Genomic DNA, 288,358 nt, shown 5'->3' with positions numbered 1-288,358 from the left:
CATCATCTGATAACTTTTTTTTCTTGCACTTTGACTGGTAAATGTTTAGCCTAAGGCCTAATATTCAGCTTATGAATGGGTTAATATTCAGCTAATGAATGGCCTAATATTTAGCTTCTTACTTCAGCTACACATCACTAGCCTCTTTCTTCCAGCTGTCCCCCGTGCACAACAGGCACACCGGAGGTAGGCAACGCTGGTCCTGGAGTGCCGCAGACGCTTCATGTTTTTGGAAGGCCAGGTGTGTTGAATTTAGGAAATCATTGAACGGATCAATTAGCTAAATTGGGCAGGTGTGGTACATAGTTGGAGCAACGAAGGCCATTCCTCTTATCGTGAAATCCCAGGAAAAACTATAGGACTTAAAAAATAATAATAATAATATGAATTTGTTTTAATAGCCACTAGGCCTAATAGCTTATTCGGGAAAAGAAGCAGGCTTGGTCTTGCTAATTGCTAATTGTAAAACAGGCCTACAGCACAGAAAATGTATGTCGGGGAATGTTGAGGAGAGAAAGTGAGATTGGGAAAACCTGGTGTAAAAGAAGTGCAGGCTAAATGACGTTTGTTGTTGGAATTGCTACACTTAAATATGAGTTCATGTATTATTTTTCATTAGTGCTACATGTAGCCTACGCTGAATAATTATTTGCAGTTGTCACACAGTATGAGCACGGTTACACACACACAATAATGCGATTTATTGTGTGTAGTCAGGTTAATATAATAATTTGTCTAAAACGTTTGCATGTTTTGCAAGAATGATTTCCCTAATAATCCTGTTTACATGAACACATCTGAAATAAGTCTACTGATGGGACTTTTGATACATGCAGAAAACCGCCAATCAAAATAAACGTTCTACCACAGTGACTCTGTTACTGTATTTTTCAGTAAAGTAGAATTTAAGTAGTACTTTAAAGTATTTTACTTAAGTCGTTTTTTTGTATCTGTACTTTACTATTTATATTTATGACAACTTTTACTTCACTACATTCCTAAAGAAAATTGACCTGTTTACTCCACACATTTTGCCTGACACACAAAAGTACTTGTTACATTTTGAATACTTTGCAGGACAGAAAATGGTCCAATTCGCACACTTATCAAGAGAACATCCCTGGTCCTCCCTACTGCCTCTGATCTGGCGGACTCACTAAACACAAATGCTTTGTTTTTAAATTATGTGTTTGAGTGTGAACCTGGCCGTAAATAAAATAAGGAAATTGTGCCGTCTGGTTTGTTTAATAAGGATTTTTTTATTATTCATATTTTTACTTTTGATACTTAAGGATATTTTAGCAACTACATTTACTTTTGGTACTTAAGTATATTTAAAACCAAATACTTTTAGACTTTTATTCAAGTAGAATTTTACTGGGTGACTTTTACTTGAGTCATTTTCTATGAAGGTATCTTTACTTTTACTCAAGTATGAGTATTGAGTACTTTTTCCACCACTGGTATTTTTGCGAAGACTATTTGATTCTGAGTTCTGACATATAAAAGCATACATTCAGTTGTTCCAAATTCAGTTCACTCGTGCTAAATAGGCAGCCTTGCACTACCCGGTGCTGGCTAATCGCAGATCAAATATACAGCTGTTTACATGTCCTATAATTCGAAAGGTTGCTCAGAAAACCAGGTGTTTCAATCGGCGTATGCTTACTTCTATTTTGACCTTACACAGATTAAGATAAACAGAGTAAGGTGTTTTACATGACTATTGCCATAATCTGCCTACTGCCATAATCAGTTTAATATCGAATTATTACTGTTCATGTAAACAAACACACCCTGAAAGCACTGATGGTCTGAACCAGTATCTGTGGGTTAGAGACCTCGTGAATGGTCTTGTGTTACACTAAACAAAAATATAAACGCAACATGCAACAATTTCGAAGATTTTACTGAGTTACAGTTCATATAAGGAAATCATTCATTAGGCCCTAATCTATGGATTTCACATGACTGGCAATGCAGATATGCATCTGTTGGTCACCGATGAATATATATATATTTTTTTAAAGGTAGGGGTGTCGATCAGAGCCAGTCAGTATCTGATGTGACTATCATTTGCCTAATTTAACGCTACACAACTCCTTCACATAGAGTTGATTAAGCCGTTGATTGTGGCCTGTGGAATGTTTGTGACTTTGGAATTGTTTACCAAACGCGCTAACCAAAGTAGCTAATTGGACATAAATAACGGACATTATTGAACAAATCAAGCATTTATTGTGGACCTGGGATTCCTGGGAGTGCATTGTGATGAAGATCATCAAAGGTAAGGGAATATTAGACCTGGTAGGAGGTAGTGAGTGAGCGTTGCACCTCTTCCCCTCTAACATTAATTGAGAAAATACTTATCTTCACTTGCAATATTCAGAGGCAGTTTTTTTGAGGCCCTACTTTAGTTCATCCATCCGTTGACATTTCTCTCTGCATTAAATGACATGAATAACTTAGAAAGGTAATGTTGGGTCCCTGAATCCCATTGTTTTCACATCTCCTCCTTCCATACTCAGACATTCCTGCATTCTCTATTCTCTTTTCAAATCAGATGTATTTATAAATCCCCTTTTACATCAGCAGATGTCAAAGTGCCAGCCAGTCAACCAGCCATTCAGTCAGCCATTCAGTCAACCATCCAGTCAACAAGTCAGTCAGTCAGTCAACCAGTCAGACAGCCAGTCAACCATAGTCAGCCAGCTAGTCAGACAGCGAGTCAGTTTACCAGTCAGTCAACCAGGTAGCCAGTCAGTCAACCATCCAGGCAACAAGTCAGACAGCTAGTCAGTCAGTTAGTCAGTCAGTCAGTCAGTCAACTAGTTGGTCAGCCAGTGGGTGAGTCAGTCAGCCAGAGAGTCAGTCATCCTACCAGTCAGCCAATCTGACTGCTAGTAGTCTCTTTACTTCGTGCAGTTCATGGTAGCCAGCTAGAGTACAGCTAAACACGATAGCAGACCGATAGCAGAGATGAAAGCTTCCTGCACCTGACCATAACCAGGTCACTTGTTGTGCTCCCAAGGTTTCCAATATGCCTGAAATAACTCAGAAAGATCCAATGCGCTCATCTCTTCAATCCGGGCACATAAATGGTGTTCGTCTTGAGAAATATGAACAAGAAGGATCAGATTTCCCATCTGAGGAATTATTTATTAAAAGTGTAGAAGAAGAACTAGGATGGTATGAGATCGATCACACCCACATGACTAGAACTGTTATTAAACCAGTTCACTGGTTTATACCATTTCAAAAATATATATATTTCACCTTTATTTAACCAGGTAGGCTAGTTGAGAACAAGTTCTCATTTGCAACTTTGACCTGGCCAAGATAAAGCATAGCAATTCGACACATACAACAACACAGAGTTACACATGGAGTAAACAAACATACAGTCAATAATACAGTAGAACAAAATAAAACAAAAAATCTAGATACAATGTGTGCAAATGAGGTAGGATAAGGGAGTTAAGGCAATAAATAGGCCATAGTGGCGAAGTAATTACAATATAGCAATTAAACTCTGGAATGGTAGATGTGCAGAAGATGAATGTGCAAGTAGAGATACTAGGGTGCAAAGGAGCAAGATAAATCAAATAAATACAGTAAGGGGATGAGGTAGTTGGATGGGTTATTTACAGATGAGCTATGTACAGGTGCAGTGATCTGTGAGCTGCTCTGACAGCTGGTGCTTAAAGCTAGTGAGGGAGATATGAGTCTCCAGCTTCAGTGATTTTTGCAGTTCGTTCCAGTCATTGGCAGCAGAGAACTGGAAGGAAAGGCGACCAAAGGAGGAATTGGCTTTGGGGGTGACCAGTGAGATATACCTGCTGGAGCGCGTGCTACGAGTGGGTGCTGCTATGGTGACCAGTGAGCTGAGATAAGGCGGAGCTTTACCTAGCAGAGACTTGTAGATAACCTGTAGTCAGTGGGTTTGGCGACGAGTATGAAGCGAGGGCCAACCAACCAGAGCGTACTAGGTCGCAGTGGTGGGTAGTGTATGGGGCTTTGGCGACAAAACGGGTGGGACTGTGATAGACTGCATCCAATTTGTTGAGTAGAGTGTTGGAGGCTATTTTATAGATGACATCGCCGAAGTCGAGGATCGGTAGGATGGTCAGTTTTATGAGGGTATGTTTGGCAGCAGGAGTGAAGGATGCTTGTTGCGATATAGGAAGCCGAATCTATATTTAATTTTGGATTGGAGATGCTTAATGTGAGTCTGGAAGAAGAGTTTAGAGTCTAACCAGACAACTAGGTATTTGTAGTTGGCCACGTCAGAGCCGTCCAGAGTAGTGATGCTGGGTGGATGGGCGGGCAGGTGCGGGCAGTGATCGATTCAATAGCATGCATTTAGTTTTACTTGCATTTAAGAGCAGTTGTAGGCCACGGAAGGAGAGTTGTATGGCATTGAATCTCGTCTGGAGGTTAGTTAACACAGTGTCCAAAGAGGTGCCAGAAGTATACAGAATGGTGTCGTCTGCGTAGAGGTGGATCAGAGAATCACCAGTAGCAAGAGCGACATCATTGATGTATACAGAGATGAGTCGGCCCGAGAATTGAACCCTGTGGCACCCCCATAGAGACTTCCAGAGGTCCAGACAACAGGCCCTCCGATTTGACACACTGAACTCTATCAGAGAAGTAGTTGGTAAACCAGGCAAGGTAATCATTTGAGAAACCAAGGCTGTTGAGTCTGCCAATAAGAATGTGGTGATTGACAGAGTCGAAAGCCTTGGCCAGGTCGATGAATACGGCTGCACAGTAATGTCTCTTATCGATGGCGGTTATGATGCCGTTTAGGACCTTGAGCGTGGCTGAGGTGCACCCATGACCAGCTCTGAATTCGAAATGGTCGGTAATCTGTTTGTTAACTTGGCATTCGAAGGCCTTAGAGAGGCAGGGTAGGATAGATATAGGTTTGTAGCAGTTTGGGTCTAGAGTGTCACCCCCTTTGAAGAGGGGGATGACCCCGGCAGCTTTCCAATCTTTGGAAATCTCAGACGATACGAAAGAGAGGTTGAACAGGGGTTGCAACCATTTCGGCAGATCATTTTAGAGAGAGAGGGTCCAGATTGTCTAGCCCGGCTGATTTGTAGGGGTCCAGATTTTGCAGCTCTTTCAGAGGAGAAATGGTGGGCGCTTTGGCGGGTTGCTGTGGAGGGTGCCGGGCAGTTGACTGGGGTAGGGGTAGCCAGGTGGAAAGCATGGCCAGCCGTAGAGAAATGCTTGTTGAAATTCTCAATTATAGTGGATTTATCGGTGGTAACAGTGTTTCCTAGCCTAAGAGCAGTGGGCAGCTGGGAGGAGGTGCTCTTATTCTCCATGGACTTTACAGTGTCCCAGAACCTTTTTGAGTTTGTACTACAGGATGCAAATTTCTGTTTGAAAAAGCTAGCCTTAGCTTTCCTAACTGCCTGTGTATATTTGTTCCTAACTTCCCTGAAAAGTTGCATATCACGGGGGCTATTCGATGCTAATGCAGAACACCACAAGATGCTTTTGTGGTCAAGGGCAGACAGGTCTGGAGTGAACCAAGGACTATATCTGTTCCTAGTCCTACATTTTTTGAATGGGGCATGCTTATTTAAGATGGTGAGGAAGGCACTTTTAAAGAATAACCAGGCATCCTCTACTGACGGGATGAGGTCAATGTCATTCCAGGATACCCCGGCCAGGTCGATTAGAAAGGCCTGCTCACAGAAGTGTTTTAGGGAGCGTTTGACAGTGATGAGGGGTGGTCGTTTGACCGCAGACCCATTACGGATGCAGGCAATGAGGCAGTGATCGCTGAGATCTTGGTTGAAAACAGCAGAGGTGTATTTGGAGGGCGAGTTAGTTAGAATGATATCTATGAGGGTGCCCGTGTTTACGGATTTGGGGTTGTACCTGGTAGGTTCATTGATAATTTGTGTGAGATTGAGGGCATCAAGCTTAGATTGTAGGATGGTCGGGGTGTTAAGCATGTCCCAGTTTAGGTCACCTAGTAGCACGAGCTCAGAAGATAGATGGGGGGCAATCAATTCACATATGGTGTCGAGGACACAGCTGGGGGCAGAGGGTGGTCTTTAGCAAGCGGAAACAATGAGAGACTTGTTCCTGGAAAGGTGAATTTTTAGAAGTAGAAGCTCGAATTGTTTGGGTACAGACTTGTATGGTAATACAGAACTCTGCAGGCTATCTTTGCAGTAGATTGCAACACCGCCCCCTTTGGCAGTTCTATCTTGGCGGAAAATGTTATAGTTAGGGATGGGGATTTTAGGGTTTTTGGTGGTTTTCCTAAGCCAGGATTCAGACACGGCTAAGACATCCGGGTTGGCAGTGTCCTAAAGCAGTGAGTAAAACAAACTTAGGGAGTAGGCTTCTAATGTTAACCTCTCTAGGGTATGTGGGACGGTAGCGTCTCACCTCGTCAACAGCCAGTGAAACTGCAGGGCGTCAAATTCAAAACAACAGAAATCCCATAATTAAATTTCCTCAAACATACATGTATTTTACACCATTTTAAAGATACACTTGTTGTAAATCCAGCCACAGTGTCCGATTTCAAAAAGGCTTTATGACGAAAGCAAACCAAACGATTATGTTAGGTCAGAGCCAATTCACAGAAAAACACAGCCATTTTTCCAGCCAAAGAGAGGAGTCACAAAAAGCAGAAATATAGATAAAATTAATCACTAACCTTTGATGATCTTCATCAGATGACACTCATAGGACTTCATGTTACACAATACATGTATGTTTTGTTCGGTAAAGTTCATATTTTTATCCAAAAATCTGAGTTTACATTGGCGAGTTATGTTCAGTAGTTCCAAAACATCCGGTGATTTTGCAGAGCCACATCAATTTACAGAAAAAGTCATCATAAATGTTGATGAAAATACAAGTGTTATACATGGAATTTTAGATCCACTTCTCCTTAATGCAACCGCTGTGTCAGATTTCAAAAAAACTTTACTGAAAAAGCAAGTACGGCCAAACGGCTATACGAACTGGCCGTCTAGCACGTTCTGAACAGAGAGTAAAAGGAGCAGGTTTCTGGGCACGATAGCATAGATTCAAGGCATAGTGTACAGACAAAGGTAAGGTAGGAAGTGACTACATTGGAGGTAAACCTAGGCATTGAGTAATGATGAGAGAGATATAGTCTCTAGAGACGTTTAAACCAGGTGATGTCATTGCATATGTAGGAGGTGGAACAACATGGTTGATATTGATATTGAGCAGGGCTAGAGGCTCTACAGTGACATAAGACAGTAATCACTAACCAGGACAGTAATGGACGAGACATATTGATATTAGAGCGAGGCATGCGTAGCAAAGTGAACATATGGGTCCAGTGAGTGGTTGGGCTGGCTGGGGACACGGCGATTCAGACAGTTAGCAGGCCGGTGCTAACAAGCTAGCAGATAGTAGGCCGGGTCCAACAAGCTAGCAGTTAGAAGACCTGGGCTAGCAAGCTAGCAGTTAGCAGACCGGGTTAGCAAGCAAGCCGTTAGCAGATCGGGGCAAGCAAGCTAGCAGTTAGCAGACCGGGGCAAGCAAGCTAGCAGTTAGCAGACCGGGGCTAGCAAGCTAGCAGTTAGCAGACCAGGGTTAGCAGTTAGCAGAAGGGCTTTTGGGGGACGTCGCGATGGAGGTAAGTCTGTTTTTGCCTCTTCGTGCGGTGACGTCGATAGACGAGTCGTGGATTAGTAGTGTTCTAAGTAGCTCTAGGTAGCTAGCAGGCCGCGGATAGCAGAATGGGCCTTCAACGGACGTCGCGCCTGAGGGGCCTGTTGGAATACTCGGGCAGATTATGTCGGTATTCCAGTCGTAGAGGATCGGCGGGGTTCCGTGCCCCGTACCGGCAGTAGAAGGGGTCCGGATATTGTAGCCCAGGAGTGGCCTTCGGTGGTTGCCCAGGAGCCCTAGCCAGGCTAGCTTCAGACTAGTTGGTGTTGCTCCGGGATGGAAACGCTAGCCAGGAGTAGTCACCCAGGACTGCGGTTAACTGGTTGCGAAGATCCAGATGAAAATGTTCAGAGTTTGCGGTAGGAATCCGGGGATATGGAGAGAAAAAATAGGTCCGTTATGCTCTGGTTTGAGTAACGTTGTACGAACTGGCGAGAGCTTTCCGAGCTAAAGGTTAGCTGATGACCGCTAGCAGTGGATTTTCTGACTGATAGCTGGTAGCTAGTTAGCTGTCTAGCTTCAGTTGAGGGATTCCAGATCCGAAGTAAATAGAAATACTTTAGAAAAAAAACAGATCCACGCCACATTGGGTGAGGCTGGTTGCAGGAGAGTATTTAGAAGTTGAGGTTAAGGAAAATGTTTTTAAAAGATATGCGAAGAAATAAATATAAAAAGATATATACAAGGGACACGACAGGACAAAGACAAAGACGTCATCTTGGATCACATGCATCAGGTCACAGATTAACGCATCACTCATTATGTTACATTGAACAACTAGATATCCAATATTTTAGCACGGACTAAAGGCTGGAAACACTATCATTTAAATAGAGAATCTCTGAAATGCTCTCATGCGTTACCAGATAATAGATTCCGCACACTGTCCACTTATATTTCAAAGCACACTGGCAGTCACTTTGAGGACAGGTCGATATTGAAATTAGTATCAAGAGATTGAAAGTTCGGAACTGTTGTCAGTTGAGATGTAGTGACATCCTGACGTTTCTAGGGACAACAAGCTCACTAAACGGAAACAGAGAAAACAGATGGGACAGGACAAATGAAAGGGGAAAAGATCAAACAAACTTTAAATTGTAAAACCTCAATGGCATCCAGAGAGACAGAGCGAGAGAGAGAGACAGAGAGAGAACAATGTAAAGTGAGATATTGTGTAAGTAATAAAAACACGTTGATAGGGAAACAGTTGGAGAAAACAATAACAACAAGCAGATTTTTTTAATGCCCTCAATATCATTTTTAAACGAACCCTCAATTTGCAAAGTCCGCTCCAGACGACACAGTTGAATGATATGTCACTGTTCAGCATTTGAATATCAAAGACCTTTAAATAACAAATATAAAATATATAGCATCTGTGGAAATATATTCAACATCAAATGAAAAATGCTTGATATTACCTGCCAACTGTTCTTCCCTGTGCCAAAGAAATGACCCAACCAGCTCTGCCATGTTACGGCATATTCTGACAAAATATGGTATCAGTTGTTTGATCAAATCAAACATGTCGGTGTGGATAAAGCCCTTATATCCCCTAAGACATACAAATACTTCACAAATAATATATGACATTATCTTATGAATGATTTCTGAAGCATCTATAGGCTTTACAAAGGGTTTATGGAGGCTTCATAAGCCTCAACATTTCCTTCCGTCTATCCATTCTGTCTTCTCCCTCTCAATCCAACCCTTTGTTTGGATGAAGAGAGAGGCTTTCACATAATTATTTTATTAGCTCCAATTTAATAAGATGAAGTTAAGATATTTGAATGAGCTGGGTCCCGTATTCTCCTTTTCCTACTTTGCTTGACTTCATCAGAAAATGAAAGGTTAATCTGAAGCGTAATTGAATCACCTAGTCAGTACACTAGCCAACCAAGAGCCCACTCCACAACTACTCAACGGCTAATGCAATGCACTCAACTCCGATAGCTAGAATGCTGGCACCCCATGACTCTAGGTATACTATGCACCCTTCCATGAAAGAAAACCTTAAAGCTGTGAATGTCCAGACATTATTTAATTGCAAATTGCCCCCTAAAGGTTCTTCCAAGAACCCTGTAGGAGGTGGGGATAATCAAGGAACCTCCTTAGTTGGTGGGGGTTCTTGCAGGAACCTAACTGTCTAACTGAAACATTTGGATAAGAATATGTTAAAGGATAGCTGTGTTGGGTGCAGATGACTGAACTGCTCACTTTTGTGTCTGCAGGTATACAGACGAAGAGGCATATAAAGGTATGTCAATTGGTATTGGTATGTTATGCTGATCACATTTACCATCCTCCTCCCTTACCTCTTCAATGAATATCCCATAGGCCTCTACATTATGGACAAGGTGTGTGTATGAAAACCATTATCAAAACAGTTTTTTTCATTCACATTTACCACAAAAACCAAGGTATGAATACTGTCGTGTGCATGTTTTGTTAATCATCTGTATAATTAAAATGTTTTTTTATTCATAGACTTCACCCTCCCTACACCTCTGATGAATATAACAGGAAACCTGTTCGATCACCATGCACTGCAAAATCATCCTGACTGGAGACGGAGAACATCAACATCAACATGCCAGAGGATATACCCCTTGTACTTGGGGCTCTGCTGGGAGTTTACCTCATATTTTGATTTAAAAAATTCTGCTTTGCCACTAAAATCATAATAAACACCGACAACTATAATATTTTGTTATTGTTGTTATTGTTATGTGTATTATTATTACTAATGGGGGGGTAGTTATTAAAAAATGTACACCAAAAGGTTCTTCAAGGATCCATGAAAAAGGGTTCTACCTGAGAAAACATGACCCATCAAATGAGGACAGACCAATCTGTCCTGTCTGTGTTATTTCAAGGTCTCCTAACACCACTAAATAATGCAGGGAAAGGCTGCTTTTTTTGTCTCAACACATTCATTTTTAATTGACAGAATGCTCCACCAGAGTGTCAGAGGGTGTTTGTTTGTCTGTTTTTCTGAGTTGAATCAGCCACCAGTGAGATACAGTACACAGTCAGTCAGCCTTAGTTTCAGCCACAGCATGTATGATAATTGTGCATAGATTCTGTGCTGTCCTCAGAGGATGGTAATCTCAGAGTGCGAAGTACGAGGGGGCCCAGGGGGGTCTCAGACTCCCTAAATGAGAAATGAGTCCCCCTAAAATGCTAAATATTGCTAGGTTAACACCATTCTCCTATTTGTTAAAAATGCCATTTGTACTGCTACAGTGGTAAATCTGAAAATAAAAGCTTTTTCCAAATTAAACTAACCCCCCCCCCCCCCCCCCCACACACACACACACACCTACCTCTGTATCATGGTTTAAACAATATTTTCCATGTAGCTACACTTATCATCCCAGGACAGTCCCGTATCTCAGCCCCTTTTCAGGTGTCCCAACTTTTGTTTCTACAAAAAAGTAATTTTGTCAGCAAGACGGATCAATTAATTCAGGCTACAAGAGGACAGACCCAATGACAATCATTACACTTTTTGACGTTTTGTAACATATGTCTCTTTCTAATCATCAAATGGCATGCTGGAATTTGGATGCTGGAATTATTTTGGAGTGGAGGAACATGCACAGGTAGCCTACTTTTATAAGTGATTTTGTTTGATAATAAGATGAAAACATCACGACTGGTTGTACCGTTAAATTATGTCTTTATGTGGGTGCGCGTACACATATAGGAGGCTAAAAACTAAAATAGAGACCCCCGAATGTCACGGTATATTTCACACTCTGGGAAAGCTAGTTGTGATCCAGGAGCCCACTCCACAACACTCCCACTGAATCACAGCTCCCTCCGCTCTCTCAATGATAGAAATCCTTCTCTCTTTACCAGGAAGCTGTGGAGTGGGAGGCTGGCTTGCCTTGCTGTGGGCACCAGCCAGGTTGATCAAATCTACTTTGAGAGAAGAGAACGGGTACACACTGCAATGCACTCTACCTTTTGAAGGTTTCAGTTTCCAGGACAAATAGACTGTACCAACAGACTGATTTCATCTCCACCAGAGAGGTTAAGGGTTAGACTCAACTTTCAAAACTAATTTCTTGAGAGAAGGCGAGAGAACAGGAGCTGAGCTTGTTTTTCTCTTTCGATTTTATGCTATTTGATATCGTTAACCTTTGATATTGTTGACCTATTCTACTCTCTTGCAAACAACATAAAAACACTACATCTTGGCACCTGATTAGGTTGCACTGGATGGACTAATTTTATGTAAAATCCTGCCTACTGTAGGTAGGCAGTTGAAAGGGGGCATAGTGACTCATCCCTACTCACCGTTATGCAACACATTTTCATTTGGAATTATAAAATGCTTGTGTAGGCTTTATGATAATAATATATGTCCCCAACAAAAGTGTTACCGTACACTCCAATGGAGCACTTTGCTAGCTAATCTGCCTGTAAGGAGCCTTCCCTATGAAACCGCTTCCGGGAAAGCATCCTAATTGATCAGCCTCTGAGGCTGAAATTGAATCTGATCAGCCTGTCAGGGATGGGCAGGTTTCCATTGACCCAGGTTTATTCAAAAAATCTACGTAAAAAAAATAATCATTGCGACATGTGTAATGGAAATGGATTTTTTTTATCTCTGTGGTGAATTTTACGGAAGTCCAGAGAGGACATATGAATAAATAAAAAAATCCCTTGTTTTGTCGAGATCACAAGATAATCAAAAGTGCCACGCATCATCCATTAATTTGTTCAGAGGCCCGATAACCACTTCATCATGGAGCCCTGTGGCTGCGTTGACTGCAATGCTGGGCATTTAAGCCCTGAATGATGCCTAACAGGCAACACCGTCTACCAAGCTGCGTGTCGCCCCCAAGTCCACAGCCAATTGCAGCTAACTCTGCGAGTGTTCTGAGTTAGGTAGTTAGCTATGTAGTCTTGTTAGCTAGATAGCTAGCTTGTTACAGTGCCTTGCGAAAGTATTCACCCCCTTGGCATTTTTCCTATTTTGTTGCCTTACAACCGGGAATTAAAATAGATTTCATTTCATTTACACAACAGGCCTACCACTTTGAAGATACAAAATATTTTTTGTTGTGAAACAAACAAGAAATAAGACAAAAAACAGAAAACCTTATAGCTATTAGACACATGTTTTGTGAATAATATTACATTTACAGTGGGTGAGCTCCATTCCTGACAGGCTGATCAGATTCAATTTCAGCCTCAGAGGCTGATAAATCAGGATGTTGCCTTGGAGGCGGTTTCATAGGTAAGGCTCCTTGTAGGCAGATTAGCTGTCAGCGTGTTATAGGCTGATGCATAATAATCCAGAGTGGGTGAGCTCTATTACTGACAGGCTGATCAGATTCAATAGCAGCCCCAGAGACTGATAAATCAGGATACTGCCTTGTAGGCTGTTTCATATGTAATGCTCCTTGCAGACAACGTAATAGGCAGCATCCTGATTTATCAGCCTCTAAGTCTGTCAGGAATAGAGCCCACCCAGTCTTGATCATATACATAATGCATTGATTGCTAATCAACTAATCTGCCTGCAAGGAGCTTCACCAAGGTAGAATCCTGATTTATCAGTCTCTGAGACTGCTATTGAATCTGATCAGCCTGTCAGGAATGGGGCATAACCACTCTGTAAATGTAAATATTATCCTTAAAACATTAAGTGTCCCTTACAATTATAGACACATTCGTTGTGCAAGCTAACAACTAGCATATATTCCTTTCTGAAGGCACTGTAACTTGGATAGTCTTGTTAGCTAGCCGAGTTACAGAGCCTTCAGAAAGTATTCACATCCCTTGACTATTTTCCACATGTTGCTGTGTTACAACCTGAATTTAAAATTGATTAAATAGATGTTTTTTTGTCACTGGCCTACACACAATACAGTAAACAAATTGACAACATACTTTCAGCACTCTTATAGGGAAGGACATTCAACAAGCACTTACACGAATGAGTAAAGCCAGTGTATCTATGTGTGTGGATGACAACACTATACACATCAGCTACTACAGCGACTGAAATCACTGCAACACTTAACAAAGAGCTGTAGTTAGTTTCAGAATGGGTGGCAAGGAATAAGTTAGCCCAAAATCATTCACTAAACCCTAAACCTCAACTACATCTCATAATGAATCATGTGGAAATTGAGCAAGTCGAGCATGACTGGCCCTTAAAAGTACACAGAGAGCTAACATTAATGATATGCATGTCAATCTCTCATGCCTCAAAGTGGAAGAGAGATTGACTTCATCACTACTTGTTTTTATAAGAAGTGTTGACAAGCTGAATGTACCGAGCTGTCTGTTTAAACTACTAGCACACAGCTCAGACACCCATACAGTATAACTTTAGTACGTCCCCTCGCCCCGACCTCGGACGCGAACCAGGGACCCTCTGCACACATCAACAACAGTCACCCACGAAGCATCGTTACCCATCGCTCCACAAAAGCTGCGGCCCTTGCAGAGCAAGGGGAACCACTACTTCTAGGTTTCAGAGCAAGTGACGTAACCGACTGAAAGGCTGCTAGCGCGCACCACCGCTAACTAGCTAGCCATTTCACATCCGTTACACATACCCCACAAGACATGCCACCAGAGGTCCCTTCACAATCCAGAACAGACTATGGGAGGCGCACAGTACTACATAGAGCCATGCATTGGTGTAAAGAACTTTCATAAAAAGTACTGATTAAGTAATTGTTTTTGGTATCTGTACTTTACTATTTATATTTTTGACAACTTTTACATCACTACATTCCTAAGAAAATGTTATTTTTACTCCATATATTTTCCGTGACACTCAAAAGTACTCGTTACATTTTGAATACTTAGCAGGACAGGACAAGGGTCCAATTCACACACTTATCAAGAGATCTGTCACGAATACTACCGAAGGTGACTCCCCTTCCCGTTCGGGTGGCGCTCGGCGGTCGTCGTCGCCGGTCTACTAGCTGCCACCGATCCCTTTTTCCTTTTCGTTTATGTATGTCTAATTGGTTTCACCTGTTTCTTGTTGGGGTTTTGGGAGGAGTACTATTTAGGTTAGTTTCGCCCGCTAGTGTTTGTGCGGGCTTATTTCGTGTGTTCATGTTACGTTCGGGTGTGGATTATTTGTTGGTGGGTTTTCGCTGTCCAGTTCATATTTTAAACAGTGGTCTGTGGGTAGTGTTTTACGCCTGTGTTTTGGCGTCACCCCTTTGTACCTGTTCCTGTGTTCTATGGACATTAAAGCGTTTTGTTCCCGTAAAACTTTTGCTCTCTCTGCGCCTGACTCTACACCCATCATTCACCTGACGTTACAGAAGCCCGCACCTCCAATGGAGTCAGCAGGAGCAGCGACCACCCCTCTCCCCACGATGGAGGAGAGAGTCCTGCATCATACGTCCATCCTACATCGCATTGGTTCGGCAATGGATCAGATGATGGAGAGGATGGATCGTTGGGAGAGGAGTGGTCTCCCTACTACCCCACCTACCCTCCCACCATCAACATTACCATCTCCTCCAGCGGGAGCCGGTGCCAGCGTCCTGCGCATCACGCCTCCGAGGGAGTACGATGGAGCAGCGGCCGGGTGCCAGGGATTTCTACTTCAACTTGATCTCTACCTGGCCACCATTCGGCCTGCTCCCTCGGATGAGGAGAGCGTGAGTGTCCTCGTTTCCTGCCTGTCGGGTAGGGCCCTGGAGTGGGCCAACGCCGTATGGAATGGACCCGACTCAGCGAGGGGTCACTACCTGGAGTTCACCCGCCGCTTCCGGGCTGTATTTGATCATCCCCCGGATGGCCGAGCGGCGGGTGAGAGGTTGTTCCATCTCCGGCAGGGGACGAGGAGCGCGCAGGATTTTGCGCTGGATTTCCGTACCTTGGCTGCTGGAGCAGGGTGGAACGACAGGGCCCTGATAGACCACTACAGGTGTAGCCTAAGGGAGGACGTCCGCAGAGAGCTGGCTTGTCGGGACGCTACGCTCAGCTTGGATGAGCTAATCGACATGTCAATCCGGCTAGACCATCTGCTGGCTGCTCGCGGACGTTCTGAGAGGGTCCTGTCAGTTCCACCTCCTGCCCCCCCCGCTCCCATTCCTATGGAGCTAGGAGGGGCTGCGTCTAGGGAGACCGGAGGAGGAGGCTCCTCCTGTACCCATTGTGGCCGGAGAGGGCACACTTCCGGTCGGTGCTGGAGGAGTCCATCTGGGAGTCGAGAGGGCAGGCAGAACACTCCTCGGTCACCTCAGGTGAGTCAGCACCACACTCTCCCAGAGCTTCCTGTTGGTCACATGTTTTTGTTAATTTGTTTCCTTAAATTTTTCCCCTCTCTCCAGCATAAGGCGCTAGTCGATTCAGGCGCAGCTGGGAACTTTATAGATCGCGGACTCGCTCAGAGGTTGAGGATTCCGTTAGTTAAGGTAGAACCCCCCTTCCCTGTGCACTCCTTAGATAGTCGACCATTAGGGTCAGGGCTGGTCAGGGAGGCCACGATTCCGTTGGAGATGATTACGCAGGGGAATCATAAGGAGCGGATTAGTCTGTTCCTTATCGATTCACCTGCGTTCCCGGTGGTGCTGGGGATTCCCTGGCTGGCCATTCACAATCCTAAGATTTCGTGGAGACAGGGAGCTCTCCAGGGGTGGTCTGATGAGTGTTCAGGCAGGTGTGTAGGAGTTTCCATCGGTGCGACAACGGTGGAGAGTCCAGACCAGGTTTCCACCGTGCGCATTCCCGCTGAATATGCCGATTTGGCAATCGCTTTCAGTAAAAAGAAGGCGACCCAATTACCACCCCATCGACAGGGGGATTGCGTGATAAACCTCCAGGTAAACGCTGCACTCCCCAGGAGTCACGTGTATCCGTTGTCCCAAGAGGAGACGTTGGCTATGGAGACATACATCACGGAGGCTCTGGGACAGGGGTACATTCGGCCCTCCATGTCACCCGCCTCCTCGAGTTTCTTTTTTGTGAAGAAAAAGGAGGGTGGTTTACGTCCGTGTATTGATTATCGAGGTCTAAATTCCATCACAGTGGGTTTTAGTTACCCACTACCTCTCATCGCTACGGCGGTGGAATCATTTCACGGGGCGCGATTCTTCACAAAATTGGACCTCAGGAGCGCATATAATCTGGTGCGTATTCGGGAGGGAGATGAGTGGAAAACCGCGTTTAGTACCACATCTGGCCATTATGAGTATCTCGTCATGCCGTACGGGTTGAAGAATGCTCCAGCCATCTTTCAATCCTTTGTTGATGAGATTCTCAGAGACCTGCACGGACAGGGTGTAGTGGTGTATATTGACGACATCTTGATCTACTCCGCTACACGCGCCGAGCATGTGTCTCTGGTGCGCAAGGTTCTTGGGCGACTGCTGGAGCATGACCTGTACGTGAAGGCGGAGAAATGTGAGTTTTCCAAACGAGCCGTTTCCTTCCTGGGTTATCGCATTTCCACCTCGGGGATGGTAATGGAGGATGACCGCGTAAAAGCCGTGCGTAATTGGCCGACTCCGACCACGGTAAAGGAGGTGCAGCGGTTCTTAGGGTTTGCCAATTACTACCGGAGGTTTATCCGGGGTTTTGGTCAGGTGGCGGCCCCTGTTACCTCACTGCTGAAGGGGGGCCCGGTGCGCTTGCAGTGGTCCGCAGAGGCGGAGAGAGCTTTTTGTCGTTTGAAGGCGCTGTTCACCGACGCGCCAGTGTTGGCGCATCCTGACCCCTCTTTGGCGTTCATAGTTGAGGTGGACGCATCCGAGGCTGGGGTCGGGGCTGTGCTCTCCCAGCGCTCGGGTACGCCACCGAAGCTCCGCCCCTGTGCTTTTTTTTCGAAGAAGCTCGGGCCAGCGGAGCGGAATTATGATGTGGGGGACAGGGAGTTGTTGGCCATGGTCAAGGCTCTGAAGGTGTGGAGACACTGGCTTGAGGGGGCTAAGCACCCTTTTCTCATCTGGACCGACCACCAGAATCTGGAGTATATCCGATCAGCTAGGAGACTGAATCCTCGTCAGGCAAGGTGGGCCATGTTCTTTGCCCGTTTTCGTTTTACGATTTCGTATCGACCAGGTTCCCTCAATACTAAGGCCGACGCGCTGTCCCGACTATACGACTCTGATGACCGGTCCATCGATCCTACTCCCATCATTCCGGCAGCTAAGCTGGTGGCACCGGTAGTATGGGAGGTGGACACGGACATCGAGCGGGCACTAAGGGCGGAACCTGCGCCTCCACAGTGCCCGGAGGGTCGTAGGTATGTGCCGCTCGCTGTTCGTGATCAATTGATTCGATGGGCTCATAGTCTACCCTCGTCAGGTCACCCGGGTATTTCAAGGACAGTGCGAAGTCTTCGAGGGAAGTACTGGTGGCCTACCTTGGTGAGAGACGTGCGATTCTATGTCTCCTCCTGTTCGGTGTGCGCTCAGAGTAAGGCTCCTAGACATTTGCCACGAGGGAAATTACAACCCCTCCCCGTTCCACAACGGCCGTGGTCCCATCTATCGGTGGATTTCCTTACTGATCTTCCTTTGTCTCAGGGGAACACCACGATCCTGGTCGTTGTGGATCGGTTCTCTAAGTCCTGCCGTCTTATCCCGTTGCCCGGTCTCCCTACGGCCCTGCAGACTGCGGAGGCACTATTTACCCATGTCTTCCGGCACTACGGGGTGCCCGAGGATATCGTTTCTGATCGGGGTCCCCAGTTCACGTCCAGAGTATGGAAGGCGTTTATGGAGCATCTGGGGGTCTCGGTCAGCCTTACCTCGGGGTATCACCCGGAGAGTAATGGGCAGGTGGAGAGAGTGAACCAGGAGGTGGGTAGGTTTCTGCGGTCGTATTGCCAGGACCGGCCAGGGGAGTGGTCAAGATACATCCCCTGGGCAGAGATTGCCCAGAACTCACTCAGCCACTCCTCTACTAACATGTCACCATTTGAGTGTGTGTTGGGGTACCAGCCGGTTCTGGCACCATGGCATCAGAACCAGACCGAAGCTCCTGCGGTGGAGGAGTGGGTGCAGCGCTCTAAGGAGACCTGGAGAGCCGTCCAGGAGTCTTTGCGTCAGGCGAGTGGACGGCAGAAGAAGAGCGCTGACCGTCACCGCAGTGAGGCCCCCGTGTTTGCACCGGGGGACAGGGTCTGGCTCTCGACCCGAAACCTGCCCCTCCGCCTGCCCTGCCGGAAGCTGGGTCCGCAGTGTGTAGGGCCATTTAAAGTCCTGAGGAGAATAAACGAGGTGTGTTATCGATTGTTACTTCCTTCGTATTATCGTATTAACCCCTCGTTTCATGTGTCTCTCCTCAGGCCGGTGGTAGCTGGTCCCATGCAGGAAGGTGAGGTTCCGGAGGTCCCTCCGCCCCCTCTGGACATAGAGGGGTCCCCGGCGTACACGATAAGGTCCATACTGGACTCCAGACGCCGGGTGAGGGGCCTGCAGTACCTCGTGGACTGGGAGGGGTACGGGCCGGAGGAGAGGTGCTGGGTCCCGGTGGGGGATATATTGGATCCAGATCTACTAAGGGAATTCCATCGCCTTCATCCGGATCGCCCTGCACCTCGCCCCCGGGGTCGTCCCCGAGGCCGGTGTCGGCGCGCTGCGGGGGCCGCGCGCTGCGGGGGCCGCGCGTCAGGAGGGGGGTACTGTCACGAATACTACCGAAGGTGACTCCCCTTCCCGTTCGGGTGGCGCTCGGCGGTCGTCGTCGCCGGTCTACTAGCTGCCACCGATCCCTTTTTCCTTTTCGTTTATGTATGTCTAATTGGTTTCACCTGTTTCTTGTTGGGGTTTTGGGAGGAGTACTATTTAGGTTAGTTTCGCCCGCTAGTGTTTGTGCGGGCTTATTTCGTGTGTTCATGTTACGTTCGGGTGTGGATTATTTGTTGGTGGGTTTTCGCTGTCCAGTTCATATTTTAAACAGTGGTCTGTGGGTAGTGTTTTACGCCTGTGTTTTGGCGTCACCCCTTTGTACCTGTTCCTGTGTTCTATGGACATTAAAGCGTTTTGTTCCCGTAAAACTTTTGCTCTCTCTGCGCCTGACTCTACACCCATCATTCACCTGACGTTACAAGATCATCCCTATTCATCCCTACTGCCTCTGATCTAGCGGACTCACTAACCTTATGGAACCACAGGGATTGTGAAGAGACAAACACAAAGGTACAGACACGCATGCATTGTAATATTGTTGTATGGTGTTGTATGGTATTGTTGTACATTTTGTATTGTACATTTTGTTTTGTAGATATGTAGTGGTGTAATAATGTTATCTGATGTACTGTTTAATCTTTTGTTTTATATGTCATGTAAGTGCTTTAATGTGTTTGGACCCCAGGAAGAGTAGCTGCTGTCTTGGCAGCATCTCATGGGAATCCCAAATAATACAAATACCCCACAATGTCAAAGTGAAATTATGTTTTTCTAAATTTTTACAAATTATTAAAAAATGAAAAGCTCAAACATCTTGAGTCAAGTATTCAACCCCATTGTTATGGCAAGCCTAAATAAGTTCAGGAGAAAAAATGTGAATAACATCTCACATAATAAGTTGCATGGACTCAATGTGTGTGCAATAACATTTACATGTTTTATTTTTACCCCTTTTTTGTGGTATCCAATTGGTAGTTACATTCTTGTCTCATCGCTGCAACTCCCTTACGAACTCGGGCGAGGCGAAGGTCGAGAGCAGTGCGTCCTCCGAAACACAACCCAGCCAAGCCGCAATGCTTCTTGACACAACGCTCCCTTAACCCAGAAGCCAGCTGCACCAATGTGTCGCAGGAAGCAACAGACACTTGGCGACCGTGTCAGCATGCATTGTGCCCAGCCTGCCACAGGAGTCGCTAGAGCGCAATGGGACAAGAACATCCCTGCCGGCCAAACCCTCCCCTAACCCGGACGACGATGGGCCAATTGTGCGCCGCCCCATGGGTCTCCCGGTTGCAGCCGGCTGTGACAGAACCTGGACTCAAACTAGCTCTGCATCTGTCCTCGTGCTCCTAGACCTTAGTGCTGCTTTTGATACCATCAATCACCACATTGTCATGACGTTGACCTGGGGGTAGGTTTATGACAGTCATAAATACCTCTTCCCCCCTTTTTCCTCTCCCTACTCTACTGATGTGACATTAGAAAACCCCTTGGTTAACATAGAGATTCTGGGAACATCAGAAGTTGGGGGGAAATTAACTATATTCTGGTAATCCGACCAATTGAACATATGCGGTGGTAGTTAAGGTGTATTATGTCAGTTCGGTTGTCATCTGGCACATTCTCATCAATGATAGAATGACAACTCTTTTTCAGAAGATGCTTTATTACTGTCACTTTTAGTGAGTTTGGTACACATCAAGTGGATAGGGAGGCGTTTATTATGTTCAACATAGGAGAGCCAAGCACAGGATGCAGCTCTTTCAGTAGTTTAATTGGAATAGGGTCCATCCAGTATGCAGCTTGAAGGTTTAGAGGTCATGACTATTTTCATCAATGTGTCAAGAGATATAGCATTAAAAAACTTGAGTGTCTCCCTTGATCGTAGGTCCTGGCAGTGTTGTGCAGACTCAGGACAACTGAGGGTTGGAGAAATATACAGATTTAAAGAGGAGTCCGTAATTTGCTTTCTAATGATCATGATCTTTTCGTCAAAATTATCACTGCTGAAGTTAAAGCCATCCTTTCTTGAGGAATGTTGCTTTTTAGTTATCTTTGCGACAGAATCAAAAATACATTTTGGATTGTTCTTATTCTCCTCAATTAAATTGGAAAAATAGGATGATCGAGCAGCAGTGAGGGCTCTTCGATACTGCACGGTACTGTCTTTCCAAGCCAGTTTGGCGTAGCGCCATTTCCGTTCAGATTTTCTGGAAGCTTGCTTTAGGGCTCGGTATTTTCTGTATACCAGGGAGCTAGTTTCTTATGACAAATGTTTTTAGGGGTGCGTAATACATCTAGGGTATTATGCAAGGTTACATTTAGTTCCTCAGTTAGGTGGTTAACTGATTTTGGTACTCTGACGTCCTTGTGTAGGTGGAGGGATTCTAGAAGTGCATCTTGGAATCTTTGGGTTGCCCGAGAATTTATAGCACAGCTTTTGATGATCCTTGGTTGGGGTTTTAACAGATTATTTGTTGCGATTGCAAAGGTAATAAAATGGTGGTCCGATAGTCCAGGATTATGAGGAAAAACATTAAGATCCACAACATTTATTCCATGGCACAAAACTAGGTCCAGAGTATGACTGTGGCAGTGAGTAGGTCTGGAGACATGTGGGACGAAACCCACTGAGTCGATGATGGCTCCAAAAGCCTTTTCAATTGGGTCTGTGGACTTTTCCATGTGAATATTAAAGTCACCCCCCAAAAAAATATTATCTGCCATGACTACAAGGTCTGATAGGAATTCAGGGAACTCAGTGAGGAACGCTGTATACGGCCCAGGAGGCCTGTAAACAGTAGCTATAAAAAGTGATTGAGTAGGCTGCATAGATTTCATGACTAGAAGCTCAAAAGACGAAAATGCAGTCTTTTTTTTGTAAATTGAAATTTGCTATCGTAAATGTTAGCAACACCTCCGCCTTTGCGGGATGCACGGGGGGTATGGTCACTAGTGTAACCAGGAGGAGATGCCTCATTTAACAGTAAATTCAGGCTGAAGCCATTTTTTCAGTCAGGCCAATCGCATCAAGATTATGATCAGTGATTAGTTCATTGACTAAACTGCCTTGGAAGTGAGCGATCTAACAATAAGTAGCCCTATTTTGAGATGTGAGATATCACAATCTCTTTCAATAATGACAGGAATGGAGGAGGTCTTTATTCCAGTGAGATTGCTAGAGCGAACACCGCCATGTTAAATTTTGCCCAGCCTAGATCGAGGCACAGACACGGTTTCAATGGGGATACTACTAGTGGCAGACTCCACTAAGCTGGCTAACAGCCTGCTGCCTGGCCTGCACCCTATCTCATTGTGGAGCTAGAGAAGTTAGAGCCCTGTCTATGATCATAGATAAGATGAGAGCACCCCTCCAGCTAGGATGGAGTCTGTCACTCCTCAGCAGGCCAGGATTGGTCCTGTTTGTGAGTGATTCCCAGAAAGAGGGCCAATTATCTACAAATTCTATCTTATGGGAGGGGCAGAAAACAGTTTTCAACCAGCGATTGAGTTGTGAGACTCTGCTGTAGAGCTCATCACTCCCCCTAACTGGGAGGGGCCAGAGACAATTACTCGATGCCGACACATCTTTCTAGTTGATTTACATGCTGAAGCTATGTCGTGCTTGGTGACCTCTGACTGTTTCATCCTCACATCTTTGATGCCGACGTGGAAAACAATATCTCTATACTCTCGACACTCGCCAGTCATCAACTTTATCTCGTGATCTCGACAAAACAACTTTTGTTATGTCGTGATCATGAGATAAATCAATTGTGATCTTGGCATAAGTAAAGATTTTTGTCTACTCTGAACTTTGAACATTCCTTATTGCGACAAATGATGATGGAAACGGTGTTTTTCGAAGAGATTAGGATTGCCAAATAATTTTGAAGGTAGCTGGGGCAAATGTGACGTCATGGCCCCAGTCATGGCCCCATTCTTAAAATGTTATTCTGTACAAAATCCATAGCCTAATCTGTAGCGTAAACATAGGGTGACAATTGACATTGAGCTGAGAGCAAAATAACCAGATGGGAAGTTGACAATTACTTATTAATAGACATGAATACATTGTATTTCTATGGTTGCAGTCTTCAAAGATTGAAGTGCATTGAATCAAATTAATTAAAGATATACTTCTCCTTAATGCAACCACTGTGTCAGATTTCAAAAAAGCTTTACGGAAAGAGCACACCATGCAATATTCTGAGTACAGCGCTCAGGCACCAAAACAAGCCATACAGATACCCGCCATGTTGTGGAGTCATCAGAAGTCAGAAATAGCATTATAAATATTCACTTACCTTTGATGATCTTCATCGGAATGCACTTCCAGGAATCCCAGTTCCACAATAAATGTTTGTTTTGTTCGATAAAGTCCATAATTTTCAGCTTTTTCAAGCAGAAATTTGCATCCTGTAGCTCTAACTCCAAAAAGTTCTGGGATACTGTAAAGTCCATGGAGAACAAGAGCACCTCCTCCCAGCTGCCCACTGCACTGAGGCTAGGTAACACGGTCACCACCGATAAATCCGTGATAATCGAAGACTTCAACAAGCATTTCTCAATGGCTGGCCATGCCTTCCTCCTGGCGACTCCAACCTTGGCCAACAGCCCCGCCCCCCCCGCTGCTACTCGCCCAAGCCTCCCCAGCTTCTCCTTTACCCAAATCCAGATAGCAGATGTTCTGAAAGAGCTGCAAAACCCGGACCCATACAAATCAGCTGGGCTTGACAATCCCTATTTCTGAAACTGTCCGCCGCCATTGTCGCACCCCCTATCACCAGCCTGTTCAACCTCTCCTTCGTATCATCTGAGATCCCCAAGGATTGGAAAGCTGCCGCGGTCATCCCCCTCTTCAAAGGGGGAGACACCCTGGACCCAAACTGTTACAGACCTATATCCATCCTGCCCTGCCTATCTAAGGTCTTCGAAAGCCAAGTCAACAAACAGATCACTGACCATCTCGAATCCCACCGTACCTTCTCCGCTGTGCAATCCGGCTTCCGAGCCGGTCATGGGTGCACCTCAGCCACGCTCAAGGTACTAAACGATATCATAACCGCCATCGATAAAAGACATTACTGTGCAGCCGTCTTCATCGACCTGGCCAAGGCTTTCGACTCTGTCAATCACCATATTCTTATCGGCAGACTCAGTAGCCTCGGTTTTTCTAATGACTGCCTTGCCTGGTTCACCAACTACTTTGCAGACAGAGTTCAATGTGTCAAATCGGAGGGCATGTTGTCCGGTCCTCTGGCAGTCTCTATGGGGGTACCACAGGGTTCAATTCTCGGGCCGACTCTTTTCTCTGTATACATCAATGATGTTGCTCTTGCTGCGGGCGATTCCCTGATCCACCTCTACGCAGACGACACCATTCTATATACTTCCGGCCCTTCCTTGGACACTGTGCTATCTAACCTCCAAACGAGCTTCAATGCCATACAACACTCCTTCCGTGGCCTCCAACTGCTCTTAAACGCTAGTAAAACCAAATGCATGCTTTTCAACCGTTCGCTGCCTGCACCCGCACGCCCGACTAGCATCACCACCCTGGACGGTTCCGACCTAGAATATGTGGACATCTATAAGTACCTAGGTGTCTGGCTAGACTGCAAACTCTCCTTCCAGACTCATATCAAACATCTCCAATCCAAAATCAAAGCAAGAATCGGCTTTCTATTCCGCAACAAAGCCTCCTTCACTCACGCCGCCAAACTTACCCTAGTAAAACTGACTATCCTACCGATCCTCGACTTCGGCGATGTCATCTACAAAATAGCTTCCAATACTCTACTCAGCAAACTGGATGCAGTTTATCACAGTGCCATTCGTTTTGTTACTAAAGCACCTTATACGACCCACCACTGCGACCTGTATGCCCTAGTCGGCTGGCCCTCGCTACATGTTCGTCGTCAGACCCACTGGCTCCAGGTCATCTACAAGGCTATGCTAGGTAAAGTGCCGCCTTATCTCAGTTCACTGGTCACGATGGCTACACCCACCCGCAACACGCGCTCCAGCAGGTGTATCTCACTGATCATCCCTAAAGCCAAAACCTCATTTGGACGCCTTTCCTTCCAGTTCTCTGCTGCCTGCGACTGGAACGAATTGCAAAAATCTCTGAAGTTGGAGACTTTTATCTCCCTCAACAACTTTAAAAATCTGCTATCCGAGCAGCTAACCGATCGCTGCAGCTGTACATAGTCCATCTGTAAACTACCCACCCAATTTACCTACCTCACCCCCCATACTGATTTTATTTATTTACTTTTCTGCTCTTTTGCACACCAGTATCTCTTCTTGCACATGATCATCTGATGATTTATCACTCCAGTGTTAATCTGCTAAATTGTAATTATTCGATTTATTGCCTACCTCATGCCTTTTGCACACATTGTATATAGATTCTCTTTTTTTTCTACCATGTTATTGACTTGTTTATTGTTTACTCCATGTGTAACTCTGTGTTGTCTGTTCACACTGCTATGCTTTATCTTGGCCAGGTCGCAGTTGCAAATGAGAACTTGTTCTCAACTAGCCTACCTGGTTAAATAAAGGTGAAATAAAATTAAAAATAAAAATAAAATAAAAAATATGTCCAAATACCTCCTTTTTGTTCGCGCATTGAGTTCACAAATCCAAATTCACGAGGCGCAGGCACTTAGTCCAGACGAAAAGTCAAAAAGTTCCATTACAGTTCCATTACAGTTCCATTACATGTCAAACGATGTATAGAATCAATCTTTAGGATGTTTTTATCATGATTCTTCAATAATGTTCCAACCGGACAATTCCTTTGTCTTTAGAAATGAAAAGGAACAGAGCTCGCTCTCACGGCTGCGCGCCTGACTTAGCTCATGGGATTCTGCCAGACCCCTTAGGCAAACGGCTCTTATTCGCTCCCCCTTCACAGTAGAAGCCTGAAACAAGGTTCTAAAGATCGTTGACATCTAGTGGAAGCCTTAGGAAGTGCAATCGGACCAAATTTTACACTGTATATTGGATAGGCAAAGACTTGAAAACCTACAAACCTCAGATTTCCCACTTCCTGGTTGGATTTTTTCTCAGGTTTTTGCCTGCCATATGAGTTCTGTTATACTCACAGACATCATTCAAACAGTTTTAGAAACTTCAGAGTGTTTTCTATCCAAATCTACTAATAATATGCATATCTTAGCTTCTGGGCCTGAGGAGCAGGCAGTTTACTCTGTGTACCTTATTCATCCAAGCTACTCAATACTGCCCCCCAGCCATAAGAAGTTTTAATCAGATCCAATGATGTCACTATATTAATTCTAAACGCCTATTGCTTGCAAAAAAAAAAAAAAAAAAAAAAAAAATTATGTTTCTTTGCAGGACAAGGATTGTCCTGACTTTCAACAATGCCCGAATTGCTTTTCTGGTTTGCTGGATGCAAGTTTGACAATCCAATTATTTCAGATCTACATTTATTCCATTCTATCCATGCTGGATTTTGCAGGATACCTGAGACATGAAACAGATCGGTGGGAGGGCGTACAGGCTGTCATCAATTTATTAATGCGCAATTTGCCTTTTTTTGTTTTTATTAAGTGCAGCTGTTTTTAAATCGGCACAAGATAGTTAAATAGAAACGCATTGTAATGTTGCATCTATTTTTCTAAACAAACTTTCTAAATGTCAACCAAAAATCACTGGCAAGTTAATGGAAACATAGCTAGCTACTGATGCTCAGTATTTGTTAAATGCAACTGTAGCTGGCATGTTGTATCCCTCTGTCTATGGCTGAAACATAGCACTGGCTACGTTATGGAGATGAGGGCTTTGCATCAAATTATTCTGCGAGTTGTGAGATAATTCTCCATTTAAATAATTTTTGCATGAATTATATAATTCCCTCTGATCTGTGATTTAATTTCAGAGGGTCATGTGACCTTTCAGAAGCAGAAAAGTTAACTTTGACCTAGCCTGACTTAGTTAATACAGAATAGCCTTGCATATTATTGGACTATTAAATTGATAATGAGCCATGTAATGAGTATTGAGATTGAAGTCCGTAAATGTGTGTGTGTGTGTGTGTGTGTGTGTGTGTGTGTGTGTGTGTGTGTGTGTGTGTGTGTGTGTGTGTGTGTGTGTGTGTGTGTGTGTGTGTGTGTGTGTGTGTGTGTGTGTGTGTGTGTGTGTGTGTGTGTGTGTGTGTGTGTGTGTGTGCGTGCGTGCGTGCGGGCAGGCAGGCAGGTGCGTATGTACATGCGTGCGTGCGTATGTGTCTGCGTGATTGGTTTGGTTTCTGGAAGCTGTCTATACCTCCAGACTGCTATGTAAGATGGTTTGGTTTCTGAAAGCTGACCGTTTCTATTGGGCACTGCAGCTCTGACAGTTTCTATTGGGAGCAACACCCCAGAGAGTATTGGCTAATCCTGGACTGTTGTCTCACAGTTATCTGTCTTGGGGATATGTTTGATGTTGGGGTTGAACTGTCCTCAGCATTCTAAAGAGACAAAAAATACTCTGCTAAAATCTTTTGCTCACTCCCCTCATGAAAAACACAATATACTTGCTCCTCCTATTCTTCCCTCTATCAAACTGGTAAAGAATAGCGAGATGCCCATGATAGAACCTATCCTAGAAAGGCCAAAACCTAGGAAGAAACCTAGAGAGGAACCACGCTGAGTCCTCTATCTGTGAATGTAACTTCACGGGCCACCAGGCAGGAAGCCAAACATTAAAATAAAAATGTATTACTCATGCACCACGTGAATCACAAAAACCCATTTTGTTTGAGTAATACAGTGACATATAAAAACACATTCATCAAAGGGAGCAAGGGATCTACCTTAGGGAAGGGGTTGGTGTTGGACCATCACACTCAAGGTGTCAAGGTACATAGAAAAAAAGCCTTTATTTTCAACCTCAACGAAACCAATCTACCAAGAGGCACAAAACAAGTAGCTAGCAACCAGCAGGAAGTGGAATGTCTCATCATGTCAAACACATGCCCATCAGTCCCTAGCTGATTCTCAGATGAGCACATTTACACACTCAGCTGTGGAGCCTATCCCCACCAGCTCCCCCACCACTACAGAGCTAATGTCCAGCTGTGTCTACTTCCAACAGCCATGCTGTCAGAGTGGAGGGCTGCTGAAGAGGCCTCTGGAGATACTGAACCACCTCCCTGCACCACATCTCTCTACACTGACCCAGGTTAGGAGTGGATCTCCGCACACCTCATCTCTGCTGTCACATCCAACCTGGATTGATATTTGGTTTTAATGCAGATGAGAGCACAGAATCCAGATTCACACAGATATGAGCTGGTGTAGGGTACCATTAGTTTTATGGTGCTTTCCAAACTGGGAACTATGAAAAATATGAGGTAAAATCATGATGTCAGTGATCTTCAGGTCAGAAAGTCAGAGCTCTAGAGAGGCCTGAGTGCCTGAGTTGGAATTGCGAGTTGGATGACCGTTGCAAAAATATTTTTCCCAGTCTGAGCTCGGGAGACACATTCATAACTAGAGTGCAGAGGCCTGCCCACCGTCCCACGGTAGATGGAGACGCATCTGTGCAAAAGCCCACCGTTCGATCACATGGAATCTGTGCCGTTTCATGCTCAGGTATTGTGAGACAGAGCAATATGTCCTCGTGAATAACTCCCCTGACATGTATATCGAACAAAAGTCAATGCATGGGCATGTCGGCCCTCACAGCTAACGTCCATTTGGAGCGCATAAGCTGGGGAGTTTTTGAGTCGTTCAGTCAGTTTCCTCTTGATTGCTAGCAACAGCATACATTCTTTGTTTAACAGTGTTATCTGACAAAGGCTTTGATGTAAGCTTCTCTGCCTCCCCACACATTGTTTTATCCAAATCAATTGCTGCCGGTAATATCAACGTCTCTGCAATAGTGTGTTGTTTCACAGCATAGCGGGCCTAGCCATTCACCATGGAAATGATTCAAGTTCGAAGGTCAAGTGAGGCCTTTTCCCATGATCTAAGGGGGCTCTCTGGTAGAACTGTATATTTTAGATATTAATAATTTTCATTTAGATTTTTAAGGTTAACCACATTACAATGAGTTTGAGATACAAAGACAATATTATATTTTTTTTTTTCTTCTGGATTTTTAAAATTCTCCCACGATCGCATTTTCATATCAGGCTACCCCATCTGGGATTGCGACCCCTAGTTTGGGAACCTCTGAAGTACTCATACATATAGTACAGATACAGTTGAAGTCGGAAGTTTACTTAATATACTTAAACTTAGTTTTTCACAATTCCTGACATTTAAACCTAGTAAAAAGTACTTGTCTTAGGTCAGCTAGGATCAACACTTTATTTTAAGAATGTGAAATGTCAGAAGAATAGTAGAGAGAATGATTTATTTCAGCTTTTATTTCTTTCATCACATTCCCAGTGGGTCAGAAGTTTACATACACTCAATTATTATTTGGTAGCATTGCCTTTAAATTGTTTAACTTGGGTCAAATGTTTCAGGTAGACTTCCACAAGCTTCCCACAATAAGTTGGGTGAATTTTGGCCCATTCCTCCAGACAGAGCTGGTGTAACTGAGTCAGGTTTGTAGGCCTCCTTGCTCGCACACGCTTTTTTCCTACCTCATGATGCCATCTATTTTGTGAAGTGCACCAGTCCCTCCTGCAGCAAAGCATCCCCACAACATGATGCTGCCACCCCCGTGCTTCATGGTTGGGATGGTGTTCTTCGGCTTGCAAGCCTCCCCCTTTTCCCTCCAAACATTACGATGGTCATTATGGCCGGTCAGTTCTATTTTTGTTTCATCAGACCAGAGGACATTTCTCCAAAAAGTACGATCTTTGTCCCCGTGTGCAGTTGCAAACCGTAGTCTGGCTTTTTTATGGCGGTTTTGGAGCAGTGGCTTCTTCCTTGCTGAGCGGCCTTTAGGTTATGTCGATATAGGACTCATTTTACTGTGGATATAGATACTTTTGTACCCATTTCCTCCAGCATCTTCACAAGGTCCTTTGCTGTTGTTCTGGGATTGATTTACACTTTTCGCACCAAAGTACGTTCATCTCTAGGAGACAGAATGCGTCTCCTTCCTGAGCGGTATGATGGCTGCGTGGTTCCATGGTGTTTATACTTGCGTACTATTATTTGTACAGATGAACGTGGTACCTTCAGGTGTTTGGAAATTGCTCCCAAGGATGAACCAGACTTGTGGAGGTCTACAATTTCTTTTCTGAGGTCTTGCCTGATTTCTTTTGATTTTCCAATGATGTCAAGCACAGAGGCACAGTTTGAAGGTAGGCCTTGAAATACATCCACAGCTACACCTCCAATTGACTCAGATTATGTCAATTAGCCTATCAGAAGCTTCTAAAGCCATGACATCTTTTCTGGAATTTTCCAAGCTGTTTAAAGGCACTGTCAACTTAGTGTATGTTAACTTCTGACCCACTGGAATTGTGATACAGTGAATTATAATCTGTCTGTAAACAATTGTTAGGAAAATGACTTGTGTCATGCACAAAATAGATGTCCTAACCGACTTGCCAAAACTATAGTTTGTTAACAAGACATTTGTGGAGTGGTTGAAAAATGAGTTTTAATGACTCCAACCTAAGTGTATGTAAACTTCCAACTTCAACTGTGCATACAGTACACAGCAAGGGTCTCCTTTCATGCATGTTCTATAAAAGCAGTAAGTATACACAGATGTGAGTAGAAGAAGATTTGAAGAACAAATGTTGGTGTACTCAGACTTTAGATGACGTGGGGGGTGGGGTATATTTACAGCTCAGGTATGAAAAAATGCAAGATCTTCAGTACAATTTCAATTAAAAACTATGAATTACTTGTTGTTGGGTTTGGCCGTCGACTCGGTTTTGTCTACCCAAGTGGACCATTGTGCTACAGTGGAATGAGAAATGCCTGAGCACGTCCCATGGTCAAGTAGACTGCTGGCAGTGTGAATTATGTTGATGCATAAATTCCAAATATAAAATATAATTTTCTCTGACAGAAATGAACATTGTATTGAATCAGGCCCCCTAGGGCTGAGACTGATTCTTCTGGCTACTTTCACAGCCACATGACCAGGCTCTTGTTGTGGAGCTCCCCTTCCCTCTGTATAATGCTGAGACATTTACCTCTGTTTCTTCATTCCCCCAGAGAACTTCACCAAATCCATAAATCTCTTCTCTGTCTCCCACGTCTGAAAACATTAACTATACAAAGAGCTTGCACCACTGTTAATCTCAAGTCTCTCCCTTCCCCTCCTCTCTCTCTCTCTGTCTCTCTCTCCCCTTTCTCTGCAAGCTGAGATCTTTCAGGCCACACATAAATACAGTTAATGTTCATATAATATTCCTTGTTATTCTGGCAATGAACCAGTTTTTAAAGGCCACCAAAGCGAACAGACTCTCACCTAAAATGAACTGTACAGTGTACAGTTATGGCCAAAAGTTTTGAGAATGACACAAATTTTAATTTTCACAAAGTCTGCTGCCTCAGTTTGTATGATGGCAATTTGCATATACTCCAGAATGTTATGAAGAGTGATCAGATGAATTGCAATTATTTTGACAAGTCCCTCTTTGCCATGCAAATTAACTGAATCCCAAAAAACATTTCCACTGCATTTCAGCCCTGCCACAAAAGGACCAGCTGACATCATGTCAGTGATTCTCTCATTAACACAGGTGTGAGTGTTGACGAGGACAAGGCTGGAGATCACTCTGTCATGCTGATTGAGTTCAATTAACAGACTAGAAGCTTCAAAAGGAGGGTGGTGCTTGGAATCATTGTTCTTCCTCTGTCAATCATGGTTACCTGCAAGGAAACACGTGCCGTCATCATTGCTTTGCACAAAAAGGGCTTCACAGGCAAGGATATTGCTGCCAGTAAGTTTGCATTTATCGGATCATCAAGATCTTCAAGGAGAGCGGTTCAATTGTTGTGAAGAAGGCTTCAGTGTCAAGAAGGGAAGCAAAGAAGCCACTTCTCTCCAGGAAAAACATCAGGGACAGACTGATATTCTGCAAAAGGTACAGGAATTGGACTGCTGAGGACTGGGGTAAAGTCATTTGCTCTGATGAATCCCCTTTCCGATTGTTTGGGGCATCCGGAAAAAAGCATATCCTGAGAAGACAAGGTGAGCGCTACCATCAGTCCTGTGTCATGCCAACAGTAAAGCATCCTGAGACCATTCATGTGTGGGGTTGCTTCTCAGCCAAGGGAGTGGGCTCACTCACAATTTAGCCTAAAGACACAGCCATGAATAAAGAATGGTACCAACACACCCTCCGAGAGCAACTTCTCCCAACCAACCAGGAACAGTTTGGTGATGAACAATGCCTTTTCCAGCATGATGGAGCACCTTGCCATAAGGCAAAAGTGATAACTAAGTGGCTCGGGGAACAAAACATCGATATTTTGGGTCCATAGCCAGGAAACTCCCCCGACCTTAATCCCATTGAGAACTTGTGATCAATCCTCAAGAGGCAGGTGGACAAACAAAAACCCACAAATTCTGACAAACTCCAAGCATTGATTATGCAAGAATGGGCTTCCATCAGTCAGGATGTGGCCCAGAAGTGAATTGACAGCATGCCAGGGCGGATTGCAGAGGTCTTGAAAAAGAAGGGTCAACACTGCAAATATTGACTCTTTGCATCAACTTCATGTAATTGTCAGTAAAAGCCTTTGACACTTATGAAATGCTTGTAATTATACTTCAGTATTCCATAGTAACATCTGACAAAAATATCTAAAGACACTGAAGCAGCAAACGTTATGAAAATGTATATTTGTGTCATTCTCAAAACTTTTGGCCACGACTGTACATGGAAACATGATCTGTAGTGTACTTGGCTGCTTTTTTGAGGGCATTTCCTGACCTAGTTTCTGGACTATACAGTTTCAGGCTGGTGCTTAATAAAAAATACAGCACAGAAATGTTATCGGTGAATTAGATGGGGTGGCAGGTAGCCTAGTGTTTACGAGCATAGGGCCAGTAACTGAATGATGGCTGGTTCAAATCCCCAAAAGGACAAGGTGAACAATCTGTTGATGTGCCGTTGAGCAAGGCACTTAACCCTAAGTGACTCTGGATAAGAGTGTCTGCAAAAATATATATATATATATATGCATTCTTAACATAACCCATGACACAGAATGCCCATAGTGTCTTTAAGGACTATAGTTCTGGCCCCTGTAGTTGTTGGTTTGAGTTCCATCAAGATATTGAGTAATTCCATTGGCCACTCTCCTGTGTTGATTTAATATGTAGAAGAAGAAATCCAAATGGTGAAAGTCACACTGTGGAGCTGCAGAAGTGATCAAACTCCATCCTTCTTGCTATCATTTTGTAGAAGGATTGTCTGTAAGTAAAAATTCATCATAACATATTTGGCATTCAGTTCATGATGATATTTTGTACGGATTATTGTTTTAATGAGATGTATGGATCTTCTTGATAGCCACATGGATATCTGTTCTGTGCGTTTAATCTTGTCATGTTTTGGGGAATTATTTACATCCGATTTAATGTATAATGCTGCATATATCTGTGTTTATGAACGTGTATACAAATACATGCTGTGTTATTATTGAAAATTAAGTGTTCAGCTAGCATACAATAATTCACAGTCATTGTTCTTTTTTTTTATATTTCAGTTTTACTCATTTCAGTCACTATTACTGTACTTACGAAGCAGTGGAAATAAATCATCCTTCAACACTACAGTAGCTGTACCTAGTTTATCTATCTGCTTAGCCTAAGAAGTGGAGTCTTTAGCGAGGGCAGAATAACTATGCCTGCATAATGACCACATTTTTAACAAAGAAACAATTTTTCTCCTATCATGAGCAGAGCTAGGCTCTCTATTTGTATTTCATTCCCTTATCCTCATTAGCAGCAGGTACTCTTCCTGGGATCCAATCACAGTTTCATACAATACAACACAACACATTAGTACACACTACTCTACCATAACATATCTACAATACAAAATCAATAAAACAGAAAAATAACAATATTAAAATGTGTGTGTGTGTGTGTTCGCATGTGTTTGAGAATGCTGTGTGTGTGTGTGTGTGTGTGTGTGTATGTGTGTGTGTGTGTGTGTGTGTGTGTGTGTGTGTGTGTGTGTGTGTGTGTGTGTGTGTGTGTGTGTGTGTGTGTGTGTGTGTGTGTGTGTGTGTGTCTCTCTCTCTTCAAAGTCTGCGCTGTTCCATAATGTCTGTTTTTAAATAAGATTTTACTTCTTGACTGAGTTACATGATGTGGAATAGAGTTCCATGTAGTCATGACTCTATGTAGTAATGAGTGTTTTCCTGAGTCTGTTCTGGACTTGGGGAATGTGAAGAGACCTCTGGTGGAATGTCTTGTGAGGTATGTATGGGTGTCTGAGCTGTGCTCTAGTCGCTTTAACAGCTCGTCATTTCAACATGTCAATACCACTTCCGAAGACAAGCAGTGATGCAGTCAATCTCTCCTCCACCCTGAGCCAGGAGAGACTGATATGCATATTATCAACACTGGCTCTCCGTGTGCATCTAAGAGCCAGTCGTGCTGCTCTGTTCTGGGCCAATTGTAATCTGTCTATGTCCTTCTTTGTGGCACTTGACCACATGACTGGGCAGTTGTCCAGGTGTTATAAAACTGGGGCCTGTAGGACTTGTTTTGTTGATAGCAATGTCAAGAAAGCAGAGCAGTGCTTTATTATGGACAGATCTCTCCCCATTTTAGCTACTGTTGCATTAATATTTATTGACCATGACAGTTTACAATCCAGGGTTACACCAAGCAATTTAGTCTCCTTAATTTACCCAACATTATTCATTACTAGATTCAGTTTAGGGTTTAAGTGTTGCAGTGCTTTCACTTGCTATGGCAGCTGACGTGTATAGTGTTGAGTCTTCAGCATACATACACAGGCTTTAGTCAATGCCTGTGACATTAGTAAAGATTTTAAAAAGTAAGGGGCCAAAGCAACTGCCGTGGGGAAGACCAACCTGGATTATGTAAGAGAGGCTTCCATTAAAGAACACCCTCTGTGTTATGTTAGACAGGAAACTCTCAATCCACAATATAGCAGGGGGTGTAAAGCCATAACACATACGTTTTTCCAGCAGCAGATTATGATCGATAATGTCGAAAGCTGCACTGAAGTCTAACAAAACACCTCCCACAATCTTCTAATGATCAATTTCTCTCAGACAATTATCAGTCATCATTGTAAGTGCCGTCCATATATGTTGAATGCCCTTCCCTATAAGCATGCTGAATGTTAGTTGTTTATTTGTTTACTGTGAAATAGCATTGTATCTGGTCAAATACAACTTTTCCCAAAAGTTTACTAAAGGTTGGTAACATGCTGATTGGTCAGCTGTTTGAGCCAGTAAAAGGGGCATTGTTATTCTTGAGTAACGGAAGGACTTTTGCTTCCCTCCAGGCCTGAGGGAGATTCACTTTCCTGTAGGCTTAGATTGAAGAGATGACAAATAGGATTGGTAATATAGTCCACTATCATCCTCAGTAATTTTCAATCCAAGTTGTCAGACCCAGCTGCCTTGTCATTGTTCCGCACTCACTTTACGGAATTCAAAATCACAGTGCTTGCCTTTCATAATTTACTCAGTTATGGATGTGTACAGTATGTTCAGAATTTGTTGTTGTCAATCATGCCTAAGTTTGCTAATCTTGCCCAATAAAAAATCTATAAAGTAGTTTTGTGGGCTTTGTGATGAATGAGCCATCTGATTCAATGAATGATGGAGCCGAGTTAGCCTTTTTGTCCAAAATGTATTTTAAGGTGCTCCAAAGCTTTCTACTATCATTCTTTATTGTCACACCCTGATCTATTTCACCTGTCTTGTGATTGTCTCCACCCCCCTCCAGGTGTCGCCCATCATCCCCATTATCCCCTGTGTATTTATACCTGTGTTCTCTGTTTGTCTGTTGCCAGTTTGTCTTGTTTGTTCAAGTCAACCAGCGTTTTGTGTCTCAGCTCCTGCTTTTTCCTGTCTCTCTTTTTTCGCCCTCCTGGTTTTGACCCTTGCCTGTCTTGACTCCGAGCCCACCTGCCTGACCACTCTGCCTGACCCTGAGCCTGCCTGCCGACCTGTACCTTTGCCCCCTTCTGAATTACAGACCTCTGCCTATCCCTGACCCTGAGCCTGCCTGCCGTCCGGTACCGTTGCCCCACCTCTGGTTTACTGACCCCTGCCTGCCTTGACCTGTCTATTGCCTGTCCCTGTTGGAATATTAAACTATTGTTTATTCGACGTGGTCTGCATCTGAGTTTTACCTTCATACCTGATACTTTATATCATTTATCTTTGTTTCATAGTACAGTTTCTTCTTTTTGTTAAGTTTAGTCACATGATTTCTCCATTTATTTATTTGCCAGTCGGTTGTGCAGCCAGACTTATTTGCCATTCCTTTTGCGACATCTCTCTCAAGCATAAAATTCTTCAATTCCTTATCAATCCACGGGGATTTAACTGTTTTTACAGTCATTTTCTTAATGGGTGCTTATTCGTAACTGGAATAAGCAATTTCATAAATGTGTCAAGTGCAGCGTCTGGTTGATCCTTATTACACACCACATACCAGCAAATATTATTTACATCTTAAACACAGGAATCACTACAAAACCTCTTGTATGACCTCTTATACACTATATTAGGCCCAGCCTTTAGAACTTTGGTTTTCCTAGATATGTCTATTATATTATTATCACACATCTGATGGATTTGGATACTGCTTTAGAGCAGATCAATCAAACAATCAAAGCCCTTCTTACATCAGCTGATGTCACAAAGTGCTGTACAGAAACCCAGCCTGAAACCCCAAACAGAAAGCAATGCAGGTGTAAAAGCAGCATTAGTAAAGATGTGGTCAATGCAAGTGGATGATTTAGTTCCTGTTTTGTTTGTAAATACCCTGGTAGGTTGACTGATGACCTGAACCAGGTTGCAGGCACTGGTTACAGTTTGAAGTGTTTTCTTGGGTGGACAGCTATTAAGCCAGTCAATATTTAGGTCCCCAAGGAAATATACCTCTCTGTTGAGATCATATACATTATCAAGCATTTCACACATATTATCCAGATACTGACTGTTAGCACTTGGTGTTCTATAGCAGCTTCCCACACAAATGGGATTTAGGTGAGGCAGATGAACCTGTAGCCATATTACTTCAACACTATTTAACATGAGATCCTCTAAGCTTTACAGGAATATGACTTTGAATATAAACAGCAATACCTCCCCCATTGACATTCCTGTCTCTTTTGTAGATATTATAACCATATATTGCTACAACTGTATCAAATTAATTATCTAAGTGAGTTTCAGAGATAGAATATGATTGTCATTTGTTACTAGCAAGTTATTGATTTCATGAACTTTGTTTTTTAGGCTACATAGGTTAATGAAGGCTATTTTTAGTACTTTCTGGGACTCTTGATAGTTTTAATTGCTTTACTGGGAGGCTTATCAGAGGTAGACATGACAGTGATATTTATGTTTGAGCTGATAGTGCAGGGGGCACTGCTCACAGTGGGCTTCCTACTAGGACAAAACGTCTCAGTGCTAACAGTATAACTCAGGTTCATCAGCACATGATTACTGATGACAATAGCTGTACGATTGACAGATGCATTTAGAGGAACAAAAAATAGGTTACTTACAGTATGACTGTCAACACCCCTGGGAAAATGTGCATTTGCAGCAGCACTACGACAACTCAGTGTCACAATGTTCGGGATTATCTGAGCCGGGCTTGGGTCACTGATAGGTCATTGTCTCAACACGGCTTTGAAATGCCAGGACAGGGTCCAGGCACCAGATGATTTAGATGGACTCCGTCATTCCTGTAGAGCATCTTCTGTTTCCAAAATGTGTCGAAGTTATCTATAAAAGTTATGCCAACAGATTGTGCTAGTCTATGTCAGTTTCAGAGGCTTTACTTCCAAATCACTTTGATTAAATCATAGTCCAGTTTATACAGTCAGACAACGTTGGCATGACACTGTCCTGAGGGGATTTGCATTCCAGACACACAGCATGTCATCACTAAGATATTTTCATTAGAAAGTTAAGTGTTTCATTCTGCTATCATCAATAAAAGCACAGTCCAACAATGTATGGGCTGACAGTACAGTAAAATGTATTATCATAAGAAGGGAGAGATGAGGAGAATCATTTGTGATGATTCTACCGATTGATATCTTTCAGTGTGAAGAACAAAATAGCCTATCAATCAACCCTGTAGAAGAGAAAGTTGACCCCCATGATTGACAGTCCAGAATGGTCAGGAAAGGCTTCAGGCTTAATGTGAGAGTAGAAAAGATGGTCCTAGTGAGCCAGCACAGAGTCACCCAGCGCCGAATGAGTTATGTTGCCTGCTGTAGTCTGACACACAGCCCAATAAATTTCTGTGCTTTTTCAGAGAAAAATACATTTATTTCATATAGGCGTGATCCGGTTCCAGTGGTGACCATGGAAACGGCTGGGATACTCTCTGCAGACTGCAACTCATGCAGACGATAGCTAGGTACCCCCGCGCCTCAAGGTTTTACATTGATTTAACACACATCAAACCTCCACAATAAAAGCCTTTGATTTGCTGAGGAGGAATCCGAGATGAAAGATTCAGTTGCATTTCAATGGGATCTTCATTTTAGGCTCTGAAACATATCAGATGACAATAGGAAACATTTTACGGTAACCACAGATGTCTCTCCTTAGATTCTCTCTCTCTCGCTCTCTCCAGTATTCTATATGAGCTACAGGGAACTGAACCTGGAGCCTGTGGTCCACTAGAGTCATGGAAAAAGCGCGGCTGTACTTCTCGCACACAAACCCCAAGCGTTTCTAGTCCCGGGAGAGCTGTAGAAATCTGGGGAAAGGAGGGTACAGTACACATGTAAATCTGGGGAAAGGAGGGTACAGTACACATGTAAATCTGGGGAAAGGAGGGTACAGTACACATGTAAATCTGGGGAAAGGAGGGTACAGTACACATGTAAAAACAACTCTGTGGATTCTTTAGGACTCCACAACAGTGCAATGAGTTTCAAACTTTATTCCTGAAAGACACTGCTGTCATATTATTGAGAGAATGAAACTACTGAAAGGCACTGTTCAGATTTAAAATGTTAAAGATATCAGCTGAGTGAGATTTTTTGGAACGGGGTATTGTAGTAGGTGCCAGGCACACCGGTTTGTGTCGAGAACTGCAACGCTGCTGGGTTTTTCATGCTCAACAGTTTCCCGTGTGAATCAAGAACAATCCACCACTCAAAGGACATCCAGTCAATTAACGCAACTGTTGGAAACATTGGAGTCAACATGGACCAGCATCCCTGTGGAACGCTTTCGACACCTTGTAGAGTCCATGCCCTGACAAATTGAAGCTGTTCTGAGGGCAAAATGGGGGGGGGGTGCAATTCAATATTAGGTCGTTCTTAATGTTTTGTACACTTAGTGTACATTGTATTCCCAGAGCACTAATAATTTATTAAAATAATAGTTCCCAAAGTGGTCCTTGATCACAGTACAGATAATTAAATATTGTACGTATTGTACGTATTGTACGTTGGGTGATAAGAAGTAGCAGGACAGAACTGGCTGAGAGAGAACATGATTTGGACAAGGATTCATTTTTTAGAGGAGGATGGATGGTTTGAAGGAGGATGGATGGTTTGGAGGATGGATGGTTTGGAGGAGAATGGATGGATGGTTTGGAGGATAGATAGATGGTTTGGAGGATGGATGGATGGTTTGGAGGAGGATTAATGGTTTGGATGAGGATTAATGGTTTGGAGGAGGATTAATGGTGTGGAGGATGGGTGGTTTGGAGGAGGATTAATGGTTTGGAAGAGGATTAATGGTTTGGAGGAGGGATGGATGTTTTGGAGGAAGATGGGTGGTTTGGAGGATGGATGGATGTTTTGGAGGAGGATGGATGGTTTGGAGGATGTATGTTTTGGAGGATGAATGGATGGATGGTTTGGAGGATGGATTGACAGTTTGAAGGAGGATAGATATTTGGAGGATGGATGATTTGGAGGAGGATTAATGTTTTGGAGGATGGATGGATGGTTTGGAGGATGGATGGATGGTTTGGAGGATGGATGGATGGTTTGGAGGATGGATGGATGATTTGGAGGATGGATGGATGATTTGGAGGAGGACGGATGGTTTGGAGGAGGATTAATGGTTTTGAGGAGGATTAATGGTTTTGAGGATGGATGGATGGTTTGGAGCTTGTGCTTCCCCATGCACCATTCACAAATAGCAATAGCCAAAGGCAAAGCATCCTGTGTGTAATTAATGAATTATGCAAGTTAAGAAAAATAACAAATTCTGTTTAGTGTGTAATTTAAGTGGGTAACATCACTAATCCATCAAATAAATATTTTGGAGTTAAGAGCAGAGGGTGCAGGCGTGATTGACGTATTAGAATATTTTCCTCCAATCTCTAATCTTCACGATTATGTTGTCATTTAGGGCTGTCCAATCTGGTGCTTTGTGGATAAGTATGTTTATCAAATGAGTGACAACATAACAAATATTTAAACACATACAGTATGATTGTCACAATCGTTAGATGGTGGAAGAGAGGAGGACCAAGGCGCAGCGTGAAGTGAATACATTTTCTATTTATTTAAGCGACGTAATAAAGAACACTTAAACAAAACTACAAAACAACAAACGAACGAACGTGACGCTATAAACAAATAGTGCTGACACAAACACTACACATAGACATAGACAATAACCCACGAAATACCCAATGAATATGGCTGCCTAAATATGGTTCCCAATCAGAGACAATGATCAACAGCTGCCTCTAATTGAGAACCAATCTAGGCAGCCATAGACATACAAACACCTAGACTAGACGCTGCCCCATAAACATACAAAACCCCTAGAGAATACAAAACACATACAGTGGGGAGAACAAGTATTTGATACACTGCCGATTTTGCAGGTTTTCCTACTTACAAAGCATGTAGAGGTCTGTAATTTTTATCACAGGTACACTTCAACTGTGAGAGACGGAATCTAAAACAAAAATCCTGAAAATCACATTGTATGATTTTTAAGTAATTAATTTGCATTTTATTGCATGACATAAGTATTTGATACATCAGAAAAGCAGAACTTAATATTTGGTACAGAAACCTTTGTTTGCAATTACAGAGATCATACGTTTCCTGTAGTTCTTGACCAGGTTTGCACACACTGCAGCAGGGATTTTGGCCCACTCCTCCATACAGACCTTCTCCAGATCCTTCAGGTTTCGGGGCTGTCGCTGGGCAATACGGACTTTCAGCTCCCTCCAAAGATTTTCTATTGGGTTCAGGTCTGGAGACTGGCTAGGCCACTCCAGGACCTTGAGATGCTTCTTACGGAGCCACTCCTTAGTTGCCCTGGCTGTGTGTTTCGGGTCGTTGTCATGCTGGAAGACCCAGCCACGACCTATCTTCAATGCTCTTACTGAGGGAAGGAGGTTGTTGGCCAAGATCTCGCGATGCATGGCCCCATCCATCCTCCCCTCAATACGGTGCAGTCATCCTGTCCCCTTTGCAGAAAAGCATCCCCAAAGAATGATGTTTCCACCTCCAAGCTTCACGGTTAGGATGGTGTTCTTGGGGTTGTACTAATCCTTCTTCTTCCTCCAAACACGGCGAGTGGAGTTTAGACCAAAAAGCTCTATTTTTGTCTCATCAGACCACATGACCTTCTCCAATTCCTCCTCTGGATCATCCAGATGGTCATTGGCAAACTTCAGACGGGCCTGGACATGCGCTGGCTTGAGCAGGGGGACCTTGCGTGCGCTGCAGGATTTTAATCCATGACGGCGTAGTGTGTTACTAATGGTTTTCTTTGAGACTGTGGTCCCAGCTCTCTTCAGGTCATTAACCAGGTCCTGCCGTGTAGTTCTGGGCTGATCCCTCACCTTCCTCATGATCATTGATGCCCCACGAGGTGAGATCTTGCATGGAGCCCCAGACCGAGGGTGATTGACCGTCATCTTGAACTTCTTCCATTTTCTAATAATTGCGCCAACAGTTGTTGCCTTCTCACCAAGCTGCTTACCTATTGTCCTGTAGCCCATCCCAGCCTTGTGCAGGTCTACAATTTTATCCCTGATGTCCTTACACAGCTCTCTGGTCTTGGCCATTGTGGAGAGGTTGGAGTCTGTTTGATTGAGTGGGTGGACAGGTGTCTTTTATACAGGTAACGAGTTCAAACAGGTGCAGTTAATACAGGTAATGAGTGGAGAACAGGAGGGCTTCTTAAAGAAAAACTAACAGGTCTGTGAGAGCCGGAATTCTTACTGGTTGGTAGGTGATCAAATACTTATGTCATGCAATAAAATGCAAATTAATTACTTAAAAATCATACAATGTGATTTTCTGGATTTTTGTTTTAAATTCCGTCTCTCACAGTTGAAGTGTACCTATGATAAAAATTACAGACCTCTACATGCTTTGTAAGTAGGAAAACCTGCAAAATCGGCAGTGTATCAAATACTTGTTCTCCCCACTGTACATCCCCCATGTCACACCCTGACCTAATTAAAATAATGAAGAAAACAAAGATAACTAAGGCCAGGGCGTGACAATGATGATGTGGCCGGTGACACTTTGCTTCTAAAAGTCCAATAGCTTGAAAACTAGACTGCTGACAATGCACAATTTTTTAGGACTGTAACAACAGTGAACGAATGAAAAGAATTCCAAAATATTGTTTTTGAGTGGATTTTCCCTTTAAATCACAGACAGTATAGGGGGTGTAGTGAACAATTATGAGCACTAGCCTTCTGAGTGTTGGTTTCTAAAAACAAATCCACTGGGCCACTAATACGAGTAGGAGGAATCTCATTACAGTCGAGGATGCTTGAACAAACAGCACAGACCACAAAGGTTACCTCAGTAATTACAGTGGTTATGGAGGACAGCATGCTAAATAAAGTGTTCAGTTCTGTATCAAGATACGTCAGATTAATATAGGTTAATTACAACTGTAGAACCAGAGAAATGGAAAGACAGTTGAGAAAGGTTCATCAAATAATGTCGACAGAGACATAATAAAAGGTCATACAGACGGAGAACCTTCCAGATTGGAGGTTTTAATTAATATATACAGTGTATATATATATATATATCTCAACTGAGTGGAATGATATATACACATTGTTACAGTCCGTTGACTGAAAGGCAGACAAAAATGAAGCCATTGAGTCACATTCGACATGTTTTGAATGTCCATTTAGTGGCCTTTGAATATGTATGCACGCATGACTGACTGTAAGTCGCTTTGGCCACTAAATGGACACTCAACATGTTGAATGCAACTCAATGGCTTTATTTTTGCCTGCCTTTCAGTCAACGGAACGGCAGGCACAGCAGTGAGAACGCTTCATGCAAACTGTATCAAACCTTGAAATCAGCATCGCTTCATTCATATGGGATCATCTTTTTGAAAGATTTTACATTCTGGGGCTTTGCAGGCTAAAAACATCATGGTCTGAAACGTGCAACAGGAATTGCACAGAGATCTGTCTCTATGGGAAATCAACAGTATTAATCTGTGACTGGGTCTATGACTGGGTCTATAGACTTCAATTCAAGGGCAGGGAAAGCTTCCCCCTCGTGGGCAATTACTAGTTTTTGGTTCCATAGCATTGCTCTGACTCCACTGAAGGCATAGCCTCATACCATGATAGGCACGGGATTATTTTGCATTACAATTAATGGCATCACCTAACAGTTGAGAGTTGTGATAGGCAACTGTATGTGTGTTGCGTGTAGAAGCTCTATCGTTGTAGCCATAAATGGCCATAAACAATGGACAGACATTGTGCCTTGACATTTACTGTCAAATTCTCTGACAAAATGGCTTTTCATTCATAGAAAAGCTAAATTCCCTTCTTAACACAATACAAAAGATAAAGCTTTTGGCTCCGTGGGGTGGAACGCTTGAATAGTGGAATCATGGTACGTGAGCTTTAGAAAGCCTGTTAAATAACCAGAAGGAATAGAATGGATAGATGACTGCAGATACCTTTTCAACCCGGCAGCCAGAAGAGGACTGGCCTCCCCTCAGAGCTTGGTTCCTCTGTAGGTTTCTTCCTGGTTCCTGTCTTTCTAGGGAGTTCTTCCCACTGTGCTTCTGCCTCTACATTGCTTTCTCTTTTGGGGTTTTAGGCTGAGTATCTGTAAAGCACTTTGTGACAACTGCTGATGTAAATTGTGCTTGATCGATTGATTGGACCTGTCAGTCACCCCCACTGATATGTCCCCTGAGTTCTGTTATGGGTTATCAGAAGGACCTACCTTTATTAATCCTCCTCATGTCCTCCCCTCCTGCAGATAACTCTTCTCACTCACTATCAGACAGACATAGTTGACCCAGGCAGGTTTAATAAATGCTGAATGGAGACCAATTCCCTGGTGGAGCTCAGTTGCCATTGGCCAGCAGGAGGACTCTTCATTAACACACATCACATATAACCAGCAATTTAAACACCACGCGCCACGGTTACTGAACCTGCTTGGGCACAAATTATATGTTGAGGACTGTCAAGCATTTTTGACAGCAAAAGGGAACTTGTCCAAGAGAGTCACATGGTCAGCTGCTTCTTTGATTCGAGGATCCGAATATTCTCTGAGTATGTCTTGAGTTGTTCTTGTTGGCAGCGTCTGCATTACCAAGTCTCAACCAGGTGGGATTGAAAAGCACTTGTCAAGCCTTCTCAATATGACTGGAACAGAGTAAAGGTGAAGGCACACATTCTGCAACAATTTATTTAGCTAATAAATAGATCTTTAAAAAAAGAGAGACGACTAAATGCATTGTCATACTTTCTCTTGGGCGACTCAATAGTAGAAGAAGAAAAGAACGAGACGACCTGAGTTAATGTACCGTAGCCCTGGTTTTAACGAGCCACTGCCTGTTCACACCGCTACCATCCAGAAGGTGAGGTCAGTACAGGTTCATCATAGCTGGGAACGAGAGACTGAAAAACAGCTTTTCAAGGCCATCAGACTGCTAAACAACAATCACTAACTCAGAGGAAACTTGACCCTCTGTCTACGTTGAGACCCAAATCACTGGCCACTTTAAAAAAGGGATCACTAGTCACTTTAAACAATGCCACTTTAAATAATGCCACTTTAATAATGTTTACATATCTTACATTACTCATATCATATGTATATACTGTATTTTATACCATCTATTGCACCTTGCCTATGCCGCTCGGCCATCACTTATCCATATTTTTATATGTACATATTCTCTTTCACCCCTTTAGATTTGTGTGTATTAGGTAGTTGTTGTGAAATTGTTAGATTACTTGTTAGATATTACTGCACTGTCGGAACAAGAAGCACAAACATTTTGCTACACTAGCATTAACATCTGCTAACCATGTGTATGTGACCAATAAAATTGGATTTGATTTGAAACCTGGAGCAGTCTGAATTAGATAGAGTATTTTATAATGATGTTTAAATCTGTTTCTCTGTGGGAACACAACATACTACAAGACACAGACATTTTTTATTTAAGTATTACTCTATTAGGAAACTATAGGGGAGAAATGACATGAATGCTGAAAATGTCTCTAATATAATTCAAAACTTCCATTATTCATAGCTCGCAAAGTTGAATGAATGGCTAATGACCAGTGAAAGAGGAATTCATTATTTATTTTTATATTTTTATCTACAGACAGAATAGATGATTTGCATGTCAAACTGAAAGTTCTAAGGTCAATTTCATTTTCAATAGCTGGGGGCATTTTGTAATATATTCTATGAAGGAGTGACTATTGTTGTGTGGGAGAGTATGATGACCGTCCTCATACATATTGTATTCTATACCAGTTAGTACTTCAATTGAGAACTCCTAAATAGGTGCGAATTGACACGAAGGATATAGTGCTTTCTCGGGAACGGGCCCAAATCCCCTTCATTTCCATGAAGAAAAGACAGAGAAAAAGGGTGCAGAGGTCGGGCTACCTTCTGAAAATTCGTAGACTAGTGTGTAAACCCCCACTGCAATCCGTTCTATTGGCCAACGTGCAATCATTGGAAAATAAAATGGATGACCTACGATCAAGATTATACTACCAACGGGACATTAAAAACTGTAATATTTTTATGTTTCACCGAGTCGTGGCTGAACGACGACAACGATAATATTTGTATTTGTATTTGTAAAATTAAGGCAGTTCATACAATCTTAAAAACATTACAATACATTCACAGATTTCACAACACACTGTGTGCTCTCAGGCCCATACCCCCCACCCTACCACATATCTACAGTACTAAATCCATGTGTATGTTCAGTGCGTATGTTATCGTGTGTTTGTGCATGTGTTCTACCGCCATGCCATAAGACTGCTGAACAATTAATTAAATGGCCACCGGACTATTTACATTGACACCCCCCTTCCATTTGTTTTTTGCACTGCTGCTACTCGCTTTTTATTATTTACGAATAGTCATTTCACACCTACCTACATATACAAATTACCTCAACTAACCTGTACCCCTGCACATTGACTCGGTACTGGTACCCCCTGTATATAGCCTCTTTATTGTATTACTTTGTATTATTTTTTACACTTGTTTATTTGGTAAATATTTTCTTAACTCTTTCTTGAACTGCATTGTTGGTTAAGGGCTTGTAAGGAAGCATTTCACTGTAAGGTCTACTACACCTGTTGTATTCAGCGCATGTGACAAATAAAGTTTGATTTGATTCGGGGTGGCAGGTAGCCTAGCAGTTAAGAGTGTTGGGCTTGTAACTGAAAGGTTGCTGGTTTGAATCCCTGAGGTGAAAAACCTGATGTGCCTTTGAGCATAGCACTTAACCCTAATTGCTCCTGTAAGTAGCTCTGGATAAGAGAGTCTATTGAAATTTACATTTTGAAATATATTCACAGACAACGACGCTCTCACATTACTGTCAGTGTGTGTGTCATAAATCACAGTAATAAGATATAAAACAACAAATATAAGGTTTCCAACCCACATTTAAACGCTATCAGGTTAATCTACTGTTCCAAAGTATACTAAAATATAGTCCATAACAGGGCATTAAGCCTCTAACAATACATTATCCAGGGCTGGATTGCACTTTGAAGCCCCATAGTGAGAAAGCATTATGTTCTGGAATGCCTGTTGCTGAGGGAGGGGCTTGTTGTTGCTGCGTGTAGGTGGTTGGAGTGTACTAGACACTTCACCCTGGAGATTGAGGGAAGCTCAGAAACAGCAAGCCTACTGATAAGACCAAGTTAAAAAAGGGCTAAAAGGCAGTGTATGACTCTGTTGAAATAGCGTTGTACGGTCAGAGCATCTGAAATGGAAATTGAATGCAAAGGGCTAAGTAAAGAGGAAATTGAATAATCCCACTGGACACAAACATCAGTTTAAGTCTATTTTTTATTTATATTTGGTTGAGTTGTTAACTGACGCGAAATCAACAAAATATTTCACAATGACATTGGATTTAGGTTAAAAGTTTGTGGAAAAAATCCTTGATGTTGATGACTTTTTGCAAATCCAATCAGTGTTCCATTTACTTTTTTGGTTGAAATTACGTGGAAACCACTTGATTCATGTCCAGTGGGATGGCTGTTTTGTTCGAGATGTTTAAATCTCCAGTCTGCATGTGAGTTTGAGTTTTTAGGGCACGATATCACGGTACTTGGTGTAAAACTACGCTGTGTCGTTTTTGTCTAACGTCTGAAATATTTCTAAAACTGCTACAGTTTGCTGTGATATTGGCATTTAAACCCATGACTATTGACACAGGAATCAACTAATCCAAGCTGACTGCATTGACTCCAGGTCCCATCATCTTCTCCTCCTCTGCTGTGACGGTTTGATGACAGGACGTGTGAGTGACAGAAGGAGGCCCAGTGACGAAGGCATGAGAACATCCCTGGGCTGTGAGCAGAGGAGGCAGTGGCGGGAGTGTTTTGATTCCTTAATCTGCAGCTCGCTATAATCCAAAACTTGAGATGTTAATCCTTCAACCGTGCCTTTTTCAATTGGTGCATGATGCAACTACCAGCTCCTCAAGGGATATGTGACAGTTTGAGGATATATTGTGTGTACTGTGTGTACTCCCTCAGCATACTGATGTGAATCATATCTATGCATATTCACTTTACCCCTACCTACAGTACATGTACAAATTACCTAAACTAACCTGTACCCCCACACATTAACTCGGTACCGGTACCTCTTGTATATAGCCTTGTTATTGTTATTTTATTGTGCTACTTTTTATTATTTTTTACTTTAGTTTGGTTAAGGGCTTGTAAGTAAGCATTTCACGGTAAGGTCTACACCTGTTGTATTCGGCGCATGTGACAAATAAAGTTTGATTTGACATGGTGAATAAGTACAATAACACATTTAATTTATCCCCTGTATATATCCACAAAGCTCCTGAGTCTAAGGCACTGTATCTCAGTGCAAGAGGTGTCACTAAAGTCCCTGGTTCAAATCCAGGCTGTATTGCATCCAGCTGTGATTTGGAGTCCCATAGGGTGGAGCACAATTGGTCCAGGGTAGGCCGTCATTGTAAATAAGATTTTTTTCTTAACTGACTTGCCTAGTAAAATAAAGAATAAATATAATAAAAAGCGTATCGGAGTAGGAGTGCTGATCTAGGATCAGGTCCCCAACCTTTCCATATAATCATATTCTTTATGATCTAAAAGGCAAAACTGATCTTAGATCAGAACTCCTACTCAGAGGCTTTGTGGATAAAACTCACCTGTATGTGCGACCCTGCTCCCCAGACGTCCAGGACAACAACAGAACCAGCCTGACAGACATCGGTATTCAATTAAGCAAAAAGAATCAACAAAGTCGTTAATTTAATTTTGTGTTACGTTCCTATCACAATTTTGGCACAGATTTAATAAAATCACAGAATTCAAGGCAAAGACTGCAATTAAGACTTAAATTACATTTGGGTTAAATATCACATCTTGTACATCTTTTACATACTCATGTAAAAATGATATGTTGCACAACTGCTCACGTAAGCTGTAGTGTAGGGCTCTGTACTGTAAGCTGTAGTGTAGGGCTCTGTACTGTAAGCTGTAGTGTAGGGCTCTGTACTGTAAGCTGTAGTGTAGGGCTCTGTACTGTACGCTGTAGTGTAGGGCTCTGTACTGTACGCTGTAGTGTAGGGCTCTGTACTGTAAGTTGTAGTTTAGGGCTCTGTACTGTAAGCTGTAGTGTAGGGCTCTGTACTGTAAGCTGTAGTGTAGGGCTCTGTACTGTAAGCTGTAGTGTAGGGCTCTGTACTGTAAGATGTAGTGTAGGGCTCTATACTGTAAGATGTAGTGTAGGGCTCTGTACTGTAAGCTGTAGTGTAGGGCTCTGTACTGTAAGCTGTAGTGTAGGGCTCTGTACTGTAAGATGTAGTGTAGGGCTCTGTACTGTAAGATGTAGTGTAGGGCTCTGTACTGTAAGATGTAGTGTAGGTAAATTGGGTGGGTAGTTTACAGATGGACTATGTACAGCTGCAGCGATCGGTTAGCTGCTCGGATAGCAGATTTTTAAAGTTGTTGAGGGAGATAAAAGTCTCCAACTTCAGAGATTTTTGCAATTCGTTCCAGTCGCAGGCAGCAGAGAACTGGAAGGAAAGGCGTCCAAATGAGGTTTTAGCTTAGGGATGATCAGTGAGATACACCTGCTGGAGCGCGTGCTGCGGGTGGGTGTAGCCATCGTGACCAGTGAACTGAGATAAGGCGGCACTTTACCTAGCATAGCCTTGTAGATGACCTGGAGCCAGTGGGTCTGACGACGAACATGTAGCGAGGGCCAGCCGACTAGGGCATACAGGTCGCAGTGGTGGGTCGTATAAGGTGCTTTAGTAACAAAACGAATGGCACTGTGATAAACTGCATCCTGTAAGCTGTAGTGTAGGGCTCTGTACTGTAAGATGTAGTGTAGGGCTCTGTACTGTAAGCTGTAGTGTAGGGCTCTGTACTGTAAGATGTAGTGTAGGGCTCTGTACTGTAAGCTGTAGTGTAGGGCTCTGTACTGTAAGATGTACTGTAGGGCTCTGTACTGTAAGATGTAGTGTAGGGCTCTGTACTGTAAGATGTAGTGTAGGGCTCTGTACTGTAAGATGTAGTGTAGGGCTCTGTACTGTAAGCTGTAGTGTAGGGCTCTGTACTGTAAGATGTAGTGTAGGGCTCTGTACTGTAAGCTGTAGTGTAGGGCTCTGTACTGTAAGCTGTAGTGTAGGGCTCTGTACTGTAAGATGTAGTGTAGGGCTCTGTACTGTAAGATGTAGTGTAGGGCTCTGTACTGTAAGATGTAGTGTAGGGCTCTGTACTGTAAGATGTAGTGTAGGGCTCTGTACTGTAAGATGTAGTGTAGGGCTCTGTACTGTACGCTGTAGTGTAGGGCTCTGTACTGTAAGATGTAGTGTAGGGCTCTGTACTGTACGCTGTAGTGTAGGGCTCTGTACTGTAAGATGTAGTGTAGGGCTCTGTACTGTAAGATGTAGTGTAGGGCTCTGTACTGTAAGATGTAGTGTAGGGCTCTGTACTGTAAGATGTAGTGTAGGGCTCTGTACTGTAAGCTGTAGTGTAGGGCTCTGTACTGTAAGCTGTAGTGTAGGGCTCTGTACTGTAAGATGTAGTGTAGGGCTCTGTACTGTAAGCTGTAGTGTAGGGCTCTGTACTGTAAGATGTAGTGTAGGGCTCTGTACTCTAAGATGTAGTGTAGGGCTCTGTACTGTAAGCTGTAGTGTAGGGCTCTGTACTGTAAGATGTAGTGTAGGGCTCTGTACTGTAAGATGTAGTGTAGGGCTCTGTACTGTAAGATGTAGTGTAGGGCTCTGTACTGTAAGCTGTAGTGTAGAGCTCTGTACTGTAAGATGTAGTGTAGGGCTATGTACTGTAAGATGTAGTGTAGGGCTCTGTACTATAAGATGTAGTGTAGGGCTCTGTACTGTAAGCTGTAGTGTAGAGCTCTGTACTGTAAGCTGTAGTGTAGGGCTCTGTACTGTAAGCTGTAGTGTAGGGCTCTGTACTGTAAGCTGTAGTGTAGGGCTCTGTACTGTAAGCTGTAGTGTAGGGCTCTGTACTGTAAGCTGTAGTGTAGGGCTATGTACTATAAGATGTAGTGTAGGGCTCTGTACTGTAAGCTGTAGTGTAGGGCTCTGTACTGTAAGCTGTAGTGTAGGGCTCTGTACTGTAAGCTGTAGTGTAGGGCTCTGTACTGTAAGATGTAGTGTAGGGCTCTGTACTGTAAGATGTAGTGTAGGGCTCTGTACTGTAAGATGTAGTGTAGGGCTCTGTACTGTAAGCTGTAGTGTAGAGCTCTGTACTGTAAGATGTAGTGTAGGGCTATGTACTGTAAGATGTAGTGTAGGGCTCTGTACTATAAGATGTAGTGTAGGGCTCTGTACTGTAAGCTGTAGTGTAGAGCTCTGTACTGTAAGCTGTAGTGTAGGGCTCTGTACTGTAAGCTGTAGTGTAGGGCTCTGTACTGTAAGCTGTAGTGTAGGGCTCTGTACTGTAAGGTGTAGTGTAGGGCTCTGTACTGTAAGCTGTAGTGTAGGGCTATGTACTATAAGATGTAGTGTAGGGCTCTGTACTGTAAGCTGTAGTGTAGGGCTCTGTACTGTAAGCTGTAGTGTAGGGCTCTGTACTGTAAGCTGTAGTGTAGGGCTCTGTACTGTAAGCTGTAGTGTAGGGCTCTGTACTGTAAGCTGTACTGTAGGGCTCTGTACTGTAAGATGTAGTGTAGGGCTCTGTACTGTAAGCTGTAGTGTAGGGCTCTGTACTGTAAGCTGTAGTGTAGGGCTCTGTACTGTAAGCTGTAGTGTAGGGCTCTGTACTGTAAGCTGTACTGTAGGGCTCTGTACTGTAAGCTGTAGTGTAGGGCTCTGTACTGTAAGCTGTACTGTAGGGCTCTGTACTGTAAGCTGTAGTGTAGAGCTCTGTACTGTAAGCTGTACTGTAGGGCTCTGTACTGTAAGCTGTAGTGTAGGGCTCTGTACTGTAAGCTGTACTGTAGGGCTCTGTACTGTAAGCTGTAGTGTAGGGCTCTGTACTGTAAGCTGTACTGTAGGGCTCTGTACTGTAAGCTGTAGTGTAGAGCTCTGTACTGTAAGCTGTAGTGTAGGGCTCTGTACTGTAAGCTGTACTGTAGGGCTCTGTACTGTAAGGCTATGTAGGCCTCTGTCACAAGAAAAGTAGTCTACACTTAAATAGGTCTTCCTCAAGAACTTCTTATGCAATAAAAACATGCCATCTCATGGCTGCTCTTCATCTATCGTCCTTGGCTATTATGGATGATTTTAAACTCCCTATCTGCCGACTGTTAGATGTGGTATATTCTGAATCTCTTGTCCGTCTCAGCTCGGTTGGAGAAACTGGTCCGGGGAAAAGCCCTGCTCTAATGTGTCTTTTAAATAGGAAAGACAGATTCATGTCTTTCTGTGTTACACACAGTTGACTTGATACAATTGCTTCCCATCTCATCTCAAATATGAAACTCCTATATGTACAATAATTGTGATTTTGAACAAAATGATCAAATGATCTCATTTTAACTCTCTGGAATATGCATGTGGTTAAAAGTACCAATTGTTCAAAGAGTAGCGAGGAGACGTTAAGCCTAAAATGTATTGAAACTGGGGAAATCACTTGCCATTATGCCACCAAATGGATGTTTAATCAACCATTCAGAGCCCCGTTGCTTTATACTTAGCGAGTGGAGGCGTCCATTCCCTCCTATATAGCTTCAATTACGCAGCCATTCATATGCAGAACTTGTATTATTTTTTTAAGGCCTTTTAATTGGCTGAGTGTTTTTTGTCGTTCTATTCAATCAGACTTCCTGCATTTTCAGCAGAGAGACAGACATTTACTGCCTCTCCTGACTGACAGCAAAGAGGAAGAAGTGTTTGTTTTGACAGAAAGTCAATTGCAATCCTGATTGTGGGAAATTATAATATCATACATATGTCCTGTAGGCAATAGGCCCAAACATTTGTCTGGAAATAGAGTTACTGTGAGTAAATAATAAACTCTTAAGGATTCCTTGGCTTTGAAGTACAGTGCATGACATAACTCAACTACAGTAAACATTGTTTTGTAGCTGCTGGCATCATGCATGATTTCTGCAATCCATAAAGGAACTGACTGTGAGTGGAGTCATGTTTTCATGCAACCATAAGCTCCTACAGTTTTTGCTCCAGTCTCGTTGTTCCATAACATTAGATCATCACTGCTCATTTCTTGCAGTCCACGATGCTGCTTTCACAAGATATCTGCTCTGTCTCCCTGTTGTTCCAGTGTCATATGTTCTACAGACGTGTGCTCCTGACCCTGTCTACCCCCTGGGACATTACCACTGTGGGGGCTTCGTCCACCCCCTGGGACATTACCACTGTGGGGGTTTCGTGTGCCCCCTGGGACATTACCAATGTGGGGGCTTCGTCTGCCCCCTGGGACATTACCACTGTGGGGGCTTCGTCTGCCCCCTGGGACATTACCACTGTGGGGGCTTCGTCTATGTAACACAGAACAAGGTTGTCCAAAGCCTTCTGAGGACCATCACGGTCCATGGAGCACTGTATCAGACCAGGCTCGCTGGCTCCTTTAGCGCAGCACAGGGTCACCTTGGTGATTAGGGTATCCAGGGGTTGAAGGGAATGCATCCAGAGAGGCAGGAAGTCCCAGCTCTGCAGCCTCACTGGCAGACAGCCTGGCCTGTGTACCTGCAGGATGTTCACCACAGACACCAAGAGGAGGGCCGCAGCGAAGGGCACGCCCACCCCAGCCATCATCTGCCAGCCTGCCATGGAGAGGGCGAAGACGAGCGAGGGCAGGATCAGGAAGCACAGAAGTAGGTAGAGTACAGCAAACCAGCGATACTTGGCCGTGCGCTGCCCCAAAGTCCTGGCCATACGGATGGGCAGGCGGGTGCTGGGCACAGGGTACCACAGCAGAATGCCCAGTATGTTGAAGAAGAAATGACACAAGGCGACCTGTAGAACAGACCAGGGTAATGTAATGACAGAGATATGATGGAACAGAAGACCCTGTAAACAGACCAGGGTAATGTAATGACAGAGATATGATGGAACAGAAGACCCTGTAAACAGACCAGGGTAATGTAATGACAGAGATATGATGGAACAGAAGACCCTGTAAACAGACCAGGGTAATGTAATGAGAGATATGATAGGACAGAAGACCCTGTAGAACAGACCAGGGTAATGTAATGACAGAGATATGATACGACAGAAGACCCTGTAGAACAGACCAGGGTAATGTAATGACAGAGATATGATGGAACAGAAGACCCTGTAAACAGACCAGGGTAATGTAATGACAGAGATATGATAGGACAGAAGACCCTGTAGAACAGACCAGGGTAATATAATGACAGAGATATGATGGAACAGAAGACCCTGTAAACAGACCAGGGTAATGTAATGAGAAAAATATGATAGGACAGAAGATCCTGTAAACAGACAAGCCCCCCCCCCCCCCCCCCCCCCGTGCTTCTACATCTGCATTGCTCGCTGTTTGGGGTTTTAGGCTGGGTTTCTGTACAGCATGTTGTGACATAGGCTGATGTAAAAAGGGCTTTATAAATGCATTTGATTGATTGATTGATTGGAAAGGATAACAAAAACAGTCATGTAAAGTTCCAGTGTAAAAGGATGAGATTTCTGTACCTGGAAAGCTGCCGCCAGCTTGTCCCCTGGGCTTGCCAATGCTGCCAGGATAGCTGTGGTGGTTGTGCCAATGTTTGACCCCAGGGTCAAAGGGTAGGCACGTTCAATGCTGATAACACCAATACCTGAGAGCACAAAATACAATAGCATCACAGAGCCATGTGATGGGGCTGCAACTCCATAGACTGAAGCTTTATTTAGTAGAGGAATCACATGGTTGGTGAGGAGATAGCATTATCTAGTTCCAGTTAAGGAACTGCTGGCTGGAGCAACAACACGTCTGATAAGTTGATCACCAACACTGGGGCCCCTCAGGGGTGTGTACTTAGTCCCCTCCTGTACTCCCTGTTCACCCACGACTGCGTGGCCAAACACAACTCCAACACCATCATTACATTTTCTGATGACACAACAGTGGTAGGCCTGATCACCGACAACGATGAGACAGCCTACAGGGAGGAGGTCAGAGAACTGGCAGTGTGGTGCCAGGACAACAACCTCTCCCTCAATGTGAGCAAGACAAAGGAGCTGATCGTGGACTACAGGAAAAGGTGGGCCGAACAGGCCCCCATTAACATCAACCGGGCTGTAGTGGAGCGGGTCGAGACTTTCCTTGGTGTCCACATCATCAATGATCTATCATGGTCCTAACATACCAAGACAGTCGTGAAGAGGGCACGACAACACCTTTTCCCCTCAGGAGACTGAAAAGATTTGGCATGGGTCCCCAGATCCTCAAAAGGTTCTACAGCTGCACCATCGAGAGCATCCTGACCAGTTGCATCACTGCCTGGTATGGCAAATGCTCGGCATCTGACCAAGGGTAGTGCAAATGGCGCAGTACATCACTGGGGCTAACCTTCCTGCCATCCAGGACCTATATAATAGGCGGTGTCAGAGGAAAGCCCATAAAATTGTCAGAGACTCCAGTCACCCAAGTTATAGACTGTTTTCTCTGCTACCGCACGGCAAGCGGTACCGGAGCGCCAAGTCTAGGACCAAGAGGCTCCTCAATAGCTTCTACCCCCAAGCCATAAGACTGCTGAACAATTAACTAAATCGCCAGAGGACAATCCCCCCCCCCCCCCCCCCCCTTGTACACTGCTGCTACTTCTACTCACTGTTTATTATCCATGCATAGTCACTTCACCCCCACCTACATGTACAAATTACCTCAACTAACCTGTACCCCGAACACTGACTCGGTACCGGTGCCCCCTGTATATAACCTTATTATTGTTATTCTTATTGTGTTACTTTTTTATTATTACTTTTTATTTTAGTCAACTTGGTAAATATTTTCTTAACTCTTCTTGAACTGCACTGTTGGTTAAGGGCTTGTAAGTAAGCATTTCACGAAAAGTCTGCTCGGCATCTGACCGTAAGGCGCTACAGTGGGTAGTGCTTACGGCCCAGTACATCACCGGGGCCAAGCTTCCTGCAATCCAGGACCTATATACTAGGCGGTGTCAGAGGAAAGCCCATAAAATTGTCAAAGACTTCGGTCACCCAAGTCATAGACAGTTTTCTCTGCTACCGCACGGCTAGCGGTACCGGAGCACCAAGTCTAGGGCCAAAAGGCTCGTTTACAGCTTCTACCCCCCAAGCCATAAGACTGCTGAACAACTAATCAAATGGCCACCGGACTTTGACCCCCCATTGACCCCCCCCTCTCCATTTGTTTTGTACACTGCTGCTGCTCGCTGTTTATTATCTATGCATAGTCACTTCACCCCTACCTACATGTACAAATGACCTCAAACCTGTACCCCCGCACACTGACTCGGTACCGGCACCCCTTGTATATAGCATTGCTATTGTTATAATATTGTGTTACTTTTTATAATTTTTTACTTTAGTTTAATTAGTAAATATTTACTTAACTCTTCTTGAACTGCACTGTTGGTTAAGGGCTTGTAAGTAAGCATTTCACAGTAAGGTCTACACGTTGTATTCAGTGCATGTGACAAAAAAAAGTTTGATTTCATTTAATTTGAATAGCAGTAGCTATTCTGTGTGAGAAAGACTTTGTCTCCATGCCTGCACAGCAGATCCTAAACTCCAGGGGATTAACCAGCCCAGAAATAGGGATTCCATGGAGCCACAGCTCACTACCATGCTCCGTGGGAGAGTCCAGCCACTATGCAGTTAATTATTGCTGATCTCAGAACACTGAGGTAGATCTATCCCCCAGAGAGTGCCGGGGATTAGACAGCATGAAATGGATTCTCCACTCTCTAGCAAATAATACACCTGGCTCCATCAGACACACATAATTAATTCCCAAACAAAACCAACCTTAATTCATATTAGTATAACCTCTTGTTTCTCCTGTAAGTGTTTCATCAACAAATAGAGCAAAAACAAGCCCTGCTTTTTTCAATTGGGTTAATGCCCCCCCACATAAAAAAGTGAAATTCATGAGAAAAGTAATACCTCACCAAGGCTTATTAAAGAGAAACTAGTGCCACCTCCTCATTAACTCATATGTGTCACTATCACCACCAGAGGAATGAGTCATTTGATCTCCTGCTCAGGTCAGCTGGCTACAGAATACCTTTAGCTTAGAAGATTACAGGGCCCGTATTCTTAAGCGTCTCAGAGTAGGAGTGCGGATCTAGGATCAGTTTTGTATATTAGATTATAATGAATAAGATTACATAGACAGGGGGGCTGATTCTAGAGGCTAGATTCAATCAGATTCGCTCTAGCCGATTCCCGCATAGCTGTTGTTTTGACATGTCGGAGGTGGAACCGGTTGAGCTGTCAAATCCAGAAGCGGCTCCCGGCGTTATCCCTAAAGCGAACATTGCCATTGGCTGCACGGAGTCGCGTTAAGAGAAATACCATGCAGGCTTGTTTAAGTTCTAACCCTGATAAAGAAGTAGTTGTTTATTACAGTTTTACGAGCGGGTCGTGCTTGGGAGCTAAAAAATTCAGACCCCTTGACTTTATCCACATTTTGTTACGTTACAGCCTTATTCTTAACTTGATTAAAACATTTTTTTCTCATCAATCTACACACAATACCCGACAATGATAAAGCAAAAACAGATCCCATTACATAAGTACTCAGAATCCTTTACTCTGTACTTTCTTGAAGCACTTTTTGGCAGCGATTACAGCCTCGAGTCTTCTTGGGTAAGACACTACACGCTTGGCACACCTGTATTTGGGGAGTTTCTCCCATTCTTCTCTGTCGATCCTCTCAAGTCCTGTCAGGTTGGATTGAGAGCGTTGCTGCATAGCTATTTTCAGGTCTCTCCAGAGATGTTCGATCAAGTTCATGTCCGGGCTCTGGCTGGGCCACTCAAGGACATTCAGAGACCACTCCTTCAGCGACCACTCAACACAGAGGCCACTCCTGCGTTGTCTTGGCTGTGTGGTTAGGGTCGTTGTCCTGTTGGAGGGTGAACCTTCGCCCCAGTCTGCGGTCCTGAACGCTCTGGAGCAGGTTTTCATCAAGGATCTCTCTGTACTTTGCTCCGTTCATCTTTCCGTTGATCCTGACTAGTCTCCGAGTCCCTGCCACTGGAAAACATCCCCACAGCATGATGCTACCACCACAATGCTTCACCGAAAGGATGGTGCCAGGTTTACTCCAGATGTGACGCTTGCCATTCGGGCCAAAGAGTTCAATCTTGGTTTCATCAGACCAGAGAATCTTGTTTCTCATGGTCTGAGAGACTTTAGGTGCCTTTTGGCAAATTCCAAGCGGGCTGTCATGTGCCTTTTACTGAGGAGTGGCTTCCGTCTAGCCACTCTACCATAAAGGCCTGATTGGTGGAGTGCTGCAGAGATGGTTGTCCCAACTCCACAGAAGAACTCTGGAGCTCTGTCAGAGTGACCATTGGGCCCTACTCCCAAGGCCCTACTCCCCCGATTGCTCAGTTTGGCCCGGTGGTTCCAAACTTCTTCAATTTAAGAATGATGGAGGCCACTGTGTTCTTGGGGACCTTCATTACTGCAGAATTTTTGTGGCACCCTTCCCCAGATCTTTGCCTCAACACAATCCTGTCTCAGAGCTGTACGGACAATTCCTTCAATCTCATTGTCACGACCTGATCGGTTTCTCCTGTCCTTGTAATTGTCTCCACCGCCCTCCAGGTGTCGCCCATCTTCCCTATTATCCCCTGGGTACTTACAGTTGAAGTTGGAAGTTTACATACACCTTTGCCAAATACATTTAAACTCAGTTTTTCACAATTCCTGACATTTAATCCTAGTAAAACTTCCCTTTCTTAGGTCAGCTAGGAATACCACTATATTTTAAGAATGTGAAATGTCAGAATAATAGTAGAGAGAATTATTTATTTCAGCTTTTATTTCTTTCATCACATTCCCAGTGGGTCATAAGTTTACATACACTCAATTAGTATTTGGTAGCATTGCCTTTAAATTGTTTAACTTGGGTCAAATGTTTCAGGTAGCCTTCCACAAGCTTCCCATAATAATTTGGGTGAATTTTGGCCCATTCCTCCTGACAGAGCTGGTGTAACTAAGTCAGGTCTGTCGGCTTCCTTGCTCGCACATGCTTTTTCAGTTCTGCCAACAAATGTTCTATAGGATTGAGGTCAGGGCTTTGTGATGGCCACTCCAATACCTTGACTTTGTTATCCTAAAGCCATTTTGCCACAACTTTGGAAGTATGCTTGGGGTCATTGTCCATTTGGAAGACCCATTTGCGACCAAGCTTTAACTTCCTGACTGATGTCTAGAGATGTTGCTTCAATATATCCACATAATTTTCCTGCCTCATGATGCCATCTATTTTGTGAAGTGCAGCAGTCCCTCCTGCAGCAAAGCACCCCCACAACATGATGCTGCCACCCCCGTGCTTCATGGTTGGGATGTTGTTCTTCGGCTTGCAAGCCTCCCCCTATTTCCTCCAAACAGAGCGATGGTCATTACGGCCAAACAGTTCTATTTTTGTTTCATCAGACCAGAGGACATTTCTCCAAAAAGTACGATCTTTGTCCCCATGTGCAGTTGCAAACCATAGTCTGGCTTTTTTATGGCGGTTTTGGAGCAGTGGCTTCTTCCTTGCTGAGCAGCCTTTCAGGTTATGTCGATATAGGACTCGTTTAACTGTGGATATAGATCCTTTTGTACCTGTTTCCTCCAGCATCTTCACAAGGTCCTTTGCTGTTGTTCTGGGATTGATTTGCACTTTCCGCACCAAAGTACGTTCATCTCTAGGAGACATACTGTCTCCTTCCTGAGCGGTATGGCGGCTGCGTGGTCCCATGGTGTTTATACGTGCATACTATTGTTTGTACAGATGAACGTGGTACCTTCAGGCGTTTGGAAATTGCTCCCAAGGATGAACCAGACTTGTGGATCTCTACAAAAAATTTTCTGATGTCTTGGCTAATTTGTCCTGATTTCTTTAGATTTTCCCATGATGTCAAGCAAAGAGGCACTGAGTTTGAAGGTAGGCCTTGAAATACATCCACAGGTACACCTCCTATTGACTCAAATTATGTCAATTTGCCTATCAGAAGCTTCTAAAGCCATGACATAATTTTCTGGAATTTTCTGAGCTGTTTAAAGGCACAGTCAACTTAGTGTATGTAAACTTCTGACCCACTGGAATTGTGATACAGTGAATGATAAGTGAAATTTTCTGTCTGTAAACAATTGTTGGAAAAATTACTTGTGTCATGCACAAAGTAAATGTCCTAACCGACTTGCCAAAACTATAATTTGTTAACAAGAAATTTGTGGAGTGGTTGAAAAACTAGTTTTAATATCTCCAACCTAAGTGTATGTAAACTTCCTACTTCAACTGTATACCTGTGTTCTCTGTTTGTTTGTTGCCAGTTCGTCTTGTTTGTCAAGTCAACCTGCGTTTTTTCTCAGCTCCTGCTTTTCCCCTGTCTCTCTGTTTCTTGCCCTCCTGGTTTTGACCCTTGCCTGTCCTGACTCTGAGCCCGCCTGCCTGACCTCTCTGCCCTGCCATGATCCTAAGCCTGACTGCCGTCCTGTACCATTGCCCTTTACTCAGGATTATCGACCCCTTCCTGCCTTGAACTGTTGTGTGCTTGCCCCTGTTGCTGCAATAACCTTTGTTACTTCAACACAGTCTGCATTTGGGTCTTACCTGAAACCTGATACTCATGGCTTGGTTTTTTCTCTGACATGCACTGTCAACTGTGGGACCTTAAATAGACAGGTGTGTGCCTTTCCAAATTATGTCCAACCAATTTAATTTACCACAGGTGGACTCCAATCAAGTTGTAGAAACATCTCAAGGATGATCAATGGAAACAGGATGCACCTGACAATTTCGAGTCTCATAGCAAGCGGTTTTTATTTTAATAAATGTGCAAAATAAATTTTAAAAACGGTTTTCCCTTTGTCATTATGGGATATTGTGTGTAGTTTGCTGAGATTTTTTTAATTTTTTAAATACATTTTAGAATAAGGCTGTAACTGTCACGATCGACAAAGGGAGAGAAAGCGGACCAAGGCGCAGCGTGTGAAAAATACATCTTCTCTTTATTAGAAGATGAACCAACGAAGCAAAACAACAAATCGATGACCGTGAAGCTATAACCGACTAAATGCAAAACATGCAATCTTGACACAGACCTAGACCTAGACACAGACTTAGACAATGACCCAACAAAAACATGATGCCTATGGCTGCCTAAAATATGGCTCCCAATCAGAGACAAATGAAAGACATCTGTCTCTGATTGAGAACCACTCAGGCAACCATAGACAAACCCTCACTAACCCATAGACATACCTAGACATATTCACTCAACACAAAACCACACACAAAACCCAACACCCCCTTTACCATATAATCACCCAAAACACAAACATACCCCATGTCACACCCTGACCTAACTAAAATAATAAAGAAAACCAAGAATACTAAGGCCAGGGCGTGACAGTAACATTACAACATGTGGAAAAAGTCAAGGGGTCTGAGTGCTTTCTAAAGGCACTGTATGACCTAAATAAAAACAATGATCTGCTTTGTAGGTACCGGTTAATGACTCTGAATCTAGTCCTAGATCAGCACTCCTATGAGCCCAGAACTTACAAAGTGATCTGCATGGTAAATAGTATTTGTAACACTCACCTATGAGAGGAGTGATGGCAGAGGTGAACACTGAGCTGCTCTGAACCACAAAGGTCATGCCAGCCCCCACTAGGATGGCCAGGTAACCTGCCAGCCAGCCAAACGGGTAGGGGAAGTCTGGAGGAGGGGAGAGAGAGGAGATTCATATTACTTACAGTATGTGGAGTTTCAGTAAAGAGCTTTCAAGGGAAATATGTCAAATGCTGGGATTGTTATTTTATGCTGCCAAACATACCCTCGTATATCCTACCGATCCTCGACTTCGGCGATAGCCTCCAACACTCTACTCAGCAAATTGGATGCAGTCCATCACAGTGCCATCCGTTTTGTCACCAAAGCCCCATATACTACCCACCACTGCAACCTGTATGCTCTCGTTGGCTGGCCCTCGCTTCATATTCGTCGCCAAACCCACTGGCTCCATCTACAAGTCTTTGCTAGGTAAAGCCCCGCCTTATCTCAGCTCAATGGTCACCATAGCAGCACCCACCCGCAGCACGCGCTCCAGCAGGTATATTTCACTGGTCACAGCCAATTCCTCTTTTGGCCGCCTTTCCTTCCAGTTCTCTGCTGCCAATGACTGGAACGAACTGCAAAAATCACTGGAGACTCATATCTCCCTCACTAGCTTTAAGCACCAGCTGTCAGAGCAGCTCACAGATCACTGCACCTGTACATAGCTCATCTGTAAATAACCCATCCAACTACCTCATCCCCATACTGTTATTTATTTGATTTATTTTGCTCCTTTGCCCCCAGTATCTCTACTTGCACATTCATCTTCTGCACATCTATCACTCCAGTGTTTTAATTGCTATATTGTAATTATTTCGCCACTATGGCCTATTTATTGCCTTACCTCCCTTATCCTACCTCATTTGCACACATTGTATCTAGATTTTTTTTCTATTGTATTAATGACTGTATGTTTGTTTACTCCATGTGTAACTCTGTGTTGTTGTTTGTGTCGCACTGCTTTGCTTTATCTTGGCCAGGTCGCAGTTGTAAATGAGAACTTGTTCTCAACTAGCCTACCTGGTTAAATATTATATATATTTTTTATTATATTTTACTTACTGCATAATCTACCTCTGTGTTTTATTACAGCTTTGTTTTCCTCACACAACCGAAATGTATCTATGCTTACTAAATGGCTACGTAGTGCTTACTAAAAGCTGTGCAGAGCCTATAGGCGTCACCTCTAATAAGCTATGCAGAGCCTATGGACACCCACTCTAATAAGCTATGCAGAGCCTATGATGGGCCCCACCTCAAATAAGCTATGCAGAGCCTATGGGCATCACCTCTAATAAGCTATGCAGAGCCTATGATGGGCCCCACCTCAAATAAGCTATGCAGAGCCTATGGGCATCACCTCTAATAAGCTATGCAGAGCCTATGATGGGCCCCACCTCAAATAAGCTATGCAGAGCCTATGGGCATCACCTCAAATAAGCTATGCAGATCCTATGGGCATCACCTCTAATAAGCTATGCAGAGCCTATGGGTGTCACCTCAAATAAGCTATACAGAGCCTATGGGCACCACCTCAAATAGATATTCTTTGCAATCATAAACCACAGGGAGGAAAAAAATTAATCATAACTATGTTTTCTGATCTCAATCTTCCAGCCACATTTAGATTACACCCACCTGTGTTGATGATCCTCTGGATGGCCTTAGCCACCTGGCCTTGGAGCAGGGAATTGAGCAGCTTGACCAGCAGCAACAAACAGGTGCACAGGAGCAGAAGAGAGCAGGCTAGCAGAATGAGGCCTACCGCCAGGTCGGACAACCACGAGTCCACAAACAGATGGCTGCCTAGGGACATCAACAGAGGACTGGGTCAGTCTTTCTACTCTGCTGCTTTTATCTGTCAAGATTATCTGTCACTAAGGCCCCACTATGGGTCCAACTAGGGCCCGCAGCCCCAGGACTGTAGCGGAATCAGTATGACTGTCAAGTATTTCCCTGTGACAGTACTTTGACACTCGCTCAATTCCAAGAATGAAAATGACATTGATTTACATTTTTCTATATTTACAAGCAGAGTCATGTTCTGCGTTGTCCAGGTTGTTGCATTGCTTTGCCAGCAGGGTTGTATTGTTGTACAGTTGAAGGAATCACCAACAGAAACATTCACAGAGGACTGCAGGGGGATGAGAGAGAAACATCTGTCTTTGAAACCACCAAACCAGTGACTCCAGATATTTTGCACATCAAGAGGCCTGTGGCATTTGGTCTTACCGTTAGGATGTGATTCTTACACCATACCCTCACCAGACTCCTGTTACTCATGGCCTCATCTCCCATGGCGATGCCTGTGATGACAGACTTGTCCAACTGTAAGGATAAACGGGAATAAAACATGATATCGATCAATGCGAGGTGATCAAAGGAAGGATGAATGATCCAAAGACAAGCTCATTAATTCTTTCTACATTCCTGGACATGTGACTCGTGTTTGACCAAAGCCACACAGTGCAGACCCACACATTTTGCCCAACCCCGACAGTACCTGAATGATGAGTTTGGTGAGTGGTTCAGTACCTGAATGATGAGTTTGGTGATTGGTTCAGTACCTGAATGATGAGTTTGGTGAGTGGTTCAGTACCTGAATGATGAGTTTGGTGAGTGGTTCAGTACCTGAATGATGAGTTTGGTGATTGGTTCAGTACCTGAATGATGAGTCTGGTGAGTGGTTCAGTACGTGAATGATGAGTTTGGTGAGTGGTTCAGTACCTGAATGATGAGTTTGGTGAGTGGTTCAGTACCTGAATCATGAGTTTGGTGAGTAGTTCAGTACCTGAATGATGAGTTTGGTGAGTGGTTCAGTACCTGAATGATGAGTTTGGTGATTGGTTCAGTACCTGAATGATGAGTCTGGTGAGTGGTTCAGTACGTGAATGATGAGTTTGGTGAGTGGTTCAGTACCTGAATGATGAGTTTGGTGAGGGGTTCAGTATGTGAATGATGAGTTTGGTGATTGGTTCAGTACCTGAATGATGAGTTTGATGATTGGTTCAGTACGTGAATGATGAGTTTGGTGATTGGTTCAGTACCTGAATGATGAGTTTGGTGAGTGGTTCAGTACCTGAATGATGAGTTTGGTGATTGGTTCAGTACCTGAATGATGAGTTTGGTGATTGGTTCAGTACCTGAATGATGAGTCTGGTGAGTGGTTCAGTACGTGAATGATGAGTTTGGTGAGTGGTTCAGTACCTGAATGATGAGTTTGGTGAGGGGTTCAGTATGTGAATGATGAGTTTGGTGATTGGTTCAGTACCTGAATGATGAGTTTGATGATTGGTTCAGTACGTGAATGATGAGTTTGGTGATTGGTTCAGTACCTGAATGATGAGTTTGGTGAGTGGTTCAGTACCTGAATGATGAGTTTGGTGATTGGTTCAGTACCTGAATGATGAGTTTGATGATTGGTTCAGTACGTGAATGATGAGTTTGGTGATTGGTTCAGTACCTGAATGATGAGTTTGGTGAGTGGTTCAGTACCTGAATGATGAGTTTGGTGAGTGGTTCAGTACCTGAATGATGAGTTTGGTGAGTGGTTCAGTACCTGAATGATGAGTTTGGTGAGTGGTTCAGTACCTGAATGATGAGTTTGGTGAGTGGTTCAGTACCTGAATGATGAGTTTGGTGAGTGGTTCAGTCATGACCTTGAGCATCTCTGGGGCCTTATCTCCAGAGCTGATGTGGAAGGTGTCAACTACGGCCTGAGACAGTCTTCTCAGCAGGCCTGTGGTTGCCTCCAGGGGCAGTAGCACCAGCACTGACAGCCAGTTAAAACAGTCATGCACCGTCGCTCCAGCAAATGCCCTGTATTGAACAGGCCATGTTATTATAAATCATGCATGATGCCAAACTGTGGCAATACTTGGTATAGGGTTTGTTCAAATCCTAAGGAATTACAGGAGAGGAGGATACACAGCCATTTCTTACCGTTCAAACTCATCCCTCTCTCCAGCCTGCATCAGAGCAACGATGGTGTTGGTGACGGACGTCCCAATATTGGATCCCATGAGGATTGGGATGGCAGACCTCACATTGAGTACTGCACAAGCAAGGAGCAAAACAATAAACCACTATTCATCTATATTACAAAGTAAATTTTTTTTAATAGAAATACTCTTTCATTTGTATTGAGGCAACATGTCAAGAAATACTCTTTCATCTTGTATTGAGGCAACATGTCAAGAAATACTCTTTCATCTTGTATTGAGGCAACATGTCAATAAATATCTTTCATCTTGTATTGAGGCAACATGTCAAGAAATACTCTTTCATCTTGTATTGAGGCAACATGTCAATAAATATCTTTCATCTTGTATTGAGGCAACATGTCAATAAATATCTTTCATCTTGTATTGAGGCAACATGTCAAGAAATACTCTTTCATCTTGTATTGAGGCAACATGTCAAGAAATACTCTTTCATCTTGTATTGAGGCAGCATGTCAAGAAATACTTTTCATCTTCTATTGCAGTTTATCCTCCAGTAATCCAGACATATTGTGTAGTATAATGCAGTACAGTAGAGGTTTTGTTTGTGTGTGTGTGTGTGTGTGTGTGTGTGTGTGTGTGTGTGTGTGTGTGTGTGTGTGTGTGTGTGTGTGTGTGTGTGTGTGTGTGTGTGTGTGTGTGTGTGTGTGTGTGTGTGTGTGTGTGTGTGTGTGTGTGTGTGTGTGTGTGTGTGTGTGTGTGTGTGACTTACGGCCCGAGGAGACGAGGCTGACGACAATGGAGGTGGAGGTAGAGGAGCTCTGGACCAGAACCGTCACCAGGATGCCCACCACCAGCCCTGCCACCGGGTTGGCCAGTATGGCGTTGTCGTTGAAGATGTCCCCAGCCACCTTACCTGTCCGCCCAGTGGGGAACACACCACTTACATTTACAGCTGTGGGGTAAGGCTAATGATTGTTATTTTTTTATTCCAATCTATAAAATTATGTCTCATGTAGTCAGAGATTGAGGGGAGAGTAGTCATACATTAATGGACCAGGATGGATAAACCTGAATGAACCTGAGGAAGGATACCTCCTGCTAACTGGAAGGCAGAACTCAGGACATCCAACGAGCAGACGAACATGTACAGGAAGAGGAGGAGCAGGGGGATCTTGGAGACGTTGATGAAAACTGATCTCATTCTCTCTGCCTGAGTCTGGGACATTGACGAAGCAAAATCTGCAGGTTAAAATAACAAGTTCCCGGCATCTCAGATAAGCTGTTGTCATAGTGAGATGAACTATTAGTTGGTTAATAGATAACCATGCATGAAAACAAAACATTCTGAATTAAATGGTTTACTTTTCAACATTATGCCTGGAGTGTTGCAGGTAAATCAGTCACACTTTATTCCATTCCTGAATGTGTCAATCCTCTCCTCCACTTACCATGTGCTTTTATGAGTGGGGATTCAGGCCATGTTTTTGGGGGGTCGGGAAGGATGTCTCCGTCCAGGTGTGACTGTTGTCCCAGGTATTTCCTCTTCACCAGAGCACATGATGAGTCCTGGAGGGGCATGCTGTCATGGAACACGTCCTATTGTAGAGGAGTCTATGTCCAGTTGAAGTAATATAGAAATGACATTAGTGACCACAGTAAAGTCAAATTACTGCTCCGGTGAGCCATCTTTCTAAACAAAGGACCCAACAGAACCTTATAAATATGACAATAAGCCAATTGGATCAGTTGACTGAGGTCAGGTGAAATAAGACTTTAATAATATAAATATTATTTTGTATAAAGTAGTCAACATTGCATTCATTCTTGATTTATTGATTTGTTAATTTAAAGGGTGTAGATTTTTGTATCGTATTCCTCCATTATGCTAATTGTTCTCATTACGTTATCTATCAGTACAATATATTTGTTGCATTTAAGGAGTGTGCACTTTGTGGATCTACAGCTTTTAAAATACAGCTCGAAACGCTGTTTCTGCAAAGCATAGCAGCACTATAAAGCCTGGTGGTAGATGAAAGGTTTAGATCCTGTTTTCAATGTCTCTGGGGCTGCTGAGGAGGCTGAACATCAAGCCAGTAGTCTTCCACTTCAATTATTCAAAGGCTTTACATCTGTGGGTACAAAAAGATCTCCAATGCCAGTCAAAAGCTCTCTAATCCCTTTGATTAAAAATACATATCTAGATAGCACATGCTAACTCACATCCCAAACAATGGATAATGTTAACAGGGGCCACAGAGAGAGAGACAAAATCATTTGGTCATGAAAACATTGATTAGATTAGTGACAGCTATTAGATAGACTTGTCTTACCGTCTTATGCCCAACTCTTTACCACCAAACAATGACAGTATAGTCCTCTTTTGACAATGTGTGAAGGAGAGAGACCTGGCTTTTGTATGTCTCCTCCTGAGTCTGAGGTGCAAAGTCTAAAGGTAGCACCTCACGTGTATAACCACAAAACATTGAATGTGCTCCAGGTGGTTAAATAATACTTAGTGCAATATGAAGAGAGAGTTCACTGATTATGTGGCAAATGTCTAAAGGCTACAACTTTCATAAGGAAAGAGATGGGGAGCATTCTTTCAGCATTACTCAGCCTTTTCGAGTGTTGGAACAGAATGCAGAGGGTGACACCCTGTGGTGAGACCTAGAGAAGCAGGCAAATGTTGCTCTCATGGAGCTGGCTGCCCACTACTTGTGTGGTCACTCGGGACAGGAACAGTTGTTGGTGAATGATGTCATACCCCCGGCTGTGAATGATGAATCTGCTTCCTGGACAGAAACGTCCGATTTCTCTCCCACAGATAAACATGATGATTCACACAGAGATATATGCCATGTAAAAGACATCATTGATTACACACACACACACACACACACACACACACACACACACACACACACACACACACACACACACACACACACACACACACACACACACACACACACACACACACACACACACACACACACACACACACACACACACACACACACACACACACACACACACACACACACACACACACAGATGTAGGATCTTAATTTGAGTTTGAATGTATTAACCTAGAAGTGCTTTAAATATTTATCCTATCATGTGCTGTGTTTTGGTTGAATTCTTATTTCCTTATTTGAGTGACTTCCTTTGAATCGGTTGACCTCCTTTGTGGCGACCCCTCATTCAGGGCAGGTTTTGCATGTTATTTTGGCATTAATACATGTCACATATCAGTTTGCAAACAATGTAAACAATTATAATAATCATCATCATTGAGTTAATAAAGCTGCATACCAACTTGGTCTCTTTTTTGCTTTCTTGAGTAAGACAGCTCCAAAATGCAGCCTAGCTCAGTGCTTTCTGTGGTGGTGGGGCAGCCAACGGAGCGAAGGGGTTGGTAATGTTCTCTAGTTGTGCCGCGATTGGCTCAGTGTTCTGTCACTCATGGGGACACCACGTCAGCGCAAAATCTAACGGTAGAACTCAAAAATTCAATTCCCTTGGGTGCTGCCATAGAGTTAAATTAGAAGTGCCCACCCAAGAAGGCTCAAAGATATTGGCCACAGATAAAATTAAGTTAAATCACGTTATATCTATAGTAGCTTTGATTTCACTGATCATGTCAACATCATACTTTCAAAATATTAGCTAGCAAGTTAGCAGTCATCATCATGAATCAAGTCGACAATCTGATGGCAAATCCTTTTCAATCCTTGTCATATGAAGAGAAATAAGGAAGAGAAATTATAGGTAAAACGTATCTGTGCTCATTGGCCATTGGACATTGGACATAAACATTACAGAAATCGCAAATTCAACAATGAGTGGTTTGGAAGGAATCAGTGGCTAACTGCAAGCATTGCAAAGCAATCACTAGCCTGCTATTCAGCGGAGTGGGTGTGTGGTCCAAGTCTGGGTATAAGGGTCTCTTTTTCAAGCTTAAAAGGATAAACATGCAACATTGGCCGTGCTGTCAATCCAGCATGACTTCTGCCGCGTTCAAAACAACTGGAAATTCTGAACTGGGAAATCTGACTATAGTGCTTTCAAGACAACTGGGAACTCGGAAAAAAATCTATCTCCGACTGGGAAAATATGTTTATAACGGTCATCAAACTCGGAATTGCGAGTCGGGAACTCGGGCTTCTTTCTAGAGCTCCGACCTGAAGATCACTAACATCCTCATGATTCAACCTTGTTTTTTTCTGAGTTCCCAGTTGTCTTGAAAGCACCATAAATCCAGAGAATGACAGACTTTGGTGACAAAGTTTAATGACAAAATTTGCCCACGAAGGTTCTCCGCTCCACCATCCTGTTCAAGTGAGTACAGCACAAACAGGTGATTCCAAAAATGTATTTATGCTGCTGCATAAATTATGTAATATGCCAGGGAGATATGTATACTGTAGCTTAGAAGTAATACTAAGTGTATGTTGTGTTTTAAGCTGTTAGCTGTAGGTGGTGCACATGTAGCCTATAACCTGTTTTAGAGAAATGTCATCATCGAATATTGTAAAGAGCTGTCATTGTCTGCTTATGTGCCCCCTTTATTTATCTTACGGTTCTAACTTGGTATACAGGGAGAATACAAAAGTGCTGAACAAATAGTTATATTGACTACGTCCGTCCTAGCTCGCTCATTAATGTCTTAATTGAAATTACGGATTGCCTCTTGTCCGCCTGTCGTCCCCTTATACCATAGTTTGTACATCTCAATTGTTAGTAGAAACCACGTTTGTTTATGCAAGTCAGCAATATCAGCTATGTTTTTTTAAAGGCAGTAAATGAGGCTGAATGAACTGTTTCACTGCCAGACAAGGCTCCGCTGATAGCCAGGTGTAGTAGTAGTAAGGTGTTGGGCCCTAACAGTTTGTGGGCACCGTTTTTCACAGTTATAGTGCAATTAATGTATTGTTTAGTGTTGGGTTGTGTAGAGGCTTTGCTGGCATGCATACAACATATATTTTTGGGGGGCTCCACCAAGATTTACATACTGCTTCTTTTTAGTCTTTGTCTCGTGGGAATGAGTGTTAATCAGGGACCTAAGCCACACCCCCACACCAGGACCATTGGGGCTAACGAGCTGTCCCTGCACAAAGGCAGTTCTCAGACGTTGTTCAGGATATTGAAGTCAGCCACGGGAATGGACAGGTGCCACAAACTGTGCTCAGCCGCACCTCTACTACTGCCGGGGAGAGGGCAAACCTATGGTTTCCAGTACATTACTGTACGTTAATGATGAAGCTTTCTCCACCCTCCCCAAACGTGGCCTGCTACAATGATACTGTTGAGGCTGCGACATCCGCGTCGGAACCCTATGATGCCGACGTGAAGAGCGTTCCATGCCGAACAACTGTGGATTCTAGCATGTATGTGTTGTGAGTGTCGCCGGCTCTGGCCTTGTGTCAATGTTCTGTTGCTTTTGTCCTGTAAACAAACACATTTTGATACTAAGAAGAGAGAAAAGGGGGATATTAAAGAATTTCAAACCCTGATGGTCTGCCTGTGTGTGGTATTGGGATTAAAATAACTTCTTTTTTTTTTATTACACAAGGTTTATTTACAAGTTCAATTGCTTCACATTTTCAAAGTGGCATACAGACATGAATTCTGACATCAGTTCCAAAAAACTCAATGTTTTAGGAGAGTGTACATAACAAATCCACTATACCTCATACTTACACACATCCCAACTGGCACATGCACATGTGTTTTCCACTCACTTAATTACATATTTATGTTAAGTGTCTGTGTTTTGTAGAGTAAGTCTCTAGTCATTCTTTGAACATTATATCCTCACAAACAATGCATTTTACACTTTTTCTTATTTAGTAAACAACCACATTCATAAGACGTTTACAAAAAATGTACAGCCTTTTTGTCGTTATGAGAATAAAAACTGCAGACAACTGAATAGGTTTCCAGAGGAATAATTGATGTAACCCATGACTCTGACTCTCTGCCTGGCGCTGTCTGCCCCTTCATTTCAGTTCTTCTGATGAGGATGGACTCTCTGGGGGCTCCTGGCAGATATGGAGAATAAGATATTTTAGCAGTATCGGCAGGGAATGTGATTAGGCAATGGAAAGGTCATGTGGTCTGTGGCTCGGGTGAGGCAAAAGATAAAGTGCTTTATATCCACCTCATTCTCAGTCTCCGGCTTCCCTGGCAATGATTTCTGTGTCGTGTGAAAAGCCTGGAGAAAGACTATCATTAGCATACCAACAAAAGGAAACCAGCCCAAAGTTATCTATCTGATTAACACTAGTTCCATCACTAGTTTAAGGAATTGGCAGCCATCTCTCTCTCTCCTCCTCTCTCCGCCATAACATGCCACGTGTTGTAATGAAAGAAAGACCTGCAGCTCAGGTGGTTTAAACACACCAGCAAGGGGCACTCCCAGCTGTAAAACAATGAGATGGATCAAGATGCTTTTGAATAGACATGACGTTTACATTTTTTTACCTTTATTTAACTAGGCAAGTCAATTAAGAATAAATTCTTATTTACAATGACTGGCTCTGGCCAGTCTACTCTGGCCAAACCCTCCCCTAACCCGGGACGACGCTGGGCCAATTGTGCGCTGCCCTATGGGACACTCTATCACGGCTGGTTGTGATACAGCCCAGGATCAAACCAGGGTCTGTAGTGACGCCTCTAGCACTGAGATGCAGCGCCTTAGACTGCTGCGCCACTCCTGAGCTCAAAATGAGCAGACTGACGGACGGTGTAATGTCGTCCACCTTTTTGGCTTGTTGAATCTCATCTGTTGACTTGGACCTGTTCTTCACTGTCTGTTTATGAGGAGAGGTTGGTTGAGCCTACATGGGAAACAGGAAAAGGAAATTGTTCAGACAGGATGATGTCACCAATTGACATACTTAAGCCCCCCCCCCCCAATTTTTTTTAAAAATACACTAACTTTATTCTGTGCTGACTCCATAGTAGTCTCTGCTAGCCCCAGGTTATCTACGGTCTGTAGTTCAACGTCAATCTCTATCCACCGATGACTGTTCTTCTGGGAAATAAATCAATAGGAAACAGGACACCAGCTCAGTCAGGGCGCAGACTGAGGCTTCTCTCTGATCAGGGGCTCTCTGTGGTCCCAAGCAGGAAATTAACATAATACATTGTTAGTTTTGTTATGGAGCTTTCTCAATTGCAATAGACTTGGTCTGAAATAGCCTACTAATTTGGAGGCTGTAATGGGCGTAAGTGTATTGCTGAGACTGTCAGACTGACCTTTTATAAACCAAAACGAGTGGTGCAAAGTCAAGGAAACTTATCCCATCACAGTGACAGCCCATAGTCTACTATTAATGTCTCATATAGGGAGGAGTATATTGACCTTGAATAGGAACAAGAGTTACAGATAGTTTGCAGTACAGACTAGATGATATAATATCCACTTCTTTGTCACACACCTCTCTAACCCCTCACGTGCATGCGTATGTGTTTGAATGACATTTCCCATCTGGCTCCCATCAGGTTGTATGTATGATGTGTTGAAGAGGAAGCCAGAAGCAAATGGTGCTGCTTTTTAAGAGAAGACAAACAGTGAGTCATACATACTGTACCTCTCCAGCTATGGGTTTGACACTCTAAAAGCTAATGTGCTCTCTCTGTGTGTGTGTGTGTGTGTGTGTGTGTGTGTGTGTGTGTGTGTGTGTGTGTGTGTGTGTGTGTGTGTGTGTGTGTGTGTGTGTGTGTGTGTGTGTGTGTGTGTGTGTGTGTGTGTGTGTGTGTGTGTGTGTGTGTGTGTGTGTGTGTGTGTGTGTGTGTGTGTGTATTCTGATTCTAGCTTTGAGGAGAGCTCTGAAAGGCTTCAAAGATGAAAACATGTTATCTCATACTTTTGAAGAAAAATAACATCATACAGCCTTGCTTATCATCCCTGAAAATAATATAATAGAGTATTGCCCAAAATACACACCACCATAACATGCAGGAACTAAAGACAGAATGACAGTTCAGAAAGCATCACCATGGCAACAACATGTCGGCAGGAGCCTAGTGGGCTAACTGAAAGAGCCCAACTGTCTGAGAGATACCCCCCTGGGGAAAGTCTTCTGCTACACATGACTGACTGACAGTCACTCACTCATTCAGTCACTCACCCACTCACTCGGTCAGTATGTCAGTCAGTCAGTCTCTCACTCACTCAGTCACTCACTCACTTACTCAATCCCTCAATCCCTCACTCACATAGTCAGTCAATCACTCACTCACTCACTCAGTCACTCACTCACTCACTCACTCACTCACTCACTCACTCACTCACTCACTTACTCCCCGCTGGGCACACTGGTTGAATCAATATTGTTTCAACATAATTTGTCAGTTGTGTGATGTGGCCTCAACCAGTACCGTTTTCATCTCATTTCAACCAGCACTGTAAACATTGAAATTACGGTAAAACTTCAACTTAAATACATTGACTTAACCTTACTAAGAGGTTGCTAAATCAATGGAATTTCCATATAATCATCAGAACAATGTACTTATTCCACATTTTGATGTTACAGCCTGAATTCAAATTATTAATTAATTAAATAGATATTTATTGTCTCTCACTCATCTCCACACAATATCCTATAATGACAAAGTGAAAACATGTTTTTAGAAATGTTTGCAAATTTATTGAAAATGAAATGCATAAATATCTCATTTTCATAAATATTCACACGCCTGAGTCAATACTTTGTAGAAGCACCTTTGGCGGCAATTACAGCTGTGAGTCTTTCTGGGTAAGTCTCTAAGAGCTTTGCACACCTGGATTGTACAATATTTGCCCATTATTCTTTTTTAAATTCTTCAAGCTCTGTCAAGTTGATTGTTGACCATTGCTAGACAGCCATTTTCAAGTCTTGCCATTGATTTTCAAGACGATTTAAGTCAAAGCTGTAACTCGGCCACTCAGGAACATTCAATGTTGTCTTTGTAGGCAACTCCAATGTAGATTTGGCCTTATGTTTTAGGGTATTGTCCTGCTGAAAGGTGAATTTGTTTCCCAGTGATGTTTGAAAGCAGACTGAACCAGGTTTTCCTTTAGGATTTTGACTGTGCTTAGCTCTATTCTGTTGATTTGTATCCTAAAAAAACTCCCTTGTCCTTGCTGATGACAAGCATACCCATAACATGATGCAGCCAGCACTATGCTTGAAAATATGAAGAGTGGTACTCAATGATGTGTTGTGTTGGATTTGCCACAAACATAACGATTTATTTGGACATAAAGTCCATTTCTTTGCCACATTTTTTTGCAGTATTACTTCAGTGCCTTTAAAAAAACATATATATATATATATTCTGTACCGGCTTTTTTCTTTTCACTCTGTCATTTACGTTAGTGTTGTGAAGTAACTACAATGTTGTTGATCCATCCTCAGTCTTCTCTTAACAGCCATTAAACTCTGTAACTGTTTTAAAGTCACCATTGGCCTCTTGGTGAAATCCCTGAGCGATTTCCTTCCTCTCTGGCAGAGTTAGGAAGGACGCCTGTATCTTTGTAGTGACTGGGTGTATTGATACACCATCAAAAAGCCTAATTAATAACTTCACCATTCTCAAAGGGATATTCAATGTCTGTTTTTTTCACATCTACCAATCGGTGCCCTCCTTCGAGGCATTGAAAAACCTCCCTGGTCTTTGTGGTTGAATCTCTGCTTGAAATTCACTACTCGATTGAGAAACTTACCGATAATTGTATTGTAAGGGGGTACAGAGATGAGGCCATTCAAAAATCATGTTAACCACTATTATCGAACATGGAATGAGTCCATGCAACTTATTATACAATTTAATGAGCACATTTTTAATCCTGAACTTATTTAGGCTTGCCATAACAAAGTGGTTGAATTTTTATTGACTCAAGACATTTCAGCTTTTATTTTAGAATGTTCTACAAACACATTTCAACTTTGACATTATGGGGTATTGTGTGTTGGCCAGTGACACAGAATCTCAATTTAATCTATTTTAAATTCAGACCGTAACATAACAAAATGTGGGAAAAGTGAAGGGGTGTGAATACTTTCTGAAGGCACTGTGCTGTACATGTTGAAATTGCGTTGAAAATTCCACATACAAATGTTAAAAATATTTCATTCTATATTCCTATATCGGGTGGTTCAAATGATGTAGAATTGTATATTGATTAGACATATTTTATTTGACCTTGTTTCAATGTTGATAGTAAAACGGTATGTTTGAATCAACGTCATTGCTTCAACGTCATGCTATTAAGAGGTATATTGAAATAAGATGTGAAGCCGCAGGCCAACAATTCCTGCCTGAACATTGAGTCCTTTTGGGTATATGAGGGGTAACGCACTTCAGTGAGAACGAGTCCACCATCCAGATGCCTCCCTCCAAGTACGCTGCTTAGCTTTAGAAACAAGCTTGTGTTAGATTTAACTGAGCTGTCACGTCAACACATTTAGACAGTGGTTGTCAGCTTCCATACTCATTTGTTTAGACTTCCTATTTAACATTGAAAAGTTGAAAGTAACTAACTTGTCTTACACAAGCTGTATGTGAAAGTAAAATAGGACTGAGGTTGGGTTTATGTAGGCTACAATGACATCTGATTTGCCAAACAAAGGACACCATCATTTCAACGTGAAGCTTGGTATACTATTTGCATTTGTATTTATTAAAAAAGAGGAGGACCATGTCTCGCCAGTAACTTGTACAGAAATGGTTGAGAAACGCTTTACTGTACTGTCAGTGTTATATGTCAGCACTACTGCCTGTGTCTAAGAAGGGGGTGCAGACTCAGGGTGTGTGTGTCGATGGCGTGTGTGTGTGTGTGTGTGTGTGTGTGTGTGTGTGTGTGTGTGTGTGTGTGTGTGTGTGTGTGTGTGTGTGTGTGTGTGTGTGTGTGTGTGTGTGTGTGTGTGTGTGTGTGTGTGTGTGTGTGTGTGTGTGTGTGTGTGTGTGTGTGTGTGTGTGTGTGTGTGTGCGTGCGTGCGTGCGGGCAGGCAGGCAGGTGCGTACGTACATGCGTGCGTGCGTATGTGTCTGCGTGATTGGTTTGGTTTCTGGAAGCTGTCTATACCTCCAGACTGTGTGTGGAGTTGGTGGTGAGCACAGTGATGTTGGCTGGTGTGGATAAAATGGCTGCATTCTTGTCCCAGTCCACCTCTGATGCATAGGGTTAGTTAAAGGGTTAGTTATATGGTTAGTTAAAGGGTTAGGTATATGGTTACCTGACAACAGTCATAGTGTCTTAGACTATGACACCTCACCTGACAACAGTCATAGTGTCTTAGACTATGAAGCATCACCTGACAACAGTCATAGTGTCTTAGACTATGACACATCACCTGACAACAGTCATAGTGTCTTAGACTATGACACATCACCTGACAACAGTCATAGTGTCTTAGACTATGACACATCACCTGACAACAGTCATAGTGTCTTAGACTATGACACATCACCTGACAACAGTTATAGTGTCTTAGACTATGACACATCACCTGACAACAGTTATAGTGTCTTAGACTATGACGCATCACCTGACAACAGTCATAGTGTCTTAGACTATGACACATCACCTGACAACAGTCATAGTGCCTTAGACTATGACACATCACCTGACAACAGTCATAGTGTCTTAGACTATGACACATCACCTGACAACAGTTATAGTGTCTTAGACTATGACACATCACCTGACAACAGTTATAGTGTCTTAGACTATGACGCATCACCTGACAACAGTCATAGTGTCTTAGACTATGACACATCACCTGACAACAGTCATAGTGTCTTAGGCTATGACGCATCACCTGACAACAATCATAGTGCCTTAGACTATGACGCATCACCTGACAACAATCATAGTGTCTTAGACTATGACACATCACCTGACAACAGTCATAGTGCCTTAGACTATGACACATCACCTGACATCAATCATAGTGTCTTAGACTATGACGCATCACCTGACAACAATCATAGTGTCTTAGACTATGACACATCACCTGACAACAGTCATAGTGCCTTAGACTATGACACATCACCTGACAACAATCATAGTGTCTTAGACTATGATGCATCACCTGACAACAGTCATAGTGTCTTAGGCTATGACGCATCATCTGACAACAGTCATAGTGTCTTAGACTATGACACATCACCTGACAACAGTCATAGTGTCTTAGGCTATGACACATCACCTGACAACAGTCATAGTGTCTTAGACTATGACGCATCACCTGACAACAGTTATAGTGTCTTAGACTATGACACATCACCTGACAACAATCATAGTGTCTTAGACTATGACGCATCACCTGACAACAGTCATAGTGTCTTAGACTGACACATCACCTGACAACAATCATAGTGTCTTAGACTATGACGCATCACCTGACAACAATCATAGTGTCTTAGACTATGACACATCACCTGACAACAATCATAGTGTCTTAGACTATGACGCATCACCTGACAACAATCATAGTGTCTTAGACTATGACGCATCACCTGACAACAATCATAGTGTCTTAGACTATGACGCATCACCTGACAACAGTCATAGTGTAAAACAACTCCACTAGCCAGTGATGTGGGCTTACTTCCTCGTGTCTTAGACTATGATGCATCACCTGACAAATAAATAAAATAAAATTGTACCTTACCGTGAAATGCTTACTTACAAGCCCTTAACCGACAATGCAGTTCAAGAAATAGAGTTAATGAAATATTTTTTTAATAAACTAAAGTAAAAAAAATCGAATCAATCAAAAAGTAACACTATTAATTTACGTAACAATAACGAGGCTCTATACAGGAGGTACCGGTACCGTGTCAATATGCGGGGGTACAGGTTAGTCAAGGTAATTTTACACTGTGACAACAGTCATAGTGTAAAACAACTCCACTATCAAGTGGTGGGCTGCTGTAAGCTGTTAAAAATACAATGATAAATGTAGAGATACTGTAAATAGCTGACCTCCTCAAGCTTTACAATACTGCAACAAAGCCACGCAAAGGAAGCTTACCTTGCTGTTCTGTATGAAGTCCAGCCCCGGGGAATTTAAGAGTTAGAGTGGGATGTGCAGAATAGTACAAAGACAGTGGTTTCTTTGAAAATCTGTAGCCTACTTGTACACTCTTCTACAATGAGACATAGAACTGCTAAGAGACACGCCTGTGGATGGTTAAGTGGGGTGGCTAAGAGTTCTTCTCTTCTCTCCCTCTTTCTCTCCTCCCCTCTCTGTCTCACTTGTTCCTCTCTCTCCCCTCTACGTAGAACCTGTTAGAGTGATTGCTCCAAGTTATCAGTCTTCACCTCTTTATTTCTCAGTAAATGACACGTCCAGTACTGTATGAAGAGCATCACAGATCCAAATATTCTTCTCTGTGAGCATCCGGTGTGCCGGCGTGGACCAATCACGTCAAGGTATGTGTTTGAGTGTGTTTGTATGAGAGAGACAGAGAGAGACAGAGAGACAGAGAGAGAGAGAGAGAGAGAGAGAGAGAGAGAGAGAGAGAGAGAGAGAGAGAGAGAGAGAGAGAGAGAGAGAGAGGGAGAGAGAGAGAGAATTTTTATTGTTTATTTCACTTTTGTTTATCTATTTCACTTGCTTTGGCAATGTTAACATATGTTCCCCATGCCAATAAAGCCCTTGAATTGAATTGAGAGAGTGGCAGTGGCAGAGATAGGGGGTATTCAATTGTGTGAACAGCAGTTCCAGCTCAAGCTCAACAGGCTAGAAACTACGTCATTAATCCTCCATTATCTCCACCCACCCCCCACACCCCCACACTCACCACTGAGGTCTTGCCCCTCCCTTTCTGTTCTCTCTCTTCTCCTTATCACGAAAGCATTATGGTCATCCTCCTTTTTTATTTGAAGGCATATGGATTGAATACTAACAACCCAACAAGGGAGACTGAAGATAAAAGGCTACCATAAAATAAAATAATATTAGGTTCATGCCATAAACTAATTGCTAGATACCAGCTGATCATAGCACTAATGTCCAGTAGGTTCCCAAACCACTACCTTACCATCCATGTTATAGGTTTTTCTAACAGCAGGGTTTCTCAGCCTGGCGTTGGTGGGGACTCTATCAGCACCACAGAGGGAGCTAGCGTCCACCTCTACAACAGCTGATCTTCTCATCTAAACAACATAGAATACGTTCACAATGTTGGACAAGCCAATAACTTTTTTTAACACCTGAATCCATGTATTGTCCTCAGACAGACAGATTAGACAGACAGACATACAGACAGTCAGACAGACAGACCAAGCAGACAGACAGACAGACAGACAGACAGACAGACAGACAGACAGACAGACAGACAGACAGACAGACAGACAGACAGACAGACAGACAGACAGACAGACAGACCAAGCAGACAGACAGTCAGACCAAGCAGACAGACAAACAGACAGAGCAGACAGACAGACAGTCAGACAGTCAGACCAAGCAGACAGACAGGCAGGCAGAGCAGACAGACAGAACATCAGATAGTCAGGCAAAGCAGACAGACAGACAGACAGACAGTCAGACCAAGCAGACAGACAGACAGACAGTCAGACCAAGCAGACAGACAAACAGACAGAGCAGACAGACAGACAGGCAGGCAGGCAGAGCAGACAGACAGAAAATCAGATAGCCAGGCAAAGCAGACAGACAGACAGACAGTCAGACAGTCAGACCAAGCAGACAGACAGACAGACAGACAGACAGTCAGACAGTCAGACAGACCAGACAGACAGACCAAGTAGACAGACAGTCAGACAGAGTAGACAGACAGATATACAGACAGACAGACAGACAGTCAGACCAAGCAAACAGACAGTCAGACCAAGCAGACAGACAGGCAGGCAGAGCAGACAGACAGAAAATCAGATAGTCAGGCAAAGCAGACAGACAGACAGTCAGACCAAGCAGACAGACAGACAGACAGTCAGACAGAGTAGACAGACAGACAGACAGACAGACAGACAGACAGACAGACAGACAGACAGACAGACAGACAGACAGACAGACAGACCAAGCAGACAAACAGTCAGACCAAGCAGACAGACAGTCAGACCAAGCAGACAGACAAACAGACAGACAGAGCAGTGCTCCAGTACCACTCACCCTTGTGCTGCTGCTCTGCTAGGTACCTGGGGGGAATATTATGATCAAATATTCTCAAACTCATCAATGAAACTATACAGAACAATTTAGAGGTTTAGACTAAATATAAGAACAGCACAGCGAAATGTGTTGATGGACTTCAACATAAAAAACTAGAGAAGTTCCTGCTCTTTAAAGCTAAAAGAGAAGTTGTCAAAAGCATTATTCTCTATTTGTTATACATTATACATGAATTCCTTGGTCAGTAATGGTTGTGATACAGTCAGTTCAGTAGATGCAAAGTGATGTGGGTTTAGTGATGCTAGTAAGAGCTCCACTGGGGAGGGGTTACACAGTCTACAACAACATAAATGTGACGAGACATTTGTTGTGTTACTGCCTGAATTTAAAATGTATTAAATTGAGATTTCGTGTCATTGATCAACACACAACACCCCATAATGTCAAAGTGGAACTACAGTACCAGTCAAAAGTTTGGACACACCTACTCATTCAAGGGTTTTTCTTTATTTTGACTATTTTCTACATTGGAGAATAATAGTGAAGACATCAAAACTATGAAATAACACATATGAAATCATGTAGTAACCAAAAAACTGTTAAACAAATGTGATTCTTCAAAGTAGCCAGCCTATTGCCTTGATGACAGCTTTGCACACTCTTGGCATTCTCTCAACCAGCTTCACCTGGAATGCTTTCCCAACAGTCTTGAAGGAGTTCCCACATATGCTAAGCACTTGTTGGCTGCTTTTCCTTCACTCTGCGGTCCAACTCATCCCAAACCATCTCAATTGGGTTGAGGTCGGGTGATTGTGGAGGCCAGGTTATCTGATGCAGAACTCCATCACTCTCCTTCTTGGTCAAATAGCCCTTACACAGCCTGGAGGTGTGTTGGGTCATTGTCCTGTTGAAAAACAAATGATAAGCGCAAACCAGATGGGAGGACGTATCGCTGCAGAATGCTGTGGTAGCCATGCTAATTAAGTGTGCCTTGAATTCTAAATAAATCACTGACAGTGTCACCAGCAAAGCACCCCCACACCATCACACCTCCTCCTCCATGCTTCATGGTGGGAACCACACATGATCATCCGTTCAAATACTCTGTGTCTCACAAAGATGCGGCGGTTGGAACTAAAAATCGCCAATTTGGACTCATCAGACCAAAGAACAGATTTCCACCGGTCTTATGTCCATTGCTCGTGTTTCTTTGCAGCAATTCGACCATGAAGGCCTGATTCACGCAGTCTCCTCTGAACAGTTGACATTGAGATGTGTTCTTTACTTGAACTCTGTGAAGCATTTATTATGGGTGCAGTCCGGTGCAGTTAACTCTAATGAACTTATCCTCTGCAGCAGAGGTAACTCTGCTGGTGCCGAAGAAGATGGCTGACGTTTTACGTTCTCCCAACCAATTGTGCTATTTTGTTCGTTTTTTTGCATTTTGTGTAACTTATTTTTTTACTTATTGTGTACATAATGTTGCTGCCACCGTCTCTTATGACCGAAACAACTTCTGGACATCAGAACAGCGATTACTCACCGCGGATTGGAAAAAACCTTTTCCTTTAACGAGTCCGACGAGAAGGATATCCTGCTTTCACTGGAACAGGCCCAGATCCCCACCTTCTGTGTGAAGAAAAGACGCAGGAAAAATGGCCGCAGATCAGGCATCCTCCTGAAGATCCGTAGGCGAGCGAGTAAACTCCCACTGCCATCCGTTCTTCTTGCTAACATGCAATCATTGGATAATAAAATTGATGACCTACGATTAAGATCACCCTACCAACGGGACATTAGAAACTGTAACATCTTATGTTACAGACCTATATCTATCCTACCCTGCCTTTCTAAGGTCTTTGAAAGCCAAGTTAACAAACAGATTACCGACCATTTCGAATTCCCACCGTACCTTCTCCGCTATGCAATCTGGTTTCAGAGCTGATCATGGGTGCACCTCAGCCACGCTCAAGGTCCTAAACGATATCATAACTGCCATCGATAAGAGACATTACTGTGCAGCCGTATTCATCGACCTGGCCACGGCTTTCGACTCTGTCAATCACCACATTCTTATCGGCAGACTAAACAGCCTTGGTTTCTCAAATGACTGCCTCGCCTGGTTCACCAACTACTTCTCAGACAGAGTTCAGTGTGTCAACTCGGAGGGCCTGTTGTCCGGACCTCCGGCAGTCTCTATGGGGGTGCCACAGGGTTCAATTCTCGGGCCGACTCTCTTCTGTATACATCAATGATGTCGCTCTTGCTGCTGGTGATTCTCTGATCCACCTCTACGCAGACGACACCATTCTGTATACTTCTGGCCCTACTTTGGACACTGTGTTAACTAACCTCCAGACGAGCTTCAATGCCATACAACTCTCCTTCCGTGGCCTCCAACTGCACTTAAATGCAAGTAAAACTAAATGCATGCTCTTCAACCGATCGCTGCCCACACCTGCCCGCCCACCCAGCATCACTACTTTGGACGGTTCTGACTTAGAATATGTGGACAACTACAAATACCTAGGTGTCTGGTTAGACTGTAAACTCTCCTTCCAGACTCACATTAAGCATCTCCAATCCAAAATTAAATCTAGAATCAGCTTCCTATTTGCAACAAAGCATCCTTCACTCATGCTGCCAAACATACCCTCGTAAAACTGACCATCCTACCGATCCTCAACTTCGGCGATGTTATTTACAAAATAGGTCTACAACACTCTACTCAACAAATTGGATGCAGTCTATCACAGTGCCATCCGTTTTGTCACCAAAGCCCCATATACTACCCACCACTGTGACCTGTACACTCTCATTGGCTGGCCCTCGCTTCAAACTCGTCGCCAAACCCACTGGCTTCAGGTCATCTACAAGTCTCTGATAGGTAAGGCCCCGCCTTATCTCAGCTCACTCCTCGCCATAGCAGCACCCACCCGTAGCATGCGCTCCAGCAGGTATATCTCTCTAGTCACCCCCAAAGCCAATTCCTCCTTTGGCGCCTTTCCTTCCAGTTCTCTGCTGCCAATGACTGGAATTAATTGCAAAAATCACTGAAGCTGGAGACTCTTACCTCCCTCACTAGCTTTAAGCTAGTCTGAGCAACTGTCTGAAGCTGTCTGAGCAGCTCACAGATCACTGCACCTGTACATAGCCCATCTGTAAATAGCCCATCCAACTACCTTATCCACATACTGTATTTATTTATTTATCTTGCTCCTTTGCACCCCTGTATCTTTCCTAGCACATTCATCTTCTGCACATCAATCACTCTATTGTCTAATTGGTATGTTGTAATTACTTCGCCACCATGGTCTATTTATTGCCTGTGTATATAGATTTTCTTCAACTGTGTTATTGACTGTATGTTTTGTTTATTCCATGTGTAACTCTGTGTTGTTGTATGTTTCGAACTGCTTTGCTTTATTCTTGGCCAGGTCGCAGTTGTGAATGAGAACATGTTCTCAACTTGCCTACCTGGCTAAATAAAGGTGAAATAAATTTTAAAAAATACAAAATTCACCGTGATGAGGCTGAACAACGATATGGACAATATAGAGCTAGCGGGATTTTCCATGCACCGGCAGAACAGAGACGCTACCTCTGGTAAGACGAGGGGTGGGCGTGTGTGACTATTTGTCAATAACAGCTGGTGCGCGATGTCTAATATTAAAGAAGTCTCAAGGTATTGCTCGCCTGAGGTAGAGTACCTTATGATAAGCTGTAGACCACACGATTTACCAAGAGAGTTCTCATCTATATTATTCGTAGCAGTCTATTTACCACCACAGAACGAAGCGGGCACTAAGACCGCTCTCAACCAACTCTATCAGGCCATAAGCAAAGAAGAAAATGCTCACCCAGAAGCGGCGCTCTTAGTGGCCTAGGACTTTAATGCAGACAAACTTAAATCAGTTTTACCAAATTTTTACCAACATGTCACATGTGCAACCAGAGAAAAAAAATCCTAGACCACCTTTACTCCACACACAGAGATGCATACAAAGCTCTCCCCCACCCTCCATTTGGCAAATCTGACCATAATTATATCCTCCTGATTCCTGCTTACAAGCAAAAACTAAAGCAGGAAGTACCAGTGACTTGCTCAATATGGAAGTGGTCAGATGACCCAGATGCTACATTACAGGACTGTTTTGCTAGCACAGACTGGAATATGTTCCGGGATTCATCCAATGGCATTGAGGAGTACACCACCTCAGTCATCGGCTTCATCAATAAGTGCAATAATAAGTGTACGTACATATCCCAACCAGAAGACCTGGATTACAGGCAACATCCTCATCGAGCTAAAGGCTAGACCTGCCGCTTTCAAGGAGCGGGAGACTAATCAGGGTGCTTATAAGAAATCCCGCTATGCCCTCAGAGGAACCACAAACAAGCAAAACGTCCATGCGCATACCAACTGGCAAGTGTCTTCACTGACATTTTCAACCTCTCCCTGACCGAGACTCTTATACCTACATGTTTCAAGCAGACCACCATTGTCCCCATGCCCAAGGAAGCGAAGGTAACCTGCCTAAATGACTACCGCCCCGTGGCACTCACGTCGGTAGCCATGAAGTGCTTTGAAAGGCTGGTCATGGCTCACATCAACAGCATCCTCCCGGACACCCTAGACCCACTCCAATTCGCATACCGCCCCAACAGATCCACAGATGACGCTGTCTCAATCGCACACCACACCGCCCTTTCTCACCTGGAGAAAAGGAACACCTATGTGAGAATGCTGTTCATTGAGTACAGCTCCAGCGTTCAACACCATAGCGCCCACGAAGCTCATCACTAAGCTAAGGACTCTGGGACTAAACACCTCCCTCTGCAACTGGATCCTGGACTTCCTGACGGGCTGCCCCCAGGTGGTAAGAGTAGGCAACAACACATCTGCCACGCTGATCCTTAACACTGGGGCCCCTGAGGGGTGTGTACTTAGTCCCCCACTGTATTCCCTGTTCACCCACGACTGCATGGCCAAACACAACTCCCACACCATCATTAAGTTTGCTGATGACACAACGGTGGTAGGCCTGATCACCGACAATGATGAGATGGCCTATAGAGAGGAGATCAGACAACTGGCAGTGTGGTGCCAGGACAACAACCTCTCCCTCAATGTGAGCACGACTAAGGAGCTGATCGTGGACTACAGGAAAGGCGGGCCGAACAGGCGCCCATTAACATTGACGGGGCTGTAGTGAAGCGGTTCGATAGTGTCAAGTTCCTTAGTGTCCACATCACCAATGAACTATCATGGTCCAAACATACCAAGACAGTCGTAAAGAGGGCACAACAAAACCTTTTCCCCTCAGGAGACTGAAAGGATTTGGCATGGGTCCCCAGATCCTCAAAAGGTTCTACAGCTGCACCATTGAGAGCATCCTGACCGGTTGCATCATCGCCCGGTATGGCAACTGCTCGGCATCTGACCGCAAGGCGCTACAGAGGGTAGTGCGAACGGCGCAGTACATCACTGGGGCCTAGCTTCCTGCCATCCAGGACCAATATAATAGTCGGTGTCAGAGGAAAGCCCATAAAATTATCAGCGACTCCAGTCACACAAGTTATAGACTGATTTCTCTGCTACCCCAAGGCAAGCGGTAAGTATAAGACCAAGAGGCTCCTCAACAGCTTCTACCCCCCGAGCCATAAGACTGCTGAACAATTAACTAAATCGCCAGAGGACAATCCCCCCCCCCCTTGTACACTGCTGCTACTTCTACTCACTGTTTATTATCTATGCATAGTCACTTCACCCCCACCTACATGTACAAATTACCTCAACTAACCTGTACCCCCGAACACTGACTCGGTACCGGTGCCCCCTGTATATAACCTCATTATTGTTATTCTTATTGTGTTACTTTTTTATTATTACTTTTTATTTTAGTCAACTTGGTAAATATTTTCTTAACTCTTCTTGAACTGCACTGTTGGTTAAGGGCTTGTAAGTAAGCATTTCACGGAAAGTCTGTTGTATTTGGCGCATGTGACAAATAAAGTTTGATTTGATTTGATTTGATGTTAACTCTGGGTCTTCCTATCCTGTGGCGATCCTCATGAGAGCCAGTTTCATCATTGATAGTTTGTGCAACTGCACTTGACGAAACGCTCAAAGTTCTTGAAATGTTCCGTATTGACTGACCTTCATGCCTTAAAGTAATGATGGACTGTCATTTCTCCTTGCTTAGTTGAGCTGTTCTTGCCATAATATGGACTTTATGGACTTTTACCAAATAGGGCTATCTTCTGTATACAACCCCTAACTTGTCACAAGACAACTGATTGACTCAAACGCATTAAGTAGGAAAGAAATTCCATAAATTCGCTTTTAACAAGGCACACCTGTTAATTGAAATGCATTCCAGGTGACTACCTCATAAAGCTGGTTGAGAGAATGCCAAGTTTGTGCAAAGCTCTTCAAGGCAAAGGGTGGCTACTTTGAAGAATCTCAAATATAAAATATATACTTGTTTAGTTACTTTCATAATTTTGATGTCTTCACTATTATTCAACAATGTAGAAATAGTCAAAAAATAAAGTAAAACCCTTGAATGAGTATGTGTGTCCAAAGTTTTGACTGGTACTGTATGTTTATAGTTTAGTTTATAGTTAATTAGCTTACTAATTAATAAAACATTTAAAGCTAAAATGTCCTGAGTCAAGAAGTATTCAAGCCCATTGTTATGGCAAGCCTAAATACCTAAGTCCTGCAGTAAAAAATAGCTTAACAAGTCACATAATACATTGGACTCTTTGTGCAATAATAGTGTTTAACATGATTTTTTAATGACTACCTCATCTCTGTACCCCACACATACAATTATCGGTAAGGTCCATCTGTCAGGATTTGGCCAGGATTGTTCAGATTTTGGTCACTAGATGCCCCCATTGTGCTTTTTTTGACCCTTTTGTTTTTCCCTTGTTCTAGTTATTATTTGCATCTGTGCCTCATTTCCCTTGAATGTATTTAAACCCTTAGTGTTCCTCAGTTCTTTGCTCTGTGTTTGTATGTTAGCACCCTGCCCCAGCCATGCTGTGAACATTTGTTTCTCCAGTTGGATTTTCTTGAGGTACTCTGGTTTTGTTCTTGTTTATTTTTTGTTTATTCTTTTGAGGTTTGTTTTTTCCCTGCTGTTCTTACCACTTTTTGGATTTTCCTTGTGTCTTGGAGGATATACATTTTTTCTCTTGGATTTACTTTTTACGTTGTGGATTTATATTTTTGCCTGAAGATCTTTTCCTTTTTTCTTTATTAAATCACCGTCTCAAGTACTGCTCTGTCTGCCTCATCTTCTGGGTTCTGCTGATTATTAGTGACTCAGTTTACTAAGTGACTGTTTCTCACACCGGGTCCTGACACCATCAGTCGAGTAGTGAATTTCAAACACATATTCAACCACAAAGACCAGGGAGGTTTTCCAATGCCTCGCAAAGAAGGGCACCGATTGGTAGATACAAAAATAAAATTAAAAAGAGACATTGAATATCCCTTTGAGCATAGTGAAGTAAATTACACTTTGGATGGTGTATCAATACACCCAGTCACTACAAAGATACATGCGTCCTTCCTAAATACTGCAAGTTGCCGGAGAGGAAAGAAACCGCTCAGGGATTTCACCAAGAGGCCAAAGGTGACTTTAAAACAGTTACAGAGTTTAATGGCTGTGATAGGAGAAAACTGAGAATGGATCAACAACATTGTAGTTACTTCACAATACTAAGCTAAATGAAAGAGTGAAAAGAAGGGAGCCTGAACAGATTAAAAAAATTCCACAACATGCATCCTGTTTGCAAGAAGGTACTAAGGTAAAACTGCAAAAAAATGGGGAAAGAAATTAACTTCATGTCCTGAATAACAAGCGATGGAGTTTTTTAGGAATTTTTTTATGGACTAGAGCTAAGCACAGACAAAATCCTAGAGGAAAACCTGGTTCAGTCTGCTTTCCAACAGACACTGGAAGACAAATTCACCTTTCAGCAGGACAATAACCTAAATCAAAAAGCCAAAGCAGTTGCTTACTGAGATGACATTGAATGTTCTTGAGTGGTATACAGTGGGGAGAACAAGTATTTGATACACTGCCGATTTTGCAGGTTTTCCTACTTACAAAGCATGTAGAGGTCTGTCATTTTTATCATAGGTACACTTCAACTGTGAGAGACGGAATCTAAAACAAAAATCCAGAAAATCACATTGTATGATTTTTAAATAATTAATTTGCATTTTATTGCATGACATAAGTATTTGATCACCTACCAACCAGTAAGAATTCCGGCTCTCACAGACCTGTTAGTTTTTCTTTAAGAAGCCCTCCTGTTCTCCACTCATTACCTGTATTAACTGCACCTGTTTGAACTCGTTACCTGTATAAAAGACACCTGTCTACACACTCAATCAAACAGATTCCAACCTCTCCACAATAGCCAAGACCAGAGAGCTGTGTAAGGACATCAGGGATAAAATTGTAGACCTGCACAAGGCTGGGATGGGCTACAGGACAATAGGCAAGCAGCTTGGTGAGAAGGAAACAACTGTTGGCGCAATTATTAGAAAATGGAAGAAGTTCAAGATGACGGTCAATCACCCTCGGTCTGGGGCTCCATGCAAGATTTCACCTCGTGGGGCATCAATGATCATGAGGAAGGTGAGGGATCAGCCCAGAACTACACGGCAGGACCTGGTCAATGACCTGAAGAGAGCTGGGACCACAGTCTCAAAGAAAACCATTAGTAACACACTACGCCGTCATGGATTAAAATCCTGCAGCGCACGCAAGGTCCCCCTGCTTAAGCCAGTGCATGTCCAGGCCCGTCTGAAGTTTGCCAATGACCATCTGGATGATCCAGAGGAGGAATGGGAGAAGGTCATGTGGTCTGATGAGACAAAAATAGAGCTTTTTGGTCTAACTCCACTCGCCGTGTTTGGAGGAAGAAGAAGTATGAGTACAACCCCAAGAACACCATCCCAACCGTGAAGCATGGAGGTGGAAACATCATTCTTTGGGGATGCTTTTCTGCAAAGGGGACAGGACGACTGCACCGTATTGAGGGGAGGATGGATGGGGCCATGTATCGCGAGATCTTGGCCAACAACCTCCTTCCCTCAGTAAGAGCATTGAAGATGGGTCGTGGCTGGGTCTTCCAGCATGACAACGACACGAAGCACACAGCCATGGCAACTAAGGAGTGGCTCCGTAAGAAGCATCTCAAGGTCCTGGAGTGGCCTAGCCAGTCTCCAGACCTGAACCCAATAGAAAATCTTTGGAGGGAGCTGAAAGTCCGTATTGCCCAGCGACAGCCCCGAAACCTGAAGGATCTGGAGAAGATCTGTAGGGAGGAGTGGGCCAAAATCCCTGCTGCAGTGTGTGCAAACCTAGTCAAGAACTACAGGAAACGTATGATCTCTGTAATTGCAAACAAAGGTTTCTGTACCAAATATTAGATTCTGCTTTTCTGATGTATCAAATACTTATGTCATGCAATAAAATGCAAATTAATTACTTAAAAATCATACAATGTGATTTTCTGGATTTTTGTTTTAGATTCCGTCTCTCATAGTTGAAGTGTACCTATGATAAAAATTACAGACCTCTACATGCTTTGTAAGTAGGAAAACCTGCAAAATCGGCAGTGTATCAAATACTTGTTCTCCCCACTGTATTTACAGTTTTGACTTAAATCAGCTTGAAAATCTATGGCAGTTTAGCAATGATCAACAACCAAGTTGACAAATCTTGAATAATTTTTTTAAGAATAATGTGCAAATATTGTGCAAAGCTCACCCATAAAGACTCACAGCTAATTACCTTGAAGAACCCATTACCACAAAAAAACACTAGGTGATTAAGCACCGTAAAGGATCAAGTCTTACAGAAAATTGTCATGGGAAATCATAGTGTTTTGGCATAATAGGAAAAAGTGTATTGCAGAATATTGCACAAACTCCTTTGGGAAATAAATGCATAAGCTTGGTTGATTCAGCGTTAGTGTTACTTTTGAGCACAGGCAATCTCACTGTCTATGTCTTTCTCCTAAACATAAATACACACAAAAAACACAACTTTTCAGCATACTAGCCTTTTACTCGGTCCAGTGTTAGCTTTTTCTTGTCCAGTGAGGTTAAGGCCGTGCTCATGCTTAGTGACTCTATGCTACCACTCTGAAATAAAATGGAGTATGGAGAGAAAACATCAGAGGGTTTACAGGTTATGCAACAGAACGTCACAGTCACAGTCCCCCAGAATGACTTACCATGGTGACTATGACGTCCTGTGGTAGCAGACGTTGCTTCTGGAGCACCGGGGTCATTGCTTCCTGTAGAGTTCCATTGGACGTCACCACAATACCCACTGTCTTCCCTGTGGACACTATCTCCACCCTGAGAAATACTTTTTGTCTGGTTGTAAGATTTATTTAATTACAGGATAATAAAATTGTCTTCCCTATGACTTATGACTTATGACCTATATACTCCCTCTGTGTCATTTTTCTAATTGATGAAGGCCATTGATGAAGGCCGAAATGTCCAGCTTTTAATAGTGACACGTTTTTTAATGTTGAGCAAGCATGGAGCCTTTTCCTTTTCAAGGATAAATAAAAGTCATGGAATATCAGGATGTGGTCACTCATGCAAAAGTCACGCTGAGCTCCAGAAAAACCTGCTGTTCCTTCAGAACTGAGCTGTCCTGGTCCAGAGAGAGGGGTTTCTGTGGAGGAACCAGAGAACAGAAAGAGAACAAACAGGACAGGTACATCAACAATAGAAACTCTTTTCCCCCTATGATGTTGCTAAGTGACAGACAGACACCATTTTGGGTTAAACCAATAGTTTCATTCCAGGAGTTATTATGAACAATTCCATGTAGCGTTCATGTGTATGTCATGTGTGTGTCATGTGTGTGTCATGTGTATGTCATGTGTGAGCTATGCCAAGATTTTCCTCTTGTAGGACAATAAACGTGATTCTGATTCTTAGGCCGTCATTGTAAATAAGAATCTGTTCTTAACTGACTTGCCTGATAAATAAAGGTTAAATAAAATAAAAATATTCTGCTTATTACACAGTTGGCCTCTGCTCTGCATGTAGGAGCCAACTCTGACTGAGGCTCAACTTGTCCTTGCCCTGCAGGTAGATGATGGCATCCGAGAGGGGGAAGCTTTTCTTCTCACAGAGCCCAGTCAGCATGGTGTAGATGGAAAGTCCAGCACTGGCTGGAGCCAGGGAGGCAGTACCGTCAGGTAGGAACACACAGCAGTTCTCAGCCTGGGCCGCACGCCAACGCTCTCTCTCCAACTGCTGCGGGGAAAGGGGGCAAAAGTCACAAGTTCATTCAAAGGGAGATGTTGTCGGAACATATTTTATGATATAGTTAGAGCTTGGTGTATGGTGTGCTTACCTCTACTGCATTGAGGAGAGACCCCGGCCTGGCACTCCTCTGTAAGACTGCAGCAAGGTCAGCAAGCTCTGCTAAGGGAATGGGGTGCATTATATTCAGCTGCAGGTACACTCTTAGAAAAAAAGGAGCTATTTGAAATCTAAAAGGGTTTTGGATTCCATGTAGAACCCTTTCCACAGAGGGTTCTACCTGAAACCCAAAAGGATTCTACCTGGAACCAAAAAGGGCTCTAACTAGAACCAAAAAGAGTTCTCCTATGGGGACAACCGAATAACCCTTTTTTCAAATAATGTACAGTAGGTCACCGTACCAGAAACGTCATATACTGTACCGTAAACTCTGAACCAATGCTATCCCCATTGTGTTATACTGTACCTCCCCACAAGCACCTCTTTTCCTGAAGTTTGTCTCTGGTCAACTTGTTCTGTAGAGCTTTCATCTTCTTCTCTGCTCCCTCGTCCACATCCAAAGGAAGAGACTTTCCTGGTTTGACCTTTGGTTTCTAAGAACAATACTCAGTCATGAGTTGGTTTATGCACAAACATTATAGCCAAGCTTCACAATACTGTACAGTACCTTTTGGGGTTTCTGGTCAGCCTTGTGCCTGTCACTGAGAGAGGCGCTGTCAGTCCCAGCAGTTTTCCTGGTTGCTGTGCTCTTCGAGCGGGGTCCCACCTCAGGTAGAGGCCTGCCCTCCACATTGGCCAACATGCAGCTCTGGTAGAGCTGGGAGCGAACAAAGCACGTGTAGCTGTCAAACTTCATCAGCTTGAAGACCTGAAGTGAGAGAGAGACAGAGGAAAAGCCTCGTCAAGTCAGGCAGCACAACCATGTTTGTTACTAAACTCAGTTTTCCATGGCATTTCTTATTTGTGCTACTGTGTTTCCCACAGCAATACATGGGCATGCTACTGTATGGGGAATAGAGGAATATTTCATTATTTTCTAGTGAGCCTTGGTACAGTAGATTATATTGTCCTGAATGACTCAGTTGGTAGAGTAAGGCCCTTACAATGCCAGGATTGTGGGTTCGCTTCCCAGGGCCACCCATATGTAAAAACTGTATGCACACATCACTGTAAGTCACTTTAGATAATCTGCTAAATGGAATTGTATTTTAATATACTTTATAATGATGTGTCCATGGTGGTGTACCTGTTTTTGGGTCTTGTGATACATGTCAAGGGGAGGGTTTATCACGTCCCGCTCCTCAATGCGGACTGTGTCATTAATGTTGATGGGATGGGAAGCACTGCCTGAGAGGTAGGTGTTGTAGATGGAGCGAGCCTCCGGGCTTAACTGGACAGGAGAGAAACATGGTCAGACCCTGACTCATAGAGACCCCTCTTAGACTATCAAACTTTCCAAATCCCTTTTCATCTGTGAAGTACCTTCTCTTTCTAATTGGCTGGGATCTGTCGGAACTTCTCACATGCCTTCCAAAATAAGGTGTTCTCAGCACTGACCTCCGACTTCAGGAAAGCCTGTCGGTTTAAACAGAAAAACATTTCTGTCACCAATTTCTACCCAGCAGCCACAGTACATTATCACCAGGCATCATCTTCAGCCTGATTTGACGCTGTCTGAGAACTATTATTTGACCTTAGCACGACTTTATATTTGACTTATATTGTTTACACTGATATTTCTGTCAAGCACACACACATCCCTCTATTCTCCACAGGCCTCATAATCCAGACTGGCGAATCACATCTCTTTTCCCATAAGTCCTCCAGCCCAAAGAAGAAAATCAGACACCCACATGGTTCGTACTATTTAAGTGACTCATGCGTGGGCCTCTTTCTCATTCTAATTTCTTGGGAAATTTGACAATCAATCCTTGTAGCGGAGCTTAGTTTTGTGTCCTAGTCAGTAAAATAGGAGCCATCACTTCAGATAACAATTTGTCATCTAAAGTGATGTAAACTAAACGGTTGGGTTGACAATGTAATTGTTCTAAATTACTTCATTTATCGCTTCAAAACAATGGGCCCTCCTTGAAACAAACACACGAGACCAATAAACAGACTAGCACAAAAACTCTGTATACAACAGATCATCATGGCATAAGCTTGAAAGATTGTATACAGTCAGTTTGAGCCCTCACCGTGAAGTATAGGACACTGCAGGAGCCTCTCCAAGCTGACAGCCCAGCTGGTCAACTTCCCCACATCACTGGCTTCCTCACTGGGCACTGTGGGGAGATTGGAGTTACTGCTGGAACACAGGCCTACACTGGCCCCTTGCGCCTCTGGCACCACATTCAACTCTGGAGACATTAACAACAGGGCTGTATTGGATGTAATACAGAAACTACAATGTATGCTTCACTTTGAAATGTGTGATTTTGAATAGAGAAAACTTGAATTTTATTACTGTCTAAATTGGAAAGGCCAGAACCTATGAAGAAACCTAGAGAGGAACCAGGCTATGAGGGGTGGCCAGTCCTCTTCTGGCTGTGCCGGGTGGAGATTATAACAGAACATGGCCAAGATGTTCAAATGTTCATAGATGATGAGCAGAGTCAAATAATAATAATCACAGTGGTTGTCGAGGGTGCAGCAGGTCAGCACCTCAGGAGTAAATGTCAGTTGGCTTTTCATAGCCGATCATTCAGAGTATCTCTACTGCTCCTGCTGTCTCTAGAGAGTTGAAAACAGCAGGTCTGGGACAGGTAGCACGTCTGGTGAACAGGTCAGAGTTCCATAGCCGCAGGCAGAACAGCTGAAACTGGAGCAGCAGCACAGCCAGGTGGACTAGGGACCGCAAGGAGTCATCAGGCCAGGTAGTCCTGATGTATGGTCCTAGGGCTCAGGTCCTCTGAGAGAGACAAAGAAAGAAAGAAAGAAAGAAAGAAAGAAAGAAAGAGAGAGAGAAAGAAAGAAAGAAAGAAAGAGAGAAAGAAAGAGCGAAAGAGAGAAAGAGAGAGAGCATACTTAAATTCACAGGAGGGGTCGGGAGACACTGTGGCCCCATCCAACGATACCCCCGGAGAGGGCCAAACAGACAGGATATAACCCAACCCACTTTTCCAAAGCACAGCCCCCACAACACTAGAGGGATACCTTCAACCACCAACTTACCATCCTGAGACAAGGCTGAGTATAGTCCACAAAGATCTCCGCCACGGCACAACCCAAGGGGGGGCGCCAAACCAGATAGGAAGATCACGTCAGTGACTCAACCCACACAAGTGACGAACCCCTCCTAGGGATGGCATGGAAGAGTGTGTCCAAACTTTTGATTTGTTATGTATGTCTCCATGTTTCAGCTCACCTCCATCAGATACTGCCAGACCCTGTAAGCACAGACATAAACCAGTGAATACATCTGCTTTGGATTAGGGAAACAACAATCAGAAACACAATGATTTAATATATGACGTACCATTTTTGGGGGGGGGCATAAATCCTGTGATCTTTAGCAGACTTAGAGCTGAGACTGTGAGATAGACAGACACAGAGACAGACAGACAGAGGGAGCGAGAGACAGACAGACAGACAGACAGACAGACAGACAGACAGACAGACAGACAGACAGACAGACAGACAGACAGACAGACAGACAGACAGACAGACAGACAGACAGACAGACAGACAGACAGATTAAATCATAAACACACTGATAAATCCAATTTACTGCACATATATTGCATATTCCAATACTAGGAACATTGCCCTATTGCTTCAGTTCATTGAAAAATTCCAAGAGAGACATTGATAGATCACTGAAGAAGGGTTCCGGTAGTGTTCTTATCTGAACATACTTGCTTTGTACCGATTGCCACTTCCTAACTGCACAGAAAGTCTTGCCATAGAAACATGGCCAGGAAGTGTTGCCATAGCAACAAGACCACAAGCTGATGTGTGTGCACTCTACACAAACCTATGTCTCCTTTTGCCGCCTTGTCTGAAGCAATATTATTCTCATTCATGCAGACGCAATAGTATACACCAAAACATGAAATCAATACACTGAACAACACACAGCTTGGAAATAGTTTGTGGTATCTGAGTTTTCTGGGTGTTGGTCATACAGTATGTCAAACTGACCAATATTTCTGTGAAATATAACCTATAATTAATTACAATATGAGTTAAATAGTTTTCCTTCCAAAAATGTTTTTATGAAGTATGTTAAAAAGCAGCTTTTCTGTGTTGGAATGGTGTTGGTGTACCCCAACAACAGAATGGTGTGGATGTATACCGGTCATAAAAAGTATTCATACAGTATGAGCAGACCACTGACTGGCCAGCTCATCCTTCTCAGAGGATGACATTATCCTCTATCAGGAAATAACAAGCAAGTTTGAGGTGGGGTTTTTGAAGTGTGTTTTCTCCGATTTATGCTCTAGTCACAAATACTAGAATAGGATGAGTCAACAACATTAATTTGGGTATAAGTTAACAGAATATTAACTTTTAAAAGTGAGATTTTCACTGGACAGTAAACCATGAGAAACTGCCAGCCACTGTAAGTGACTTAACAAACGTTGTCACTACCATAAACCACAGCTCAGATTAAGTCTGATATTAGTTAATAATTAGTTGATCAATTATTTTTCTACATGTGAATTTTATTATAGATTTACCCTTGTGATATTCAGTGGTTTGATGCTGGTCCCAGTATTGTGTCTTCCAAGTCTCCGTCTGAGAGAAGTTCTCAGGGCAAAGTGAGAGAAACCTTTGGTGAACTCTTTAAACATTATTGTTTTCTGTAAAATATACTTTCAAAACACTCCATCATTGATCAGATATGGAACAAATGGAAAAATCACGTCACACTTGGCAAAACTCATATTACTTGTTTGAGCATGTTTCATACTCTCTGAAAACCGTAAACTTCCATAACAACCCAAGGCTAGCTGGCAAATTTGATCAGAGATAGCCCAGAGGGTTAGAGTTAGAGTTAGGGTTAGGAGCTCCAAGGGGATCTGATCAGAGATAGCCCAGAGGGTTAGAGTTAGGGTTAGGAGATCCAAGGGGATCTGATCAGAGATAGCCCTAAGGGTTAGAGTTAGGGTTAGGAGATACAAGGGGATCTGATCAGAGATAGCCCTAAGGGTTAGAGTTAGGGTTAGGAGATCCAAGGGGATCTGATCAGAGATAGCCCAGAGGGTTAGAGTTCGGGTTAGGAGCTCCAAGGGGATCTGATCAGAGATAGCCCTAAGGGTTAGAGTTAGGGTTAGGAGATCCAAGGGGATCTGATCAGAGATAGCCCAGAGGGTTAGAGTTAGGGTTAGGAGATCCAAGGGGATCTGATCAGAGATAGCCCAGAGGGTTAGAGTTAGGGTTAGGAGCTCCAAGGGGATCTGATCAGAGATAGCCCTAATGGTCACAATAGCTACAAGGCACAAAAGGAAATTCCCCCAAAAACCCACAATCCTCACAAGAGGCAGAATATCCACTGCACATGTTTAAATTAACATAAAAGTATTGTACCTTCTCTCTGGAATCTCCAGCTGTTTTCCTCAAAGGACAGTGGCAGGACGCAGAGGTCTCCATGGCTGTGGTGGAGCCTACTGGAGTAGACAGAGAGAGAAATGGCAGAAAAGGAAAGGTAAACAGCTTTGGGCCGCTGATGCCAGGAGACTGGTCTGGGGCTCACAGTGATGATGGCCTATCACTGAACAAAGACCATCACTGCCATAAACCAACAGCAATAATGGATATAAAACTCAATGGGTAGGAGACAGACACACACAGCAACCGCTCAGGCGAAAGTCTCAGGTAGTCTCCTCCTTCTCCATTCCAGTTTCACAGTGACTGTCTGTTCCTTAACCTGTGTGAACCAGTCAACATGTAATCCGCCATAACCCATTTTAACATAAACCAGCCTACATGTAATCCACCATAACCCATTTTAACATAAACCAGCCCACATGTAATCCACTCATAACCCATTTTAACATAAACCAGCCCACATGTAATCCACTCATAACCCATTTTAACATAAACCAGCCTACATGTAATCCACTCATAACCCATTTTAACATAAACCAGCCCACATGTAATCCACTCATAACCCATTTTAACATAAACCAGCCTACATGTAATCCACCATAACCCATTTTAACATAAACCAGCCCACATGTAATCCACTCATAACCCATTTTAACATAAACCAGCCCACATGTAATCCACTCATAACCCATTTTAACATAAACCAGCCCACATGTAATCCACTCATAACCCATTTTAATATAAACCAGCCTACATGCCTGTCATGTTTTGTCATTGATTATCATGTCTTGTCCCTGTGCTTCCCTTCTATTCGTTTCCCTCTGCTGGTCTTATTAGGTTCTTTCCCTCTTTCTATCCCTCTCTCTCCCCCTCCCTCTCTCCCTCTCTCGCTCTCTCTCTCTATCGTTCCGTTCCTGCTCCCAGCTGTTCCTCATTCTCCTAACTACCTCATTTACTCTTTCACACCTGTCCCCTATTTTGCCCTCTGATTAGAGTCCCTATTTCTCCCTCTGTTTTCCGCTTCTGTCCTTGTCGGATCCTTGTTTGATGTTTGCTGTTCTGTGTCCTTGTTCCGCCCTGTCGTGTTTTTGCCTTCTTCAGATGCTGCGTGTGAGCAGGTGTCTATGTCAGCTACGGCCTGTGCCTTCCCGAAGCGACCTGCAGTCTGTGGTCGCGTCTCCAGTCGTTCCTCTCTACTGACGAGAGGATTTCAGTTTTCCTGTTTTGGATTTACCTAAGATAATATCCAGGAGTATCGTTTTTTGTTTAAGACTGGAATAAAGACTCTGTTTCTATTAAGTCGCTTTTGGGTCCTCATTCACCAGCATAACAGAAGGATCCGACCAAGAATGGACCCAGCGACTACGGATTCTCGCAACACTGCCGTCGAGTTCCAGGGAGCAATGCTCGGCAGACACGAGCAGGAATTGTCTGCTGCTCGTCATGCCGTTGAGACCCTGGCCGCTCAGGTCTCCGACCTCTCAGGACAGTTTCAGAGTCTTCGTCTCGTGCCACCAGCTACTTCCTGGTCTTCCGAGTCTCCGGAACCTAGGGTTAATAACCCACCATGTTACTCTGGGCAGCCCACTGAGTGTCGCTCCTTTCTCACCCAGTGTGATATTGTGTTCTCTCTCCAGCCCAACACATACTCAAGAGAGAGAGCTCGGATCGCTTACGTCATATCACTCCTTACTGGTCGGGCTCGGGAGTGGGGCACAGCTATCTGGGAGGCAAGGGCTGAGTGTTCTAATGATTATCAGAACTTTAAAGAGGAGATGATACGGGTTTTTGATCGTTCAGTTTTTGGGAAGGAGGCTTCCAGGGCCCTGGCTTCCCTATGTCAAGGTGATCGATCCATAACGGATTACTCTATAGAGTTTCGCACTCTTGCTGCCTCCAGTGACTGGAACGAGCCGGCGTTGCTCGCTCGTTTTCTGGAGGGACTCCACGCTGAGGTTAAGGATGAGATTCTCTCCCGGGAGGTTCCTTCCAGCGTGGACTCTTTGATTGCACTCGCCATCCGCATAGAACGACGGGTAGATCTTCGTCACCGAGCTCGTGGAAGAGAGCTCGCGTTAACGGTGTTCCCCCTCTCCGCATCTCAACCATCTCCTCCCACCGGCTCAGAGACTGAGGAGAGGGAACGGAGAATCACCAACCGCCTTTGCCTCTATTGCGGTTCTGCTGGACATTTTGTCATGTCATGTCCAGTAAAAGCCAGAGCTCATCAGTAAGCGGAGGGCTACTGGTGAGCGCTACTACTCAGGTCTCTCCATCAAGATCCTGTACTACCTTGTCGGTCCATCTACGCTGGACCGGTTCGGCTGCTTCCTGCAGTGCCTTGATAGACTCTGGGGCTGAGGGTTGTTTTATGGACGAAGCATGGGCTCGGAAACATGACATTCCTCTCAGACAGTTAGGGAAGCCCACGCCCATGTTCGCCTTAGATGGTAGTCTTCTCCCCAGTATCAGATGTGAGACACTACCTTTAACCCTCACAGTATCTGGTAACCACAGTGAGACCATTTCCTTTTTGATTTTTCGTTCACCTTTTACACCTGTTGTTTTGGGTCATCCCTGGCTAGTATGTCATAATCCTTCTATTAATTGGTCTAGTAATTCTATCCTATCCTGGAGCGTTTCTTGTCATGTGAAGTGTTTAATGTCTGCTATCCCTCCTGTTTCTTCTGTCCCCTCTTCTCAGGAGGAACCTGGTGATTTGACAGGAGTGCCGGAGGAATATCATGATCTGCGCACGGTCTTCAGTCGGTCCAGAGCCAACTCTCTTCCTCCTCACCGGTCGTATGATTGTTGTATTGATCTCCTTCCGGGGACCACTCCCCCTCGGGGTAGACTATACTCTCTGTCGGCTCCCGAACGTAAGGCTCTCGAGGATTATCTGTCTGTTTCTCTCGACGCCGGTACCGTGGTGCCTTCTTCCTCTCCCGCCGGAGCGGGGTTTTTTTTTGTTAAGAAGAAGGACGGTACTCTGCGCCCCTGCGTGGATTATCGAGGGCTGAATGACATAACGGTTAAGAATCGTTATCCGCTTCCCCTTATGTCGTCAGCCTTCGAGATTCTGCAGGGAGCCAGGTTCTTTACTAAGTTGGACCTTCGTAACGCTTACCATCTCGTGCGCATCAGAGAGGGGGACGAGTGGAAAACGGCGTTTAACACTCCGTTAGGGCATTTTGAATACCGGGTTCTGCCGTTCGGTCTCGCTAATGCTCCAGCTGTCTTTCAGGCATTAGTTAATGATGTACTGAGAGACATGCTGAACATCTTTGTTTTCGTTTACCTTGACGATATCCTGATTTTTTCACCGTCACTCGAGATTCATGTTCAGCACGTTCGACGTGTACTCCAGCGCCTTTTAGAGAATTGTCTCTACGTGAAGGCTGAGAAGTGCGCCTTTCATGTCTCCTCTGTCACATTTCTCGGTTCTGTTATTTCCGCTGAAGGCATTCAGATGGATCCCGCTAAGGTCCAGGCTGTCAGCGATTGGCCCGTTCCTAAGTCACGTGTCGAGTTGCAGCGCTTTCTCGGTTTCGCTAATTTCTATCGGCGTTTCATTCGTAATTTCGGTCAAGTGGCTGCCCCTCTCACAGCTCTGACTTCTGTCAAGACGTGCTTTAAGTGGTCCGGTTCCGCCCAGGGAGCTTTTGATCTCCTCAAGAAGCGTTTTACATCCGCTCCTATCCTTGTTACTCCTGACGTCACTAAACAATTCATTGTCGAGGTTGACGCTTCAGAGGTGGGCGTGGGAGCCATTCTGTCCCAGCGCTTCCATTCTGACGATAAGGTCCATCCTTGCGCTTATTTTTCTCATCGCCTGTCGCCATCGGAACGCAACTATGATGTGGGTAACCGCGAACTGCTCGCCATCCGCTTAGCCATAGGCGAATGGCGACAGTGGTTGGAGGGGGCGACCGTCCCTTTTGTCGTTTGGACTGACCATAAGAACCTTGAGTACATCCGTTCTGCCAAACGACTTAATGCACGTCAAGCTCGTTGGGCGTTGTTTTTCGCTCGTTTCGAGTTCGTGATTTCTTATCGCCCGGGAAATAAGAACACCAAGCCTGATGCCTTATCCCGTCTCTTTAGTTCTTCTGTGGCTTCTACCGACCCCGAGGGGATTCTCCCTGAAGGGCGTGTTGTCGGGTTGACTGTCTGGGGAATTGAGAGACAGGTAAAGCAAGCACTCACTCACACTGCGTCGCCGCGCGCTTGTCCTAGTAACCTTCTGTTCGTTCCTGTCTCTACTCGTCTGGCTGTTCTTCAGTGGGCTCACTCTGCCAAGTTAGCTGGCCACCCCGGCGTTCGGGGTACGCTTGCTTCTATTCGCCAGCGGTTTTGGTGGCCTACTCAGGAGCGTGACACGCGCCGTTTCGTGGCTGCTTGTTCGGACTGCGCACAGACTAAGTCAGGTAACTCTCCTCCTGCCGGTCGTCTCAGACCGCTTCCCATTCCTTCTCGACCATGGTCTCACATCGCCTTAGACTTTATTACCGGTCTGCCTTCGTCTGCGGGGAAGACTGTGATTCTTACGGTTGTCGATAGGTTCTCTAAGGCGGCACATTTCATTCCCCTCGCTAAGCTTCCTTCCGCTAAGGAGACGGCACAAATCATCATTGAGAATGTGTTCAGAATTCATGGCCTCCCGTTAGACGCCGTTTCAGACAGAGGCCCGCAATTCACGTCACAGTTTTGGAGGGAGTTCTGTCGTTTGATTGGTGCTTCCGTCAGTCTCTCTTCCGGGTTTCATCCCCAGTCTAACGGTCTAATTAAGTCGCTTTTGGGTCCTCATTCACCAGCATAACAATGCCCATATGGTCATTTAGACCTACACTGTATAGACCTGTGAGTACCGTGTTTTTATTCCTTAATTCAAGAAAATAATATTGACATCCATCCTTGTGTAATATACTCTATGTGACACCATTCACTGTAACATTTAATTATTTGCAGTTACCTAAACGTTAGATCTGCCTGTGGCTCACTCATACTGAGAGTACCTGAGGAGAAAAGATGAGTGTGAGCTTGTAGGGCTGGCATCATGCGTACAGAATAATACTGGTGGATAAGTGTGGGAATGTGCGTCAGACGAATATGACTCATGGCAATACGATGCATGGGTGGACGAGGACCAAATACTAAAACCAAACACAGAGAGAATTTGCTTAGAAATTTCAGAGTTTCAAAGTCCAGAGAAATGTTTTTCTTTTGGGATAGAATAGAGTTTATCGGCAATAGAAAAGCGAAGAGATTCCAGGGTGCAATGGAAGTTTAAAACACAAATTGTCTCAGTAGTTTATGACATCATCAGAATAAGCTCCCAACCCCTTTTGTCTTCTTGTATGGCGTTATCCTCTCGCTCAACGTATCAGCAGCAGTGCAGCTTGGAACTGCCCAGAGCTGGAGCAGACTGGACCTCAAACCGGACTGAGTCAGACGTGCACTGTCAGGGCTCTCAGCTCTCACTCTAGGCTCTGTCACAAATGGCACACTATTCCCTAGACAGTGCACTACTTTTGACCAGCGCAGGTCAAAGGTAGTGCACTATATAGGGAATAGGGTGTCATTTGAGACAGAACCTAGAGGCATCAGGCCATGAGACTGAGAGGTAGTCACCACTAGGATTACCTTGGCAACACCCTCTCCTCTTAGCAGTCCAGGTGTTTGTATTGCAGTGAGTAAGTAAGGAGGCCAAACAGAGCGGTTGGTAGGGCTGCTATAGTTGTCATTTAATTTTAGTCAGGGTTGCTTTCTCTAAAGTCTGATAATATTCCAAAATAATGTACAATCTTTTTTTGACTGTCTATTATATAATTTACAGTCATTTAACAGTCATTTGTGCTGGACTGCATTGTGTAAACTGTAGCAATCTGCCAGGATTGTGGGTTTGACTCCCACGGGGGACAAGTACAAAAAAGTAAGAAAATGTATTCACTCACTACTGTAAGTCGCTCTGGATAAGAGCGTCCACTAAATGACTAAAATGTAAATGTAAAACGCAATACCTCTTTGTTTTTTGTCACTCTGACAGTCTGGTTCAGCTGTTGCTCAGGGTTGGCACATTAATAATTGAGGATAGAGACTGGAGACTCGAGACTGTCACACTCTGCAGCTATACAGGAGGGGAGGATGTCACTCACGACAATCACTGCAGGAGCAAAGTCAATTTAAGAAAGATTACTGTGACATAACTAAGGGGGACAGCCCAGACTGGCTCTATTGTGGCTCTGTCCCCTTTTAGAGGACAGTGAACAAAGACTACCCTACTTGGTTTATAATAGACCCAGACCAGGGAACTGCAGGCGTTTGTACTGAGAGAGGAAGAAAAGGACACCCAAGCTTCTAATTCTTTAGTAAAGGTCCTCTGATGGTAAAATGAAGTTGTGATTCTTTCAAATTTGAAACACTTTCATGAAGCAATTTTTACTTCAAACACGAAACACAATGGAGAGACTCAAAAAAGACTTGAAGATTGGTTGGGCCTATGTTCTATTTTCCTCACACAAACATCCATGATGTCAAATATAACCATCTGATGGTGATCAATGAACCCCAGCTTGACTCTGACTGGATTTCCCTTGGTATTATTCACAAACAATCACTGCGTATTTCATCGATTCTGACATATCCTGGAGTGCATTGTACAAATGAGGTAAATCAATGTGTCTGAGTGGCAAAGGTTGATCCCCCGGGGCCCTTCACCACTCAATCTAAATGTAAACATGGCCATGTGTCCCACAGCTTCCAACAGGAGGTCCTATTGTAAATGAGGTAACCTTTACACGGGTCGTGACTACCTGACCAAGTTGAGAAGTCGGAAGATCCTCCTATTTCTACAATTTCTCTTCTTAAAAGCTGATTACAGATTTTAAACCTGACCATGACCCTGACCTTAACCTTAACCCTAAACATTAACCACACTGTTAACCTTATGCCAAACCATAACCTTTAATTAAGACCAAAAAGCTAATTTTAGTTTTCATACATTTTTACAATATAGTTGACTTGACTTTGCAGTTTGGCCATCTAGTGAGAACCCTTTCCACATGACTGTGTCCACATACATCAGTGTCCAAGATGGACAGCATTAGTGTAGAGCTCAACACACCTACCTACCTCACCACTTGATTGAGAATTCTACCAAATGTATTTCATTATCTCCATTGAGAGGTATTGGGCTTGTTGTTAGACCCCTGTCAAGACTCATGTTCACACTACACACGTTTCTTTAAGTATTGATAAATGTTGATAAAATACTTTCTAATTCTTCAACTTATTTTTCAGCCTTCCTCTACGAATGAATTATATATCTCTTTCTAAATGTATCTTTCCTCTCCTCAGCAGCCTCCACCGTTCTCCAGCTGTATGAGCATGACTCAGAGGAATCAAAGGTTTTGGTCACCAATGAATGAATGGTCATACAGTATGTCATTCTGACTCAACATGTTTTGTTTTATTGTCTTACGTAAGGAAAACACAGAAACAATGTTTGAAACATTGAAACAGTAAACCAAGATTTTTGAGGAAAGCAGACTATGGAGAAGGATCACGGCTTAGAGGATAATGGGCAGAGACCAGAATAAAACAAAATAAGGCAGATATTTTCCTTCTTCCAGCAGAGTGATGGAGAACCCTGGGTGTCCTGTAACAGGTGGTGGTTCAGAGTGATGGAGAACCCTGGGTGTCCTGTAACAGGTGGTGGTTCAGAGTGATGGAGAACCCTGGGTGTCCTGTAACAGGTGGTGGTTCAGAGTGATGGAGAGCCCTGGGTGTCCTGTAACAGGTGGTGGTTCAGAGTGATGGATCGCCCTGGGTGTCCTGTAACATGTGGTGGTTCAGAGTGATGGAGAACCCTGGGTGTCTTGTAACAGGTGGTACTTCAGAGTGATGGAGAGCCCTTTGTGTCCTGTAACAGGTGGTGGTTCAGAGTGATGGAGAACCCTGGGTGTTCTGTAACAGGTGGTGGTTCAGAGTGATGGAGAACCCTGGGTGTCCTGTAACAGGTGGTGGTTCAGAGTGATGGAGAGCCCTGGGTGTCCTGTAACAGGTGGTGGGGAGGATAATCCAGGTAAAGTCTTTAATGCATGGAAGGGAGGAACTGGAAGAGCAAGGGAGGGGCGGAAGCCAATGGAGGCGGAGGAAAGGCGTGCACAACAGGGAGGGCTAATCGGGGCCCCCTAATCCCTCCCTGGCCCCCACCTCCTCCTCCTGAGGGAGGCCAAGCAGGAGATGACTCCACCCGGCTCTGGACGCTTCAAACGGACATAAGGGGGACCAAGGATCTATCTGTAGGCCTATTTACAGGGTACCTGCTGGACAACACTGTGCTCAACTCTGACGATTCACCATAGAATGAGTCTTTGTCTCTTACCTGTCCTCTTTCCTGCCTTCTGAAGCACATCATTCAACATGGGAGAAGTTCAAAAGGTAATCCAGCGTTGCTACTTTCTGCTGATCTTTGAGTTTGATGGGAATGTACATGTTGATGAGTCCTAGAGCGTGATTCAAGGACAGATTGTTTCCCCTTTTTAATAAGAAGCTAACTGATGAGTTGACACTTTCTCTGCAAATAAACTACATAGTAGTCCCTTACAAGCTTCCTAATTGCTTTCTGTGTCTGTTTGTAATATCCTATTCTGTCTCATTTCACTCAGGGGTTCTTTTCGGTGCTACAGAAATTAAAAGGAACCACAGAACAGGAACTTCGGATAGTCCTCCTGGGTCTAGACAACGCTGGCAAAACAACGCTGCTAAAACAGCTATCATCCGAGGATGTCAACACCATTACTCCCACACAGGTCAGATCCGATCCTGGCGTGCTCTGAACTTACATAAGCAGGCCATGTAGTTTTGTAATGACAACCCTGTGACACTTCCTCCCTCAGGTTGTTGCCCAAGGCAACGTACCACATAATGGCACTTACTCAATAGAAGCATTTTTTTTACCTGCCTATTCAAAATCTGATCTCTGATCATATCAATGTCTTAGATGACTGTACCAGGGTCAGGACACTCCAGGTCAAACGCTACGCGGCTCTGGAAGTAGACAAGTAGTATCCTCCAATCTGGACTTTAACACATCAAATAAGATGTTCATATGTCTCTAAAATACCACAGAAGTGATGCTTGACTTGGTTCTTCTTCATACCATGTTATCTGGTAGCAAAGCATCACAGCCGGTTGGTTTGTGCAGTCCCTCTGTCGCAGAAAATAGCACATTGGCAATGATACATTTAGCTAGACTAAGAATAGAGACTAGGCTGAGACTTTAATCCGGGGGTTGAAGATTACTTAACCATAAAGTCAGTTAGGGTGCAACACACATTTTGTAAGCTCCAGGTAACAAATCGAGGTTCAAGTTTTATATCATTGTATCTGTCTTTCTGGTCATGTCAGGATTTGGTTCTAATAAAATGATGTTATAAATAAATGCTTATTTAGAGCCACTAGTAACAGAATAAAGCTGTGTTCTGCTAAACTGTGTTAGATCAATGAATTTTGCTTCTCCATTGATGCCAAAGGGCTTCAACATTAAGAGTCTCACGTCTCACGGAATGAAACTGAACGTGTGGGACATCGGAGGACAGAGGAAGATCCGGCCCTTCTGGAAGAAATATCTGGAAAACACAGATTTGTTGGTGTGTAAATTATGTTAGCCCTTTTCTCATTTTATTTTGTCTTATTACAGTGGGGCAAAAAAGTATTTAGTCAGCCACCAATTGTGCAAGTTCTCCCACTTAAAAAGATGAGAGAGGCCTTTTCATCAAAGGTACACTTCAACTATGACAGACAAAAAGGGGAAAAAAAATCCAGAAAATCACATTGTAGGATTTTTAATGAATTTATTTGCAAATTATGGTGGAAAATAAGTATTTGGTCACCTACAAACAAGCAAGATTTCTGGCTCTCACAGACCTGTAACTTCTTCTTTAAGAGGCTCCTCTGTCCTCCACTCGTTACCTGTATTAATGGCACCTGTTTGAACTTGTTATCAGTATAAAAGACACCTGTCCACAACCTCAAACAGTCACACTCCAAACTCCACTATGGCCAAGATCAAAGAGCTGTCAAAGGACACCAGAAACAAAATTGCAGACCTGCACCAGACTGGGAAGACTGAATCTACAATAGGTAAGCAGCTTGGTTTGAAGAAATCAACTGTGGGAGCAATTATTAGGAAATGGAAGACATACAAGACCACTGATAATCTCCCTCGATCTGGGGCTCCACGCAAGATCTCACCCCGTGGGGTCAAAATGATCACAAGAACGGTGAGCAAAAATCGCAGAACCACATGGGGGGACCTAGTGAATGACCTGCAGAGAGCTGGGACCAAAGTAACAAAGCCTACCATCAGTAACACACTACGCCGCCAGGGACTCAAATCCTGCAGTGCCAGACGTGTCCCCCTGCTTAAGCCAGTACATGTCCAGGCCCGTCTGAAGTTTGCTAGAGAGCATTTGGATGATCCAGAAAAAGATTGGGAGAATGTCATATGGTCAGATGAAACCAAAATATAACTTTTTGGTAAAAACTCAACTCGTCGTGTTTGGAGGACAAAGAATGCTGAGTTGCATCCAAAGAACACCATACCTACTGTGAAGCATGGGGGTGGAAACATCATGCTTTGGGGCTGTTTTTCTGCAAAGGGATCAGGACGACTGATCCGTGTAAAGGAAAGAATGAATGGGGCCATGTATCGTGAGATTTTGAGTGAAAACCTCCTTCCATCAGCAAGGGCATTGAAGATGAAACGTGGCTGGGTCTTTCAGCATGACAATGATCCCAAACACACCGCCCGGGCAACGAAGGAGTGGCTTTGTAAGAAGCATTTCAAGGTCCTGGAGTGGCCTAGCCAGTCTCCAGATCTCAACCCCATAGAAATTCTTTGGAGGGAGTTGAAAGTCCGTGTTGCCCAGCAACAGCCCCAAAACATCACTGCTCTAGAGATCTGCATGGAGGAATGGGCCAAAATACCAGCAACAGTGTGTGAAAACCTTGTGAAGACTTACAGAAAACGTTTGACCTCTGTCATTGCCAACAAAGGGTATATAACAAAGTATTGAGAAACTTTTGTTATTTACCAAATACTTATTTTCCACCACAATTTGCAAATAAATTCATTAAATCCTACAATGTGATTTTCTGGATTTTTTTCTTCTCATTTTGTCTGTCATAGTTGAAGTGTACCTATGATGATAAATTACAGGCCTCTCATCTTTTTAAGTGGGAGAACTTGCACAATTGGTGGCTGACTAAATACTTTTTTGCCACACTGTATATCTGTAATCTGTTTCAGAGAGTAAAATAGTTTCCATTAACTACCGTTTAGATTTAGACTACAGCCTGTTCTATTGGTTGGGGAAAAAACTGGGCATTAGTTTACTTCAGAATCTTCAATCTCAATTAAAGCTAGAAACTGAATAGAGAATCAATCTTATTTATGTTACAAGATAATAAATGTCTCAGTTTGATTCATTCTTCTTTCCTCTTTTCTCTTTCCTCCAGATATATGTCATAGACAGTACAGACAAGAAGCGGTTTGAAGAAACAGGACTGGTGAGGCCAACTGAAATAGCTGTTATACCCTATTCCACAAGTGTTGTCTTGTAAAACGTTAATGTTAACAGTAAGCTTTGCATATTAACAGTGGACATGCAAACCTTTAAGTGCTGGCAACACAGATGTAGTCTCCAAGACTTTGTTCAGCTCTGAGTCAGATAACACTGCTGGCCCTTTGATCTCTCAGGAGCTATCAGAGCTGATTGATGAGGAGAACCTGAAGGGGGTTCCGGTGCTCATCTTTGCTAACAAGCAGGACTTGGCCACGGCCTCGCCCGCCAGCGAGATCGCAGAGGGCCTGAACCTGCACACATACCGCGACCGGGCGTGGCAGATCCAGGCCTGCTCAGCTGTCTCTGGAGAGGGTGTACAGGTAGGCCACAACATCTCTCTCAAAATAGGACAAATCATATCAGTTTTATGAAGTTAGATGGACACCGTATCATGATATAAAATAACAACAGTACTGTATCATCCTCTAGGACTTACAAGACAGATATTAAATATTCCTCTTCATGTGGTACAGAAGGGGAAGTGCAGCCTGTCTGCACTGTAGAAAATATCCTCTTCTCACTCTGTTCATGTAGTAAAATAATTGAGAGCCCACAGGAGAATCAGAAGTTATTCTCTGCTGGCCACCATGTCATTAGTAGAATCTTTTCCTAATATTTTCAGATCGTTTCACATACTGTGCAGGAGATTCTGTCATTACAGTTTACAGTAGGGTTGTCGCAGCAACATCTCAGTAGGGGGGAAATTAAGAGCGAAAACAAACTAGTGGGGGGTCGACAAATGTTTTGCCTCATTGTCGTGACACAACATGGATGCCGTGTAAAGCTCCAGATTATCATCTGCCCCTGAGTACTGTGCTGGAGGATCAGGTCAGGAGGTCAGGCATGATGTCCTATGACCATACGTAACACAGTACAGTATACATTTACAACCGGTGTATGCTTTGATTGCTTTGGGAAATTCTGTAGCTTGGAATATTTCATGTGTATATGTGATGTATTTGTTCTCACAGGACGGCATGAACTGGATTTCCAACAACATTGTAAATAAGAAGAGAGATGACTAACCCCTGAATATCCAACGTGATGCTTTTTAAACACACTTTTGAGTGTTTCACGTACATATGTTGACACCCAATGCAACGGTGACAGGTTTTATAGATGAAGGCTTCTCTCTGAAGATGTCCCCAAAACATTTGAGAGCTTGCTGGCTTTTCAAATCCAGCCACAAGAAAATGGATGGAAGATTTTGGGTTCACAACAGAGACCATCAACAAGAGAAAAATCACAACTCCCGGCCCCATTAAGGGTTATTGCCACTGCTCTGGAATGATACTTTCTTTGATTTAGTCGATGAAAGAAAAAAACGATCCTTGAAGAGCACAAGTAAAAACAAGGGACAGAGCGTGTAATGGGCGAATAGCCCAACAACGTTTTGAGTAGAACATCTCTCTTTAGTTTAAGGCTTCATTCATACACTCACAAAAAAAGGTTAGATTTTGTAGTTTGTGTGGTTTCACTGTTTGTAAAAAAAAAAAATACAATAAATCTATATTGTGTGAATTGAGACTGTGATATCAAATAAATATTGAATTGGAAGAATCTCTTCATACTTGATGTGATATGCTTGCTTTGTACCATTAATGTAGACAAGCACCATTCCATCCCCTGTCACTGGTTGCCTGCCTTGTTGTCAGACAGTAAGTCAGTGCTGCCGCACAGTGGGCACTGTCGTCATTACACTTGAGGCAGGAATGGTAAACACACAAAAAAAACGATTTGGTCTGTGTCAAATTCATTGTACATTAATGTACTGTATATTCCTGAAGACTATTCAGTAAAATGTAGGTCACACAGACGATGAGGGCACAGTGAACAACTGAGAGAATAGTATCTGTGTCTTTATAGACTATGGCCCTTAAATTCTATTGACCTTGATGCCAGTTCCACTGCTTCTTTTCATTCTTCCCTCGTATCAGGGACTGATTTAGACTGTGGACCTCATAAGGTAAGATTTGAATACCCCTGGACTATGGTGTCCACTCAGGGTCTGTGTCAGCTAGATCATGTTTTTATTATCGGGGATAATGTGAGGAGCACACTCTGACTAGTGACCACCACTCACTAAAATAAGCCTGTGATCTAAGGTGGGTGGTCCGACCGTCAGAACCCAGTCTTCCACTAGCAAAGGAAGCTCTGCCTTGAATAAAGAGACATAAGCAATTATTAAACAGTTTCTTACAGCCTCATTCAGGAGTGAGTTTGCTGATATCTGGAGGTCGTTCTGGAATTTCAATAGCAGGTAAGACATCATGATGACAGGAGGATCTGTTCTGTCGGTTAGTCTCACATTATTACTGTATAACTCCGGTATAACTCATGTTCTCTATACATTGTACGCTGCGTGACATTCGACAGAATGGCTTGGCTGTGACCAGTTTACTTGTCATATCTCTGGATGTTTACTTGTTACTAAGCTGGATTTTTATGTAGTAGCAAGATTAGGGGAAAGGGAGATACCTAGTCAGTTGTACAACTGAATGCCATCAACTGAAATGTGTCTTCCGCATTTAACCCAACCCCTCTGAATCAGACAGGTACGGGGGGCTGCCATAATCGACATCCACGTCTTCAGTGCCCGAGGAACGCTGGGTTAATGCTCAGGAGCAGAACAACAGATTTTTACCTTGTCAGCTCGGGGATTCGATCGGTTACTGGTCTCAACGCTCTCACCACTAGGCTATCTGCCGCCCCCTTATAACATAAGAACAACACATGCTTACAGAGACTGTTTCTATCTGCCATACTCTCTGATGGCAGGGTGTAGTCATACAACTCTCTGATGGCAGGGTGTAATCATACTAGTCTCTGATGGCAGGGTGTAATCATACTAGTCTCTGATGGCAGGGTGTAATCATACAACTCTCTGATGGCAGGGTGTAATCATACTAGTCTCTGATGGCAGGGTGTAGTCATACAACTCTCTGATGGCAGGGTGTAATCATACTGCTCTCTGATGGCAGGGTGTAATCATACTAGTCTCTGATGGCAGGGTGTAATCATACAACTCTCTGATGGCAGGGTGTAATCATACTAGTCTCTGATGGCAGGGTGTAATCATACAACTCTCTGATGGCAGGGTGTAATCATACTAGTCTCTGATGGCAGGGTGTAATCATACTTGTCTCTGATGGCAGGGTGTAATCATACAACTCTCTGATGGCAGGGTGTAATCATACTAGTCTCTGATGGCAGGGTGTAATCATACTAGTCTCTGATGGCAGGGTGTAGTCATACAACTCTCTGATGGCAGGGTGTAATCATACTAGTCTCTGATGGCAGGGTGTAATCATACTTGTCTCTGATGGCAGGGTGTAATCATACAACTCTCTGATGGCAGGGTGTAATCATACTAGTCTCTGATGGCAGGGTGTAGTCATACAACTCTCTGATGGCAGGGTGTAATCATACTAGTCTCTGATGGCAGGGTGTAGTCATACTAGTCTCTGATGGCAGGGTGTAGTCATACAACTCTCTGATGGCAGGGTGTAATCATACTAGTCTCTGATGGCAGGGTGTAATCATACTAGTCTCTGATGGCAGGGTGTAGTCATACAACTCTCTGATGGCAGGGTGTAATCATACTAGTCTTTGATGGCAGGGTGTAATCCTACAACTCTCTGATGGCAGGATGTACATTTACATTTAAGTCATTTAGCAGACGCTCTTATCCAGAGCGACTTACAAATTGGTGCATTCACCTTATGATATCCAGTGGAACAACCACTTTACAATAGTGCATCTAACTCTTTTAAGGGGGGGGGGGGTTAGAAGGATTACTTTATCCTATCCTAGGTATTCCTTAAAGAGGTGGGGTTTCAGGTGTCTCCGGAAGGTGGTGATTGACTCCGCTGACCTGGCGTCGTGAGGGAGTTTGTTCCACCATTGGGGTGCCAGAGCAGCGAACAGTTTTGACTGGGCTGAGCGGGAACTGTACTTCCTCAGAGGTAGGGAGGCGAGCAGGCCAGAGGTGGATGAACGCAGTGCCCTTGTTTGGGTGTAGGGCCTGATGGGTGTAATCATACTGCTCTCTGATGGCAGGGTGTAATCATACTAGTCTCTGATGGCAGGGTGTAATCCTACAACTCTCTGATGGCAGGGTGTAATCATACTAGTCTCTGATGGCAGGGTGTAATCCTACAACTCTCTGATGGCAGGATGTAATCACACTAGCCTCTGATGGCAGGGTGTAATCATACTGCTCTCTGATGGCAGGGTGTAATCATACTAGTCTCTGATGGCAGGGTGTAATCATACAACTCTCTGATGGCAGGATGTAATCACACTAGCCTCTGATGGCAGGGTGTAATCATACTGCTCTCTGATGGCAGGGTGTAATCATACTAGTCTCTGATGGCAGGGTGTAATCATACAACTCTCTGATGGCAGGATGTAATCACACTAGCCTCTGATGGCAGGGTGTAATCATACTAGTCTCTGATGGCAGGGTGTAATCATACTACTCTCTGATGGCAGGGTGTAATCATACTGCTCTCTGATGGCAGGGTGTAATCATACTAGTCTCTGATGGCAGGGTGTAATCCTACAACTCTCTGATGGCAGGGTGTAATCCTACAACTCTCTGATGGCAGGATGTAATCACACTAGCCTCTGATGGCAGGGTGTAATCATACTGCTCTCTGATGGCAGGGTGTAATCATACTAGTCTCTGATGGCAGGGTGTAATAATACTAGTCTCTGATGGCAGGGTGTAATCACACTAGCCTCTGATGGCAGGGTGTAATCATACTGCTCTCTGATGGCAGGGTGTAATCATACTAGTCTCTGATGGCAGGGTGTAATCATACTAGTCTCTGATGGCAGGGTGTAATCATACTAGTCTCTGATGACAGGGTGTAATCATACTGCTCTCTGATGGCAGGGTGTAATCATACTAGTCTCTGATGGCAGGGTGTAATCATACTAGTCTCTGATGGCAGGGTGTAATCATACTGCTCTCTGATGACAGGGTGTAATCATACTAGTCTCTGATGGCAGGGTGTAATCATACTAGTCTCTGATGGCAGGGTGTAATCACACTAGCCTCTGATGGCAGGGTGTAATCACACTAGTCTCTGATGGCAGGGTGTAATCATACTAGTCTCTGATGGCAGGGTGTAATCATACTAGTCTCTGATGGCAGGGTGTAATCATACTACTCTCTGATGGCAGGGTGTAATCATACTAGTCTGATAGCAGGATGTAATCATACTAGTCTCTGATGGCAGGGTGTAATCACACTAGTCTCTGATGGCAGGGTGTAATCATACTAGTCTCTGATGACAGGGTGTAATCATACTGCTCTCTGATGACAGGGTGTAATCATACTAGTCTCTGATGGCAGGGTGTAATCCTATTGACAGGGACGATGCAGGACCCAGACTGTGACCTGGCCAAGCAGAGGAAACAGTTGGTCCAGGAACTGTGCATGGAAAAACAAGGAGGTATGGCAACCACCACAGTCCACAGAGGGAGTCAAGACTCAGGACGAGCTATTGAAAAAGAAGGCCACATTGCATTATTATTTTATAGGAGAATTCCAGTATCTTTTGTTTCACTTTCAATCCTATTTGATCCAGAAAAGTTCATATATTCAAGCTCAACAGGGCAAACAGCATTCCCTCTGAGCTCAACTGTGAGAGTTGTGAATTATGAGGGAGTGAAGGGAGCGAGAACCCAGTAATGTATATCACTCCAGGGGAGGAATATCATTATGCTGAGGCGAGGTGTGACTCATAGTAGCAGGGTGGGGCAGAGCCATGAATCCAACATACATGACCTCATAACAAGAACAGCATGTCCCATACTCCTACAAGTGTCATGTTTAATGATTAAACATCTCCAGCAATCAAACACCTTCCTGAAGTAACCATCCTCCATCAGGGTCTGAAAACAGAACTCAATGTGCCAGAATCAGATACTGTTACAAACAGTGAGAGGTTAGCTGTATGATGTGTCTGCAATTCAGTCATGTACTGTTAGAGCCAGTTAGCCATATTCTATTGAACACCGAAGACATGGAGAACTTTGAATCAATCCAGCCCCAGCTTGGGCAGTGGCTTTGCTTGTAAGGTAAAGAGGTCACTACAATCAAGTCAAAAGACTGGAGGATATTGATACGTTAGTCTGTGTTTACCTCTCTACTTATTTGATTGTTCATCTGTCTACACTATCTACGTGTCTGCCTTTGTATGTTCTCTTGTCTCTGTGTTGCTGACACCTCAGAGCACTTTGACCTGGGAAAGAAGATCAGCGTTCCTCGGGATGTGATGATGGAAGAGCTTAACCTGCGGTCTAACAGAGGTTCCAGAATGTACCAGGAGAGACAGAAGAGGGTGGAGAGGTTCACCTTGGAGAACGTAGCACCAGACACTCACAGGGTGGTGCCCCTCGACCCCCAGCAGCCAGACCATAGCAGTACACACAACCAGGGAGCCTTACAAGGGGGGAAGAATAATTACCACACAGAGGTCTATATTGGACAACCAGGAAGAAACAGCCTAGTGAGATCCCTGAAGAACACAATAGCCAGTAAGGGAAACCCCAGTGTCCTGGCCCCAGGTAACTGAGTGAGAGAGTGTCTGTCTGTCTGATGGAAGGGGACAGGGTATTACCCCTACAATAACAATCCACCTCTCCCTCAAAGGTTACAATGGGCCTCTGAAAGAAGTTCCTCATGAGAGGTTCAACGTCACTGTGATTCCCAAGTCCTACTGCTCCCCATGGCAGGTTCAGGACCAGAACGGTAACAGTGACAAGCTGCTATCTGCCATCTCTGCCCATCTCCCTGAGCTGCCACAGAAGCTCACCCTAAACAACTACAGGTGCTTCAACAGGTGAGCCCAAGTGACTGGCTCTATAGCCTGCCCTTGACCACTCCCTACACCACCACAAAGCTTGTGGTTGACTAACCAAAGTGTGCATTTTTGAGAAATACTCAAGAGTCAACCTTTCAGTACAGTCAAAGAATGTTCTAGGCTTCTGGTTTCCTCCTTGGCTGGCTTCTGAAACCTCTTTCTAAAAGGCTGTCTGCTTGTGAAACCAGAATCTGGCGCTGGCTCACACCAGACTGGGCCACTGAGTAAAGCGTCTATTTTAAAACACAGTCTGTAAGCTGATGCCCACACAACTCTAGAAAACACTCAAGACAGATTTATATCAAGATACAAAGGTAAATTACTAATCAGAACTAGTCATCTGTTTGATTAAACTTTAAGTATCTACTCACCATGCTACCATGACCCACACACACACCAGAGGCCTTTTGATCAGAGACATTTTATTTAATCTGTGGTTTAGGGAAAGGGGGATACCTAGTCAGATGTCCAACAATTTATTCAACTGAAATATGTCTTCCGCATTTAACCCAACCCCTCTGAATCAGAGGTGCAGGAGGCCGCCTTAATCGACATCCATGTCTTCGGCGCCCGGGGAACAGTGGGTTAACTGCCTTGCTCAGGGGCAGAATGACAGATTTTTACCTTGTCGGCCTGGGAATTCGTTTGACTTACTAACTGTAGATCCTGACACCCATGTATTTCTGTAGGGCCCCGATGCCATTTGGGGGGACAGCAGGTAGTGTGAGGATGTTCCCCCTGCCTGGGTTTGAGCTCCTGCAGGCCCATACTGAACCGAGTCGAACCTGGGAGAGCATATGTGACCGGCCCAACTTCAACCGCACCCCAAGGGGCTGGGCTGCCCACTACACTGCTGAAACGGAGACTTCAGACCTCTGAGCCCATGGCTGTGACGGAGAGCATCATGGGTAACTTGTGACTGACCAACAAATAATATTTAGTTATATATGCTGGAAGGTGATTTGTTGATCAGTCTCGACTCTCCTGTAAAGGCGGCTTCAATGTCGAACGTGCTCCATGACAGCTTTAGATGACCTCGTTACACTCTTACAGACATGAACTGCAAGTCCAAATAGTGGATACTAATGTGCAATTTTCTAGCATGTAATCACTTTAGAAAAATAATGTTCTCTCCTTGTCTTGTTCTGCCACAACTAATGATATCCACAATGTCTTAGACCAGGTCATACTTCATCAAGGTCACAACTTGTTCAATTATGCTATTACAAAAACAAAAAAAAAACACTTTAAAAGAAAGGATAATATGTTTAATGAAGCAAAAAACGTGAACCATACACTTTTCAGTTATAATAAAAGACGTTGACAATGCTGTGGAGTCATGGACACCTTTATCAATCTTAGATAATAGTGCCACCACATGGAAGTAAAATGGTCTTAACAATTGGATGTTCTGAAGACCGTTAACATCTGACAATTCTGCATAAAATGCATTATAAGGAAAAAACATTTGTAGAAATGGTGACATTCTCTTCTATAAGGTTCAGTACAATATGCACAACTTGCAAACGTAACCCTCCCCCCTTTCAAATCTACAAGCCAGAGATAGAACATAAAGGTAACTGCCAAAATAAAGGAAACACTTCAGAAAATGAGGGATACAAAGTGTATTGAAAGCAGGTGTTTCCACACAGGTGTGGTTACTGAGTTCATTAAGCAATTAACTTCCCATCGTGCATAAAAATGCCCAGTTGCCCATTATTTTGGCTACCATGGTTAGAAGAGATCAGTGACTTTGAAAAAAAAAAGGGGTCTCATAGGAGCATAGGGGGTTTAAAATGTGTGTGTCTCAGTCACCAGGTCTCAACCCAATTGAACACTTACGGGAGGTTCTGGAGCTGCGTCTGAGACAGCGTTTTCCACCACCATCAACAAAACACCAAATGAATGAATTTCTTGTGGAAGAATGGGTGTCGCATCCCTCCAATAAAGTTCCAGACGCTTGTAGAGTTCTATGCCAAGGCGCATTGAAGCGGTTCTGGCTTGTGGTGGCCCAACGCCCTATTAAGACACTTTGTTTCCTTTATTTTGGCAGTTACCTGTAGGTTCGATGGAGGAAGGTTTAACGAATCATTTAAAACTATACTGTTCAGCACTCCAGTTTCCTAACGAGCAAGACCTTGCTGGTGCACAAAACAGAGGTTCTTCTCCATTACGCTTATATAAAAGAAGCATCTCACATCTGTGAACTGTGACTATAGTCACTGTGTCGGTTATTAATAGGGCGAAATTGGTCAAATTATCACGATGTTAATCATAAACCGTGAGGTACGAGGGTCTAGGAGCCTCCGTGACGGCTGGCGTGTGCACCCATGCGCTGTGGATCCTGGGAGGGGTAGTGGACATGACCAGGGGGCCTCATGCCCATGGGAGGGGGCATCCCCATGGGGTCCATGGAGTGGAACATGGGTGGCCCAAAGCCTGTAGGGAAAGAAACACCACAGGCTATAAAATCTTAGTTGAGGGGGATACAAAAATAAACTTGTCCTAATTTACTCTGTCTATCTGTACTTCAGAGGACAACACAATGAAAACACTTAAAAAAAATGTTTTATTTGTGGTCCACTTCAGGGGGGGGGGGGTCTTGTTTTACCTGGAGGGGGGGGCATAGCCACACCAGGGGGTGGGGGTAGACTGATGTTCATGACAGGAGGAGCTGAGTTTGGGCCCAGGTTGAAGTAGTTGGTAGGGGTGTCTTCATCCACAGGCGGTGGAGGTAGAGCTGCAGGACAGACACAGAGAGGGTCGGTATTGACAAGTCACATTACTGGAAGAGTATGGTAAAATGTGTGTGAGGGTTTTACTCGGGTTGAAACCAAAATAATTTTCAAATCTTTTTATTCCGTTCCACTGCTCCTACCAGCAACCGGTTCGAAACCCCAAAAACGTACTGGTTGATATCGTTCCTTTTTAAACCTCTAAACCATTAAAAATACTTCACCAATTAGTGGGGCTAGAGTAGCTTGCTATGGAGTGGGTAAGCAATTTAATCTGTATAGGAAAGTTGTATTTTGCCATAACAGCATGATTTCTGTTATTCAGCATGGTTTAATCATGACAAACCCACACACTGTGCTGCCAGTTACAGTGTAGGCCGCGAGATGCAACTGAAATTTTGCGAGAAGATGGAGGAAGCTTACCTTGAAGCGCTGGGTATCTTTTTATGACATGCATTATCTGAATTAGTCCCAGAGAATTACCCCTACGGAGGGGTTTCTATGGAGGAACTTTGAATGTCTGAACTTCCGAGTTGGTTTAACATTGGACCAGAGCAATCGTTAGCAAGCTTGTGTGTACAGAGGAGCACAAGAATTAGAAACACATCTTAACTTTTTGTAGTTAATAAATCCAATGTGAAACATATAACTATAGTATCCTTAACTAGCATTGAAAAAGTTAATCCATTCTTTTAAAACATCTCTCCCTCATTTCTGAATCATGCTTGTAACGTCATCAGTAGGCTACAGTAACCTAGGCTTCAGTAACCTAGGCTTCAGTAACCTAGGCTTCAGTAACCTAGGCTTCAGAGGGGAGGAGCAGATAGCCTAAACGCACACCTACTAGCAAAGACTTCCAGCTGGCAGGCGGAAGCTGGAATACGTTCGAGTGACAGAGTAAGGGTTTTGCATAGGCGCTTTGTGGCACGACTGAGATTTTTGGGGGGAATGTAATAGAGCGTTATTAACCGGTTACCCATGCATAAACATGTTTAGCATCTCCAGGCCTCCACACATACAAGTCGCTGATGCGTACCTTTGGAACGTCGACAAGTCTAATAAATCAATGCAATATACACCATCACAATAAATCCATTATTTTTGTCAGGTCTAAAGAAACATTATGATATGAAGAAAATGGATTTCAGAAGAACAGAATGAGTTGGCCTCCTGTATGCCATCTGGCTATGCATGACGCTGTAGGCTGGTTCGTTTAGCTGAAAATATATGCTTATAAGTGCCATTATTTTATAGTAAGACATGGCCAAAATCATATATATGCGACATGGCCAAAAATCTAATTTCCCGATATAGGTCATTTCATATCCCGATAACGATACATATCACCATATAGACATTCTGTAAATTCAATGAATAAATAGTTTATATAAAATGACCACACAAACAGGCCTATTTCTTTTACATTTTGAATTATACTCAACAAATAAAATGTATTTGCATTTGGCACCTTGGGTCGAGTGTTAGCACCAACTCACGAAACCTGTTTCTCGACCGTGTAAATTGGTGCCATGTCTTTGCAGACGTAAGTTGTAACGGCAGCTGCTCTCTCCTTCCATCTTCGTGATTTTTTGCCATATGGTGTGTTGCGTGAAAAAGCCTCTTGCAACATCTGAGTCTGGGGTTTGTTTTGAGCACTCAACTGTAGTTTTTTGGGTCTCATCTGTAGACTTTCTCCATACTGTTTCACATGATTCTTGCGTAGGTGGTAAAGGAAGTTAGTGGTGTTTGAGCCTGTTGTCGGGACCGGCCTGTGGCATATTTTGCAGAGGACGTATTTCTGGTCCGTGTCAGACTGTTCATACCCAAACCACGTCCATGCGACTGAAGTAGCCCCTCTGTTAGGTACGAGCTCTGTGTCTCCGTGCTCTGTCACGTTCACTCTCCTTCATGTTTGTTTGTGTTGCAAATTATCTTCCACGCAAAGCGACGTCCAATTGACTAAAATATTGCAGTATCGTGTGATTTGCGACAACTAAATAAACGATAGAGCATAATATGAAACGATAGAAAAATGTCTATCGTTCCACGATATACAGTTGAAGTCGGAAGTTTACATACACTTAGGTTGGAGATATTAAAACTCGTTTATCAACCACTCTGCAAATTTCTTGCTAACAAACTATAGTTTTGGTAAGTCGGTTAGGACATCTACTTTGTGCATGACACAAGTGATTTTTCCAACAATTGTTTACAGACAGACTATTTCACTGTATCACAATTCCAGTGGGTCAGAGGTTTACATACACTAAGTTGACTGTGCCTTTAAACAGCCTGGAAAATTCCAGTAAATTATGTAATGGCTTTAGAAGCTTCTGAAAGGCTAATTGACATCATTTGAGTCAATTGGAGGTGTACCTGTGGATGTATTTCAAGGCCAACCTTCAAAATCAGTGCCTCTTTGCTTGACATCATGGGAAAATCAAAAGAAATCAGCCAAGACCTCAGATTTTTTTTTTGTAGACCTCCACAAGTCTGGTTCATCCTTGGGAGCATTTTCCAAACGCCTGAAGGTACCACGTACAAACAATAGTACGCAAGTATAAACACCATGTGACGACGCAGCCGTCATACTGCTCAGGAAGGAGACGCGTTCTGTCTCCTAGAGATGAACGTACTTTGGTGCGAAAAGTGAAATCAATTCCAGAACAACAGCAAAGGACCTTGTGAAGATGCTGGAGGAAACAGGTACAAAAGTATCTATACCCACAGTAAAACGAGTCCTATATCGACATAACCTGAAAGGCTGCTCAGCAAGAAAGAAGCCACTGCTCCAAACCGCCACAAAATAACCAGACTACGGTTTGCAGCTGCACATGGGGACAAAGATTGTACTTTTTGGAGAAATGTCCTCTGGTCTAATGAAACAAAAATAGAACTGTTTGGCCATAATGACCATCGTTATGTTTGGAAGAAAAAGGGGGAGGCTTGCAAACCGAAGAACACCATCCCAACCAATATTGAAGCAACATCTCAAGACATCAGTCAGGAAGTTAAAAGCTTGGTCCCAAATGGGTCTTCCCAATGGACAATGACCCCAAGCATGCTTCCAAAGTTGTGGCAAAATGGCTTAAGGACAACAAAGTCAAGGTATTGAAGTGGCCATCACAAAGCCATGACCTCAACCCTGTAGAACATTTGTGGGCAGAACTGAAATAGCGTGTGCGAGCAAGGAGGCCTACAAACCTGACTCAGTTACACCAGCTCTGTCAGGAGGAATGGGCCAAAATTCACCCAACTTATTGTGGGAAGCTTGTGGAAGGCTACCCAAGATGTTTGACCCAAGTTAAACAATTTAAAGGCAATGCCACCAAATACTAATTGAGTGTATGTAAACTTCTGACCCACTGGGAATGTGATGAACGAAATAAAAGCTGAAATAAATCATTCTCTCTACTATTATTCTGACATTTCACATTCTTAAAATAAAGTGGTGATCCTAACCTAAAACAGGGAATCTTTACTAGGATTAAATGTCAGGAATTGTGAAAAATTGAGTTTAACTGTATATCATCATATCGCCCAGCCCTACAGTAGGCCATGTATTGTATAACAGCGCAATCATAATTTTAATTAATTAATTGAACTTCTTTCTTTAAATTAATCAATCACAGTGAGGTGAGTTTTAAAAGCACGTACTGTTTTGATGATAAGTGTTTGATGTGATTTCGATTGCATTGATGTCAGAGTGGTTAGAGGGACAATAGAGTCCTGAGTACCAGATCATTAGTGACCTGATGAGTGTTAGCGAGTTGGGTACTACTAATGCATGTCCTGAGGGCACAAGAGGAGATTATCGTGAACGAGTCACGTAGAATTTTACTGCGGTCATGACTACCGGTGTGGTGATAATACGGTCACCGCGACAACCCTGGTTCCATTCTTCTAGCCTCCTTCTCAAACCCCATTGGAAGAGGTCTAAGGTCACTCGTCCTCTGACCTTCTCATCTAATGAGGATGAGGTGAGAGACAGAGGTAGCTAGGAAACAAGGAAATTAAATTGAGATTCTCCCCGTGTATAGCTCTCACCTCCAGGCAATCCAGGTACAGGCTCTAGCTTCAGCCCCATCTCAGTCAGCCCTTCTCCCCTTCCGTCCTTCCCCCCTCTCCCGTCCCTCCTTCCCCCCTCTCCCTGGGACCTGGAACAGAATAACACACAGTCAATCCATCACATCAACTCATGTCACACTGGAGGTGTTTTTACTTGCAATATCTGTGATAACAGAGCAATCAGTCAACAGAAACACAGGTACCTGCTGCCACAGCCACCTGTCACTAGTATTAGAAACCACAGGTGGAAGTGTATGAGACTGTCATATCATAGGATGGTACTTTACCTGCCCCATTTGACGTTGAGTCTGCGACCGTTGATAATGAGCTTGTTGAAGGATTTCTCAGCAGCTAACTCTGCAGCCTGACGGGTGGCAAACTGGATGAAGGCACACTGCTGCCTCTGAACGATGGTGGTGGTTCGGATCTCCCCAAACTGGTAAAAATGGTTCCTGTTGGGGGACAAGCAGTTATATTGGCTCATTTATCCCCCCCTCCTCTCCCCTGTAACTATTCCACAGGTCATTCCTGTAAATGAGAATGTGTTTTCAATTAACTTACCTGGTAAGTGAGCCCAGTCTGCTTCATTTGGAGTAAAAATGTATTATTCTGGGCAGGCACTCACCTGAGCTCCGAGTCTGTGATGGAGTCTCCGAGCCCCCCCACGTACAGTGTAGTGATGGACTTGTCCTCTGGAGTGTCCAGTCTCGGCATGGTGGAGGCTCTCTTCAGCAGCTTGTCAGCCACAGGGTCGTTGATACCATAGTAACGGTCCTTAATGTTCTGGTCTGCCAGGGGATCGTCTGGATCAGTAGGCTTCTCATGCCTGGAGTGCAGTAGTTCAGAGATAATGAGAGTTAAAGCAAAACGTCTGTCAACATCTTGGAAACAATCTTCTTATCTTGGCCAATGTAGAGAACCAGACCTGTGCCACTGCATTGACTTTTTTCCCCATTGGCTCATAAGTCAACAACTGCCCGATGTTTAACATGTGTCACGTATTTCTTTGCACCTATGGTTTCATGATGTTGAAAGTTGCTCACCTGTAAGGACACTCCTCTCCTCTCTTACACTCTCCCTTCACCCAGAAGGAGCAGATGTGTGGTCTGTTCCTCTTGTAGTAAGGCGTGGTGCGGGCTAGCTTCAGCAGCATGTCACTAGAGCTGGGGGCCTTACCCAGGAGACCCACCGGCCGGGTACCATCAGAGTTCCCTATCTGCAGTCAGGAGAGAGCGAATGTCAAGTGGATGCATTTCACCCCATTTAAACCATTTCATTTACCAGATCTCATGAAGACTGAAATAATGACGAATGACCTGGCCACGGAAGGTCCACAACTAAGACCAGAGGACCAAAGACCAGATATTTCTGGGTGGTCCTTATGAATAAGTCATGTGACTTGGCGAGTAAACATTGTCTGGAATCTTCAAGGGAAAATGAGAAGGGTCAAAGGGTGCTATCTGAACCCTCTTGGCATTGAACACACTGTAAGGATATTTACGAAGCAAGCAGAATTAGGCTAGACGACAGAATGTAAACATTGATCTCTCTGGTAACATTACTGCCGTCACACAATTAGAAGTTTACACACGGGACTCAGATAATAATGTTACCAACTACCTTCGATCTTGAATAAGGGAAAATACATCACCTCTCTTTCCATGTTCTGTGTGTAGTATTCCTTGTTGACATCTGATTTTGGCACGTCGTCCTTGATTGACAGACCCGTGTCTCGGACCTGTATTGGCAAGCCTAGATGAAGGAGTAATGAAAATTAACATCCACCCTGAACTTGTCGGACATGCAATTTTTTTTATACCTGTACAACTCTCTGTGTGTGTGTAGTCATTCTCTGGATGGTACAGATATAACCTGTTCCAAACCCTGTCCTTGTTGACTCACCATACTCTAGATCCAGCAGGCAGGTCTGACATACATTCTTTATCTTGCTGCACGTCTGGCACGCCTCTGTCTTCTTGAAGCGCATGCGGGTCCCAGGACACCATCGGAACACAGTGAATGGTCTGGCACATATCTAAGGAGGACATAGCGGAAGCAGGAGGTCAGTGAAGGTTTAGATTGCAGTGGCATACTCTGTAGCAGGGTACTCTACTTATGTACAGGGTTTCTCCTCAGAACCTATGTTGGAAAACTCTGCTATATGTGTAACTGTGACTGATTAATCCAATTGAGCATTAATGCACTTGTGAATTTCTTACCTTGCACTCCTTGCCATACTTCTCCTTGGTCTAGCAAAAAAAACAGATTGTGATACAGGATGAGTACTTGTTTTGAATTACCATATGTAGAAGGACATGTCAATTAAAGATTCAGCTACATGGACATACATTTTGCAAAAAGGTGGTTAGCTCCTGGCTCTCAAACTCTAGGCAGCCTTCTGCCAACAGTTCTCAGCCATTAGCTTTGCCCATGACTGCCTAGAGTGAGCTACAGTCACGACACTGTGTTTTAACGCTTAGAAACGTCAATCAATGCTTGGGATATGGCTTTCGAACTATATGGCCCTTACCTTATATCAGAGAAAAACATAGGTATAACAAAAATAAGCACTTATTGTATCGGTTTTGAACAGATCCATACAGCTACGGGTGACTCCATCTGACAATCTACACTTCTGCTGCACTTCCCGAGTTACGCTTACACACAGGTGTTTGGCGCATGAGAGATCGCAAATTAACACAGGAAGACAACCTCTTGTCTTCCGTCTCCAAACATGGATATATGGCTACACTAAACCTATGAAGGTGTGTATCAATTAACCTTTTTTTAACAATTATTTATCGCTGATATATAACAGTCTAGGTCCTTCCAAAAACGTACCGCAAGTGATACGTGTTAATGTTCAGACTGAGTGTCGGGGATCTTAATACAACTTCCCCCTACAGAAGACGCTCTTCGTCCAATGACTTGTGGTATGTGTAATGTAACTGTTAATGAACGGATACTCATGATAATGGGCTAACGTTAGTTAGCTCCCAGAAAACATTAACCCGAAGTCAGAGAATTGATTAAACGTACCATTCGAATATAAGGATTCTCTCCAAGACATGTCTGGCAGAGAATGGGGAAATCCTGTGGAAGGGAAGATGGCAACAAACAAAACAATTAACGTTAGCTAGCTAACATACAGTAGCTACTAGTAACGTGGTTAGCTAACGATAAAGCTAAAATCTGATATTTAAAAAATTTGCTAGCTAGCTACTTTGAATAATCGATTAAATAGTTCAAGAACATTACATTTTTAGCTACGCAGCTGTGAATGTTTATTTTGCTAACTATTAAAAAGGGCAACGACTTAGCTAACTAGAAACCATCGGATTTGTCATTAAAGTTAGCTAACGTTAGTTAGCTAAGCGAGCTCCCAGGAAAACACTAAACGTATCTCGGGTACCACTGCTTATTGACACAATCAATATCGCAGAATAACAATTACATATTACATTTTCCTTTCAGATTAACTGAAAAATATCACTTAAAACATACCGCGTCTTCCCAATTTTGTCTATTGTAAGTGTTAGCTCCTAAAGATGTCGCCATTTTAGAAATCCTCTGTCAGTGTCTTCCCGGTAATCACTAGTTACCACAGCCACAAAGCAATAAACCACGCCCATTTCTAAAATGTATATATGTTTTTTAATCTGATTTTAAACCTAACCTTAACCACACTGCTAACCTTATGCTTAACGCTAACTTTAAACTAAGCCCGAAAAGCACATTTTTGTTTGCATGAATTTTTACGATAGCCAATTTTGACTTTGTGGCTATAGTAACTAATAGAATCCAATGCTTTGCACTAGATGACCAATGGGGGCGCTGTGTTGAAGCCACAGTGCCTCCATCTTGGCACTCCTCCACCGTTGTAAACAAATATTTTGGACGCTATAGAAATTTGTTAATGTCTACATTTGTTTTTGCCACATTTATTCTATTACTGACACCTTAATACATACTTTTAAATGATATTATGTGAGCTAAAACTAAACATAAAAACATTAAAAAATTAAACATAAAACATTTGTAAAACATAAAAAAATTATAACATTTCTTGACGACACAACAGTGGTAGGCCTGATAACCGACAGCGATGAAACAGCCTATAGGGAGGAGGTCAGAGACCTGGCAGTGTGGTGCCAGGACAACAACCTCTCCCTCAATGTGAGCAAGACAAAGGAGCTGATCGTGGACTACAGGAAAAGGCGGGCCGAACAGGCCCGCGGCTGTAGTGGAGCGGGTCGAGCCTTTCCTTGGTGTCCACATCACCAACGAACTATCATGGTCCAAACACACCAAGACAGTTGTTAACAGGGCACGACAACACCTTTTCCCCCTCAGGAAACTGAAAAGATTTGGAATGGGTCCCCAGATCCTCAAAAAGTTCTACAGCTGCACCATCGAGAGCATCGTGACCAGTTGCATCACCGCCTGGTATGGCAACTGGTTTTTGCCCTAGCACTACACAGCTGATTCAAATAATCAACTCATCATCAAGCTTTGATGATTTGAATCGGCTGTGTAGATAGTGATAGGGCAAAAACCAAAATGTGCACCCCTTGGGGTCCCCAGGAACGAGTTTGGGAAAACCTGCCCTTCACCCATTAAAACCGCACTACTATTCCACTACTTTGGCCCTGTCTGATCCTACACCAGGTCGGCAGCCTGGGAGAACGGACGCTGTCGTTCTACACACCTTGTAATTCTTTTGCAATAAAATCTTGTACACCCAAGAACTTCTCTGCAGCTGCCACCACAACATCTATTTTCGGTGACTTATGTTTAATGCAGTAGAGTTGATAAACCATGGCTATGACCACTAAGAAGCCAACCTTACTGAAGCACATGTTATTCCTATGGTCTCTATTGGCCTCGGCCTACTCACAATGTCATCTTCAACCTAGCTCACGGACCCATCTTCCTTTACTACTGTCTTCACTGCCTCAGCATATGACACCTTCTGTACTACTCTGACCCTGGCTCAGTGTCTTTCCAGCATACACTGCAGCAAAAAGCATTCTCAAGTGATCAGACCAAAACACACACACACACGCACCTTCATATATTGTATACAGTCATTGACACACACACACACACACACACACACACACACACACACACACACACACACACACACACACACACACACACACACACACACACACACACACACACACACACACACACACCACATAGACAGTTTTATAAAAGTGTATAACTATTATTTCAGAGTGGAAACAACATCTTCAACATTTATCTGTGGATAATTTTCTTGTGTATGGTGAATAATTCTAACCGCATGGTTGTGTATATATATAGGAGTGGTTCATTGAGGAAAGGGGAAAGTAATTTACCCCCAGTCTCTCAGGTGATGATAAGGATCCTGAGCTGAGGTTAAATATAACCTACTATTATTATTTTTAAATAACTTTCTTGCCATTTTCACAAGTATTTTGTACATTTTCGCAACTCTAAGCACAAAAATCTAAACAGATTATCAAAACAGCTCATGTTTCATAACTCTAAACACAAAAATCTAAACAGATTATCAAAACAGCTCATGTTTCATAACTCTAAACACAAAAATCTAAACAGATTATCAAAACAGCTCATGTTTCATAACTCTAAACACAAAAATCTAAACAGATTATCAAAACAGCTCATGTTTCATAACTCTAAGCACAAAAATCTAAACAGATTATCAAAACAGCTCATGCTTCATAACTCTAAGCACATTTTCAATTCACTGAGTACAACAAAATTATTCACAAAGTCACTTGTCCACTGCACCAAATCACTCTTTCAATTTGGTAACATATTCAATCTAAGTATCTGCTTTTCAAAATGCAATATTCACTTTACTTTTGATATGATTTTCGTCATTTAGTCAAACTTCTCAAAACTACTGAACCAAAATTATTTAGTGCCTAGTTAAAGTATATAGTTTGATAACTGATGAACACTGTAAATGTCTATATTTTTACCTTATAAATGCAACAATTTGACATCAATTTATGTTGGAAGGTAAAACCAAATTATATATGGATGTGGCTGTAAATACTACATCATCATTCTCCATCAGCCAGTATGCTTCAATAGGACATAGTTCAAGTGTACAATGCACTGCTGAAATACCTGGGTTGTATATAACAATATATTCCACTCATCATCTGAATTTCATTGACACACTGTAAGCTGATAAATTTTGAGAAGCAGAGAGACAGGCGATACTGTATCAGATGACAAGTCATATAGAAAAGGTGATCTTGTACAATGTTGCATGTGGCAGAAATGGCAGACAACACCGTAATACGTTTTCACAGTAGCCAACTGCTATACAGCACCCCTATTTCTGATGTTTTGTACAAGGTTAATGAAACTGTAAGACTAACATTTCTCAACATGTTCACAACCTGCCATTGGATACAAATTGTAAAAAAAAAATAATTTGCATGTCAAATACTGTATGGAAAATTATATTTATCATCCACTATTCTTTCTATTCAACACTTCAAAAAGAACAGTTTTGAATTGTGTATCTTGTATTTTTGATATTGGATAACAATTTGTATTAAAATATGTTTTATTGTCGCATACACCGGATAGGTGCAGTGAAATGTGTTGTTTACTAAAGAAAATGTACTCATTATATTTCACTGAACTTTACTCAGGGGCAGTGGCGGTTCTTTTATGGCTCCCTGGGTGAACCCCCCTGCACTAACTGTACCATTCTGCACTAACTGTCATTTTTATTCAGACATTTGGAACAACACAAATAAATAATCATAACATTTAAAACTATATAAATATAAAAATATAGACAAAAATAAGACTCATATCAAAAAGAAGTAACAAAGACAAATAGAAACAAATTTGTGTTGATTTGGCACTGAGCATCAATAAATTACCCATCCTCCAACACTGGTTGACAGAATAAACCAATTCACCTTGGTGGTGTGCAGACTGGTTTTATATTATTCTTAACGATTTCGCATAAACCAGAAAAAAAAGCAAAAATATGTCTGTGAAACTATATATTCACAGTATTATGAATGAATTGTGGTTAATTTGGTAGTATTTCGTAGTGTGACTGATTTACTAATTGCATTAGTACTGTGCAAAGTTAGAGGTGCGCTATTTGATAGATTCCCCCGCTCCCCCTACCTCTGGCTTCCAGTGGGGAGACCTGAGGTCAACCTACCCCCGCCCTCCTCCCCATCTCATACTTCTGTTAGGGAGACCTTCCCAGGCAGTAGCCTGCCTAGCTCACAAATTAGAATCAGGGCGCCCATCCCGACAAGGTTAACTGACCCACAGTCCCACACGGTGACATGATATCATTGCCGTGACGTGCAAATGAGCGATAGAAAACCGATCACGCAAATGTCACCATTCCAATTTTTTTTTGTGCGGGTGCAGGGGTGAAAGATGCATGAAACCCCAATGAATGCACAATTAAAGGTTCTGAACATAAGATAGGGGGCATTGCAAGTGTTATCAATTTAGTGTTATAAGAAAATATACCACTTGCATCTGAACATGGGTTTGGCCGGGGGGGGGGGGGGGGGGGCTTTACTTGGCTCATTGCGCTCTAGCGACTCCTTGTGACGGGCCGGGCGCCTGCAGGATGACTTCGGTTGTCAGTTGAACAGTGTTTCCTCCGACACATTGGTGCAGCTGGCTTCTGGGTTAAGCGGGTGGGTGTTAAGAAGAGTGGTTAGCCGGGTCATGTTTTGGAGGACGCATGACTCTACCTTCGCCTCTCTCTCTCGTAATTGGATAGAAATTTGGGAGCAAAAGGGGGTAAAAATACATATATATTTATATCACAGAAATACCTTATTTACATAAGTATTCAGATCCTTTGCTATGAGACTTCAAATTGACCTCAGGTACATCCTGTTTCCATTGATCATTCTTGAGATGTTTCTACAACTTGATTGGAGAGTCCACCTATGGTAAATTCAATTGATTGGACATGATTTGGAAAGGCACACACCTGTCTATATAAGGTCCCATAGTTGACAATGCATGTCAGAGCAAAGAATCAAGCCATGAGGTCGAAGGAACTGTCCGTAGAGCTCCAAGACAGGATTGTGTTGAGGCACAGATCTGGGGAAGGGTACCAAAATATTTCTTCAGCATTGAAGGTCCCCAAGAACACAGTGGCCTCAATCATTCTTAAATGCAAGAAATTTGTAATCACCAGGACTCTTCCTAGAGCTGGCCACCCGGCCAAACTAAGCAATCGGGGGAGAATCAGGCCTTTATGGTAGAGTGGCCAGACTGAAGCCACTCCTGAGTAAAAGGCACATGACAGCCCACTTGGAGTTTGCCAAAAGGCACCTAAAGGACTCTCAGACCATGAGAAACAAGATTCTTTGGTCTGATGAAACCAAGATTGAATTATTTGGCCTGATTGCCAAACGTCACATCTGGAGGCAACCTGGCACCATCCCTATGGTGGTGGGGATGTTTTTCAGCGTCAAGGAGACTAGTCAGGATCGAGTGAAAGATCAACTGCGTAAATTACAGAGATCCTTGATGAAAACCTGCTCCAGAGCGCTCAGGACCTCAGACTGGGGAGAAGGTTCACCTTCCAACAGGACAACGACCCTAACCACACAGCCAAGACACTGCAGGAGTGGATTCGGAACAAGTCTCTGAATGTCCAGAGCCCAGACTTGAACCTGATCGAACATCTCTGGATAGACCTGAAAATAGCTGTGCAGCGACACTCCCCATCCAACCTGACAGAGCTTGAGAAGACTCGAGGCTGTAATCGCTGCCAAAGGTGCTTTAACAAAGTACTGAGTAATGGGTTTGAATGCTTAAGTAAATGTGATATTTCAGTTTAATATTTTTTGTTAATTTGCAAAAATGTCAAAACTGTTTTTGCTTTGTCATTATAGGATATTGTGTGTAGATTGGGGGGAGGGGGGCAATTTGATCAATTTTAGAATAAGGCTGTAACGTAACAAAATGTGGAAAAAAGTCAAGGGGTCTGAATACTTTCCCAAATGCACTGTAGGCCTATGTATGACAGTGATTTTAATAAGTGCATTATAGCATGCACAGATCTAAAGACCCATGTATCTGTTGAAAAGCAATGGACCAACTGTAAACTCAGAGGACATTCAGGTCCCTGCCCCATAAGTGTCAGAAGGCATCTAGTATGAAACCCATTTTCCTTAAAAGTGGGAGATTGCGGGAGCTAGAGAGAGATTATTCTTATCACATCAATAATTTTCAGTGGAATGCCATACAAGCATCATTGACCATAGTCATTTTTTCCAAAGTAATTTTTTTTAAACAATAGAAAATTACAATGAGCCCTATCAGCTTGATTTCAACATACAATTGCTTTATAAAACAGTATAGACACGTTTGTTTTGTTTTAGTGGGAGGGGGCGCAGGGCACTGGAGGTATTATTACGCCCTCTAGCGAGCAATCGCTTCTCCGAGAAGGCGACGAGGTGAAGGAGGGTGGCGAGTCCTCATGTTTCTCTCCACCAGTAACAAACCACATCTAAACCGGGACGCCCCAATACTGGTAAAGCTAGCTACTGCCTAATGTCAAACTCTAAATCCAGATTGTATACACCAAGCTGGTCGTGTCGACGAAACAATCAAGTTGGTAAGTTGCTATTTTGTTAAATGTGTTTGTCTAGTAAGCGTGCAGCTGGAAAGCACGCACGGTTTATGGGAACGCTAGCCTCTGAAAGTCCCCTTTCTCCGAATTCGACTCAAGAGTGAGTGGCAGCTAGCTAGGTAAGCTACAAAGCAACGAGGACATGGCTAACGTTAGTTAGCTAGATATGTAAATGTTCGTGTCTAAAATCTTAACTACTGTTGCTTGTGAGCTGTCTTTATAACAAAACAAAGAGTTTACAGTGATTTATTATTCTGGAAAACTGCCATGCTGTTGCATGATAGCGCGTTTGCTAGCCTGTTAGTTTTTCACTGATTCAATTAGCCAGCTAGTTCATTTAGCCAGCTAATTATGACTTGAAAAACCCCCGAAACTAGCTGGCAGGCTATGTTATCTATTAAACTGACTAGCTAGTTAACGTTGGGGAGGATAGCGTTTACGTACATTGTAGCAAGAACATTTGTTTTCATGCACACTTGCTGAGTAATGATTGATGATTAGATCTACTATAATGCGTGCTCATTTAACGTTACTTAGATTTCAGAAGACTCACACTTTGCTTTGGGCTGATAAATATAAAACAATATAGTAACAAGGATATGTTGAATGCATCTTATTATGCCTATGTGTAAGTGTAACCATACCGGTTTCCAATGCACACTTTATAATATAACGTGAGAACTCCAGTTATGGAGTCTGCCGCAATGGAATTCGCACGTAAACCATAACATTCGTTTTGTGTGTACTTTGCCATGGCTACTAAATTGGTAAATTACGCTCCCAGTTTGAGTGTAATAACTGAAGTGTAACTAACTTAAAATGCAATAAGTAGGCTACCTTTGTTGAGTTGACTGGTCTGTTGTACAATGCCATTTCAAATCGACTCGGTTTGCTATGGATATATCGTGCTATCAGAAAGTATTCATGCCCCTTCACTTATTCCACATTCTATTACAGCCTGAATTCAAAATGGCTAAAATAAATTCTTAGTCTACACAATACCTTATATTGACAAAGTGAATGTCTTTTTAGAAATATGTTTACAGATATCTCATGTACACAAGTATTCACATCCCAGAGCCAATACCTGTTAGAATTACACTTGGCAGCGATTACAGCTGAGTCTTTCTGGATTGTACAGTATTTGCACATTCTACTTTAAAAATAATAATTCTTCCAGCTCTGTCAAGTTGATTGTTAACCATTGCTAGACAGGAACTCTGCTGAAAGGTGAATTCATCTCCCAGTGTCTGTTGGAAAGCAGACTGAACCAGGTTTTTCTCTAGGATTTTGAGTATGCTTAGCAATATTCCATTTATTTTTGTTTAAAAAAAAACTCCCTAGTCCTTGCCTATGACAGGCGTACCCATAACATGATGCAGCCACCATCATGCTTGAACATATTAAGTTGTTGCAGTGTTGTTAGATTTGCCCCAAACAGCCGTTCAACTCTTAAAGTCACCATTGGGCTCATGGTGAAATCTGAGTGGTTTCCTTCCACTTCTGCAACTGATTTCAGAATGACGCCTGTATCTTTGTGGTGACTGGATATATTGATACACGATCCAAAGTGTAATTAATAACTTCATGCTTAAAGGGATATTCAACGTCTACTTCCCCCCCCATCTGCCAATAGGTGCCCAGCTTTGCAAGGCATTGGAAAATCTCCCTGGTCTTTGTGTTTGAATCAGTGTTTGAAATTTGAGGGACCTTACAATTATCTGTATGTGTGAGGTACAGAGATGAGGTAGTCATTCAAAAATTGTTAACCACTTATTGCACACAGTCAATGTACAGTTGAAGTCAGAGGTTTACATACACTTAGGTTGGAGTCATTAAAACTCGTTTTTCAACCACAGCACAAATTTCTTGTTAACAAACTACAGTTTTGGCAAGTCGGTTAGGACATCTACTTTGTGCCTGACAAGTCATTTTTCCAACAATTGTTTACAGACCGATTATTTCACTTATAATTCACTGTATCACAATTCCAGTGGGTCAGACGTTTACATGCACTAAATTGACTGTGCCTTTGAACAGCTTGAAAAATTCCATAAAATGTCATGGCTTTAGAAGCTTCTGATAGGCTAATTGACAGCATTTGAGTCAATTGGAGGTGTACCTGTGGATGTATTTCAAGGTCTACCTTCAAACTTAGTGCCTCTTTGCTTGACATCATGGGAAAATCAAAAGAAATCAGCCAAGACCCCAGAAAAAAAATTGTAGACCTCCACAAGTCTGGTTCATCCTTGGGAGCAATTTCCATACGCTTGAAGGTACCACGTTCATCTGTACAAACAATAGTACGCAAGTATAAACACCATGGGACCACGCAGCCGTCATACCGCTCAGGAAGGAGATGCTTTCTGTCTCCTAGAGATGAACGTACTTTGGTGCGAAAAGTGCAAATCAATTCCAGAACAACAGCAAAGGACCATGTGAAGATGCTGGAGGAAACGGGTACAAAAGTATCTATACCCACAGTAAAACGAGTCCTATATCAACATAACCTGAAAGGCTGCTCAGCAAGGAAGAAGCCACTGCTCCAAAACCGCCATATAATAACCAGACTATGGTTTGCAACTGCACATGGGGACAAAGATTGTACTTTTGGAGAAATGTCCTCTGGTCTGATGAAACAAAAATGGAGCTGTTTGGCCATAATGACCATCGTTATGTTTGGAGGAAAAGGGGGGAGGCTTGCAAACCGAAGAACACCATCCCAACCAATATTGAAGCAATATCTCAAGACATCAGTCAGGAAGTTAAAGCTTGTTCCCAAATGGCTCTTCCCAATGGACAATGACCCCAAGCATGCTTCCAAAGTTGTGGCAAAATGGCTTAAGGACAACTAAGTCATGGTATTGGAGTGGCCATCACAAAGCCATGACCTCAACCCTGTAGAACATTTGTGGGCAGAACTGAAAAAGCGTGTGCGAGCAAGGATTGAGTGTATGTAAACTTCAGACCAATTTAGGAATGTATTGAAAGAAATAAAAGCTGAAATAAATCATTCTCTCTACTATTATTCTGACAATTCACGTTCTTAAAATAAAGTGGTGATCCTAACTGACCTAAGACAGGGAATTTTTCCTAGGATTAATTGTCAGGAATTGTGAAACTGAGTTTAAATGTATTTGGCTAAGGTGTATGTGAACTTCTGACTTCAACTGTAACTACTAAGTGCATTTTTACTCCTGAATTTATTTAGACTTTCCATAGCAAAGGGGTTGAATACTTATTGACTCAAGACATTTCAGCTTTTAATTTAAATAATTTTGAAAAATATTTTAGACTTCCACTTGCCATGATGGGGTATTGTGTGTTGGACCGTGACACATAATCTCAATTTAATCCATTTTAAATTCAGGTTGTAACACAGCAAAATGTGGATAAAGTCGAGGGGTGTGAATACTTTCTGAAGGCACTGTATGTTCAAAGTCTTTGCTGGCTTTTTTTGTGTTAAGTAACGGCTCCTTACAGCTATAGCATAATCCATGCACACCAATAGCCAATTCTCATTTAATGTAAAAGGACTCATGAGCACCAACGTGATGGGACCATATCATATTGGATGTCAAATGAAAGCTAAGAGTATATATATTTTTGACAAATTAAGGCATATATTAATTTTCCATCCTAGAAATTAGGTTTAGGGGAATGTTTTGATTTCTGTTCAGACAGATGGAAAAGGGGTCTTTGAAAACATCTACCAGAAACAAGTGTTAAAGTATTAGAAATACATCAAAACACAATTTTGAAGACCCCTGCCAACTAATATGAACACTTTTATATATACACTGAACAAAAATATAAACGCAACATGTAAAGTGTTGGTTTCATGGGCTGAAATAAAACATTCCAGAAATGTTCCATATGCTCAAATCTTTTTCAAAATTTTTGTGCACAAATTTGTTTACATCCCTGTTAGTGAGCATTTCTCCTTTGCCAAGATAATCCATCCACCTGACAGGTGTAGCATATCAAGAAGCTGATTTAACGGCATGATAATTGCACAGGTGCACCTTGTGCAAGGGACAACGAAAGCCCACTCTAAAATGCGCAGATTTATCACACAATGCCACAGATGTCTCAAGTTTTGCGGGAGCATGCAGTTGGCATGCTGACTGCAGGAATGTTCACCAGAGCTGTTGCCAGAGAATTTAATGTTAATTTCCCTATCGTAAACCAACTTATGTTTCAGCATGATAATGCACAGCCCCATGTCGCAAAGATCTGTACACAATTCCTGGAAGCTGAAAATATCCCACTTCTTCCATGGCCTGCATACTCACCAGACATATGCCACCCATTTGAGCATGATTGGCATGCTTTGGATTGACGTGTACAACAGCGTGTTCCAGTTCCTGCCACTATCCAGCAACACAGCCATTGAAGAGGAGTGGGACAACATTCCACAGACCACAATCAACAGCCTGATCAACTCTATGCAAAGGAGATGCATGAGGCAAATGGTGATCACACCAGATACTAACTGGGTTTCTGATCCATGCCTCTACTTGAAAAAAAAGATATGTGACCAACAGATGCATGTCTGTATTCCCAGTCATGTGAAATCCATAGATTAGGACCTAATGAATTTATTTCAAATGACTGATTTCCTTATGAACTGTAACAAAGTAAAATCTTAATTGTTGCATGATGCATTTAATTGTGTTCATGGTATATATGACGTCAACGCTACGGCTGTCCGCTTTACAGCGCTGTATGGGTTTCAACTGACGGCCCTTCTAATCGTGTGTACCACGCACAGAAAAATGTCCCCATCCCTCCCGCTAATTGGGATTCTTTTGCATTTTTTTTGTGAGGGTGAGGGGAATGATGTATATCGAGAGGAGTCGATGTGCTCTGAAAGATGAGTTGTTTATAATAAATAGTTTTGATGTCATACAAGCAAGCCACACACCCGTGAGTACAAATGTGCCCTTCACATTTCCATATTTGAAAAATCATGTTATTTACAGTATGAACATTTATGATCGCTATGTTTGATGTACAGTTAAAAGGATGACATGCGCTATACCCTGGGTTGTCCTGATAGGAATGAGCCTATGTTTGTCGTATTGTGACGAAAATGAGCCGTGCAACACCCACTTGAATACACTCATGACTCCATTCTAGGCACACCAAAATTACAATCTGTTTGTCTGAATTGCCCTGTGAAAGCCTAACACTGTAAGGTTGTATGTTATAACTTATGTTGGCAATATAACAGGCTTTCAAATGATGCCCACCTGACCCAGATTGAGATTTACAATGGAACGGTTTTGCATTGCTTAAACAACAACAGTAATTGTGTGGATGCAGTGCTGTGTTCTAAACAAACTGTGTGGTTGCTTCAGTTCCTCAATGGCAAAGATAGGAGAGCTAAAAAAACAACAACATATTTTAAGGCTATTTCCTTCAGGCAAAAGTGCTTTGAAACTACTTAGGATCTGTGCTCAGTTTGGAGAGGTGTGTGTGTGTGGCCACTTGGAGACAAAGGTTAGAGCTCTGATACCAAACCCTTGTAAAATTCTAATGTTGCACCTACCTCAACATTTTCAGGAATGCTCTTTTCAGATTTTTGTTGTTGACAAATGCTGCGAGAAGTACAGTAAATGTCAAATGCACAATATCAACAGTGTAATGTTTTGGAGTCAGTCTTGTCAGGTGAACTGTTGTCCTCACCTTTTTTTTTTGTTGGTCTGATCATTTCTCCAAAGTTCTCTCTCTTTCAGTGCTACCATGGTCATCCATTTGCTTTTTATAGTTCTTCTGTAAGAAACATTTTAAATGTTGTCCTATCCATGTAGGTGTGTTAAGCCTCACGCTTCTCCTATGTGATGGATTGTAGAGTAATAATAACTAATACTCACTCTCCTTATTCCACCATTTAGTGTAATTTTGACCACAAGCAATTGCGTTTCAGCCCATCTTCTGTTCGTATAACCTGTCTAATGGACCTTTTTTTTTAGCAAAATGAAGACCAGCTGTTTTTACACTAATCTTTTTAATGTTGTATGGACCTGGACTGTAGATTTTAGTATTCTTGAGAATTATCCCTCTAAGCTTTGAAATGCTCTTTTAAAAGCTGCACTGTTTCTCGGTATTATCAAGATCATCCTAAACTTGTGCAATATCCATTAGTATATTCCATTTAAACCTTTACCAGAGATGCTTATGCATGTATTAGTGTGCCGCAGATTGATATGCTCCCCAGATTGGCTTCCCCCTGCTCCCATAACCGGCATTGTGTCGGTGTCCGGTTGAAATATTGGTCAATTGAGATGTAATGAATGGTGAGACAATCCTACTTAAATAACTATTTTGAGGCTGTGAAGCATGACCTGGGTTGCTCATCAAGCCATCTATTGCTTGTGCAATAATGTTCCCATTTTGTAATGTTTGCCGAATAAAAGTTAAGTAGCTCATCTCCCATTCAGATAGCCTATCAGCTTGGTAGTTGTATCAGGGGGTTCTACTTGGTCCATGATTGCACAAAATAATTAACTTAAGATGACATAGACTTACTCAAATCAAAGTTTATTGGTCACGTGCACACGGTACAGTGAAATGCTTGCTAATTCTCCTCAATGCAGTAACATCAAGAATCAAATGCCATCTCAAAGTCCAAAAAAAAAAAAGTAGTGGTAATAGCAGTATGAAAGATTAATCAAAATGAATGAAGACTAGTAAAGTGACTCTGTATAGCAGCTTAAATAAATAGTATTAATAAATAGTAACAGTAATAATATCAACTCATGTCCCGTCATTTGGCTCTGTAGTCTAAAATATACTGAACAAAAATATAAACGCAACATGCAACAATTTAAACGATTTTACTGAGTTACAGTTCATTTAAGGAAATCAGTCAATTGAAATCAATTCATTAGGCCCTAATCAATGGATTTTACATGACTGGGAAGAGGCGCAGCCATGGGTGGGCCTGGGAGGGCATAGGCCCACCCACTGGGGAGCCAGGTCCAGCCAATCAGAATGAGTTTTTCCCCCACAAACAGACAAATACTCCTTAGTTCCATCAGCTGGCCGGGTGGCTTGTCTCAGACGATCCCGCAGGTGAAGAAAACGGATGTGGAGGTCCTGGGCTGGCGTTGTTACACATGGTTGTGAAGCTGGTTGGAAGTACTGCCAATTTCTCTAAAACAATGTGGTAGAGAAATGAACATGAAATTATCTGGAAACAGCTCTGGTGGACATTACTGCATTTAACATGCCAATTGCACGCTCCCTCAACTTGAGACATCTGTGGCATTGTGTTGCCACACATTTTTGTGGCCTTTTATATTCCCAAGCACAAGGTGCACCTGTATAATGATCATGCTGTTATCGGCTTCTTGATATGCCACACCTGTCAAGTGGATGGATTATCTTGGCAAAGGAGAAATGCTCATTAACAGTGATGTAAACAAATTTGTGCCCATTTCAGAAATAAGCTTTTTGCGCGTATGGAACATTTCTGGGATATTTAATTTAGGTTCATGAAACATGGGACCAACACTTGACATGTTGTGTTTTTAAAATATTTTTGTTCTGTATATATTTGTCAGCACACTGCCATTAAATATTGAGTGGCCTACTAACCGCTGCCTAACTCGATTCTATACATTCTGGCAGCACGTTTCCTACCAAAACAATTGACCTTAACGCCACTAAATTAAATGGCCACTAACTTAACTGCCTAACGTTACCCTTTACACTCGTACCTGTATGCGGGTTGAAAATTGCTAATTTGGACCCTGCTAAACATCTAAATTGGAACCCAGTGGCTGTTCAGTAACATGCTATACATGACGTCAGAGCTCAGGCTCTGCGCTGTATGAGTTTTGACTGACAGCCATTCTGAACTTGTGCACCTCCCGCGACAAGAACTTGCCCCAATACCCCCCGCTAATTGGGACACTTCAGCAAAAAAAATTGAGTGAGGGGAAATACTGTATAAAAAAACACATTTACACATTTTACCAGGTAAGTTGACTGAACACATTCTCATTTATGACCTGGGGAATAGTTACGGGGAGATGAATGAGCCTATTGGAAGCTGGGGATGATTAGGTGGCCATGATGGTATGAGGGCCAGATTGGGAATATAGCCAGGACACCGGGGTTAACACCCCTACTCTTATGATAAGTGCCATTGTGTCAGGGCACCCATTTTTAACGTCCCATCCGAAAGACGGCACCCTACAAAGGGCAATGTCCCCAATCACTGTAAATTAAGAGGATGTATTTTGAAGGATGAGACGTTGAGGGTTATAATAAATACCTCTGTCATACAACCAAGCCAAACACCCATGAGTCCAAACGTGCACTTCACATTTCCATATCATAAAATTCATGTCATATACAGTGTCAGAGTTTATCATCACTATGATGTACAGTTACCAGATGACATGGTGTCATACCCTGGGTTCTTCTGAACAGAATGAGCCTGTTTGATGTACAGTTAAAAGATGACATGGAGTCAAACCCTGTGTTATTCTGAACATGTTTGTCTATTGTGGAGGAAATTCGCTGTGGAACACGCACCTGAATGCATGCATGACCCCTTTTGTATGCGGACAAATTATGATTGGTTTCCTTGAATTGCCCTGTGATAGCCTAACTGTAAGATCGTACGTTATAACTTATCTAGACATGTTGGCAATAGAACAAGCTTTCAAATGATGCCCACCTGACCCAGATTGATTTATAATGGGCTGTTTTTGGATTGCGTAAACAACAGTAATTGTGTGAGGGCGGGGATGCAGGGCTGAGTTCCAAACAAAACAACTGAAAGTGTGCTGCTCTAGTTCCTCAACAGCACAGCTAGGAGAACTTAAAAACACCTTATAGTTGAAGACTCTTCTTTGAGTCATAAAAGTGCATTGAAATGACTTAGGAACTGGGCACACTTGAGAGATGTGTAGCCACTTGGAGACACCAGTTAGTCTTCTCACTCAAACCCTTGTCATTTTTTTGTCTTAAGGTGTACCTAACCCATATTTTCCAGGAATATTCTTATATTACTGAATGTCTCCAGAGTGTTTTCAGATTTTGTTTTCACCAAATGCGGCAAAGTACAGTAAATGGAAAATGCACATAAAGTCAAGTGTCCCACACGGTCCCGTGTGGCTCAGTTGGTAGAGCATGGCACTTGCAACGCCAGGGTTGTGGGTTCATTCCCCACGGGGGGACCAGGATGAATATGTATGAACTTTCCAATTTGTAAGTCGCTCTGGATAAGAGCGTCTGCTAAATGACGTAAATGTAAAGTGTAAAGTTTGGATTCAGTCCTGTCAGGTGAATTGTTTTGAACTTACCTTTTGGTCTAATCATTTTCCCTTAATCTCAAAACTGTTCCTGGCTGTGGGTTGTTTGGTAGCCAGAAGTGAAGGGACCGAGCCACGTAATGCCTTTGCCTGCCTGTCACTGGTCCTCGTCCCTGTAGTGCCAGTCAGCCAGCGTCTCTCTCCCCTTCAGCGCTCATTCTGTTCGACGTGGAGGAAAGAGTAATTCATCTCTGGGAGGAGCGTGCCAAATCTGGGGACTGCATAACAATTTTCTTCGCCAGGGGCACTGCCAAGTTCTGCCTAGCCGCCCAGTCACCCTCTCGGCTGGAACCAACACTGAGCAAGCTGTCACTTTGACTCTCTGTCAACACACTTTGCCTCTGTCAACATTTGTGTTAAACTCGCCCAAGTATCAACTCCTTCTCATTCACAGTGGGATACATCGGCAGCTGGCCTCTTATCTCTTGGCAGGACGAGCCGCTTGACTTCATTAATAAGGTGCATGTGATCTGGAAATGTATGGGGTTTAAATTCAGATATTGACAGATGATGATAGAGATCTGTCAAACTGCTCTAAAGTAAGGCACAGTGACGTGCAAGTTTACCCTTTCGTTAGATGTATTCCTAAGCCTCCATCCCTTGTAAAACCCTCCATGTCAGACATACTGTATTCAAAGTCCAGGGACCGGTTTCACAAAAGCATCTTAAGGCTAAATTCACCCTTAGAACCTTCATAGACGCATTGTTAAACCCCCGAGCTGTTTCCCAAAACTATCGTTATTAACGTTGTGCTTGAAAACACTCGTAATCGAACACCTGCCTTAGACCACTCGTAGAACAGCTAAGTGCGTCATTAGATGGTTTTTTTGCCCTCTTGCATCACTTTATACACAGAATATCAGATAAACATAATCACACATTTTATCCATCTCTCTGTGACCACCGATAACTTCAGAATATAGTTGACTACAAATACAAAGTTGCCAATGTCTTTGCAGTTGATACAAATTAGCAACGTATAAAAATATGCTTCAAATGAAACCTGAGAACTGCATTAAAATATAAATCATGGAAGTACGTTATAGTCAAGTATGCTGTCTGTAATTTGACTCCGTATATTTAATCTGTAGCCTAACGTGCACAATGATGTGGCAAATCTGTGCTTTTTTCTAGGATAAGCCGCCACAATATTTGCGGCCTTAGGTGGTAGGCCTAATATCTCTCCAGGAATTGGTCTGTCGTCAGTATTGTGAAATAATGTTACGGGAAGATTTGAAGGGGAATCTGAGAGCAGCGCTCCCCTTCTGTCCATCCTGTCGGTATCGAAACATGCTTCAACGACGCACTTAGCGATCGTTCTCTCTGCGTGCTGTTCTGGGAAACGCATGTTACATCTTCGTCTGTTTTTTATAGGGAAGATGTATTGTTTAAACACATGAGAGCCAAAGTTTTATCAGGAAACCGGCCCTGGTTAATTACGTGTTCGTCTGTGCTTGCAAGGAGACAACTAGCTGATTTTCTGTAATGACTGGGATTACTCTGTTGATCTATGGTTTTACGCTAATGATTATCCAGGTGTCCTTGTTACTATTGTAGACCACACTAATGTCATTTGTTTGGCGTAGCTCAGCTCCTTATGTTTATTCTGCTGAATCCTTTTGACTGGTTGAAATGGAATTAGGATTTACTGAGAGTAGTTAAGTGATAGAAAAATGCAGACTCGCTGTCTGCTCGCATGTTCGGAATGCAGTTTATTATATCATGACATAGACAGTGTCTAAATGCTATAAGAATGTGCCACTGTTTTGAACTAATGAGTCACTTATTGCTCTGTGGAGACCAGAGTTGAAGAAGTTTGTTGGCAGTAGGAGTCGTCCTTTAATGCAGCAGTGTTTGTGCCCGTCTTCTGATTAGTCCGGTTTGACCCGACAATGTCATGCAGGTCCATATTGATTTCATAAGGAGAGATTCTCACCAACCAATCTACGCCAATTTAGATTTGGCTGGTGTCCACATTGTTGTCACAATTGATGTGTACAGCATTGCTGACAGTAAAGAGCCTGACACGTGAGCCACCATGTTTCAGTGCGTGTCAAATTAGCAAAACCCTACGGTTAGCGCCCTTAGCACAGTAGTTAGCCTCTCTTGGGTACGTGAGACGTTAGCGTCCCACCTCTTCAACAGCCAGTGAAACTGCTGTGCGCCAAATTCAAATACAGAAATACTCATTATAAAAATTCAGAAAACAAAACATACACTGCTCAAAAAAATAAAGGGAACACTAAAATAACACATCCTAGATCTGAATGAATGAAATATTCTTATTAAATACTTTTTTCTTTACATAGTTGAATGTGCTGACAACAAAATCACACACAAATTATCAATGGAAATCAAATTTATCAACCCATGGAGGTCTGGATTTGGAGTCACACTCAAAATTAAAGTGAAAACCACACTACAGGCTGATCCAACTTTGATGTAATGTCCTTAAAACAAGTCAAAATGAGGCTCAGTAGTGTGTGTGGCCTCCACGTGCCTGTATGACCTCCCTACAACACCTGGGCATGCTCCTGATGAGGTGGCGGATGGTCTCCTGAGGGATCTCCTCCCAGACCTGGACTAAAGCATCCGCCAACTCCTGGACAGTCTGTGGTGCAACGTGGCTTTGGTGGATTGAGCGAGACATGATGTCCCAGATGTGCTCAATTGGATTCAGGTCTGGGGAACGGGCGGGCCAGTCCATAGCATCAATGCCTTCCTCTTGCAGGAACTGCTGACACACTCCAGCCACATGAGGTCTAGCATTGTCTTGCATTAGGAGGAACCCAGGCCCAACCGCACCAGCATATGGTCTCACAAGGGGTCTGAGGATCTCATCTCGGTACCTAATGGCAGTCAGGCTACCTCTGGCGAGCACATGGAGGGCTGTGCGGCCCCCCAAAGAAATGCCACCCCACACCATGACTGACCCACCGCCAAACCGGTCATGCTGGAGGATGTTGCAGGCAGCAGAACGTTCTCCACGGCGTTTCCAGACTCTGTCACATGTGCTCAGTGTGAACCTGTTTTCATCTGTGAAGAGCACAGGGCGCCAGTGGCGAATTTTCCAATCTTGGTGTTCTCTGGCAAATGCCAAACGTCCTGCACGGTGTTGGGCTGTAAGCACAACCCCCACCTGTGGATGTCGGGCCCTCATACCACCCTCATGGAGTCTGTTTCTGACCGTTTGAGCAGACACATGCACATTTGTGGCCTGCTGGAGGTCATTTTGCAGGGCTCTGGCAGTGCTCCTCCTGCTCCTCCTTGCACAAAGGCGGAGGTAGCGGTCCTGCTGCTGGGTTGTTGCCCTCCTACGGCCTCCTCCACGTCTCCTGATGTACTGGCCTGTCTCCTGGTAGCGCCTCCATGCTCTGGACACTACGCTGACAGACACAGCAAACCTTCTTGCCACAGCTCGCATTGACGTGCCATCCTGGATGAGCTGCACTACCTGAGCCACTTGTGTGGGTTGTAGACTCCGTCTCATGCTACCACTAGAGTGAAAGCACCGCCAGCATTCAAAAGTGACCAAAACATCAGCCAGGAAGCATAGGAACTGAGAAGTGGTCTGTGGTCACCACCTGCAGAACCACTCCTTTATTGGGGGTGTTGCTAATTGCCTATAATTTCCACCTGTTGTCTATTCCATTTGCACAACAGCATGTGAAATTTGTCAATCAGTGTTGCTTCCTAAGTGGACAGTTTGATTTCACAGTGTGATTGACTTGGAGTTACATTGTGTTGTTTAAGTGTTCCCTTTATTTTTTTGAGCAGTGTATTTTACATAATCTTTAAACCTAACTTCTTGTGAATCCAACCACGGTGTCAGATTTAAAAAATGCTTCACGGCGAAAGCATACCGTACGATTATTTGAGAACATAGCCCACTAGAAAAATCATTACAAACAGTAACCAGCCAAGTAGAACAGTTACACAAGTCAGAAATGGAGATAAAATTTATCCCTTTGATGATCTTCATATGGTTGCACTCAGCAGACATTAATTTACTCAATAAATGTTCCTTTTGTTCGATAAAGTCTCTTTATATCCAAAAACCTCAGTTTTCTTCAGTAATCCACAGGCAGTCAAAACAGGAAGACAAAATCCAAATTTTATCCGTATAGTTCATAGAAACATGTCAAACGATGTTTATATTCAATCCTCAGGTTGTTTTTAGCCTAAATAATCGATAATATTTCAACCGGACAATAACGTCGTCAATTTAAAAGGTAAACAAGAAACGCACTCTCTCGGTCTCGCACATGAAAAAGCTCTGTGACACTTTACACTGATTCAGACTGCTCTTACTTCTTCATTTTTCAGAATACAAGCCTGAAACAATTTCTAAAGACTGTTGACATCTAGTGGAAGGCATAGAAACTGCAATTTGAGTCCTAAGTCAATGGATACTGTAATGGCATTGAATAGAAAACTACAAAAACCACCAAAAAAACTACTTCTTGAATGGCTTTTTCTCAGGTTTTTGCCTGCCAAATCAGTTCTGTTATACTCAGACACTATTTTAACAGTTTTGGAAACTAGAGTGTTTTCTATCCAAATCTACCAGTTATATGCATATCATATCATATCTTCTGGGCCCGAGTAGCAGGCAGTTTAATTTGGGCATGCATTTCATCCAAAATTCCGAATGCTGCCCCCTACCCTAGAGAAGTTAGGCTAGATGGGCTGTTTTACTCAATTGGCCATTGCCAGCTGACACTCGGAGTTGCAACAACTTTAATTTGAACAAGAATCCTCATAAACACACATTGTTCAATGCATACTCTCTCAATACCAGTGTACATTTGTCACGCTGTAAGGCTTATTAAATGCAAATCACAACGACAGGTATTTACCAGCATGTCAAATCCACTGATCTGACAAACCAGTGAGGTCTAAAATTCACCTGTTAGCATCATGATAAATGCCCGGCCAGGCCAGCAGCAAAAATGACTGGAATAATGCTGAGTAGGCTATAATGTTAATCTGTGTATGATCCCATAATCTGGTGGGAATGAGCCATGCAGCTCTACCACTGTAGGTGGCCTCCACTCTTAGTGTTAGCATTAAGCCTGCGTTTATAATCACATGGATCCAGATAAGCAAATCTCCATTCAGCCAATGTGAATTAGTCTACATGCATATTGACTTTGTAAACGTTGACACACACACACACACACACACACACACACACACACACACACGCAGTGGTATACCAGTCCCGCAGGTATCAGATTGCCATACCTTTCATTTTCAGTCAGCTGTGATACAATGGGACGTCTGCTGCTATGTGATTTTTTAATTTTTTTTCCCCCAGGTGAGATTGGCATGATGGTCCTAGTCTACAGTAGGGTTTAGTGATACGTTTACTGTGGGATTTCAGTATTTTATAATATTACAGTTTACACCAAGCTATCTATTCTACAGACAAATATTAGATGTGTGTGTCTCCAGTCCCATGTTCTATTGCTATCAACTGATTTCGCCCCGCCTTGATCTGCTCTCCAGGTTTGCTTTTGGTACAGTCCAGGTTTTCACTGATGTCATGCACCACAGTATGGACCTGTCACAATGACTGATGTAGTTTTAGATTCCTTTCATCAGTCAGGGATGGTGCATGTCTTGTTCTGAACATGACGAATTGATGAGAAGCATTCACGTAAGTGTTGAGTCAGCGATTGTAGGCCAGGTCTGTCCCAGCAGGACTAGACAGTATTTCCTTATGGATGTGAAGCTGACTGCTGTCCATTTTGTGACTTTGGGTCTTAGGTGCAGTCAGTCATTCTATTGATTTGCAGCCCTGTATCTGTACTTATAATATTTAGTTTTTTATTAAGGGTCCCCATTAGTTCCTGCCAAGGCAGCAGCACTTCTTCCTGGGGTTTATTAAGGGTCCCCATTAGTTCCTGCCAAGGCAGCAGCACTTCTTCCTGGGGTTTATTAAGGGTCCCCATTAGTTCCTGCCAAGGCAGCAGCACTTCTTCCTGGGGTTTATTAAGGGTCCCCATTAGTTCCCCATTAGTTTAACACAACATTTGTGTTAAACTCGCCCAAGTATCAACTCCTTCTCATTCACAGTGGGATACATCGGCAGCTGGCCTCTTATCTCTTGGCAGGACGAGCCGCTTGACTTCATTAATAAGGTGCATGTGATCTGGAAATGTATGGGGTTTAAATTCAGATATTGACAGATGATGATAGAGATCTGTCAAACTGCTCTAAAGTAAGGCACAGTGACGTGCAAGTTTACCCTTTCGTTAGATGTATTCCTAAGCCTCCATCCCTTGTAAAACCCTCCATGTCAGACATACTGTATTCAAAGTCCAGGGACCGGTTTCACAAAAGCATCTTAAGGCTAAATTCACCCTTAGAACCTTCATAGACGCATTGTTAAACCCCCGAGCTGTTTCCCAAAACTATCGTTATTAACGTTGTGCTTGAAAACACTCGTAATCGAACACCTGCCTTAGACCACTCGTAGAACAGCTAAGTGCGTCATTAGATGGTTTTTTTGCCCTCTTGCATCACTTTATACACAGAATATCAGATAAACATAATCACACATTTTATCCATCTCTCTGTGACCACCGATAACTTCAGAATATAGTTGACTACAAATACAAAGTTGCCAATGTCTTTGCAGTTGATACAAATTAGCAACGTATAAAAATATGCTTCAAATGAAACCTGAGAACTGCATTAAAATATAAATCATGGAAGTACGTTATAGTCAAGTATGCTGTCTGTAATTTGACTCCGTATATTTAATCTGTAGCCTAACGTGCACAATGATGTGGCAAATCTGTGCTTTTTTCTAGGATAAGCCGCCACAATATTTGCGGCCTTAGGTGGTAGGCCTAATATCTCTCCAGGAATTGGTCTGTCGTCAGTATTGTGAAATAATGTTACGGGAAGATTTGAAGGGGAATCTGAGAGCAGCGCTCCCCTTCTGTCCATCCTGTCGGTATCGAAACATGCTTCAACGACGCACTTAGCGATCGTTCTCTCTGCGTGCTGTTCTGGGAAACGCATGTTACATCTTCGTCTGTTTTTTATAGGGAAGATGTATTGTTTAAACACATGAGAGCCAAAGTTTTATCAGGAAACCGGCCCTGGTTAATTACGTGTTCGTCTGTGCTTGCAAGGAGACAACTAGCTGATTTTCTGTAATGACTGGGATTACTCTGTTGATCTATGGTTTTACGCTAATGATTATCCAGGTGTCCTTGTTACTATTGTAGACCACACTAATGTCATTTGTTTGGCGTAGCTCAGCTCCTTATGTTTATTCTGCTGAATCCTTTTGACTGGTTGAAATGGAATTAGGATTTACTGAGAGTAGTTAAGTGATAGAAAAATGCAGACTCGCTGTCTGCTCGCATGTTCGGAATGCAGTTTATTATATCATGACATAGACAGTGTCTAAATGCTATAAGAATGTGCCACTGTTTTGAACTAATGAGTCACTTATTGCTCTGTGGAGACCAGAGTTGAAGAAGTTTGTTGGCAGTAGGAGTCGTCCTTTAATGCAGCAGTGTTTGTGCCCGTCTTCTGATTAGTCCGGTTTGACCCGACAATGTCATGCAGGTCCATATTGATTTCATAAGGAGAGATTCTCACCAACCAATCTACGCCAATTTAGATTTGGCTGGTGTCCACATTGTTGTCACAATTGATGTGTACAGCATTGCTGACAGTAAAGAGCCTGACACGTGAGCCACCATGTTTCAGTGCGTGTCAAATTAGCAAAACCCTACGGTTAGCGCCCTTAGCACAGTAGTTAGCCTCTCTTGGGTACGTGAGACGTTAGCGTCCCACCTCTTCAACAGCCAGTGAAACTGCTGTGCGCCAAATTCAAATACAGAAATACTCATTATAAAAATTCAGAAAACAAAACATACACTGCTCAAAAAAATAAAGGGAACACTAAAATAACACATCCTAGATCTGAATGAATGAAATATTCTTATTAAATACTTTTTTCTTTACATAGTTGAATGTGCTGACAACAAAATCACACACAAATTATCAATGGAAATCAAATTTATCAACCCATGGAGGTCTGGATTTGGAGTCACACTCAAAATTAAAGTGAAAACCACACTACAGGCTGATCCAACTTTGATGTAATGTCCTTAAAACAAGTCAAAATGAGGCTCAGTAGTGTGTGTGGCCTCCACGTGCCTGTATGACCTCCCTACAACACCTGGGCATGCTCCTGATGAGGTGGCGGATGGTCTCCTGAGGGATCTCCTCCCAGACCTGGACTAAAGCATCCGCCAACTCCTGGACAGTCTGTGGTGCAACGTGGCTTTGGTGGATTGAGCGAGACATGATGTCCCAGATGTGCTCAATTGGATTCAGGTCTGGGGAACGGGCGGGCCAGTCCATAGCATCAATGCCTTCCTCTTGCAGGAACTGCTGACACACTCCAGCCACATGAGGTCTAGCATTGTCTTGCATTAGGAGGAACCCAGGCCCAACCGCACCAGCATATGGTCTCACAAGGGGTCTGAGGATCTCATCTCGGTACCTAATGGCAGTCAGGCTACCTCTGGCGAGCACATGGAGGGCTGTGCGGCCCCCCAAAGAAATGCCACCCCACACCATGACTGACCCACCGCCAAACCGGTCATGCTGGAGGATGTTGCAGGCAGCAGAACGTTCTCCACGGCGTTTCCAGACTCTGTCACATGTGCTCAGTGTGAACCTGTTTTCATCTGTGAAGAGCACAGGGCGCCAGTGGCGAATTTTCCAATCTTGGTGTTCTCTGGCAAATGCCAAACGTCCTGCACGGTGTTGGGCTGTAAGCACAACCCCCACCTGTGGATGTCGGGCCCTCATACCACCCTCATGGAGTCTGTTTCTGACCGTTTGAGCAGACACATGCACATTTGTGGCCTGCTGGAGGTCATTTTGCAGGGCTCTGGCAGTGCTCCTCCTGCTCCTCCTTGCACAAAGGCGGAGGTAGCGGTCCTGCTGCTGGGTTGTTGCCCTCCTACGGCCTCCTCCACGTCTCCTGATGTACTGGCCTGTCTCCTGGTAGCGCCTCCATGCTCTGGACACTACGCTGACAGACACAGCAAACCTTCTTGCCACAGCTCGCATTGACGTGCCATCCTGGATGAGCTGCACTACCTGAGCCACTTGTGTGGGTTGTAGACTCCGTCTCATGCTACCACTAGAGTGAAAGCACCGCCAGCATTCAAAAGTGACCAAAACATCAGCCAGGAAGCATAGGAACTGAGAAGTGGTCTGTGGTCACCACCTGCAGAACCACTCCTTTATTGGGGGTGTTGCTAATTGCCTATAATTTCCACCTGTTGTCTATTCCATTTGCACAACAGCATGTGAAATTTGTCAATCAGTGTTGCTTCCTAAGTGGACAGTTTGATTTCACAGTGTGATTGACTTGGAGTTACATTGTGTTGTTTAAGTGTTCCCTTTATTTTTTTGAGCAGTGTATTTTACATAATCTTTAAACCTAACTTCTTGTGAATCCAACCACGGTGTCAGATTTAAAAAATGCTTCACGGCGAAAGCATACCGTACGATTATTTGAGAACATAGCCCACTAGAAAAATCATTACAAACAGTAACCAGCCAAGTAGAACAGTTACACAAGTCAGAAATGGAGATAAAATTTATCCCTTTGATGATCTTCATATGGTTGCACTCAGCAGACATTAATTTACTCAATAAATGTTCCTTTTGTTCGATAAAGTCTCTTTATATCCAAAAACCTCAGTTTTCTTCAGTAATCCACAGGCAGTCAAAACAGGAAGACAAAATCCAAATTTTATCCGTATAGTTCATAGAAACATGTCAAACGATGTTTATATTCAATCCTCAGGTTGTTTTTAGCCTAAATAATCGATAATATTTCAACCGGACAATAACGTCGTCAATTTAAAAGGTAAACAAGAAACGCACTCTCTCGGTCTCGCACATGAAAAAGCTCTGTGACACTTTACACTGATTCAGACTGCTCTTACTTCTTCATTTTTCAGAATACAAGCCTGAAACAATTTCTAAAGACTGTTGACATCTAGTGGAAGGCATAGAAACTGCAATTTGAGTCCTAAGTCAATGGATACTGTAATGGCATTGAATAGAAAACTACAAAAACCACCAAAAAAACTACTTCTTGAATGGCTTTTTCTCAGGTTTTTGCCTGCCAAATCAGTTCTGTTATACTCAGACACTATTTTAACAGTTTTGGAAACTAGAGTGTTTTCTATCCAAATCTACCAGTTATATGCATATCATATCATATCTTCTGGGCCCGAGTAGCAGGCAGTTTAATTTGGGCATGCATTTCATCCAAAATTCCGAATGCTGCCCCCTACCCTAGAGAAGTTAGGCTAGATGGGCTGTTTTACTCAATTGGCCATTGCCAGCTGACACTCGGAGTTGCAACAACTTTAATTTGAACAAGAATCCTCATAAACACACATTGTTCAATGCATACTCTCTCAATACCAGTGTACATTTGTCACGCTGTAAGGCTTATTAAATGCAAATCACAACGACAGGTATTTACCAGCATGTCAAATCCACTGATCTGACAAACCAGTGAGGTCTAAAATTCACCTGTTAGCATCATGATAAATGCCCGGCCAGGCCAGCAGCAAAAATGACTGGAATAATGCTGAGTAGGCTATAATGTTAATCTGTGTATGATCCCATAATCTGGTGGGAATGAGCCATGCAGCTCTACCACTGTAGGTGGCCTCCACTCTTAGTGTTAGCATTAAGCCTGCGTTTATAATCACATGGATCCAGATAAGCAAATCTCCATTCAGCCAATGTGAATTAGTCTACATGCATATTGACTTTGTAAACGTTGACACACACACACACACACACACACACACACACACACGCAGTGGTATACCAGTCCCGCAGGTATCAGATTGCCATACCTTTCATTTTCAGTCAGCTGTGATACAATGGGACGTCTGCTGCTATGTGATTTTTTAATTTTTTTTCCCCCAGGTGAGATTGGCATGATGGTCCTAGTCTACAGTAGGGTTTAGTGATACGTTTACTGTGGGATTTCAGTATTTTATAATATTACAGTTTACACCAAGCTATCTATTCTACAGACAAATATTAGATGTGTGTGTCTCCAGTCCCATGTTCTATTGCTATCAACTGATTTCGCCCCGCCTTGATCTGCTCTCCAGGTTTGCTTTTGGTACAGTCCAGGTTTTCACTGATGTCATGCACCACAGTATGGACCTGTCACAATGACTGATGTAGTTTTAGATTCCTTTCATCAGTCAGGGATGGTGCATGTCTTGTTCTGAACATGACGAATTGATGAGAAGCATTCACGTAAGTGTTGAGTCAGCGATTGTAGGCCAGGTCTGTCCCAGCAGGACTAGACAGTATTTCCTTATGGATGTGAAGCTGACTGCTGTCCATTTTGTGACTTTGGGTCTTAGGTGCAGTCAGTCATTCTATTGATTTGCAGCCCTGTATCTGTACTTATAATATTTAGTTTTTTATTAAGGGTCCCCATTAGTTCCTGCCAAGGCAGCAGCACTTCTTCCTGGGGTTTATTAAGGGTCCCCATTAGTTCCTGCCAAGGCAGCAGCACTTCTTCCTGGGGTTTATTAAGGGTCCCCATTAGTTCCTGCCAAGGCAGCAGCACTTCTTCCTGGGGTTTATTAAGGGTCCCCATTAGTTCCTGCCAAGGCAGCAGCACTTCTTCCTGGGGTTTATTAAGGGCCCCCATTAGTTCCTGCCAAGGCAGCAGCTCTTCTTCCTGGGGTTTATTAAGGGCCCCCATTAGTTCCTGCCAAGGCAGCAGCTCTTCTTCCTGGGGTTTGTTAAGGGTCCCCATTAGTTCCTGCCAAGGCAGCAGCTCTTCTTCCTGGGGTTTATTAAGGGTCCCCATTAGTTCCTGCCAAGGCAGCAGCTCTTCTTCCTGGGGTTTATTAAGGGCCCCCATTAGTTCCTGCCAAGGCAGCAGCTCTTCCTCCTGGGGTTTGTTAAGGGTCCCCATTTAGTTCCTGCCAAGGCAGCAGCACTTCTTCCTGGGGTTTATTAAGGGTCCCCAGTAGTTCCTGCCAAGGCAGCAGCTCTTCTTCCTGGGGTTTATTAAGGGTCCCCATTAGTTCCTGCCAAGGCAGCAGCACTTCTTCCTGGGGTTTATTAAGGGTCCCCATTAGTTCCTGCCAAGGCAGCAGCTCTTCTTCCTGGGGTTTATTAAGGGCCCCCATTAGTTCCTGCCAAGGCAGCAGCTCTTCTTCCTGGGGTTTATTAAGGGCCCCCATTTAGTTCCTGCCAAGGCAGCAGCACTTCTTCCTGGGGTTTATTAAGGGCCCCCATTAGTTCCTGCCAAGGCAGCAGCACTTCTTCCTGGGGTTTATTAAGGGCCCCCATTAGTTCCTGCCAAGGCAGCAGCTCTTCTTCCTGGGGTTTATTAAGGGTCCCCATTAGTTCCTGCCAAGGCAGCAGCACTTCTTCCTGGGGTTTATTAAGGGTCCCCATTAGTTCCTGCCAAGGCAGCAGCTCTTCTTCCTGGGGTTTATTAAGGGCCCCCATTAGTTCCTGCCAAGGCAGCAGCACTTCTTCCTGGGGTTTATTAAGGGCCCCCATTAGTTCCTGCCAAGGCAGCAGCTCTTCTTCCTGGGGTTTATTAAGGGCCCCCATTAGTTCCTGCCAAGGCAGCAGCTCTTCTTCCTGGGGTTTGTTAAGGGTCCCCATTAGTTCCTGCCAAGGCAGCAGCTCTTCTTCCTGGGGTTTATTAAGGGTCCCCATTAGTTCCTGCCAAGGCAGCAGCTCTTCTTCCTGGGGTTTATTAAGGGTCCCCATTAGTTCCTGCCAAGGCAGCAGCTCTTCTTCCTGGGGTTTGTTAAGGGTCCCCATTAGTTCCTGCCAAGGTAGCAGCTCTTCTTCCTGGGGTTTATTAAGGGCCCCCATTAGTTCCTGCCAAGGCAGCAGCTCTTCTTCCTGGGGTTTATTAAGGGCCCCCATTAGTTCCTGCCAAGGCAGCAGCTCTTCTTCCTGGGGTTTGTTAAGGGTCCCCATTAGTTCCTGCCAAGGCAGCAGCTCTTCTTCCTGGGGTTTATTAAGGGTCCCCATTAGTTCCTTCCAAGGCAGCAGCCAGTCAGTATCTGGTGTGACCACCATTTGCAGCATGAGTTGATCAGGCTGTTGATTGTGGAATGTTATCTCACTCCTCTTTAATGGCTGGGTGAAGTTGCTGGATATTGGCGGGATATGGAACACACTGTCGTACACGTAGATCCAGAGCATCCCTAACATGCTCAGTGGGTGACCTGTCTGAGTATGCAGGTCATGGAAGAACTGGGACATTTTTAAGCTTCTGAGAATTGTGTACAGATCGTTGCGACGTGGGGCTGTGCTATATCATGGTGAAACGTGAGGTGATTGCGGCGGATGAATGGCACGACAACGGGCCACAGGTTCTCGTCACGGTATCTCTGTGCATTCTAATTGCTATCGATAAAATGCACCCACACGACGCCATACACGCTGTCTTCCATGCCCCTGGTACAGTTGAAACCGGGATTTATCCGTGAAGAGCACACTTCTCCAGCGTGTGCATAAAGGTGAGCGTTTGCCCGTTGAAGCAGGTTATGACGCGGAGCTGCATTCAGGTCCAGATCCTGGTGAGGATGACGAGCATGTAGATGAGCTGCTCTGAGGTGGCTTCTGAAAGTTTCTGAAGAAATTCTTCGGTTGGAGGCAGCTTATGGTACAGAAATTAACGTTTTAAATTCTCTGGCAACAGCTCTGTTGTACATTCCTGCAGTCAGCATGCCAATTGCACTCTCCCTCAATACCTCAGACATTTGTGGCATTGTGTTGCATGATAAAACTGCACATTTTCGTGGCCTTTTATTATCCCCAGCACAAGGCGCACCTGTATAATGATCATGCTGTTTAATCAGCTTCAAGATGCCACACCTGTCAGGTGGATGGATTATATCTTGGCAAAGGGAAACATTTTACTTTTCTTTTGCCGTGGCGGCCATGATTTAGCAGGTAGTCAACAATTTGGTCACCTCTTCCCCACACACTTTACAGAATTCAACAGTACAATGCTTGTTTTTCATATTTTGGTCAGTAATGCATGGATGTGTAGGTTCAGAGTTTTGTGTTGGCATGTCATGCCTACATTTTTTTCTAATCATGCCAGTAAATGGATTCTCCATTTAAAAGTTGTCATGCGTAGATGTCCAGTAGGTATGTTTCTTAACAAGCAGCTAAAGTCCAGTGGCCGGGACACTGTTTACATCCCTAATGATGTCAGGCATTAGTTGCAGATGTGGCTGAGCCATGCACTCCAGAATTGTTGACTTTAAATGAAGCAAAAACTGACGAGATTGTCATGCACTGTTTTACAATTATATAGCAATTGCTCCTCTTAGTGGAATTTAATTAAATCATTTGATTGTGCAGCCTGTGTACTTGTTCCATTCCAGGTTGTGAGATTGCGTCAATGTGTTTACTGCGCAGTGTTTGCAGACAGAGAAAACAACAGCGGCAAGCAGACAGGGGTCACTGCACACAGCCCTGGAAGACATGCTCAATCCCAGACATGCTCAAGGCCAGAAATGCTCAATCCCAGACATGGTCAATCCCAGAAATGCTCAATCCCAGACATGGTCAATCCCAGACATGGTCAATCCCAGACATGGTCAAGGCCAGACATGGTCAAGGCCAGACATGGTCAATCCCAGACATGGTCAATCCCAGACATGGTCAATCCCAGACATGGTCAATCCCAGACATGGTCAATCCCAGACATGGTCAAGGCCAGACATGGTCAATCCCAGACATGGTCAAGGCCAGAATTGGCATTTCGTCTCAGTTAAATCGTTTTTCAAAAATTGGTTTTTCTAACTTGCTCAAACAGAATGAATAACTGATTTTGCTCATGTCAATGCTTGCATATGACACACACACTGCTATTTATTTCACTCGCTGCTTTTCCTTCTGTCAGCCGAAGTGTGATCTCATCCAGGCAAGCAAGCTGTTTGAATTACATTGCTGTTGGAGGGAGAAAAAATTGGGCTCAAATGTCAAGAGCGGTGACAAAAATGACTGACTTGTTTTTGCTTCCCTGTCTGTTGTTTCACTGGAGAGCTGACAAAGGTGGAGTTGTCATGGAGAGGAAAGGCTGATGAAACGTAGAGGAGAGATGTGGCAGGCAGCAGTCCAAGCCTCTCTGCTCCATAGACACTTTCCTTCTCTCATTATGTAATTCCACTGCTCTGGCTGGCGTGGAGCCTGAGACCTTCGGTTGCACCAGAGTCCCTACGCCCTGGAACACACCCATCTCACATGGACATCTGATTTATTTTCTTATTACATTGCACGCTGGAATGTTCTATCCAATCTTCCGATACATTTTTCTGAACTGCATGTATTTCTGTCTTCTGGGAAAGACTGATTTGAGCTTGCTGTAGATCTGTGTCAGTGCTCACATACTGCTCCCCGTTCTCTCTCTGACATAGTCTACTGTAACATGAAGGGCATACTGCTCCCCGTTCTCTCTATGACATAGTCTACTGTAACATGAAGGGCATACTGCTCCCCCGTTCTCTCTCTGACATAGTCTACTGTAACATGAAGGGCATACTGCTCCCCCGTTCTCTCTCTGACATAGTCTACTGTAACATGAAGGGCATACTGCTCCCCGTTCTCTCTATGACATAGTCTACTGTAACATGAAGGGCATACTGCTCCCCCGTTCTCTCTCTGACATAGTCTACTGTAACATGAAGGGCATACTGCTCCCCGTTCTCTCTCTGACATAGTCTACTGTAACATGAAGGGCATACTGCTCCCCGTTCTCTCTCTGACATAGTCTACTGTAACATGAAGGGCATACTGCTCCCCGTTCTCTCTCTGACATAGTCTACTGTAACATGAAGGGCATACTGCTCCCCGTTCTCTCTCTGACATAGTCTACTGTAACATGAAGGGCATACTGCTCCCCCGTTCTCTCTCTGACATAGTCTACTGTAACATGAAGGGCATACTGCTCCCCCGTTCTGTCTCTGACATAGTCTACTGTAACATGAAGGGCATACTGCTCCCCGTTCTCTCTCTGACATAGTCTACTGTAACATGAAGGGCATACTGCTCCCCCGTTCTCTCTCTGACATAGTCTACTGTAACATGAAGGGCATACTGCTCCCCCGTTCTCTCTCTGACATAGTCTACTGTAACATGAAGGGCATACTGCTCCCCGTTCTCTCTCTGACATAGTCTACTGTAACATGAAGGGCATACTGCTCCCCCGTTCTCTCTCTGACATAGTCTACTGTAACATGAAGGGCATACTGCTCCCCCGTTCTCTCTCTGACATAGTCTACTGTAACATGAAGGGCATACTGCTCCCCCGTTCTCTCTCTGACATAGTCTACTGTAACATGAAGGGCATACTGCTCCCCCGTTCTCTCTCTGACATAGTCTACTGTAACATGAAGGGCATACTGCTCCCCCCTTCTCTCTCTGACATAGTTTACTGTAACATGAAGGGCATACTGCTCCCCGTTCTCTCTCTGACATAGTTTACTGTAACATGAAGGGCATACTGCTCCCCCGTTCTCTCTATGACATAGTCTACTGTAACATGAAGGGCATACTGCTCCCCGTTCTCTCTCTGACATAGTTTACTGTAACATGAAGGGCATACTGCTCCCCCGTTCTCTCTCTGACATAGTTTACTGTAACATGAAGGGCATACTGCTCCCCCGTTCTCTCTCTGACATAGTCTACTGTAACATGAAGGGCATACTGCTCCCCGTTCTCTCTCTGACATAGTCTACTGTAACATGAAGGGCATACTGCTCCCCGTTCTCTCTCTGACATAGTTTACTGTAACATGAAGGGCATACTGCTCCCCCGTTCTCTCTCTGACATAGTCTACTGTAACATGAAGGGCATACTGCTCCCCGTTCTCTCTCTGACATAGTTTACTGTAACATGAAGGGCATACTGCTCCCCGTTCTCTCTCTGACATAGTTTACTGTAACATGAAGGGCATACTGCTCCCCCGTTCTCTCTCTGACATAGTTTACTGTAACATGAAGGGCATACTGCTCCCCGTTCTCTCTCTGACATAGTCTACTGTAACATGAAGGGCATACTGCTCCCCGTTCTCTCTCTGACATAGTTTACTGTAACATGAAGGGCATACTGCTCCCCCGTTCTCTCTCTGACATAGTCTACTGTAACATGAAGGGCATACTGCTCCCCCGTTCTCTCTCTGACATAGTCTACTGTAACATGAAGGGCATACTGCTCCCCGTTCTCTCTCTGACATAGTCTACTGTAACATGAAGGGCATACTGCTCCCCGTTCTCTCTCTGACATAGTCTACTGTAACATGAAGGGCATACTGCTCCCCGTTCTCTCTCTGACATAGTCTACTGTAACATGAAGGGCATACTGCTCCCCGTTCTCTCTCTGACATAGTCTACTGTAACATGAAGGGCATACTGCTCCCCGTTCTCTCTCTGACATAGTCTACTGTAACATGAAGGGCATACTGCTCCCCCGTTCTCTCTCTGACATAGTCTACTGTAACATGAAGGGCATACTGCTCCCCCGTTCTCTCTCTGACATAGTCTACTGTAACATGAAGGGCATACTGCTCCCCCCTTCTCTCTCTGACATAGTTTACTGTAACATGAAGGGCATACTGCTCCCCCGTTCTGTCTCTGACATAGTCTACTGTAACATGAAGGGCATACTGCTCCCCGTTCTCTCTCTGACATAGTCTACTGTAACATGAAGGGCATACTGCTCCCCCGTTCTCTCTCTGACATAGTCTACTGTAACATGAAGGGCATACTGCTCCCCCGTTCTCTCTCTGACATAGTCTACTGTAACATGAAGGGCATACTGCTCCCCGTTCTCTCTCTGACATAGTCTACTGTAACATGAAGGGCATACTGCTCCCCCGTTCTCTCTCTGACATAGTCTACTGTAACATGAAGGGCATACTGCTCCCCCGTTCTCTCTCTGACATAGTCTACTGTAACATGAAGGGCATACTGCTCCCCCGTTCTCTCTCTGACATAGTCTACTGTAACATGAAGGGCATACTGCTCCCCCGTTCTCTCTCTGACATAGTCTACTGTAACATGAAGGGCATACTGCTCCCCCCTTCTCTCTCTGACATAGTTTACTGTAACATGAAGGGCATACTGCTCCCCGTTCTCTCTCTGACATAGTTTACTGTAACATGAAGGGCATACTGCTCCCCCGTTCTCTCTATGACATAGTCTACTGTAACATGAAGGGCATACTGCTCCCCGTTCTCTCTCTGACATAGTTTACTGTAACATGAAGGGCATACTGCTCCCCCGTTCTCTCTCTGACATAGTTTACTGTAACATGAAGGGCATACTGCTCCCCCGTTCTCTCTCTGACATAGTCTACTGTAACATGAAGGGCATACTGCTCCCCGTTCTCTCTCTGACATAGTCTACTGTAACATGAAGGGCATACTGCTCCCCGTTCTCTCTCTGACATAGTTTACTGTAACATGAAGGGCATACTGCTCCCCCGTTCTCTCTCTGACATAGTCTACTGTAACATGAAGGGCATACTGCTCCCCGTTCTCTCTCTGACATAGTTTACTGTAACATGAAGGGCATACTGCTCCCCGTTCTCTCTCTGACATAGTTTACTGTAACATGAAGGGCATACTGCTCCCCCGTTCTCTCTCTGACATAGTTTACTGTAACATGAAGGGCATACTGCTCCCCGTTCTCTCTCTGACATAGTCTACTGTAACATGAAGGGCATACTGCTCCCCGTTCTCTCTCTGACATAGTTTACTGTAACATGAAGGGCATACTGCTCCCCCGTTCTCTCTCTGACATAGTCTACTGTAACATGAAGGGCATACTGCTCCCCCGTTCTCTCTCTGACATAGTCTACTGTAACATGAAGGGCATACTGCTCCCCGTTCTCTCTCTGACATAGTCTACTGTAACATGAAGGGCATACTGCTCCCCGTTCTCTCTCTGACATAGTCTACTGTAACATGAAGGGCATACTGCTCCCCGTTCTCTCTCTGACATAGTCTACTGTAACATGAAGGGCATACTGCTCCCCGTTCTCTCTCTGACATAGTCTACTGTAACATGAAGGGCATACTGCTCCCCGTTCTCTCTCTGACATAGTCTACTGTAACATGAAGGGCATACTGCTCCCCCGTTCTCTCTCTGACATAGTCTACTGTAACATGAAGGGCATACTGCTCCCCCGTTCTCTCTCTGACATAGTCTACTGTAACATGAAGGGCATACTGCTCCCCCCTTCTCTCTCTGACATAGTTTACTGTAACATGAAGGGCATACTGCTCCCCCCTTCTCTCTCTGACATAGTCTACTGTAACATGAAGGGCATACTGCTCCCCCCTTCTCTCTCTGACATAGTCTACTGTAACATGAAGGGCATACTGCTCCCCGTTCTCTCTCTGACATAGTTTACTGTAACATGAAGGGCATACTGCTCCCCGTTCTCTCTCTGACATAGTTTACTGTAACATGAAGGGCATACTGCTCCCCGTTCTCTCTCTGACATAGTCTACTGTAACATGAAGGGCATACTGCTCCCCCGTTCTCTCTCTGACATAGTCTACTGTAACATGAAGGGCATACTGCTCCCCGTTCTCTCTATGACATAGTTTACTGTAACATGAAGGGCATACTGCTCCCCGTTCTCTCTCTGACATAGTTTACTGTAACATGAAGGGCATACTGCTCCCCGTTCTCTCTCTGACATAGTCTACTGTAACATGAAGGGCATACTGCTCCCCGTTCTCTCTCTGACATAGTTTACTGTAACATGAAGGGCATACTGCTCCCCGTTCTCTCTCTGACATAGTTTACTGTAACATGAAGGGCATACTGCTCCCCGTTCTCTCTCTGACATAGTCTACTGTAACATGAAGGGCATACTGCTCCCCGTTCTCTCTCTGACATAGTCTACTGTAACATGAAGGGCATACTGCTCCCCGTTCTCTCTCTGACATAGTTTACTGTAACATGAAGGGCATACTGCTCCCCCGTTCTCTCTCTGACATAGTCTACTGTAACATGAAGGGCATACTGCTCCCCCGTTCTCTCTCTGACATAGTTTACTGTAACATGAAGGGCATACTGCTCCCCGTTCTCTCTCTGACATAGTTTACTGTAACATGAAGGGCATACTGCTCCCCCGTTCTCTCTCTGACATAGTCTACTGTAACATGAAGGGCATACTGCTCCCCGTTCTCTCTCTGACATAGTCTACTGTAACATGAAGGGCATACTGCTCCCCCGTTCTCTCTCTGACATAGTCTACTGTAACATGAAGGGCATACTGCTCCCCCGTTCTCTCTCTGACATAGTCTACTGTAACATGAAGGGCATACTGCTCCCCCGTTCTCTCTCTGACATAGTCTACTGTAACATGAAGGGCATACTGCTCCCCCGTTCTCTCTCTGACATAGTCTACTGTAACATGAAGGGCATACTGCTCCCCCCTTCTCTCTCTGACATAGTTTACTGTAACATGAAGGGCATACTGCTCCCCCCTTCTCTCTCTGACATAGTCTACTGTAACATGAAGGGCATACTGCTCCCCCCTTCTCTCTCTGACATAGTCTACTGTAACATGAAGGGCATACTGCTCCCCCGTTCTCTCTCTGACATAGTCTACTGTAACATGAAGGGCATACTGCTCCCCCGTTCTCTCTCTGACATAGTCTACTGTAACATGAAGGGCATACTGCTCCCCCGTTCTCTCTCTGACATAGTCTACTGTAACATGAAGGGCATACTGCTCCCCGTTCTCTCTCTGACATAGTCTACTGTAACATGAAGGGCATACTGCTCCCCGTTCTCTCTCTGACATAGTTTACTGTAACATGAAGGGCATACTGCTCCCCGTTCTCTCTCTGACATAGTCTACTGTAACATGAAGGGCATACTGCTCCCCGTTCTCTCTCTGACATAGTTTACTGTAACATGAAGGGCATACTGCTCCCCGTTCTCTCTATGACATAGTTTACTGTAACATGAAGGGCATACTGCTCCCCGTTCTCTCTCTGACATAGTCTACTGTAACATGAAGGGCATACTGCTCCCCCGTTCTCTCTCTGACATAGTCTACTGTAACATGAAGGGCATACTGCTCCCCCCTTCTCTCTCTGACATAGTTTACTGTAACATGAAGGGCATACTGCTCCCCGTTCTCTCTCTGACATAGTTTACTGTAACATGAAGGGCATACTGCTCCCCCGTTCTCTCTCTGACATAGTCTACTGTAACATGAAGGGCATACTGCTCCCCGTTCTCTCTCTGACATAGTCTACTGTAACATGAAGGGCATACTGCTCCCCGTTCTCTCTCTGACATAGTTTACTGTAACATGAAGGGCATACTGCTCCCCCGTTCTCTCTCTGACATAGTCTACTGTAACATGAAGGGCATACTGCTCCCCCGTTCTCTCTCTGACATAGTCTACTGTAACATGAAGGGCATACTGCTCCCCGTTCTCTCTCTGACATAGTCTACTGTAACATGAAGGGCATACTGCTCCCCCCTTCTCTCTCTGACATAGTCTACTGTAACATGAAGGGCATACTGCTCCCCCGTTCTCTCTCTGACATAGTCTACTGTAACATGAAGGGCATACTGCTCCCCCGTTCTCTCTCTGACATAGTCTACTGTAACATGAAGGGCATACTGCTCCCCGTTCTCTCTCTGACATAGTCTACTGTAACATGAAGGGCATACTGCTCCCCGTTCTCTCTCTGACATAGTCTACTGTAACATGAAGGGCATACTGCTCCCCCGTTCTCTCTCTGACATAGTCTACTGTAACATGAAGGGCATACTGCTCCCCCGTTCTCTCTCTGACATAGTCTACTGTAACATGAAGGGCATACTGCTCCCCGTTCTCTCTCTGACATAGTTTACTGTAACATGAAGGGCATACTGCTCCCCGTTCTCTCTCTGACATAGTTTACTGTAACATGAAGGGCATACTGCTCCCCCGTTCTCTCTCTGACATAGTCTACTGTAACATGAAGGGCATACTGCTCCCCGTTCTCTCTCTGACATAGTTTACTGTAACATGAAGGGCATACTGCTCCCCCGTTCTCTCTCTGACATAGTCTACTGTAACATGAAGGGCATACTGCTCCCCGTTCTCTCTCTGACATAGTTTACTGTAACATGAAGGGCATACTGCTCCCCCGTTCTCTCTCTGACATAGTCTACTGTAACATGAAGGGCATACTGCTCCCCGTTCTCTCTCTGACATAGTCTACTGTAACATGAAGGGCATACTGCTCCCCCGTTCTCTCTCTGACATAGTCTACTGTAACATGAAGGGCATACTGCTCCCCGTTCTCTCTCTGACATAGTCTACTGTAACATGAAGGGCATACTGCTCCCCCTACTCTCTCTGACATAGTCTACTGTAACATGAAGGGCATACTGCTCCCCCCTTCTCTCTCTGACATAGTCTACTGTAACATGAAGGGCATATTGCCCCCCCCCCCTTCTCTCCAGGGATGCAAACTAGTCACCTTTAGGTGAAATTTGCCGTTTTGAATCCAAAATAGGTGACCTACGTGATTCATGTAGATTCGATGAGAAAAGTTTAGTAAGGGGAGGGGTTGGATCACTACCGTAAGCAAACGAGTGATGCACGTTTGGAGCCATACTGGCTGCTTTATCCAAGGCTCAGCCAATCATTTAGTTAACAGAATGCAGTGCAGCACCCGACTGAAGAAAGAAGAGACAACCAACTTACTAGTTACAGGATCAACGCGCGTTCTGGAAAGTCAGCTTCCCAGTTACAGCAGCGTGTCCACTGAACGATAAGGAAGAGGTAGGTGAGAAGCCTGACCACGGAGACAGGGGTGAGAAGCCTGACCACGGAGACAGGGGTGAGAAGCCTGACCACGGAGACGGGTGAGAAGCCTGACCACGGAGACAGGGGTGAGAAGGTGATGAAGCGTAACCGAACAACTATTGGCATTTGGAAAGTTTTTGAGGTGAGGGAGAAAGTGTGGTGGAACAAGAGTTAGCATTAAGTATCTTGCTATCTGGATTGAATTCTCCGTTAGCTAGCCAGATAAATGTTGAGCGACGTTAGCCAATTTATCAGATAAAATAATTGCGTTTATGGTGTGAATTAGCTTGCTAATAAAGTTAGACCGTGAACGTTAGCTCATATGATGTTGTAACTAGAGGTCGACCGATTATGATTTTTCAACGCCGATACCGATTTATAGGAGGACAAGAAAAAGCCGATACCGATTAATCGGACGATTTTAAAAATAATAATAAATAAATAAAAATTGAAAAAATGTTGATCACACATTTTTGTAATAATGACAATTGCAACACTACTGTATGAACAATGAACACTTATTTTAACTTAATATAATACATAAATAAAATCAATTTAGTCTCAAATAACATGAGAACATATGTTAAAACGAACCACCAGCTTTCATGGGTCTTCAATATTCCCAGTTAAGAAGTTTTAGGTTGTAGTGCAGAACGCAGAGCTTGTCTGCATGGTCCCCTGTCAGTCTGCTCCTCCGCGAAACACAGACCTTATTTGAAGTAGATCAAGACATTCTCTATGGAAGACATGAACGGTAAAATAACGAAGGAACCCCTTTCAGGTTCAGCCGCAAGTTATTACAGGAATTATAACGCGTTGACTATTTCTCTCTAAACCATATACCTTTGACTAATCCGGAAACTATCACCTCAAACAAAACTTTTATTCCGTTCCGTATTTTATCTAACGGGTGGCATCCATGAGTCTAAATATTCCTGTTACATTGCACAACCTTCAATGTTATGTCATAATTCCGTAAAATACTGGCAAATTAGTTCGCAAAGAGCCAGGCGGCCCAAACTGTTTTTATATACCCTGTCTCTGCGTGCAATGAACGCAAGAGAAATGACACAATTTCAGCTGGTTAATATTGCCTGCTAACCTGGATTTCTTTTAGCTAAATATGCAGGTTTAAAAATATATACTTGTGTATTGATTTTAAGAAAGGCATTGATGTTTATGGTTAAGTACACATTGGAGCAATGACAGTCATTGATTGATTGTTTTTTATAAGATAAGTTTAATGCTAGCTAGCAAATTACCTTAGCTTACTGCATTCGTGTAACAGGCAGGCTCCTCGTGGAGTGCAATGTAATCAGGTGTTAGAGCATTGCACTAGTTAACTGTAAGGATGCAAGATTGTATCCCCCGCGCTGACAAGGTTAAAAATCTGTCATTCTGCCCCGTTCCTAGGCCGTCATTGAAAATAAGAATGTGTTCTTAACTGACTTGCCTAGTTAAATAAAGATTAAATAAAGGTAAAAAAAAATAAAAAAGACAAATCGCCGCACAAAAAAAACGATTTCCGATTGTTATGAAAACTTGAAATCGGCCCTAATTAATCGGCCATTCCGATTAATCGGTCGACCTCTAGTTGTAACACTTGCTAACATATGTGGTTAATTTTCAGAATGAGAGAATTGGGTGAATTTATTTAATTATTTTTCCTTTTTAACTAGGCAAGTCTGTTATGAACAAATTCTTATTTTCAATGACGACCTAGGAACAGTGGGTTAACTGCCTTGTTCAGGGGCAGAACGAAAGATTTTTACCTTGTCAGATCGGGGATTCAATCTTGCAACCTTTCGGTTACTGGCTCAATGCTCTAACCACTAGGCTATCTGCCACCCCGTGTGACCACCAGAATTAGGTGAAAATTAGGCGTTGCTTGTTGAACAAGTGGATTCAGGGATCAAGTGGAGCTGGACCTGGATTAAGCTGGATGCCACTATAGAGGTGAAAGGAACACCACACAATTTTCTTCTTTCTCACTTTTCCTGGCACATTGTAGAACAGATGTCCACAGGCAGAAAGTGTAAAATGTAATAATGTGTAGTGTAGCAGCCCAACTATATTGTTTTTTTTGTTTAACTTGACAGTAACACGTGTGTGTGAGGGGGGATTAAATTTGTTTTTTAACTCGGTGAACGTTATTTTTGCACACATGTAGCCTTGTGCGCTTGATCTATATCTTTAGTGGCCACTATAATAGAGCAAAAATAGAATGCCAGTTTGTTTCATTCTATTTCTACTATAAGATGTTTTTTCCCCCAAGTGCAATGTGTGTGTGTGTGTGTGTGGTCACAAGCGTTCTGTTATAAAGGCTGTCATGGCTAACTGCAATATTAGTGTGTTGTTTTTTTTCTCAAGACTTGTCATTTGCAGTAAAGTAAAGGCAACAAATAACACTGGATTGCTTCCCTTATTTTTTTTTAAGCTGTGACTTAGGTTCACAGTAATCACTTTCTATTTTACACAGAGACTGATCATGTAGATAATATTCTTTGTTGTTTAATTAGTTAACCTGCATTTCCACCAAGCAGGGATTTTTCATGTTTCAGTGCATCAACAAAAAAGTGTCATCTTTTTTGTCCCTCAGCAGTTTGCATCCCTGTCTCTCCTACTGTAACATGGAGGGCATACATTTCTAGTTCATTATTTCCCTTTCCAACAACAGTTAGTCTTAAGAAATGTAATCTAAGCATTGATGTTGGGGGCGGTAGGTAGTCTAGTGGTTAGAGTGCTGTACTAATAACCGAAAGGTTGCTAGATTGAATGCCCCGAGCTGACGAGGTAAAAATCTGTCGCCACTGAACAAGGCAGTTAACCCACTGTTCCTAGGCCGTCATTGTAAATAAGAATTTGTTCTTAAATGACTTGCCTAGTAAAATAAATAAATAAATGTTCTGTCTTTTCCACTAGCGCCGACTGTCTGCTATACAGCCGATTTACTCATTTTCAGCCGGCTACTTTTTCCATTTAAATTAACTAGGCTACTTTACAATTCGGTAGTCAGACAAAATTCTGCCGAACCCTCTCCCGCTGGAATGAAATATATGCATTTCTAGTTATCTATTGATAGGACAGGTGCCTGTCGCTCACCAAGTCATCGAAGACTGTCAGACCAGCAGTGTTTCCCTGTCAGTCTGTCCCGCCTCTTGATACGTGTGTGTGTGCTGTGTTGGCAGTCAAATTTCTTGACACTGAGGAAGAGAGCATGAATTTTCACATCCCATATAAATGGTTTATTTGCCCTTCGTCTACTTCCCCAGATTCGGGTGAACTCTAGTTAGCATTAGACCAAGTGAAACTACACTACATGGCCAAATGTATGTGGACACCCTTTCAAATTAGTGGATTCGGCAACTTCAGCCATACCCGTTGCTGACAGGTGTATAAAATCGAGCACATAGCCATTCAATCTCCATAGACAAACATTTGCAGTAGAATGGCTTTACTGAAGAGCTCAGTGACTTAACTTTGCACCGTCATAGGATGCCACCTTTCCAACAAGTCCGTTTGTCAAATTTCTGCCCTGCTAGAGCTGCCCCTGTCAGCTGTAAGTGCTGTTACTTTGAAGTGGAAACATCTAGGAGCAACAACTGCTCAGTCGCGAAGTGGTCGGCCACACAATCTCACAGAACGGGACGGCTGAGTGCTGTAGCACGTGAAAATCGCCTGTCTTCAGTTGCAACACTCGCTACCGAGTTCCAAACTGACTCTGGTAGCAACGTCAGTATGATAACTGTTTGTCGGGAGCTTCATGAAATGGGTTTCCATGGACGAGCAGCCGCACACAAGCCTAAGATCACCATGCGCAATACTAAGCGTCAAGTGGACTGGTGTACACGCTTAGAACAGATGTTCACAGGCAAAGTGTACAATGTAATAATGTGCAGTGTAGCAGCCCAAATATATTGGTATCTGGAGCAGTGGAAACGCATTCTCTGGTGCGATGAATCACGCTTCACCATTTGGCAGTCCGACAGATGACTCTGGGTTTGGAGGATGCCAGGAGAATGCTACCTGCTCCAATGCATAGTGACAACTGTAAAGTTTGGAGGAGGAATAATGGTCTGCGGTGGTTTTTCATGGTTCGGGCTGGGCCCCTTAGTTCCAGTGAAGGGAAATCTTAATGTTACAGCATACAATGACATTCTAGACTAACTCTGGTTGGCTGGACCCACCACCCTAGCCCGGGGGAGCCTGGCTGGCTACTTTTTCTATTAGGCTGGCTACTCCATTTGCTTGTGGAATAAACACTGTTTTTCCCTGGCAGCACAATATGATCAGCCTAAGCTTGTGTTTAGGTGCACTAGGCCTATATATGTCTAAGCTGGGGCTGAGCTTTTCTGCAGACTCACATGCCTTCCTCTAGTCTATAAGATAATAAGGATCTTAGCCCCGATTTTGTTAAAGCCTGTAGCCTGTTCTCTGTGCTGCAGAACTGCTGACGCGAGGACTGTTTTCTTCCCCCCCCAATCTGAACTTTTTAAGTGTCTGCCTTTGTTGCTCTAGTTTCCAGTGCCTTGCACCCACGTGCACATCCGATATGGCGCGACACTGGTGCTGTGTGTGTGTGTAATTTCTCCTGCTGTTTCCATCTGTTGTCTGGGTCTGTATGGGGAAGAGATTGAATGTGCAACATGGAAGGAAGGAAAAATGTATTTTCTTCATTTGCCTCAGGTTCCCTCAGGTGGGAAACTAGCTCCACCTATCAGGCACAAAAACATGAAGCTGCTTTCTGGGATGTTGTTTTAATGTTTACTTTGGAATGTAATCGGAGTTAACATTGCATTACTTACTACTTACAATATGATACATAGGTTAAGAAGGCAGACTAGCTCTGTTGTGAGATAACGGGGAAATCAAGGTTTTGTGAGAGCTGTGCGATAGGCTGTGGCAAAGCATAAATTATGTTCAGCCGACATGGCATGGGGCACTAAATGTGAGCTGCAATCAATCTCTCATTATAGGACACTGTTTTTTTATCAACTCTGAGCTGTTGAAGGTCATCTACATTTTCTGAGATTGTACTAGGACATGGCCCTTTGGCTCAGAGGAACACACACAGATTTCCTTGGCTTAGAGCTTGTTGTTTGGGGACGTGAATGTAAACGATGAGCTGCACGCCTGTAAGCTTGGCTCTTTAATCTTGAGCATCTAGGCCAGTTGTCAGTGAACTCATCATACATGCATCTAACCTCCGTTCCAGAATCAGCTTCATCCATGCCTTAGTTCTAGATCTAGGTTGCTTTTACCTCAGCTGCTGCCTCAGTCTTGACCTATTCAGGAGAAGCGAGCGCTAATATGTTCTCTTTAACTAAAAGCCTTCATTCCCACAGCACAGGAATGTAGGTAGTGGTGTTGTTTTAGAGGAGCCCTAAGGTGTTTCTGCTTCATGTACTATTTTATACTGTTTTATTTGGTTACTAGCTGTTTTATATGATCACTAACTGTTTTATACTGGGGGTTTTTATATGGTAACTAGCTGTTTTATACCGGCCGTGATCTGGAGTCCCATAGGGCTGCGCACAATTGGCCCAGCGTCGTCGGGGTTAGGGGGAGGGTTTGTCCCGGGGTAGGCAGTCAAATAAGAATTTTGTAAAATAAGAATTTGTTCTTAACTGACTTGCCTAGTGAAATAAAATAAAAGTTTTTATGGGTGCTAGCTGTTATGTTTTAAACAGTTTTATATGGTAGCTACTGTAGCTGTTTTCTATGGGAGCTAGCTGTTTGTATGATTTTTATATGGTAACTAGCTGTTTTAAACTGTTTTGGTGAAGTTGCCAGTAGAGGTTCTCTTTTATCCATTGTTTAAAAAAAAAAAATTAAATGGAAAATGCAGTGGTTATTTTATTTTGGTGTGTCTAGGGATGAAGCTTTAACGTCATGTGTAATTACAACTTCCAGGCTGACAGTATGGAGTTGATGATTATACCTTACCAGTCAAAAGTTTGGACTCGTACTCATTCCAGGGTTTGCTATTTTCTACATTGTAGAATAATAGTGAAGACATCAACAAAACTATGACCTAACAAATTTGAGATTCTTCAAAGTAGCCACCCTGTGCCTTGACAGCTTTTCACACTCTTGGCATTCTCTCAACCAGCTTCATGAGTTAGTCACCTGGAATGCATTTCAATTAACAGGTGTGCCTTGTTAAATGTTAATTTGTGGATTTCAAGGCACAGTTAAACAGCATGGCTACCACAGCATTCTGTAGCGATACGCCATCCCATCTGGTTTGCGCTTAGTGGGACTAATGTTCAACAGGACAATGACCCAAAACACACCTCCAGGCTGTGTAAGGGCTATTTCACCAGGAAGGCGAGTGATGCAGTGCGAGTGATGCCTCAACCAAATTGAGATGGTTTGGGATGAGTCGGACCACAGAGCGAAGGAAAAGCAGCCAACAAGTGCTCAGCATATGTGGGAACTCCTTCAAGACTGCTGGAAAAGCATTTCAGGTGAAGCTGGTTGAGAGAATGCCAAGAGTGCAAAGCTGTCACCAAGGCAAAGTTTGGCTATTTTGAAGAATCTGAAATATATAAAACACTTTTTTGGCTACTACATGATTTCATATGTGTTATTTCATAGTTTTGATATCTTCACTATTATTCTATAATGTAGAAAATAGTAAAAATAAAGAAAAACCCTTGAATGAGCAGGTGTTCTAAAACTTTTGACAGGTAGTGTATGTATGTGAAGATGATCACGGAGTGAAAGACTGGAAACTACCTGGCTCATCCTCCCAGTTCTATCAGCACTAACACCTGCTAAAGGATAGAAGCGGGCGCAGCTCACAACTGTGCTCTTATTAAGCATTTGCTGAAAAGATTGCATTTAATGAATTCGTTTTTTCCGCAAAGATGTTTTGTTTTATCGGGACAGAATTAGGCTAATGCTTTGCCATGGTCATTATCAAAATAACATTCTTGTGTTTGTGGGGAAATTACAGAAACAACAATGTAATCACATAACTGCAATGGTAGTCATAGCACAATTATAATGTGTCCTTCACTCAGCTTTGCGTTCTTCATCTGTTGTTATGGTCACGAAATGTCATGAAATTATTGCCATGTCTCATTGAGTTCTGTGGAAAACACTAAGGGGCTTTCACACCGAATTGGTTTGGAACGGTTTTTCCGAATTCTGGTGTGTTAGCCCGCTTGGTTTGTTTGGACTGGTGTAAAGTGAACACACTACACATTTTATTAAATGGAGGTCTCGGTCAGATTCAATTTGTACCAATTTGTACAGTGGTGTGGTTTGCTGCAGGTGAGAAAGTATTCAGGATCAAACAAAGGAGAAGAACCAGAATCACGCAGTATTAATGGTTGTTTGACAGCAGCACATTTCTGAGCACATCTGATGCAGATTAGGGGAGACGGGGGCTGTACCGGGGATATAGGCTATTGAATATAGACTTCACTTAGAGTGGGTATTGCGCTGTTTCCTCCCACATGTAGTTGGAAGTGCAAATCGAAAGTAATGAAGATGACACAAGTTGTGTTTCTTTATAAATATAGATTGATTTAACATGATCAATTTTTGGCTATTGGGAATTGTTTTTTATAAAAAAAATTATTTCACCTTTATTTAACCAGGTAGGCTAGTTGACAACAAGTTCTCATTTACAACTGCGACCTGCCAAGATAAAGCAAAGCAGTGCGACACAAACAACAACAGAGTTACACATGGAAGAAACAAGCATATGGTCAATAATACAATAAAGTCTATATACAGTGTGTGCAAATGAGGTAGGATAAGGGGGGTGAGGCAATAAACAGGCCATAGTGGCGCAATTATTACAATATGGCAAATTAAACACTGGTGTGATAGTTATGTAGAAGTTGAGTGTGCAAGTAGCGATACTGGGGTGCAAAATAATAAAATAAATAACCAATCTGTAAATAGTCCATCCAACTACCTCATCACGATATTGATATGTGCAGTGATCTGTGAGCTGCTCTGACAGCTGGTGCTTAAAGTTAGTGAGGGAGATATGAGTCTCCAGCTTCAGTGATTTTTGCAGGTCGTTCCAGTCATTGGCAGCAGAGAACTGGAAGGAAAGGCAGCTGAAGGAGGAATTGACTTTAGTGGTGACCAGTGAAATATACCTGCTGGAGCGCGTGCTGCGGGTGGGTGCTGCTCTGGTGACCAGTGAACTGAGAAAAGGAGGGCTTTACCTAGCAGAGACTTGTAGATAACCTGTAGTCAGTGGGTTTGGCGACGAGTATGAAGCGAGGGACAACCAACGAGAGCGTACTAGGTCGCAGTGGTGGGTAGTGTATGGGGCTTTGGCGACAAAACGGGTGGCACTGTGATAGACTGCATCCAATTTGTTGAGTAGAGTGTTGGAGGCTATTTTGTAAATGACATTGTTGAAGTCAAGGATCGGTAGGATAGTCAGTTTTACTCTATGTATGGAATGTAAAACCACCCGGACCAAATGGAGAAACAAATAATCAAACCCAAATTCGAACTTTAGCTCAGAACTGTGTGAAAACGACTTTCGTGTGCATTGAGGACTGGCATGTGAGATGAGTTCAGAGCACATTTGTGGAGCAGCCAGTTAAGTGTTGGGGCTGAGCCTGAGACCAAACCTTGGGGTGGCTCTATCAGAATAAGCTTTATTTGCGAAGTACATTTTCACATACCCGGATTTGACTTGGTGAAGTGGTGATGCTAGCGATAGACTAAATATACAGACATAATATGGAGGAATTTACACAATCTAGATATAAACAGTATATAAAATAATTTTGTCGCAAGTCACGTGCTGCCTCACTGAGCACCACATAGATAGCTAAGTACATTAGCATGGATGGATTCTCTGGGCGATATGCTCCTTGGCAGTTCCACAGAGCAGTGAAATTCTTTCTCCAATTCCTGCCGCTCTTAAGTGCATTTATTTAATCTGGTTTAGGATGATCTCTTTTGCAAAGATCCGTGTGTGTGTGAGAAAAAGCGAGGGAGGAAAATTAAATGAGTAGCCTATTGAACTATGATTCCTTCTACCTTCATTCCTTCCACAAATGTGATTGCATTTCTATGCATGCATATTGTATAGGCTTTTCATGTCTGGAATTGTCATGCAAGGCGTATTATCCTGCCGTGTCTGTCAATATGCCTCTCTCCGCTCTCGCTTTCTTTGATTTATATATATTTATAAAGCCACATTGATAACATCCATCACTTCACAACCCCAGTCCTGGTTGGAATAACAGAAGTGATTTGCCAATGAGCACTTGTCTCAGGGAGAAGGTCTGTCAGGGGACAGCATGTCTATGGGAGAAACTCAATTGCATTTCCTTGATTCCTCAAGTTTTGCTCTCTTCACCTTCCCAAAACCTATTCAATGAGAAGGTCAGAGGGGAGGGACCTCCTTTCTTCTCATCCAATGGGTTTTGGGAAGGTGAAGAGGAGAACTTGAGGAATCAAGGAAATACAATTGAGAGTAAAGGTCGACCGAACAATCGGAATGGCCGATTTTAATTAGGGCCGATTTCAAGTTTTCATAACAATCGGTATTTTTGGACACCGATTTGCCGATTTTTAATATTATTTTTGTTATACATTTTTAAAAATATATTTTTTTTTACATCTTTATTTTACTAGGTCAGTTAAGAACACATTCTTATTTTCAATGACGGCCTAGGAACGGTGGGTTAACTGTCTTGTTCAGGGGCAGAACGACAGATTTTTACCTTGTCAGCTCGGGGATTTGTTTTTGCAACCTTCCGGTTACTAATCCAATGATCTATCCACCTGCCTTACATTGCACTCCACGAGGAGCCTGCGTGGCAGGCTGACTACCTGTTACGTGAGGGCAGCAAGAAGCCAAGGTAAGTTGCTAGCTAGCATTAAACTTATCTTATACGAAACAATCAATCTTAACATAATCACTAGTTAACTACACATGGTAGATGATATTTCTTGTTTATCTAGCGTGTCCTGCGTTGCTTATAATCGATGCGGTGCCTGTTAATTTCTCATTGAATTACAGCCTATTTTGACAAAAGGGTGATGATTTAACAAGCGCATTTACGAAAAAAGCACTGTCGTTGCACCAATGTACCTAACCATAAACATCATTGCCTTTCTTTAAATCAATACACAAGTATATATTTTTAAACCTGCATATTTAGTTAATATTGCCTGCTAACATGAATTTCTTATAACTAGGGAAATTGTGTAATTTCTCTTGCGATCCGTGCAAGCAGTCAGGGTATATGCAGCAGTTTGGGCCGCCTGGCTCATTGCGAACTGTGTGAAGTCCATTTATTCCTAACAAAGGCTGTAATTGATTTGCCAGAATTGTACATAATTATGACATAACATTGAAGGTTGTACAATGTAACAGCAATATTTAGACTTAGGGATGCCATCCGTTAGATAAAATACGGAACGGTTCCGTATTTCACTGAAAGAATAAACGTTTTGTTTCCGGATTCGACCATTTTAATGACCAAAGGCTCGTATTTCTGTGTGTTATTATGTTATAATTAAGTCTATGATTTGATAGAGCAGCCTGACTGAGCGATGGTAGGCACCAGCAGGCTCGTAAGCATTCATTCAAACAGCACTTTCATGCATTTGCCAGCAGCTCTTCGCAATGCTTCAAGCATTGATCTGTTTATGACTTCAAGCCTATCAACTCTCGAGATTAGGCTGGTGTAACCGATGTGAAATGGCTAGCTAGTTAGCGTGGTGTGCGCTAATAGCATTTCAAACGTCACTCGCTCTGAGACTTGGAGTAGTTGTTCCCCTTGCTCTGCATGGGTAATGCTGCTTCGAGGGTGGCTGTTGTCGATGTGTTCCTGGTTCGAGCCCAGGTTGGGGCGAGGAGAGGGATGGAAGCTATACTGTTACACTGGCAATACTAAAGTGCCTATAAGAACATCCAATAGTCAAAGGTATATGAAATACAAATGGTATAATAGAGAAATAGTCCTATAATTCCTATAACTACAACCTAAAACTTCTTACCTGGGAATATTGAAGAAACCACCAGCTTTCATATGTTCTCATGTTCTGAGCAAGGAACTTAAATGTTAGCTTTTTTACATGGCACATATTGCACTTTTACTTCTCCAACACTTTGTTTTTGCATTATTTAAACCAAATTGAACATGTTTCATTATTTGAGGCTAAATTGATTTTATTGATGTGTTGTAATTGTCATTATTACAAAAAAATAAAAAATAATCGGACGATTTAATCGGTATCAGCTTTTTTTGGTCCTCCAATAATCGGTATCGGCGTTGAAAAATCATAATCGGTCGACCTCTAATTGAGAGTCTCCCCATGTTCATATCAAGTCACTTGCTGGCAATTTCCTGAGACCACAAGATCTCCTCTGCCTGACCTGCTGACAACCAGCCAGCATGCCTCCTCACGGTGACAACTTTCAGTTGCACATCACATGTCATCCCGGACAGTGGGCACAGAAGATTAAAGAAATATATACTTATATTCCATTGCGGGAGAGAGAGGGGGATACGGGTAGCTTTTGAGTGGCATTGGGAGGGTTATTTCGGCTGTTCAGGGCTAGAACCCCATTATTTGGGGTTGGCATCTGTCATTTTTAGAGTATCGTAACCCTTTGTAGGTGAGAGAAGGGGACAGGCTCAAACTGCCAACAATAACAAAACCATTAGCATCAGTTGTGAGCTCTGACATAATCTGTCAACAGTCGGTAAAATAGTATGATTGTTTTGGCCTTGGTTTCAGGATATGAGGAGTATACATTCTGGGCCCCCCAAAAAATATTTGACTACTATCCCAAATTCTCTCTATCCCTACAAATATAGGCTGCTGCTTACAGCCATCAGATTTTTCTAAATTATGTTTGCAAATAAACAGCAATCCAAAACACCACCGGCCTTGAACGCAAACCACTGTCAGAAGGGATTGACTAGTTAACAGTACAGACATGAGAATGGTTACTCCTCCACATTCTTCCCATGACAACCCAGGGAGAAAAAAAATCCCTCTTTGAAAATGTTGAGCATTTCCTTTCCAGATAGACTGAGGATTTGTTTTCTCTGAATGGGAAATATGGGGAGCAGATTGAAACAATGGTTAGACACATCAAACTACTTAGTTCTTTAGAGGATTTCTAGAGAGGACTACTTAGTTCTATGAGAACCTAAATCATATAGCACATACGAAAAGACGTGGGCTCACTATTACCACAAAGAAAGCATGTAGTTTAGGAAAGGTGTGTGGATCAATCCCTTCCTCCCTCTGGGAAGTAGCTGTATGGTCCTCAGCATCACCACACTAGCTCTACCAACAGTGAGCTGGCCAGCACACAACTGGTTGGAGTTAGACTGATTTCTGAATAGTACTCGGTCAGGTAATGTGTATTTATCAAGATGATGAATAAGGGAGTTTGACGTTTCTTTTTATATTCCCGATCACGCTTTCATTCTCAATACTGCACTAGTATGCACATTCCACAGGAGATAGGCTTAGGTAGTGAGTTGACCCAATTGTATTCTGATAAGTGCTCTTTTTAAAGTGGTACCCTTTCCTTTATCTTAAACCCCAGTGGGTTTACATAATTAAGTCTTCTTGCTGTAATGTTGATTCGCAGTTGGCTGTACAGTGTGAATATTGACAATCACGTTAAAATATCACAGTACAATCAAATGTGTAATTCAATGGTTTTGAATGTAAATTTGACAGCTTCATAAGTATTTTTCATAAAAGTGACATTGTTCAATCTGATACAAGCTATGCCGTGTCGTCCAAGCCCACATTAGCATGACTGGTGGTGTGTAGGCTAACCCCTCCTGCTTCATAATGATCTACAATGGAGCTTTACTCTTAAACCAATGTTGCTCTGTATACGCCAGACTCTTATAATATAATATGCAGATGATTTTATCCAAAGCAACATAGTCATGCCTGCATACAGTTTTTACGTATGGGTGTTCCTGAAAATCGCACACACTATTCTGGCGTTGCAATTTTCAAAGTCTACCAACTGAGCTACAGAGGACCTCCTTTTTTTTCTTTCCTTTCATGCATACATCTCATTTAATAAATGTCTTCTTCTGTGTTTTTTTAGGCGTGCCTGTCTGGTGTGTCTGTGGAACATTAGTCTATATCACCAAATACACCAGGGAGGGTCCTCTGACCGGACCTGAAGCCTGTTCATATCTGATGCTCTTTCAGAAGAGAGTACCACCGCACTGTGGCTGGAGATTTTGTTTTAAGGAAGAGAACCCCCCCCCCCCCCACCGTTTGGAAGAAGGTAAGAACTTGTCTTTTATCCTGACTAGCGTACTGTTCAGGGGCTGTACACTACCATTCAAAAGTTTGGGGTCACTTAGAAATGTCCTTGTTTTGAAAGAAAAGCAAATGTTTTTGTACATTACAATAACATCAATTTGATCAGAAATACAGAGTAGACATTGTTAATGGTTCAAAAAAGAAAAATTAAGATCTCGTACAACACTGTGTACTGCTCCCTTCACAAGTACATTAGAGTGTCTAGTTTGAGAAACAGACTTCTCACAAGTCCTCAACTGGCAGATTCATTAAATAGTACCCACAAAACACCAGTCTCAACATCAACAGTGAAGAGGCGACTCCGGGATGGTTGCCTTCTAGGCAGAGTTCCTCTGTCCAATGTCTGTGTTCTTTTGCCCATCTTAATCTTTTATTTTTATTGGCTTTTTCTTTGCAACTCTGCCTAGAAGTCCAGCATCACTGTTGACGTTGAGACTGGTGTTTTGCGGGTACTATTTAATGAATCTGCCAGTTGAGGACTTGTGAGAAGTCTGTTTCTCAAACTAGACACTCTAATGTACTTGTTGCTCAGTTGTGCACCCGGGCCTCCCACTCTTTCTATTCTGGTTAGAGCCAGTTTGCGCTGTTCTGTGACAGGAGTAGTACACATCATTGTATGAGATCTTCAATTTCTTGACAATTTCTCGCATGGAGTAGCCTTCATTTCTCAGAACAAGAATAGACTGACGAGTTTCAGAAGAAAGGACTTTGTTTCTGGCCATTTTGAGCCTGTAATCGAACACACAAATGCTCCAGACACTCAACTAGTCTAAAGAATGCCAGTTTTATTGCTTCTTTAATCAGGACAACAGTTTTCAGCTGTGCTAACATAATTGCAAAAGGGTTTTCTAATGATCAATTAGACTTTTAAAATTATGAAGTTGGATTAACTAACACAACGTGCCATTGGAACACAGGAGTGACGGTGGCTGATAATGGGCCTCTGTACGCCTATGAAGATATTCCATTAACAATCTTCCGTTTCCAGCTACATTAGTCATATACAACATTAAGAATGTATTACTGATCAATTTGATGTTTTTTTAATGGACAAAGAAAGCATCAAGCTCCCTCACGCTCCAGAAACAGGAGAGAGGTTACCTCCTGCCACATTCTGTCTCGCACAAAGCTTGGGAGGGGGACTGATTTGGATGGCGGAGGTGGCAGGTCTCCTGGAGGAGCATTCAGCACTGAAACAAGGGGCGAAGAGTGAACACTCGGCCTCCCTCCCCTAATAAGACAAAGCACCCTGTGCTTAAGTGAGAGGTGGAAGTGCCTGTACCTGTCACTTGCCGTTTGGGTTGTGTGCCAGTGGTATCCTTGTAGCAGCCCGTTCAGCAGGCATTCTAACCTTGGGGGCTTGATCTTGTTAATTTAACACAAAAGATACCCTGTCAAAACTTGGGTTCGATGTTTGCACCGATATTGGATCACATCGAATGCAGGAACTACAATATTGGGTTTCCAGTGCAAATGGATTGACTTTTTCAAATTGAGGAACTAAAATAGAGTAGTCGGAGGAGCTTGCCCATTTGGGCCGTTGCCCACGGTACTTGATCTGTCTAGCTGCTCAAGATGGATTTGCTTTGAGTTTATTAGTTCTCAAAGAGATGTCCATTGTGAACAAATACAAAGTTCTAGTACTTTTTTTACTACAGCACATGTAAGATCTTTGACTATTCATGTGTACTGCATTACTGAAAGAAATGGCATTTGGCTCGTAGGCATTTTGTGTATTTCAACAAGTTTACAGTTTCTTCACCTTCTGTACGTTAGGGAAGTGGAGAAGAATGAATAATGAAATTTCATGAATAATTGAAAGCATTTGGCAGAATTTAATAATTAATATGTGAGAAAGGCATCTCCTAGAGCCATTTACTGTGCTGGGACTAACTCACAACACCGCCTGATTCTGCAAGGCTGCTTCAACCTGGAGAATAATTAGCCAGTCAGGGCAGACAAACCTTTTGTCAAATTATGCATATTTAAGACCTCATGAGACATCGTCTTACGTCAGATGGCGTTACTCCTACGCAACGCTCGTCCCTCAACCGATCTGTCTTGTAGGGTGTGGAAGTTTTATATATTAAGTATTTGAATACTCCTGAGTATCTACCATTCAACAATGAAAACATAATCACTGCGCTCTCGTATGACTCTCCATGAAATAGGCAGAATAACTAGCAAAATTATTACAAATGTGACAGTGATTTAACCTCTCTGGGATATGTGGGACGCTAGCGATTGTCACTGGACGCTAAATCCAGTGACAATGCAGAGCGCCAAATTCAAATAAATTACTATAACAATTAAACTTTCATGAAATCACACATGCAATACACCAAATTAAAGCTACACTTGTTGTGAATCCAGCCAACATGTCAGATTTCAAAAAGGCTTTACGACGAAAGCACACCAAACGATTGTTAGGTCAGTACATAGCCACAGAAAAACACAGCCATTTTTCCATCCAAAGAGAGGAGTCATAAAAAGCATAAATAGAGATAAAATTAATCACTAACCTTTGATCTTCATCAGGTGACCCTCATAGGACTTCATGTTACACAATACATGTGTGTTCGATAAAGTTAATATTTATATCCAAAAATCTCAGTTTACATTGGTGTGTTACGTTCAGTAATGTTTTGCTTCCAAAACATCTGGTGATTTTGCAGAGAGCCACATCAATTTACATTAATACTCATTATAAATGTTGATGAAAATACATGTGTTATGCATGGAACTTTAGATAAACCTCTCCTTAATGCAACCGCTGTGTCAGATTTCAAAAACGCTTTACTGAAAAAGCACACCATGCAATAATCTGAGTACAGCGCTCAGAGCCCAAACAAGCCAAAGAGATATCCGCCATGTTGTGGAGTCAACAAAGTCAGAAATAGCATTATAAATATTCCCTTTGATGATCTTCATCAGAATGCACTCCCAGGAATCCCAGTTCCACAATAAATGTTTGATTTGTTCGATAAAGTCCATTTATGTCCAAACACCTCCTTTTGTTCGCGCGTTTAGTACACACTCCAAACTGACGACGTGCTGGCAGGTCCAGGCGAAAGTTCAGATGAAAAGTCATATTACAGTCTGTAGAAACATGTCAAACTAAGTATAGAATCAATCTATAGGATGTTTTTATCATAAATCTTCAATAATGTTCCAACCGGAGAATTCCTTTGTCTTCAGAAATGCTATGGAACGCAAGCTACCTCATGTGAATGCGCGTGGCCAGCTCGTGGCACTCTGCCAGACCTCTGACTCAATCCCCTCTCATTCCCCCCCCTTTATAGTAGAAGCATCAAACAAGGTTCTAAAGACTGTTGACATCTAGTGGAAGCCTTAGGAAGTGCAACATGACCCCATTTCCACTGTATCTTGGATAGGCAAAGAGTTGAAACACTACAAACCTCAGATTTCCCACTTCCTGGTTGGATTTTTTTCTCTGGTTTTTGCCTGCCATATGAGTTCTGTTATACTGGAACATCATTCAAAAAGTTTTAGAAACTTCAGAGGGTTTTCTATCCAAATCTACTAATTATATGCATATTCTAGCTTTTAGGACAAAGTAGCAGGCAGTTTACTCTGGGCACCTTTTTATCCAAGCTACTCAATACTGTCCCCCTGTCCCAAAGAAGTTAACTTTTTAGGGATAGGGGGCAGCATTTTCACTTTGGATGAATAGCGTGCCCAGAGTGAACTGCCTCCTACTCTGTCCTAGATGCTAATATATGCATATTATTATTATTTTTTTATTTTTTTTTAAATTTTAAAGGGGTGATCAGCTTAATATTGCGGAAAGAATGTTGCTTCCAATGTAATTGTCTGCATCATTTCCAATCCCCCATATTTTTTGGGTAAATATATATATCCATACACGTATGCATACATATACACATATATACATACACATACCTATATAGACATAAATACTTTTTTAAAGAATATACCTTTATTATTATTCCCCGCAAACCCTACCACCGATCCCCCAATTGGAGTAAACTAATAAACACTTCTGCTTTTACCTTCAATTTATACATCTTATACACATTTTAGACAGTCTACTTTACAATAGTTCTCTCGTTTGTTCTTAGTCCTTCCTCTATTTCTGATGTCCATCCAGTTTGATTTCTATTTGACTAAGGTGTACAATGACACCTTAGTTTTTAAACCACAGATTTCTAATCCCTTAATATTATTGTTTGATCTAATCTTAACAGCTAACATTTCGATGGTAATAATAAATAGATATGCCGATAGTGGACAACCTTGTTTTACTCCTCTAGATAGTTTAAAACTTTCTGAGATGTAGCCATTATTTACTATTTTACACCTAGGGTTACTATACATAACTTTAACCTATTTTATTAGAGATTCCCCAAAATTGAAATATTCTAGGCATTTATATATAAACTCCAGTCGTACTTTATCAAAAGCCTTTTCAAAGTCAGCTATGAAAAACAGGCCTGGTGTCCCCGATATTTCATAGTGTTTTATTGTTTCCAGTACTTGTCTTATATTATCTCCAATGTATCGTCCATGTAAAAAACCTGTCTGATTAGGATGAATAATATCTGACAATACTTTTTTAATTCTATGCGCCAAGCATTTTGCTAGGATTTTTGCATCACAACACTGAAGTGTAAGAGGTCTCCAATTTTTTAAATGGACTGGATCTTTATATATACCACTTGGGTCCTGTTTCAGTAATAATGATATCAGACCTTCTTGTTGCGTGTCTGATAATCTACCATTTATATAGGAGTGGGTAAAACAAGCTAATAATGGTCCTTTGAGTATATCAAAAAAACCTCTTAAACAGCCAGTGAAACTGCTGGGCGCCAAATTCAAATACAGAAATACTCATTATAAAATTTCAGAAAACAAAATATATTTTACATAGGTTTAAAGATGAACGTCTTGTGAATCCAACCACGGTGTCAGATTTAAAAAATGCTTTACGGCGAAAGCATACCTTACGATTATTTGAGAACATAGCCCACTAGACAATTCATTACAGACAGTAACCAGCCAAGTAGAACAGTCAGAAATAGAGATAAAATTAATCCCTTACCTTTGATGATCTTCATATGGTTGACTTAGCAGACATTCATTTACTCAAATGTTTCTTTTGTTCGATAAAGTCTCTTTATATACAAAAACCTCCGTTTTGTTCGTGCGTTTTCTTCAGTAATCCACAGGCTCAAATGCAGTCAAAACAGGAAGACAAAAAAATCTAAATTGTATCCGTAAAGTTCATAGAAACATGTCAAACGATGTTTATATTCAATCTTCAGGTTGTTTTTAGCCTAAATAATTGATAATATTTCAACCGGACAATAACGTAGTCAATTTAATAGGTAAACAAGAATTGCTCTCTGTCGAGCGCATGAAAAAGCTCTGCGACACTTTAGCGTCCAGTCATTCCCGAATGCTCTTATTCCCTAATTTTTCAGAATACAAGCCTGAAACTATTTCTAAAGACTGTTGACGTCTAGTGGGAGGCACAGAAACTGCAGTTTGAGTCCTAAGTCAATGGATACTGTTATGGCATTGAATAGAAAACTACAAAACCCCCCCCAAAAAATACTTCCTGAATGGAGTTTTCTCAGGTTTTCGCCTGCCAAATCAGTTCTGTTATACTCACAGACACTATTTTAACAGTTCTGGAAAATTGAGTGTTTTCTATCAAAATCTACCAGCTATATGCATATCATATCTTCTGGGCCCGAGAAGCAGGCAGTTTAAATTGGGCATGCATTTTATCCAAAATTCTGAATGCTGCCCCCTACCCTAGTGAAGTTAAAGGCCCCAATTGCATCAAGCAGTTCCTCCTCTGTAATTTGGCCTTCACCTGAGTCTTTCTGTACAGATGTTAATTTTACATTATTATTAGGGGAAAGATCCATACAATTAGTTTCAGTTAGTGGAGATGGAGGAGCCTGAAACAAACATATTCTTAAAGTACTTTACTTCCTCTTTCAAAATATAATTTGGGGAATCATGCGTGACAAGTTTTAATACATTTATTTTGGTAGCATTTCTATATTGAAGATTGAAAAAGAATTTGGTGCATTTTTCCCCATATTCCATCCAGTTAGCTTTATTTTTATAATATATTACACTGGATCTTTCTTGAATAAGTTCCTCCATTTCTTTTTGTTTTTCCTCTAACTTATTCTCTGCCTCTATGGTACTGTTTTTATTGCTATCTAACTGTACTGTTAGTCCTTCAATTTCCTTTGTTAATATGGACTCTTTTGATCGAAATTGCTTTTGTTTTATAGATGAGTACTGAATTGCATTGCCTCTAAAGGCACACTTAAAAGTGTCCCAAACAATACGGGGATCTGCTGTACCTACAGTATGTTATGTCTGAAAAAGTCAGTTATAAATTCTTCTGTCCTAGTTCTAAACAATTTATCATCTACTAGGCTTTGATTAAATTTCCAATATCCTCGCCCACGTGGAAATTCTGTAAGAGTAATATATATGCCAATTATGTGATGATCCGACCGCATTCTGTCTCCTATCAACACTTTTTAAACTTTTGGTGCCAGAGAATGGTATAAGAAGGTAGTCAAGATGACTAGCTTGATTAAGCCTCCTCCATGTATATCTCACTAGGTCAGGGTATTTAAGTCTCCATATATCCACTAATTCCAATATATCCATGACATTCATGATTTCATTAAGTGCCTGAGGGTGATAGTTTGTAGTGTGATTTCCTTTCCGGTCCATAGAGGTATTTAAGACCGTATTAAAATCTCCCACCATAATAATAGAGTCCTAGTGTTGCTTGTAGAGTTGATAAATTCTAATATATATTTTCAAAAAAGCTTGGATCATCATTATTCGGACCGTATAGGTTAATAAGCCATATCTGTTTATTGTCCAATAATATATTTAAAATAATCCATCTACCTTGAGGATCTGTTTGGACAATTTGCACATTTGGATCAAAATTATTGTTAATTAAAACATCACCCCTTTTGAATTTCTTTGCCCATGGGAGAAATATATTTCGCCCCCCCTGTTCTTTTTCCACAAAACTTAATCTAAAACTGTTAAATGGGTTTCCTGTAAACAATAGATATTATATTCCTTCTCTTTTAGCCATGTAAATACGGATCGTCTTTTATTAATATCTGCTAGGCCATTACAATTGTAACTGGCTATACTTATTTCACCACTTACCATAATGAGACAACTTTCAATTCTTTTTATCAAAATATATGTTTGTAAACGTACCATTAAAAAGTAACATGATTGAGTGTCTATATAGCTGTACCATGATATTTGCATTTCTACTAAGTAAACCTCCAATTGGTCCCTACTATTCCACCCGCTAAAAGCCCTCCTCATCCCGAGTTGGGTTGTCATCCCAAGGCCCGGAAGACCACCCTCGACCCCCTGTATCCCATAGCCCTGAACCGACTGGGATCCATCCTTTGAAAAGAGCACACAGTGCCATTTACCGAATTGAAGTAGATCAAATGCATTTCCATCTCCCTCACCTCGATTTGTATTATATATATAGCTGTGGATCATCCTCTATTGTCCCTAACATCTTTTACTCCTTCGCAACAGTTCTGGCATACACACATACACCACACACACTCAACCCTTACCCCCACACAACCATAAGCTCACTTTCTCAACAATTGCACCATCCCAGAGCCCAACTCAAGATAGGTCTTGATTTACAAATGCACTTGCAGCTGCATGAGAAGGCCTGCAAGACCGTGCAAAAAAATGGGCGAAATCGAGAGATTTTATTTGCCATTGTCACATCCTAGATGATGATGGTCAAATGTACACCTTCTTCCTGAAACACCCACAATACGGTCACCCGTATTGACCATATTCCCCAGCATCTCCATGCAGTCCGACTTTGATTTTGTGCCACCAGGGTCACAATAATATACCCCCTCTCTGAATGTCCGAGTGTGACCCCCTCCCCATGGGTTACTGCAGCTAGTGTTGCCAGAACTGCCACTGCCTGGGTGGGGGCACCCCACCGGAATCCCCACCGGCTAGGTACAAGGTCGTCAAGGTTCTCATTAGCAGCTTTGAGAATTTCCTTGTGTAGTATGCTCTCCCTTTAGGGGGCTTTGGCTTTGCAGGACCAACCCTGCCAAGCAGGCTCAGAATCTTGAGGGGGCAGTGCTGCTCTTGGTTTCTGACCTCATTTTGGCTGCATACAGACCGCTTACAGCAGGCACATAAAACAGTTAGGGACTTCTCCTTAGTATCTGGGTCATTCAGGTGGGTGTATAGGGTCATGGACCGTACCATTAAAATAGGATCATAAATAATTAGATATAATTTATTTTAAAAATGTAGTTCCCCATGATAGGATAATAATAAATCAGACGTATAATTCATTATGAAAGTATATCCATCATCTGAACAACATTGAAAGCCTTCTCATACCCCGGCTCACAGCAATACATTGGCTCTGGGATATGCAACCATTTCATTACTCACTCACTCAACTTTCCAAACATAACAAATAAAATAAAAAATAAACACACACCACACCATCCACACATACTGTGCCTTCCGTTTACTTAGTTTTTATCTTCACTATGTTGAATTAGTGCTTGTGTCAATTAGTTATATGTGAAGATATATAGAAAAGCTATATTTTTTATTGTGTTACAAACCATAACCGGGCTAGAATTGTTTATTTTCCTCATCTATGAGAACTTTGTACTTTTTAAAATAACCATGGAGTAGTCTTTGCGTCTCTGAACAACTGGTTATCAATATATAGTTTATAAACGACGAGAGCTACTCGACGAGAGCTACTCGTTTCGCTTTTAATCTATTTTCTTTGAAAATTGGATACAGAACTTTGCGCCTTTCTGCAATTTCCTTCGGAAACTGATCATTCATGCCAATTTTGGTCCCAGCAAGTCTTTTACCCAGGCTTTTAACCATTATTTAATCTTTAAATGAAGCAAATTTGGCAACGATTGGGCGTTCATACCTTTGGCCTCTCTGTCCGAAGCGGTGTACACGTTCCAGTTGGATTTTGTCGGTAACTTCGCGTGGGATCTGAAGCGCTGTAAGGAGGAACTCTAACTACAGATTCAGGAACTTCCCCTTCTTTCTCAGTTTGTCATTTATTGTTTTTAACAGTTTGGTTTCTACCTTTACCATTCCCGGTGGTGAAAATATTAAATCGTCTGTGTCTGTAGAAGAGTCACGTTTCCATTTTGAAATCGCTTCCCCTGTCTTACTCTCCGTCATGTTTGGGTGTTGCTTGTTTTGTAATATTTGTCGATAAATGTCTCTAGTCTTAAGATTTGTTTTGTGTTATTAGCCAGATTGAAGGTTATGACCCACCAGATTATGTAGTGCTAATATTTTAGTCTAACTTGTTGATATTGAATATTACGTTTTATCTTGAGGTGCTCTACATAACTTCGTTCAGTCCGCCATTACCTTTACGTCCGCCCCTGCATCTCGTGCACAGAGAGTGTCAATCTTTGTGCAACCCTGATCGAGGGTTGCTCAAGAACAGAATGAGAGGAGAATTATAGAATGTCATTATTATTATTACTACTATTGGATATAAAGCACTCTGAAGTTTCTAAAACTGTTTGAATGATGTCTGTGAGTATAACAGAACTCATATGGCAGGCGAAAACCTGTGAAAAATCCAACCAGGAAGTGGGATATCTGAGGTTGGTCGATTTTCAACTCATCGCCTATTGAAATCCCATTGGGATATGTATCTGTTTGCACTTCCTACTGCTTCCACTAGATGTCAACAGTCTGTAGAACGTTGAATGAAGCTTCTCTGTGATGTTGAGCCAGGTCCTGGTCACGCGCATTCCACATGATATCAACTTGCGTTCCATTACTTCTATAGACACAAAGGAATTCTCCGGTTGGAACGTTATTGAATATTTATGATAACAACATCCTAAAGATTGATTCTATACTTAGTTTGACAAGTTTATTCGACCTGTAATATAACTTTTTGAAGTTTTCGTCCGACGTTTGCCTGGACCTGCACGAGCGTTTGGATATGTGTACTAAACGTTCTAACAAAAGTAGCTACTTGGACATAAATAATGGACATTATCGAACAAAACAACAATTTATTGTTGAACTAGGATTCCTGGGAGTGCATTTTGATGAAGATCATCAAAGGTAAGGGAATATTTATATTGTCATTTCTGATTTCTGTTGACTCATACATGGCGGAGAATTTTCTTTTCTTTCTGAGCGCCGTCTCAGATTATTGCATGGTTTGCTTTTTCCGTAAAGTTTTTTTGAAATCTGGCACAGCGGTTGCATTAAGAACAAGTGTATCCTAATTTTATGTAAAACATGTATCTTTCATCAAAGTTTGAGGAGTATTTCTGTTATTTGATGTGGCTCTCTGCAATTTCTCTGGATATTTTGGAGGCATTTCTGAACATGGCGCCAATGTAAACTGAGATTTTTGGATATAAATATACACATTATCGAACAAAACATACATGTATTGTGTAACATGATGTCCTATGAGTGTCATCTGATAAAGATCATCAAAGGTTAGTGATTAATTTTATCTCTATTTCTGCTTTTTGTGACTCCTCTCTTTGGCTGGGAAAATGGCTGTGTTTTTTGGACTTGGCGGTGATCTGACATAATCATATGTTGTGTTTTCGCTGTAAAGCATCTTTAAAATCGGACACGATGGGTAGATTAACAAGATGTTTATCTTTCATTTGCTGTATTCGACTTGTTAATGTGTGAAAGTTACACATTTCAAAAAAATATTTTTGAATTTCTGGCGCTGCCTTTTCAGCGGAATGTTGTCGAGGGGTTACGCTAGCGGAACGTGTGTTCTAGAAAGGTTAAGGAAATAGACGCCTGGCTCAAATAGAAGCCTGTTAAGTGATTTTTAAGCCATTAAAAGCTCTGGCTATTATTAGAAGTTTTACTGTAGCTAGTTAGCCAGAGTGAATTTACGAAGTAGAGCTATCTACTCCGATTTCAGAGCACTCTCGTCTGAGCGTGCCAGAGCGCAGAATAACTGATTAATTTACGAACGCTCCACACCTGTTGAATATAACAGCTGTTAGTAAATATCTGTAAAAAAGCGTAGTTAAATTGTTGCCAGCAGCAGAGTTAGTCACCAACATTAGCCAGTTATTTTGGGTGCTTGACTGCCGTTGAGGTCAGAACGCTTGGATCAACCCTACTCTTCGGCCGGAGTGTCCATTGTGCGCTCTGAACGATCAGAGAGCAAAACACTGAGTTTACAAACGGACAATCTGATAACACACTCTGAATTTTTCGAACGTTCAGAGCGAATTCACTAACATACCCATTGTGTGTGCAGCACTAAGTAAGTAGCTGGTTTGTTAGCATAATCTTTTCAGTGACTGGCCCAGCTAGCAGGCTAATGTTGGACAAATTTATGCTAGCTTTAGTGTCCATTGTCAAACTTGAAATACAGCGTTTTGAAGCACAACAGTTCTTAGCCAAATGTAAAATGTGGCGACTAAAGCAGATAAATGTAAACTTTTGGGGCAGAATTGGGGTTCAGCAGACGGTCACCTAGGTAATATTTTTTTAATGTTAGACAGCCGTTGTAGCCGGACTTCTTTTGATCTATCCCATGACCCTTTGCGAGATACGAGACAGATCAGTGCAGGCGGATACGACGCGCTGTCAGACAATGCTCATCAGGTCCTTTTGAACCACTATCTTGTTAGAGGCACAGCCAACACTCAGCTATTGTAATGACCAACAGATGCTCCCCATTGTGATTAGTTGACACAGTGCACACGTCTTTGAATTCTAATGAAATGGGCCTTTGAGAAAATGGATTGTTTGCTTTATGGTCACTGGCGCTGACAGGTAGGCCCAGGGCACTCTGCATTGATTTACAATGTAGCTTTGTTTTTGTCTTTTAACCTGCTTTCAATTTGTTCTGTGTTTATTTTCCTATTGTTGTTTTAGGAGGAAATGTCAGAAGGACTTATTTTTTTCTAAAGTTTTTAGAACCCTGCGTCTTATAGGAACATCCCCAACGCCAGAGTCGGTCCTGGGGACCCCAAGGGGTGAACTTTCAGTTTTTTGTCTAAGCACTACAGTTGATTTTAGAAATATTCAAAGCTTGATGAGTTGATTTATTTGAATCAGTTGTTTAGTGTTAGGCCAAAGACCTTTTGGGGTCCCTAGAACGGAATTTGGGAAATGCTGCCCTATGTTATATTTAACTAAATTAATGAATATAGTACTGTGGACCCTCGTTTGAAAAACACCTCACTTGTGTCTGCTCTGTCTGCCCTCAGACAGAAAAAGGACCCCGGTCCAGACGAGGTCAGGGCACGTGACGTCTACGGTGTTTCTGGCTGTAGCCTGGGCGCCTAGCCTCTGTCCCTGACTCAGTACCTGTCCCTGATTCATTACCTTTGGCTCTCAGGGGCCTTGTTCCAAACCGCCAGCTCAGAGCTTTTATAACCCTCAGAGGGGACTTTAAAACACAAACGCTCACGCAGTAGAAAAGATGCAGAGGACAGCCACTAAACTGATGGAACCCAGGTGGCACTAAACTGATGGGACCCAGGTGGCACTAAACTGCAGAGGCCAGTGTGATAGTTCATAGTGACAGGCCAGTCAGAAGGTTGTCATTTGCATGCAGAAAGGGTTGATAGAGCTGAGTAGACAGTCAGTGCTCAAGTGTGAGTTTTACTTGCCTTTGGTTTTACCCCTGAAAATGGGCTTCCGCTCACACAGGCTACATAAACGTTTAAGTTATAGTGGGTTGGGGGGGGGGGTGCACAGCGTGGTAACCAACAGTGTTGCTATGTCCATGTGTCCATACAGAATCATTAAACTATCTTACACACTCAATCTGCCCATAGTTCATCAGGATGTCATGGGAAATAGGCATGCAGAGCTGACTTCTCATGGATGGCCCAGCTTTATAGTGGATGGAGCCTTGTCAGGGGAAGTAGTAGGCCTAAATCACAGCCACGCAGCCTTGACACGTAATTACAGAGGAGGCTGTTAATACGGTCTCTACAAGACATTAGCGTCTGACACTGGACCCAAAGACACTTGGCAAGGTTTCTTTTGAGGAATCAGTGGGGAGGCGAACGACACAAACCCCAACACTTTAAGCAGGTTATTCTGAGCGTCGGCAGGACAGCATTCCTCTGTGGCGTTCTTTCGATCCCCTCGACAGACAGCGAGCTGGCAGACGGTCTGTCTGTGGGTGAACGTTGATCTGCTGTGCCCTCTACTTCTCCCCAGCCGGCCAGCCTTTGCATGTCATCCCTGTTCTCCCATGTTTGCCCTGATTGATGGATTGTGTTGCGAGCAGCCTAGTTCTTCTGCAGGTATGTGCTGCAGCACCTGGTTCAGTATGACAGCATGTCGTCCCAACCAGCCGTCTCTAAATTTGACTGGAATGTGTTCCAGAAGAGGGGTTGCTTTGCTGCCTGGATATCGGAACTGGTCCAGCTGTGTCTCTTGTTAATGAGAGCACAGCAGTGCTCCCAAGTTGGACAGTGGTTGAAGCCTGGTGATGAAAAGTTAGTCTACCCTTTGAGACCAGATGAAGGGAAGCGAGAATGGAAGAATAGTCTTCTGAGTGAGATGTTGCTGCTGATTAAGATGCTTGACCCTGAAGCCTTGTTGCACACACACATGGCCTGTCATACTATAGTAGCTCTTTGGGTTCCATCTCTGCTCCCTGAGCATTAAAGCAGTCTTCACAACATGAATATTTTGCTGTACGATCAGAGACTAATTCTGACACGTGGGAGGTTGGTTCCGTATATTCTTTAAAAAATCAAAAAAAAGCAGCAACATAAGATTGTGGCGAAATCGTGCACGGAGCCTTCACCGTGCGCTGCCACTTTAAGAGCGCATGAGCAGTAAGGAAGGAGGAAATAAAGATGGCTCGTTCAGCTCTTTGGGGAGGAGCTCTTGGGTGGCGCGACAGTTTGATTGTGTGCTATGCTGCAGAAGTGTTGTTTGTTTTCAGCGTATGTAGTTATAAAGTATTTAACTTAATCATCGGTGTGATCGCTCTAGGTCGTGGTTGTTTTCGTTTGGGACCGCGCCGGTTATGGATCGCATGGATTAGTAGCAACATTGTTGCAAAGCTTTAAGCTACAAACCAACAAACCATCGGACGGTCAGACAGTACACCGGCACACCTGAAGACCACAGCTAAGATCTCTCTTGTTCCCTTTCTCTCTTTCTCTTCCCTCTATCGTTCCAGTGCTTTACCCTGAAACAGACTCTATTTTCCTAATGCACTTCCCATTGAAGTTCATTGGAGCTGGACTATTATTGCCCTGCCAGAAGTATTTGGCTGGACATTTTAGTTGAAAGGGAGGTTGCTTTAAAGTTGTGTATTGTTATTTGAACTGTATTGAGGTGGGGTGTACTAAGGACATGTGGCCGAGAAGATTGTGGACATTTTTAAGGCCTTTGTTGTGTCGATGAACACCCCCCACATTCATACCCTCTGCACTATTGCAAATCCTCTGTTGATGACTGGGTTCTTTCTGGTATGAAGTTGCTGTTCAATTGCTCTGCCATTATTATTATTGTATGAGGTATTCTTGGTGGGGTTACCCCTGTGCTGTGATGTGGGTTTTATAGGGTGTGTATTCTCTTTTCTCACCACTGGCTATCTGGTAAACAGGCTACACTCTAGGCAGTCTCTTCTGCTGCTGTGTGTGGGTCTGGTAGTGGTACTCTCTCTATTCTACTCTTTTCCTTTCGGCATGGTTAATACCTGCCTGGCGCCCGAACAAAATCTTTCTTTACCCCTCTCTAATAAATACCGCTACAAGATGTTGACCAACTTTGTTGGTTATGCTGGGGGACTGGAAGTGTGACCTTGACCAACTTTGTTGGTTATGCTGGGAAAGAGGGAGGGAGAGTGGAAATGTTTCCTTCAACCCCCACGGCACTGCTCAAACGAGACCCCACCGACACTTTTTCTTCAGCTGCGATTCAACTCCATTATCTGAATGGCTGAGTCGCCTGTACCCTTTTCATAATGGCTTGTTGTGTTTAGGAATTCTCGGCATGCTGACAATTACAATGGAGGTGGCCACATTGAACCACCCCTGCCTCACCTGTCTCCCTCAGCACCAAGCCAAATTAAACACTAAAGGTGACTCTTTTGTTTACTCCCCCCACTCTTTCCCTTTCTCTCCCTCTCCGTTCCCCCTCTCATGCTCCCTCTATACTCCATGCTAAACCTCATGCCAGGCTTCTATTCTCTATAGGCCTTTTATTTTGTTTTCGGAACTGCTATGTAGTACGCCTGGTATTCTTTTTACAGAATGATGTGTGCATATGGTAGTTATGTAAGGATATTTTATCTGGTAATCCTGCTTTAGTCACATATGCTCAAATTGGTGGCTTGAGCTGTCTGAACTGGACAATCGCCTGTTTCCGTTCCCATTTTATTTTTTTCATTTGCGATAGTTCTTTCGGAAATTAAAAGAGCAGTCGTGTTATTTGTCTGGTTTTCTCATATTCCTGTAATGCCAACTGATTGTGTTGTTGTGAGAACGTTGTTCACATTCATTGAAATTCTAATCTCTTGACTTAGAAAAATTGGAATGTTCATTGAATCAAAGTAGAGCATGTATCAAGGGATAAAGACTTATTTTCCTCCATTCTGTTAAATGGCTTCTATGCATTTTGCCTCCATCTTCATGTTTTTTTAATAACACATGGGTTGTTTAGGATTTAAAGCTCACGGCAGAGTTTTTCCTTTCTATCTCAGGCTCCCAGGACACTGGAGCTATGGTTGTGTCAGGAGCACTGAAAGGGGACTGCATGGTGAAGAAAGAAAAAAAAACGATTCTCTGTTCTGACTAAAGCCACGGTCCTCTTCCACTTAATCACTTTCTCCCAGTGGTGTGTTCCAGTCAGTTCCCTCTGAACATGCCTCATCCACCGGCATGTTATTGCAGCCTTCTCCCCACCAGACACCGCTCCCCATGCGTTTTGAATCCATCAACCCACCCCTCGTCTCCTCTGTTCCCCAACGGTGACACCAATGGAGCAGGGAAGTGTAATGACCTAAATTGATGTACTTCAGGGTGAGACGACACCATTTAAGTGAGGGATGCAGCTGCCATGAAGCCAATCGCTCCCTAGTGCATTGGTCCTGCTCGCTTCTCCAGTCCTCACGCCTTGTCGTCTTAACCTCCAAGCTCTGGGCAGTGGTGTAACTTTGTATCACTGTGTGACGCAATTAGTGAGGCCACACTGAAGAGTCAGACTCTAATCGCTGGGGGGTATTCAACCCCACAGATAATAGAATGTACGGAATGCCCTCTTCCAATCTCTCCCTGTATATCCTGTGGATTGCAATGGGAGCTGACATTGTTTTTTATTTTAATAAGAATTTAGTCAACATACGTAGTTGGAAATGCCTAGGGCTTTAGATCTAATCATGGTGGACACAGAAAATATGGAGAGGAAATGGATATTTAGTAGTATTCAATATAATAGCACAGTACTCTCTTCTAGGTCCTATCAGGCGTTAAGGGGACTTCTTAGGGATCAAATCCCGTTAACGGGATCGATTTGACAACATCCGGTGAAATGGCAGAGCGCCAAATTAAATTTATTAGAAATATTTAACTTTCATACAATCACAAGTGCAATACACCAAATTAAAGCTTTACTTCTTGTTAATCCAGCCACCGTGTCAGATTTCAAAAAGGCTTTACGGCGAAAGCAAACCATGATATTATCTGAGGACAGCACCCCATCAAACAAATACAGACAATCATTTCATCCCGCCAGGCGCGACACAATACTCAGAAATAACGATATAATTCATGCCTTTGACAAGCTTCTTCTGTTGGCACTCCAATATGTCCCATAAACATCACAGATGGTCCTTTTGTTCGATTAATTCCGTCGTTATATATCCAAAATGTCCATTTATTTGGCGCGTTTGATCCAGAAAAACACCTGTTCCAACTCGCGCAACATGACTACAAAATATCTAAGTTACCTGTAATCTTTGTCCAAACATTTCAAACAACTTTCCTAATACAACTTCAGGTATTTTTTTAACGTAAATAATCAATCAAATTTGACGGGATAAACTGCGTTCAATAGCGGATAAAAACGAAGTGGAGCGAGCTTTCAGGTTGCGCGCCCCTAACAAACAGTACACTAGACTCGACCCTCGTTCTGAACAGCCCTACTTCTTCATTACACAAAGGAAAAACATCAACCAATTTCTAAAGACTGTTGACATCCAGTGGAAGTGATAGGAACTGCAAGCAAGTGCCTTAGAAATCTAGATCCCCATAGAAAACCATTGAAAAGAGTGACCTCAAAACAAAACAAAAAAACTGGATATTTTGTCCTCGGGGTTCAAGATTGTCCAAATAGGTTCTATTATACTCACAGACATCATTCAAACAATTTTAGAAACTTTAGTGTTTTCTATCCAAATCTACTAATAATATGCATATCCTAGCTTCTGGGCCTGAGTAGCAGGCAGTTTACTTTGGGCACGCTTTTCATCCAGATGTGAAAATACCACCCCCTAGCCTAGAGAGGTTAAGGGGAAATACACTAGTGTCTACAAATAGCTCAAACTTTATTTGTCACATGCGTCGAATACAACAAGTCTAGATGGGGTACAGGGGGTACCGAGTCAATGTGCAGGGGTACAGGCTTTGTGCCCACTGACAAAGCAAGGCTTGCACATTCTGAATTACTGATTAAATAATTATTGTATTCTTCAGGGTCAAAATATAAATTTATATAGCTATTGAGTTTAATCTGATCTAAATTTAAGCCAATCTCAGATGAAGATGAGGGCTGCTGTTCGGTGTGTTTGCTCAGGGTAAGAGAGGAATTCTAGAGTGGAAGTGAAAAGGTGGGGCAGTCTCCCTGCGTTGTGATTGGAGAAGCCAAGAGTGAGTGTCATTGATCTGGATGTTTGGAGATGCGTGCTGCAGCCCGAGGTAATCCCTAGTGTTTCAGAACTGAATTGCTGATTCTAGAAAACGTGCAATCCTAAATCTCACCACGCTCTCTCGTTCTGGGAAAGGGCTGGCATGTAATCAACACGGTTCAGATACCGCTGTGCACCTTCAATCGACTTCTGAATGCAGCCTTTTTTTTCCTCCTCTGTTCTTATTTACTGTGTTCCGTTAAAGTGAGAGCGTAGTTATTTTATCCTCAGTTTGGTACAAAAAAAGTCTACACTTGTAGCAGTTTTACTGGGCTAAATGTCAAGGCCAGTAGAGTACAGATTATAGGCCTCATGGATCATTTTTAAGGAACCCCACGAGGCTTTACCAGAGAGGGTTGGATGTGAAAACAGAGTTATGGGAGAGCCAACCCCCTCACCACAGCCTTAAGAATGTATGGTATCTGGTATTTAATAAAGTACTGGTATGCAGTCTCCATAGGCAACCCTGCTAATGAATATCATGAGGAGCAGCCCATACCTGTGGTTCCAGCACTCACTCCATTTCTATATCAATCAGTCAAATGTACAGTGGCAAGAAAAAGTATGTGAACCCTTTGTAATTACCTGGATTTCTGCATAAATTTGACATAACATTTTATCTGATCTTCATCTAAGTCACAACAATAGACAAAGTGTGCTTAAACGAATAACACACAAATTATTGGATTTTTCTTGTCTATATTGAATACATCATGTAAACGTTCACAGTGTAGGTTGGACAAAGTATGTGAACCTCTAGGCTGACTTCTCCAAAAGCTAATTGGAGTCAGGAGTCAACCTGGAGTCGAATCAATGAGACGAGATTGGAGGTTTTGGTTAGAGCTGCCCTGCCCCATAAACACTCACAAAATTTGAGTTTGCTATTCACAAGAAGCATTGCCTGATGTGAACCATGCCTCGAACAAAAGAGATCTCAGAAGACCTAAGATTAAGAATTGTTGCCTTGCATAAAGCTGGAAAGGATTACAAAAGCATCTCTAGAAGTCAGTGCATGGTAAGACAAATTGTCTATAAATGTAGAAATTTCAGCACTGTTGTTAGTCTCCCTAGGGGCTGTCGTCTTGCAAAGATGACTGCAAGAGCACAGCGCAGGATGCTCAATGAGGTTAAGAAGAATCCTAGAGTGTCAGCTAAAGATTTACAGAAATCTCTGGAACATGCTAACATCTCTGTTGACGAGTCTACGATAAATAAAAACACTAAACAAGAATGGTGTTCAATGAGGGGACACCACGGAAGAAGCCACTGCTGTACCAAAAAAGATATTGCTGCACGTCTGAAGTTCGTGAAAGAGCACCTGGATGTTCCATAATATTCTGTGGACAGATGAAACTACAGTCTAGTTGTTTGGATGGAACACACAACACTAGGTGTGCTGTGCCTTTTTTTTCTCCACAAGCATCAAAACCTCATCCCAACTGTAAACTATGGTGGAGGGTGCATCATGGATTGGGGCTGCCTCAGGGCCTGGACAGTTTGCTATCACTGATGGAAAAATGAATTCCCAAGTTTATCAAGACATTTTGCAGGAGAATGTTAGGCTGTCTGTCCAGACATCCCAAGAATATTGCTGAACTGAAACAGTTTTGTAAAGAGGAATGGTCCAAAATTCCTCCTGACCGTTGTGCAGGTCTGATCCGCAACTACAGAAAACGTTTGGTTGAGGTTATTGCTGCCAAAGGTGGATCGACCTGTTATTAAATCCAAGGGTCCACATACTTTTTCCATCCTGCACTGTGAATGTTTACACAGTGTGTTCAATAAAGACATGAAAACATATAATTGTTTGTGTTATTAGTTTTAGCAGACTGTTGTTCGTCTATTGTTGTGACCACATTTTATGACCAATTTATGCAGAAATCCAGGTAATTCTAAAGGGTTCACATACTTTTTCTTCCCACTGTATTTATATAGCCCTTTTTACATCAGCAGATGTCACAAAGTGCTTATACAGAAACCCAGCCTAAAATCCCACAAAGAGCAAGAAAGGCAGGAACCTAGGAAGAAACCTATAGAGGAACCAGGCTATGAAGGGTGGCCAGTCCTCTTCTGGCTGTGCCGGGTGGAGATTGAGTACATGGCCATTAAGGCTATATTGTTCTTCAAGATGTTCATATTTGACCAGCAGGGTCAAATAATAATCACAGTGGTTATAGAGGGTGCAACAGGTCAGCACCTTAAGAGTAAATTACAGTTGGCTTTTCATAGCTGAGCCTTGAGGTCGAGACAGCAGGTGTGGGATAAGGTAGACTGTGTACACACCACCTAAAGGAGTAAGGACAGGAAAGCAGGTAGGTATGCCAATGCTCTGTCTACCATCTGTTAGCTGCTGATAATTGAATTGCTTCTTAAGTCTGTGTTTGTTTAACCGATGCCCAAGATGGGACAATTCTAAGAACTCCTCAACTATTCTTAATTCCTCTGTTGCTGTGCTTGTCAGCACAGATTGGTTTTTCCACTGGTATTTCACTTTTTTTGGGGGGGGGGGCCTCGGTGTCTGCATGTGTGTGATGGTATGCTCCGTGGACTGAGGTTTCCAGGAGGCCGAGCTGCCATGTATTTGTTAGCGCCATACAACGGTAGAATAATAGTTGTCTGTAGTTGTTGGTTTCCTCCAGATGTGCTATTGTGTAAACGTACAGTATATACACATCAATGAAGGTGTAACAAAAAGGTTTCTCCTGGAAAAGATCAATGGCTGCGAGAGCTCCTGCCGTTTTTAATTGGTAGTGCTCGAGTCGTGATGAATCTCTGGGAAGGCCAAGCCTATTGGTTTCCTTTACCATCCACTAGAGTAAACTCTGCCTTACCCCATGCTTGGACCATGACAGGCTGATGTATCACTCTCGGCTTTCTTTAGCATTTCCCCCTCTCTCCTAAACCTTTCTCACCTCCTCACCCTGGGCCTAGTATACTATACCCTTCTATATGTCCACCTCTCACACACTCATCTTTCCATTCACTGCCCGTTTGTTTTCTGCAGCTAGATATAGAAGCTAACAACACTAGTGCTGTGGATGTCCCCCCTCTTTTCATTTTAAGGTGGAATGATTAGTAATCTCCTGCCCCGTGTTAAGGAATGCACACATTCTTCTAGAATGAATTGAGTGTCCTCTTGGAACATTTTATTCGGTTGTCGTTTTTCATGGTAGTTGTAACATGGTTACCATTAGAAGGTGCTGTCTGTTCCCCCACATCTCCCAAATGAAGATTAATGAGGAAGTGTGTGTCTGTCTACGGGTGCCAGCAGGGACCAAAATATATTTAGTAAATTGGCTCTCCGCTGAACGTTGGAGGAGAGGAACAGTAGGATGCACATGTTCTCCATAATTTTCACCTTGTAGTCTTACAGCGGACACACATCCAAGCCACACATTCAAGCTAGTATGGATTAATTTATGATCCAGTGAGGAAACCGCTCAAGGATTTAATGGGTGTTATTGGGGAGAACTGAGGATGGATCAACAACATTGTAGTTACTCCAGAAAACAAACATAATTGACAGAGTGAAATGAAGGAAGCCTGTACAGAATTAACTTTTTGTCCTGAATACAAAGTGTTATGTTTCAGGCAAATACAACACATTACTGAGTACCACTCTTCATATTCTGAAGCATGGTGGTGGCTGCATCATGTTATGGATATGTTTGTCATTGGCAAGGACTAGGGAGCTTTTTTGGATAAAAACAAGTAGTATTGCTAAGCACAGGCAAAATCCTAGAGGAGAACCTGGTTGTCTGCTTTCCAACAGACACTGGGAGACAAATTCACCTTTCAGCAGGACAATAACTTAAAACGCAAGACCAAATATACACGTGTTGCTTACCAAGACCACGTTGAATGTACCTGAGTGGCCAAATTACAGTTTTGGCTAAAATCGCTTTGAAAATCTATGGCGAGATTTAAAAATGGCTGTCTAACAACCAACTTGACACAGCTTTAAAAAATAAATAAAAATAAAGTGCATATTGTACAATCCAGTTGTGCAAAGTTCTTAGAGACTTACCTAGAAAGATATACACCTGTAATCACTGCCAAAGGTTCTTCTACAAAGTATTGACTCAGGGGTGTGAACAATTATTTAAATTAGATTTCTGTATTTATTTATTTTAAGTTTCCCAATTTTTTTTCACTTTGTCATTCTGGGGTATTGTGTTTAGATGGGTGTGAAAGAAATGCTATCTAGTCCAGTGAAGTGGTACGAATACTTTCTGAAGACATGCCTCATAATATTAAGACATGCCTCATAATATTAAATTCAGGTTTCAAACAGTTATGTATGTTTTCAAAATGCATATTGCTTCCATCTCACATTGTAAAGTGGTGGGTGACGCGCTGATGTTTATGGTGAATGTGAGCCGCACTTCAATTACCAGTTGAGATATAAAAATAGTAGCTCTTTTTAATCGTGCACCAAACCGTTTTTTAACACGCGATTGTGTTTAGAATTGCTGCACAATGAATGGGCTTATGAAAGCACGTTATACTCAAACAGCAACGAGCTGCAGGAGAAATCCTACTCAAAATAGGCGCTGTGTGCTGTACGTGTGTGATAGTTGTTTTGGATAAATAAGCTACATAATGACTAATGAAAATACACACAGGCCAATTTAATTCCAGTAAATTATGCAAATGAACCTATAGACCCATAATCATGGCGGTAAAATGTATTTACATCAACTGGTATTTCCATCAATTAATAAAAAAGCATTATTTCACAATGGGATTTTATTTCTCCCTATCATTTTGGCCCGCAATACTTTATAGTCTTCATTTTTTGGGGGGCCAAAAGTTGTTTAGCTGGCTCATGGAAACCCTGTAACTGAGGTAGTGGGTCCTTTTCAGGAAGTAAAAGGATTAACTGAGTTTCTGGGCTAATGAACAGGGAGAGGTTTTGAGTTTCTTAACAGGGTTTTGGGTAGACATCCTATTATGTCTCACACAACGAACAGATCTGCACACCCGCCCGTGCAATCCAGTTAGTCTCAATTATGTTAGCCCTAATCTATTTACTGGCCATGGAACAGATAGCTCCCCTTGGCTTATTTAAACTTTTTTTTTTAAACACACAAAAGGCTAAGGAAAGACATGTACGTGTGTGCTATTTGTGCAGCTGGTTCCAATCAATAGAGCTGGATGTAAAGTTGTGGTGGGATCAGGGTAAGTTTACTATTGTGTGTATGTATACATCTTCCTCTGGGGGGCACTACCTGGCATCACTCAGCTGGTGTTGGTTGGCTTGTCTCAGCCAGATGGAAGCTGGGTAATGAGTTGTTCATTATACACCAGACAGGTCAAGGGCACAACAATGTCTAGGATGTCAATACAATACCAGGGATGATTAATTAACCATGTAAAGACCTTGGTCTCAAACTGAGCTATGCTGAAGTGTCACTACATACAGGATAGTACAGTCGTGACCAAAAGTTTTGAGAATGACACATATTAATTTCCACAAAGTTTTCTGCTTCAGTGTCTTTAGAAATTGTCAGATGTTACTATGGAAAACTGAAGTATAATTACAGGCATTTCATAAGTGTCAAAGGCTTTTATTGACAATTACATGAAGTTGATGCAAAGAGTCAATATTTGCGGTGTTGACCCTTCTTTTTCAAGACCTCTGCAATCCGCCCTGGCATGCTGTCAATTAACTTCTGGGCCACATCCTGACTGATGGCAGCCCATTCTTGCATAATCAATGCTTGGAGTTTGTCAGAATTTGTGGGGTTTTGTTTGTCCACCCGCCTCTTGAGGATTGACCACATTCTCAATGGGATTAAGGTCTGGGGAGTTTCCTGGCTATGGACCCAAAATATCTATGATTTGTTCCCCAAGCCACTTAGTTATCACTTTTGCCTTGTGGCAAGGTGCTACATCATGCTGGAAAAGGCATTGTTCGTCACCAAACTGTTCCTGGATGGTTGGGAGAATCCTCTCGGGGGATGTGTTGGTACCATTCTTTATTCAGTGCTGTGTTCTTAGGCAAACTTGTGAGTGAGACCTCTCCCTTGGCTGAGAAGCAACCCCACACATGAATGGTCTCCAGAATGCTTTACTGTTGGCATGACACAGGACTGATGGTAGCGCTCACCTTGTCTTCACCTGACAAGCTTTTTTTCCGGATGCCCCAAACAATCGGAAAGGGGATTCATCAGAGAAAATGACTTTACCCCAGTCCTCAGCAGTCCAATCCCTGTACCTTTTGCAGAATATCAGTCTGTCCCTGATGTTTTTCCTGGAGATAAGTGGCTTCTTTGCTGCCCTTCTTGACACCAGGCCATCCTCCCAAGTATTCGCCTCACTGTGCGTGCAGATGCACTCACACCTGCCTGCTGCCATCCCCGAGCAGGCTCTGTACTGGTGGTGCCCCGATCCCGCAGCTGAATCAACTTTAGGAGACGGTCCTGGCACTTGCTGGACTCTCTTGGGGGCCCTGAGGCCTTCTTCACAACAATTGAACCGCTCTCCTTGAAGTTCTTGATGATCCGATAAATGGTTGATTTAGGTGCAATCTTACTGGCAGCAATATCCTTGCCTGTGAAGCCCTTTTTGTCCAAAGCAATGATGACGGCATGTGTTTCCTTTCAGGTAGCCATGGCTGACAGAGGAAGAACAATGATTCCAAGCACCACCCTCCTTTTGAAGCTTCCAGTCTGTTATTCGAACTCAATCAGCATGACAGAGTGATCTCCAGCCTTGTCCTCGTCAACACTCACACCTGTGTTAATGAGAGAATCACAAACATGTCAGCTGGTCCTTTTGTGGCAGGGCTGAAAAGCAGTGGAAATGTTTTTTGGGATTCAGTTCATTTGCATGGCAAAGAGGCACTTTGCAATTGATCTGATCACTCTTCATAACATTCTGGAGTATATGCAAATTGCCATCATACAAACTGAGGCAGCAGACTTTGTGAAAATTAATATTTGTGTAATTCTCAACTTTTGGCCACGACTGTACAGTCATTTCGTTAACAATGGCAGGTAGGCTTGCCACAATTCTGACGCCCCTACGCGGATTAGTCAAAGGTATATGGTTTAGAGAGAAATAGTCGACGCGTTATAATTCCTGTAATAACTTGCGGCTGAACTTGAAAGGGGTTGCTTCGTTATTTTACCGTTCATGTCTTCCATAGAGAATGTCTTGATCTACTTCAAATAAGGTCTGTGTTTCGTGGAGGAGCAGACTGACAGGGGACCATGCAGACAAGCTCTGCGTTCTGCACTACAACCTAAAACTTCTTAACTGGGAATATTGAAGACCCATGAAAGCTGGTGGTTCGTTTTAACATATGTTCTCATGTTATTTGAGACTAAATTGATTTTATTTATGTATTATATTAAGTTAAAATAAAAGTGTTCATTGTTCATTCGGTATTGTTGCAATTGTCATTATTACAAAAATGTCTGTGTATGATATATATATAATCGGTATCGGCTTTTTTTGTCCTCCAATAAATCGGTATCGGCGTTGAAAAATCATAATCGGTCGACCTCTAGTGGACAGGTGTCTTTTATACAGGTAACGAGTGGAGAACAGGTGGGCTTCTTAAAGAAAAAGTAACAGGTCTGTGAGAGCCGGAATTCTTACTGGTTGGTAGGTGATCAAATACTTATGTCATGCAATAAAATGCAAATTAAATACTTAATCATACAATGTGATTTTTCTGGATTTTTGTTTTAGATTCCGTCTCTCACAGTTGAAGTGTACCTATGATAAAAAATTACAGACCTCTACATGCTTTGTAAGTAGGAAACACTGCCGATTTTGCAGGTTATCAAATACTTGTTCTCCCCACTGTATATATATTTACAGAAGTATTCAGACTCTGCTATGAGTCTCGAAATTGAGCATCCTGTTTCCATTGATCATCCTTGAGATGTTTCTACAAGTTGATTGGAGTCCCCTTGTGGTAAATTCAATTGATTGGTACTGATTTTGTAAAGGCACACACCTGTCTATATAAGGTCCTACAATTTACAGTGCATGTTAGAGCAAAAACCAGGCCATGAGGTCGAGGGATTGTCCGTAGACCTCTGAGACAGGATTGTGGTTAGGCACATATCTGGGGAAGTGTACCAAAACATTTCTGCAGCATTGAAGGTCCCCAAGGGCACAGTGGCCTCAATCATTCTTAAATGGAAGAAGTTTGTAAACACCAAGACCTTTCCTAGAGCTGGCCAAACTGAGCAATCGGGGAGAATCAGGCCTTGGTCAGGGAGGTGACCAAGAACCCGATGGTCACTCTGACAGAGCTCCAGTGTTCCTCTGTGGAGATGGGAGAACCTTGCAGAAGGACAACCATCTCTGCAGCATTCCACCAATCAGGCCTTAATGTTAGTGGCCAGACTAACGAAGGAACCCCTTTCAAGTGACAGCCCGCTTGGAGTTTGCTTAAAAGCACGTAAAGGACTCTCTCAGACCATGAGAAACAAGATTCAATGGTCTGATGAAACCAAGATTGAACTCTTTGGCCTGAATGCCAAGCGTCACGTCTGTAGGAAACATAGCACCATCCCTACGGTGAAGCGTGGTGGTGGCAGCATCATGCTGTGGGATGTTTTTCAGTGGCAGAGACTGGGAGACTAGTCAGGATCAAGGGAAAGATGAACTGAGCAAAGAACAGAGACATCCTTGATGAAAGCCTTCTCCAGAGCGCTCACGACCTCAGACTGGGGCGAAGGTTCACCTTCCAACAGGACAACGACCCTAAGCACACAGCCAAGACAACGCAGGAGTCGCTTCGGGACAAGTCTCAATGTCCTTGAGGGGCCCAGCCAGTGCCCCGACTTGAACCCCATCGAAAAAAAGAGTTTCCTGATATTAGTTGTAAAAAAACATATTTTTTAAATTATTAATTTTAGAATAAGGCTGTAACCTAACAATGTGGAAAATTGAAGGGGTCTGAATATTTTCCAAATGCACTGTATTGGTTATGTGTCTGAGCAACGTTCTATCGATTTTCTTGGGGTCATTTTATGTGTATCTGAGCTATTGCCGTTCATGTAGGCAGAAATTCGGCCAGTATGACAAAGTGATAAATCTGCCCTCGCTACACTAGAGGTTAATAGGAATATGACTTTTAGATCGCAACAACGTCTATCATTCATGTCAGATTTCAATACTGGCCGATGTCATGACTCGTCTCTCGAGCCATTAATCAAATTTTTGCGATATTCCTACCTCAAGATATTTTGAAATTTAACAGAGGGTCCATCACATTTCTCCTATTTGTCTGCCTTGTCAGTCCAGTTGCATGGCGACATTGCACTGCCGTTGTGATTGTCAGACTCCACTGTGCGAGGCACGTCGATCTGCAGGTTGAACATGGTGAGATTGCCCTATCAATTTAGGAGTATACAGTTTGTTTAGGCCATTTTATAGCAAACTAGCTACTTCACATGTTGATATTGACTGGTATTATTGTGTGTAGCTACGTTTGCTAGCTAGACAGCTAGCCAGCCCATAGAGAGCATTGCATTGTGGGTTTTGTAGTCGACTTGAGCTGTAACAGATTTCCACAATGATTTTAACATGTTGCTACTACCATACAACAAAATAAAAAATTGTTTAGAAAAAATGTTATCATTTAACACTAAATTGTAGGAATTCGTGGTTTTGGGTGGATTTTTCCTTTAAGAGTATAGGGACGACGCTGCTCCCAGCATCTGGGTTTGGAGCGGAATGGCTTCCCTGTTCATGTGCGGTAGTAATTACACACCGCTTCCAATTATCTCCAGTAATGTGACATCCAAGTGTACTTCCATAGGAATCACAGAACGGTGTAATACAGATCGCCTCCCCAGATTCTGACAAAGGTTAGTGAAATATACATCCTGCCTTTGGTAAACAGGAGTGAGCAATGTAGATTAGTTTCTCTGTCTGAGACATATAAACAAATTGTGTTCCAATCCTTTCTCTCGCCCCTGGATTTATGCTAATAGCTCTGGCGTTGTGTTCCCCAGAATTAATTTAGCCAGTTAAAGTGGACACAGGATTGCAAAATTGCAGTTCCCTAAGTAATTTCCTCTGTCTCTGCTTTCAGGGGAATACTTGTGAGGGGGATGGAGATGAGGGTCAGCATGTTTTATCTGCGGATGAGGGAAGTGACATTGTCTGGCTAGAAAAGAACTGGGCAAGATACAGCCCACATGGATTTAGGCTAGAAGAACAAATCGTCCCCCCCCAAAGAACAGCAAGGGCCCTCCTGTTGAATTTCAAAATCCCGATGTTGCCCTCAAGCCAAAAATGATTGCCCACACTGAATGAGAGCCACTGTGACTTTAAATAAGCATAACAAGCTAAACGTTAACCATTTTAAGTTCATTCTTAACTCAAATGCTTGATACCCTCTGGTAAATAGGGGTGTTTACGTCAGGCTGACACGCTCTCTGGGTTCCCTGAGAAAGGTATCACAATTTACTATGATCTCATTAGAGAACTAAAATCACAATCTTATCGTCACAAAAACATTCTCTTTATCCCGGATATTTTCCAACGTAAAGTTGATATGCACAGTATGAAAACTCTTCAAGTTTACTACATTTTTCCATATGTGTTATTTCATAGATTTGATGTCTTCACTTTTATTCTAAAATGTAGAAAATAGTCAAAATAAAGAAAAACCCTTGAATGAGTAGGTGTTCTAAAACTTTTGACCGGTAGTGTATATCGCATAAAATATTTTTTAAACGCCGCAGAGCCCCGTGTAATATCTGTTTTGATCAGTGTTCTCCATCAGTCTTCTCTCTGTCATCTCTCTCCCTCTCTACTCTTGCGGCTGCTTCAGTGCTGTCAACAGATTGTTCCAAACAATAAAGATTCCACTTTGCTTCTTTAATATAATCATTCTTTCTAGGATTTCAACAGTTCACCCAGGTAACCGCCAAAATAAAGGAAACGCCAACATTTATTTTTTTACCTTATTTAACTAGGCAAGTCATTTTAAGAACAAATTCTTATATACAATGACGGCCTACGAACATTGGGTTAACTGCCTTGTTCAGAGGCAGGACAACAGATTTTTACCTTGTCAGCTCGGGGATTCGATCTAGCAACCTTTCGGTTACTGACCCAACACTCTAACCACTAGGCTACCTGCCGCCCAAAGTGCCTCAATAGGGCATTGGGCCACCACGAACTAGAACCGCTTCAAAGCACCTTGGCATAGATTCTACAAGTGTCTGTAACTCTATTGGAGGGATGCGACACCATTCTTCCACAAGAAATTCCATAATTTGGTGTTTTGTTGATTGTGGTAGAAAACGTTGTCTCAGGCGCCGCTCCAGAATCTCTCATGTGTTCAATTAGGTTGAAATCTGGTGACTGAGATGGCCATGGCAGATGGTTTACATCGTGTTCATGCTCATCAAGCCACTCAGTGACCACTCGTGCCCTGTGAATGGGGGCATTGTCATTCTATGGGGGCATAACAATTGTAGCCAAAATAATGGCCAAAATAATGGCCTGCCAAGCATTTTATACATGATGGGATGTTAATTGCTTAACCTTTTAACTCAGAATCCACATCTGTGTGGAAGCACCTGCTTTCAATGTACTTTGTATTGCTCATTTTACTCAAGTGTTTCCATTATTTTGACAGTTACCAGTATATTGAAATGAAATGTTTTGCCTGTATCGGGCGGCCCTACGGTCTCTCTACCTATCTGCCTTTAAGGCCAACTGTGGGCACAATATTTTAATGTACAGTAATCACAGATGGCTTGAGAAACCCAATTTAAATTATGCATTTTATGACCGCTAAGTGGTTGTTGGACACAACTGGATTTCTGGAGAGACTGTTAGTTTCAGTTTACTGGCCTTTTCATGTTTCATATCTGTGCTGCTTCAGAAGAGCTTTGGAAGTAAACTACATTGCAGCGTGCAGTGGTGTATCATATTGGATTTAGACCCACAGCTTCCCTCAGTCTTTATCTCTGAAAACACAGACTTTTCCCCTGTCCCCCGCCCTCCCTTCCTTTAATGTCAGGAGACAAACACCTCCAAACGGGAAGTAATCCCCTTACCCTCATGCCGGAGTCAGTCCACGGGGGGATTATGTCAGGGGTACAGCTCATGGGGTTAGCGCCGTCCCAGTGAAACAGGAGATTAGCACGCTGACAAAAACGCACATTAAATAAGCAGCGTGGTGGGCTCGCAGCTCACCCCAAACACTGGTCATGCAGTGCGTGGGTGGGGGGGTGCACCCGCTCTCGCCAAGTAAGTACTCTCTAGGGATTGGAGCGACACAGCAGGTGTGATGGTGGTGGTACAGATTGTGCTGGGTTGGCGCAAGAGGGCTGGCTGGTGGACTGTGCGTTCATCACCAGACGTAAGCAGCTGTGTGTGTGTGTGAGCTCAGACGGAGCTGAGCATGGTGGGGAAGTGGAGTTGAAGTTCAGAGTAGAGCAGAGCGCCTGTGGAGGTAGGAGCAACCCTAGCTAGTAGAGTGGAAATTGGAGGAGCACAGAGGCTATCCTGGCAGGGACACCACACACACACACAGCTAGAGGGCCCTGGAGGATAGTTCTCTTCACAGGATGGACACGCTTCACAAGGTACTGTGGCTGACGCTTTCCTTCAGAGTGGCTCCATCGACAATAAATGGGACTGTATGGTTTTATAGGTTAGGCACTTGTGTTCTCGTTGTAGGCTGAGGCTATATTGACAAATCTTATTCACTGGTTCAGATTGATGTCTTGGACAGATTTAATTTGGTTAACTGAAAATGGGTTCCGGATCCATCAATGCACTAGTCCATGTTGGACACCAAGTTGTGGTCACTGCTCTGTATGTCTGTACATTCATCTGCCACTTGTTTGCGCATTTGGTCCAGTCTAGATAAACAGGATTAGAGATTTAGGATTACACTTCCCTGACCCTCCCCAGATTGTGCTGGATTAGGCCCTTCAGATTGCTAATGTTTTGTATTAACTCTGCCTCTGAGACAGAGGTGAACCATCCCAGTGCCCCATTCATTGGTATGCTGTGCAATTAATCCCGTGTGGTTCAGTTGGTAGAGCATGACGCTTGCAACGCCAGGGTTGTGAGTTTCCTTCCCCTGCGGGACCAGTATGGGAAAACATTTATGAAGATGAATGCTCTGAATAAGAGTGTCTGCTAAATTACAAAAATGTTAAAAAAATAAAAAATGTGGTGGATGGCCTGAATGCCTCTGCTATGATTCTCTCACAGCATTTGAATGGATATTGGTTGTATTTTCAGTGGTCTTGCTTGTTGGTTTTGAAAATTGCTTCTCCGTGTACCATTTCATGGTACCCCTTAGTACAGCCTTAATCTGTGCATAAAATAATATATTACAGTTTTAGCAAGCAAGAATTGTGACTGCAATAAACGAATGACTGAATGAAGGCAGTGAACTGAACAGCATTTGGGTTCTGACTGACCTTTATTGCCTACTAATAAGAGAGAAGAGAGGACCATGGTGTTAAAAGGATTTTAATCTTACCATGGTAAAGTTGACGCACTCTAGTGTTTGTGGTGCTCTACGTTCATGGCATATTACAATTCACAGACAAATGCTCCTGTGTGATAGATAGAACATTAGCACTAAGGATCTCAAACTCCTCAGTCAAACGGATTCAGAGCTGTCACAAAGCAGTGGCGCTCTTAAACTTAAAACAGTTTTTTATTTATCATTCTCATGTTACATCCGCCCCTGATTGCATTTCTCTGAACCATGTCCGTCAGAAGTTTTGTAGTGTCTGTTTTCACGGGTGGCAGTTGCCAGCTCTCCAGCAGTAATTCAAATTCTGATGAAGGGGAACTTTGGTGTCTGATTGGATGCAGTTTGACTTGTGCTTTCTGAAGAAGGCTGTGTTTATGCTTTTCCTTTGGAAAGGGTGACTGAAACCGTTGAACCAACCGACGCTTGTTTTTAGCCCCATTTCTTTTTATTTATTTTTATTTTTTCATGAATGTTTTTTCTCCTTACCTTATTTACTTAACAGAGAGGCTACAGCTTTTTGATTAGTGTTGTCTTTCATATGTGCAGTACTGATACTGTCCCACAGAAAGCAATATTTATGTTCTTCATGTACGTGTTGTCAGAAACTCGTATTTCAACTTAGGTCATCCATGTGAAGGATTCTCTTAGTCCTGTCCCTCTGTGATAGATACAAGGCATTTGGGAAAGTATTCAGACCCCTTGACTTTTTCCACATTTTGTTACTTTACAGCCTTATTCTAAAATGGATTCAATTGTTTTTTCCCCCTCATCAATCTACACGCACTACACCATAATGACAAAGCAAAAACAGGTTTACAAATTTATTACAAATAAAATAATCTAGCCTATGTTATCCAGTAAGCATGGTTCCCTCTAATGGCTATTATCACCTGGATTGCCTTAGCAACCCTTGTGGTTCCTATCCAATGCTAATTAAACAAGTCAATCTGTAAACCTAAACCATAGTCTATAACCCATAGCCCAGACAGTCAAACGCTATGGTGATTCAGGAACCGACCTCAGTGATGATAGTAGTTAGTCTGACTCCCACCAGTTGGTTAACCATCTCAGTACCTTGGATACAGAGGCTGACTTATTGAACATAATCAGTGTCTAGCATGCCATAATGAGCATATTTCTCGCTCTATACCAACTTTTCACTTTTTCCTTTCTCTCATTTTTTTTTAAGAAACTTGGCAGTTTAAAGACAGCTTGATTGCATGTAGGGCCTACTGCAATAAGGCAACACATGAACAGCTGGAACAGGAAACATCGGTGTCCTCCACATCTGGTGTTTGAAGAGGTATTTCATATTGTGTCTGTATTCCTCTGAGCTTTAACATAAAATGCTGCTCCTCCATCTTACTTCCACCAAACCCCGTGAGCCAACCCATTCCTCTGTTTCAATTGACTAGCTCCACCCTGACTTCTTTTTAGGTGGGGTTTGGGAAGGCCATGAAAACCTGCATTAGTCTCAGTCTGCTAACCCCTCATGCCTGAGCAAGGACCGGATTCTCAGGCAGTCATCATCTGCTCCAAACAATGTCTGTCATTGTGAATGTGAAATGGCACCGAGCCCATGGGGTTAGGCCTGGATACACTCTGTGAATCTAAAGTTGGGGCTGCCTGAGTCTGAGAGAAAGCAGTCCTGCAAGGCTAGCCACCCAGGGCCGGCAGCCAGGGTTCGTCTTGTAGCCCAAGCCCCTGGTGCAGTTACCCACGGTGCTCATTACAGGAAAGGTTCTGGTGTTTATGGGCCTACGCGCCAATCAGTGGCTCACTAATATTCCCAGCTGTTGAGGCACTCCTTTTTTCTTCAGTAGCTGTTCTCCTCTGTCCAAATGTGCTTTGAAAAGGCAAAGAAAGAAACATATTGAAGTAGTGACAGATGAAGAGGGTAGTCGATAGGTTTCCTCACATACCGGAGGCTATGATTACATAATGGAATTAAAATAGGGCTATATTTGAATATGATTTCTTGTCCACATTTTGATAGCCACATTAAAGACTATATTCCTTGTTTGTTGAACATGAATCGACTAGGTGATGCTTAATGGTTCAGCTTGTAGCACTTTTTTTTTTGAAAGGACTTTTCCCTGTACTGTATGTTGCTGGGTCAGCGGGCTAGGAGCATATTGCTGTCTCTCGAGGTAGGAACACTTGATGCATAAAGTACAGTGCCTTCAGAAAGTGCACATATCCCTTGACGTATACCACATTTAGTTGTGTTAGCCTGGATTCAAAATGGATTCAATTGATTGTCATTATGGGTTAGAGTGCGGAAAAACAAAGTAAAACATGTTTAGAAATGTTTTCTAATTTATAAAAAAATGAAATACATTTTTACATAACTATTCACACCCCTGAGTCAATACTTTGTAGAAGCACCTTTGCCGGTGATTACAGCTTTGCACATCTGGATTTGGGGATTTTCTTCCTTGCAGATTTTCTCAGTCGCTTAGATGGAGAATGGCGGTGAACAGCAATCTTCAAGTTTTTCTGGAATTCCAGTCTGGGCTTTGGCTGGGCCCCTCAAGGACTTTCACATTCTTGTTCTGAAGCCATACCAGCATTGCTTTGACTATGTTTGGGGTCATTGTCCTGTTGGAACATAAGTCTTCACCCCAGTCTAAGGTCGTTTGTACTATGAAGCAGGTTCTCAAGGATTTGCCTGTATTTGACTATATTCATTGTTCCCTCTTTCCTTACCAGTCTCAAAGTCCCTGCTGCTGAAAAGCATCCCCATAGCATGATGCTGCCATCATCATGCTTCACGGTAGGGTTGGTGTTAGACTGGTGATGAGCTGTGTCTGGTGTGCTGTCACGTGCCCTTTCAGCTAACTTCTGGTGTGCTGTCACGTCCCCTTTCAGCTAACTCCTGGTGTGCTGTCACATGCCTTTTTCTTAGGAGTGGCTTAAGTCTGGCCACTCCCATAAAGCCCAGATTGGTGAAGTGCTGTAGAGACTGGCAGGTTCTCCCATCTCAGCCAAAGAACTCTGTAGTTCTGTCAGAGTGGTCGTTGGGTTCTTGGTTACCTCCCTGAGGTCCTTCTTGCCCGGTTGCTCAGTTTGGTCGGATGGCCAGCTCTAGGCAGAGTGGTTAGTTCCAATTTTTATTTTATTTTTTCTCTCCCAATGATGGAGACTACTGTGCTCTTGGAAACTTTCAACAATCTAGAAATAGTTTTATACCCTTCCCCAGATATATGCCTCATCACAATTCTATCTCAGAGGTCTACGGACAATTCCTTGGTATAGTTTTTGCTCTGACATGCACTGTCAACTGTGGGATCTTTATATAGACAGGTGTGTTCATTTCTAAATCATATCCAAGCACTTGAATTGGCCACAGGTCGTCACCAATCAAGTTGTGAAATCTCAAGGATGATCAAAGGAAATTGTATGCACAGGTCAATGTCGAGTGTTATAGCAAATGTGTGTGAATACTTATCTTAATGAGTTTTTAAAAATACTTTTCCTAACATTTCTAAAAACATGTTTTCACTTTGTCATTATGGGGTATTGTGTGTAGATGAGTGAAGAAATATATGTTTGATCAATTCTGAATTCCCGGCTTTAACAACAACATGTGGAATAAGTCAAGGGGCATCAATACTTTCTGAAGCCACTGTATGTGATGCCCTGAGAGCAGGACGTGTGATGACGCTCATCCTAAAAAAATGGGAGTTTGTGTTTGTTCCCAGATGCCCACAGCTCCTTTTCACACGTCTGTCAGTCCCCTGACTGCGACAAAATAGTGGGACTGTCTGGCATGGGAGTTGGTGACGTATTCTTAAATGTCAAGGTCCTCAATTTCCCACTTTTTTTTCAGTCCTGGACTGGTATTTCTTCTTACTTGTATTTTATACCACCTCTGCATGTTTGGTGTGTCATTGCAGAGGCTTTTGAAACCTGTGACACAAAAGCAATTTGTTAGTGTGGTGAAGTGAGCAGTGTGTTGGTGACCCAGACAGCCAGTCTCTACTCGAACCCATTAATGTTGCTCAGGCTGTTTTTAGTTAAACTTTCATTTTTCTCGAAGTTGGGATCGACTTTCTTCACTTCAGACACACACACACACACACAAGAATCAAATACCAGCCAGGAATACAACTTTTTTTTTCTCCCTCCATTCTTTTTTTTTTGTCTGCTACATTGAACAAAAAAATAATCCTCAAATCCTTTGGCACTGTTGTCTTGTAAGACTATGTGCCTTCATCTCAGCCTGGTATTCAGTTCCTCAGATGAGACACATGATGTCAGGGAAAAGCTGGGTTTTTGTTGATCTGGAAGAGCGGTGAATACAATCTGTTCTTTTGTCAGCTATTTGCCAGAGGCTGCTCCGACTCGTCACTTATCTCCACTGTCATAGAAGAAGACAGATATTCAAACGTTAACTTGAAAAAACGTAAAAAGTATATCTTTATTGTCCCAATTGAGAAATGTTGTTCAGTCAGGGTTCAACAATAAAAGCAAACGGTGTCAGCCGTACAACAGATAATGAGATTGGTTACGATCTTAAAACTTCTTGAGAATACAGGGGGTGCTATTTTCCCATTAGCATAATTTGCTCTACAGATTAAACTGCCTCTTATTCAATTATTGCTCTTACTATATGCATATAAATAATACCATTGGAAAGAAAACAATCTCTAGTTTCTAAAACCGTTTCAATTTTGTCTCTGAGTGATACAGAAGTCATTTGACAGCACTTTCCCTGACCAAGAAGAAAAAAGCAAGATGTGTTATGCCAGCTTCAACGCTCTGCCTATATATGGTCGTGCCCCCTATGACCCGAAACACACCTCATTGGCCTTCCTCTGGGTGACAAGAGGACGTCAGAGAAAATATCTTGTTTATCTGGGACTGACGTAAAATGAGAGCTAATTCTTTGGCGTGACCGACAACTTCCGGTTCTCTATATCGTGCGACTTGGAGCTGGGATTGTCTTCTGTTGTACGGCCATTATTATCTCCGTCTCGAAGTTTGTTTGATACATGTGACCAGATCATCGTAATGTATGTTTTTTCAATATAGTTTAATCAGATTATTTGAATTTTTTCGGGAGTTTTGCGGTGTTCCGTTGTCTGATTTTATTATCGTTTGAGAAATCCGTGCCACTCGACCAGTACCTGTGCTAAATGGAGTGGGAAAGGAACCATTCTGAACGCAACCAACGACTCATCTTGACAAAGGACAGTTTGATCAACATTCTGATGAAAGATCAGCCATAGTAAGACCCAATTTACGATGTTATATCATATCTGTTGTGCATGTGAACTGGCCGTGGGCGCCCAGCCGAATCTGCCTGGTATAGCTATGCTAATTTAGCGCTACATTTTGTTTTCGTTATAAAACATTTAATAAATCTGAAATATTGTTTGGATTCACCAGATGTTGGGCTTTCAATATCTGTACGCTGTGTATTTTTCTGAAATGTTTTAAGATGAGTAATTCGTTATATGACGTTGGTCTCTGTAATTGTTCTGGCTGGGTCAGCACTATTTCAGATTGCAGCTGCAATGTAGAACTGTGATTTATACCTGAAAAATGCACATTTTTCAACAACAAAAAACTATGCTATACCATAAATATGTTATCAGACTGTCATCTTATGAAGTTGTTTCTTGGTTAGTGGCTATATATATATTTTTATTTAGTCGAATTAGTGATAGCTACTGACGCAGGAAAAAACTGTTGGGAGTAAAAAAAATCGTGTCCTTTGCTAACGTGGTTAGCTAATAGATTTACATATTGTGTCTTCCCTGTAAAACATTAAAAAAATCTGAAATGGTGGCTTTATTCACAAGACCTGTATCTTTCATCTGGTGTTTTGGACTTGTGATTTAATGATATTTAGATGCTACAAGTTACTTGTGACGCTATGCTAGCTATGCTACTCAGTGGGGGGGTGGTGGGGGGTGCTCCCGGATCAGGGTTGGTGACTCGTTAGAGGTTAAAATCAATAAAAAAAAGGAGAGGTCATTGTGCAAAAGTGCAGCAATAAACATTTCATTTCATGTGCAGATTCAGAAAGCCTATGGGATAAAATAGTTCTTCCATCTGTTGCTCTTGAGTTTGGGAAGTCTAACACGATGGACCTGACTGGAGGATTTCAACATCGTCAAGAAGGGGACAGCCTTGGATACGGTTAGCTCTCCTAACCACTTGCTTCCTGAATGTTTCTGAGAGCTGTGCCTGTTGCACCCAGTTGAGCTTGCTGTGGCCACCTTTACCACCCTGTCTTGCCTGTTTTTGTTGCCAACATTAAACCAGGCCACCATCAAAAACATCAACACGGATTTAATAAAACTCTTGTTTTAGCTAGCTAATCTTGTGTAGCCCAGCCCTGTCCTACAGACAGTAGAATCATACTGTCTATGACCCAGCAGCTTTAGTGCTTCATGTTTATTGGGTGTTTCCCCTCTTTCACTTGACAAATGCATTGCCATCTGAATTATACTGGGTTTTCATAATCCTTTACACATTTAAAAGGGTGGGCTAAATACCCTGTGGATGAATAGCAGAGCCCCTGTGGTGACAGGTCTTCACCTCCCTCTCACTGCCACAATGGGAGCCAAGTGACGGGTATTGTGGTTGAAGCTCAGACTCTGGGTGTGGGGACTGGGGAGGGGGCCGGGAGTGGGGTTAAGGACTCAAATGCCTGCACGTCATCCTTGCAACCCCTTATGGAATTTTTCTTTCTTGCTTCCTAAAGCTAGCCCCCACGGCCCGCCTCAAAAATTCCTGATGGGGGAAATTGGATCACGCTAAGGGCTCACACACCAATAGTTTTTGCTGGCCAAGAATACTTAGCACCTCAATGAAATTTGAAAGCCAAGTGCACACTGATTTTACATGTAGAAACACATTAAAAACGTCAGCAGCCAGAGGTCTACAGCTGGTGGTCCCTAAAACACAACGCGCTGAACTATAGTCAGACGAACGCTAGATCCCCATTCGTTGCGATATGTGCAAGCCTTAACGGACTAGAACATGAACAGCTGTGTCTCACCAAAGGGAGGGCGACTGGTGTCTTTCACATGCTCTGCTCCCAACACCCTTTTGAAGTGATAAAATTGCTTTCTCCCTGCCCCCCCCCCTCCCCTCCATTGCCTGTTATCATCTTTATAAATGTACTTTTGTGCTGTTGCTTTGCTTTGGTATTCATGCATTTTGTTTTTTATCCCCATACCCCTGCAAGGCTTTGATAATTTTTTCCACTCTCTTTACATATATGCCCGTATATTAATGGCTCTGTGGTGCCTGACTGGATCCAGTCCCAGGCACGCTGGATCTTGTCACCCTGTCACTTCAGCCATTTCCCACAGTTGAACAAGCTCTCGTTTTTTTTAGCTTTATCCTCTGAAAATTGGTGCTTTGTAGAAGACAAAAAAAACAAGGTGCTGGCATTCTAACCAGCAGCAGACTTTCCAAATCAGGTCCAATCAATTTAAGTTATCTCCGTTGGACTCCAATCAAGTTGTAGAAACATCTCAAGGATGACCAATGAAAACAGGATGCACCTGAGCTCTGTTTCAAGTCTCATGGCAAAGGGTCTGAATACTTGTGTAAAAATAGTATTTAAAAATAATTATACATTTGCAAAAAAATTATTAAACCTGTTCGCTTTGTAATTATGGGGTATTGTGTGTAGATTGCAGAGTATATATATATATATTTTTTTTTAAATTAGAATAAGGCTGTAATGAAACAAAATGTGGGAAAAGTCAAGGGGTCTGGAAAACTTTCCGAAAGCACTCTGTGTATATCTGGAACACTGAATAGTCCTTTTCTAATCTCTTATTAAGCTTTTGCTGAAAAGATGACTGCATTTATGATGAGATAATTGCATGTCTTCACTATTATTCTACTATACTATATACAGTTGAAGTCAGAAGTTTACATGCACTTCGATTGGAGTCATTAAAACTCTTTTTTAAACCACTCCACAAATTTCTTGTTAACAAACTATAGTTTTGGCAAGTCGGTTAGGACATCTACTTTGTGCATGACACAAGAAATTTGTAACAATTGTTTACAGACAGATTATTTCACTTATAATTCACTGTATCACAATTCCAGTGGGTCAGAAGTTTACATATACTAAGTTAACTGTGCCTTTAAACAGCTTGGAAAATTCCAGAAAATGATGTCATGGCTTTAGAACCTTCTGAAAGACTAATTGACATAATTTGAGTCAATTGGAGGTGTACCTGTGGATGTATTTCAAGGCCAACCTTCAAACTCAGTGCCTCTTGGCTGATTTCTTTTGATTTTCCCATGATGTCAAATAAAGACCTAAAACAAAAATGGCAGACCTCCACAAGTCGGGTTCATCCTTGGGAGCAATTTCCATACGCCTGAAGGTACCACGGTCATCTGTACAAACAATAGTACGCAAGTATAAACACCATGGGACCATGCAGCCGCCATGGACGCGTTCTGTCTCCTAGAGATGAACGTACTTTGGTGTGAAAACTGCAAATCAATCCCAGAACAACAGCAAAGGACCTTGTGAAGATGCTGGAGGAAACCGGTACAAAAGTATCTATACCCACAGTAAAACGAGTCCTATATCGACATAACCTGAAAGGCCGCTCAGCAAGGAAGAAGCCACTTTTCCAAAACCGCCATAAAATAGCCAGACTACGGTTTGCAACTGCACATGGGGACAAATATTGTACTTTTTGGAGAAATGTGCTCTGTTCTGATGAAACAAAAATAGAACTGTTTGGCCATAATGACCATTGTTATGTTTGGAGGAAAAAGGTGGAGGCTTGCAAGCTGAACACCATCCCAACCGTGAAGCACGGGGGTGGCAGCATCATGTTGTGGGGGTGCTTTGCTGCAGGAGGGTCTGGTGCACTTCACAAAATAGATGGCATCATGAGGCAGGAAAATGATGTGGATATATTGAAGCAACATCTCAAGACATCAGTCAGGAAGTTAAAGCTTGGTCGCAAATGGGTCTTCCAAATGGACAATGACCCCAAGCATACTTCCAAAGTTGTGGCAAAATGGCTTAAACAGCTGCAGACTTAATGTTCCTGTGTAGTCATCTTCGAGAGAGTTTCTAAACATGTTGTACCTTTCAGCTCACGCTGTCGGTCACACTGGTTCAATGTAGAGCTAGAACCATTTATCCGCCCGTAGCAACCCGGAAATGTACTGGTCTCCAGAGATTTTAATTCCTACCATTTCATTGTGCACCACGGTCCATATTTTTCTGGTCTCTTAGAGTCTAACCCTTCGTGGCGTCCGGTTCAACACCGTCCGCCTGCTTGGCCTATGTTAATTCTTCACGAGGGGTTTTATGCACCCTGGCAGAAGGTGCGTTCAGTGACATGTCTGTGCTCAGGTGGGTGTGGTCACTGACTGGTTAGACTTTATATGAAAAACAATTATCTCATTTAGAAGGCTAGCATCACATTACATCTTCTCACAAGTAGTTTCATATTTAATTATTTAATTTCCATAACATTTAGATGTATACATCCCAGTTATCAGATTCACATTTGTAGAGGTACAGGTATTTAGTTATACCATCCTTCATGATATCACAAAACAACTACTGTTGGACATGGTTATTCTTTAAATACCCACGGACCATTCCCGATGTTTGGATTACAGAAATATTGTTTCATTATCCAGCCTTTTGGTGTTGTAGTTTTGGCGGGAGGAATCTCCTTTCCCCTCCATCCTGCAAAGCCCAAAGGCAGAGTTTCTACAAGGTATTTACGACCGTCATAAAACGGCCAACGTCACCCCTCCTCCCCCTCTGCGGGGGAGAGAGGGTGCTGTAGACCGGACCCACTGTAATCTGATCCTTCAGATCTTCACAGGATTGTCATGACAATGTTTTTAGAAATGTTAGGAAATGTATTGAAAATGTAATACAGAAACCTAATTTACATAAGTATTCACACCCCTTTGCTATGACACTCCAAATTAAGCTCAGGTGCATCCAATTTCCTTGATCATCCTTGATGTCACTACAAATTGATTGGAGTCCACCTGTGGCCAATTCAATTGTTTGGACGTGAATTCGAAAGAAAGGTCCCACAGCTGACCGTGCAGGAACTGTACCGTGTAGTTCAAGGAACTGTCCGTAGATCTCCGAGGTAGAATTGTGATGAGGCATATACACTGCATTTATATGAACTGTAACTCAGTAAAATCATTGAAATTGTTGCATGTTGTGTTTTTTAAATATTTTTGTAAAGTAGAGATCAGAAGCCTTGCAATTAGCAGATATATGTAAAACAGTCTGAAGGTACACTACAAACGTTTGTGGACACCTGCTTCCAAACTCATGTTCATTAATATGAAGTTCGTCCCCCTTTGCTGCTATAAACAGCCTTTACTCTTCTGGGAAGGCTTTCCACTAGATGTTGGACTTGCTTCCATTCAGCCACCAGCATTAGGGAGGTCGGGCACTGATGTTGGGAGATGAAGCCTGGCTCGCAATCTGCGTTCAAATTCAATGGGGTTGAGGTCAGGGCTCTGTGCAGGCCAGAGAAGTTCGTTCACAACGATCTCGACAAACCATTTCTGTATGGATGCAAGATTGTTTTACTCATGCGGACAGGTATATGTTCCGGGTTGCCTCTGAGAATAACATTGACATATACACTGACACGGGGACTGAGTTCATCAGGAAGTGTATAGGGAATGTTTTTTCCCTATAATACAAACAGTGCAGTTATGCCCTCCATAAGGCAATCAAACAGGCATAACGGTACAGAGACAAAGTGGAGTCGCAACTCAACGGCTCACACACAATGTATGTGTTAGGGACTCCAGACAATCACAGACTACAAAGGGAAACCAGCCACGTCGTGACCACAGACGTCTTGCCATAACATTTAGACAAGCTAAACACCACCGTAGTCCGTTTTGAGGATAACACAGTTCCACAGACGGGGGCTACTCCCAAGGACTGTGGGCTCACGTTCTTAGTGGCCGATGTAAGTAAGACATTTAAGCGTGTTAACCCTCACAAGGCTGCCGGCCCAGACGGTGGCCTGAGGGGGGAGGTTTATGACCCCCATAAATACCTTTCCTCTTTTTCCTCTCTCTACTGTACCGATGTGACTTGAAAATCCCTTTGTTAACATTGAGAGAGTCTGGGAACATCAAAAGGGTGGGGGAACGGAACCATGTTTCTGTAATCCAACCAGCTGAAAATATGCGTTGGTACTAAATGAATATGATGCCAGATCAGTTGGCGTCTGAGACATTATTACTGATGATAGGACGACAAACTGTATCTTGGAAAGTCTGCACATTCTAGTTATCAGATTCACATGGAATTGTTGTGCAATTTAAATGTTTAAATATGAAACTATTTGTGAAAAGATTAAATGTAATTTTAGCTTCCAAATGAGGGAATTGGGTTTTCATGAGTGAACTATGCTCAACTCAGTGGCCCTGCCCATGTGAAGAGACATTGGTTATAAATTATGAAACACACCCTTCTCTCCCCTACTATATAAACCCTGTTATGAAAATGTAACTTCCTGTTCCGAGGACGTTAGGGCGATGGTCCTACGTTAAAAGGGCTCAGATAATAACCTGTTCCAAGGACGTGTGGTTGAAAGGACAAAAGACCACCTATAGAACTAAGTCAACCTTAGGTTCTCTAGCGAAATTAGCATCGAATTTCAATGTGAAGGTGACGACCTACATGCCGGAAGGATGAATTTCGACTATACCAGCCAGAATATAGCATGAGCATATAGCATGGCAACATGGTATGAACTTTGAACTCTTATTCACTAAAGAAGTGATAATTCCTAGCCGTCGCGTTAGCGCAGCAACTGTAGACGTGGGCTAGGAGAGGACGGACAGAGTATCTGTCTACCACAAGACGACGGTACTACCAAGTATCCATTCTACCATCAGACATTCTTCTAAGGACAACCCGGCATCCCATCTACAACCAACCGATCAAAGCGCAGCTCAGATTAAATATTTATTGCATTTTCCTTTTCCAAATGGGCGGTTATTTAGAATGCATAAGATTCTGTATTTACGATAGAGTAGCTGCCTACGGCCCGATAGACGTAGCTTCTCCCTTTGTTCCTCAGTCTTCCCGCTCTTTCATTCAAACCCAACCCCTTTCCTTTGTATAACCAGTCGTCATGTCGACTCCGTCCACCAGGAACATTTTCTTTGACATCATTTGTAATCAATGTATGATCCATTCTGTGTAGATGTAATTCTGTGTGATTATTTAGTAAATAAATAATTAAACCACATTTTGTATTGCTGATTCAACTTGTTAGCCAGCGTTCGTGAAGATAACCAAGAATTTACAACTTTCAGATGAGACTAAATAAGTTGACGATTAAATATTGATGTAAAAGATGACTCGGTCTTTAAGAGTTTATTCGGAAGATAACAGCTCTATAAACATTCTTTCTTGGTGCCCCAACTGTCTAGTTAATTACATTCACCTGATTAGCTTAATCAGGTAATATGAATTACAGAGAAATGATTTTATAGAATAGCATGTCATATCACTTAATCCGGCATAGCCAAAGACACGACAACGGCATCCCTAGCCACGTCCTCAGAGCATGCGCAGACCAGCTGGCTGGAGAGTTTACGGACATATTCAATCTCTCCCTATTGTTTCAAGATGTCCACCATTTGTTGCTGTACCCAAGAAAGCAAAGGTAACTGAACTAAATGAAGCTCAATCATCAAGTTTGCAGACGACACAACAGTAGTAGGCCTTATTACCAACAATGTCAAGACCGTCTACAGGGAGGAGGTGAGGGCCATGGCGGAGTGGTGCCAGGAAAATAACCTCTCAACAAAACAAAGGAGCTGATTGTGGACTTCAGGACACAGCAGAGGGAGCATGTCCACATCCACATTGATGGGGCCATCACATCACTGACAATTTGAAATGGTCCACCCATGCAGACAGTGTGGTGAAGGCACAACAGCGCCTCTTCAACCTCAGGAGGCTGAAGAAATTTGGCTTGGCCCCTAACCCTTACAAACTTTTACAGATGCACCGTTGAGAGCATCCTGTCGGGCTGTATCACCGCCTGGTACGGCAGGGCTCTCCAGAGAATGGTGCGGTCTGCCCAACGCATCACCGGGGGCACACTGCCTGCCCTCCAGGACACCTACAGCACCCGATGTCACAGGAAGGCCAAAAAGACCATGAAGGACATCAACCACCCGAGCCACGGCTGTTCACCCCGCTATCATCCAGAAGGCGAGGTCAGTACAGGTGCATCAAAGCTGGGACCGAGAGACAGAAGCTGTTTTTCAATCTTAAAGCCATCAGTTTTAAGTAGCCGTCACTAGGCCTCCACCCAGTACCCTGCCCTGAACTTAATCACTAGCCGGCTACCTTAGAGGCTGCTGCCCTATTTACATAGTCATGGAATCACTGGTCAGTTTAATAATGGACAATGGTCACTTTAATAACGTTTACATATTGTTTTACTCATTTCATATGTATATACTGTATTCTAGTCAATGCTACACTATTCAACTATTGCTGTATATATACGATTCTATCCTACAGATGTACTAAATATTATATCCACATACCGTCCATAATGTCAATACATCCCATAACATACAGTGCATTTGGAAAGTATTCAGACCCCTTGACCTTTCCCACATTTTGTTACGTAAATCCCCCCCCCCCCATCAATCTACACACAATATCCCATAATGACAAAGCAAAAACAGGTTTTTAGAAACAAAACAAAAACCCGGAAATATCACATTTACGTAAGTAATCAAACCCTTTACTGAGTACTTTGCTGAAGCACTTTTGGCAGTGATTACATCCTCCAGTCTTCTTGGGTATGACGCTACAAGCTTGGCACACCTGTATTTGGGGAGTTTCTTCCATTATCTTCTCTGCAGATCCTCACCTGTTATCTCTGTGTAAATTTGGAACAATGTACAGTCCTGTTCTAATCTCTGTGTATAACTGGAACACTGAACAGTCCTGTTCTAATCTCTGAATATTTGTCTTTGTCCTCCAGGTCTCCTGGAGAATGCTTTGGGGATGACCTGCTGGAAGAGCAGCACCTTGCTGGACTACCCGTGTGACCCCAGAGAACCATCTTCCGTCACCACCTTTGTCCTTCTGCAAGTCCTGTAGAGAGCCACAGGATTTAGAGCGTAAGCGGTGTCGGGGGGGTGGGGAGGGCAGGGGGCTGGTGGATGGGTTAAAGGCACACATCCCTGTCTGCCAGAGAGCCACCCACCCACACTGATGGTGTCCCCTGCCTATGTTGCTCCCACCACCCCTCGGCAATGGTGACATGAGTACGTGATGGGGAGGAGCCTATTGTATTTTTGAAGAAGAATCTCTACCACCTCCAAAACTACCGTTACATTCTGGTTGTTTTCGCCGTGCACTCTGGGACTGAGTCTGTGCGGGGTGATGTTGCTGCCGACATGCGGTCGCCTCCGGCGGCTCTTCCGTCAGTCTCACTCCTTCACTCTCCAGACCAGCCTGCTGCTCCTCTTCCTCTTCTGCATGGTGAGCGTCCTGGTCTCTGCCTACTTCCTCTACGGAGTCAAGCGGGAGCTGGAGCCGGCGGCGGGGGGCATGGGAGGCCCGGAGGAGGGCACTGCTGACTGGGATGACCGCCGTGCCGCCACACCCTCCACCTCCTCCCGGGCGCTCCCTCCACGCACGGCCAGGCCCTCAGATGCGTTGCGCACTGACCCTGTGGTGCTGGTGTTTGTGGAGAGCCTATACTCCCAGCTGGGACAGGACATTGTGGCCATCCTGGAGTCTGGCCGCTTCCTCTACCGAACCGAGATGGCCCCGGGAAAGGGGGACATGCCAACCTTGACAGACAAGGACCGAGGCCGTTTCACGCTGGTCATCTACGAGAACATCCTGAAGTACGTCAACCTGGACGCTTGGAACAGAGACCTGCTGGACAAGTACTGTGTGGAGTATGGAGTGGGTATCATAGGCTTCTTTAAGGTTAGTATGCAGTGGGTTTTATATGCTTCTTTTAAGATGAGAGCCAGTCACTGATTTCAGCCCAGGACACCGATCCCGTATTGTTATCTTTAATCAGCTGTGTAAACAGTAGAAACAATAGTAAAATAAAGATGCCTGTGAAGCTTTAGAAATTACTAATTTGAATACTAGGGGCACTTGTACTGATTGTGTCCGTCAGATGTTGTTGTAACCTTCATTTAACTAGGCAAGTCAGTTAAGAAAAAAATCGTATTTACATTGACGGCCTACCGGGGAACAGTGGGTTAACTGCCTTGTTCAGGGGCAGAAAGGCCGATTTTTATCTTGTCAGCTCGGGGATTCGATCCAGCAACCTTTCGGTTACTGGCCCAACGCGCTAACCACTAGGCTACCTGCCGCCCCAAATATTTTTGTATTTAAACACCTCTTCAGGCTGACCCCATCATCGTGAATTAGACTCATCAGTTCCCTTCACCCTGACTCTGCACTTGACCCTCTGTCTGCAATAGGCTGCAATCACCACATAGACTAGAAGAAGTCCTGACCTAAGCACTAAATATCCTTTCCCACTCTGGGATATGCAGGTCAGGATTAGAGAAAATAGACACCTAGATTGGTTTCTGTAAGCACATAGTCAAATGACTAGAAAAATAGTATTTTTTCCCCCTAATGTGTACCTCCCTGAATCCGAGGGGGAATTCTGTGGTTTGCGATAAAAGTTTTGAATGAAATATGTGCTCGTTAATTTTTAAATGAGTCCCGGCTGCTTAAAAGGCGGGCAGGTTCCGCCTTGGTGTCATCTACCTCCAAGAGCAGCGAGTACAGTATAATACACACACACACACAGAGGTTTGTATACAGAGTCTGTGCCTGTGGTTGTTTGCCATGCTGTGGCTGGCTGCTACCCTGCTGTTTCTCTAGTACGGTGGTGCTGTCATGGCTCATAGCTCAGCTGATAATGGTCCCGCTGGAACATGGTTCAGCAAATTCACCAGGAGTGGGAGTGGGACTCCGCTGCTTGGCTGCTATAGTACGTCCGCCTGCCTAATTCTCTTTGGTTGAGTCTGAAGTGAACACCCACCTGTTAGAACCACTACACTGGGACCAAGTGGCCTCGCCCAGCCTGCCTGGTCCCAGAGCACTCAAGCAGGGCTACCGCAACTACAGGTTAGATCCCGGCACTAGAGCAGGGCTGTTATAACTACAGGTTAGATCCCGGCACTAGAGCAGGGCTGTTATAACTACAGGTTAGATCCCGGCACTAGAGCAGGGCTGTTATAACTACAGGTTAGATCCCGGCACTAGAGCAGGGCTGTTATAACTACAGGTTAGATCCCGGCACTAGGGCAGGGCTGTTATAACTACAGGTTAGATCCCGGCACTAGGGCAGGGCTGTTATAACTACAGGTTAGATCCCGGCACTAGAGCAGGGCTGTTATAACTACAGGTTAGATCCCGGCACTAGAGCAGGGCTGTTACACCCAGAGGCCAGCCACCAGCACCCTCACTTTTAATTACACCCAGGCAGGGGATAGAGGTTGCTTTAAGCCCTTCTCGTCCTCCCATTAGTCATTGAGCTTAATCCAATATCCATGTAGTTGCTGCATAATTGGAGTAAATCCTCCCCTTCTAAACTAGCACTAGAGTCAGTCTCCTCATAATTCACCCAGGGTTAGGCTATGTTAAGAACTGCACCCTTTTCCGGCTGTTTTGTGGCCGTTTGGCCAATCAGCCCGCAGTAACCCTGAGCGATTAACCATGTTGCCATGACGCACCGAGGGCTAGTATTTGATATACCATCCTAGTCCCTAATATATATATATCTGACTGAGAGGTATAGCTATAGGTCAATATTGCATGTGATGTTGAATTCCTTAAGTTAATATACAGACGGATATATGCATAGTAAATCATATTCTTTAAAGTATGATATTGCCAGTGGCTCTGAGAGCAAAGCAGCATCTGCTAAACCACAGAATTATGGTTTGACAGGTTCAGGATGACTCACTGCCTGGGGCTGCTGTGACTGTGATTGATTTGTTTAGAATCGCCAAATGCTGTTTATCACTGATCAATACAACAGTTACGGGGCTCCTGCTCTGAATGTAAACAAAGAAATAATGGGCAGAGGGTTCACCTACGTATTTATCCCCCCCCCCCCCCCCCCCCCCACACACACACAAATGGATAGGACAGGGAAATAGGATACCTAGTCAGTTGCACAACTGAATGCATTCAGTGGAAATGTGTCTTCTGCAATTAACCCTACCCCTTCAAATTAGAGATATGTGGGGGGGGGCTTCCTTAGTTGGCACCCGGGGGTTAACTGCCTTGCTCAAGGGCAGAATGGTAGATTTTGCCACCTTGCCGGCTTGGGGTTTCGAAACACCGACCAACGCTCTTAACCGCTAGGCTACCTGCACACAAACAGAAATGTACACACATACACACGACCCACGCATAGCCACACTTATGGGAATTATAGAGCCCCTTTACCTCTTTGGTAATGAATCTCTGAATCGGTGTCTATTGTGTGTAGGAGAATTGTAAGTAACATTGCCAGGTATGTAATCATCTCAAGGATAAAGTGTGCAAATGTTTTCACCAGGAAACTAACTGTAAACAGAAATGCAGCTGACTCCATCTCTCCCTTGTCCTCTCTCCCAGGCCAATGAGAACAGCCTACTTAGTGCCCAGTTGAAGGGCTTCCCCCTCTTCCTCCATTCCAACCTGGGCCTGAAGGACTGCAGCGTCAACCCCAAGTCCCCCCTGCTCCTCATCACTAAGGCCCGGGAGGTGGAGCGAGGCCCCCTACCCGGAGATGACTGGACTGTCTTCCAGTCCAACCACTCTACCTACGAGCCTGTTCTCTTAGCCAGGACCCGGGTGCCTGACCTGGGCATGTCTGGGGTGGGGATGGGGGTGGGTAGCAGCCCCCTCCATGCCTCTGTTGTCCAGGATCTGGGGCTTCACGACGGCATCCAGCGGGTGCTCTTCGGCAACAACCTCAACTTCTGGCTGCACAAGCTGGTGTTTGTGGACGCTGTGGCCTTCCTGACGGGCAAGAGGCTGTCTCTGGCTCTAGATCGCTACCTGCTGGTGGACATCGATGACATCTTCGTGGGCAAGGAGGGCACCCGCATGAAGGTCTCAGATGTCAAGGTAAGCATCTGCGGTGGATTGGTCTTTTGTAAGGTGGGTTTTGTGTGTGTAAGAAGTTGGTTTACTTGTGTGGGTATGTGTGTAATCGCTCATTATCTGTAATCGCTTATCTGTTGCATCGCAATCTGCCTTATTCTATTACTGGTGCATACATACTTCCCAGAGATCCATGCTGTGTGATGGTGAGTAACAGTGAGTCATGCAGGTGTCAGTGCCAGAGGCAGACCTGACCGTGATTGAAGGAGACAGAAGGTGAGACCACCAGGTCACAATACTATGTAGGACAGAGTCCATGCTAGAGCTGTGCAAATGTGGCACAGGTGCAGTCACCAACATGTCTGTCCCCTGGGGGGCCGACTTGAGGACAGGGGGACACAGTTGGGCTGACTGCCATGGCAGTCTCACCCTGCCATTTTCACTGTCTATATCCCCTCAACAGCCAGAGAGAGAGAAGAATGGAGGGAGGGATAGAGAGAGAAGGATGGAGAGGAAGGATTAGTGCAGCAGAGTGTAACAGAATATATTTTCTTGTATTTCCATCCAAAGCCTCGTTTGAAAGTAGAATAAGACTCCGTTACTGGATTCCCTCCACACAGCCTCCTCAGCTCAGACAAACGCTTATTACAAACTAAAGGTCAGGAGCCGCCCTCCAGCGTTCTTCCACATCTTGTTCCCTCAAACCCAGAGGACAGTCTTTGTCCGTACAGCCTCCCTCCCGCAGCAGTAGGGTATGAAGCTCAGTTTAACCACTCTTCTCCAGCTTTGCTTTGTGTGATGAGTTGCTGTTCAAAGGGCATCCACAGACTCGCCTGCAGCATAAATATTTGATACAGCTTTGTTGTTTTCTCTTCTCCCTCCCCCGTTGCGAGGGAGTGACTTTCAGTGAAGAGTGGGGAATGAACACATAAACACAATCAAAGCAGTCTTGTTGAGTTGTCTTGTATGTCGGCGGGCCACAACAGTGTTAAATATGAATCAGGCTCTGATTGAGACGTGGGAAAAATGGGGGGGGGACTAAACCTAAAAAACAAATAGATGCAGATGCAAAGTGAATATGGAAAGGGTATTGAGGGATGAGATCAGTTTGAATATGGATACGTTAATGAAGGGGGGATGTGTGGACTGAATACTACTGCTAACTACAGTCCTTATAGAAAATCAAATCAAGCTTTATTTATAAAGCACATTTCAGGCATGGAATGTAATGTGCTGCACAGGAAAAAATTTATAAACAATGAAAATAAATTCTGAATTATTTACAACAAACATAAGATTAAAAAAATAAAGGAATGGCCATCTGAATGACAAAAAAACACTTGAAGGAAAAGCAAAGCTAAGAAGATGTTTTAAGATCTCTGAAATATGTCCACAGTTTCAGGCCCTCAGGTTCTCTCGCAGGCTATTCCAGAGGCTGGGGGAATAACCAAAGGCTGCCTCTCCCTGTCTCTTGGTTCTAGGCTTTGGTATAGTTAAAAGGCCAGTACCAGAGGACCTGAGGGACCTACTGGGTACATAACTTAAAAGCATGTCTGACATGTATTGGGATGCACAATCGTGGATTGATTTCAAAACCAATACAACTCACAGGCAGCCAGTGCAGAGACCCTTAAAACCAGTCTGTGTGCTCTCTGTATGGTCTTAGTCAGTACCTGTGCTGCAACATTATGTATGTTTTGCAGTTGATCAATGGCTTTCTTGGGTAGACCAGACAGGAGAAAATCACAGTAGTCAAGCCTGCTTGTAATAAAAGCTTATCAGCCTGAGAGAGAAACGGCCACACCTCGGTAAAAAGCTATTTTGGTCACATTCCTATTGTGTGACTCAAAAGTTCAGATTCTAAAATAACACCTGCTTTCTGATAACCCTGCCAAGGGTTAACATACACTGCTCAAAAAAATAAAGGGAACACTAAAATAACACATCCTAGATCTGAATGAATGAAATATTCTTATTAAATACTTTTTTCTTTACATAGTTGAATGTGCTGACAACAAAATCACACAAAAATTATCAATGGAAATCAAATTTATCAACCCATGTAGGTCTGGATTTGGAGTCACACTCAAAATTAAAGTGGAAAACCACACTACAGGCTGATCCAACTTTGATGTAATGTCCTTAAAACAAGTCAAAATGAGGCTCAGTAGTGTGTGTGTGTGGCCTCCACGTGCCTGTATGACCTCCCTACAACGCCTGGGCATGCTCCTGATGAGGTGGCGGATGGTCTCCTGAGGGATCTCCTCCCAGACCTGGACTAAAGCATCCGCCAACTCCTGGACAGTCTGTGGTGCAATGTGGCGTTGGTGGATGGAGCAAGACATGATGTCCCAGATGTGCTCAATTGGATTCAGGTCTGGGGAACGGGCGGGCCAGTCCATAGCATCAATGCCTTCCTCTTGCAGGAACTGCTGACACACTCCAGCCACATGAAGTCTAGCATTGTCTTGCATTAGGAGGAACCCAGGGCCAACCGCACCAGCATATGGTCTCACAAGGGGTCTGAGGATCTCATCTCGGTACCTAATGGCAGTCAGGCTACCTCTGGCGAGCACATGGAGGGCTGTGCGGCCCCACAAAGAAATGCCACCCCACACCATGACTGACCCACCGCCAAACCGGTCATGCTGGACGATGTTGCAGGCAGCAGAACGTTCTCCACGGCGTCTCCAGACTCTGTCACGTCTGTCACATGTGCTCAGTGTGAACCTGCTTTCATCTGTGAAGAGCACATGGCGCCAGTGGCGAATTTTCCAATCTTGGTGTTCTCTGGCAAATGCCAAACGTCCTGCACGGTGTTGGGCTGTAAGCACAACCCCCACCTGTGGACGTCGGGCCCTCATACCACCCTCATGGAGTCTGTTTCTGACCGTTTTAGCAGACACGTGCACATTTGTGGCCTGCTGGAGGTCATTTTACAGGGCTCTGGCAGTGCTCCTCCTGCTCCTCCTTGCACAAAGGCGGAGGTAGCGGTCCTGCTGCTGGGTTGTTGCCCTACTACGGCCTCCTCCACGTCTCCTGATGTACTGGCCTGTCTCCTGGTAGCGCCTCCATGCTCTGAACACTACGCTGACAGACACAGCAAACCTTCTTGCCACAGCTCGCATTGATGTGCCATCCTGGATGAGCTGCACTAGCTGAGCCACTTGTGTGGGTTGTAGACTCCGTCTCATGCTACCACTAGAGTGAAAGCACCGCCAGCATTCAAAAGTGACCAAAACATCAGCCAGGAAGCATAGGAACTGAGAAGTGGTCTGTGGTCACCACCTGCAGAACCACTCCTTTATTGGGGGTGTCTTGCTAATTGCCTATCATTTCCACCTGTTGTCTATTCCATTTGCACAACAGCATGTGAAATTTATTGTCAATCAGTGTTGCTTCCTAAGTGGACAGTTTGATTTCACAGAAGTGTGATTGACTTGGAGTTACATTGTGTTGTTTAAGTGTTCCCTTTATTTTTTTGAGCAGTGTATATAACTAAACCCTACCGGACTCAAAATCCAACCTTGTGGAACGCCACATGTGATGTGTGTTTCCTCTGAATTATGTTCTCTAAAGGTGACAAAATCTCGACCGGTTAAACAGGTCCTAAACCAATTTAGAACTGGACCGGACATCCAACCCACCTCTACAGTCTGTCCAGAAGGTCATCATGGTTAACATTGTCGGATGCAGCACTTAAATCCAAGAATACAAGGACAGAGAGCTGTTTGGCATCTGTGATCATTTACCGCTTTAACTAAGGCTGTCTCTCTGCTGTGGTGGGAAAAATATATATATATTTACTGTTTGAAAACCAATTTCTCCAGAATTTTGCACTGTTTTTAGTGCAGTGGGGAAAGTGCCCGTGAACAGGGAGGGATTTAACAATAGCCTGCACTATTTCAGATATGCAATTAAAAACTGGTTTGAATAGGATTGAGAAGGCAGGTTGAAGGCTTAAATTGTGATATCACTTTCCTGAGCACGTCTGTGTAAACGAGGGGGTAAAAAATCCATAGTTCCTTTGCGTGGTAGGCTAGGGCACATATCATTAAACTTCTCATCAAGGCTTGCTTGACTGATACCCAGCCTCATGTTGGTTATCTTATCTCTGAAATATGCCGCAAACTCATCACATTTAGATGGGAGGAAAGTTCACATAGGTTTGAGGGGGTAGGATTTATCAGGCCATCAATGGTTGAGAAGAACACTCTGGAATTATTCTGATTAATAGTGATCAAGTTAGAAAAATGAGTCCGTCTGGCATTTCTAATTGCCTTGTTATATATGCCAAGTTACTGTCTCAGAACATCATAATGGACCTGCAACTTTAACTTTCTCCACTGCCAGTCTTCCTTTCTGCAATTTCTCTTTAATTGATTAGATGCCTCACTCATTCAAGGGGCTCTCTGTTTGGATGGGGCCTTTTTCAACTCTACTGGAGCTATGGCATCAATGGTTACTCTTAATTTGATGTTAAAGTTATTAACTGAATCATCACAAGAGGAAGGCAGAATAGGTGGTGGCGTATTGTTCATACACGCAATAAAATCTGTCGCAACTTCAAAGGTAAGATAGTGTTTCTTAATAATGCGCTATGGGCAACAAGGTCGTAAAAAATCTGTAGTGGTGATCAGATAAAGCAACATCAACAATAGAGGATATGTCAAAAGAACGACCCTTGGTAATAACCAGGTCCAGAGTATGGCCACAGGTAGGGTGGGCCCAGTAACATGTTGGATCAAGTCCGTAGAGCTCAGTAGATTCAGTAATTAAATGGCCTTGGAGTCAGTCTCTTTTTCTTTACTGGCCTTTACAGGGCCACTTTGCCCCTGGGTCATCTGCCTCGAGGTAACCAATGGAATAACAACCAAATGATTAATATTACAGCCACATTTTCTGACAGTCTCGAATCTAACAGAATGATAGGAGATTACCTTTTCTAAACTCACTAGAAGGCAGAGTATAAAAAAACACATCGATTATGTTACTCACAATAACCATAGTGCCATTTGTACAGGAGTTGATATGGTTTCCAAGTCCTCTGTTGCTTTTTCTGACATGGAGGACTGGAGCACCACCAGACCCTGTCTGTCAGTCTTTAAAACGGTTTGCAATGTTGCTGGAAATTATCCTGGAACCCTGACTCATCGACAGCTTTGCTATAGGAGTAATTTAAAAATGAGATGTGGTTTACCTAAGTTACAGCAAGGTCGGTGTACAGCAAGTTCGGTATACTTAGAAAGCAGGTTATCCTTTTCCCGCAGCCGAGCTAACAGCAGGAGGATATCTTCCCTAAACTGCTTGATGGTGGTGCATTTAGGGCAAACAAATCCCTGTCTATTTTCCAGTTCTACCTTATCTTCATCTTGTGATTGTGTGGAAATCATCTAACACCTAAGGCATTTGTGCCCAGCCGGGGATAAAAACACCCGTGGGCTAACACTGTTAGCATTAGCCTGATTTGCTAATGCTAGCATTAGCATTAGCCTGATTTGGCACTGAGCATCAATACATTATCCATCCCCCACACTGTCAACCAAGAGTCAAGACTAAACCGATTCACCTTGGTGGTATGCAGACTGGTTTTATATTGTTCTTAAAGATTTCACACAAACCAGAAAAATATTAAAAATATTTCTGAAACGATATATTCACAGTATTATGAATGAATTGTGGTTAATTTGGTAGTATTTCGTAGTGTGACTGATTTTACTATTTGCAATAGTACTGTACAAAGTTAGAGGTGCACTATTTGATAGATTCCCCCGCTCCCCCTACCTCGGGCTTCCAGTGGGGAGACCTGAGGTCAACCTACCCTCGCCCTCCTCCCCATCTCGTACTTCTGAGTGGGAGACTTTCCCAGGCAGTAGCCTGCCTAGCTTACAAATTAGAATCAGGGAGCTCACTCCGACAAGATGAATTGACCCACAGTTCCACATGGTGACATGATATTGACGTGACGTGCAAATGAGCAATAGAAAACCGATCACGCAAATGTCACCATTCCAAAGAAAAATAGTGTGGCCGCCCCGTACCGCCCCCGGCAAGATTACGCCCTGGGCGGCTGCCCATGTCGCCTATACCTAAATCTGCCACTGACATTGCAGAATCCTTAGCAATACAAACTTTAGCTACAATTTAAGTATTTGATGAAGACTATACTGAACAAAAATATAAACGCATCATGTAAAGTGTTGGTCCCATAAAAGATCCCAGTGATTTTCCGTATGCACTAAAAGCTTATTTCTCTCTTATTTTGTGCACAAATTTGTTTACATCCCTGTTGGTGAGTATTTCTCCTTTGCCAAGATAATCCATCCATCTAACAGGTGTGGCATATCAAACAGCATTATCATTAGACGGGTGCAGGCTTGTGCAGGGGACAACAAAAGGCCGTTCGGAAATGTTATGTTTTGTCACAACACAACGCCATAGATGTCTCAAGTTTTGAGGGCGCTTGCAATTGGCATGCTGACTGCAGAAATGTCCACCGGAGCTGTTGCTAGAGAATTGAATGTAATTTCTCTACCATACCACTCCAACGTCGTTTTAGAGAATTTGGCAGTACGTCCACCCAGCCTCACAACCGCAGACCATGTGTAACCACGCCAGCCCAGGACCTCCACATCAGGCTTCAGCTGCAGGATCGTCTGAGACCAGTCACCTGGACAGCTGATGAAACTGAGGATTATTTCTGTCTATAATAAAGCCCTTTTGTGTGGAATAAACTAATTCTGTTTTGGCTGGGCCTGGCTCCCAAGTGGGTGGGCCTATGCCCATCCATGGCTGCGCCCCTGCCCAGTCATGTGAAATCCATAGATTAGGGCCTAATTTATTTCAATTGACTGATTTCCTTACATGAACTGTAACTCAGTAAATTCGTTGAAATTGTTGCATGTTGCGTTTGATATTTTTCAGTATATTTCATAACAACAACAAACCGAGTGTAGACCGAGTGTAGACCGAGTGTAGACCGAGTGTAGACCGAGTGTAGACCGAGTGTAGACCGAGTGTAGACCGAGTGTAGACCGAGTGTAGACAGTGCTCTGTTGCGCGCTCTGATGACATCTGTTGCGAGTGACAAAGAATGCATATGTGGTGGCCTAGTGGTCTAAGAAACTTCCTCTGACACACACGACGTATCGCTGCTAGCATAGGCTCTTTCAGCACACTTTCTCCTACCTTTCAGCTCCATCTCTCTCTATCCAATAAACATACAACATACTTAAACATATATGTATTTAAAAGAGGGAATGCATGTGAATGAGTCTTAAGTTGTCCCTGTCCCCTCTGTCTAGGCCCTACTGGAGACCCAGAATGACCTCCGAACCTCTGTCCCCAACTTCACCTTCAACCTGGGCTTCTCTGGGAAGTTCTTCCATACTGGTGGGTGGAGTGGACAGACAGACCCACTGCATGACTGTAACACTCAGGGGGATCAAATACAATGTCTTATGGCAGACAATCATCAATAATCTCTCATGGACAGACTACGTAAACATTTGACCAAATGACACGTGATTTTAGTTCTGGGTTAACTGAGATTAGATCATCAGTTACTTCACACAAAAAAATGCATGGATCAAATGTCCAAATCAATTATTGCATTACTGTTGATGCTTAATATAATGAACTTGCTTTAAGATTTGCCCAGCACATACACTACCAGTCAAAAGTTTGGATGCCTACTCATTCAAGGGTTTTTCTTAGTTTTGATTATTTTCTACATTATAGAATAATAGTGAAGACATCAAAACTATGAAATAACACATATGGAATCGTGTAGTAAACAAAAAAAGTGTTAAACAAATCAAATATATTTGAGATTCTTCAAAGTAGCCACCGTTTGCCTTGATGACAGCTTTGCACCTGCTTGGAATTCTCTCAACCAGATTCATGAGGTAGTCACTAGGAATGCATTTCAATTAACAGGTGTGCCTTGTTAAAAGTTAATTTGTGGAATTTATTTCCTTAATATGTTTGAGCCAATCAGTTGTGTTGTGACAAGGTAGGGGTGGTATACAGAATATAGCCCTATTTGGTAAAAGACCAAGTCCATATTATGGCAAGAACAGCTCAAATAAGCAAAGAGAAACGACAGTCCATCATTACTTTAAGACATGAAGGTCAGTCAATCCGGAACAATTCAAGAACTTTGAAAGTTTCTTCAAGTGCAGTCTCAAAAACCATCAAGCGCTATGATGAAACTGGCTCTCATGAGGACTGCCACAGGAAAGGAAGACCCAGAGTTACCTCTGCTGCAGAGGATAAGTTCATTAGAGTTACCAGCCTCAGAAATTGCAGCCCAAATAAATGCTTCACAGAGTTCAAGTAACAGACGCATCTCATCATCAACTGTTCAGAGGAGACTTTGTGAATCAGGCCTTCATGGTCGAATTGCTGCAAAGAAACCACTACTAAAGAACACCAATAGGAATAATAGACTTGCTTGGGCCAAGAAACACAAGCAATGGACATTAGACTGGTGGAAATCTGTCCTTTTGGTCTGAGTCCAAATTAGAGAATTTTGGTCCCAACTGCTGAGTCGTTGTGAGAAGCAGAGTAGGTGAACGGATGATCTCTGCATGTGTGCTTCTCACCGTGAAGCATGGAGGAGGAGGTGTGATGGTGTGGGGTGCCTTGCTGGTGACACTGTCTGTGATCTATTTAGAATTCAAGGCACACTTAACTTGCATGATTACCACCGCATTCTGCAGCAATACGCCATCCCATCTGGTTTGCGCTTAGTGGGACTATGTTTTTCAACAGGACAATGACCCAACACACATCCAGGCTGTGTAAGGGCTATTTGACCAAGGAGAGAGATGGTGTGCTGCATCAGATGACCTGACCTCCACAATCACCCGACATCAACCCAATTGAAATGGTTTGGGATGAGTTGGAAAGCAGAGTGAAGGAAAAGCAGCCAACAACTGCTCAGTATATTTGGGAACTCCTTCCAGTTGAAGCTGGTTAAGAGAATGCCAAGAGTGTACAAAGCTGTCATCAAGGCAAAGGGTGGCTACTTTGAAGAATTTTAAATGTATTTAGATTTGTTTAACACTTTTTGGGTTACTTCATGATTCCAAATGTGTTATTTCATAGTTTTTATGTCTTCACTATTATTCTATGACGTAGAAAATCGTACAAATAAAGAAAAACCCTTGAATGAGTAGGTGTGACCAAACTTTTGACTGATACTGTATATCTAGGTTTTCAACACCAGCACACACCCTTGCCCATGCCATGTCTGTATATATGTAGACTAGACTAAATCCCCTCTGTGTTTCTATGCTCCAGGTACAGATGAGGAGGACCTGGGGGATGACCTGCTCCTCTCCTATGGGAAGGAGTTCTGGTGGTTCCCCCACATGTGGAGTCACATGCAGCCCCACCTCTTCCACAACCAGTCGGTGCTAGCTGAACAGATGCTCCTCAACAGGAGGTTTGCACAGGTAGGTTGGGGGGTCCTGCTCTATGCTGACTGGGGGTACTACTGTTGGTAAAAAAATATTTGAATGAATGTTATAATTTCGTTGACAAAAAATTGATAAAAAAATAAATAACAAATATATACAGTTGAAATCGAAAGTTTAAATATACTTAGGTTGCCTCCCGGGTGGCGCAGTCGTCTAGGGCACTGCATCGCAGTGCTAGCTACGTCACCAGAGTCTCTGGGTTCGCGCCCAGGCTCTGTCGCAGCCGGCCGCGACCGGGAGGTCCGTGGGGTGACGCACAATTGGCATAGCGTCGTCCGGGTTAGGGAGGGTTTGGCCGGTAGGGATATCCTTGTCTCATCGCGCTCCAGCGACTCCTGTGGCGGGCCGGGCGCAGTGCGCGCTAACCAAGGGGGCCAGGTACACGGTGTTTCCTCCGACACATTGGTGCGGCTGGCTTCCGGGTTGGAGGCGCGCTGTGTTAAGAAGCAGTGCGGCTTGGTTGGGTTGTGCTTCGGAGGACGCATGGCTTTCGACCTTCGTCTCTCCCGAGCCCGTACGGGAGTTGTAGCGATGAGACAAGATAGTAATTACTAGCGATTGGATACCACGAAAATTGGGGAGAAAATGGGATAAAATTAATAAATAAAAAAAATAAAAAAATATATATATACACTTAGGTTGGAGTCATTAAAACTCAACCACTCTACAAATTTCTTGTTAACAAACTATAGTTTTGGCAAGTCGGTTAGGACATCTACTTCGTGCATGACACAAGTAATTTTTCCAACAATTGTTTACATACAGATTATTTCACTTATAATTCACTGTATCACAATTCCAGTGGGTCAGAAGTTTACATATACTAAGTTAACTGTGCCTTTAAACAGCTTGGAAAATTCCAGAAAATGATGTCATGGCTTTAGAAGCTTCTGATAGGCTAATTGACATCATTTGAGACAATAGGTGGTGTACCTGTGGATGTATTTCAAGGCCAACCTTCAAACTCAATGCCTCTTTGCTTGACATCATGGAAAATCTAAAGAAATCAGCCAGAAAGAAATAAGTTCTCGACCTCCAAGTCTGGTTCATCCTTGGGAGCAATTTCCAAATGCCTGAAGGTACCACGTTCATCTGTACAAACAATAGTACGCAAGTATGAACACCATGGGACCACGCAGCCGTCATACCGCTCAGGAAGGAGACGCATTCTGTTTCTTAGAGATTAATGTACTTTGGTGCGAAAAGTGCAAATCAATCCCAGAACAACAGCAAAGGACCTTGTGAAGAAACTTATGGAAACCGGTACCAAAGTATCTATATCCACAGTAAAAATGAGTCCTATATTGACATAACCTGAAAGTCCACTCAGCAAGGAAGAAGCCACTGCTCCAAAATCACCATTAAAAAAGCCAGACTACGGTTTGCAACTGCACATGGTGACCAAGATCGTACTTTTTGGATTAATGTCCTCTGCTCCGATGAAACAAAAATGGAACTGTTTGGCCATAATGACCATCGTTATGTTTGGATGAAAAAGGGGGACGCTTGCAAGCCGAAGAACACCATTCCAACCGTGAAGCACGGGGGTGGCAGCATCATGTTGTGGGGGTGCTTTGCTGCAGGAGGAACTGGTGCACTTCACAAAATAAATGGCATCATGAGGAAGGGAAAATTATGTGGATATATTGAAGCAACATCTCAAGACATCAGTCAGGAAGTTAAAGCTTGGTCTCAAATGGGTCTTCCAAATGGACAATGACCCCAAGCATTCTTCCAAAGTTGTGACAAAATGGCTTAAGGACAACTAAGTCATGGTATTGGAGTGGCCATCACAAAGCCCTGACCTCAATCCCAAAGAAGATTTGTGGGCAGAACTGAAAAAGTGTGTGCGAGCAAGGAGGCCTATAAACCTGACTCAGTTACACCAGCTCTGTCAGGAGCAATGGGCCAAAATTCACCCAAATTGTGGGAAGCTTGCTACCCAAAACATTTGACTCAAGTTAAAAAATTTAAAGGCAATCCTACCAAATACTAATTGTGTGTATGTAAACTTCTGACCCACTGGGAATATGATGAAAGAAATAAAAGCTGAAATAAATCATTATCTTTACTATTATTCTGACAATTCACATTCTTAAAATAAGTGGTGATCCTAACTGACCTAAGAGAAGGAATGTTTACTAGGATTAAATGTCAGGAACTGTGAAACTGAGTTTAAATGTATTTATTTAAGGTGTATGTAAACTTCTGACTTCAACTGTGTGTGTGTATACATATATATATATATATAGTAGAATAATAGTGAAGACATGCAATTATCTCATCATAAATGCAATCATCTTTTCAGCAAATGCTTAATAAGAGCACAGTTGTGAGCTGCGGTCGCTTCTATCCTTTAGCAGGTGTTAGTGCTGATAGAACTGGGAGGATGAGCCAGGTAGTTTCCAGTCTTTCACTATGTGATAATCTTCACATACATACACTACCTGTCAAAAGTTTTAGAACACCTGCTCATTCAAGGGTTTTTCTTTATTTTTACTATTTTCTACATTATAGAATAATAGTGAAGACATCAAAACTATGAAATAACACATGGAATCATGTAGTAACCAAAAAAGTATCATGTAGTAACCAAATCAAAATATATTTTAGATGCGAGATTCTTCAAAGTAGCCACCCTTTGCCTTGATGACAGCTTTGCACACTCTTGGCATTCTCTCAACCAGCTTCACCTGGAATGCTTTTCCAACAGTCTTGAAGGTGTTCCCACTTATGCTGAGCACTTGTTGGCTGCTTTTCCTTCACTCTGCGGTCCGACTCATCCCAAACCATCTCAATTGGGTTGAGGTTGGGTGAGGTTGGAGGCCAGGTCATCAGATGCAGCACACTCCATCCCTATCCTACTTGGTCAAATAGCCCTTACACAACCTGTAGGTTGTCCTGTTGAAAAACAAAAACAAATGATTGTCCCACTAAGCTCAAACCAGATGGGATGGAGTATCGCTGCAGTATGCTGTGGTAGCCATGCTGGTTAAGTGTGTCTTGAATTCTAGATAAATCACTGACAGTGTCACCAGCAAAGCACCATCACACCTCCATCTCAAGGCAAAGGGTGGCTGCTTTGAAGAATCTCAAATATAAAAAATATATTTTGATTTAACACTTTTGGTTACTACATGAATCCGTATATGTTATTTCATAGTTTCGGTGTCTTCACTATTATTGTGCAATGTAGAAAATAGTAAAAAATAAAGAAAAACCTGTGTGTGTGTGTGAATTTATGTATTAATAGCAAGGGTGATTTAAATGCTAACAATGTGTTGAATCCACTGGTTGTCTCTTCCCAGGAGTATGGCATCCCCACCAACATGGGCTACGCGGTGGCTCCCCACCACTCTGGGGTGTACCCCGTCCACGTCCAGCTGTACGACGCTTGGAAGAAGGTGTGGGGCATCAAGGTGACCAGCACGGAGGAGTACCCCCACCTCAAACCTGCCCGCTTCAGACGAGGATTCTACCACAGTGGCATCAGTGTAAGGACTCACCCCTATTCCCCCCCCCCCCCTCTCTCTCTCTCTCTCTCTCTCTCTCTCTCACTCACACACTCACACTCTCACACTAGGTTCTACTGTACGTATAAACTAGCAATTCTTGAAACTAAGTCTTAGTTGGTATTTTCAGTCCTGGGTTTGTGCTCAATAATTTAACTAGAAGTATTAAATTAGGCTGTTTGAAGTATTTACTCTGGTTTAAGTGTAGACAGATGCATTGCACCTCTGTCTTTTGGGAAGTGCTGGGTATTGGAATCCTTGCGTGTGCCTTTGAAAGGACAAAGCTTTATTTTTTTGGTGTGCTTGAACAATTTAGTTTAGCTGTTGGGAACAACGCGCTGAGTAGAGTGAAGGATCAGTAGTGCTGAAGTACTCGTGTTGCCATGCCCTAGTGGCGTGGTCTTTTCACTGCCCCTCAGTGTCTGTGTCTCTCTCTCTGCTCCTCCCCACACCCCATGGAATAAAGCATGCTGACAGACAGATGGAGCAGTGTGAATGATCATTATGGAAATTGCCATGTTTATCACTCTCAACAAGACAATCTCACCGCAAATGACAGCCTTGGCAAAATCAACAAAGACAACTGCTAGCTTGTGATGTGACAAGAACATTCCATTTTTTTTGACAAATGTTAATCTGTCTGTCAATGCCAATTTATGTACAGTATCTTTACAAAGTGTAATTTTATGTCCATATGCTTGGCCTGGACATAAACAACAGCTTGCCTCTTTAAGAAATGTATGCTTAAATGTCTCAGATTTTAGAGCTTAAAGACATTTGTATTTTATTAATGTACCAACTTTGTTGTGATTTTTTTATTTTTTTTCCATTATCCTGGTAGAATACTCCTGTTCTAGACCCAGCAGTTTTCTGTTATATGTCTGGTGGAAGAGTGTGATGTCACGAAGATGTTAATTCCGATCTCGACACGTCCCTGTGAAATATACACCGGGAACTTGGCAGAGACTCTGAGGTGTCTCTTCTCTTCTTTCTTCCACTCTCTCTTTCCCCTTAATCAGCAGTCTGTGACTCCCGTTAGCTGTGACCCGCTCTGTGTTTTATAAAGCAGAGAGAGAAAAGCCTGTGAGCTTCAGTCTGTATCCAGCCTTCCCTTCCTTTCTCTTTCTAAGCATCTCAGTACTGCCTTAGCTGCTGCTTCTACCCCTAGCCCTAGCTAGCAAAGATTACTGCCTGATCGATACACCGTGTAGCTAGCTAACATCACAGCCTGATAGATACACTGTGTAGCTAGCTAACATCACAGCCTGATGGATACACTGTGTAGCTAGCTAACATCACAGCCTGATAGATACACTGTGTAGCTAGCTAACATCACAGCCTGATAGATACACCGTGTAGCTAGCAAAGATTACAGCCTGATCGATACACCGTGTAGCTAGCTAACATCACAGCCTGATAGATACACTGTGTAGCTAGCTAACATCACAGCCTGATAGATGCACTGTGTAGCTAGCTAACATCACAGCCTGATGGATACACCATGTAGCTAGCTAACATCACAGCCTGATGGATACACCATGTAGCTAGCTAACATCACAGCCTGATGGATACACTGTGTAGCTAGCTAACATCACAGCCTGATGGATACACTGTGTAGCTAGCTAACATCACAGCCTGATGGATACACCGTGTAGCTAGCTAACATCACAGCCTGATGGATACACTGTGTAGCTAGCTAACATCACAGCCTGATGGATACACTGTGTAACTAGCTAACATTACAGCCTGATAGATGTTGAGATTGTGTTGTTGACCATGTGGTGCAAGGACAACAACCTCTCCCTCAACGTGATCAAGACAAAGGCGATGATTGTGGACTACAGGAAAAGGAGGACTGAGCACGCCCCCATCCTCATCGACAGGGCTGTAGTGGAGCAGATTGAGAGCTTCAAGTTCCTTGGTGTCCACATCACCAGCAAACTAACATGGTCCAAGCACACCAAGACAGTCGTGAAGAGGGCACGACAAAACCTATTCCCCGTCAGGAGACTGCAAAGTTTTGGCATGGGTCCTCAGATCCTAAAGGTTTTACAGCTGCACCATCGAGAGCATCCTGACGGGTTGCATCACTGCCTGGTATGGCAACTGCTCCGCATCCGACTGCAAGGCACTACAGAGGGTAGTGTGTACGGCCCAGTACATCACCAGGACGAAGCTTCCTGCCATCCGGGACCTCTATGCCAGGCGGTGTTGGAGGAAGGCCCAAAAATTGTCAGACTCCAGCCACCCTAGTCAGACTGTTCTCTCTGCTACCACACGGCAAGCAGTACCGGAGCGCCAAGTCTAGGTCCAAGAGGCTTTTAAACAGCTTCTACCCCCAAGCCATAAGTCTCCTGAACAGCTAATCAAATGGCTACCCAGACTTTTGCATTGCCCCCCCCCCCCCCCACCCCCCACGCTGCTGCTACTCTGTTATTATCTATGCATTGCCACTTTAATAACTCTACCTGCATGTACATAATTACCTCGACACCGGTGCCCCCGCACATTGACACATTGGTTCTGTACCGGTACCCCCTGTACATAGCACCGCTTTTGTTATTTACTGCTGCTCTACTTATTTGTTATTCTTATCTCTTACTTTTTTTTTAGGTATTTTCTTAACTGCATTGTTGGTTAAGGGCTTGTAAGTAAGCATTTTACTGTAAGGTCTACACCTGTTGTATTTGGTGCATGTGACAAATAAAATTCGATTTGATACACCATGTAGCTAGCTAACATCACAGCCTGATGGATACACTGTGTAGCTAGCTAACATCACAGCCTGATGGATACACTGTGTAGCTAGCTAACATCACAGCCTGATGAATACACTGTAGCTAGCTAACATCACAACCTGATGGATACACTGTGTAGCTAGCTAACATCACAGCCTGATGGATACACTGTGTAGCTAGCTAACATCACAGCCTGATGGATACACTGTGTACAGCACCTAGGCTGAACAGACAGTGTAATGTTTTCCAGGTCGTTCTGCTCCTGTGATTGTGTGCTCGGATGCCAATCGATTGTGTGTTTTATTGTGTTTCAACTATGTTAGGACAGAGGCTTTATGTTTGGCTCGAGAAATGGGTTTTGCTGACAGCATTAAGATTTGCGTCACATTTTATTCTCCACAGTGTGATCTCTAGTTTACGGGGATAATTGAATCACCTGAGCTGTCAGTGAAGTGGAAACAACACATCGAGGTAGTGTCACCGAGCATTTATGGCTCTGTTTGAATGTTTGTGTATTTGATTTGTTGTTGACTGGGAATCAGCAGGGTGTGGTTATATTAGGACACTCCCCACTGTGCAGATGTGTTGCTATGTAATATTAATTGTGTTGTGTACTGTAGGTGCTGCCGAGGCAGACGTGTGGCCTGTTTACTCACACCATCTTCTACAACGAGTATCCTGGAGGACCCAAGGAGCTGGACAAACTCATCAACGGAGGGGAGCTCTTCCTCACAGTGCTCCTCAACCCGGTGAGACCAGACACACCTCCATCACATCAGGAGAGGAAGGCTCTATGGTTGCTTTAGCCCTTCATGTCCCCTCAAATGTATTTCCTGCAACAGTGGTTGGAAGTGACATTGCAGCCTGCATTGCATTGTGTTTTTCTCTGAACGTTGTTCTGTGTTGATTCCTTCCTCACAGATCAGCATCTTCATGACCCACCTGTCTAACTACGGGAACGACCGTCTGGGTCTGTACACCTTTAGGAACCTGGTGAAGTTCCTCCAGACATGGACTAACCTGCGGCTGCAGACCCTGGCGCCTGTGCAGCTGGCCCAGCGTTACTTACAGATCTTTCCAGAGGAGAGGGACCCCATCTGGCAGGTGGGTGCGTGTGTGTGTGAGAGGCCATGTGAGCTGTGGGTCACTGGGTTTGTGGAGCTCGGGGACTATCATAAACCAGGCTGTCATTTTAGAGAAGGCTAGACAGGAGCTAAAGACTTTGCTTTTTCAATCAGACTCCATTGCATCCTACAGTGCAAGTCCTTTTGACTCAGACCATTGCATCCTACAGTGCAAGTCCTTTTGACTCAGACCATTGCATCCTACAGTGCAAGTGCTTTTGACTCAGACCATTGCATCCTACAGTGCAAGTAATTTTGACTCAGTCTCAATTGCTTCTTACAGTGCAAGTCTTATTTGGGTTTAGAGCTACGAGAGGCTGGCTCTTTGAACTGTGGTTTTGTGGGGGGAGCAGACTTAGACACTGTTTCCCAACAACACAGGAAGAAGATGGTTTCTTTCCCTAAGACGTCCAACTGCCATCTTGGCAGTTCCTCACACTGTCAGTGTGGAGTTGTCACAGTGTAGAAGTTAATGTGTGGAGTTGTCACAGAGTGTAGAAGTCCGTGTGGAGTTGTCACAGTGTAGAAGTTAATGTGTGGAGTTGTCACAGAGTGTAGAAGTCAGTGTGGAGTTGACAGAGTGTAGAAGTCAGTGTGGAGTTGACACAGAGTGTAGAAGTCAGTGTGGAGTTGACACAGAGTGTAGAAGTCAGTGTGGAGTTGACACAGAGTGTAGAAGTCAGTGTGGAGTTGACACAGAGTGTAGAAGTCAGTGTGGAGTTGACACAGAGTGTAGAAGTCAGTGTGGAGTTGACACAGAGTGTAGAAGTCAGTGTGGAGTTGACACAGAGTGTAGAAGTCAGTGTGGAGTTGACACAGAGTGTAGAAGTCAGTGTGGAGTTGACACAGAGTGTAGAAGTCAGTGTGGAGTTGACACAGAGTGTAGAAGTCAGTGTGGAGTTGACACAGAGTGTAGAAGTCAGTGTGGAGTTGACACAGAGTGTAGAAGTCAGTGTGGAGTTGACACAGAGTGTAGAAGTCAGTGTGGAGTTGACACAGAGTGTAGAAGTCAGTGTGGAGTTGACACAGAGTGTAGAAGTCAGTGTGGAGTTGACACAGAGTGTAGAAGTCCGTGTGGAGTTGACACAGAGTGTAGAAGTCCGTGTGGAGTTGACACAGAGTGTAGAAGTCCGTGTGGAGTTGACACAGAGTGTAGAAGTCCGTGTGGAGTTGACACAGAGTGTAGAAGTCCGTGTGGAGTTGACACAGAGTGTAGAAGTCCGTGTGGAGTTGACACAGAGTGTAGAAGTTTAGAGTAAACTTGTGCCTGCCTGGGTCTAGAGGTTTCTTCAACACAGCACTGTGTTAAATGTATTGGGATTAATATGATAGCCTGGTCGCCTCATTACCCATGAGGCAGTTGGCAGTGGGGAGGGAAGGAGGTAGATAGATTTAGGGCAGTTGGTATCGTCTTGTGCCTCAGGGTCAATCTGCATGTCATGAAGCCGCGGGCCTTGCAGGGCTGCTCTGAGCTATCTTCCACATAGATACACTGAAGGTTTCTAACCACTCAGGAAGACCAATGAAAAGGCACCCTTCCTGATACTGATTATGGGTTCTTTCCTTAGTCCCTTCTTGTTGGGACTAAGGAGCATAATTGATCAAGGGGTGATTTAGAAACCAAATGTTTGAGTCTGCTCCCCCAAACCTCTGTTAGACTAGACTGGTTGGGTTCATTTGAGCTGAATTAAAAGCACCCCTCTTGGCACATTGTTGGTCCCACAGGGTGGATACAGTTGTCTGTAACCGTTGTGCCACATGTTAGTACACACACACACACAGGTCTCACTGCTTTACCACACTAACAAGTCCCCTGGCCAAGTTAGTGGTAGACTTTAATTGCAAACAGACTGCCGCTATATATGAGACTGGTGTGTGTGTGAGAATAGTGTTGTACCAGTCAAAAGTTTGGACACACCTACTCAATCAAGGGTTTTACTTTATTTTTACATCGTAGAATAATAGTGAAGACATCAACTATGGAATCATGTAATAACCAAAAAAGTGTTAAACAAATCAAAACATTTGAGATTCTTCAAAGTAGCCACCCTTTGCCTTGATGACAGCTTTGCAAGCTCTTGACATTCTCTCAACCAGCTTCATGAGTTAGTCACCTGGAATGCATTTCAGTTAACTTCTTGACGCTAGGGGTCATATTTTTTTTATAACGTTCCCAAGGTAAACGGACTATTTCTCAGGTCCAGATCGTAGAATATGCATATAATGTACAGATTAGGATAGAAAACACTCCAAAGTTTCCAAAACTGTCAAAATATTGTCTGTGAGTATAACAAAACTGATTCTGCAGGCGAAAACCTGAGAAAATCTAACCCGGAAGTGATATATATATATATTTTTTAATCTGTGTTTCCTGGCCAGTCTTTCTTCCATTTAAAGGGGTATCAACCAGATTCCTTTTCCAATGGCTTCCTCAGGCTGTGACCAGGCTTTAGACATAGTTTCAGGCTTTTATTTTGAAAAATGAACAAGATTTTTCAAAAGTAGTCAGGTGTCCTCTGAATAGTTCCTGAGCGCGAGAGGGGAGCTCTCCATTTTCCTTTTCTCTCTTATTGAATAGGTTACGGTCCGGTTGAAATATTATCGATTATGTTTGTTAAAAACAACCTGAGGATTGATTATAAAAAACATTTGACATGTTTCTACGACCATTACTGATACTTTTTGGAATTTTCGTCGAACGGAACGAGGCTTTAGTTTTCTGAACATAACGCGCAACCCAAATGGCGTTTTTTGTTATAAAAGTAATATTTATCGAACAAAAAGAACATTTGTTGTGTAACTGGGAGTCTCGTGAGTGCAAACATCCAAAGATTATCAAAGGAAAGTGATTAATTTGATTGCTTTTCTGACTTTTGTGACCAAGCTAATATAAGGCTAACTGTTCTAGCATTGATTGATACACTCACAAAAGCTTGGATTTCTTTCTCTGTAAAGCATATTTTCAAAATCTGACACGATAGGTGGATTAACAACAAGCTAAACTGTGTTTTGGTATATTTCACTTGTGATTGCATGATTATAAATATTGTTTGTAATATTTTTGAATTTGGCGCCCTGCAATTCTGCGGTTGTTTAGGGAAATGATCCCGCTAAAGGGATCTGTGCGCAGAGAGGTTAACAGGTGTGCCTTGTTAATTTGTGGATTTTTTTCCCTCAATGTATTTGAGCCAATCAGTTGTGTTGTGACTAGGGCTGTGGCGGTCACAAAATGTTGTCAGCCGGTGATTGTCAAGCAAATAACTGTCGGTCTCATGGTAATTGACCGTTAATTAACATAAACACATTTAGCATCTCCTGGCTTCCATACAAACCATTATAAAAAGTCTAATAAATCCATGTAATATAGCCTACACTTTCACAATAAATCCATTATTTATTTTAGACAGGTCTAAAGAAGCATGATATGGAGAAAATGTAGTCTATTTCAGAAGAAAAAAATAGCATACTCATGTGGCTAGGCCAAATGGCTGTGGGCTACGCTAGTTCATTTAGCAGACAAGATTTGGCATTATTTTATAGTATGAAGAATGCAAAAGAATGCAATTGAACAAAGTTTAATCAAATATAAATATTGTATCCGAACATTTCAGGGAGTGCGCACATGAGTCTATTCTGTGTTGAGCGATTAACAAAGAAACAGGTTCTCCTATATGCCTAATTTAGAGTTATTCATGTAACTTTAGTTACTCTACAAACGTTGGGCTATATGTTTTGAGTTTTGCATTGTAAGGCTGCATGATGAGATTCTAATGATGATTTGAAAAGATTTGCTTGAAAGGCATGAGCTCTGCTTTGTTTTTTTGCGCAGGCTGTACACACTTCATCAGTCTCTCATTCACAATTTGACAAGCACTTGATAATGCCTCAAATTTCAGAGCAGCATTCCCTTTGTGGCCAGATTGCACCCTAAAAAAATCTGTCTTTTGCGGCGTTGTGCCCTTCTCCTGGAGTGTTCCCCGGTAGGCCGTCATTGAAAATAAGAATTTGTTCAAAACTGAATTGCTTAGTTAAATAAAAAATGTATTCTCCCGGAGTGTGCTGCGCAATCGGAAGCTCTCTCACTCACATGGCTCTCCGTCACGTGATCTAGTCTTTCTCACAGGCTGCAAATGAAGATGGGCACATCAGGAAAGCAACTGCGCGCCTCATCCAATTCCGAGATGCATATTGGAAGAACTGTCCACATTTACTTTGTCAGCCAACATGAGTAGGCCTAACGAACAGAAAAAGCACTAGCCTATGTCAATCTACTATCCCCCATAGTACAAAAGTCGACCTACTCTGTGCGAGAAATAAATATTCCAAACATCGTCTGGGACAGTTGTGGGATGCGATAGGTCCCAAATGAATACGACCACTAGCATCAAAACATATTTTTTAAGCAATGTGGCTGATGCAACAGATCAGAACGTTTAGCTTAAAATGTTGATAAATTATTAGGCTATTTCTTCACATTATGAGCGCAGCAATGCACGCATGGCAGTAGGCTGTAAGTGTGAATGTTCCATTAGTGGGAAAACACCATTCTCAAAAGTGACTGCAAATGCAATTATAAATGTAATGCTTTTATTATAATGGTGCGTTTTTATGGCGCAAACTATCTTCCCCAAACTTGAAACTCACGCTCTGCTTATATACAGTTGAAGTCGGAAGTTTACAAACACTTAGGTTGGAGTCATTAAAACTTGTTTTTCAACCACTCCACAAATTTCTTGTTAACAAGTCGGTTAGGACATCTACTTTGTGCATGACACAGGTCATTTTTCCTACATTTGTTTACAGACAGATTATTTCACTTATAATTCACTGTATCACAATTCCAGTGGGTCAGAAGTTTACATACACTCAGTTGACTGTGCCTTTAAACAGCTTGAAAAATTCCAGAAAATTATGTCATGGCTTTAGAAGCTTCTGATAGGCTAATTGACATCATTTGAGCCAATTGGAGGTGTAGCTGTGGATGTATTTCAAGGCCTACCTTCAAACTCAGTGCCTCTTTGCTTGAGATCATGGGAAAATCAAAAGAAATCAGCCAAGACTTCAGGAAAAAAATGTGTAGACCTCCACAAGTCTGGTTCATCCTTGGGAGCAATTTCCAAACACCTAAAGGTACCACGTTCATCTGTACAAACAATAGTACACAAGTTTAAACATCATGGGACCACGCAGCCGTCATACCGCTCAGGAAGGAGACGCATTCTGTCTCCTAGAGATGAACGTACTTTGGTGCGAAAAGTGCAAATCAATCCCAGAACAACAGTGAAGGACCTTGTGAAGATGCTGGAGGAAACGGGTACAAAAGTATCTATATCCACATTAAAACGAGTCCTATATCGACATAACCTGAAAGGCCGCTCAGCAAGGAAGAAGCCACTGCTCCAAAACCGCCATAAAAAAAGCCAGACTACGGTTTGCGACTGCACATGAGGACTTAGATCGTACTTTTTGGAGAAATGTCCTCTGGTCTGATGAAATAAAAATAGAACTGTTTGGCTATAATGACCATCGTTATGTTTGGAGGAAAAAGGGGGAGGCTTGCAAGCTGAAGAACACCATCCCAACCGTGAAGCACGGGGGTGGCAGCATCATGTTGTGAGGGTGCTTTGCTGCAGGAAGGACTGGTGCACTTCACAAAATAGATGGCAGGAAAATTATGTGGATATATTGAAGCAACATCTCAAGACATCAATCAGGAAGTTGAAGCTTTGTCTCAAATGGGTCTTCCGAATGGACAATGACCCCAAGCATACTTCCAAAATTGTGGCAAAATGGCTTAAGGACAACAAAGTCAAGGTATTGGAGTGGCCATCACAAAGCCCTGACCTCAATCCTATAGAAAATGTGTGGGCAGAACTGAAAAAGTGTGTGCAAGCAAGGAGGCCTACAAACCTGACTCAGTTACACCAGCTCTGTCAGGAGGAATGGGCCAAATTTCACCCAACTTATTGTGGGAAGCTTGTGGAAGGATACCAGAAACGTTTGACCCAAAAAAACTATTTAAAGGCAATGCTACCAAATACTAATTGAGTGTATGTAAACTTCTGACCCACTGTGAATGTGATGAAAGAAATAAAAGCTGAAATAAATCATTCTCCCTACTATTATTCTGACATTTCACATTCTTAAAATAAAGTGGTAATTCTAACTGACCTAAGACAGGGAATTTTTGCTCTGATTAAATGTCAGGAATTGTGAAAAACTGAGTTTAAATGTATTTAGCTAAGGTGTGTTAACTTCTGACTTCAACTGTATGCCAGTTAGGCTCTACACCCCTTGTAAACCGGATTAATGTGCTCAATTTTAAGAATTTATTTGTCCACTTGTTGTGATCCAAGCCTTATCAAAATGTATAGGCCTATGGGCTAGATGACATGAGGCTACATGAGGTGTTGAAAAAGTTGCAAAATAAAGGCGTTGGTTCTTATGCTGGGAATCATTCACAAGTTATAATATATAATTCACAAGTGAGGCTAATATTGTCACCCATCAGACTTTTCTTGATTTAATCTTGTCTTTACATATACTAAATAATATATGTGACATTTTTTTGATTTAGAATTTACCATTATGCACCTTCATCGAGATGGGCAGTGGGAAAAAAATAAATGTAATCTATGCACTTAGATAGCGAATGGAAGACGCTTTTCCCCGTGGCTTATTTTTATGCCTGCCAGGTAGGCTATACTCAAGCAATGTGCTTGATATTAGGTAAGTTGAGAAATAAATATAGTAGGCCTAGCCTTTAGAAAGCTGACGCAATCCACATCTTTTTATTAGCACCCATCACTGTTTTCGCCCACATTTGCATAGCCTATAGAAATGTTGCGCAACATGAGATCATGGGCTCTTATGACGTGTTTGATTAGATTTTCGAATACATTTGCATTGATGTCAGAGTAATTAGAGGGACAATAGAGTGCTGAGTGCCAGGCAGTTAGCAAGTTTGGTAGGCTACTAATGACCAGCAGCAGCATCAGAGCATGGAAAAGCCTAATTACCGTGACTAAACGGTCATGTGGCATTTGACTACTCCCTTCATGACTCGTGATAACCGGTGTCGCAGTAATACTGTCACTGCAACAGCCCTAGTTGTGACATGGTAGGGGTGGTTTACAGAAGATAGCCCTATTTGGTAAAAGACCAAGTCCATATTATGGCAAGAACAGCTCAAATATGGAAAGAGAAACGACAGTCCATCATTACTTTAAGACATGGTCAGTCAATCCGGAACATTTCAAAGACTTTGAAAATTTCTTTAAGTGCAGTCACAAAAAACATCAAGTGCTATAATGAAACTGGCACTCATGAGGACCACCACAAGAAAGGAAAGCCCAGAGTTACCTCTGCTGCAGAGGATAAGTTCATTAGTTTCCAGCCTCAGAAATTGCAGCCCAAATAAATGCTTCACAGAGTTCAAGTAACAGACACATCTCAACATCAACTGTTCAGAGGAGACTGTGTGAATCAGGCCATCATGGTCAAATTGCTGCAAAGAAACCACTAAAGGACACCAATAAGAAGAGACTTTCTTGGACCAAGAAACACGAGCAATGGACTTTAGACCGGTGGAAATGTGTCCTTTGGTCTGAGTCCAAATGTGAGATATTTGGTTCCAACCGCTGTGTCTTTGTGAGACAGAGTAGATGAACAGATGATCTCCACATGTGTGGTTCCTATTGTGAAGCATGGTGGAGGAGGTGTGGGGGTGCTTTGCTGGTGACACTGTCAGTGATGTATTTAGAATTCAAGGCACACTTAACCAGCATGGCTACCACAGCATTCTGCAGCAATACGACATCCCACCTGGTTTGCGCTTGGTGGGAATATCCTTTGTTTTTCAACAAGACAATGACCCAACACACCTCCAGGCTTTGTACGGGCTATTTTGCCAAGAAGGATAGGGATGGTGTGCTGCGTCAGATGACCTGGCCTCCACAATCCCCCTACCTCAGCCCAATTGAGATGAGTTAGACCACAGAGTGAAGGAAAAGCAGCCAACAAGTGCTTAGCATATGTGGGAACTCCTTCAAGACTGTTAGAAAAGCATTCCAGGTGAAGCTGGTTGAGAGAAGGCCAAGAGTGTGCAAAGCAGTTATCAATGCAAAGGGTGGCTACTTTGAAGAATCTCGCATCTAAATATATATTTTAATTTGTTTAACGCTTTTTCGTTACGACATGATTCCATACGTGTTATTTTATAGTTTTGAGGTCTTCCCTATTATTCTACAGTGTAGAAAATAGTAAAAATAAACACTTACTCATTGATGGGTTTGTCTAGACTTTTGACTGGTACTGTATATTCTGAACTGGTTGGGCAAGTCATACCTATGGCAGCTCATCCGGAGGCATACATTCCCTCCATGTTTACTGAACGGAACTTCCAGGTGAACTAATTCTGCCCCCTCTGTCCCTACAGGACCCCTGTGAGGACAAAAGGCACAAAGACATCTGGTCCAAAGAGAAGACATGCGACCGATTCCCTAAGCTGCTCATAATTGGACCACAGAAGACAGGTGAGCATTAAACAAATATATTGTACAAAAAACATTTAATTAACAAGGTTACCTCAGTTCAGTGATGCAACCACACTCATAGCAATGACAAGTTTGAACCTAGAGAGAGAAACATGACCTGAGCTTGTGGGGGGGGGGGCACAAAAATAGTGCATTCAAACTGTATATTGTATGGGAAAATATGCAGTACAAACATTTTTGATGAGGCTAATTTGAAGGAGAAAGAAAATGATTGATCGGATGTATTTCTTGGTTTCTTTTCAATTTGATAAGAGGTGAAAATGTAATGAATTGAAGGTTGTGTTTATATAAAAATTGAAATCTACCACTTTTAAGATTGTCATTATATTTGGGGTGGTGAGAAAAAATTGGGTGTCTAGAAATTCTGACGTAAAAATGTTGTCCCCACTGAAAAAGTTTGAATACCACTGTGCTAGGGGGCTATAGATACTGTATGGTTACATCCCTATTCCTTTGATAGTGCAGGACTTTTCCAATATAGGGAATAGAGTCCCATTTTGGACACAGACTATGTCCCAGTCAAGGCGTCAGCATGCTTTGGTTTGGCTGGCTTCTAGCCTACTCCCTTATAAGACCTACACTTAAAAAACGAGAAAACTTGGCAATAGTACTGTTTGTCCATCTTGAGAAGCCGTAGCCAGTATACAATTTCTCAAAATAGTTAGAATTAATCCAAGAAATCTGTCATAAATGTTTACGTTTTTGCCGAGGACTTGTTGCGTGCGCCAGCGTTGCAAAATAAATGTTCACACACAATGTTATTCAATCATTGCACCCACAGTGCTCGCACACGCCAACGAGCATCTGTTTCCAAGCGCTAAAATAGAAGTTGCTTCTATTTGTGACGCCGAACGCGATGCCTCTCCCATCTCCTCATTGGCTTTTAGAAGCATATACCTACGTGCCATATCCTCATTAGTTATACCCACGTGGGTAATTGAAATATGAACTGTGGTCGGTCGGTTGTGGTAATTAATACACCTAATTATGAAAGTTAGATGCCAATCGCCATATTAAGTCCAAAGAAGAAAAGGCCTAGAAGGAGGAGAGGTGACTAGAAACGATTTGATTGACTGTTTTGTGCGTGGATTAATTGTCGGAGTAGAGGACCTTGTGCCTTTCAGCGAAAATAACTCAACGTTTATATCCCAGGACAAATTAGCTAGCAACAGCAGGCTAGCTAAATAGGACAAATTAAATAGCAACTACTAGCTAGCTAAATTGCCATACATGTTTAATGCTTTTCGAACTGTCCCCAAATGAATAGAATTGGTTCATGGTTTGTTTTGATATTTCAACCTGCGTGTCGTGATCACATTTGATGTGGGTGCTTTGGGCATGGTGTTAGTTGCACTATTTTATATCTAAAGAAGGTGTTTGGTGCAGTGTTTCTCAAGTGAAAAATCTTGCATAAAAACGAGTCATCTCTTGTTGAATGACAACAAACACTTCATTGAAGAATCCCTACTGTTGACCAGTCACAGACGAAAGGGCGTGGATTCCGGTTTCTGACTTGGCTTGCCTCGAGAACAAATGTGTGCACGAACAGCTGACCTAACTTGCCGTAATGAAAATTAACGAATACGTCACAAAATGTTGTCATTAATATATGCACAAACTATTCCGGATGTGACGAATGCGGACGCTTTTAGTCTACTCTACACACCACCAGGGTGTGGCTCACTGTACTAGATCCACTGCACCAGGAGGAGAAGTTCTGTCTGGCATGGGGCAGCCTTGAACCTCTGACAGCCTGGAGAGAAAGGATGGATAATTGGCAACTGAGCAGCCATTTACAGAGTGTCACATACTTAATTTCATTTATAGGTTCACCGTAGGCAGGCAGTCAGTCGCTGGCTTTTATTGTAACCTTGACTGCACCCCAGTAAATGGGAATTCCAGATTTACTGCGTAGCCTAATTAAAGTTCTTGAAGATGTCTTAAGGGAGTGATAACCCTCCTTCTGAGAGCGCTGTAAAATGGCCCCGTTAATCTTTTCAATAAAAATGGATTAGGGGGTTGGAGCTGAGAGTAAATTCACACACTTCACCATTTTAATTACCTAACTGCACCAACATTCACTATAGTCACGTCAGCCATCTTGTCTGTCAACTAGTGAACAACCTATATGGAATTTTTAGGACCGATACTGATTTTGGATGGTCAAGGAGGCCCATGGTAAATATTTTAGGCTGATATTCATCATCATAAAATGTGATTTCTTTTTTTTACAAATTTCCCAATTTTAAACAATACATTTGACTTTGGTTTTCACCAATCTAACTACATAACAACACAATGGTGGTAATGTTATTTGAATGATAAATCTCTTAATAAACTGGGTCAATTAAGATGGCATAGGCCTACTCACTATACAGGTGAATGCATATTCAATAGGAGTGTGTGCATATATTGAGCTGAGCTTGTTTGGCTGATCAGTAGAGTATGGTGCTACAGATGACAAATCTAATATCCTCCAATTTGGAAAAAAATAAATAAAATAAGTATGTGGACACCAACTCGTCAAAAACATCTCATTCCAAAATCATGGGCATTAATATGGAGTTGCCCCCCCCCCCCCCCAACTGCTATAACAGCCTCTGCTCTTCTGGGAAGGCTTTACACTAGATGTTGGAACCTTGCTGCGGGGACTTGCTTCCATTCAGCCACGTGCATTGGTGAGGTCAGGCATTGATGTTGGGCGATTAGGCCTGGCTCGCAGCCAGTGTTCCAATTCATCCCAAAGGTGTTAGATGGGGTTGAGGTCAGGGCTCTGTGCAGGCCAGTCAAGCTCTTCCACACCGATATCGACAAACCATTTCTGTATGGACCTCGCATTGGACACGGGGGCATTGTCATGCTGAAACAGGAAAGGGCCTTCCCTAAACTTTTGCCACAAAGTTGGAAGCACAGAATCGTCTAGAACAGGGGTGTCAAACTCATTTCGCATCGTGGGCCACATACGGCCTAGGGAGATGTCAAGTGGGCCGGACCATTAAAATTATACCATACTCTGCTATAAATAACCAAAATATCATGTCTTTCCTTTGTTTTGGTGTAAAGAAGCACAAGAACATTAGGAAAATATTGAAATTTAATGAACTATCCTTTTACAAAACATTTCATGAAACACCTCATATTTCCTTAGACAAATGTGCAATTTACTTTTATCATTCACAAATATGCATTGCAACTGATCCCACTGATTGTACAAAGGCACAAAACTTTAATTGGTACTGAAAAATATAGTAATGCACTTTAAGATTAAATGAGACTTTTAAAGAAAGGAATTTTTAAACCACTTACACATACGCATATAAAATCTAAATGTAATCCCTGCGTACACCTTACAAACTAAGGAGAGTGATTTTAAATGTGTAATGAAGAAAGTGTTCGCCTGTCCTGTAAATCTGTAAACTTCATACATGAAACATACATACACATACAATACATACTGAAAATTTATGGAGTTGTATGAACAGTAGAATTCCATCACACAACTTTTGTTTTGAAGCTGCTGACTAACATTAAAGTGCACATTTTTTAAATCACCACAGTAAGGATTCATCTTCACAGAGCTGTATTCTTTCAATGCAAACAGTATCTAAGGCAGCATTTTAAAGGTGTTAGTCTAGTCTGGACTTGTATTTGTTCCTGAAACTTGGCATCTTTTGGCCTGTACAAGTGCATCAACACCAGGTGTCATGTCCTGACTAGCTGTCACTTTCAGAATGTCATTTAAGTGCTTGTTTGTGAGCCTTGAACGCATTTTTGTTTTATTGATATTCATCACTGAGAAAATTTGTTCACAAAGGTAGGTTGTCCCAAACATGCACAAAATTTTAGCAGCCAGGGCTGTTAATTTGGGGTACCCTGGTAGTAGATACTGATAAAATCTGTCCAGACCTACAGAGGCAAATTTGCCCTTCAAATCTGCATCACACTGCAAATCAATTATCTCTAGCTGAATTTCGACCGGCAGATCAGAAGCTTTAACTGTGAAAGGTGAGCGAAAAACTGAAAATTCTGTCTCAAGTTCACCAAATACCTGAAAACGTTTCTCAAACTCCCGCAGTAGTCCTGCAATTTTGTCTTTGTACCGTTTCATGTCCGCATCAGGTCTGGTCACACACACATCTCTCAGACAGGGGAAATGAGCAGGGTTGCCATTTGCCAGTTGCATCTCCCACAAAGTCAGCTTCAACTTAAATGCATGTATGTTGTCAGAAAACTGTGTGACAACTTTTTTGCGGCCTTGCAACATTTTGTTCAGATTGTTCAAGTGTTCAGTAATATCAACCAAGAATGCAAGGTCCCGTAGCCATTCCTGAGATTGTAATTCCAACACCGGTTTTCCTTTTTTCTCCATGAACTGTCCGATTTCCTCTCGTAGATCAAAGAAATGCCTCAGCACAGCGCCTCGGCTTAACCATCTCACTTCAGTGTGGTATGGCAGGCTGTGGGTAATGTTGCTGTCGCTGAGAAGTTTGTCAAACTGACGATGGTTCAGACCTCAGGACCGGATGAAATTTACAGTGCGAACAACCACCTCCATGACGTGGTCCATTTTCAGCGACTTGCAACACAATGCCTCCTGGTGCAAAATACAGTGAAATGTCCAGAAACGATCTCCTCCATTAAGGGCTTGTACTTTGTCTTTGAACTTTGTCGCGACACCTGCTTTCTTTCCGACCATGGATGGCGCGCCGTCTGTAGCCAGGCTGACAGCGCGGGACCAGTCCACTCCAACTCTGTCCAATGCAGCAACGACAGAGCCGAAAATGTCCTCGGCTGTTGTGGTGTCCATCATTGGCACCAACTCAAGAAACTCTTCAGTAACAGTCAATGTCTCATCAACTCCTCGAATAAATATGGCCAGTTGGGCCACGTCTGTGATGTCAGTGCTCTCGTCAATTGCCACGGAAAATGCAATAAATGACTTGACTCTCTGTTTCAATTGACTGTCTAAATCTGCCGATAGTTCCGAAATCCTCTCTGCTATAGTATTCCTCGTCAGGCTAATATTGGCAAAAGCTTGTCGCTTCTCGGGACATACAAGTTCAGCCGCCTTCATCATGCATCGTTTAACAAAGTCACCGTCGGAATACGGCTTCGATGCTAATGCTATTTCGCTAGCAATTAGGTAGCTGGCTTTTACCGCTGCTTCACTGACTTCTCGGCTCTGGATGAAAGTTGACTGCTGTTTCCTCAGACCCGCCAGCAATTCGTTAATCTTATCTACTTTTCTCCGTTTGGATAACGACATTTTGGCTAATGAGGGTGTAGCGGAGAGGTAGAGACCAAGGTATTAACAACGTCGTAACAAGCAGCAGATGGCGCATTGATACCGTCTGCTGTTTTCAGTCTGTCTCAGTGATGCGGCTTGTCTTCTACTCTGATGGAAAGAGTGCGCCCCTTAGCGGATAATCCATGAATTGCAGCGAATTAAAAATATTAATTCCATGTCTTTTATGCATTTTTTCCACTTTCAAATTATCCTGCGGGCCTGATCGAACCTCCTTGGGGGCCGGTTCCGGCCCGCGGGCCGTATGTTTGACACCCCTGGTCTAGAAGGTCACTGTATGCTGTAGCGTTAAGATTTCCCTTCAATAGAACTAAGGGGCCTGGCCCATTATTGTTGGCACTATGCATTTTGGCAGGTAGCTTTCTGCTGGCATCCACCAAACCCAGATTTGTCTGTTGGACTGCCAGATGGTGAATCGTGATTCATCAATCCAGAGAACACGTTTCCACTGCTCCAGTCCCAAGGGTGGCGAGCTTTACACCACTCCAGCTGACGCTTGGTATTGCGCATGGTGATCTTAGGCTTGTGTGCGGCTGCTCGGCTATGGAAACCCAGTTCATGAAGCTCCCGACATTGCTTCCAGTCAGTTTGGAACACGGTAGTGAATGTTGCAAACGAGAACACATTTTTACGCACAACGAACTCCCGTTCTGTGAGCTTGTGTGGCCTACCACTTTGCGGCTGAGCCGTTGTTGCTCCTAGACGTTTCCACTTCACAGTAACAGCACTTACAGTTGACCGAGGCAGCTCTAGCAGGGCAGAAATTTGACAAACTGACTTGTTGGAAAGGTGGCATCCTATGACGGTGCCCCTTTGAAAGTCACTGAGCTCTTCAGTACATGCTATTCTGCTGCCACTGTTTGTCTATGGAGATTGCATGGCTGTGTGCTCAATTTTATACACCTTGTCAGCAACGGGTGTGGCAGAAATAGTCAAAACCACTATTGAATGGGTGTCCACATACTTTTGGCCATGTAGTGTATATTAGCCTACTGATCAACAACATTTGCATAGAAGCATTACTCCACCATGTCACGCCTGTTTGGAAGGATATCATATAGGCACTGCTGTTTGATAATGTAAAATAACCTCTATTCAATGCAAATAGGTCCAACGCAACATCATGATTTGTATTCGAGAATGAAACTGGTATTTAAGTAATCGAGAACAAAAAAAGAATGTCAGCTGTCAGGAGACATCTGTAAACATGTTAACGATGGAGGATTGGTTGATTTTCAGTTTTTAAGTATACTTTTTTACAATTGACGAGAAAAGTGTCCAACCCATCGTGTATCTCACTGCACCCTCGTATGCCATGTCTGGAAATATGCAGACAAATGGATTAAATGTACATTTACATTGTAATACGTATGACAGCCAACTTTTTAGCTGCCTGTACCTTTTGGTACATTCCCAGAAGGCATGGATTATTGAGTCATTGTTAGTTTTACACTTAAGACATGACTCTGCCGTTATGCTATAGAATTTGTGAATTTTGTCTCTTGTGTAATAAATTCTATACATTAGTTTATACTGGATTAAGTGTACATTTTCATTAATTGCAATTGTGTTAGTAATGTTCCACCATTCCCTCCATCTTGTGCCAATATCACTTATTTTTATGTCTCGGTTCCAGTAGTTTTTCTTTTTTTCAAGAGATTATCAGTTGGATAGGCACTCGGCAAGGTCTTGTATATCTTACCTATCATATCAACATCCTTTTCTGGCTCAAATAGGATTCCCTCAAGATTTCTCTGATGTCCAAGATTTCAAATTTAAATTTCTTGATATGAAACTTAAGTTGCATGTATTTGAACACATCTACATTGTTCAGTCCAAAATTGGTTTATAATTCTGTCATGGAAATAAATGTATTTCCTATTACCAAATCATTTCCGGTTTCTATGCCTTCCATGTGGAAGGCATATTTTATCGGTGAATTCTGAAAAGATATCCAAGGATTGTTCCATAGTGTTGTGTTTTTAGTGATGATATCGATTCTTGTAGAAAACGTTTAATTATCTTCCATATTGTTATTGTGTTAACTATGAAGTTGTTAATGTTCTTAGCTTATTTCTTAGACAAGTGAAAAGATTCTGGGGATGAGCATTTGCATCTAAAATATGTGCCCATTGTTCCTCTTCGGTGCATTTAACGATACATGGATTGTAGAAAACATTATGAACACCTGCTCTTTCCATGACATAGGCTGACCAGGTGAAACTATGATCACTTGTTAAATCTACTTCAATCAGTGTAGATGAATGGGAGGATACAGGTTAAAGAAGGATTTTAAAGCCTTGAGACAATTGAGACATGGATTGAGTTTCGGTGCCTTTCAACGGGGTATTGTAATAAGTGCCAGGCACACCGGTTGGGTCAAGAACTGCAACTTTGCTGGGTTTTTCACGCTCAACAGTTTCCTGTGTGTATCAAGAATGGTCCACCACCCAAAGGACATCCAGCCAACTTGACACAACTGTGGGAATCATTGGAGTCAACATGGGCCAGCATCCCTTTGGAACGCTTTCAACACCTTGTAAAGTTCATGCCCCGACCAATTGAGGCTGTTCTGAGAGCAAAAAGGTGATTCAATATTCGGAAGGTGTTCTTAATATTTTGTACAGTCAGTGTATGTCGCAAGTAAAGGTCCTGGATGGTGAGTTGATACAATTCCAAGACTGGAAGGTTAAAACCACCTGGCTGAGGAAGATGTAAAACTTTTATTCTATCAGTTTTATTTGCCCATATAAAGTCTTATGACTGAGTATACTTTTTTTTAAAGAATATCTTTGGTGGGGTAATTCGGATTACTGAGAATAAATAACTGTTGGAGCCATGCCATTCTGAAAATATTTATTCTACCTGTAAGATTTATGGGAAATTGTTGTATTTAATTAGATCTGCTTTCATATTGTTGATAATGGGATTATGTTATCTTTATTAAATGTATTTGTTGACACTTATTAAGCATCCTAAGTATTTTATATTTTTTTGTGGTCCACTTAAAGGATTGCTGTAGATCATGAGTTATTATGATAGTTTAGTAGTTTAGTTTTTTATGTTCATTTTATATCCTGAGATTTTAGGGCCTTCTGAAAATATTTTTAGCAAGACCGGTATTTGAAAAAAACTGATATTTGAAAATAAAAGAAACAACAAGTGAGATATTGGCAAAACAAACTAACAGTTAAAACTAAGTAAATATAAATAAACATATCTAGTAATGGCACAATGAAGTCACAGTCAATTGTGTGGCGACAACGGTTTCTCAGAATCGTATCCCTCTAAGCCACAGTCCTCTCTGCTATCTGGATCAACCAGTCTCTCTACTTCCTCTTCATCCTCTTCATCATCATCTTCCTCATCCTCCTCCTCCATTGCGTTTCCGGTATTGGTCAGGTATATCAGGAGATCATTTGGAAATACATTTAGATTATATTTGTTTACCAATATTTAGGCATTTTAAAACACTTCCTCCTTTGCCTATTATGACAATTATCTAATCTGTCAATTTACGGATATGGTTGTAGCTTGTCAGATCAGCACACCACTAAATAGCTAACGTTACACCGCAAGTCAGATGGCGTGTAGCTGAAAATGGTGCATGTTCAAAATGATGACCAGCTAATGTTAGCTAGCTACGTTGGCTATTAGCTCCTATCTGATATCAAACACCATGTTTATCTAGCCAGCTAGCTAGCATAGTAGCTAATATAGCTAGCTAGCTAACACCACAGATGAAAGGGTTCGTTATCATTATATTTGCTAACGGGGTCACATAGCTATCTGCTTAGCTAGCTAGCTTATTGCATGCACGTCGACACAAGCCGTATTATTAGTGAATTACACTGAACTAGTATTTGCAACAGGAGATCAATTTTGGTCACTGTCAATTCATCTGTTTCTCAATACTGCACCTTTCTGTTGGAGAATGAGCTTTCTGCTTGCTGGGCAGTGCTCGTGGCTCAGGCGGTGAGTGGCGGCTGGCATAGCAGCAGTTTTGTTATGTGGACAGAGTATCAGCAAAGTCGTTAGAGAAGGGCCGATAGGCGATGGATTAGAAAAGCCAATATCGGCCCGATATATCAGCACGGCTGATAAACGGTCGTTTACTGTCAACATTAGATCCACCACTCCTCTTTAACTGTCACTTCATCTCTAACTTGTTGAGTGTTCTGGTCTTTATTGCTATTTAAGCTTTGGCACATTTGAGATGGGTAGTAAATAGCTGTTCTAATTACCCAGAAATATGCATGTTTAGCATTTACATCAAGTTCTGTATTTAAATTAAATCTTTAAATTTACATCACCTAATAGTAGCTATCTACGTTTGATATTAGTATGAGCAATACTAATGAAAACTTGTGTTCTCTGCTAAGGCACCACAGCCCTGTACCTGTTCTTAGGGATGCATCCTGATCTGACCAGTAACTACCCCAGCAAGGAGACCTTTGAGGAGATCCAATTCTTCAGTGGCCACAGCTACCACAGAGGCATTGACTGGTATGTTATTCCCCTTGTCTTACCCTAACATATGCATTGCCACCAGTCAGTTGGGCATTAATTCCTCTTCTCCAACACATTTACAATATTCCAGCATGACTGAATGGAGACACGTTGCTCCTGTAAACCACTGTGCTTTTCGTAGTATATTAAACCAACTGAGTTGCCCAGTTTTGAAACAAATTCCAGTTACTATTTTTGGCTTTAGAGGAACGTTTCATCCTTCAAAGGGAGAGGCTTTGGTTCATCCCACTCTGAGCACAATCATTGATTAACAGAAAGCAGACAATTGGATTTATGAATCAAACATTAGTGTGTGGTGGGCTCAGTTGTGGAAAATCTTTCATGTCTGCAAAGTCTGTCTCTCTTACTCCCATTCAGCTTGTGACTGGTTTTTGCTGGTGCAGTCATATGTTTTATCCATTAAATTGCATAGTTATTGATGAAAAATTATAGGTTTGTGGTGTATAGGTAGGACTACGGCTGTTACGGTGACCGTATTACCGCCACACCTGGGGTCACGAGTCATGACGGCAGTCAAATTCCACGAAGACCGTTTAGTCACGGTAATTAGGCTTTTCCAAGCTCTGATGCTGCTGCTGGTCATTAGTAGCCTACCAAACTTGCTAACTGCCTGGTACTCAGCACTCTATTGTCCCTCTAATCACTCTGAAATCAATGCAAATGTCATTGAAAATCTAATCAAACACTTCATGAGAGCCCATAAGCTCATGTTGTGCAACATTTCTTTAGGCTATGGAATTGTGTGAGAAAACAGTGATGGCCTCTCTTAAAAATAGTAGGATCCCATCAGCTTTCTGGCCTCCTATACAGTGCATTCGGAAAGTATTCAGACCCCTTGACTTTTTCCACATTTTTGTTACGTTACAGGCTTATTCTAAAATTGATATATATTTTTTAATCCCTCATCAATCTACACACAATACCCCATAAAAACAAAGTGCTAACAGGTTTTTAGACATTTTTAGCTAATTTATTACAAATAAAAAAGATACCTTATTTACGTAAGTATTCAGACGCTTTGCTATGAGATTCGAAATTGAGCTCAGGTGCATCCTGTTTCCATTGATCAACCTTGAGCTGTTTCTACAACTTGATTGAGTCCACCTGCGGTAAATTCAATTGATTGGACATGATTTGGAAAGGTACCCACCTGTCTATATAAGGTCCCACAGTTGACAGGTTGAAGGAATTGTCCGTAGAACTCCGAGATAGGATTGTGTCGAGGCACAGATCTGGGGAAGGTTTCTAAAACAAATTCTTTATCTTTGAATGTCCCCAAGAACACCGTGGCCTCCGTCATTTTTAAATGGAAGATGTGTGTTGCCTCCGGAGTGGCGCAGCAGTCTAAGGCACTGCATCGCAGAGCTTCAGGGGTCACGAAAGCCCCGGGTTCGTTCCCAGGTTGTGTCACAGCCGACCGTGACCGGGAGACCCATGAGGCGGCACTCAAAAAGGGATTTCCTTTTTCCATCGCACTGTAGCGACTCGTGGCTGGCCGGGCGCTTGTAAGCTAACTTAAGTCGCCAGCGTTTCCTCCGACACATTGGAGCGGCTGGCTTCCGAGTTAAGCGAGCAGTGTCAAGAAGCAGTGCGGCTTGGCAGGGTCGTGTTTCAGAGGACGCGTGGCTCTCGACCTGCAGCAATGGGACAAGACTGTAATTACCAATTGGATATCACAAAACTGTGGAGAAAAAAAATTAATTGTAAGCAGTTTGAAACCACCAAGACTCTTCCTTGAGCTGGCCGCCCGGCCAAACTGAGAAATCAGGGGAGAATGGCTTTGGTCAGGGAGGTTACCAAGAACCCGATGGCTACTCTGACAGAGTTCCAGATTTCCTCTGTGGAGATGAGAGAACCTTCCAGAAGGACAACCATCTCTGCAGCATTCCACCAATTAGACCTTTATGGTAGAGTGGCCAGAAAGAAGCCGCCACTCAGTAAAAGCCACATGACAGCCCGCTTGGAGGACTCTGACCATGAGAAACAAGATTCTCTGGTGAAGCAAGATGGTGGCAGCATCATGCTGTGAGGATGTTTTTCAGCTTCAGGGACTGGAAGACTAGTCAGGATCGAGGGAACGATGAATGGCACAAAGTACAGAGATCCTTGATGACAACCTGCTCCGGAGTGCTCAGAACCTCAGACTAGGGAGAAGGTTTACCTTCCAACAGGACAACGACCCTAAGCACACAGCCAAGACCACACAGGAGTGGCTTTGGGACAAGTCTCAATGTCCTTGAGTGGCCCAGCCAGGCCCAGACTTGAAACTGATTTCAACATCTGGAGAGAACTGGAAATAGCTGTGCAGCGACGCTCCCCATCCAACCTGACAGGGGATCTGCAGAGAAGAATGGGAGAAACTCCCCAAATACAGGTGTGCCAAGCTTGTAGTGTCATACCCAAGAAGACTCAAGGCTGTAATCGCTGTCAAAGGTCCTTCAACAAAGTACTGAGTGAAGGGACTGAAATACTTATGTAAATGTGGTATTTCAGTTTTTATTTTATTTTATACAATTTCAAAAATGTACAACCTGTTTTTTGGTTTGTCATTATGGGGTATTGTGTGTAGATACAATTCTATCCATTTAGAACAAGGATGAAACGTAACAAAATGTTGAAAAATTAAAGGGGTCTGAATACTTTCTGACTGTACTCTATTTCTCAACTTTCCTACATTTACAAGAGGAGTATAGCCTACCTGGCTGGCATGAAAATGAACCACGGGAAAAGCGTCCTCCATGCGCTATTTGAGTGGATAGATTACATGTATTTTTTCGATTTAGTCCATTCTAAATCGCAACAAATTTCACACAGAACAGACACATTTGTATTTATATATATATAAACAGTACCAGTCAAAAGTTTGGACACACCTATTAATTCAAGGGGTTTTCTTTATATTTACTATTTTCTACATTGTAGAATAATAGTGAAGACATCGAAACTATTAAATAACACATATGGAATCATGTAGTATTTCTTCAAAGTAGCCACCCTTTGCCTTGTTGAAGGCTTTACACAGTCTGGGCATTCTCTCAACCAGCTTCACCTGGAATGCTTTTACGACAGTCTTGAAGGAGTTCCCACAATGTTGAGCACTTGTTGGCTGCTTTTCCTTCTCGGTGGTCCAACTCATTCCAAACCACCTCAATCTTGAGGTCGGGTGATTGTGGAGGCCAGGTCATCTGATGCAGCACTCCATCACTCTCCTTCTTGGTCAAACAGCCCTTACACAGCCTGGATGTGTGTTGGGTCATTGTCCTATTGAAAAACAAATGATAGTCCCACTAAGCTCAAACCAGATGGGATGGCGTATCGCTGCAGAATACTGTGGTAGCCATGCTGGTTAAGTGCGCCTTGAATTCTAAATAAATCACTGACAGTGTCACCCGCAAAGCACCCCCACACAATCACACCTCCTCCATGCCTAATGGTGGGAACCGCACATGCAGAGATCATCCGTTCACCTACTCTGCGTTTCACGAAAGACAAGGCGGTTAGAACTAAAAATCTCATATTTTAACTCATCAGACCGAAGGACAGATTTCCACCGGTCAATGTCCATTGCTCATGTTTCTTGGCCCAAGCAAGTTTCTTCTTATTGGTGTCCTTAAGTAGTGGTTTCTTTGCAGCAATTCGACCATGAAGGCCTGATTCACGCAGTCTCTGAACAGTTGATGTTGAGATGTGTCTGCATTTATTTGGGCTCCAATTTCTGAGGCTGATAACTAATGAATGTATCCTCTGCGGCATATGTAACTCTGCGTCGGTCCTCATGAAAATAAGTTTCATCATAGTGCTTGATAGTTTTTGTGAATGCATTTGAATAAACTGGAAACTATCGACTGACCATCTTAAAGTACTGCATTTTTCTTTGCTTATTTGAGCTGTTCGTGCCATAATATGATTTTATGGCACGAACAGATTTTATTTGACCAAATAGGTATTTCTTCTACCTTGTCACAACACAACTGATTGGCTCAAATGCATTAAGAAGGAAAGAAATGCCATAAAATTTACTTTTAACAAGGCACACTTGTTAATTTAAATTCATTCCAGGTGACTACCTCATGAAGCTGGTTGAGAGAATGCCAAGAGTATGCAAAGGGTGGCTACTTTGAAGAATCTCAAATCTAAAATACATTTAATTTAACACTTTTTGGTAACTACATGATTCCATATGTTTCATAGTTTTGATGTCTTCATTATTATTCTACAATGTGGAAAATAGTAAAAAATTAAGAAAAACCCTTGAATGAGTAGGCTTGTCCAAACTTTTGACTGGTACTGTATATTATTTAATATATTTAAAGACAATATTATATCAAGAATAGTGTGATGGGTGACTATTATCCTATCACTTGTGAATTATATATTATAACTTGTGAATGATGCCAAGCTTAAGGCAAGAAACGGCACAAGTTTCCCCCCCCCAAACGTTTTCGGATCATAGTCGCACACCTCGTAGTCTTGCCCATAGGCCTATATGTTTTGATAAGGTTTGTATCACAACTGAAGTGGCCAAATAACGTCTTAAAATGAAGCACATTAATCCGCATTACAAGGGGTTTAGAGACACCTTTTGTAATAAAAGCATTACATGCATAATCGCATTTGTGGTCACTTTTGAGAATGTTTTCCTGCTAATGTAACATTTGTGCTTATAGCCTACTGCTGTGTACGCATTGCTGGGCTTCTAATGTGAAGAAATAGCCTAATAGTTGATCAACATTTTAAGCTAAGTGTTCTCATCTGTTTATCATGCTCATTGCTTAAAATAGGTTATTTTTTTGCTAGTGGTTGTGTTTATTTGGGATCTATCGCATCCCGCAACTGGAATATTTATTTGTCGTACAGAATAGAATAGGGTAACTTTTTTGTACTTATGGGGGATAGTAGATTGACACAGGCTAGTGCTTTTGCTGTTCGTTAGGCCTACTCATCTTTGTTGGCTGACGAAAGTAAATGTGGACAGTTCTTCCAATATCTTCAATATGCTCCTCGGAATTGGATAAGGACCCACGCAGTTGTATCCCCGATGTGTCTGTCTTCACTTGTAGCCTGTGAGAAAGACCCGATCACGTGACGGAGAGCCATGTGAGTGAGAGGTGCTTCGACACGCAGCCGGGAGAAGGGAATTATAATTATTATATTCAGCCCAAGGGTGAATCCCATGGATTCTTTTCAGTGGGCATTACGGCCACAGAAGTGGATACAGCCGGGAAATTAAAGGCATTATCAAGTGCTTGTCAAATTGTGAACGAGAGGCTGATTAAGTGTGTACAGCCTGCGCAAAAATGAACAAAGCAAAGCTCATGCCTTTCATACAACTTTTTTCAAATCATCATTAGTCGTATCATGCAGCCTTAGAATGTATTAAAAATCAAAACATATAGCCTAACATTTATTTCACAACCAAAGTTACATAACTCTAAATTAAACATATAGGAGTACCTGTTTCTTTGATAACCGCTCAACACAGAATAGCCGCATATTCAAATAGTTTGAAGAAAATAGCCTTTCTATTTTATTGTGCTATGTTCAATCGTAATTCTTCATACTATGAAATTCCACAGAATTCTAAGCAAATATGTTCTTCTGAAATAGACTACATTTTCTTCATACGTTTCTTTAGACCTGTGTAAAATAAATATATTTAATGTGATGGTGTAGGCTATATTACATGGATTTATTAGACTTTTTAAAATGTAAACGTTCCAAAAGTCTGCATCAATGGCTTGTAGGCTATGCGTGGATCAAGCAGATGCTAAATGTTTGTTAATTAACGGTCAATTACCGTGAGACTGGCAGTTATTTGTTTGACAATCACCCGCTGACAAATTGTCATGAGCGCCACAGCCCTAGGTAGGACATTGGTATTTGTTATGTATTCAAAGACTTAGATAGACAGCTCTAATGCCCAAAGCCTTTTTTATCATGGACAGCGCCAATCGGCACTTTCACCATTTTGAAGTAGTCAACTGTGTGGGACTTCCTAGGAGTTAAGGAAGAATCACATAATTCAGTCCAAGTCATCAGAAGAGATCAGCCGATGAATTATACTCCTGAGCAAACATTCTATAACTGCAGGTGGCAGTTAATCACCGCCCTTTGCTTTATACCTGTTTAGACAACAACTCCAGGTGGCAGTTAATCACCAACCTTGGCTTTATATCTGTTCAGACAACACACTCCAGGTGACAGTAAATGCACCCTTTCATAGACGTAGTAGATGCGCTTGGCCCGTAATACCATACCTGCCAAACCCTCCCCTAACCCGGACGACACTAGGCCAATTGTGCACCTTCTCATGGGTTTCCCTGTCGTAGCCGGCTGCGACACAGCCCAGGATTGAACCCTGATCTGTAGTGAAGCTTCTAGCACTGCTATGCGCCGCTCAGGAGGCCCCTAAAAATCATTCTTTAACCTGTCTCCTCCCCTTCATCTACACTGATTTGAAGTGGATTTAACAAGTGACATCAATAAGGGATCGTAGCATTCACCTGGTCAGTCAGTATTTTGGAAATAGCAGGTGTTCCCAATGTTTTGTCCGCTCAGTGTATGTATCGAGTCCAGTGGCCTTGTTTAAACCCCTGTCTGTCTGTGTGTTATGATTGACAGGTACATGGAGTACTTTCCCCTACCCTCCAACACCAGCTCAGACTTTTACTATGAGAAGAGCGCCAACTACTTTGACTCAGAGGTGGCTGCACGCCGGGCGGCTGCCCTCCTGCCCAAGGCTAAAATAATCACCATCCTCATCAACCCTGCAGACAGGGCCTACTCATGGTACCAGGTGAGCCTCCCTCCCTTTGAGTTAAACCTCTACCAACTGTTACATTTCCAACACCAGACTATATTATAGGGATAGCAATTGGGTGAAATGCTGTGGGTGTCTTGAGGGTAGCATCACTCCTTTTCCAGGTCAGCTGTACTGCTGATTTCACTTGAACTTGGAAATAAAGTAGCTAATATCCTGGTGAAGAAATAGGTGATGTACCGGTTTGTAGGAGTGAGAAATCAGTTGGAATGACCTCTGCAAGGGCACTGGATTAAACTGGCAAGGTGGACTGACTGTCATATCTGTCTGCTCTACTCTTAGCACCAACGTGCCCATGACGACTCAGTCGCCCTGAAGTATACTTTCCATGATGTCATCACTGCTGGCAACGACGCCCCCATCAAGCTGCGGGTGCTCCAGAACCGCTGTCTGGTGCCGGGCTTGTACGCCACCCACCTGGACCGCTGGCTTAGCCACTACCACATCAGCCAGGTAGGTTTGGTAATCTGGGTCCCAGGTGTGCATGGTCATGCTTATGTGTTTGCAGATTTGTTCATAAGCATATCGTTTAAATGTAAACAAACATTGATGTATTCAGTCTGTGTCTATATGTACATGGTTAGTACAGTGGGTGTGTGTATAGATTGTTGCTGGTATTTGAATTTGAGACCGCTCCGCTAGTCTATCTTGACCTACTGTGGTATTTTAACTGTGGTTCCTCAGATCCTGGTTCTGGATGGTCAGGTGCTGAGGACGGAGCCTGCTGCAGTGATGGACAAGATCCAGAAGTTCCTTGAGCTGACAAACACACTGAACTACCACAAGATTCTAGCGTAAGTGTCTTATTAGGCCTGCTAAACACTATAGACTAGAGCCAACATCACTTTTGTAGAAAACGCATGGCAAATGAAGGCTTTTGTTTCCCTAACTGTTTGGCATGTAACATTAAAGTGTATAAATGGTCCAATGCAGCCTTTTTATCTCTATTAAATTAATTCGGTGTAAAAATTAAGTTTCTTACAATTAAAATGGTCGAAAAGAAATAGCTTCTTAGCAAAGGATAATTTCTCAAGCAGTAATTCTTCTAGGACTGTCTGGGAGTGGTCTGAGTGGGGAGGGGAAAACAAAAAATGTGCTTTTATTGGCAGAGAGTTTTGGAACTCTTTCTTATAGGTCGTAATCAATAAAATGTCACAATATGGTACAGAGGGTTCGATTTGGCTGCTGGGGGACAAGGAGACCCCCAGCTTCGCTAAAACCAATGACAACTTTTGTGCATGTGATTTGAACTACACGCGGTTTTAAAGGAATTATTAAATAAATGTTATAGCTAACTGTTTTGTTTTAATATCATCACCTCTTGAAGAGCATTGTCAGAACTACACATTTCTGATTATTCCGCATTTAGCTCTGTCATCAGTAGGGATGCACGATATATCGGTGAACATATCGGAATCGGCCGATATTAACTAAAAATGCCAACATCGGTGTTGGCCCGATGTCTAGTTTAACGCCGATGTGCAAAACCGATATCAAAGCTGACGTGCATACCTATATAACGTATGTACATGACGTAATGACGCCATGTAAAATGTTGTGCTATACGTGCAACACAGCATTCCTAACCTAGCCCACAATGTCTGCTGTGTGGATCGAGCAGTCAACAAGTCGAGCAGTCATTTAAAAGAGTAAGAACATTTCAGCGAGACAACTCGATGGCGAAATCCATTAACGCCAAGATAATGGAATGAATTGCCCTTGACAATCAACCATTCTCTGTCGTGGGTGAACGGTTGATAGATAGTAGTGGTGGCGCTTGGCTTGCATGTGCAAGTTCAGAACACACAACATTCTATAATAGAACTGTGTTATTTCACGTGTCAAATTCGGCTTTCGCCGACTGGTCGAGCACCGGTACACATGTTGCCCTACCGAAGTTGCACAGTAATACCGTCACTGCTATTAGCTTCACGACGTACTATGGAACGCCGTATGGGTGTTTGCATGTCAAAAAAGATACAAGTCAAATTACACTATTTTACGCTTTAAATAAGCTTTTAATTTGACACATCAAATAACAGAGTTATATTATAGAATGTTGTGTGTTCTGAATTTGCACGTGCAAGTCAAGCGCCACCACTACTATCAGTAGATCACTATCAGTGATCATGAACATGAAATGACATGTTCATGATCATGAAAAACATGCATTTACTTACTCTAACTCTGATAGATCTAAATGTGAGCAATTGTTTGGCATTGAATAATCTGTCATTTGTAGTTCTGACTATGCTCTTCAAGAGGTGATGATATTACAACCAAACAGTTAATATTTATTTAACTATCCCGGCACAGTTATTCATGGTTTTAGCGGAGCTGGGCATCTCCTTGCCCACCAACAGGCAAATCGAGCACTCTGCACCTTATTGTGACGTTTTATTGATAATGGCATATACTATACTGAACAAAAATGTAAAGTGTTGGTCCCATGTTTCATGAGCTGAAATAAAAGAACCCAGAAATGTTCCATATGCACAAAAAGCTTATTTTAAAATGTCCCAGTTCATCCATGACCTGCATACTCACCAGACCTGTCACCCATTGAGCATGTTTGGGATGCTCTGGATTGATGTGTACAACAGTGTGTTCCAGTTCCCTCCAATATCCCAGCAACTTTGCACAGCCATTGAAGAGGAGTGGAACAACATTCCACTGCATGAGGCAAATGGTGGTCACACCAGATACTGACTGGTCTTCTGATCCACGACCTTCTTTTGTTTTGTTTTGATATTGGTGACCAGCAGATATGTTTCCAGTCATGTGAAATCTATAGATAAGGGCCAAATGAATGTATTTCAATTGGCTGATTTCCTCATATGAATTGTAACTCAGTAAAATCTTTGAAATTGTTGCATGTTGCGTTTATTTTTGTCAGTGTAATTTACCACATGGTGATGTCAGGCAAATGTTTTTAACCGGCTCTTACACTAAAAGGGCTTTTTTTTGACTGCACTGGGCCTTTAATGCAGGAATGGGCGACTTTGATGGGTGTGGGGGCCACAAAAAATCTGAACTCATCATGAAGGTCCGCAGTTGCTCGCGGGTGTGCGTACCTACATCCGCCACATTGTGATCAAAACAATTTTTGTGGCCCCTCATTTTTGCCATGTGGTGTAGAGAAAATGTTGCAGTTTTAAAGCAATTTGCTGTAATTCTAAACATTTTGACATAGGGTAGAGAGAAATGTTAGCCGTTTTTAATATGTCTAAGTGAGATTGACTAACGAAATCAACTTTGGTCCCCCAGCCGATAATTCTAGCGTTTTAGTTTAGATAGCTGGCTGCTAAACTAACTTAGCAATGAAATTTTTTTCTGCTGAATTGACTATCTGTGAATGACACGAGAAAAACTGCTGATGCACAACCACATTTCTAAATTGCACCTTGTGTATTCTACTATTCTAACTCTCAACATGAAGTTGAGACTCCGACTGAGTTGCTAAAACATTTTAAGTAAAACATTTAAATTGTTGGAAATTCATCCGAGGGCCTTCAAAAGGGTGCGGGACTCCCGTTGCCCATCCCTGCTTTAAAGCATTGAGCTGTTCAACACCGCTGTGATTGTGAAGGATCCTATCTTTTCAGGCGGAGCGGAGGTGCTTGGTTTGAACAGCTTTGATGTGTTTTTCAGAATGCTTACCATCGCTTTGACATTACCATGCCAACCTATTCCCTTTCTTCTGCTTCCCCCTGTTCACAACAACCCCCCCCCCCCCCCCATATCTGTTTCTGCCTCTGATGCTTGACCACATAATCACCCAGCCAGACTGCAGTAAACAGCAACATCTGTCAGCCACATCCCCCTGTGGACAATGGATATGGTTTGTCGCCGTGTCTCTTCTCTAAACACGAAGAGTCGCAAACCATCTGTTCAGGATGTTCCCTTTTAATTAGATTGATGAGCATTAATTTAAACATTCTGACTTGCCTACCTCCATTGTGTGTTTCTGTGTTCCTCTCTTCCAGGTTTGATCCCAAAAAAGGGTTCTGGTGCCAGTTGTTAGACGGAGGGAAGACCAAATGTCTGGGCAAGAGTAAAGGACGGAGATACCCCGACATGGACACAGATGTAAGTTACTATGAACCATGTACACAAACCTCAAAAATGTCTGTCTTTTCCCTCCACTTAAAAACATATTAAATTATGTCACCTTGATAAGCAAGTATTTTTTTTTTTTTTTTATATAGTTGAATTGTCTCTCCTAGAATAGATGTTATAGAAGTATTTCCTACTCTAGTCAGTGGTGCTTTATGGTCTCATTGCTTGTCTGTGACTGCCTCCGCTCAGCTCTTCTCAGGATGGGCATGGAAATCCACCGGATCTGGTAGAGTGTCTCAGGAGCAGCCATGGAGAGGGGTGTTGAGGGGGACAGGGTGGGCATTGAGCTCAGGTCCTTGAAGTTACCTTGACTGTTTTGGCACAGACACCTCTGGGGTAATTAGCTGGGATGACAGGGCTCATGAGACCTGCAGAGCTGCAGTGCCCTCTGCCTGAGTTACTCAGTAGCCTGGACTAAAGCTCTCTCTGCACACTAAGTTAACTAAAGGTCATGTAACATTAAATGTGATGTTGTTCCCTGGGCATAAGAGTTAAATACTCATCATAACATTGAATATTGTTATATAATTTCAATACCAAAACTAGCTGCAAGCAGCCATATACATGTACCTTTGAGTCACTTAGCAGACACTCATCCAGAGCGACTTACACAAGCAATTGGGGTTAAGTGTCTTGCTCAAGGGCACATCGATAGATGTTTCACCTAGTCGACTTGGGGATTTGAACCAGCAAACTTTGTTACTGGCCCAACACTCTTAGCAGCTAGGCTATCTGCCGCCCCATATCTAGGGGTTCAAGCTTTGGCCGCCCAGCGCCACCATCAGGAGAAATTGGACAAGCTACTTCTGTACTTATCACGTTTGCCAAATATCAGAACTCAAAATCACAGATCACGCAGTATGCTTTTGATGGATTATGTACTGTTTTTATGTTGACTACTTTAAAAGTCTTCTATTCCGGAACCGCTTAACCGATTGGCACCTAATTTGGTATGTAAGCATCTATAGACCCACGTCTTTTAACACTCTTAATTCAAACAACATAAGCCAATGAGCTTGCATTAATGTTTTTTCCTGTCCAATATCACCCCCATGAGGCCAAACTGAACCATACTCTACAGGTTAGCTAGAGTTGCAGCCCTGAGCATGTGTCAAATTCCATGACTGAGTCAAACCGATCAAGAGATATGAATATGTGCCCGTTATAGCTCCACCATGTGGTGAATCTGATTAATTGAATGCGAATAACTGTGTCTGATTGATATGCATTTATGTGCCAGGTCACGCCCACTTGAATGTTTATTAGTCAGTAGTGGCCATGTTGTTTACGATGCTAGTCTGGAAAAACATGCATTGTGAGACCTTGGCCGTGTATTAAGTTTTGTGCAGATACATGGCAAATGTGTTCCTTGTGAGGACAGAGACCTTTAATGAATTTCAGGACTAGCTCAAACAGGGTGAGGGGTGTGAGCTTTCAAAGTTAGCATTTTCAGTCACTTGTTATTGCGCCACCATGTGGCCAATTAGCATTGCATGAGCGGTGTGGCCAATTGGCCCTTTACCATGATGCAAGGTTGTAACCTCCAAGGCCCGACCATCTCACGGGAATTAGAATTTTATTTCACCAAATCGTCAGAAGAAAATAACCAATGGCTACAAATACCGTAGGGTTTGACCCAGCTTCGCTGATGAACCCCTAACTGAATGGGTAACTGCTGTATCTAGGGTGGGAGCTACAAACAATGTATGTTTATTAAACATTTTCTTCTATGTGCCCTATATCTGACACACTCTTTCTCTCGTTCTGTGGCAGTCTCGCTCCTTCCTTAGGGAGCACTACAGGGACAACAACATAGAGTTGTCCAAGCTGCTCTATAAGATGGGCCAGCCTCTGCCCAGCTGGCTCAGGGAGGAGCTGCTCCACACCAGGTAGCCTCAGCATGGCCGTGGACACGAGGACAGAGACACCACCCCAACCTGACCCTCCTGTCTCCCACAGAGGGGGATGCACGTGCTCGCCCCTTGGCTCCAGCTATTCACCGCCATGCGGGCTGACCAGGAGCTGAGGAAGGCAGGAGAGACAGGCCCCCCCATGCCAAGTCAGCCCAGCTGTTCCCAGTGGCCCCCAGGGACCCTAGAATGGGTGTGGGCCCTCAGGAGGGAGAAGAGGCAGAGGTGAAGGAGAGACATGAACTGAGTTTAGGATTGTTCTACTTCCTTCTCGGAGAGAATGACACTGGGGCAAAGAGAGAAGAGGGATGTTCCTGTTCCACCACTGAAGTTTGCACTCTCTGACAGACAAGGAAGACGACGTCATTTCTCTGTGCCTGTCATGAACAATACATTAGCCAATAATGGATATTCAAGTGCCAGAGTGGAATGTTAATTTGAAAGTATTTCTGAATTTATATTTTCATAATTAACACTCATACTGCTGGATGTCTGTATTTGTTTCTGAGGTGTTGTGGTTGCACAACTCATCTGTCGAGCCTTTATGTTCTTTTTAACTGTTCCATGTTTTTAATCTGTGTTCATCTGAAAACCTAACTGGAGCCCATGTATTGCTACCACAGACCACACTGACCCTTGACCTTTATCAAGTCAAATTACATTTGGTTGTCTGAGACCTTCAATTGAATGAATTCACAGTGGATTAAAAAAGTTAAATCCATAATGATATTTCCGAACGAGACAAGCTGGCCTTGCCTTGGTCAGTGGAATGTTCCCGCTTGTCCTTGGTTGTAACTTCCTTTAATAATTAAATATTGAAACCCATTCCTAAATACAGCTGATCCTACCATGTCTGTAGAGTACACTGCAAACTGAACATAAATGTGACATGAGAAATGTAGCCGCATGTTAAAAGGCCTTAAGGTAGACATTGCAATTTATCACTGGGGAGATGCGCATCATCATCGCCATCCGATGTGTTACTGTACCGAGCATATCTCTTTGTTTCCACTAGTGATGGTAGAGCAAGTGGAGCATGATGTTGACTGTTTGTTTTTTTTACATTTATTTTGACAGCAGGTTAATGTTATAATCCGCATAATAATTCACATTTCCTATTGCTGACTGATTATTTTCTGGCTCAAATTAAGATCCTACATCTGTAAATTTGCAGTAATGCGCCTCTTATATTTGCACTTCACATTCTTATCAAATGCCTTACCAATTTAAGACTAAATTAAGTTTTGAATAATTGATTAAAAACATTAAGCACTACATTTTTACTGAACCTTCATTTTGACAGGGAGTCGATGCTGAGACCAAGGTCTATTTAACAGATGAGCCCTGTTCAGCACAATAATACACATCAGAATACAATACGCACATTAAACGTCACATTCATATACACATTAAAATAGACGTTATTATACACAACAATACATGTTAAGTAAACTGACACATTCTTCAGTAAAAAGGTCCCCTAACAACCGTCTGAAAGGCCCTAGAGCAGGCCTGGGCAATTCCAGTCCTCGGGAGCCTGATTGGTGTCACACTTTTCCCCCATCCCTAGCAAACACAGCTGATTTAAACTAATTGCATTCTAAACTGAAGATCTTTATTATTGGAGTCAGGTGTGTTGGCTGTGGAAAAAGTGTGACACATCAGGGCCCTGAGGACTGGAGTTGCCCAGGCCTGCCCTAGAGGCACCAATTCCTCCCATTTTAAAGTGTATTGTAGATCATTCCACGTGTAAGGTACAACAAAACTAAAAGCAGGTCTCCCCAACTCAGTGTAGATGGAAGGGATCGCCAGAGTTCTCCATCCCTGAGCCTGAGTCAGGTAGTCCGTACATCTATACGTTATTAATGAGGTAAGGACTCCTGGTCTTTCCCAACTCAACTCAAGCTAAATCCCCTCCCTATGCATTCGGCCACCTGATTTGTTCCTCCTACTGTTCCTGTAAAATTAGGCTATGTGGGAGAGTAGAATGGAAGGTTATCTGTTGATTTACTCCACTGAGGAAGTCTACTGGTTCCCTTAAGCCATAATGTCCTAGTTTACAGTTAGACAACATCACAGTCTCCCCTTTCACCTAGAGTAGAATGACTTGGCCACATGCTAAATCCAACACAGGATGTTGAGGATCGTCAGTCACAGCAACATGTCTCTAGCTCGGCAGCATTTAGCTGCAGTGGTGAAGTTGATTTAGTATTTAGTATGCCCTTTGAACCGAAGCCCACTGGGTCAGTTGATGGTGTAAATGGACGCCTGTAAGAAGTGGTCCTTATCTGTCCCTGTATGATGGCTCTCTCTGCCCCGTCATCCTCATGGTTTATCTATCACCACAGCTTGTGGTCCTAGCTCATTTCAAAGAGACTAATCAGGAGAGTTTTAGTGTTGTGCAAAGACTTGAGCGAAAATGAAAGGAGGTGGAATTGGATTTTGAAGCTGCAAAATCAAACATTCTGAGGAGCTGGTGTTTTCTGTACAGGACACACAGGGCTTTCTTTTCTCCAGTTATTAGTCAAAGTTAGAGGAATGTGAACTGGCATCATTTCATCTGTTCGTTGCTATACAGATACAAAGCATCTAAACATATATGGGGGTTTAATGACATTTCTTTATTGTATTACAGTTCCAGTATGTACAGACACATGATCTACTCTGAATCCATTCTCTCCTAGAAGCACAATATTTATTTCTCAGCACTAGGTGTTAGAAGGTTCTGCTACAACTTTCCTGTTAAGAACAGTCCTTGTTTGTGGTAGGAATTTTGCAGGGCTCCATTTTCTATTTTGTATTACTTGTTCTCTTGTAAGGAAGTGTGGATTTACGAGTCCATTCAAGATTAATTGTATGTAAGGTACTGAATCATGCACCTTGTGTGGTGATACACGGATGCACAAATGCTGCTCTCATTTCGATTTGCTCGAGGAGCTGTAATATATTCACGTTTCCTTTTTTTGTCTTGAGCCGTTTTACAACTTCCTGTGACTTGAGCCATTTTACAATGCAATATGTGGTACAAGTGTTCTGGTTCCAAGTATCAGGGAGGGTGTTGTGGTGTTCCAGCCTATACATTACAGTCAGGAGATGAGCCCAGCACATCTCATGTCTGGGTTGTTCCTTCTTTACCCCACCCCAGCAAAAGTCCTAGTGTTGTACTTTCAAAGATTCTGTATGACATTTAATGAGTAGTTAATTAATGAATGGTTAATATTGGACATTAATGAGTAGTAATTGTTAATTAACTATAAGGAAATAATCATCTGGACTGTACAATCAACCAATTGTTAATATTTTTTTATTGTTGGTAGCTAATATTTTTGTGATTTTTAATTTACAAATAAAGAAACCACTTTTTTAAACTCTTGTCGTGCATCTTCATTTTCTATGTAGTTGATCTCTTGTACAAAGTAAAGTAACAGCTATTAGCCAGGAGAGGGAGCATCATGAAAGCTGTGTAAACTCATGTGGCTCATAGACTGTAAATTGGTTTCTTAGCTGCCAAATGACAATAAATCCAACCTGTATCAGTTCTGCACTGCAAGCACAAACCTCAGCCATCTGTCCCTACTACTGTAAGCACAAACCTCAGCCATCTGTCCCTACTACTGCAAGCTCAAACCTCAGCCATCTGTCCCTACTACTGCAAGCACAAACCTCAGCCATCTGTCCCTACTACTGCAAGCACAAACCTCGGTCATCTATCCCTACTACTGTAAGCACAAACCTCAGCCATCTGTCCCTACTACTGTAAGCACAAACCTCAGCCATCTGTCCCTACTACTGCAAGCACAAACCTCAGCCATCTGTCCCTACTACTGCAAACACAAACCTCAGTCATCTGTCCCTACTACTGTAAGCACAAACCTCAGCCATCTGTCCCTACTACTACAAGCACAAACCTCAGCCATCTGTCCCTACTACTGCAAGCACAAACCTCAGTCATCTGTCCCTACTACTGTAAGCACAAACCTCAGCCATCTGTCCCTACTACTGCATTTCAGCCACACCTGTTGCCGACAGGTGTATAAAATGTAGCAATCTCCGAAGACAGACAAACATTGGCAGTAGAATGGCCTTACTGAAGAGCTCAGGGACTTTCAATGTGGCACTGTCATGTGATGCCACCTTTCCAACAAGTCAGTACGTCAGATTTCTGCCCTGCTAGAGCTACGCTGGTCAACTGTAAGTATTGTTATTGTGAAGTGGAAACATCTAGGAGCAACAACGGCTCAGCTGCGAAGTGGAGTGGTGTAAAGGTCGCTGCCATTGGACTCTGGAGAAGTGGAAAACCGTTCTCTGGAGTGAGGAATCACGCTTCACATTCTGGCAGACCGACGGACAACTCGGGGTTTGGCGGATGCCCCAATGCATAGTGCCAACTGTGAAGTTTGTTGGAGGATTAATAATGGTATGGGGCTGTTTTACATGGTTCGGGGTAGGCCCCTTAGTTCCAGTGAAGGGAAATCTTAATGCTAAACAGCATACAATGAAATTCTTGATGATTCTGTGCTTCCAACTTTGTGGCAACAGTTTGGGTAAGGCCCTTTCCTGTTTCAACATGACAATGCCTTCGTGCACAAAGCAAGGTCCATACAGAAATGGTTTGTCGAGATCGGTGTAGAAGATAGAGGACATTTCACCAAAGGAGCTTGGCACCGTAATAGATTTTAAACTCAACCTTTTGAATCAAGATCATCTGATTTAACACTTGCGCTTTGGTTGCACTGCACACCACCCCCATGTCAATGTACAGATTGAGAGGGTTAAATGGGCATTTTATCCAATGTGTAATTTACATCAATTAAATTACAGGGGTCCTAATTTCAGCAAGCCAGAAGAGATTACAGGGTTTCAGAAGTTGATATGCCTATATAACAATAATATATTACCAAATTGAATGAAGTGGTGCCAATTAAGTCATATTTCTGGATAAAGCCTTTACAGAAACAGAAACGGACATTTAGATGGATGAAAATATGTGCTAAAATGAACTGCCGCATCTTGCATGGGTGGTTAACTTGATCAATTCCTATTACATAAACAATATCCATGTTGGTGGATGTTTGAGTAATCTAGAGCATGTCCAGAATACAGCTCAATCTCCTGTTGACACAAAATGGATGCCTGAGTGAGCAGTGCCCTGTGCTACTACCGCTGACATCCATTATCCCAGAGTGCATCTTGACCAACTTTGGACTTTCAATCATCCTGGCATTCAGAATGAGCCGAAACATTAACCGCACACATTGGTCATTTACTTCAGGGTTTCACCGCCAACTGGCTGAGTATTTCATAGAAGGTGACACTTTCTGTCACAGAGTCCCGACGCTTATGAGGACTGTGTGCTATCGTTCTCTGTGGCCGACATGAGTAAGTCATTTAAGCATGTTAACCCTCGCAAGGCTGCCGGCCCAAACGGCATCCCAAGCCGCGTCTTCAGGGCATGTGCAGACCAGCTGGCTGGAGTGTTTACGGACATATTAAATCTCTCCATATCCCAGTCTGTTATCCCCACTTCCTTCAAAATGGCCACCATTGTTACTTTACCCAAGAAAGCAAAGGTAACTGAACTAAATGATTATCACCTGTAGCACCCACTTCTGTCATCATGAAGTGCTTTGACGGGTAGGTGAAGGTGGTAGGCAACAACACCTCCACCACGCTGATCAACACGGGGGCCCCACAGCGGCGCGTGCTCTGCACAGGAGGTTAGCGGCACCTTAATTGGGGAGGACGGGCTCGTGGTAATGGCTGGAGTGGAAAATTAAGGAGTTGATCATGGACAACAGAAGACAGCAGAGAGAGCACACACTCATCCTCATTGATGGGGCTGCAGTGGAGAGGCTCAAAAGCTTAAAGTTCCTTGGCGTGCACTTCACTGACAACCTGAAATGGTTCCTTCACACAGACAGCGTGATATAAAGAAGGTGCAACAGCGCCTCTTCAACTTCAGGAGGCTGAAAAAATAAACTTAACCCTAACCTTAGCCCCAACCCATAGCCTAGCTAACGTTAGCCAGCTACCTAAGGTTAGCCACCTAGCTAGAATTCGTAATATATCATACATTTAGCAAATTCCTAACATATAGTACATTTTGCAAATTCCTAACATATTGTAAGTTTTAGCAAATTTGTAACATACTGTTTAATATGAATTATAATTTGGAACATATCATACGAAATGGTTGATTGTTATCCACAAATGAATACATAGCATACTGAATGGAATGTCTCGGATTTACGAACAGAATAATACGAAATGCTCTGACACCAGTTTGGGTACACAGTCATTGAACACTGGTCACTTTAATAATGTTTACATTCTGTATTGCCCACTTTATATGTATTTACTGTATTCTAGTCATGACTCATCTTATATAACTACTGCTATACACACCTTTTCTATTCATATACTGGCCTTACTGTTTTTACACACCATTATATGTATATATATTTATATTCTGGTCTCTGACACTGCTCGTTCTGATATTACTTAATTTTTTATTTTTCAGTGTTATGTGTGTATTTATTTATTAAATTTTTTTGCTAGGTATTACTGCACTGCTGGAGCTAGAAACACAAGCATTTCACTGCACCTGCGATAACATCTGCAAATCTTTGTACACGACAAATAAACTTTGATGTGAATCTTAGATGGTAGCCTCTTGGGTGATTCGACTCAGCCATAGATATAGATGGAGGACTCTACTGCCCAAAAACTTGTTTAAGCATGGGCAGTGCCATTGAGGACTTTCACCATTTTGAAGTAGCCAACTGGGTGGGACTTGCTGTGGGTTATGGAAGGACAACATAACTCCATCCAGGTCACCAGGAGGGATCAGCCAATAGATTATACTTGTGAGGAAACATTCCATGACTTGACTAGTTGAATCAGGTGTGCTTGTCTGTGGCAGATGTGCTTGTAACAGATGTGGTTGCAGCTATAAATAATTTCTAAAGATATAATGTGACTCAAGCCTTTTGAATAAGTTACTCAATGAAAATGGAATGTCTCTAAAGACTAAAAAGGCAATGGTCATCATTATTACCCACAAAAATAGTCAACCCTTTGAAAAACATGCATGCTTGGATCCAGAATCTTCAAAATACATTGCAGGAATAAGTAAAGTAAGGAATTCATGAATTAGGTCTGTTTATTATTTTCTCTAAACAAATATCTAGGTCTAAGGACTTTGTAAACAGTTAGAGGATTTTGACATTCTTTAATGTAGTGAAACAAATTGTATAATTTGGCATGGAATATGACAGGACAAAATAGCATTATATATATTGATTATATATTTTCTTGGTTGAAATAGCAGAATTTCCCAAGTTGAAAATGATGCTGTTGAAAAAAATAAACGGCCGATCCTTTCCAAACTGATTGCGTGCTGTGCACATACAAACCGCTAAGAGGCAGTAAAGAGCAAGATCCACTTCCGGGGGGTAACTTTCAACCCGGTTGCGAAAGTTCTTTCCTTTTCTGTTTCGGCATTACTAGAGACACACACAGGTAAATTATCGCAAATTTGTTATCCAAGTGAATCCTCAATCCCGTAAAGTATATATTGCCCCTTGTCCTTGTATTCGATAAAGTAAGCGTTTATAGCTAAGGAAAATGTGCAATTTGTTCGAAAATAGGACTAGAAGTTTATGGATTAGACTACTTTAGTGTAGGCTGGAAGAAGCGATTTCCATCATAGCAAGGCCTGAAAATGTAGTTTTCTGAAGCACATTGAGTGGGGTTCATGTGTAACTAGTTATATTAACCATATTGTGCCGAATGTCTTCACTCGTGTGCATATTTGCTGCTGGGAAGTGTTATCTATGTCTATATTGTACCGGAGTGTCATGTGGGGTGGAGTGTAGCTTGCTCATGGTGCGCTAACGGTTAGCTCTTGTAGCTAGCTTGCTGTCGCTTTGGTTGGACCCGTGCTAACCAGGTAAACTATGGGCCACTGTAGTTTTTAGTCTTTACATTGTTGTGACAAGCACACATTGTCGTGTTATACATTCTGGTGTCTGGTAGTTAACAAAAAGTTAGTTGACCTTAACGCCACTCCACTGGCGTGTGTTGCCATGTGACACTTGTATACACTGGTGTAAAGTTCGTAAGTAAAAATGTTTTAAAGTATTACGTAAGTCGTTTTTGGGGGGTATCTGTACCTTGATAATATTTTGCCTGCTTCAACTTCCTAAAGAAAATAATGTACTTTTTACTCCATACATTTTCCCTGACACCCAGAAGTACTCGTTACATTTTGATAGGAAAATGGTTCAATTCACACACTTCTCAAGAGAACATCCCTGGTCATCTCTACTGCCTCTGATCTGGCAGACTCACTAAAAAATGAACACAAATGCTTAGTTTGTAAATTATGTTGGAGTGTGTCCCTGGCTATCCTAAAATAAAAACAAGCACATTGTGCCTTCTGGTTTGCTTACTATAAGGAATGTTAAATGGTTTATACTTTTGGTACATTTTAGCAATTCCATTTACTTTTGATACCAAATACTTTTCCTCTAGTATTTTACAGGGTTGACTACCTTGAGTTGTTTTCTATTAAGATATCTTTACTTTTACTCAAGTATGACAATTGAGTACTTTTTCCACCACTGCTTGTATATAACGTTAGCTAGTAGTTATTGGCCAGTTGCAATAATGGTTGACATTTTGCTAATTATTCTCATTGTGCACATAACTAGTGAGTGACACTTTTTAAATACAGCAATTCAAACGCATCTTGTGGTGAAGTTGTCTAGTAATGTATCCATCCTCTACCAGGAGTCAGGATCTAGCCAGTTTGCTAGATATAGATATGAAAATGTTACTTCCTGCCTCGCCCCAATCCGGTCACTTGCTAATGCCAGGATTGGTAACTGACGCTTAAACTAAATGCTGACCGACGTATATTCCTCTGCAGCTATGGCACCTCGCAAGGGTAAAGAAAAGAAGGAAGAACAGGTCATCGCTCTGGGACCTCAGGTTGCCGAAGGCGAGAATGTCTTTGGAGTCTGCCACATCTTTGCATCCTTCAATGACACCTTCGTTCATGTCACTGACCTCTCCGGCAAGTAAGTACTGGAGGCATTGGAACCGTGCATGCTCGGCTTTGGAAAATATTCAAGTGGCCTGATACATTATCAATCGACCTGCATTATTGTTTGTTCAGTGTTGATTTCAAATGCTTTGCCCTAAACGTGTCCCGGTACCCTCCAGGGAAACTATCTGCCGTGTGACTGGTGGTATGAAGGTAAAGGCCGACAGAGACGAATCCTCCCCCTACGCTGCCATGTTGGCCGCCCAGGATGTGGCACAGAGGTGCAAGGAGCTGGGAATCACTGCCCTGCATATTAAGCTGAGGGCCACTGGCGGTAACAGGTAATGAATCCCTCCCTCTGTTCGCTGAAGCGCAACCTATTATTGCTCCGTCAGAACTTGTCTTTTGTACATCCACTGGGTTGCACAGTGCTTGATGTAGCTAAATAGTTTTGGTAGGCCACATTGTTTCCTTTTGACTACTATTCTTGTTACCACTGTAAATAGAACAATCCATTTAGGAGTGCAGTCTATATTTTGCTTAGTCTTCTGAGTTGTGGAACTGGATCTCTCTAGTCGACTACACATTAGATTTGTCTTTTGTGTAACTGAAGATTTTCCTTTCAGAACCAAGACCCCTGGACCAGGAGCACAGTCTGCTCTCCGTGCCCTAGCTCGTTCTGGCATGAAAATCGGACGCATCGGTAAGCTTTAGCTCAGCCGTCCTGTTGGGAGAATAATTTATTTGATATACCAATGTTTCTCACCCCTCGCCTTGGACCAATGGATGGTCCCGTCCACATGTTAGTTATAGCCCCTGCACTGATGTGGTTGAGTCAACTAATCAAGGAGAGGGTTGGGAAACACTGTACCATGCTTGTGCATATTTAATGCGTCAATGGTGAAATCTATTGGTTGTATGATGTTTTCCAGAGGATATACATTTTTCAGTTGAAAATGTATTTTTTGCTGGTCTTGAATACTACATGTGAAACAGTTCAACTCTTCTCTTGGGAGTGTCCTGAACAAGGAGGCTGTGTTATTTACATTACAGTTTACGCTATACTCTCGCATGATGTAGTCACAGCCATGGCATTTTTTACACTTGTCATTTAGCAGACGCACTTATTCAGCGTGATGTATCGTTAGCGAGTCGCTCTATTCCAATGCCCTAAAGACCATATTAATTACAAATGTAAATGGGGGTGTCAATGAATCTGGGATTCAATGTACAATTCTGTTAATGCATGTGAAGACCACCAATGCTCTCTCTCCTTGCAGAGGATGTCACCCCTATTCCATCAGACAGCACCCGGAGAAAGGGAGGTCGTCGTGGGCGTCGTCTGTAAATGTGCTTTGAGTTTTTCACTCAATAAAAGGTTAATTCCAAACAACCGTTTTGTCTGGTTCTTCAGTGTGTTTTCTATTTGTTTCCAAGTCTTTCTAGGAAAATAAAGATATATACACACAGAGTACCAGTCAAAAGTTTGGACACCCCTACTCATTCAAGGGTTTTTCTTTATTTTAACTTTTTTCTATATTGTAGAATAATAGTGAAGACATCAAAACGATGAAATAACACGTATGGAATCATTTAGTAACCAAAAGTGTTTTTATATTTCCGATTCTTCAAAGTAGCCACACTGCCTTGACGACAGCTTTGCACACTGTATTCTCTCAACCAGCTTCACCTGGAATGCTTTTCCAACAGTCTTGAAGGAGATCCCACATATGCTGAGTACTTGTTGGCTGCTTTTCATTTATTTGGGCTGCAATTTCTGAGGCAGGTAACTAATGAACTTATCATCTGCAGCAAAGGTAACTAACTGGGTCTTGGGTATTTTCTTGTGGCGGTCCTCATGAGCCAGTTTCATCAAAGCTTTTGATAGTTTTTGTGACTGCACTTAACTTTCAAAGTTATAAATTTTGCAGATTGACTGACCATGTCTTAAAGTAATGATCGACTGCCGTTTGTCTTTGCTTTTTTGAGCTGTTCTTGACATGATATGGACTTGGTCTTACCAAATAGGGCTATCTTCTGTATGCTGACCTTGTCACAACACATCTGATTGGCTCAAATACATTAAGGAGGAAATAAGTTCATTTCTGGAATTTAAGGCACACCTGTTAATTTAAATGCATTCAGGTGACTACCTCATGAAGCTGGTTGAAAGAATGCCAGGAGTGTGCAAAGCTGTCATCAAGGCAAAGGGTGGCTACTTTGAAGAAAGTTAAACATAAAATATACTTTTTGTTTAACGCTTATGTTACATAATTCCATGTGTGATTTTTCATAGTTTTGTCTTCACTACTTTACAATGTAGAAAATTAGCAAAAATAAAGAAACCCTGGAATGAGTAGGTGTCCAAACTTTTGACTGGTACTGTGTATACAGTTGAAGTGGGAAGTTTACATACACCTTAGCCAAATACATTTAAACTCAGTTTTTCACGATTCCTGACATTTAATCCTAGTAAAATCTCCCTGTTTTAGGTCAGTTAGGATCACCACTTTATTTTAACAATGTGAAATGTCAGAGTGATTTATTTCAGCACATTTCCTGTGGGTCTGAAGTTTACATACACTCAATTAGTATTTGGTAGCTCTGCCTTTAAATTGTTTAACTTCTAAATTGTTTAAACTAATGTTTCGGGTAGCCTTCCACAAGCTTCCCACAATACGTTGGGTGAATTTTGGCCCATTCCTCCTGACAGCTGGTGTAACTGAGTCAGGTTTGTAGGCCTCCTTGCTCGCACACGCTTTTTCAATTCTGCCCACAAATTTTCTATAGGAATGAGGTCAGAGCTTTGTGATGGCCACTCTAATACCTTGACTTTGTTGTCCTTAAGCCATTTTGCCACAACTTTGGAAGTATGCTTGGGGTCATTGTCCCCCCCTTTGTGATGGCCAAATGGAAGACCCATTTGCGACCAAGCTTCAACTTCCTGACTGATGTCTTGAGATGTTGCTTCAATATATC

General features: G+C 42.9%; 6 protein-coding genes and 1 long non-coding RNA gene across 10 annotated transcripts; 5 read left to right on the top strand and 2 right to left on the bottom strand.

Moving 5' to 3' along the window:
• Positions 1 to 9,522: 9,522 nt before the first annotated feature.
• LOC139552736 (uncharacterized) lies at positions 9,523 to 10,386 on the top strand. Its single transcript, XR_011670466.1, has 2 exons — positions 9,523 to 9,940; positions 10,171 to 10,386. It is a non-coding gene; the product is annotated as an uncharacterized lncRNA (long non-coding RNA).
• Positions 10,387 to 53,295: 42,909 nt separating this feature from the next.
• LOC139552734 (sodium-dependent phosphate transport protein 2A-like) lies at positions 53,296 to 67,777 on the bottom strand. The gene is made up of 11 exons (XM_071364759.1): positions 67,555 to 67,777; positions 67,199 to 67,345; positions 66,876 to 67,019; positions 66,105 to 66,216; positions 65,786 to 65,981; positions 64,395 to 64,490; positions 64,176 to 64,296; positions 63,801 to 63,968; positions 62,148 to 62,264; positions 55,052 to 55,176; positions 53,296 to 54,355 (listed from the first exon to the last, which is right to left on the bottom strand). Exons 1-11 carry the CDS (start codon positions 67,682 to 67,684, stop codon positions 53,672 to 53,674), a joined length of 2,040 nt encoding a protein of 679 aa, XP_071220860.1. The 5' UTR covers positions 67,685 to 67,777; the 3' UTR covers positions 53,296 to 53,671.
• A 37,881-nt stretch (positions 67,778 to 105,658) lies between these two features.
• Positions 105,659 to 111,266, top strand: LOC139552733 (ADP-ribosylation factor-like protein 3). The gene is made up of 6 exons (XM_071364758.1): positions 105,659 to 106,558; positions 106,786 to 106,929; positions 107,653 to 107,769; positions 109,640 to 109,690; positions 109,881 to 110,066; positions 110,718 to 111,266. Exons 1-6 carry the CDS (start codon positions 106,541 to 106,543, stop codon positions 110,769 to 110,771), a joined length of 570 nt encoding a protein of 189 aa, XP_071220859.1. The 5' UTR covers positions 105,659 to 106,540; the 3' UTR covers positions 110,772 to 111,266.
• A 536-nt stretch (positions 111,267 to 111,802) lies between these two features.
• On the top strand, positions 111,803 to 117,950 carry LOC139552732 (myozenin-2). The gene is made up of 5 exons (XM_071364757.1): positions 111,803 to 112,006; positions 115,128 to 115,208; positions 115,990 to 116,325; positions 116,411 to 116,600; positions 117,311 to 117,950. The coding sequence occupies exons 2-5, from the start codon at positions 115,133 to 115,135 to the stop codon at positions 117,498 to 117,500; spliced, it is 792 nt and encodes a 263-aa protein (XP_071220858.1). The 5' UTR covers positions 111,803 to 112,006; positions 115,128 to 115,132; the 3' UTR covers positions 117,501 to 117,950.
• LOC139552731 (pre-mRNA-splicing factor RBM22-like) lies at positions 117,868 to 127,027 on the bottom strand. The gene is made up of 11 exons (XM_071364756.1): positions 126,929 to 127,027; positions 126,464 to 126,517; positions 125,644 to 125,673; positions 125,327 to 125,459; positions 125,076 to 125,176; positions 124,468 to 124,640; positions 124,050 to 124,250; positions 123,712 to 123,876; positions 123,404 to 123,513; positions 119,233 to 119,361; positions 117,868 to 119,060 (listed from the first exon to the last, which is right to left on the bottom strand). The coding sequence occupies exons 1-11, from the start codon at positions 126,980 to 126,982 to the stop codon at positions 118,918 to 118,920; spliced, it is 1,293 nt and encodes a 430-aa protein (XP_071220857.1). The 5' UTR covers positions 126,983 to 127,027; the 3' UTR covers positions 117,868 to 118,917.
• Positions 127,028 to 132,895: 5,868 nt separating this feature from the next.
• LOC139552730 (bifunctional heparan sulfate N-deacetylase/N-sulfotransferase 1-like) lies at positions 132,896 to 279,698 on the top strand. 3 transcript variants are annotated; one of them, XM_071364754.1, is made up of 17 exons: positions 132,896 to 133,073; positions 178,419 to 178,604; positions 223,137 to 223,353; positions 224,136 to 225,094; positions 227,762 to 228,256; positions 235,537 to 235,624; positions 237,539 to 237,693; positions 241,026 to 241,211; positions 244,588 to 244,716; positions 244,889 to 245,071; positions 253,529 to 253,625; positions 263,334 to 263,457; positions 270,103 to 270,277; positions 270,584 to 270,754; positions 270,986 to 271,095; positions 274,288 to 274,390; positions 276,194 to 279,698. In XM_071364754.1, the coding sequence occupies exons 4-17, from the start codon at positions 224,540 to 224,542 to the stop codon at positions 276,311 to 276,313; spliced, it is 2,691 nt and encodes an 896-aa protein (XP_071220855.1). In that variant the 5' UTR covers positions 132,896 to 133,073; positions 178,419 to 178,604; positions 223,137 to 223,353; positions 224,136 to 224,539; the 3' UTR covers positions 276,314 to 279,698. The 3 variants fall into 3 exon arrangements, with proteins under 3 accessions (XP_071220855.1, XP_071220853.1, XP_071220856.1); XM_071364752.1 differs by lacking the exon at positions 223,137 to 223,353; XM_071364755.1 differs by lacking the exons at positions 132,896 to 133,073; positions 178,419 to 178,604; positions 223,137 to 223,353 and adding an exon at positions 208,977 to 209,200.
• A 4,010-nt stretch (positions 279,699 to 283,708) lies between these two features.
• On the top strand, positions 283,709 to 286,769 carry LOC139552729 (small ribosomal subunit protein uS11). 2 transcript variants are annotated; one of them, XM_071364750.1, is made up of 5 exons: positions 283,709 to 283,851; positions 285,263 to 285,413; positions 285,559 to 285,720; positions 286,006 to 286,082; positions 286,660 to 286,769. In XM_071364750.1, the coding sequence occupies exons 2-5, from the start codon at positions 285,265 to 285,267 to the stop codon at positions 286,725 to 286,727; spliced, it is 456 nt and encodes a 151-aa protein (XP_071220851.1). In that variant the 5' UTR covers positions 283,709 to 283,851; positions 285,263 to 285,264; the 3' UTR covers positions 286,728 to 286,769. The 2 variants fall into 2 exon arrangements, with proteins under 2 accessions (XP_071220851.1, XP_071220852.1); XM_071364751.1 differs by having other exon boundaries at positions 283,821 to 284,281.
• Positions 286,770 to 288,358: the final 1,589 nt, after the last annotated feature.

Source organism: Salvelinus alpinus, chromosome 24 (assembly GCF_045679555.1).
Source record: "Salvelinus alpinus chromosome 24, SLU_Salpinus.1, whole genome shotgun sequence".
Taxonomy (NCBI): Eukaryota; Metazoa; Chordata; class Actinopteri; order Salmoniformes; family Salmonidae; genus Salvelinus; species Salvelinus alpinus.
The sequence above is the reverse complement of the archived record's forward strand: the minus strand, read 5'-3'. Positions and strand labels throughout refer to the sequence as shown.

Coding starts and splice junctions, on each gene's coding strand:
- LOC139552730 (XM_071364752.1), top strand. CDS start 224,540: ATGTTGCTGCCGACATGCGGTCGCCTCCGGCGGCTCTTCCGTCAGTCT. Junction 235,625..237,538: donor TGGGAAGTTCTTCCATACTG/GTGGGTGGAGTG, acceptor TCTATGCTCCAG/GTACAGATGAGGAGGACCTG. Junction 263,458..270,102: donor TACCACAGAGGCATTGACTG/GTATGTTATTCC, acceptor TATGATTGACAG/GTACATGGAGTACTTTCCCC.
- LOC139552734 (XM_071364759.1), bottom strand. CDS start 67,684: ATGCCCCTCCAGGACTCATCATGTGCTCTGGTGAAGAGGAAATACCTG. Junction 64,491..65,785: donor TCACCAAACTCATCATTCAG/GTACTGAACCAC, acceptor TTATCCTTACAG/TTGGACAAGTCTGTCATCAC. Junction 62,265..63,800: donor CCAGAGGATCATCAACACAG/GTGGGTGTAATC, acceptor CCCCTCCTCCAG/ACTTCCCCTACCCGTTTGGC.
- LOC139552729 (XM_071364750.1), top strand. CDS start 285,265: ATGGCACCTCGCAAGGGTAAAGAAAAGAAGGAAGAACAGGTCATCGCT. Junction 285,414..285,558: donor GTCACTGACCTCTCCGGCAA/GTAAGTACTGGA, acceptor GGTACCCTCCAG/GGAAACTATCTGCCGTGTGA. Junction 285,721..286,005: donor AGGGCCACTGGCGGTAACAG/GTAATGAATCCC, acceptor TTTTCCTTTCAG/AACCAAGACCCCTGGACCAG.
- LOC139552731 (XM_071364756.1), bottom strand. CDS start 126,982: ATGGCGACATCTTTAGGAGCTAACACTTACAATAGACAAAATTGGGAA. Junction 125,460..125,643: donor AGTATGGCAAGGAGTGCAAG/GTAAGAAATTCA, acceptor TGTCCTCCTTAG/ATATGTGCCAGACCATTCAC. Junction 119,362..123,403: donor TGTACCTGGATTGCCTGGAG/GTGAGAGCTATA, acceptor TCTGTCCTGCAG/CTCTACCTCCACCGCCTGTG.
- LOC139552732 (XM_071364757.1), top strand. CDS start 115,133: ATGCAGGACCCAGACTGTGACCTGGCCAAGCAGAGGAAACAGTTGGTC. Junction 115,209..115,989: donor GTGCATGGAAAAACAAGGAG/GTATGGCAACCA, acceptor CTGACACCTCAG/AGCACTTTGACCTGGGAAAG. Junction 116,326..116,410: donor CCCCAGTGTCCTGGCCCCAG/GTAACTGAGTGA, acceptor TCTCCCTCAAAG/GTTACAATGGGCCTCTGAAA.
- LOC139552733 (XM_071364758.1), top strand. Junction 106,930..107,652: donor ACACCATTACTCCCACACAG/GTCAGATCCGAT, acceptor TTGATGCCAAAG/GGCTTCAACATTAAGAGTCT. Junction 109,691..109,880: donor GGTTTGAAGAAACAGGACTG/GTGAGGCCAACT, acceptor TTGATCTCTCAG/GAGCTATCAGAGCTGATTGA.